The sequence below is a fragment of the Plectropomus leopardus genome, chromosome 16 (assembly GCF_026936395.1).
Source record: "Plectropomus leopardus strain MGB_pleo_1.0 chromosome 16, ASM2693639v1, whole genome shotgun sequence".
Taxonomy (NCBI): Eukaryota; Metazoa; Chordata; class Actinopteri; order Perciformes; family Serranidae; genus Plectropomus; species Plectropomus leopardus.
Genome location: NC_142191.1, coordinates 32,360,710 through 32,620,039, shown reverse-complemented (window position 1 = coordinate 32,620,039; position 259,330 = coordinate 32,360,710). Strand labels below are relative to the sequence as shown.

Below are 259,330 nucleotides of genomic sequence, written 5' to 3'. Positions count from 1 at the left end.
AGTGAGGGCCAGAACAAAAGCAGGGTCGTTACAGGAACGTGGCTCATCGGGGGATGGGACATGGCAGCTGCCCACAGAGCAGCAGTAGTTGCAGTAGTAGTAAGCCTGGACCCTGGCTTGCTGTGGGGGGAGGGGGGCTTTAAAGTGGGTAGACTCATTCTGTGTAAGATACAGGTCACTGAAGGCATACAAACCTGACAAAGTGATCACAATTATGGGGAGGTGTGTGGAACAATATCCCCCTGGCTGAGTCTCACCTCCTACACAAAGGCTACTACTGTATGAGAGGGCCAGAACAAAGTGCTGGTCTGTGGGGGTCAAGTTGGTAGGCTCATTTGTCCCAAGCTATGGAGGGTTTATTTATTTCTTTACCCCTCCATGGCCTGGCAGAGTCCTCCTCAAATGACCCTGGTGTACCAACTTGACTCCTCACAGACTCTCAAGCTCTTTGTTCTGCTTAATGGCTCTTCTTTTGTTTCGGCACTCTCACTCTGCAGCCTGCCTGCACACAACACTGCAGGCCCATATAGCTCACCATTGCCATCATGTGGTCAGAGCAGGTAATGCAGGGTCACCCCTGCCACCCCTGCCACTCAGACTCCATACTTGTAACATTGTAACATCTGTAACCTTTGTATTGTTTCCTTAGGGAACATAAATATGAATATGAATACTTTTTGAAAATGTCGATATTCTGAAAAAAAATAAAAATCATATTCTTTGTGGCTTAACACTATACAGTCATAGTTATACAAGGAAAACTACTGTGAGGAAAAAAAAACAAACAATGCATTACTGTTTGTTGTACTGTGTTTATTCAGATCACACAGAAAGTTGACCATGCCTTCATGCCGGTTCCCATCAACATGATCTTGTAGCTCAGCAGAATCTCCAGGGCCACAAACACCAGTATCTTACAATTTTATTTGGCCAAACACTGCAGAGTGGTCTGTGGAATCCTTTCTTATGACCCCTTATGTCTTTTGATGGTGTTTTTGCCCATTTTAAGGACATTTGGTATATGTGCTGCAAATGCAGCACATACGTTGCCCATATTTAGGGTTTTTGCTTTCTAAATTTACCATCACAAATTTGAATAGTCTGCCCATAGTTTTAGGGTCCCCCTTCATTCAGACAGTTTTAAAACCTGTCTATACTTATATTTTCTGAAAGCCCAGGACCTGTAGATGTGATTTAATATCAAAATGGGCATGGTACTCCCTTCTAGTGAGATTTTTTCATTCCAGGCAGCATTCTCTGTCTGTGGTGGAAATTCAGAGCAAAATCAAGTAGATGGTTGTCGCTAGGCCTGCACTTCCAGGCAAGTCCATCTGAAAAGAAATATCATTTATATGAGCAGGAACAAAGGCTGAAAAACACTTGCTCCAAACAAGCAGCAGAAAGACTGGATACACGGGAAGGTTAGCGGAGGAAAACCACTGGAGGAAGGAACAGAGAGAAACACGACAGAACGAGGCAGAATGATCTGGCACAGAAGTGAAGAGCAGCTTTTCTGGAGGAGCTGATTGCTCCATAGGTTTTCTGTGTGCCTCATTATAGTGTTGTGCAGTCTGCTGAGCCTCATGCACATTTGGCAAATCCATGTACTGCCTCATCAGTGTTGTGCATATAACCGAGCACACACATTTATTAATTGTTAGGATATATTGTGTATTTTTGGTTTGCTTTACTTTATTGAACAAACGTGAGTGAATTGCCAACTATTGTGTCAAGAGCTCCAAAATCCTTCACCTGTCACTGCTGAGATTCATTCTCTGAAATTATTTCAACTATCCTGAAATGAGACTGAGTTTCCCTCCTCAGAGTCTGTGCAGGATTCTGCAGAGTTCTACAAGAACGTCGTGAGCTGCACAAGAGGCGGCAGATAGAACCTCATCACATATAAATAAAGCTCCCAGCAGCCTCCACTGATTCTCTCTGACTGATAGACAAAGCTAAGATTTGCTCCCCAAACCAAAGTAAAGTGGGAGTCAGTGAAAAGAGGGGAAACTAAATGAACGGCCAAAAGAAGAAGCTCACTTCCAACACACACTCAACTCACATCACCAGTCAAAAAGCAAAAGCACAGAAAGCCGACTGAAGGTGTCGACTCTCTGGAAACACACGAGCAAGTGAGCAGGAGAAGCCCACCTCCCTATAGAGCCTCCCAGCAGGCTGATTGGCAGCAGCTGAGGGAGAACATCACAGCTGCAGCCAATAGCTCCTGATCAGCAGCACACCTGGGACCTGGATTTTGGAGCTCTGAGGAGCTCTGAGCACAATAACACTTTGAAATGTTCAGCTGAAGAAACTGCTTTAATCTGAATCTCATGTCATCAAATGTTTCATTTCCTCTTTGAGTTGAGAATGTGAGCAAACAGCAGAAATGTTGAACACCATCAGAAAGCACCTCAAAGTCATTTACAATTGGCAGGTACTGAGCCACTTAGTACTACTTTGTAAGTTAGACAGCGCAGGACTTTGTTTGCCCTAGCTGGCTCCACAAAAACTGCAACTCGACATGGGTACCACGACAGTGGCGATCAACTAGCTTTGTTTACCCAGGCTTTCTCTCCCTCAGACTCTGTGCAGGTCCCCATGAAAGAAGACGTTTGACATGCCGTTGCACTCTTGATGGGCACAAAATGGATCGATGTGAAGAAAAGATTGCATCAAAAAACCAGTGGTGGCTGTGGGTAATACAACCGTGTGAGCATTGGTGGTTCACTGGCAGAATTCTCACCTGCCATGCAGGAGGCCTTGCATTCGATTCCCAGCCAATGCAGTTGTCAGTTGCTTCATTGACACTGTACCACAGGGGGCCTTTTATGTGAGCTCCGACACGTCTGTCAGTGGGCCATCATGAAATGACTGTTACAGTGCTCTTGCTATTGTTGGCACTTTCCCTGCTCATTCAGCAAGGACAAGGTGAGGTGATGCAGCAGGTTCAAGTAGGAAACTACCCTCCCAGTTGGGGAATTGAACCCCGGTCTCCCGCATGACAGGCGGGGATACTCACCACTATACTAACAAGGAGATGTCTGTAGGGAATAGCCCTCCACGGAATAGACGCGGGTTCGATTCCCGGTCAGTGCAACACCTTTTGGCAAGACTGAAATTGCAGTGGTGTTATGTTGCACTGGTGACAACCATTCATTTCTGTCTTCATGTATAAACAAGCATGGGTTCACTCTTGATGTTTTCCTGCCTCTTCTGTCTCGTTGGTGCTCCCTGCCACTCGTAAGAATTATCTGAACTAAATTGTTTTGAATAAATGACAGTAATCCTAATATTCATCAGAATTGTTTTATTCATTATATAAGTTCCTTTGTTTGGCTCTGGATTTTAAATAGTTCTACTTTATATTTCTGTTATTTTAGTTGCCAAGTTATGATTAATTTTCATAACTATTTGTATATTTTTTGTGACCATATGAATATGAGTTACAGTAGTCATATGATCATAATAACTTGGCACCACGACGGTGGCGATCAACTAGCTTTGTTTACCCAGGCTTTCTCTCCCTCAGGTTCTGTGCAGGTCCCCATGAAAGAAGATGTTTGGCGCACCGTTGCAGTCTTGATGGGCACAAAATGGATCAGTTGTGTCCCATCTGATTCGGCCTAGGAAGAATATGAAGACAAGATTGCGTCAAAAAAACGGTGGCTGTGGCTGTCACTGCCATGTGAGCATTGGTGGTTCAGTGGTAGAATTCTCGCCTGCCACGCGGGAGACCCGGGTCCGATTCCCGGCCAATGCACTGTGTCTTTACTGCTGTTTGGAGTCAATGGTTGCACAACTTCTTTGTCTTCTTGCAGTTAATACCGTGGAGAGGAGCATTAGAAGATGCTGGCGTTGGTGACATGTCATACACCACACCAGAAGCAACACCTGTGACTCTTTTCCCCCTGCTTTTCTTGGGTAGGAAAAGGCTTGCTCCTATCTTAAATTTAGCTGCATTTTGTGCCTGTTTGGCGCAGAAGGCGGTGAGTCAATCTTCCAGGTGTATGCATGTGCCATCACATGCATACACTTGGAGTCAATGAGCATTGGTGGTTCAGTAGGACAATTCTCACCTGCTATGTGGGAGGCCTGGGTTTGATTTCCAGCCAAGAGAAATTCTGAAATTCTGAAAAAACAAACAAAACAAAAACACAATCACAATCCTTCTTTTTAAACCTGACGGGGGGTAGCACTGCTGTCTATATTTTTTTTCCTTCAAACCACCTGCTTTTCACCAGTTAGGACAGGAAGCCTTATTTAAGTCCTGGACCACAGACATTTGATGGAAGTAATGCGATCCACCATCGACGGGCTTCTCCACAAAAATCACAGAGCCAAAGGGGGGCGTAGTTCTTCTGCTGCTGCTTTGTAAAGTCCACATTCATGTCCTTAGTTTTGCAGACATTGGACATTATGTATATTATCCTGACGTATTATCCTGAGTGCCACTGTAGTGAGCGCCACTATTGCTCTACTTTTACATTTTTATATGATTTGTGCACAAAAATATTCATTTGTAAAGTAGAAAAAAGCTGTTGAATGTTTTGGAGTCAAAAGTATAAGTAGCATGAAAAGAAAAGACTCAAGTACAAGTACCTCAAATTTTGTACTTGTGTTTGAGCTCTGGCAAAGTTTTGTGTAGTCGTAGCAATGCATGTCATTGTCTGACTTTTTGTCGAAAAAGAAATATGCCTGGGACTTTGTAATTATTTCGGTAAAGTCGTAAAGCTTCACCATCACAGTGTTCGTCAGCAACACAGATCTAACTTTTCCTTCCCTTCCAGTAAACCAACTCTGGGAACGAGCCTGCGCCTTTCAAATACCTAACCTTGTGGTGGATGAGACTCAGTGTCCCTGCAGAGGACGTCCATGTGCCTCTTTTGTCCTTCAGAGAAGCTGAAGACGTCAGCTCCCGTTACTGTGTCACTGCGACATCTTCTCAGTCTGTCAGAAAACACAATATATGGACTTAGAGTTGGTTAACAGCAATTTCTAACCTTAAATCCTTTCAATACCAAAGCTGTGGGACCACCTGACCAGATTTATACCAGCAGCACATTTCCATGTTCTGCGACATGCCGCCAAACAACACACCACCACAAATGTGCTCCCCCTGAGGGCCGCGTTTAGGGACACATTAGAAGTTACAGACCTCTTGATCATCGCCAGCAGCAGCAGCTAGTCATTCAGTGTCAGGAAATGTGTGATGTTTGAAACATGATAATGAAAATCTCTTATTGTTTCCACCTGGTCTCAAACCAGCGACCTTTTGCATGTTAGCTGACAAAGGGAGTGTGGTGGTGGTGATGGACCTTGACCAGTATTTATGGGAAGGACGTAGACAACTGAGTGATACTAGATATTATTCTAAATTAAATAAACCCCTTTTTTCTGGAGACTTTCACTCAGATCACCCAAATTTTTAACAAAACATATGAGAAAAAATTGATTAATGCTAAACAAAGGAATTATTTAATTGGAGACTCAGAACCTAGACCCAGAAGATTTTATTTACTTCCCAAAATCTATAAGGATCCGAGCACTTGGAGCAAACCGGATCCTTATAGATTTTTTAACCCTAACCCTAACCCTAACCCTAATGCTAATATTATTGGACCCTAACTCCAATCACTATTTATTTCAACCCTAAATTTTAATATATTCGATTACACCCTTACTTCAGTCATTGTTTTCCTTCATCATTCTATGTGCCTTTTGCCATTTAACCCTAATCTTTATTTATTCTAACCCCAATCATACTTTAATCTGACCTCACCCCAACCATTGCTTTTTCATATGCTTTTTTAATTTAATATTATATTTTATATATTTATTATAATGGTATGGCTGTGTGTAGATATGTATGTGTATATGTATATATATATATGTGTGTGTATATATATTATATATATTTTATATAACCACAAGTTTGGGTTCTTCCCTTGAGAGGGAACTGGACTGGCCCGCCATGGGGTGGGTCTGGATGGAGCGTGCATTGACTCCGCCATCCTAATTGGATGGTGGAGTCCATTTTTCTCTTCGCTGAAAATGCACCCAGTGTCCTGAAAATGGGCAAAAACACCATAAAAAGACATGAGGGGTCATAAGAAAGGATTCCACAGACCACTCTGCAGTGTTAGGCCAAATAAAATTGTATTTATTCATTTTTTAACTTTTTTTTTTCCAGAAGGGTCCTGTCATGCCTCAGCGCATGTGCTGAGAAGGCCAGGGCATGCTGTTGAAGCCAGGGCCTGAGTGAGTGCCTTTGTGTCAATGAACAACAAAATCAAGTACAGTCTCCTATTTTCATAAAGTATTTAAGCTGGTGTTTGTGGCCCTGGAGATTCTACTCAAGGCATGGTAAACTTTCTGTGCAATGTGAGTAAACTGGGCACAACGGTCTCCTATTTTCATAAGCTATCTGCCAATCTGGACACTAACGCTCAGGGAGGGCAGAATAGATTACAGCGGCCGAGTCAGAGTTTAGCGTTTTACTTTGTTGCTTTGATTCAAAGCACATTGAGGTGTTTTTTTTTTTCTAAACTGTTTATTCAATACAAACTCCAATTAACTGATCCTTTTGATTATGTTTAGGATGTGGAGTAAGATGATGATGCCTTGTGACTTGAGAATGAAGGCAGCTTTAACTAATTTTCTCAGAGATATACGTTGGTGTTTGGTGTTTGTATTTGTTTCTGTCGTCCCTCGTTGAGGTGTTCTTTTTTTTCTAACCTGTTTATTCAATACAAACTCCTCTTAACTGTCAGTCAGTCAGTGATTTTCTGTAACCGCTTGTCCTCGTAAGGGTCGCGGGGGGGCTGGAGCCAATCCCATGCCGTCATCGGGCGGAAGGCGGGGTACAGACTGGACAGTTCGCCAGACCATCGCAGGGCCGACACACATAGACAGACAACCATACACGCTCACAGTCACACCTAAGGACAATTTAGAGTCACCAATCAACCTGAGCTGCATGTCTTTGGACTGTGGGAGGAAGCTGGAGACCCCGGAGAGAACCCACGCAGACACGGGGAGAACATGCAAACTCCGCACAGAAGGGCCCCGCCCCGACCGAACCCCGTTCCAACCGGGTTTCGAACCATGGACCCTCTTGCTGTGAGGCAACAGTGCTAACCACGACGCCTCCAATTAACTGATCCTTAAGAAACACAAGGTAAGTGATTTTTCAGCATTCTGAGCAAAGTCAACGCAGTTCCAAAACTTACCAAAGTTAATACAGTTTTAAGTTTGGTGCACCCAAAACCCAACCACGTCAAAGCTTCTGATAAGTCTAACCTGAAAACCCTTCATCACCCCTCAGCATTCGACTCCTGTAAGATACTGGTGTTTGGCCCTGGAGATTCTGCTGAGCTACAAGATCATGTTGATGGGAACCGGCATGAAGGCATGGTCAAGTTTCTGTGTGATCTGAATAAACACAGTACAACAAACAGTCATGCATTGTTTGTTTGTTTTTTTCCTCACATTAGGTTTCCTTGTATAACTATAACTGTATAGTGTTCAGCCTCAAAGAATATGATTTTTATTTTATTTTATTTTTTACAGAATATCTAAATTTTCAAAAAGTTTTCAAACAAATCTAAAGTGCATGCTTCCAATGCAAGTGCCAATAAATATATTCCAAATTATGACCCATATTTATGTTCCCTAAGGAAACAATACAAAGGTTACAGATGTTACAATGTTACAAGTATGGAGTCTGAGTGGCAGGGTGACCCTGCATTACCTGCTCTGACCACGTGATGGCAATGGTGAGCTATATGGGCCTGCAGTGTTGTGTGCAGGCAGGCTGCAGTGTGAGAGTGCCTAAACAAAAGAAGAGCCATCCAGCAGAACAAAGAGCTGGTCTGTGGGAGTCAAGTTGGTACACCAGGGTCATTTGGGGAGGACTCTGCCAGGCCATGGAGGGGTAAAGAAATAAATAAACCCTCCATAGCTTGGGACAAATGAGCCTACCAACTTGACCCCCACAGACCAGCACTTTGTTCTGGCCCTCTCATACAGTAGTAGCCTTTGTGTAGGCTCACAAGTCTCTGAATCTGTGGGCAGTTCATGATGTTAAAGTCAGATCCAGAGGGTCTCCACCCGTCAAGAAGTCGTTGGCTACCGATTTCCACACACCTCCCCATAATTGTGATCACTTTGTCATGTCATCTTTCTTTCGTCAGGATTTCTTCATTTTAGTGTTTGGGACACTATTCGATTCAAAGGTATGTTGACTTCGAATAAATAGTTTGCCATTTTGGGCGATACACCTCTTTGCTTTTGGGAGAGCTATTAAAAGCTAGAAAGGACTCTAAGTTTTGGTGCAGGAAGTATTTAAATCTCTTATTTAGAATAAAAATATCAATACCATAGTGGTAAAACTACACTACTGCAATTTAATAACCCAACACGTTCTTACTCTGATCTTGTCACATGGTGTTGCTCTGTTAGGACCTTCAGTGTCTACCTATAACATTTAAGATATCCTTCTGCATCAGCTGTAATTGTGATGTCAACTTGTGGTGGGATGAAGCAACATTATCCTTATGCCTACTCAACAGTTGCCGACTGTCAAAAAAGGCAGGATTAGGCAACAGAGTCAGAGATGGTTAGGTTTAGGTAAAAGAGGCACATGGTAAGGTGCACAAAAAACCACACTCTCATCCACATGGGACGTAAACTCTGGACTCCCGCTCAAAGGTCAATTGTTTGTGGGACCCATCCACCTCCTCTCCCGCCTGTTCTATCAGGGCACTCGCACTCCTTATGTTATGTGGTTCTCAGCAGCTTTTCTACCTGAGGCTGTCCTTCAGCGTTTCATGTGCAGGCGCCCAGTTTCGTCTGGTCGCGTTCTCACGTGATGCTGATTTGAAATGTATAGTTCAGTGACAGAACATTATAAACGAAACTGTGAAATAGTAATTTTTAAAACAGTTGCACTATGGTATGCTATGCTGCTAATTCTGAAGTGTGAAGTTTCAACATGTTCTCATCCCAAGTCCCACTCTGCGTTTACATATTACGCTCTAGGTAACCCTCTTGTGCCTGCTTTTAATATTCCGGGATGCTGCTACCATGATGTCCACACTAGCACATGATGGGATTATGCTACATGTGGTTATGTTTAGGCAACAAAAGGACATGGCAACCAATGCTGGACGTCAACAAATGCACATACTGGCAGATGGTTGATTAGGCAACAAAGTCCCGGATGGTTAGGATTAGAGGAAGGAGGCACATAGTAAGGTATAGAAAAAAAAAAAAAAAACACACCGATGGGAAGCAACCTAACCTAACCTAGCAACCTAACCCACTCCTGCTGTTTTTTTTATGGGCGGAACAGGTTCACCTTAGCCATGTGCTCAGTTGACACCATCCTCGCTTGCATTATCCAGAAGTGGCAGGTGAACACACTGAATGAATCCTTATATGATTTCCTGAAAATAGCCTCATGAATATGAAAACATGTACAATGTGTTCCACTACTCCGCTACTGTACATATGATCATTCTTACATTTCAAATGTGACGCATTGGAAACATCAGTGGTCTTAAAACATCCCCTCGTGTTCTGCTTAATGTGCTGATTCTGATCTTGCTATCTCTATTAGAGAGAAAATTCAAAAGTAAATATTAAATATACATAAAACATGAAAAAAAACAACCAAAAAAAAAACATAACATAAGAAGCAATACCAAATATGTGTTTTGATAAATATAGGCCTATAGCCTAAATTCAGGGCAAAGATCTGATTATGACCCTATATAAAAAATTAAAATAATACAAAAAAAAACAGCTTAAGATGCAGCACACAGCTCAGTAAACAGCTCCATTTTGATGTGATAGTGTTTTAAAGTTGTTTTGGCTCATACAGACTATGGATGCGTAATGTAATGAAACAGCTGGTTCCCCAAACAGCGGCCGATGTTGTGCGTCACTTTAAAAGTTGTCGCTGGACAGAATTCTTTATCTTCCTTTGGTAAAGGACGGTCAAGTGTATCCTATACTAAAGGAGATTATAAAGGAAGCTTTGATGCACCGTTCCTTAATATTAGGAGAATTCGAACAGCTCCTATAATGGCAGCTGCTCAGGTACTTCCAGTTCATCTCACTCAGTTAGGGACCTTCCTAAGCAAAAAGAGGTATTCGACCACAGCCTATGTCTGTTTCCGTCCTGCTTCCTGTCACACATGTCTTTTATCAGGCCCATGTGTCCTTCCTTGTCAGAGTCTTCCCTGCACACCTGTTCTGTTTTAGTCTTCTTTGCTTCACTCTTGTGTTCCCTGCCACACTTTCGATATTCAGCAAATCCCTGTTTCCCTTTATCCCATGACCACCTACCCCAGCTAAATGTCGTTCTCCTGATTAGTTCCCTGTGTTAATATATCTTTGTGTTCCCCTTTGTTCATCCTCAGTTCATCTGTAGGTGGTTGTCCACCCTGTGATCCCCTAATTGTTTTTTTTGGACATTACTGGAATTAAAGCTCGCTTTTCATTGGTACACCTGTCTGTTCTTTTGTTCTGTATTTGGGTCCAAATCTGAACTCACGTGTGACAATAAATTAACTACACTACAGCTGTATGACTAAAAGTCGCCACAACAGCAATCTGTGTTCGGTGTAATGATGTTCTATTGTCTCCTTTAGCCACGCGTGTTCAAGGAGATGCAATTGCCTTTTTTACAACACATGAAAGCTTCATAGTTCACAAGTAGGGGATTTACTGATGCTTTTATTTTTTTATTTTTTTATCTCTTCAGCTTGTGTTAACCTCAAACCTTATTTCACTCATCTAACCAAAAACTTATTGAGAGAATCCATTGTCTTTGAGATGAGGGAACCAGAGGTGCTGGTTTGCAGGACTTATGTCTGGGGCACTCTATTGATAGCGGACAATGACAGCAAGAAATTATGAGTGAGCATGCCTGCAATGAGTGAATGCCAGATATTATGAGAAATAAATTACAGAAACAAAAGAAGTGGTGTGCATACTCTGTTCTGGGTGCTGACTCAAAAATCACAACAGTAAAGGGAAGTCGTCAGCACTCGCTGATAAGCATTAAATATTGTTTATTTACACACAGCCGGCGTTTCAGCTGAAACGCGTCTGTTTTTTGCCTGCTGTGTGTGAATTAACAATAAATAAATTACAGACCCAAACAGGCAAAAGTAAAGTCTTCCTGACTGAACTTTTCATTAGAGCTATAATACTTAAATTTATCAACTTGTCACAATTAACAGACAAATGGGAACACTATGAGGGATAATGATGGCATGTCATCTTTATCGGCATATATTGGCTTTACAGTTACAGTAGACAATTTCTTTGTCATGAATACATTAACAGGATTGACAAGGACAATGTAAGCCACTTTTTGCTTTTACTGTCTATGTATAATGAAACATTAAAACCAAGTTATCCTCCTTCAGTGTAATCTTTAAAGTGTTATGAACAACGGACATCTTGATGCTTAAATGCGTGATATAGATCGTACTGTAAATGTACTCTGCAGTCACCCTGCCTTTGATGAAAGTGCTGTGAAGGTCAGATCATTCCCCCACTCATGAATTCCTTACAGGTTTGTTTGAAGCATTGTGTGGTACAGTGAGGCTGTTCCTTTTAACTGTGAAGTCAAAGTCAGATAAAAATCCAGATGTACTCCTACATTCAACATAGAGATACAGTTTGTGCAGAGGGAAAAACACTGAGCACAAACAGTAAATGATGCATGCATGGATCCCACATTTTTTTTTACAGATGTTCACACAGAATACATACTGTTTGAGGGTCTCATCTGTGCACTGAGTTGTAGGTACAGATATTGTGTGCCTAGAACTTTTCTGTAAGTATATGACATACAGTGGAAAGGAGATACTAATCTTAGGTTTTAAAGTATATCATAGAGACATCAGTAGGCCAATAATGAGTCAAAAGAGCTTTGAATTCGTAAAATCACCTTGAAGTATTTTCCCAGAAATAATCATTCTGAAAGCTCTTCGAAACCAGGTGTAAAAGAACCCATAGACAAATGGATTGAGCATTGAATTAGACCATCCAAGCCATTTAAACGATGCAATCACAGAAACTGGTATTGCATAATTACTCAAAGGATTAAAGGTATAACTAAGAAAAAAAGGAGTCCAACAGATGAGGAAAACTCCCATAACGACAGCCAGAGTTTTTGTGGCCTTTCTCTCCATCTTACTGACAGTTGCTGCAGACTTTGTGTTCTGGATGCTGCGTGCCTGTCTCTGTGCCACCGTCAAAATCTTTAGGTAGATGGTGCACATTACAATGCATGGGAGGTAAAACGCAAAAAGAGTTCCCATTACTAAATTTGCTTCACTTCTATAGTTAAATAAAACACACCTGTCAGATTGTTTTTCATTCAGTCCCCGAATCGTGATGCCGATTCCACTTAGTGCAGAAACACTCCAGGTCACCAGGATCATGATCACAATAACATAGCCATTAATTTTAGTTCTGTAACTCAGAGGCTGACATACTGCGTAATATCTATCTACAGAAATGAAGCACAAGTTAATGATAGAGGATGTGCATAGAAATATATCAAAGCAGCCTCGGAGCTTACAGAGTAAATCTTCAAGATACCAACATGAGCTTACAGCCAGTACTGTGCTTACAGGCATAACTAAAACCCCAACAAGCAGGTCAGCCACAGCCAGAGAGAGGATCAGGTAGTTTGTAGGAGTGTGGAGCTGTTTGAAGTAAATTATGGAGATTATGACAAGCAGGTTTCCACACATTATTAGCACTGATAAACAGCCAGAGAAAAAGCATAGTAAATATGAAGTTGTGACTGCTGTTCTTAGAGATTCATTTACAGAGTCATTACAAAGATCATCAGAGATGTTTAGAAACAATTTGGTTTCCATACATAAATGGTTAAACTATCAAGGTAACATTTGCAATAACATGCCTCAAATCTAAAAAATACATCAGTATCAGTTTTCTGCACAGAGATTCAAAGGTTAATTCTCGTGCTCAGTGTCCCAGTGTGTGTCTCACCACCAAGCCTGTTAATCCTGGTTTGTGCATCTGAAGTGATGGGGCTCCTTGGCCTTTGTGCTTCTGAGCAGCATCTTCACAGTATATTCATTATTCTGGGCTCATTACCATATTATGATAGTGGGAGTGGCATTTCATGTCCGTCAAAATGATGACTTATTATACAACTCCTTTTGCACTGTATGCCCATGCGTGTTTAAACTAAAAACAGTACTTCCTGGTGCCTCAGAATACGGTAACATAGTGTTGTACTTTTCTAAGTACAACACTATGAATGTCATCTGGAACAGACTGAAAATGTGCAGCATTATCAAGGTCAAGGTCAAGGTCAAGGTACACTTTATTATCCCCAAGGGGCAATTCGTTTTACAGACAGCAGAATAAGGACAGGGACAAGGACCGTAAAATTTGCACAACACACAAAAGCAAGCAAAACATACAGACGGGAAGTTACATTATGCAATTTTTGAGGCCAGGGGTCAGCCTCTTGACAAACTACGGGCATGACTGGACCTTGACCTTGATCTCGATTTGCCACGTGGTACAGTGTGTGTCTGTTGCCGTTCTCATCCATGACCCCGCCCTTGCCTGGGTAGCTGCTGTCTTGCTGCAGCAGAAGTGCTGGCTCCTCATCCTGTTTAGAAGACAGCCTCTCACGGGCCTGTCCAGCGTGGTCCGGTGTTCTCGTCCAGTGTGTGTCCTGAGCAAGTCTCTGTTCCCAGCCTGCATCAGCTGTTTTCGGTGGGGCGTGGCATAGCCTCTCTTTCTCATGTCCTGAGCTGCTTCTGCTGCGTTGTTATAGAGGCGCGGCCCATTTTCCTAGTGAATCCTCATCTTTGCCGGGTACGGTGTTTAGAAGTGGATCTGCTTTTTTTTAAGGAGTTTTTTTAATGTCTCTGTACTCTTTATGTTTGCTATTCACCTCAGTAGGAAGGTCGTGTGCGAAAGTAACCGTCTTCCCCTTATAAGTGGTTTTCTTTGCCTTGCCTACCTTGAGTATCTTGTCCTTTGTGTCAAATCTCTGAAAATTAACCAGAATAGATCTGGTCATGGTATCATCTTGAGGTTTTGGCGATTGACCGGTTGGCTCCTGGGATCTGTAAGTTAGTGTTACTGTCGAGCGGCAACTCTGCTTTCAAAAAGCGGTCAATGAATGCTGGCATTAAGCTTCCCTCTGTGCCTTCCTTAATACCGTATATTCGTATGTTATTGCGGCGGGACCTTCCCTCTAGGTCAGTGACTTTAGTCTGGAGGATTTTCTGTTGTTTGAGAGAGTAAAACGGAGCATCTCATAACTCCATGTTAGCCGACTCTATTCCGTCCACTCGCTGCTCCGTCTCAGTTAGCCTCGTACTTTGATTGTGAACATACGCAGCCACACTCTGTAGTTTTTGGTGTGTCTCCATCTTAAAGCTATTAATTTCCTGTTTAATGTCGTTTTTGAAGTCCGTTAGGTCCCGTTTGAGGTCAGCTTTCAGATCTTGGATATCCCTGCTCAGGTTTTGGATAACTGTAACCGCAACAAGTCCTCCTCGCCGCTGCCGGCCTCCATCTTGTCTCTAGATCTCAGTCCAAAAAAGTGCAGCCCTAGGAACAGCTATGATACTGAACAGAACCCTCAAGCTCCCATGCATCTGATAAAGGACCCAAGCTTTATATGTATATATATATATGTATGTATGTATGTGTGTATATATATATATATATATATATATATATATATATATATATGTGTGTGTGTGTGTGTGTGTGTGTGTGTGTGTGTGTGTATGTATGTATATATATGTATGTGTGTGTGTGTGTGTGTGTGTGTGTATGTATGTATGTATGTATATATATATGTGTGTATGTATATATTTTTTTTTTTTTCTTGTCATTAATAGATTAAAGATAAAGAGAGAGTATATAATAGGAATATATTGTTGGTTTGGATTTAGGAGCTCTATGTTGATTTGTATACTTGTTGATATGTTAATGCTCTTAAATTTGTAGCCTTATTGTTTCCTTTAATTCAGTAGATCTATCATATTACATTATCATCATGAACATATTCTGCGTCAGCCACTTTTTAGTTTTGCTTTTTTACGTACAATTAAAGAATCAAACCAAGACAGGATCCTTATTCAGTGTAATCTTCATGGTGTTGTGAATAATGCACATATTGCTGCCAGAGTCACTGATTTAAATTTTAGTATAAATGTATTTTGCAGTGATCATGCCTTGTTTAGGATAATCTGCAGCAAAACCAAAATGATGAAGGTGTTGACTGAAAACTACTGTAAAGGAGAGATCTTTCCACCACTCATGATTTCCTGACAGCTCAGCTTAAAGCATTTTGTGGAATAGAAGGTAGAAGGTAGATTAAGTCTAGATTAAGTCTTAAACAAAGTTTAAAAAACAAAATTACATTTATCCCTTATCCTGCTACATCTTCGGAGTTGAAGGTTAAGTTGATTAAAATCAGCAGTTATGCATCATTAAATCCTGCAGTGCATTTTTTGAACTTGCATCAGAGTCTTGAGTCCTTATGGCTCCCAGCAAGGTCCGCCCATTCAGTGCAACAGCTTGATCTGGGATGTCAGGTGTTAACTATGTCTCTGTGATGATGTGAGCAGAGCAACACGACAGAGTTCCCATTGCTGAGTGAGCCAAAATCACATCTCATCCACTTCACTCTCCTGCAATCAGACACTAGACAGAAGACTTTGTAGGGAAACAGCTCCCAGTCCAAGTCAGGCCAGCCTCACTGTGATACTGATTCTTCTGCTGCATTCAGTCCAAACCCCACACAACTTCTCCAGATGTTGATAAGTGCCACTCAATTGTAGAAGTGGCAATTGTATTGAAAAAATAGACAAATATAACGTAAAAAAGTAGCAACGATTTGCAGACCTACCGGCTGCTGCATCTACATGTGCTGCCGTCATAGCAGTGTCTTTCTTTTTATTGTGAAGTAAAAGCTAAAAATTCTGGGATGTACTCCTCATTTAACATAGAGATGCAGTGTGTGCAGAAACAAAAGGCTTGATCACAAACAGTAAATGAGACACTAAGAGATAAATTGTCTTATACCTTTATTTACAGATATTCTGCATACCTAGAACAGTGACAACTGGTGTAAATAACACATGGAAAAGAGATGCTTTTAGGTCTAAACTACATCATTAGAGACATGTCAGTAAGCCAATGAACTTTTCTGTAAGTATATGACATACAGTGGAAGATAGAATAGATAGAATAGATCAGATAAAATCCAGATGTACTCCTATATTCAACATAGAGATACACTTTGTGCAGAGGGAAAAACACTAAGCACAAACAGTAAATGATGCATGCATGGATCCCACATTTTTTTACAGATGTTCACACAGAATACATACTGTTTGAGGGTCTTATCTGCGCATTGAGTTGTACGTACAGATATTGTGTGCCTAGAACTTTTCTGTAAGTATATGACATACAGTGGAAAGGAGATACTAATCTTAGGTTTTAAAGTATATCATTAGAGACATCAGTAGGCCAATAATGAGTCAAAAGAGCTTTGAATTCGTAAAATCACCACAGAATATTTTCCCAGAAATAATCATTCTGAAAGCTCTTCGAAACCAGGTGTAAAAGAACCCATAGACAAATGGATTGAGCATTGAATTAGACCATCCAAGCCATTTAAACGATGCAATCACAGAAACTGGTATTGTGTAATTACTCAAAGGATTAAAGGTATAACTAAGAAAAAAAGGAGTCCAACAGATGAGGAAAACTCCCATAATGACAGCCAGAGTTTTGGTGGCCTTTCTCTCCATCTTACTGACAGTTGCTGCAGACTTTGTGTTCTGGATGCTGCGTGTCTGTCTCTGTGCCACCATCAAAATCTTTAGGTAGATGGTGCACATTACAATGCATGGGAGGTAAAACCCAAACATTGTTCCCATAATTGCTAAGCTTGTATGTTGAAATAAAACACACCTGCTAGACTGTTTTTCGTTCAGTCCCCGAATCGTGATGCCAATTCCACTTAGTGCAGAAACATTCCAGCTCACCAGGATCATGATCACAATCACATGGACATTAATTTTAGTTCTGTAACTCAGAGGCTGACATACTGCGTAATATCTGTCTACAGAAATGAAGCACAAGTTTAGAACAGAGGATGTGCACAGAAATATATCAAAGCAGCCTCGGACCTTACAGAGTAAATCTTCCAGATGCCAGCATGAGCTTACAGCCAGTACTGTGCTAAAAGGCAAAACAAAAACCCCAACAAGCAGGTCAGCCACAGCCAGAGAGAGGATCAGGTAGTTTGTAGGAGTGTGGAGCTGTTTGAAGTAAATTATGGAGATTATGACAAGCAGGTTTCCACACATTATAAGCACTGATAAACAGCCGAGAAAAAAACATAATAAATATGAAGTTGTAACTGCTGTTATGCTAAATTCATGTGTAGAGTCATTACAAAGATCACCAGAGCTGTTGAGAAAGAATTTAGTTTCCATACATAAATGATTAAACTATCAAGGTAAGATTTGCAACAACATGCCTCAAATCTAAAAAAAATACATCAGTATCAGTTTTCTGCACAGAGATTCAAGGTTAATTCTAGTGCTCAGTGTCCCAGTGTGTGTCTCACCACCATGCCTGTTAATCCTGGTTTGTGCATCTGCACTAATGGGGCTCCTTAGCCTCTGTGCTTCTGAGCAGCATCTTCACAGTATATATTTATCATTCTGGGCTCATTAGCATATTATGATAGAGGAAGTGACGATGTGGATCAAAACATTTATTCATCAGCTCATCGTGTACGGTATGCCCATACATGTCTAAACTGCCACACCATTTATACATTATTTTACGTTTTGACTTTAAAATTTAATCACAAAACTATTTTAAAGCACCTGAACACATAATCACATAACTATCAACTTTTTCCTGGGCTATGAAGCAGCATGAGCATTCCTCAAAAAAAACCCCAAAACAAACAAAAAAAAATTACTTGAATTGAAGTGCTGGAGTACTTGCTTTTAAAAATACTTAAGTACTCTAGTACTTTTTAAAGAATCTCACATTGTTCTTTATTGTTACAATACATTCATAGATCCTAATGACTAAAATAACTCACTGAATGAAAAAACAAGTTTGTGAGACAAGAAGTTTGCCAACTCCTGTGAAGCGCAGATCAACATACAGGCACATGGGTTCATGACAGCAGACCACGCAGTGGTACTGTTGAAGCTATTGCACATGTGGTGCCTGTAGAGCCTTTGCTTGGAAGCCAAAAGGCAAAAGCAACACTTGGTTGCACCAAGATACTGATGGGGTTAAGTCACTACCGTCCATATGCAAATCTACGCCCTTTGCAAACATGATAATTACCAGGCTGTCCATGAAGGCAGGTCAGGGAGCGTGGATGCTGCTCCTGGCTCTTACTCTCTCTCACAAACTCAAGATGGCACCGGTGCCACCCAGTGAATGTTAGATTTCATTCCATATTCTCGAGTTTCATTCCATATTTTCATGTTTCAATTCATTTTCCCTGAGTTCTATTATGTCAAGTTTCATTTTATATATACATACATTTATATACAAACCCGAATTCCAATTAAGTTGGGATGTTGTGTAAAATGGAAATAAAAACAGAATACAATGTTTTGCGAATCCTTTTTTACCTATATTCAATTGAATACACTACAAAGACAAGATATTTAATGTTCAAACTGACTGACTTTATTGTGTTTTTGCAAATATTTATCATTTTGAATTTGATGCCTGCAACACGTTCCAAAGAAGCTGGGACAGGGGCAACAAAAGACTGGGAAAGTTGAGGTTTATTGGAAACAGGTGAGTGTCATGATTGGGTATAAAAGGAGCATCCCCGAAAGGCTCAGTCATTCACAAGCAAGGATGGGGCGAGGTTCACCACTTTGTGAACAACTGCCTGAGCAAATAGTCCAGCAGTTTAAGAACATTTTTTCTCAACATACAATTGCAAGGAATTTGGGGATTTCATCATCTACAGTCCATGATATCATTATAAGATTTAGAGAATCTGGTAAAATCTCTGCATGTGAGCGGCAAGGCCAAAAACCAACACTGAATGCCCATGACCTTCGACCCCTCAGGTGGCACTGCATTAAAAACCGACAGCATTCTGTGTTATGCCCCGTCTGGGGATGGCCAGGATACATGATACAAACCCATTTCCCTCAAGTCCCAAGCAGCCATGAGTACAAGTTTGTCAACATTTACCAAATGAAGTGATTTATTTAAAACATATAGATTAACTTAACTAGAACAAAAGGAAGTTAACTGAACTGAAGTTTCACCCAAAATACCCCAAAAAATACCAGCCAGCATGCACTGCATAAGGTGTTGAAACGTAGTGGGACCAACGTGCAGGCCAAATGGCATTATGGTGTATTGGAAGAAGGTGTCAGGTGATATCTTTGACGCTCATGGAGTTAACGGCACTTGCCAGTAACCTTTTAACAGATCTAGTTTGGTCACAAATTTAGTGGAACCTACTCTATCAATGCAATCCTCCATCAGCGAAAGAGGAAACGAATCAGGCCCTGCGACGGCATTAACTTTTTGGTAGTCGTTATGTCACAGGGTGAAATGAACTGCTTCAGTCATAGCCACTATGGTTTGTGTGTATTGATATTTGTTTGGATGTGTGTATTTTGCTCCCCTTTTTAATGTGTGTTTTTTTGGTAGAGGAGGAGCAGTTTTGCTCATTGCATGGACTAAACCTTGTGGACATTGACTTGTATAGTTTGCCCCTTGTCACCTCCTTTGTTTCCCTGTGATTGGTAGTCAATTAAGACAGCGGGTATAAAACAGCTGGGGATCATTAGATCGCTCTCTCTCTCTGGGCGTGCCAACCTGTGAGTCAGGCGAGGTGGACGAGACGGCGTGCTGCTGCTGGGCTGTGCTGTGCCATGCTGTGACGAGACGCTGCTGCTGCTGTGATACTGTGATGAGCCAGATATCTCGATAAGTAAAGGAACGAAAACCCGCCGGATCTGTGTAGCGTGTGTGAGTGGGCTGCTAAGTGTTGTGGTGCCCATCAGTAATTGTGACTTGATTGTTGCAGCGATACGGATCAACGACGAGCGGAGAGACAGAAGCAGCGCAGAGACAGGAACAGCTGACAGCCTACACGCCGACGCCGGACCACGGCCCCTGCCACCGAACACTCGTTGCTAACGGACTGAGTATAAAAAAACTCTTGATGGACTAGACAGGAAGAAATGAGACGTTCAAGGACTATAGTACTTTTTAACCTCTTTTAATATTTTGTTAACTTAGTTATTTAATAACCTCTGCTCTGCTGACTTTTAGTAACTAAAACCCCTTGTTTTAAACCTTGTCTTTTTAAATAAATTATAAAATTTGAACCTTCCTTTTGTGTCTGTGTTGGTGTGGCCCGGGGATATTAAGAACACTGTTTTGTCACAGCTTGTGACAGTTACAAAACCGAGGGGTTTGGTTAGGTTTAGGGACGAGAGCACACAGAGCTAATCCGTGTTCGATCAAATAACCCACCTCTTGCTGCATCAGAGCTGTCTTCATGGGATTAACGCGCTATATGTGATGCTTAATCTGTTTATGTCCTTTCATGTCAGTATCATGAAATAACACTGAAGTCTGACGTGGATGATCAGAAAAGAACAACAAATTGTCCCCAATCAAATTGGTCAAGTCAGCGAGCACAGAATCAGACAAATAGCAAAGAAAAGACTCCAAATCATTCAATGTCTCTGAATTTTTCAGATGACTGGGTGGCAGTCTTAACCAGTCTTTGGAGAGGTGATAATCCGGGGTAGTGGAGGACACAGAGACTACCGGTGCAGCAGGAAATGATTGAGGAGTGCTTTCATGGGAAATGTAACGTTTAAGCATGTTTACATGACAAACACATGATTTCCTTTTCCTTTTTCTGGTGTCTGAATGACATAATCAGTAGTGCTAATTCTTCCCTCTACCACATATGGGCCGGAAAAGCGGGACTGGAGACAGGATCTAGGTAATGGCAGTAAAACAAGGCCTTTGTCTCTGGGCTGAAAATTTCTGGACTCTGATTTTTGGTCATAGCAATGTTTCATTATTTTCTTTGAAATGCGTTGCAGGCATCAAAATGAATGAATATTTGCAAAAAACATAAAGTTTATCAGTTTGAACATTAAATATCTTGTCTTTGTAGTGTATTCAGTTGAATATAGGTTGAATATAATATGAATATAATTTTGTCTTAGCAATCAAGAAAAACTAATGCCTTACAGCCCAGTTTGAAGCATTGCGTAGTATAGGAACGGCCCTCCTTTTAATAAAAATTAAAATTCAGAATTGTACTCTTATATTCAATATAGAGATGCAGTGTCTGGACACAGAAAAGTTTTGACCACAAACAGTAAATAAGACACAATGAGACATATGGATCCTACATTTATTTACAGGTATTCACACTGAATACATACTGTTTGAAGAGCTTATCTGCACACTGAGTTGTACGTACAAATTCTGTGTGTCTAGAACTTATGTAAATATATGACATATCATGGAAAAGAAATGCTAATCTTCAGTGTCATTAGAGACATCAGTAAACCAATAATGAGTCAAAAGAGCTTAGAATTAGTAAAATCACCTTGAAATATTTTCCCAGAAATAATCATTCTGAAAGCTGTTCGAAACCAGGTGTAAAAGAACCCATAGACAAATGGATTGAGCATTGAATTAGACCATCCAAGCCATTTAAACGATGCAATCACAGAAACTGGTATTGTGTAATTACTCAGTGGGTAAAAGGTGATACAAAGAAAAAAAGGAGTCCAACACATGAGGAAAACTCCCATAACGACAGCCAGAGTTTTTGTGGCCTTTCTCTCCATCTTACTGACAGTAGCTGCAGACTTTGTGTTCTGGATGCTGCGTGCCTGTCTCTGTGCCACAAGGAAAATCTTCAGGTAGATGGTGAACATTATGAGACATGGGAGGTAAAATGCAAAAACAGTCCCCATAATTGCTAAACTTGTACGCTGAAATAAACCACAACCATTAGATTGTTTTTCGTTCAGTCCCCGAATCGTGATGCCAATTCCACTTAGTGCAGAGACAGCCCAGCTCACCAGGATCATGATCACAATCACATGGACATTAATTTTAGTTCTGTAACTCAGAGGCTGACATACTGCGTAATATCTGTCTACAGAAATGAAGCACAAGTTTAAAACAGAGGATGTGCACAGAAACATGTCAAAGCAGCCTCGGACCTTACAGAGTAAATCTTCCAGATGCCAGCATGAGCTTACAGCCAGTACTGTGCTAAAAGGCAAAACAAAAACCCCAACAAGCAGGTCAGCCACAGCCAGAGAGAGGATCAGGTAGTTTGTAGGAGTGTGGAGCTGTTTGAAGTAAATTATGGAGATTATTACAAGCAGGTTTCCACACATTATTAGAACTGATAAACAGCAGAGGAAAAAACATAATAAATATGAAGTTGTGACTGCTGCTATGCTAAATTCGTGTGTAGAGTCATTACAAAGATCATCAGAGCTGTTGAGGACTTTGGTTTCCATTCATAAATGATTTAACTACTTTAGAAACATTTGCAGTAACATGCCTCAAATCTAGGAAAGGTAAAAAAGGACAATCAGTCTTTTGTTTAGAGGTGTTCGGTTAATTTAAATGGTCAGTATGTTTCATACCATGCCTGTTGATCCTGGTTTGTGCATCTGTACTGACGGAGGTCCTTGGCGTCTGAGGAGCTAAGCAGTATTTTGAGATTAGATTTATTATTCTGGGCTCATTAGCATATTATGTTAAAGGGAGGGGCATTTAACATAGATCGAAATGATCAGTAGTCATACTGTACAATTTGTGTATATGCATGTGTCTTTAGTCTCCCATACACATACACCATTTCAAATGACCTTTTAAATGAAACACTGATATTTAGTGCCAAAAAAATCATCATAAAATCACTTCCCCTCCAGATCGATTCTTTTCTAAGACATTCTCATTCTGAACTCTTCACACTGTACTGTGCTGTCAGTGACCTCCTGCATCTACCTTTAACGTCTCCGGTACTCTTCAGCGCCGGCTGTTTACGCTCCAGGCGCACGTGACCAGTTCTGTCTGGCTGTGTTCTCATGTGACACTGCCACTCATGTGTTGCATGCAGCACTCTATGCCCTCCGCCATTTCCACCAGTGTACGATAACAACGCCACCACTTCTGTCTGACCACGTTCTCAACTTACGCTGCCCACGCATGTTACATGTGGTGGCTTTTAGCATCACACTTGTAAGCTGAAAGCATTGACAAAGCATTGCTATTTGATGGGTGCGTAAAGAGAACAGGCTGGCTTTTCCTATTAACTTACTCTTTCATAAAACTGTAGTAGTAGTAGAAAATTTCTTCACTTTTTGTGAACCACATTTAGATTTAGATTTTGGCGCTTGATTAGAGCTCAGAATGAAGAACTCATAATGACAGAAGAATCCTATAAGTTAGATCAACATTCTTTTAAACAGTCTTTTTTATAGATATATGTTTGTAGAAGCGTCGATGGCAGCAATAAATACGATTTTGGGAGTTTGCAGCCAAGTGTTAAGCAATTAGGATGGAAGTCAGCACTTCCATTTCTGAGGCTTTAGTTCTTAGCCGAAAATTGGTAGTTGGTCCCCTGGGATGAGTTTGAGTTATTGCCTCAACAGGAAGGAGTTCAAGCATCTCGGGATCTTGTTCAGGAATTAAGTTAAAATGAAGCATGAGATGGACAGGAGGTTTGGTACAGCATCAGCAAGGATTCGGGGATTGCGGCAGACTTTCATGGTGGGGAGGGAGATGAATCAGATTGCAAAGCTCTCGATTTTTGGATGGAACTTCCCTGTATATGTATATTGACACAGGTTTTACAGCAAATCTTAAAAATGAAAAATGACTCAAGCGCTTTGTGTAATGGACCGCAATTCCTTGTGTGGCTCCTGCAGCTCCTCTGTCAAGTTTCCGTTCATGTGTTTGTGTCCACTTCCTGTTTTATTTTGAAACGTGTTCTCATTGTGTTTAGTGCTATTTTACTTTTACTCAGTTTTCCCACCTATTTTGATCACTTCATATGTTTCACCTGTGTCTTGTTTCACTCACCTGTGTGTAATCAGTTCTTGTGTATTTAAGTGTTTCCCCCATTTAGATGCCAGACTGTCGTTGCTCTCCAGCCTTTTCTTCGTGTTTGCTTACCTGGCTTTTGGACTTTGTTATTTGTGTGTTAATATATTAATATGTATTTTTCAATATATATTTTTCTGCCCTATGACCTTGATCACCTAAGTAAAGATTTGGATTTGACAAACTGTGCTTGGTGTTTGGTGCTTTTCTCTGCATCTGAGTCCCAGTTTTGTGCTGACTCATTACAGGTGTGTCATGCTTATTAGAGGTCGTGGTAGCTGTTCCTAATAAGGAAAATAAGATATTACATCAGTCAGTGGAAAAGCAGTCATCTCACAATTGTGTTGTATTCACATTTCACAAACTCAATGCTCAATCCATATATTTATGAGTTCTTTTACAGCTGGTTCAGATCAGCTTTCAGGATGATCATTTCTGGGAAAATATTTCAAGGTGATTACACTAATGTAAAATTGTTTTGATTACATGCTCATTTGGGTGAATAGTATTTTGATACTCTCCTATTGAGATTTAGATCCTGAAGTAACAGTTCCATGCACTGACAACACACAAAAAAAACTTTCTTGAAGCACACTGTCACTGCTGTGTATTGTTACATGGTATGCCAGAGTATTGTGAAATCTAGTTGCTTGATGGGTACAAAATTTAGTACAGATATTCATGATTCTTAGACTGTAAAACCAGATGATTTCAGGAATCCCTTGACTCACCAACACATTCTCATCCCACGCCATTACATATTGCCTCTTTGCAGTGGACTTCCGTGTCTACATATTACACTTGATATTGCATATTCTCCTGTGTTTGCTAGTTATGTTCTGGAATGGCCAACCGCGCTGTCACACAAGGACATGGTAGGATTAAGTTGCACGTGATTATGTTGATGCAACAACAGTTGGACAATCAACACCAGGACATCAACAAAAGCACATGTTGACATGGATGGTTAGGATTAGGGAAAGGTGTTGAAAGAAAACATGGCATTCAGACAGGAAGCGACAGCCCGTTCTTAATCTGAAATCTGAAACTCTCACATGAAAGTCTGGGGTTTGTCTGCCCTATAAGAGCCTTTACACTGCTTATATTACAATGTTACTGGTTGTGTTTCAACCTGATGCAGTTGTGCCCTGTTTTATGCGGATGCAACAGATTTCATCTGGCCATGTTCGAGTGATGCTGCCCGTGTGCTTATCATGTGGATGTGGCAGGTGTCATCCGACCATCCAACAGCCTATAATATCATTGTAACCACTTCTGTTAGGCCGCGTTCTCAGCTGATTCCATCCAGCAGTGTTTCATGTGGACACAAAAGGAGGCTTTTGGCTTTGAAGTTATATGCCAAAAGCATTGTAAACCTGGCAGTATTGTATGAGTTTGGAATGAGAACAGGCTGGATTTCCTTCTTTGGTACACTGGATACCAAAGCAAAACTGTAAGTGAAGCATTGAAAAGGAGGCCAGACTGTCTGCTTCTAAAATGCTACACTTGCCAGAGTAGAAAGGCAAGAAAGTTATCTCAGAAAACTCTCCCCAGCTCCACTTAAAAAGAAAAATCGGCCATTCACCTTATTGTTGTATAGTTATTTTGATTCCTATTTTTTTATGAAGCACGGAGGGCACTGGAATCTGTGGTTCCTGTTAAAAACCGAAACTGCTCTCCTTTAATACAGAAAGTTTAAAATATTTTTATAGCCACCCAAAATACATCTAGAAAAGGACAGTTGTCGTCATTATGCAGTGGGCATATGATACTCAGCTTTTGACTGTCTGCAGTGTAAGCTGTTAGAAAATGGCTGGCATGCATGACATCATTCTCTGATACAAAAGTCATGTCAATCTTGTTCTTCCTCAGCTGCTCTTGTTTTTTAGTTCCAGTTTGTAACTGTTTTGGAAACACATTATGTAATTGCCTAGTAACAGTTAGATAGCTTAGGGAAAAGCAGAGCTCTGCGCTCCACGAGGGCAGCTGAGGGACCAAAACTCACCAGTCATTCACACCTCTAATGGGAAAGGTGTCAGTTTGCATAACATCGTTGCATCAGACTTTCACAAGACTGTGAAAGCTGAACTGAAAATACTGTGTGCTAAAGTTTCATGACTTAAGTAATACAACTAAAACTTTTTGCTGTCAGCTGTGTTTTCAGGTCTAATCATGTTTTGTGAATGTGAAGATATCTTGCATAAGAAGTTTGGTTGGGCTTGCTAAAGTATAAACCTCCCTCAATCCAGTAAAGAGCAGGACAGAGACACTCTTACGTTATGTCATAGTACCATCCAGGACCGACTTCAATGCATCAGGAAGATATGGGATATGCTAGTCATGAACGGGGATTGTTTCATTTAACTTAACCTGTAACTGCTCAAAATGCAGTTAACCAATGATATGTTTCTTGATCTTTTCAGTGAGTGCTGGATTGGGTAACTGCTTTAAGTAAAAAGCTAGTTAGCTGTGCATGCTAAGATATGTGACTTAGGATGGGGTGACTACATTTTCAAACCTCCAAACCTGGACCCTTAAGAGTAACGCACATTCACGGACCCACACATAAACTTATGCATGAATCATCACCATTTTCAGTGACACTGTCTGCCATAATTTTGTATGCTCTATGCAATTTGACTTTTTAAAATGATTTATGATTTTGTACAGTTTGGAGAAGGATTAGCAGAGCCAAACTATCATCCACTTGACCCACTTGAAAAAATTAAAATGGGTGCTACATAGGATTGTTAATGGGTTCCATAATGGCTCCATGCTAACTTCTCAAATGGGTAATGCTAGGGCTACCTGGGTACCAGGTGGGTGTGGGCCCAAAATGGGCCTCTTATCTGGGGCCCATGACTACTCTCACCCATGTGGGCAGTTGGCATACTACATTTTTTGTTGGCAAAGTTAGAAACTAAGAGGAGAGATGCGACTGTGGGCAGTTTAGATTAACACCATGGCCACATTGGAGCCGCGTGCGCATGTTATTAATGAGTTGTTTGAAGTTGGCAAGACACACTCAGAAATTTCTTCCACGCTGCAGCAGATCAGTATGTAGTGATGCTCCGAATTGAGTGTCAGAAGATTCTGTGGTCAGCACAGACCCAAGCGAAAAGGGCACGTATTGGAGAGAGAGCTTGAGAGGGCAGTGCATGGCTCAATATATGAGGCAAGTTTTCTTTTTTGTTTAGGTCTAAAGTTAATCAGCTGGGCGGATGTTCCGTGCATAGTCTGCTGTCTATGAATTGAAACGCTGATTAAATGGCTATTTCTCTCATAACAGACGGGCCCATCTGGCCGCAAGATGCTTCTTCAATGGAAGTGCGAGCAGGAGAGGGACGAGTTGAGGACATTCATTAGCCGTGTCATGATTTCCGACAGCAGGTAAACAGAATAAGTACAAGTACAAGTACAGGTGGATAAGTAATGATATTTTTTTACTAAAAACGGCTGATATGTTCTTGTTGAGACCAAAAATAACTACTAATAATGTTTTGGCAGACACCGTCAAATGAATGAGATAGTGAGACGAAACTTTTAAAATATTCATTTCCTAGTTTGCTGGCCTGTTCTCAGAGGCCACGCCTACAAACACATCCGTCTCTATCACCAGTTAATTCAACCACCAGTCAATCTGTAACACGGGCAAAATATACGAACTTCCAGGTCACGCAGATCAGACAAATTAAATAAAATCAAATTTGGCCCGTGGCCCGTATTTCAACTTTCCTTTATTTGAACCAGATTAACAAACGAGACATTGAAAAACAAACAAATTTTCATTTATTTGATTTCATTTCAAAAAGGAAAAAAGCGAAAATGAACAGTTTTTTAATTTATCGTTTTTTGATACTCAATTGAATATTAACTGAACGAATGATACACAGATTATACACGGATTGTGGAGGACGCCACATTCAGTTCGGAACTCTGTTTCACTGGGCACGCTCTGGAGAGCTCGCCGCCACTCACCACTCACCACTGGATCCCTGGACACGTCACCCCCGCCCTTTGCACCTTCGCACTGTATATATTTATTATCCACATTAAATCACATGAACTTTGTCTTTGTGTGTGGTGTCTTGCCTTTGGGTCCTTAGAGTCATTCCTTAACAATGATGGAAGGAGAGCAATATGCAGAAGTGGCAGTCCACTGCAAAATGACAACATATGGCATTGATGACATTGGGATATCAGACAAAGTGTCCTAAGACTGCCATCCCTAAATGCCCTGACACACCAAGCCAACTGCTGGCTGACGGTCATTACCGGACCGTCTGTGAGCGTTTGTCGCCCTAGTCTTTTTGGTGTGTCCTGCAATGCTGGCCCTTTCAGCTTTTTTTTCTGCCAATTGTGTATATTGAATACAGTATTGCCATCTGCTGGAAAAACTACAACCCCAACAAGCAGGTCAGCCACAGCCAGAGAGAGGACGAGAGAGTTTGTAGGAGTGTGGAGCTGTTTGAAGTAAATGATGGAGATTATTACAAGAAGGTTTGCATATACTGTGACAACAGACAACAAGCCAAGGAAAACATACACTAACACACAGATTATAGAGGGGTTGCTTGTAAATACAAAACTTTATTATCTGATTCATAGCAGGGATGCAAGTTATCAACAGTGTGTGTCCTGTTGACAGTCACTCCTGGTTCCATTATTTTAGTTTTTTGTCTTAATAGTCTATAAAATTTAGAGCATTTAATAGATATTCATGTAAAATTACAACAGTGGCAATTTTCTAAAAAGTATAGACCATACAGGGACATTTTTTTGTGTTGTTAGTCACTGTGCCACTGTACAGAGGTTTTGGACTTGGTTCAGTCTCTATGAAACCCCATCACATTACCCAAATCAACATAAAATGTGCTCATCCAATCAGATGCAGATATCTGCATGTGTTTGCATGACACAAAATGACAACTGTGTGTGTGTGTGTGTGTGTAGATGTGTGTGTGTGTGTGTGTGTGTGTGTGTAGATGTGTGTGTGTGTGTGTGTGTGTGTGCATTCTTACTTGCGAGTGTTTTGATAATCTTTAAAAAAATTGAAATGAGATAGAGTGAAATAAGATATATTGTTTACATAGCACATAACAGTGAAAGTTGTCCTCGGCAATAAATTAGGGTAAGGATGGCTAGGTTAGGATTAAACGCAGCATTCCAGGGGGTAACCCTAACTTTACTCTATATATATATATATATATATATATATATATTTATATATATATATATTTTTAAATGGGGATAATTGCAGATTTTTTTTCTGTTCCATTTTACATTACAAAACAGTTTGTAAGTCGATATTGACAAGGTAAAATAATTCTTGCGAAATTGTCTTGGTTAGGAATCAAATAGCAAAAATACTGCATGGGACTAGCATAAAGTCGGCGTGTCTGTAAAAGGAGAGCCTTACAGGTATCCACAGAACCCTTTTTCATCCAGATATCTTGAGGTCAGAGGTCAAGGGACTCCAACTTCAAAGTCAAGGGCCTCTTCAACCTGCCCAGCTCTTCTACCCACATAAACTCTGCCACCCACCCAGATTCTGCGACCCATCCAAACTCTTCAAGCCACCCGAACTGTGCGACCCAAACAAATTCTGCGACCTACCCTTACCCTGTGACCCACCCTTACTCTGTGAGCACTTGAACTCGGTGACTCATCATTGCTCTGCAACCCACCCAAACTCTGCAAACAACTTAAACTCTGCAACCCACTCAAACATCTTTTTAATGTAAATTGTCACTTTTTACAGTTTTCATGACATCTGCTACATACTCATCCTGTTTATGAAACATTTACTTGCACATTTGAACATTACTCACATATCTGTAGCTGTAATTCACTGCTTATTTGATTTAAATTATGTATCATATTTGCTATATAATTAGTCACTGCATAATAAAAATAATCGCTCACTGCCCTTATACTTGAAACTGCTGCTTGTGTGTTTTCATGGGTGCCTTTCTTTAACTGTAATTTGCATCATCACTTACAGTAGTTCTTACATTTTTAATTCTTTTATTTTTGAACTAGCATGTTTACACAGGTCTGGGAGAAACAGCATTTTTATCCCATCTATGTCCTGTACATATAGCAGAATTGACAATGAAGTTGACACACATGACTCCTACAACAGGTCTGGAACACACACTTGTGCCTTTAAGGAAAAAGTTCTTTAAAAATACTTGTACAAGCCACTTAAGGATGGATTTTTTTCAAACTTGTGGTTCTTGCATGAGGCCAATTACCTGTCAAGGAGGTATGGAAAAGACTGCTTACGTAATTTAAAATTAAATTTGTAAAACAGCTTTGGGCAGTTACTTTTGTAGATTTAAATCTTCCTGTTATCTGCATGTGCTATTGTGTTGAAATTAAAGACATTTTATTTTTTTAACCCTTTTCCCTTCAACAATCCATGCTGCTGAAATAAAGCAATTTTCCCCTCTGTGGGCCTAATAAAGGATTATCTTATTTTATCTTTGAAGAATGGACCGACATCACTTTTCTTGTGCTGCTATCAGACGCCCTTGACAAGTATTTAACCACTTTAAGCATTAGCACATTTTATTTGAGTTCTTTAGGCAAAAGCGATAAGCAACTCAACAAAAAAGGTGCTGCAAATTTTACAAAAAATACTAGATTTAGAAAATTATTGAAAATAAAGTAGGGGAAAATATTTTTATATACACATATATTTATCATTATACTATATTATCATATTTTCTTTTTTCTTTTTCTGTGCTAATTTTAAGGTAATTTTCTTGCAATTTTTTAATAATTTCTTGTGAATTTTAGGTCATATCCATTTAAGTTGCCCATTGCCTTTTGCCATGTTTAAAATAAATCAATCGATTTGCTCAGGTTTCACAGGATTCAATACAAAATGCCAGTTTATATACAGAACAGGGGTGAAATATCGAGTTAAAATGGCATTCGAACATTACATGTCAAAGTAGTTTTGAGTCAGCAAAACCACCGTGGAATATTTTTCCAGAAATGATCATCCTGAAAGCTGATCTGAACCAGCTGTAGAAGAACGCATAAATAAATGGATTGAGCATTGAGTTTGAAAGAGTAAGCCAGTTAAGTGTTTCAATCACAGAAATTGGTGTAACATCATATGTCAAAGGCTGAAAGATCATACAGAAAAAGTAAGGGCTCCAACATAGGAGAAAAAACCCTAAAACAATAGCCAGAGTTTTGGTGGCCTTTCTCTCCATCTTACTGACAGTTGCTCCAGACTTTGTGTTCTGGATGCTGCGTGCCTGTCTCTGTGCCACAAGGAAAATCTTTAGGTAGATACAGAGCATTATAATCACTGGGATGTAAAAGGAAAAAATACATGCCAGAGTTGTTGATATTAGAGCATCAATCAAGCAACTTTCTTCACATTTTCCTTGATTAAATCCTGCAATTATTATACCAATGCCAATAAGAGCAGCAAGTCCCCAGCTCACCAGGATCATAATCCCAATGACTCGATCAGTTATTTTGGTTTTATAAGCCAGAGGCTGACATACCGCATAATATCTGTCAATAGAAATACAACATAAGTTTAAAATAGAAGCTGTGCTCAGTGTAACATCGAAGCTTCCTCGCACTTTACAGAATAAACCCTCATGATACCAACAGGAGGTAACAGTGAATGCCATGCTGAAAGGAAAAACTAAAACACCTACAAGCAGGTCAGCCACAGCCAGAGAGAGGATGAGAAAGTTTGTAGGAGTGTGGAGCTGTTTGAAATAGATAATAGAGATTATTACAAGAAGGTTTCCAACAGCTGTGACAACAGACAATAAGCCAAGGAAAATATATAATAATACACATATTACAGACGGATTGCTTGTAAATGTATAAGTTGTATTGTCTGACTTATAGCAGGGATGCATGTCATTAACAGTGTACGTCCTGTTGACGGTCACCTCTGGTTCCATGCTTCTAGAATCCTGTAATTCAATCATACAATATTTACCAGTTACACTGAGGAAACTTTTAAACACTTCAGCTTTTAAGTTAGCATTTATATCTACAACATTAATGTTGATAAGAAACAAAGACATGAAGTCACAAAAACAATGACTGATTATGCTTCATACCGTATGCCACAAGTTCACCAATCAGTCAGTATTGGTGTGTGTCTGTGTTCACTGTGCCACTGAACTTTATATTAGGATAGTCACCCCCATCTAATTACCATAACTAATACAAAGCCATTTTGTCCAGTCAATTAGAGACACTGTATACTGTTTGCATGTGATGCAAGTAATAAAATGCTAACTGTCTGTATGTCCTTGAGTCTGTTTTAACAATTTCAAACTTATTAAAGATGCATTTTGTAAGATCTGGCCATAATTTTAGTTTCAAATGTTCAAAAAACGAACCCTGTCAACAAAGTGTGAGAAAGTAACAACTCTGACGTTATGTCCAAGATGCCAATGTATTGCAGAGATATGCACTACTAAGCAGCCAGGGATGGGGCTGTCCCCTCTGTAAAAATACATCCTGGCCTGGGAAGCGATAGTGAGTCATGGCAGCCTCTAGTGAGCCGCAGGACAGGATGAAGTTGAGCTGGCCGGAGCATATTGTCAATGAACACAGTCTCGAACTTACAGTCTACATCATGATGATGAGAACTACCTTCAGTGATAGAAATCATCTTTGGGAAAAATGTATTTGCCGTGTAATTTGAGTTTTTAGTTTGGCCCATGTCCCATTTACTTACATAGAGGAGTGGGCTTTATGACCTATTCTGCAGACAGGCACCAGGGGGTGATCAAAACTTAAAAGCTACACTTTGTGGGAGCTGTCATGACATCCATCTTTATATACAGTATATGGTATGCACGTCTTTTGAATGAGGCCTATCGATTTAATCCTAATATCTGTCTAATGTTTAATAAAACACTGTAAATATGTTCAGAAAAATGTCTGTTGCTTTATATTTTGTATATTAATATGTGTAAATGTAGGGACATTTGTATGTGGTGTTGTATATATGGGCTATGTCTTATGGATACTTGCCATTGGCTTGTAAACATGTTTTTTTAATTGAACACACAAGTATGTATGCTTGAATAATGGAAGTAATCTTGACTGGTGGTTTCTGTGTATTTCAATATGTGGTGTCAGATTATGGAATAGGTTAAAAATAGATGCAGCAACGTTCAAACATGAACCAATTTAAAGGGATGTACCAGCATGATTTTCATGAGGTACGCTGCCACCAGGTGTTTACAGGGATTATTGTATAATTGTTATTATTATTATTATTTTAAAATTTTGTTTACTCTCATTATCTCCTTTTTCTGTCTCCTCCTCTTAATCTGTCAATACCAATGTAAATATGTTTACATATAGTTATATATAGTGTGTACAAATGGTAAATGTTAAATGGACTATACTTGTATAGTGCTTTTCTAGTCTTATTGACCACTCAAAGCGCTTTAACACTACATGTCACATTCACCCATTCACACACACATTCACACACTGGTGGCCGAGGCTACCGTACAAGGTGCCACCTGCTACTCAGTAATCATTCACACACACTCCAATGGCGCAGCATCGGGAGCAATTTGGGGTTCATTATTTTGCCCAAGAATACTTTGACATGTTGCCCAGAGGAGCTGGGGAACAAACCGCTGACCATCCGATTACAGGACGACCCACTGTACCTCTGAGCCACGGCCGCCCCGAACTTGGATCGAGGGCTGACTTTCAATAAATCATAGAGAGGGAGCTGCTCTGCTACGTACGAAACCCTGACCCAGAATCAGGTCGTCTGCAAGTGATTTATCACCAGGTTCTCCACAAACATGCGGTGCGAGATAGGAGAGGGGCGACCATCATCCGGCCGCGCCCCAGCCCTGTCACGAACGGCTCTGCTCACCGACCGAGGCCAGTTATCCGGGGCCGACCAAAGATCCGCGGTGCTATGGTATCGCTACGTCTAGGCGGGATTCTGACTTGGAGGCGTTCGGTCATAATCCCACAGATGGTAGCTTCGCACCATTGGCTCCTCAGCCAAGCACATACACCAAATGTCTGAACCTGCGGTTCCTCTCGTACTGAGCAGGATTACTATTGCAACAACACATCATCAGTAGGGTAAAACTAACCTGTCTCACAACAGTCTAAGTTAATGGTTTATATTTAGTTATATATAGTAAATACAGTTTGTAGTTCATATATAGTTATGTATGCATTTTTTAGTATATATATTTTTTTACTTAGTTTATATATCATTATTATATAGTTAAATATAATTTATTGTTTAAATATAGTAATGTATAGTTTATTGTTTACATATAGTTTATATATGGTTATATTTAGTTTATATGTGTGTGTGTGTGTATGTGTAATATAGTTACAGTTTACATTTAGTTATATATAGTCTATAGTTTATAAGTTATACATAGTGTATATAATTTCAGAAATTTCAGTATATATAAAACTGGAAGAGGAGCAATCGTTTGTCAATAACTACAACTATGCCCTGTCTCAATGAGATTTGGGGGATCAGGTTTCCTGCACCACAAAAGAGACAAAGAAAAAGGTGTTTGTGTCTGTGTTGCTTTTTACTCATTGTTTCATATACCCTCATACATATCAACATATCTGGCATACATAACAGATTTCCCCTAAAACATTCAGCAGTTATACTCATATCTGTCATGCTAACTGTTAGTACTTGTTAAGTTTGTATCTATTTTTCAGTCATTGTTGTCTTTGTTAACTCACCATGCAGTGTTGGTACACTAATAAAATTAAAAAACCTGGCATCATATACAGTATTTTTTGTACAGGGACATGATATTAGCAGCACAAAAGCCTACATTTATCCTTTACATAATGCTCACAGGTGAATTCTACTATAATAATGCACAAGGCCCACAAATATTTCTATTTGGTATGTGGTATATGCATTAAAATATTATTTCTTATTTTGAATCAAATTGATATAAGCATCATTATAGGTTATACAGTGTGGAAAGGCCACATCTTTATGTGCAGTAACATGATTGCAAAATCTGACTTCACCATCACAGCCAGTCTTTGAACTGCCTGCCTGAGGAGTTAATTCAGTTAGTCTTCATGACACAGACACACTGTCAAGTACAGTACATAATCTTTATTTTGCCAGCCTTTATCATGGAAGATAATTCCTGAAACATTTCATCAACAACTCAAGAGAGCTTTGAGTTTGAAAAATCACCTTGAAATACTTTTCCTGATATGATCATTTTAAAAGCTGCCCTGAACCAGCTGTAAAAGAAACCATAAATAAAAGGGTTAAACATTGAGTTTACTAGTGTGATCCAGTTCATTATTTCAAACACAGGAAGGGGCACTGATGCCTTAATGGGAGTAAGAAATGAGATACAAAAAAAGAAAGGAGTCCAGCAGACAAGAAAGACTCCCATCACGATAGCCAGAGTTTTGGTTGCTTTTCTCTCCATCTTACTGACAGTTGCTTCAGACTTTTTGTTCTGACAGGTTGTGTTCTGGATGCTGTTTGCCTGTTTCTGTGCAACAAGGAAAATTTTCAGGTAAATACTAAGCATGACAATGGCAGGAATATAAAAGGCAAAAATACATGCCAAGATGATCGATAATACAGCATTAATTAAACAACTATCCCCACATCTGCCTCGATATAGACCTTCAACCATGATGCCAAATCCGATTACAGCAGCAATGAACCAGCTTATCAGGATCATAATCCCGGTAACTCTATCAGTTATTTTAGTTTTATAAAACAGAGGCTGACATACTGCATAATATCGGTCAATAGAAATACAGCATAAGTGCAGTATAGAGGCTGTGCTCAGTGTAACATCGAAGCTTCCTCGCACTCTACAGAAAAAACCTGGATTATACCGGCAGGACGTAACAGTGTACGCCATGCTCAAAGGACAAACTAAACTTCCAACAAGCAGGTCAGCCACAGCTAGGGAGAGGATGAGGTAGTTAGTAGGCATGTGGAGCTGTTTGAAATAAATAATAGAGATCACGACAAGAAGGTTTCCACATACTGTGACAAGAGACAACAAGCCAAGAAAGATATACAATAATACACATGCTACAGAGGGATGGCTTGTAAATACATAATTTCCATCATGTGAATCAAAGCAGGGATGCCCGTCATCAACAGTGAAAGTCCCATTGAAAGTCCCCTCTGGTCTCATGCTTCTCGAATCCTGTAATTGGATTATCAAGCATCAACCAAGTACATTGAAAAAGCTTTTTAAATACTTCAAATGTTACTTCAGCATGTTTTAACACAACATCAATGTTCATAAGAAGTTTCATACCATAGGCCTCAAGGTATCGGACACATCAGTGCTGTCATGTGTCCGTGTTTATTGTGCCACATGAACCCGAACATGACATTAAATGATCAAGCCCCACGTAATTACCATAATTAATACAAATGTATGTAATCAGATTGTGTGTTTGCCTGTGCTCCAAGTAATTATTCATTAGCCATGTTTCTGTGTTCTTGTATATGTTGTAAAAATATTTTAATATTTTAATATTTTAATATTGTAAATATATATTTTTTTCATTTTTGATCAAAAATAAGGGCAAACATGTAGTATAGTATGTCATCATGAAATACTACAATATAACTTTTTTTATGATATATTCAACAACATTATATTGTATGAATTTGTATGCCATTCTAGACATTTTTTATCAACATACTACAGTATGGCTTTTTCATCATATTTTAGAGGACATAATAAAGTATGACATTTTCATGACATTTTGGACGACAGACTATGGTATGACTTGTTTATGATATTTTGGACGACATACTATACTATGACCTTGTTTTATAATATTTTGGACCACATACTAAAGTGTGGCTTTTTTATGATAATTTGGACAATATGTTATAGTATGTTTTTTTAATGATATATTGGAGGGCATACTATAGTATGGCGTTTTGATGATATTTTGGACGACATACAATAGTATGACTCTTTATGATCATTTGGACAACAGACTATAGTATGACTTGTTTATGACATTTTGGACGACATACTATAGTGTAACTTGTTTCTGATGTTTTGGACGACATACTATAGTATGACTTGTTTATGATATTTTGGACGACATCCTACTAGTTGTTTATGATGTTTTTGATGACAAATTATAGTATGACTTTTTTATGATAATTTAGATTATATGTTATATTATGTTTTTTTTTAATGATATATTGGAGGACATATTTTGAGGAGAAGCTGCGCTCTGTTTGTCTGTCTCACTTTGCTGCTGTCGGACCATCAGCTGTTTGACCTGTGATGATGAAGTGCTGTGGCTGTCAAACACTCAGCTGTTCTACAGTCAAAGTCGTTCACTTTTTTACATGATTGTTAAACACCTCTGCCCTTTGCTGTGTTTTGGCGTGAGATTTTCCTCGGTGTCATGAGAGTGCAAGACACACAGCAGATGCGTGGGAGTTGGCAGCCCCGTTGGGAAAAGGGTTAACAGAATTTTAAATGACCGAAGTACCCAACATGGGCAACATTATGTTAGAGGTTAGAGGTTCTGATGATACTTTAGACAACATACTGCAGTATGGCTTTTTGAAGATATTTTGGACAACAGACTATAGTATGACTTGTTTATGATATTTTGGACGACGGACTATAGTATGACTAGTTTATGATATTTTGGATGGCATTCTACAGTATGACTTGTTAAAATTTTGAACAACATAGTATAGTATTACACTTTTTATTATATTTTTTTTATTATCTTTTTTATGATATTTTGGACAACAAACTGTAGTATGACTTCTTTATGATGTTTTGGACAACATAGTATGGCTATGATATTTTGGAGGTCATTGTATCATATCGATTTTTCTGATATTTTGCATGACATACTACGGTCATACTATAGTATAATGTCTCTCACAATACCATAAAAACTTCATAGAATAGTATGTGCCAAAAAATTAATATATCAAAGTACACTATGTCCCTCAAAATATCACCGTAACAATAAATGTCATAGTGTATTTTGTGATATATTTTGTATGTCTTGTGCAATATTTATATAATCTTTCCATAATATATATATATATATATATATATATATATATATACACACAGGCATCTATTCTATATATTTTGGACACTGGCACTTAACCATTGGTTATCTTTTTACACAGCTCTATGGTCTTTCTTAAATATTGCACACACACAGTAATGTGTAATGAATTACTGATTCATGGACTGATTCATGGGTTGTAATGATTAACTATTTTGTCTTCACGAGAAACTCAGCAAATTTAAGTTAGAAGTAATTTCTGTTACTGTTTGAGGTTTGCTTACATGTGAAGTTTTTGTAAACAATACATCTTTGCATTTCATATTATATGAATGGTAGAAATACAACAATGTCATTGTCTACTAACTGTCATGGATTATAGAATAACTTTTTAATTTTCATTTAACGGTTTGACAAAAATGAAATATTTGTCAGAACTTGTAGAACTGTATAAAAAAGATCAGTTATAGGGCCTATGTTCCAAAGATAACAGGAAAAGGAAAAGACAGAGTGCAGCTTGGCAAGAAATGTCCTGCACATTTCAAGGAATTATTAAAAAATAAAAAACAAGAGAAAGACTTGAAAAACAGTTTTTACAAAAAAGAAAAAAGAGAACATTAATTTAAAAAAAATGTAAGAAAAATGCCGACAGAACTATATTCATAATTAAAATTATATATTTAAAGTATGTTCACAAATTTTTGTGTGTATATATATATATATATATATATATATATATATATATATATATACATGTATGACCATTAAAAATCTATTATTGTCAAGTTCTGCAATAAGCGTTATGCATTTTTATGTTGTTATTGCATATTTTGTAAATCTGTTTCAATAATCTCAATCAATGTCAAATTTTTTTTTATGAAGATTTCAATGAAAACATTTATATCTTAAACAGGAGAGCACAGTGTAGAGTACAACAGGAAAATATACGTGTCAGAGACGAAAGATGACGATCTTTATTGCTATTTCAAATCAACAAAATCCAAGTTTTCGAAACAAGAAGTCAGAGAAGTTTTGAGTTAGAAAAATCACCTTGAAATACTTTTACAGATACGATCATCCTGAAAGCTGATCTGAACCAGCTGTAAAAGAACGCAGTGAATTAGACAGTGCAAGCCAGTTAAGTGTTTCAATCACAGAAATTGGTGTAACATCATATGTCAAAGGCTGAAAGATCATACAGAAAAAGTAAGGGCTCCAACACATCAGAAAGACTCCCATAATGATAGCCAAAGTTATTGTGGCCTTTCTCTCCATCTTACTGACAGTTGCTCCAGACTTTGTGTTCTGGATGCTGCGTGCCTGTCTCTGTGCCACAAGGAAAATCTTTAGGTAGATACAGAGCATTATGATCACTGGCAGGTAAAATGACAAAATAAGACCCATAATGTTTGCAAAGAGTGCATTATTTGAACAGTTGACTTCACATGTGTCTGGGTTTAATCCCAAAATGATTACACCAATTCCTATTAGAGCAGAAATACTCCAGCTCACCAAGATCATGATCACAACAACATGATCATTTATCTTAGTTCTGTATGTCAGAGGCTGACACACTGCATAATATCTGTCAATAGAAATACAACATAAGTTCAGGATAGAGCACATGCACAGTGATATGTCAAAGCTGTCTCGTACCTTGCAATATAAGTCCTCGTTCCAACAGGAACTAACAGAGAAGACCATGCTGAAAGGAAACAGTAAAACCCCAACAAGCAGGTCAGCCACAGCCAGAGACAGTATGAGGTAGTTTGTAGGAGTGTGGAGCTGTTTGAAGTAAATGATGGAGATTGTTACCATATACTGTGACAACAGACAAGGAAAACATACACTAACACACAGATTATAGAGGGGTTGCTTGTAAATACAAAACTTTATTATCTGATTCATAGCAGGGATGCAAGCTATCAACAGTGTGTGTCCTGTTGACAGTCACTCCTGGTTCCATTATTTGAAATTTTTGTCTTAATAGTCTATAAAATTTAGAGCATTTAATAGATATTCATGTAAAATTACAACAGTGGCAATTTTCTGAAGAGTATAGACCATACAGGGACATTTTTTTTTGTGTTGTTAGTCACTGTGCCACTGTACAGAGGTTTTGGACTTGGTTCAGTCTCTATGAAACCCCATCACATTACCCAAATCAACATAAGATGTGCTCATCCAATCAGATGCAGATATCTGCATGTGTTTGCATGACACAAAATGACAACTGTGTGTGTGTGTGTGTAGATGTGTGTGTGTGTGTGTGTGTGTGTGTGTGTGTGTGTGTGTGTGTGCATGCGAGTGTTTTGATAATCTTTAGAAAAAATTGAAATGAGATAGAGTGAAATAAGATTTATTGTTTACATAGCACATAACAGTGAAAGTTGTCCAATAAATGAGAGTAAGGATGGCTAGGTTAGGATTAAACGCAGCATTCCAGGGGGTAACCCTAACTTTACCCTATATATATATATATATATATATATATATATATATATATATATATATATATATTTTTTTTTTTTTTTAAATGGGGACAATTGCAAAAAAATTTTCTGTTCCATTTGGCATTACAAAACAGTTTGTAAGTCCATAATGACAAGGTAAAATAAGTCTTACAAAATTGTCTTGATTAGGAATCAAATGACAGCAAAAAAAAAAACTGTAAAAGGAGAGCCTTACAGGTATCCACAGAACCCTTTTTCATCCAGATATCTTGAGGTCAGACGTCAAGGGACTCCAACTTCAAAGTCAAGGGCCTCTTCAACCTGCCCAGCTCTTCTACCCACATAAACTCTGCCACCCACCCAGATTCTGCGACCCATCCAAACTCTTCAAGCCACCCGAACTGTGCGACCCAAACAAATTCTGCGACCTACCCTTACCCTGTGACCCACCCTTACTCTGTGAGCACTTGAACTCGGTGACTCATCATTGCTCTGCAACCCACCCAAACTCTGCAAACAACTTAAACTCTGCAACCCACTCAAACATCTTTTTAATGTAAATTGTCACTTTTTACAGTTTTCATGACATCTGCTACATACTCATCCTGTTTATGAAACATTTACTTGCACATTTGAACATTACTCACATATCTGTAGCTGTAATTCACTGCTTATTTTATTTAAATTATGTATCATATTTGCTATATAATTAGTCACTGCATAATAGAAATAATCGCTCACAGCCCTTATACTTGAAACTGCTGCTTGTGTGTTTTCATGGGTGCCTTTCTTTAACTGTAATTTGCATCATCACTTAGTTCTTACATACTTTTTTAATTATTTTATTTTTGAACTAGCATGTTTACATGTTTACACAGGTCTGGGAGAAACAGCATTTTTATCCCATCTATGTCCTGTACATATAGCAGAATTGACAATGAAGTTGACACACATGACTCCTACAACAGGTCTGGAACACACACTTGTGCCTTTAAGGAAAAAGTTCTTTAAAAATACTTGTACAAGCCACTTAAGGATGGATTTTTTTCATACTTGTGGTTCTTGCATGAGGCCAATTACCTTTCAAGGAGGTATGGAAAAGACTGCTTACGTAATTTAAAATTAAATTTGTAAAACAGCTTTGGGCAGTTACTTTTGTAGATTTAAATCTTCCTGTTATCTGCATGTGCTATTGTGTTGAAATTAAAGACATTTTATTTTTTTAACCCTTTTCCCTTCAACAATCCATGCTGCTGTAAAAAAGCAATTTTCCCCCCTGTGGGCCTAATAAAGGATTATCTTATTTTATCTTTGAAGAATGGACCGACATCACTTTTCTTGTGCTGCTATCAGACGCCCTTGACAAGTATTTAACCACTTCAAGCATTAGCACATTTTATTTGAGTTCTTTAGGCAAAAGCGATAAGCAACTCAGCAAAAAAGGTGCTGCAAATTTTACAAAAAATACTAGATTTAGAAAATTATTGAAAATAAAGTAGGGGAAAATATTTTTATATACACATATATTTATCATTATACTATATTATCATATTTTCTTTTTTCTTTTTCTGTGCTAATTTTAAGGTAATTTTCTTGCAATTTTTTAATAATTTCTTGTGAATTTTAGGTCATATCCACTTAAGTTGCCCATTGCCTTTTTTCCATGTTTGAAATAAATCAATCGATTTGCTCAGGTTTCACAGGATTCAATACAAAATGCCAGTTTATATACAGAACAGGGGTGAAATATCGAGTTAAAATGGCATTCGAACATTACATGTCAAAGTAGTTTTGAGTCAGCAAAACCACCGTGGAATATTTTTCCAGAAATGATGATCCTGAAAGCTGATCTGAACCAGCTGTAGAAGAACGCATAAATAAATGGATTGAGCATTGAGTTTGACAGTGCAAGCCAGTTAAGTGTTTCAATCACAGAAATTGGTGTAACATCATATGTCAAAGGCTGAAAGATCATACAGAAAAAGTAAGGGCTCCAACATAGGAGAAAAAACCCTAAAACAATAGCCAGAGTTTTGGTGGCCTTTCTCTCCATCTTACTGACAGTTGCTCCAGACTTTGTGTTCTGGATGCTGCGTGCCTGTCTCTGTGCCACAAGGAAAATCTTTAGGTAGATACAGAGCATTATGATCACTGGGATGTAAAAGGAAAAAATACATGCCAGAGTTGTTGATATTAGAGCATCAATCAAGCAACTTTCTTCACATTTTCCTTGATTAAATCCTGCAATTATTATACCAATGCCAATAAGAGCAGCAAGTCCCCAGCTCACCAGGATCATAAACCCAATGACTCGATCAGTTATTTTAGTTTTATAAACCAGAGGCTGACATACCGCATAATATCTGTCAATAGAAATACAACATAAGTTTAAAATAGAAGCTGTGCTCAGTGTAACATCGAAGCTTCCTCGCACTTTACAGAATAAACCCTCATGATACCAACAGGAGGTAACAGTAAATGCCATGCTGAAAGGAAAAACTAAAACACCTACAAGCAGGTCAGCCACAGCCAGAGAGAGGATGAGAGAGTTTGTAGGAGTGTGGAGCTGTTTGAAATAGATAATAGAGATTATTACAAGAAGGTTTCCAACAGCTGTGACAACAGACAATAAGCCAAGGAAAATATATAATAATACACATATTACAGACAGATTGCTTGTAAATTTATAAGTTGTATTGTCTGACTTATAGCAGGGATGCATGTCATTAACAGTGTACGTCCTGTTGACGGTCACCTCTGGTTCCATGCTTCTAGAATCCTGTAATTCAATCATACAATATTTACCAGTTACACTGAGGAAACTTTTAAACACTTCAGCTTTTAAGTTAGCATTTATATCCACAACATTAATGTTGATAAGAAACAAAGACATGAAGTCACAAAAACAATGACTGATTATGCTTCATACCGTATGCCACAAGTTCACCAATCAGTCAGTATTGGTGTGTGTCTGTGTTCACTGTGCCACTGAACTTTATATTAGGATAGTCACCCCCATCTAATTACCATAACTAATACAAAGCCATTTTGTCCAGTCAGTTAGAGACACTGTATACTGTTTGCATGTGATGCAAGTAATAAAATGCTAACTGTCTGTATGTCCTTGAGTCTGTTTTAACAATTTCAAACTTACTAAAGATGCATTTTGTAAGATCTGGCCATAATTTTAGTTTCAAATGTTCAAAAAACGAACCCTGTCAACAAAGTGTGAGAAAGTAACAACTCTGACGTTATGTCCAAGATGCCAATGTATTGCAGAGATATGCACTACTAAGCAGCCAGGGATGGGGCTGTCCCCTCTGTAAAAATACATCCTGGCCTGGGAAGCGATAGTGAGTCATGGCAGCCTCTAGTGAGCCGCAGGACAGGATGAAGTTGAGCTGGCCGGAGCATATTGTCAATGAACACAGTCTCGAACTTACAGTCTACATCATGATGATGAGAACTACCTTCAGTGATAGAAATCATCTTTGGGAAAAATGTATTTGCCGTGTAATTTGAGTTTTTAGTTTGGCCCATGTCCCATTTACTTACATCGAGGAGTGGGCTTTATGACCTATTCTGCAGACAGGCACCAGGGGGTGATCAAAACTTAAAAGCTACACTTTGTAGGAGCTGTCATGACATCCATCTTTATATACAGTATATGGTATGCACGTCTTTTGAATGAGGCCTATCGATTTAATCCCAATATCTGTCTAATGTTTAATAAAACACTGTAAATATGTTCAGAAAAATGTCTGTTGCTTTATATTTTGTATATTAATATGTGTAAATGTAGGGACATTTGTATGTGGTGTTGTATATATGGGCTATGTCTTATGGATACTTGCCATTGGCTTGTAAACATGTTTTTTTAATTGAACACACAAGTATGTATGCTTAATAGTAGAAGTAATCTTGACTGGTGGTTTCTGTGTATTTCAATATGTGGTGTCAGATTATGGAATAGGTTAAAAATAGATGCAGCAACGTTCAAACATGAACCAATTTAAAGGGATGTACCAGCATGATTTTCATGAGGTACGCTGCCACCAGGTGTTTACAGGGATTATTGTATAATTGTTATTATTATTATTATTTTAAAATTTTGTTTACTCTCATTATCTCCTTTTTCTGTCTCTTCCTCTTAATCTGTCAATACCAATGTAAATATGTTTACATATAGTTATATATAGTGTGTACAAATGGTAAATGTTAAATGGACTATACTTGAATAGCGCTTTTCTAGTCTTATTGACCACTCAAAGCGCTTTAACACTACATGTCACATTCACCCATTCACACACACATTCACACACTGGTGGCAGAGGCTACCGTACAAGGTGCCACCTGCTACTCAGTAATCATTCACACACACTCCAATGACGCAGCATCAGGAGCAATTTGGGGTTCATTATTTTGCCCAAGAATACTTCGACATGTTGCCCAGAGGAGCTGGGGAACAAACCGCTGACCATCCGATTACAGGACGACCCACTGTACCTCTGAGCCACGGCCACCCCGAACTTGGATCGAGGGCTGACTTTCAATAAATCGCAGCGAGGGAGCTGCTCTGCTACGTACGAAACCCTGACCCAGAATCAGGTCGTCTGCAAGTGATTTAGCACCAGGTTCTCCACAAACATGGTGCCAGATATGAGAGGAACGCCCATCATCCGGCCGCGCCCCAGCCCTGTCACGAACGGCTCTGCTCACCGACCGAGGCCAGTTATCCGGGGCCAACCAAAGATCTGTGACGCTATGGTATCGCTACGTCTAGGCGGGATTCTGACTTGGAGGCGTTCGGTCATAATCCCACAGATGGTAGCTTCGCACCATTGGCTCCTCAGCCAAGCACATACACCAAATGTCTGAACCTGCGGTTCCTCTCGTACTGAGCAGGATTACTATTGCAACAACACATCATCAGTAGGGTAAAACTAACCCGTCTCACAACAGTCTAAGTTAATGGTTTATATTTAGTTATATATAGTAAATACAGTTTGTAGTTCATATATAGTTATGTATGTATTTTGTAGTGTATATTTTTTTTAATGTAGTTTATTTATTATTATTATATAGTTAGATATAATTTATTGTTTAAATATAGTAATGTATGGTTTATTGTTCACATATAGTTTATATATGGTTATATTTAGTTTGTGTGTGTGTATGTGTAATATAGTTACAGTTTACATTTAGTTATATATAGTCTATAGTTTATAAGTTATACATAGTGTATATAATTTCAGAAATTTCAGTATATATAAAACTGGAAGAGGAGCAATCGTTTGTCAATAACTACGACTATGCCCTGTCTCAATGAGATTTGGGGGATCAGGTTTCCTGCACCACAAAAGAGACAAAGAAAAAGGTGTTTGTGTCTGTGTTGCTTTTTACTCATTGTTTCATATACCCTCATACATATCAACATATCTGGCATACATAACAGATTTCCCCTAAAACATTCAGCAGTTATACTCATATCTGTCATGCTAACTGTTAGTACTTGTTAAGTTTGTATCTATTTTTCAGTCATTGTTGTCTTTGTTAAGTCACCATGCAGTGTTGGTACACTAATAAAATTAAAAAACCTGGCATCATATACAGTATTTTTTGTACAGGGACATGATATTAGCAGCACAAAAGCCTACATTTATCCTTTACATAATGATCACAGGTGAATTCTACTATAATAATGCACAAGGCCCACAAATATTTCTATTTGGTATGTGGTATATGCATTAAAATATTATTTCTTATTTTGAATCAAATTGATATAAACATCATTATAGGTTATACAGTGTAGAAAGGCCACATCTTTATGTGCAGTGACATGATTGCAAAATCTGACTTCACCATCACAGCCGGTCTTTGAACTGCCTGCCTGAGGAGTTAATTCAGTTAGTCTTCATGACACAGACACACTGTCAAGTACAGTACATAATCTTTATTTTGCCAGCCTTTATCATGGAAGATAATTACTGAAACATTTCATCAACAACTCAAGAGAGCTTTGAGTTTGAAAAATCACCTTGAAATACTTTTCCTGATATGATCATTTTAAAAGCTGCCCTGAACCAGCTGTAAAAGAAACCATAAATGAAAGGGTTAAACATTGAGTTTACTAGTGTGATCCAGTTCATTATTTCAAACACAGGAAGGGGCACTGATGCCTTAATGGGAGTAAGAAATGAGATACAAAAAAAGAAAGGAGTCCAGCAGACAAGAAAGACTCCCATCACGATAGCCAGAGTTTTGGTTGCTTTTCTCTCCATCTTACTGACAGTTGCTTCAGACTTTTTGTTCTGACAGGTTGTGTTCTGGATGCTGTTTGCCTGTTTCTGTGCAACAAGGAAAATTTTCAGGTAAATACTAAGCATGACGATGACAGGAATATAAAAGGCAAAAATACATGCCAAGATGGTCGATAATACAGCATTAATTAAACAACTATCCCCACATCTGCCTCGATATAGACCTACAACCATGATGCCAAATCCGATTACAGCAGCAATGAACCAGCTTATCAGGATCATAATCCCGGTAACTCTATTAGTTATTTTAGTTTTATAAAACAGAGGCTGACATACTGCATAATATCGGTCAATAGAAATACAGCATAAGTGCAGTATAGAGGCTGTGCTCAGTGTAACATCGAAGCTTCCTCGCACTCTACAGAAAAAACCTGGATTATACCGACAGGACGTAACAGTGTACGCCATGCTCAAAGGACAAACTAAACTTCCAACAAGCAGGTCAGCCACAGCTAGGGAGAGGATGAGGTAGTTAGTAGGCATGTGGAGCTGTTTGAAATAAATAATAGAGATCACGACAAGAAGGTTTCCACATACTGTGACAAGAGACAACAAGCCAAGAAAGATATACAATAATACACATGCTACAGAGGGATGGCTTGTAAATACATAATTTCCATCATGTGAATCAAAGCAGGGATGCCCGTCATCAACAGTGAAAGTCCCATTGAAAGTCCCCTCTGGTTTCATGCTTCTCGAATCCTGTAATTGAATTATCCAGCATCAACCAAATACATTGAAAAAGCTTTTTAAATACTTCAAATGTTACTTCAGCATGTTTTAACACAACATCAATGTTCATAAGACACAGAGATTTTCAGTTAAAATAATACAAATTAAATTTCATACCATAGGCCTCAAGGTATCGGACACATCAGTGCTGTCATGTGTCCGTGTTTATTGTGCCACATGAACCCGAACATGACATTAAACGATCAAGCCCCACGTAATTACCATAATTAATACAAATGTATGTCCAATCAGATTGTGTGTTTGCCTGTGTTCCAAGTAATTATTCATTAGCCATGTTTCTGTGTTCTTGAGTATGTTGTAAAAAATATTTTTCAAAGCATTTCTTAATAATAATAATAATAATAATAATAATAATGATAATCCTAATTTGTATAGTACTTTTCAGACATAAAATGCAGTTTACATATATAAAATATATATTTTTTTAATTAAATCATCATACAGCACATGGATACCATAACTGGATATAAAATGCAGATGTGCAAGAAGTGAAAAAAAAACACAAAACTACATAAATATGTGCATATATATAAAAACAACAAAAGTCAAAACAATAAAAGTGCATGAAATGCATAAAATAACTTCATGAGGAATAACAACAACAATTAAAAATAATTAATTAAATGTAATTACTTTTGGTACATTAAGGAAGACATCACCAGAGGACCTGAGAGATCGGGTCAGAACATCTTCAGATAAGAAGCCAGATAGGTAAGATGGTGCCAAACCACATAGTGCTTTAAAAACAAGACAGAGAATTTTAAAACCAATCCTCAGTGCTACAGAAAACCAGTGTAGTGATGCTTAACCTCAAGTTATGTAATCTCTGAATTTGGTTTTTGTTGAGACTCACAACAAAAACTGCTGCCACATTCTGTTCTAATTGCAAAATGCTGATAATGTTTTGGGGTAGAACAGTAAAGAGCATATTGCAAAAATAAAGACGCAAAAAGACAAATACATGGTTCCCTAACAGTAACGCCATAATATCAAAGTATCATCCATAAATCATGAAAAAGCAAAAAATAATAATATAGGAATTCATCCAAATGTCATTAAAAACTTTATGCCATCCAAAAATAAAAATTAAAAACTTCTTAGTAGATTATGTCATCAAAAAATGTCAAAAAAGCATAAAATACATCATAATATAGTATGTCATCCAAAAGTAATTAATATGTTGTTAAGAATGTCATAGTATAGTTTGTAATCTAACAATCATGAATCATGAGTCATGGTAAAGTATGTCATCAAAACGTTACCAGAAACATCACAGAAAAGCATCTAACACAAATCAATCAAAAATCCCAAAAAACATCATAGAATAGTATGCCATCCAAAAATAAGGGCAAACATGTAGTATAGTATGTCATCATGAAATACTACAATATAACTTTTTTTATGATATATTCAACAACATCATATTGTATGAATTTGTATGCCATTCTAGACATTTTTTAACGACATACTATAGTATGGCTTTTTCACCATATTTTAGAGGACATAATAAAGTATGATATTTTCATGACATTTTGGACGGCAGACTATAGTATGACTTGTTTATGATATTTTCGACGACATACTATAGTAAGACATTTTCATGATATTTTGGATGACATACTATACTATGGCCTTTTTTTTATAATATTTTGGACCACATACTAAAGTAAGGCTTTTTGATGACAATTTGGACAATATGTTATATTATGTTTTTTTTATATGATACTTTTCACAACATACTGCAGTATGATTTGTTTATGATATTTTGGATGACAGACTATAGTATGACTTGTTTATGATATTTTGGACGACGTACTATAGTATGACATTTTCATGATATTTTGGATGACATACTATGGTATGACGTTTTTATGATAATTTGGACAATGTGATATAGTATGTTTTTTTAATGATATTTTGGACGACATACAATAGTATGACTCTTTATGATCATTTGGACAACATACTATAGCATGACTTGTTCATGATATTTCTGGACAACAGACTACAACAAACTATAGTATGACTTCTTTATGATGTTTTGGACAACATAGTATGGCTATGATATTTTGGAGGTCATTGTATCGTATCAGTTTTTCTGATATTTTGCATGACATACTACGGTCATACTATAGTATAATGTCTCTCACAATACCATAAAAACTTCATAGTATAGTATGTGCCAAAAAATGTCATGAAGACATCAAAGAACACTATGTCGCTCAAAATATCATCATAACAATAAACATCACAGTGTATTTTGTGATATATACTGTTTACTGTTATATGATATTTACTGTTTGAGGTTTGCTTACATGTGAAGTTTTTGTAAACAATACATCTTTGTATTCCATATTATATGAATGGTAGAAATACAACAATGTCATTGTCTACTAACTGTCATGGATTATAGAACAACTTTTTAATTTTCATTTAACGGTTTGACAAAAATGAAATATTTGTCAGAACTTGTAGAACTGTATAAAAAAGATCAGTTATAGGGCCTATGTTCCAAAGATAACAGGATGTCACACTACATTTTATGGATTATTATTATTATAATAACACTGTAATACATGATAGTAAAGGCACATTAAATGGAATATTAAAACAATCATGCATTTTGAAATACTTTTGATGTAAGTATAATTTTAATGGGAAAAGAGATACTAATATGGATGCTTGCCACACGATGTGGAAAGACCACAGCTTATTAGTGGGAGACGTGTTAACATGATCACATAATCTAACCAGACTGTCAGAGCCAGTCTCTTAACCCTTTGACACCTGAGCAAATCAGTTTGATTCCTTTTGTAAATGTGGAGGGAAGAGACAGAGAGCAACTCGGCAAGAAATGTCCTGCACATTTCAAGGAATTATTAAAAAAATAAAAAACAAAAGAAAGATCTGAAAAACAATTTTTATTTTACATTAATTAAAGAAAAATGTCCAAAGAACTATATTCATAATTAAAATTATATATTTAAAGTATGTTCACAATTTTTTGTATATATATACACACACATATACATATATCTATACATATACATATACATATACATATACATATATACATGTATGACCATTAAAAATCTATCATTGTCAAGTTCTGCAATAAGCGTTATGCATTTTTATGTTGTTATTGCATATTTTGTAAATCTGTTTCACTAATCTCAATCGATTTTTATGAAGATTTCAATGAAAACATTTATATCTTAAGCAGGAGAGCACAGTGTAGAGTACAACAGAGATGAAAGATGACGATCTTTATTGCGCCAACTATTTCAAATCAACAAAATCCAAGCTTTCTAAACAAGAAGTCAGAGAAGTTTTGAGTCAGAAAAATCACCTTGAAATACTTTTCCAGATATGATCATCCTGAAAGCTGATCTGAACCAGCTGTAAAAGAACGCATAAATAAAAGGGTTGAGCAGTGAATTAGACAGTGCAAGCCAGTTGAGTGTGTCAAACACGGGGACGGACACTGAATCATAACTAAAAGTAAGAAATGTCATGCAAAAAAAGAAAGGAGTCCAACACATCAGAAAGACTCCCATAATGACAGCCAAAGTAACTGTGGCCTTTCTCTCCATCTTACTGACAGTTGCTCCAGACTTTGTGTTCTGGATGCTGCGTGCCTGTCTCTGTGCCACAAGGAAAATCTTTAGGTAGATACAGAGCATTATGATCACTGGCAGGTAAAATGACAAAATAAGACCCATAATGTTTGCAAAGAGTGCATTATTTGAACAGTTGACTTCACATGTGTCTGGGTTTAATCCCGACATGATTACACCAATTCCTATTAGAGCAGAAATACTCCAGCTCACCAAGATCATGATCACAACAACATGATCATTTATCTTAGTTCTGTATGTCAGAGGCTGACACACTGCATAATATCTGTCAATAGAAATACAACATAAGTTCAGGATAGAGCACATGCACAGTGATATGTCAAAGCTGTCTCGTACTTTGCAAAATAAGTCCTCGTTCCAACAGGAACTAACAGAGAAGACCATGCTGAAAGGAAACAGTAAAACCCCAACAAGCAGGTCAGCCACAGCCAGAGACAGTATGAGGTAGTTTGTAGGAGTGTGGAGCTGTTTGAAGTAAATGATGGAGATTATTACAAGAAGGTTTCCACATATTGTAACAGCACACAATAAACCAAGCACAACAAATAACAAAACACACAATGCATTAGTACTGCTTAGTAAGATGTAAGATGTATCACCTAATTCATAGCAAGCATGTATGTTATTAACAACATATGTGGTGTTGAAGATGGATTCTGGTTCCATGCTTCTGGGCTCCTGCAAGTGATCAATAACACTTTGAAATGTTTTCAAGTATTTCAGAAATTCTTCTCACCTTAAATGCACAATTTCAAACATAGCTTAAATGTCATACAGTACCTGTATAGTGGAGCATGAGTGCTTGGTCACTGTAAATCTGTGAAGAAACTGTAGACTTGCTAATAAGTATTTATTAAGCACTATCATTACCATAATTAATATTGATGTTATGAAAAGTAAACTCTGCCAATTTTTCCACACAGAGTCACTTGAGGAACTACCCAGCCTATCAAAAAGAGTTGTGTAATGTTTTCATCCATGCCAAATCAGACAGGGAAAAAAAGAAAGTGAAAAAAAAGCTCTGATTTAAGCTGAACAGCTATAGTTTTCAGCAGGATGAAAGACAGTTATGTCAGCACTTATCAGACCTTTCAACACAATGGAAAGCGCCCCAGCAGACAAAAAATTTGTCTCCCAAAATCCACAAAAACATTGTTTTAGTTTTAAAGGGAACAATAACACTATAACACATATGGCCAGCATGAAACAAAAGGTAACACTTTTTTTGGAGAGTCCGTCTACAGATAGTTTATAGAGTATTTTATAACGTTTCAATAGTTTATTAGCCAACATTCAATAATACAACTGTTCCCCTCTCTTTTGAGTGTATGGGACCATTCATGAACATACTGTCAGAATAATTAAGTTAAACTATTCACACAATGTATGCAGTTGAGTGAATTGTCGAAATTCAACTTATTTACTCTGAGAATATCTAGGTATACTCATAAACTGTCACCGTATATATAAACATCTACAGACAAAGTGAAACAGCCAAATTGTTAAACCTCAACTAATACAGTGTTGAAATGTTACAAATTAATTTAAACTATCTGTAGATGGAGTTTTCAAATAAAGTTTAACAATTGTTTGCTTATGCATCAAACAGCAGCTCACAGTACCTGACCTTCTTGGAGTCTCTTGGTGGTGTCCTGGAAGGGACACCATCTGGGGACACTACAGTTCTGTTGGGGGTCATCAACGCTCATATGGGCAATGATGGAGAAACCCAGAGAAGGGTTATTGGGCCTCATCTGAAGCCGAGCAGTGTATTGGTTTTGGACTTCTGTGCTAGTCATAGATTTGACAAAACTAATGCTGTGTTCAAGCATAGAATGGTTCATAAGAGTAAAAACACCCGAGGCCAAAGATCAGTTATTGACTTTGTCCTATCATCAGATCTGCAGCCAAATGTCTTGGCCCCTCAGGTGAAGATTGGAGCAGAGCTGTCAACTAATCACCAGATGGTCACCAGACAGTTGCACTGCACAGCCAACCTCTTCATAATCTACATGCTTCCCTTGGTCAAATCATCCGTCAACATGGTCTCAGTTTCCATTCCTACACCCACTCCCTGATGAACCGCCTGCATGACATCAAAGCCTGGATGTCAACTAACCTCCTTAAACTCAACACTAACAAAACAGAGCTCATGGTTGTGGAAGGTTGGAGATCTCCTTCTCAAAGCAGACGGTACTCCATCTGCCCATCCTCCGAGGTCCGCAACCTGCATCATTTTGGACTCCACCCTCTCCTTTCAGTCCCACATCAAATCCATCACCAAATCTGCCTTCTTTCACCTCAAAAACATCTCCAGACTGTGGCCATCACTCTCCAACTCCATGGCAGAAACCCTCATTTATGCATTTATAACCTCCCATTTGGACTATCGAAAAGGAGTCCTGTCTTTGGTACCCAGCAAAGCCCTGGACAGGCTCCAGCACGTTCAGAACTCAGCCACCAGGGTTCTCGCCCGTACCCAGCCCTGGCAGCTCACCACCCAAATCCTCATCCACCTTTACTGGCTTCCAGTCAAGTTCCCCATTCATTACAAAATCCTCCTCCTAACCTATAAATCCCTCCATGGTCATGCCCCAGGTGGTGGTCTTAGGCACAGGCCTGCTCTTCTTTCCCCATACCAAGCTCTCAGAGATAGAGCCTTCAGTGTGACAGCCCCCAGTCTCTGGAACATGCTCCCTATGGATCTGAAACACCTGACCTCTGGACATGTTCAAAAAACTCTTCAAACACCATCTGTTTAACTCATTGAGTGCCACTGACATATACTGTATATACGTCATTCAAAAGCCAATACTTGAGTGCCATTGACGTATTTATACGTCAAAGTGTGTTTTCAACGGCTGGCACAAGGGGGTGCTTTCACGCTCCCTTTGTGTAATTTTGGGGCTTCTGGGGTAGCCGGGATCAGAGAGCAGAGTGATCAGTATGGAGGTGATTTGAATCTACAACGACGAAGCTATATCTACTGATTATCGGCATAAAATGCCCTTCCAAAAAACAGAGGGTCAAGTGGCCAGTTTCGCCAGCGGACGCCAGAAGAAATTCTCAATCTGTGTGTGAGGAATCGGCCACTCACAGAAACAGAGAGTGAGCTGAGTGATGGGTCGAGGGATCAGGGCAGCCATTCATCCACCTCGGCGAAATGAGTTTGTACCTGTGCCCGCTAGCGCTAGCCAACTCGATACAAACAGCGACACTTCCAAGCAGGAGAGGACGTGGGCTTATCAGGGGCTCCCGTGGAGGCTGTCCAGTTCCTGAGAGGGAGTGGCATGACAGTGACTGGGAGTCAAACACCATCACATTCACTGTCACTCCTGGACCCATTAATGGTGCTGCTGCTCTTCACTCTGACCAGCCTGTGGACTTTGTGGAGCTCTTTTTTTCTGATGAGAAATGGTTACATGACCTTCATTCATGTAGTTTCAGACAATGGAGGCACAGACAATAGTTGCTTATGTGTGGGTAAGATTTGTTTAACCTGTAAGTATTTAAAGACATATTGCCATACAACATCCCATTTTTACACTCAACAGAACATATGACAGCAGACAGATGTATGCATATAAATCTGAAGATTTCTCCATACCTTTGTTAAACCACACCTTTAATCCACCGTCTGCTCTCCCAAGTCTAAAACAACTGTTGTCCAAAAATGGAGAAAAATGTGACAATGCAAGTGTGTTGCCAACATGTTGATGTGCATATCACTGAGATTGGATTTCTAAAGAAAGCATTCTTTGTCTGTTTGACTAGCTTTTTAGAGGTAATACACTGACCCTTCCTGAGCAGCACAGTAATACAATTTAAAATTGCCCCCCATTACTAAGATGCCAATACAAGCATATGGTGGTTGATGCACATGGTTACTTTTGGCAACAAAAGCACATGGCAACTAACACTGAAATGTAAACAAAAGCACATGCTTGCATGGATGGCAGCATTTCAACCTGAGGATGTCCTGTGGTGTATCATTGTGCCACGATTCCATCAGCCTGTGTATAGTAACGCCATCACTGGCTCTGTCTGGCCATGTTCTTAGCTGATGCCGTGAATCAGCATCATCACACAGATGCTCAAGATGGCTTTTGGCGTAGGGATCCCACACATTTTTATGCAAAAAAATTCTAAACTTTTTCAAAGGACGTTGTGTCCTCTTATATAGGAATGCCAATCAGATTGGCTACTCCATAGTCTACATTCATTTTGTGTGAATGTGTCAAGCTTTTGGCTGTTATTTGGCTAAGTTCAAAAGTTGGCCACATTAATAGCAGACATGGCATTTACAACTAAAAGCTTTACACTAAAGTTGCAGTCTTTATTATCTCATGTCTTCACTTTTAAAAAAATATAAAGACTATATTTATTTATGCTCACCTCTCTCTCCATCATAGCTGTAGGTACAAACACATATTATTTCTGTCTTTCTGTCACACACTTCTCTCAGGTGTTTTCCCCACATTTCTCAATAATCTATGTTTGAAGACAGGACAGCCTCACTGGTTTGAGATATGTCTGAAGAACATAGATTACTTGATAGAGAGCCGAATGTTTCAGTTTCTTATGATGATGAGATAAAAAACTAACCCTAACCCTTCCAACCACAAAGAGAACTTGTGAGGTACGTGATGCCTGTGTTTGCACAACACTCTGATGCAAACCTCCGTTTTCTTCCGTTTGCTCTCATCAACAACATTCATGCAATGGCTCTGACAACTCCTGCCTGATCTCTAAGTTTGTTGGTGAGGAGGAGCTTCCCTGTGGAACACCTCTGACCTCTGATCCAACAATTCCACACATGACACACACATGAATTGTTTCACAGGGAGCCACAGAGAATGCACTGTGGCTGCACCACATTGGCAGCATCAGGCTGCTTCAATGTCCACAAAATGGGAAAAGAAAAAAACTATTCTGGGCTCTGGGTGAGCTAAATCAGCTGCAGACAGAGTTGGATGTTAACCAGGTGAAGAGTAAAAAAGAGAACATGCAGAGAGGGACCGTCACACTGTTAATCTCTTCCTAAAAGTAAAATATGTAAACACAGTTACTATAAGGAATAAAATTACAACACAAGACAGCAGGGGTACTCAACTTGCTTTGATTGGGGGCCACTTGAATGACAAGAGGCCAGGGGCCAGTTGTAGCAACCTTATACATGTTTTATAGGATTTTAGGGTATATCTAGGATTTTAGGACATTTCTAGGACTTGAGGATTTTCATAAGGTTTTATGTTTTCAAGATTTTAGGAGATTTCTAAGACTTAAGAACATTTCTAGGACTTTAGGACATCTTGAGGATTTCTGGACTTTGGGACAATTCCAGGTCATAAGGATTTTTCTAAGATTTTAGAATGTCTGAGGTTTTTTAAAGTTTCTTGGATTTTGGGACATTTCTAGCATTTTGGAACCTTTCTAGGATTTTAGGACATTTCTGAGATTTTAGGACGGTGCTAGGATGTTTTTAAGATTTTGGGTTGTTTCTAGGATTTCAACAGGTTTCTCCAGTTTTAGGACAATTCTAGGATATTAGGTCATTAGGAGCTTAGGTAGGACCTCTATTGGGTGCTTGTTTTTATATACAAAAAAAAAACCCCTCTATTTTGATGCTATTTTATGCACTCTGGCACCGTATGTATACTAAAACTACAAAAATAATTCCTAGTGTCAATCACTTTATTTTAATTGTGGTTTACACCAACCACAAAAAGCATAATCACCAGTGGCAAAACAGACAATAGAGCCTAAATTTAGCACAGATTTAGAACAATTTTAGCAGAGCCAACAGGGAGGCAAATAGAAGCATCTACGCCTTTTAAATAAAATGATAATATATATTTTTTTTAAAATTAGCCCAAACTTGGACTTAAACTCACTTGGACTTCGCCCAAACTTGGCCTCAGCCCAAGTTAGGTAAACTCTTATCCTCAGGGACTAGAAATCTTTTGGCATTGCATTGCAGGGAAAGATTTGTCTCCATCAAGCTTTATCATATGGTCTTGAAATTTATGCTTGATGTTAATTACAAAATAAGAATATGAGTAAAGTTGTTTCAAATGTCTCTGTATCAATCTGAGAAACTGCATTTCCCAATTAATTACACAAAACCACAAGGGTCAATTTTTTTTTACTTTACTTTAAGTCAGGTAGTAACAAATTATGAATAAGCACATACAGAATATAAGATACAAAGCATCATTTCTTGTGACTTTAAACCATGGTCATAGTTCAAGGGATAGAAAAACTGCATTCTTACCAGTACTGTCTCTGTGATAAAAATCAAGTGTGGTGTTGGTTGGTTTTAGCTTTTTTAAGATGGTCTTAGATAGTCCTGACCCAGTTCTTGCTAGTCTTTGATGGTTTAGCTGGATGGGCCACCAGCCAGACATGCTGGTGTGGCCAGTCCATTAAGCTGTGCACATTTATCTTTTTGCATATCTAATAACAGTAGACCTACCTGATTTATGCCACTTACTTTTCATACTCCCCCCTCCATACTCAAAGACATAGATTTGGTTTCAGTTTTAAAGGAACTGCTATAGGTAAAGCAGCTAGAGTGACCTTACAAGCTGGTATGACCAGCTAAACCATCAAAAATGATGCAAAAACATACATTAAGCTGGTCAAACTGTATTTTTTCAGAAGGATTCACTGTGCAAATGTTTTGTTTTTAATGTTGTGTCATGCATAGTGTATGTAACATTTTGTAATAAATTTCATTTTCTGTTTAAAAATTTGATAGCATGATTTGGTTTCTTAAAAATCTGTCTTAAAGTATATGTTTATCAAGTAGTGCAGTTCAGGTACAAAAATATATCTGGTGTAAGATAGAAAACAGTATAGAGCTGTAAATAAACAAATTTCAGCCCAACATGAGGGAGATAAGTTAAGGAGGGCTTAATCTATCTTTGTTTTTTCTTCTCAGTAGTCTTTTGTCTGCTGGCTATTTCAGCATTTCAGAGATGATGTCAAAGTAGTTTTGAATCAGCAAAATCACCTTGAAATATTTTCCTAGAAATGATGATCCTGAAAGCTGATCTGAACCAGCTGTAGAAAAAAGCATAAATAAATGGATTGAGCATTGAGTTTGACAGTGCAAACCAGTTAAGAGATTCAAACACAGGAACTGACACAATATCAGCACTAACAAAACTAAGTGTCAGGCAAAAAAAGAAAGGAGTCCAGCACATCAGAAAGACTCCCATAATGATAGCCAAAGTTATTGTGGCCTTTCTCTCCATCTTACTGACAGTTGCTCCAGACTTTGTGTTCTGGATGCTGCGTGCCTGTCTCTGTGCCACAAGGAAAATCTTTAGGTAGATACAGAGCATTATAATCACTGGCAGGTAAAAGGAGAAAATAATTCCCAATGTATTGGCTAGAACAGCATCAATGAAACACTTTTGATTGCACTGATCTTGGTTTGATCCTGCTATTACTTGACCAATGGCCACCACAGCAGAAACAGTCCAGCTGACCAGAATCATGATCACAACAACATGACCATTTATCTTAGTTCTGTATGTCAGAGGCTGACACACTGCATAATATCTGTCAATAGATATGCAACATAAATTCAGAATGGAAGCCGTGCTCAGTGTTACATCAAAGCCGTAACGCACTTTGCAGAATAAATGTTCATAATACAAACATGAGCTAAGAGCAAACGCCATGCTGAAAGGAAAAACTACAACCCCAACAAGCAGGTCAGCCACAGCCAGAGAGAGGATGAGAGAGTTTGTAGGAGTGTGGAGCTGTTTGAAGTAAATGATGGAGATTATTACAAGAAGGTTTCCACATACTGTGACAACAGACAACAAGCCAAGAAAAATATATAATAAAACACATTTGGTAGAAGGAGTGATTTTTACTATGAACGTTGCATTGTGTATTTTGTAGCAGGGATGCATGTCATAAATAACAGTAAAATTGTTTTCCATGCTCCTACTGGTCATTGAAATGAGATTGTCATCAGTCATCAACAACCTTAAAAAGAAAAAGTTTAGTTTTGCAGTGTAATGCACAATACAAAAGACATAACTTTTTAGAATATTAAAAATAGAGATTATCAATTCATGTTAATAGTCCATCCAGTATAGTACCATAGCATGTGTACCCTCAAGATTGTCCATGCCTCTGTCTTGTTGCTGGGTTTCTGTGGCCACCAACATGTCCTATTAGACTTATATAATATTTATCAGCCCTAATCTCATTACCATGATTAGAACAAACTCTGGTCGTCCAATCCAAATTGGGAAACTGAAGAATGTCAAAGATAAATCAAGACTCATGAAGCATGCATGTGCGTACCCTGCAATTATTAATTGATATTTTCTAAAATAATGTTATGAGATTACTTCAGTCAATAGGATATATTCTCTGAGAACAGTTAATGTCAGTACAAACTTTTATGCCAGTCAGTGTAGTATAATTTGAGATTTCTCATTGGATAAGTTTAAAGTTTGACCTTACAAGATGTTCTAGTTCATGAACTAGAAAAGTGTTCTCAGTAGAATTCAGATCTCTATCATATCTAGAGTATCCCTCCACATCACCACATGAATGAGGCTTCAGCTGTTAACTTCTCCATATTGCTTGACTGCAATATTCTTTTAAATGACAGAAATGTAGACACCCTTGTGAATTCTTTTTATGATCATTGCCCCCTGGTGCTAAATAAAGTGGTTGCCCTGAAAGCATAGAAAGATCACCTCAAAAAATCTCCCCCATGGATAAACAAAACAATTCAATGTTTTAGATGTAAATGTTGAATGACTAAACAATTATGGAGAACAGTGAACTTATGGCTACCTTAAATGGTTTTGTGAAGGCTGAGAGATCATCTTACTTCTTCATCTAATGTCTTCCACAAGAAAAATAGATAACACTTTCTATGAAGACCACATCTATAATGCATTATGAAGGCATTCATAGTGAATTATAATGCATTCATAATGCTTTATGAATACACACATAAACACACACACACACACACACACACACACATAGATAGATAGATAGATAGATAACCATTTAACCAGGATGGTCCCATTGAGATCAGAGATCTCTTTTACAAGGGAGACCTGGTCAAGATCAGCAGCAACACAGAGTTTACAATAAATTAACATAAAATTGCATAGAATCACATAAATTAAAATACACTGACACAGTCAGGTAAAACATTTGCACACAGACTGGCTGGGCTCAATGGATTTCACCATAGTTTTGAACTCAGTTTCAGGGTCACTAAGTTTTGAAGCTGAAGATCAGTCTGGAGATTGTGCCATGTAGCAGGAGCGGAAAACCTGAAAGCTTTCTTTCCTATTTCTGTTCAGACTTTGGGAACTTCAAAACGCAAAAAGTCCTTAGAACGGAGATTGTGTTGTCCATGTTTCAGGTTTAAAAGAGACAATAAATAAGGAAGAAGTTTGCTGATAATGGACTTGAAAATAAAAACATACCAGTAACACAGGTGATGTGTACATAAAGCAGGTCAGCTCACTTTTGAGTACAGAACGCAGGGGTGGGTGAGATATCCAAAGTTCGTATGAATCTCAGAGCCCTGTGATACATGTTATCCAGCATGTGAAGACAGTGAGCAGAGGCATTCATGTAAAGCACATCACCATAATCAATGAACGGTAAGAAGGTAGACTTCGCCAGTCTATGTTTCACATAAAAAAGAAAAACAAGACTTGTTTCCATAAGAAAATCCAAATAAAAGTTTCAGCTATTTCACAATATACTGAATATGTTCCTTAAAAGACACGTTGTCATCAATTAAAAACCCAAGTCATTTAAATGTAGATACCAAATGAATTTGTTGACCATTTCTGGTAACAATTTTCTCAGACAAAACAGATCTGAATACTCTTGAGGTGTTGAAAAACATGAGTTTTGTTTTGTCTGTGCTCAGAACAAGCTACATTTCACAAAGTTGTTCTTGTACTCTGTCAAATGCACGCTGAAGATAACTGAAAGCTTTTGCAGGAGTAGGTGCAAAACAGTAAATGACAGTATCGTCAGCATGGAAATGGAAAGATGAGTTTGGAATACTCTTACCGAGACAGTTTATATATAAAGTAAATAATAATGGGCCAAGGACCGAACCTTGTGGAACGTCTTTAAGGACCTGCAACACCTCTGAGGTAACACCCTCAAGCTGAATTGCCTGGGTTCTGTCAGTGAGGTAGTTGGCAAACCACCCAACTGCATTTGGAGAAAAAAACAGTGGCTTTAAGCCGTCCAAGTAAAGTGTTGTGGTCCAAAGTATCAAAGGCCTCAAACATATCAATAAAAAGGAAAAACGACAGCACTGTTTTTTGTGGAGAGCCTCGGTTAGGTCATTTAAGACCTTCATTGCAGCAGTAATCGCACTATGTTGTTTATAGAAACCAGACAGAAATATTGACAGTACAGAGTTGGTAGAAAGGTATTCTTTTACTTGGTTACAGACCAAAGATTCAAGTACCTTTGGCAGGATGGAGAGTTTAGAGATTGGTCTGTAATTGTTTAAAATACTTGGGTCTCCTCCTTTCAGAAGGGGAATAACAAAGGCAGTTTCCTAGTCCTTGGGGATAGCATTTGTTAACAAGATGAAATTAGAAATGTGACACTAAGGTTTACATATAAATTCTGCTGCCAATTTTAAAAACAGCGGCTCTTAATTATCCGGGCCAGCAGGATTTTTTTAGGATTCAGTTCTTTAAGAGCCCTTTAAACATTTTTAAATTAAAAACCTGATCAATGCCAGCAGCACTTTTAAAAATCTGGGAAATTCTAAAAAAACAGATGAAATAAAATGATTATTAAAATGGTTTAACATTTCAGTCTTGTCAGTTACCCTGAGACCGTCCATGAGTATACTAGGCGGAAAGTTAATGGAGTTACAGCAAGCAGACAACAACTTAATGGTTTCCAGAATTTCTTTGGATTGTTTAGACTTATTGAAGTCATAGATAGAAAAAGCTTTTGATTTTCTAAGGAGAGAGGTAAATTTATTCCTCAGTTGTCTGAAATGAAGCCAGTCAGCTTCCATACCTGACTTGCGTGCCCTGGCCCATGCTGAGTTACATTCATGCAGTACTTCTAGGAGCTCCGTTGTAGGATTATCACGCCCTGTAATTCAAAATTTGTGGGGGGGGGGCATGTTTGTTTATAATATCAATGAAGTTAGTATGAAAATAATCCCAGGCAAGCTTATCATCAAAAAGCGCAATTCTTGCCCAGTTAAAATGATACAAATCAATGCTTGCTTAACAAAGTGTTGCTTAGGATTTTTGTATCTCGCACAACTGCTATTACACTGATCACTTCTTCATCATTTGGGAAGACACCTGAGGCAACATATTTGAATGGCTTATTTGTTAAAACTATGTCAATGAGTGTTACGTATGAACACTGATCTGTTGATACGTTCACAGCTTATCAGATCGATAGATGAGAGGAGGTATTTGCAGATTTTTGTCAGTGAAAGTCCCAGCAGAATGAACGGGTCAGTTTCACTTTTAATGCGCCTGACGTTCTGCTGCACGTCTCTGCCGCTACTGTGCGACAAATAACTCAACAGTGTTTTAATACAGCTCTTAATCAACAATCCAGCTCCATTAAGACTAGGGCAGGACAAATTAGACTATGGCAGCCCGCCATTGTAATTAATGGGAAACACTGGTGGGGCTGGAGGATGGATGGTCTGTTTGCACTGTAAAATTACATCGCTGATTGGAAAAAACAGTGGAATTCGGATTTCATCTTCCTGGGCGGGTCTCAATTCATCTGGGCGGGCTGCCCAGGAAGAGTATCATTCATTCATTTTCCGTAGCCACTTTGTCCTAGCGAGGGTCACGGGGGGGCTGGAGCCAATCCCAGCTGTCATGGGGCGGGAGGCGGGGTCACCCTGGACAGGTTGCCAGACTATCGCAGAGCCGACAAATATAGACAGACAACCTTTCACACACACAGTCACACCTAAGGTCAATTTAGAGTCACCAGTCAACCTGAGCTGCATGTCTTTGGACTGTGGGAGGAAGCCGGAGACCCCGGAGAGAACTCACGTAGACACGGGGAGAACATGCTGTTCTTTAGGCTTCGCAGCCAGCCAACCCAGACAATACTGTGTTTACCAGATGCTGGAATGAGGAGTATTACGCACACCGAATGGCATTACTGTGTATTGTAAGAATGCATCAGCAGTTGCCCAGGGAGTGAGTGGCACCTGCCAGTAGCCCTTCAACAGGTCAAGTAGGTACGTAAATGCCAACGTTGTCAACACAATCTTCGACCTGGGGGAAAGGATAACAGTTAGGCTTTGTTACCCCGTTCAACTTACGGAAACCAGTGCAGAAGTGGTCTGAGCTATCAGACTTGTCAGTCAGAATACACGGCAAGCTCCACGAACTAGAGCTGAACTCTGCAATGTCATTCTCTAGCATGTCATTTACCTGCTGTTGCAGACAAAGCCGTTTCACTTGGCTGTTCAATGGGTATGCATGTTGCTTTATCGATGGGGGTTCCCCCACATCATGTCATGCTGTAGCACATGGGTTCGGGTCGGCACATCTGAAAATAAGGACACGAAGGATTCAATTAAACTGACCACATCCCCATGCTGAGACTGACTCAAATGCGGGAAACACTCATTGTGTTTAGACAACATCTCGGAATTTGCCAACCAGTCTTGAGTGGACAAACAATGTCATCACCCAGCTCAATATCAGACAACGTCAAGGCAGCCGAAGACTCAGCGGCTCCAGCACTGGACAGCGGCAGAGCGTGCTGTGCCTCTGTGACTTCAGCACCGGATAGCGCCATGACAGCTCTGCTTTCGTTTGTGGCAGAAGGGGACAGGACAGCATCTCTGTCAAGGTACGGCTTTGGCATATTAATGTAACACAATCTACTTTGCCGCGTATGCTTGGGGGTGGTGACAATGTAATCGTGGTCACTCACTTAATTTGGACCACATAAGGACTAGTGAAACGGGCCTGTAGAGCCGAACCGGGAATTGGTAACAACACCAGCACTTTATCACGTGGGCTGAAGCTTCTCTATTTCATGTCTTTGTCAAACCGCATTTTCATTTTCATTTTCGCGGTCGACATGTGTTTCCTAGCCAATGCGCATGCATGGTGTAGTTTGAAACAAAAATTGCAAAGGTAATCGAGCAGATTTTGCAACTTTTTATTACTCAATCAGTTTTCTTGCAGGAGCTTGAGGGGGCATCACATGGTGTGTGCGAACACCAGCTCAGCTGGACTAAAACCCAGAGACTCCTGAACAACCTCACAGACGGCTAAAAGGAGAAGATGGAGGCCTTCATCCCAGTTTTTGTCACCCTCCATACAGTATGCACGAAGCATGGACTTCAAAGTCTGGTGGAAGCGTTCAATCGCCCCCCGACTCTCAGAATGATACGCGCTCGACCGGCAGTGAGTGATATTAAGTTGCTGCATGAACTGCACAAAAACCTGTGACATAAAGTTTGTCCCCTGGTCCGTCTGTATAACTTTTGGCAGACCAAAGAGGGACAAGAACTTCACGCGAGCTTTGACGACCACTGGGGCCGTGATTTTGTAAAAGGGAACAACATCAGGGAACAGAGTCGCGGAACACATTATGGTCAGGAGAAACTGATTTCGGGGAAAAGGAAAAGGACCAACACAGTCCACAATCGCGCACTCAAATGGCTCGCCAATCACCAGGATCAGATAGAGCAGACATGGGGAGATCGTTTGATTAGGTTTGCCCGTGACTTGACACATGTGACACATTTCAACGTAGGGCTGCACGTCTCCAGGCCGAAAAAAACATTTGAGGATACGATCGCACATTTTGTTAACTCCCAGATGATCCGAAAGAGGGACATTATGTGCTAATCTGAGGACCTCATGATGGAGCATCAGTGAGACTACAGTCTGTTCCACCACACCTCAGTCGTCTTGTGGGGACATGTGCGGAGGAGTCCATTTACACATAAGCATGTCACTTTTTATGACATAACAGTTGGGTCTTTTTTCTGCTTCCTCACCTGAAATGACAGCTTTGAAAAGGGTGAATAAAGACATGTCATGTTTCTGTGCATTAACCAGCTGCTGCTATGACGCACAAGTCTTAGACGTTTGTTCAAACACAGGGCAGGAAGGATTGGTCGAAACCTTTGGAGAACTACTTCTGTTCCAACCTGTTGGGGCGCTCGATGAGACCAACTCTGACGCGAGATAAATGGCGTGTAGAGGCACTTCCACAGTCTGCATCCCAAAATCCAGTACAACAGAGTTAGAGTTGACACAGGAGTCCGACAACAGCGGCCACATGTCCTCCAAGAGGACCGACTGAGAAGCTGCTGTGTCTGATGGTAAGATGGTAACCAGGACTGAATCTACTATCTGTCAAGGACATGTACCCTCATCATTTTAAAGGGGTGTACATGTCAACACTGGCCTTAACAGACATGGTTTACAAGGCAAAATGGACAACTGACAGGAAGGAGCACACATTTTTATCAATGTGACAGCCCTGAGGGATGTTTTTTTTTTTTTTTATTTAAGGCAAAATAGTTCTTTACAGTATGGCCCTGCTTTCTGCAGTAAAAGCATGTTGGTTTGTTACAGTCACCACTTGGTTTCACCCCGGCGTCAGAGACAGGCTTCACTGGTATGGCAGGTGACTCAACCACCGGACTGCTCCGCTTGGATTTCACAAACATGTCTTTATGTGTGAGGACATATTTGTCTGACAAAACAGTTGCAGTTGACATCATGGTCACTTTCTGCTCATTCACGTAAGTAGCCACTTTCTCTGGTAAACAGTTTTTAAAGTCCTCCAAGAGGTTCAGGTCACACAGTTTGTTAAGGGTTGAATGTTTTGAGAGAGACACCAGCTGTTAAACAATGCCTCCTTTTCCCGACCAAACTCCACATAGGTCTGGTTCTCGGTTTTCTTAAGACGGCAGTGTGACACCCCAGTGCTAAGCTATGCATCAATTGGCATGTGGAGAAAACTAAAGCCACATAAAGCCACACAGCCTGCACTCACAAAAAGTAACTGAACAAAGAACTAAATGCACGGCTACAGCACTGGGGCAGAAACACACTAAGCCACCAAGCATTATGAATGGATTAGAATTCACTATGAATGCTGTCATAATACAGTATGAATATGGTCTTCATGGAAAGTGTTACCGGATAATCCTTAAATCCTAATACTATAAACAATATTGTTTCTCCCTGTGCTCCTAACTTACCAATCAGCTATATTGCAATAACTCTCTCAACCATTTCATAGACAAGATTGCAAATGGCAGGTTGTATGTTGTCCAGTCTTCTCAAAAATGGTTTCTCCCACCCATCCATCTTGAAGTTCTTCTGTCCTGTGTAGGTGATATTGCAGCCTTGCTTGGAAAAATGAAACCTTCCTCAGGCACTTGAGGTAGGCTACGGTATCTCCAAAACCTCTGTGGTTCATCTATAATGCATCTGTGATGGCGTGGATTCATTGTTTTTTTCATTGTTTTTGCTTCACTTGGATCAAGGTGCAGCATGTGGCAAGGTGTGCTGTATCTTGAAAGATAGAGAAAAGAAAACGTGTGGGTACAGCATTTATTTTCTTTGCTGCACTGTTTCTTGTGGTTTCTGAGTTGCAACGTTCCTGTCCACAGCTATTGTTTCCAGTGATCTCTTGGTTACAGAAGCTTTGCCTTCCTATATCAGCATTTTGTTTGTGGTGCTCGTGAGCTAACATGTCTGGGGGGGGGGCAAGTCAGCTAACAGCAAAAACTTGCCATCAGTGAACTTACCTGCGAGCTAAGTGCCTGGTTGAGACCATGCTGAGCCAAGTCGGCTCCTTTTCTGGTTGATCTTTGCTATTGAGACAGAGTCTTTCAAACTCAGGTGAGAAAATAAGCTTAAGATACTCATATGCTGGAGCGCCACTGAAGCATATTGCTAATCGTTCTCGATAGCTAATATGCCAGATAGGGCCCGTGCTGAGCCAAGTCGGCTACCGACGGATGAGATAGTGAGCCTGTTCTGTTTGATCCCAGGCTGGTGCATTCTGGTCTGGTTGATCTTGGCTGTTGAGGACGCATCTCTTTGCCTCACGGGAAGAAATAAACCGAAGGTAGAGACACCAGTGTCTCTGAGGATATTTCTTGTGGTTGCTAATGCGCTCAGTGATCGAGTCGAACGTTTGTTCATGTTGAGCTAACAGAAATTCCCATTACGTCTGTTTCACTTTCAGCCATCGTTTCCAGTGGTTTCATAGTTATGGCATACGAGCTGAAAGACTGCTTGTGGTCACCAGCTGACACACTCAGAGGCAGTCCATGTTGAGCGCAGATTTTGTTGGCTTACACCGGATATGTCTCATCAAGTAAAGGCGTAGCTTGCAGAATGCCGATTGACACACCACATGGGAAAGAGGCTTATCGTTTCCTAGTTGTATTAACACAAGCTCTATTAAATCTCGAGAGAAAGTCATTAAGAAATGGCTTTAGGCAGAAGGGGGAGAAAAATGAATGAATGAATGAATGAATGAATTGTTTCTTCAAACAAATCTTAGGACATATTATATTGAGCAAGCCTGCACAAATACAACAAAGGCCCATTGCTGTGTTTTAAGTGAAGTGGGGGTTCCCTCCCTCTCTCTCTAAAGTGTCAAAAGAAAATATGGGAATGGTTGAGGCATGAACAGACAAAAACTAGTGTTCAGGGCACTGGTGGGTTTCCTGCCTCCTATTATTGTTGGGCCTTGAGCAGATGGAGCACATTACCCTCCTGCTGCAGATTCAGATGTGGGTAGAATCAATAGGCATTGAGCAAATGGTAGGCAGCAACTCAAGGTCACTTTTTTAAATGGTTAAGTAGGGAAACCTGGTTTCTGGTTGTTACCCTTCCTGAAGGCCTATCAGCACCCCCTATCACCAGAGCAGGGCTCCTGTGCTAATGTGGGGCACACTCCATGCCTCACCCAGGATTTGGGTGTCCAAGCATTTTTTTATTCAGCTTTAGCCATGCACATTCAGCTGCAACCTATAGAAGATTCCCTAGCATGCAATGGAGTTGCTAGCCTCTGGTTTACTCCCTCCAGAGTTTTTTCCTGGTTTTCCTTCCAGGCCACCTGGCTTAACGTAAAGGTGCAAGAGTGTGATCTGGTAATCAGTACATTCTCACCGTGATATGCGCGGCCACATGCTATTCCGAGGCAATCCCATTGTGCTTTTTGAAAGCTTGTGCCATTATAAAAGCGCTAGTTAAGTTTTTCACCACATTTGGTCTCCTGTGGCGTATCCAGAGTGACCAGGGCTCCAATTTCATGTTCAAAATCTTCACTCAGTTCTGTCCAAGCTAAACATCAGACACCATACTTCCAGCTGTGGCTCAAAGGTAGAGCGGGTCATCTTCTAATCGGAAGGTCTGCGGTTCGATGCCTGGCTCCTCCAGTCAACATGTCAAAGTATCCTTGGGCAAGACACTGAACCCCAAATTGCTCCCGATGCTGCATCATCAGAGTGTGCATGCTTATGAATGGTTACTGTGTAGCAGTATATGGTAGCCTTGGCCAGTGTGTGAATGTGTTTGTGAATGGGTGAATGTGACATATACTGTGAAAGTGCTTTGAGGGGTCAAAAAGACTAAAAAATAGTGCTATTTACCATTTACTCTAAAGTGCATGCTCCACAAGTTCTGCACCGAGTCAAAACATGAGTGGAATGAAGGTTTGCCATTGTTGACATTTGCTGTGAGGGAAACCTCACGAGTCTTTAGGAATCAGCCCAGTCAACTTTGTTTGTGGCCACACTGTGTGCGGCCCAGTGTGCCTGCTGCGTGAGAGCTGGCTCTTTGATACACCCAGCTCTGAAGAAAATATGTTGGATTTCATTAGTTCTGCATCATGCACTTGATCTGGCCCGTGGGCTCCCTCTGTAGTACTGATACCTAGGAAGGCTGGCAAACCAAGTTTCTGTATAAATTTCAGGAAAGTGAATGACAATGCAGTCACTAATGCCTGCCCCATTCCCACAGTCTAGGAGATATTGGATAGTCTGTCAAGTGTGGCCATTTTCTCTAACTTAGACTTATGCTGCTTTTCAGTCAACTCGAAAGTCAGTTCTTTTCAACTTGAAAAAGTGCACTGAAACGGCCACTGAAGTTGGAGCTCCGACTCGGAAAGTCCGAGAAAAAAATGTAGCCAGACTTCACTGAGATTTGCTCATCTGATGTCACACAACAATGGCAGCAATGGTACAGTAGCGTTCGTAAACTATATATAAAGTAGTATATAGCAATATATAATACTAAAGAAGGCAATTTGCTTGAGAATACAAATACAACATAAAATTAAATATATAAAGGGGTTTTACCTTACACGTTGTTTCCTCTCGTCTTCTTTATTTAAATATGCCAGAAGGCTGACGTTATCACTGTTTAATTTTCTTGCCGCTTGCCACAAGAACATCCCCTTGTCACTGACCACCATTTTTATAATACTTTTATGATACTTCCAACACAGTATGTTTGGAACGCTCTGAGTTTTCAACTCGAAAAGATCTGACCTTCGAGTTGATTGGAACACAGTATTAATTAGTGGGTAATGGCAGGTTAAAATGGATGAGGTGCAAGAAATCACAGCCTTCATCTAAAGTCATGCCACTTGGACTGAAGAATACCCCCTCAACATCCAGAATCCTCACAGTGAGACCTCGTAGCTGGGGAGGGAGAATTTACAGGCTTTATCTTTTATTTTTATTTTATTTACCTGGACAGCAACATAATTTTCTCCCCGTCCTAGGAACCACATTTGTATTGTGTCTAAGCTGTATTTGGCAAGCTCCAAAGTGCTGACCTGTGCTAGCTTCCAAGGATGCTAGCTTCTAAGGATGTAAAGACCAAGGTTGTGTGTACCTTTCCAGTCCCCATCAACTGAAAAGCCTTACAAACTTCTGATAAGGAAAAGGATTTTTAATGTTTCCAGTGGTTGATGGGTGAAAGGATCTGCAAGGAGACAAGAGAGAATTATCATCATAACAGCTCCTCTGGGGGAGCCACACTGGGACCAAGAAAATTTGTTCATGCAAGTTGTGTTATTTGTTATTTGTTATTTTTGTGTTATTTGTTCATGTTTTGCATCTACACTCAGTAAGTAAGCAGACTGCAGTTACATGGTTTTTTTCTTGTCTGTTTTCATTGTTTTAATGTTGGTGTTTATTACTTTGTTGAGCAGTAACCTACGGGCTAAATTCAGTTATGATCAACATGAATCAACGATTTGTGGCTGTTTAGTTATTATAAATACATTCATTCTCATAATTACATTGGTAGCTATCCATATCAGACATAAAGTGCCTATTAGCATGAGAGATCAATCTGCATTGTGCAACCTGCTGCAGCTCCATCAAGATAGACGAGGCATGTATTTTTATAAGCCTCTGATATGCAATGCAGCGCGTCTGCTTGAATTCTAAGAATTGCCTGGACTAGTCGTAATCAGCTTGGGTTGCCTCTTGGCAGTGATCTGAACTCTGCTGAGTGCACTTTTCCTGTTTATAAATTGGAACCTTGTGTAAGGTCAAAGTTTTCACTGTTTCAAATTGTGCAAGACTGGAACAAAAGTTTGTTCTGACAATAATTTGCCTCAGAGAAAATATCCTACTGACTTTAGTGATCTTATCCCTAAATTATTTAGAAAATATTATGAATTTTAGTATGTTTAAAAGGGATTTACAATATTGCATTGTACAGACTTCATGCTTCATTGATCTTTACCATCTATGACGTTCTTCAGTTTCTCAATTTGGATTGGACGACCAAAGTTTGCTGTAATTATGGTAATGAGATTAGGGTTGATAGACTTCATGTTTGGCACGGTGGCCACAGACACCCATCATCAACACAGAGATGTGGACTATCCAGAGGTTACACCAGTTATGGTAATATACTGTCTGAACATTGAACATGAAATGATAATCTGTAATTTTGATCTTTTGAATAGGCAATGCTATTGGTACTGTGCATTATACTGCAGAACTAAAGACATGTTTTTTGAAGTTTTCCAGTTCTATTGATTATTAATGACAAGCTCATTTCAATGACCCGTAGGAGCATGGAACAAAAATCTACTGCAATTTATGACATGCATCCCTGCTACAAAATACACAATGCAACGTTCATAGTAAAAATCACTCCTTCTACCAAATGTGTTTTGTTATATATTTTTCTTGGCTTGTTGTCTGTTGTCACAGTATGTGGAAACCTTCTTGTAATAATCTCCATCATTTACTTCAAACAGCTCCACACTCCTACAAACTCTCTCATCCTCTCTCTGGCTGTGGCTGACCTGCTTGTTGGGGTTGTAGTTTTTCCTTTCAGCATGGCGTTCTCTCTTAGCTCATGTTTGTATTACGAGCATTTATTCTGCAAAGTGCGGGACAGCTTTGATGTAACACTGAGCACAGCTTCCATTCTGAATTTATGTTGCATATCTATTGACAGATATTATGCAGTGTGTCAGCCTCTGACATACAGAACTAAGATAAATGGTCATGTTGTTGTGATCATGATTCTGGTCAGCTGGACTGTTTCTGCTGTGGTGGCCATTGGTCGAGTAATAGCAGGATCAAACCAAGAGCAATGTCATCAAAAGTGTTTAATTGATGCTGTTCTAGCCAATACATTGGGAATTATTTTCTCCTTTTACCTGCCAGTGATCATAATGATCTGTATCTACCTAAAGATTTTCCTTGTGGCACAGAGACAGGCACGCAGCATCCAGAACACAAAGTCTGGAGCAACTGTCAGTAAGATGGAGAGAAAGGCTACAATAACTTTGGCTATCATTATGGGAGTCTTTCTGATGTGCTGGACTCCTTTCTTTTTTTGCCTGACACTTAGTTTTGTTAATGCTGATAGTGTGTCAGTTCCTGTGATTGAATCGCTTAACTGGCTTACACTGTCAAACTCAATGCTCAATCCATTTATTTATGCTTTTTTCTACAGCTGGTTCAGATCAGCTTTCAGGATGATCATTTCTGGGAAAATATTTCAAGCAAATTTTTCTGACTCAAAACTACTTTGACATATTCTCTGGAGTGCTACAAATAAATATGTTCATCTCTTTGTTAGGTTATCATTTTTAACTATATACTGTATTCTTAGAGCCACCATATAGGTTTTGTCATTAAACTGCAAAAACTATCTAGCAAAAGCTGCTTTTGAAATCATGCATTATTAAAAATAAATAAATACATTTTTAAAAAATAAAGAAATCAGGAGCAGTGATTCAATATAAAATAAGTCTAAAATAATATGAATATCATTTTCATTGATTTAACTGTCTTATGGCACCTAGCTTAACGGTCTACCAAGTCAAGTACAGAATTCAGTCACTGAACACTGTGTGGCTGTTTGGAACAGCAGCTGTTATCAGCCTCTCAACAAACAAATGTTTGAGTTGCTATATGTGGAAAGCTGTTCATACTGTGGTTACCGAAAACTGACTGAGTGGATGTTTTTATCTGTTCAAGTTTTATATTTTTAACTTTTAAGCTAAATTAAACATATACATGTCCCAAATATTAAATGAAAGCCCTATGACCCCTATGTATATGTCCTGAGTGTTCTGACATTTGTGTGATTACAAATATTGAGATATTGGTGTCAATGTAACACTCACTATCCTGCAGTTTCTATATTTGTATGAACCCTCAAGCAGTTCTAAAGATAGTGACACTTAATGTATTTTTGGATTTTGAGTCTGTAGAATTTAAGAAATAAGAAACAAGAAATAAGCAAGTACATTACCTTTATATTTAGAGGATAGAAAGATAGAGAAAGACATTTTTTACTATTATTTTATGGGCCAAGGGTCAGTCTGAGCAGCTGAGTTTTCAGACCAGGACAGAAGATGTGTTGAATGTGTACCGACCAAATTACAATGGAGAGTTTGTTCTTCATTCAGTGAGGACAGCAAACAGCTGTCACTTTGCAGAGCTTTACCCAGGCCCCTTCTTAGTTCGGGAGTCGCACATCAGATGGCACTGGCAAAGCGCAGTGGGCAGGCTGGGGTGTATAATTTGGTAATGTCCTGGACATAGGATGAGCTTGAGCAGCACAAAGAGTCAGTAGAGGGTGCTGAAGAGCAGAAAAATGTGGGAAAACTTGGGTAGGTGGAAGACCAGTCAGGCCACTGCATTCTGGATAAACTGCTGAGGTTGGATGGCACATGCAGCCACATCAGTCAGTAAATAATAAAGTAGTCATGAGAATCATGAGATGACCAAGGCTTTATTTAGAACCTGCGTCGCCTCCTGGATGATAAATGGTCATATCCCCCAGATGCTTTGGAGAATTAATCTACAGGAGAGGGTTGACAAAACTTGGTTTCCTTGAAGCCTGAGTTATAGACACCACATAGTTCTCAGTGGAGATGAAGAGGTTGTGGATGGGAGAAGCCCTCCTTGGAAGACAGAGACACTCACTTAGGCCAAGACTGAGCCTCAGGTGGTGTGCAGTATCCCAACAAGAGATATCAGCAAGCCAAGCAGAGATGCGATCTTTAGCTTGGGTTTCAGACTGGATGACATTCCAGTGACGGGCTGGAATGTCACTCGAAAACAGAGCCAAGTGATTTGATGTTGAGAGAAATGAGGATGGGACATTACCCTGAAGGACCCCAAAAATGAGGCTACAAGGTTCAAATACAGATCCTCTCCAAGTTACCCTGTGGCTCAGAGGTAGAGCGGGTCGTCCTCTTATAGGAAGGTCGATGGTTTGCTTCCTGGCTCCTCCAGGCAAAATGTTAAACTATCTTTTTGAAAGATACAGAACTCCAATTGCTCGGAATGTGAGTGCATATGAATGGTTACTGAGTAGCATGTGGTACCCTATACAGTAACCTCGGCCATCAGGGTATGAATGTCTATGTCAATGGGTGAATGTAACATGTGTGAAAGAGCTTTGAATGGTCAAAAGAGAAGAAATGCACTACACAAGTGCAGTCGATTCACCATTTACCTGTACATGATTTCTTGGTGTAGGATTTGAACAGAGCAGGGGGCACCCAGTTCTTGGAATGTGGAGAGGAGCTTCTGATGGTTCACCTTTGAAAGTGCTGCTGGGGCCTACTTACCCACACCAAGAATTGTGTCATAGTCAGTCAGGGTGTGTGACTAAAGCAAGAAATGTACTTGGCATGGGCAGTGGTAACTGTGGAAAGATGTCCGAAGACCAGTCAAGGGGTGCCTTCAGTTATCTATAAGTAGACAAGCAAACAATTATCACACACATCCATGGTCAAACAGCACTGCACTCACAGGGTAAGGATCTATATCTGAGCCTTGTAGCCTCACAATTGGTGTCCCTCAGGGTATGATTCTGAGTCTCTTCTTCTATTCTCTCTACACCAAGTCACTCGGCTCTGTTTTTCAGTAACATGGCTTTTCCTACCAAAGCTATGCAGATGATACTCATTTGACGCTGTCTTTTCCCAATTCTGAAACTCAGGCAACAGACAACATCTCTGCCTGGCTCTCTCTCAGTGGATTACTACACATCACCTGAGGCTCTAACTTGTCACATGGTGCCACTCTGTTAGTGATATTCTGCATCTATTTTTGATTTTGTGGGTATTCTTATGCATCAGCTGTTTACACTCTGGGATGCCGTTACCGTGATGTCAACAAATTCACATGATGGGATGGTGCTTGTGTTTACACAACATGAGCACATAGCAACCGATGTGGGCCGCCATGATGGTCCAGATATATCCGCAACAAAGTCACTTATGTTTAGGTTTAGGCAAAAAGGAACATGGTAAGGTGTAGTAAAAAACCTTAACATCAATACAGAAAGCAAACCCCAGACTAGTAGTAGTAGTAGTTTGTGGGACCCATCCAACTCCCCTCCCAACTGCCCAACTCAAACTCCTTGTAGTGTGTTCAAAACAGGCCCAGTCGCCCGAATACTGCAGGTAGGAATGATGGAAAAGGACTCTGGTTCTATTTTGTGGCTTTTCTCTGAACTGGGGCCATGATGTGTTGCATAGTGCTATACTTTGCATATATATTTTACTCTGAAATAAAATTTGTAATATAAAAATTGTAATACAATTTTGTATCGAAGTGGTCTTTTTTGATGAAACTAGCCTCTAGTCAACTTCAGATAAATCAAGAATGGAGCAAGGTGCAAACAAATGGTTTTTTTTTGTTTTTTTTCCATGGCAAAAAAGAGAGTCATTTGAGCTATTCAATGTTTTCAGAGTCTTTGTACAAAATATTCTGTGGGTCTTGAAAGATGACTCAAAATGGCCAGAAAAGCTGGCACAAGCCACTTTCCATTATATAATAGGGCTGGCACTCAGTGAGTTAATTAATATATATCCCCCTTTTTTGATGAAAATATTATAATTTAGTGCATTATGCAACAGATGGCATCCAACCAAAATGTATGTCTTCATTTGTCATTATAATATTAGATATTTTATTTAATAAATTCTATCAGGATACATACCAACTCAAAATTCAAAGTGTCTCTGTCTTCCTTAGCTATATAGAAACTGTACTTGAGGTTTCATAGAAATATAGAAACTCCACCAACATCTCAGTATTTGTACAAACAAATGTCAGGACACTCAATACATACACAAAATTAATTGAATATACAATAAACACCCCATTAAATACATACTGCATGATTTTGTTCATGCTTGTTAAGTCAATATATGTGGTAACTGAAACATTAAGATTGTGAAAATGTGCCCCGTTCACTTAATGTTGTTTGTTTGCTAGTTTTACTATTTTGGAGCCAATTGCAACAAAATACTGTTCTATGTGTACTGTTGTGTATAGTTGGAATGACAGTAAAGTTGATCTAAGTCTAAGTCTTTTGTCAAGAGAACAGCATATGCATCAAGAATGTTGGTTGTAGCATGACTGTCACAGCCCCTGTCTCTCATCCCCCTCCTGTCACTCTGCTGCAGTACTTTTCCACTCACCCTCCCTCTGCTCCACTCTACCTGCAAGCCACGCCCACCTCATCAGCCCAACTCTGCTCACCTGCCTCACAGCTGCAGCTCATTACAATCAGCCCTGCATATAAGCCTCTGCAGCACTCTCACTCACTGCCAGATTGTTCTTCAGCGTCATGCGAGACTTTCCAGCTTTCTTCTGCCTGATCTCCCAAAGCTGACTCTGCCTGTCCCCGACCTGCTCTCCTTGTCTGCCTATCGGCACCTCCGCACGAACAGCCGGCTTGTCGGACCACAGAGCTTCCTCCTCGCCGTCAACGGCTGTAGCAAGCTTCGTCTCTTCCCCTCGTCTGAGCCCCAGAGACTGTGTGAGGGCTTTCAGCCTGAAGAATGAACTTTACTCTGTGTTCATTCAATCTACTCCATACCTTGTCTGCTGTGTGGAAAATAAAAGTTATTACCAACTGTTCCTGAGTGTCTGTGTACTGCATTTGGGTCCAAACCCCGCCCGTTTCAATGACAACTCAGGTTCTTTTCTAAGATCAAAAAAGTTCATCAAGGGGAGCCTTTAGTCCTTTTGAGAACTGGCAGCTTCATTTAGAACAAGCTGAAACTTTTTGATGGTCTTTTATATTTTTCTTGAAATGATCATCCTGAAAGCTGATCTGAACCAACCGTAAAAGAAAGGATGCTGCCTGTCTCTGTGCCACAAGGAAAATCTTTAGGTAGATACAGAGCATTATGATTACTGGAATGTAAAATGAGAGAATAGCTCCTGTCGCGCTTTCTCGTACAATATCAAAATACGATTGTCATGACTTGCACTGTCAACCTTAAGAATTTATGTTTAGTTTTGATGTGTAATGCAAAATGCAAACAGCATTACTTTTTTAAAAGATTAAAATATAGATCATCACTTCATGTTAACTGTCTATGCAGTATAATCCTTGTGTATAGTCCATGCCTCTGTGTTGTTGATGGGTTTCTGGAGCTGCTTTGCACTGTAGAACTTACATGTGATATTTATCAAGCCTCATCTCATTACCATAATCAGAACAAACTTTGGCCGTCTGATACAAATTGGGAAACTGAAGAATGCCAAAGATGAATAAAAGATTATGCAGCATGTATGTGTGTACAGTGCAATTCTTAAAAACCTTTCTAGGGATGCTAAAATGCATTATATTTTATAAAATAATTTAGGGATAAGGATAAGTTAGGGGATTACTTAAGTCAGTAGGATATATTTTATGAGAACCAGTGAGTTATCCCAGTCAGTGTTCTGCAATTTGAGGTTTGTCATTTGATTGAGTGAAAACTTTGACCTTACACAAGGTTACAGTTTACAAACCAGAAAACTGCACTCAGTAGAGTTCAGATCTCCACTGTCACATGAAGCTGTTAACTTCTCCATGTTTTTTGACAACAATATTGTTTAAAATTATGTAAATGTAGACGCTAGTGTGCATCCTTTTTATGATCACTGCTCCCTGGTGCTGGATAAACTGGCTCCCCTGAAACCTACAAAGTTCCCCTCAAAAAATCTTCCCCATGGATAAACAAAATGATTGATCAGGCAAATGACTGAACACTTTTGGAGAACGAAATAGTAAAACTAGCAAACAAACACGCTTGAAGTTCACAGACTGCATCTCAAAGAATTTAGGAGCACAGGGAGAAACACTATTGTTTATGGTATCAAACAGAGCATAAGGATTTTTTTTTGTGGAAGATATTAGAGAAAAGAGAAGAAAGAAGATCTCCTAGCCTTCCAAGTCCACATTTTCAAGGTTCTATCATCCATTCTGTGCCTTAAAAACTACATATTAATTTTCTACTGAATTTTTCTTTCCATTGATCAGCTTAGCTTTCTGCAGGCCAACCTGAGTGGTTGCTCAGGTTAAACCTCTGTTTGGTATGAAGCTTTATTTGCCTGCTTGGGTCAGTTTAATAATTTGCAGAAAAAAACCACAGCAGCTCTTTTGCCTCTTAGGCCTCACTGTGCATCTTGCCAGCCTTGTCCTGGCTGGTCAATTATTGAGCCATGGGCAGCCCTGTCTCAAAGACTGTCTCAAGCCTCATACTGACTGCACAAAAACCCTGCTAACATCTGGCTTGTTAATGCAATGAGAATGTGTACTGTCTGCATTTACACTGGGATCAAATGTCTGCAGTAGACACGCGTTTTTTTTCTCCTCCGGCTCCGAGTGGCATTGATGGGAACACAGCACCCACGGTCATGCACTAATTTCAGCTCCTTAACCAGTGAGATGCAATGACGCACCATCAATAATTTGGGTGCACATATATGACTGTATGCTCAAGGACCTGCCATGGTTGTGGTGATGCCCTGTCTCCTCCTAAACAGCGCTTAGACACAGATTCATATACATTTGCACCGAGTTTGAAAGAGACTGAATAAGTAAGATATATGTATAAAGAGATGAAACCTTTGTAAACTTTCAACGACCTCTGTATCTGGTGTTGTCTACTGTTTACTCCGGCTTGTCTAACCAAACAACCCACACAGATGCACACCAAAGCTGACAAAAAGGCAGACTTGTGTGGTGCAAGTGGTGAGTTCACTAGCAGAGGGAATAGAGTTAATTTACCTGCGTTTAAAAAACCCACGTGCATGGGCTAATTTAGCTGAGAAAGGGGTGTTAAAGAGTAACCCTGTTCATATGGAGTAACAGAGTGGAAAGATTGATAGGACAGAGAACATGTGGTTACATTGTGACTGTCTCTTTCTGCAGCTCTAAGGCCACCTGGAATAAAGTATCAATGATTCCACGTCAGCACAGGTGCTTAATATACAGGAGGATCACTCCCCGTATATATGGAATATGTAACAGTATAGAGGTAGTCTCTCAAGCCCGGTATACGCTGTGCAATTTTCTCAGGCGAAAGATAATTATTGTGGCAGAAACGTGGCGATATCTTTGGTCGTAGTTCTAAAACAGTGGTCCTATGTTGTACAGTGAGAGAGGTCACAGTTGTGCAATCAAAGACAGCCTGGGATAAATATCTGACAGTGTCAGAAATTTGGGATGAGAATCTCACTGTGTGACTGCTGTTACAACCTATGTCTACTGACCAGTCAACAGAAATGCAGAATGAAATAATGCACTGACCAGCATGACACTGCTAAATGCTAATAGATGCTAATGTCTGTCTCATTGCAAAAGTGACGTACCAAGTTGGCCTTTTTTCCCCAGCCATGACCATGTCCACATTCTCCTCCTCCTCCTCTTCTCTAGATTTTTCCAGCAATGGCTCCATTTGTTTGTTTACATTTTTCTCTACCACTATAGCGGTGTAGATAAATGATGCATGCCGACGACGTTTTGATCATGCGTGACGACACCAGTGGACAATGGTTGTAGCCTATGATTCAGTAGGTGATGTCATCACACAGTCTGCATACATTAATCTTGTCTCTGTCTGGGCTGACCCGAGCGCTCGTCTTTGTTGTACTTGTCCTCATTTGTAGTCTTCATTTTAGTTCATCTTTGTACTCATCTTCATTTATTTTGTACTCGTTTATTGTACTCATGTTTGTTGTAATTGTAATTTTAATTGTATACTAATACTTTTACTCATATTAAACGTGTGCTGATTGAAGCTTCAACAGGTGTCTCAGTCCTTCGGAAGTCATGACAGAAAACTCATACTATCATTTCGCTTCCCTGGACTTAATTAGTGGGTAATGGTAGGTTGAAATGGATGAGGTGCAACAAATCACAACCTTTATCTTAAGTCATGCCACTTGAACTGAATACCCACTCAACATTGCAAGAATCATGGTGAGATCTCTTTGCTGGGGAGAGAGAATTTACAGGCTTTATCTGTTTTATTTACCTGGACGACAGAGAGGCCAAAGTGCTGGCCTCTCTGTGACTGGCCTCCAGCAGCTACTATGTGTAAACACATTGTATATACTGTAGACTCTATACACAGTCTATGTATGTAACACACTGACTATACATAAGTGTCTCATACACTTCAAAAACGTACAACTATCCCATAAATGCAGTACACAAGATGCGCTGCCATCCTCTTTTCACTTTTTTGGTTGCGTGCTTACCATGTTTGTTTCAATTTCCAACTTGCACATGCTTCATACTGTGCGAAAAAGTTACAGCTAAGCGCAACATATACACGCCTTCAGTCTAACTGGTGCAACAGTCATAACTTTAAGTTGGTTGGTACTCCTAGCTCTCTTAGGCAGACTATCCAGCCAGGCATAGGCCCAGTTGGTGACCTTGGCTCTGATGTGTTTAAGTTTTCCAGATTCACTTGAACAATTGAATGATTGGATGATACATGAGATCAACATGGATCAAAGATTAGTGGCTGTGTGTAGTCCTTAAAAATACATTAATTCTCATAATTACATTGTTACACAATTAAGGGCCTGCTCCACCTGAGGGGCCACAAGGGCCAATGATGGCAATATAAAGGGTCAGATCACCATTAATGGCTAGTGGACATGTCGACCAGGCATCACTAAATGGCATCTTTGTATGGGAAAAGTCACACACACGCCAGGATGGCACTCTGTGTGTGTGTTTGTGTGTAAGTGCCTGTTGCTATGGTAATTAATGGCCTAGGTGCACCCCTCCTCTCCCCTTTCCTCTCAGGTCAGCTCAAAGGAAGCAGCTGAATTTGATGGAAATGTCCCTGTCAACCTCCTTCATTTTACAGCCATATTTTTCACCAAATAGTCATCAACAGTATTGCAATGAGAAGCGAAAGGACGTCATCACGAACGCAGAAATACCAAATTTGTTTGAAAAAATATTTGCTAAATATCATGTTTTGTCACGAAATGTGGGAGACTTTTACAGAATGCTGTGTAATTACATTATGTGTTACAAAGTCTACACCCTGGCTTACTGAAGAAACGTGTGCTTTAACAGGCCTGCAGAAGAAAAGAACACAAATGGTCTGGATGACATTGCATTGCATTATTTTAATTTAGTTTATACTTTCATTCAGTGTGATTTAAATTCTACTATATGGGTATGCCAAACAGACAGGACTAAAGCAAGTATGTTAACTTTATAAATAGAGGATAGAATGACAGAGAAAGACTTTTTTATTATCTTCTTTATGGGCCCAGGTTCAGCCTGAGGAAATGCATTTTCAGACTGCGACAGACGATTACAACAGGGAGTTTGTTCCTCAATTCAAGAGTCAGGACAGCAAACAGTTGTGACTGTAGAGTGGTGCCCAAGCCCCTTGGTCATTGGTACGCTGCAGCCACGGCAAGGGACAAGAACAGGCTGCACCTCCTGGGGTATCGCAAGCATTCCCAGACCAGATGATATATATAATCCCTCTAGTGTGTTCTGGGTCTGCCAAGGGGTCTTTTACCAGTTGGACATGCCAGGAACACCTCTAACAAGAGGCATCCTAATCAGATCCCTGAACCATCTCAACTGGCCCCCTTTGATGCGAAGGAGCAGTGGCTCTACTCCGAGCTCCCTTTTTGATATCTGAGGTCCTTGCTCTTTAACTAAGGCTGAGCCGAGCCACCCTCTGGCAGAAACTAATTTTGGCAGCATGTATCTGCAATCTCATTCTTTTGGTCACTACTCAAAGCTCATGACCATAGATGAGGTTTGGGATATAGATGGACCAGTAAATCAAAAGTTCTGCCTTCTGGCTCAGCTCTATCTTTACCATGATTATCAGACACAGTGCCTGTATCACTGCAGATGCCACACCAAACCACCTTTCCATCTCACAATCCATTTTACCCTCACTTGTGAAAAAGACCCTGAGATACCTCAACTCCTTTACTTGGGGTAATAACTCTTTCCCAACTCAGAGGGGGCAATCATTTTCTGGCAGAGGACCATGGCTTCCGACTTGAAGGTTCTGACTCTCATCCTAACCACTTCACACTTGGCTGCAAACCATCCCAGTGCATGCTGAAGGTCATGGTGTGATGAAGCCAACAGAAGCACATCATGTGTAAAGAGCAAAGACGCAATTCTAAAGTCCCCCTTCCTCCCCCTAGATGTGCCTTAAGATCCTGTCCATGAATGTCACAAAAAGCATGGGTGACAAGGGACAACCATGGTGCAAGCCAACACCCACTGGAGATGTGTTTTACTTGGCGCTGAGTATGCTATCAAAGCTCTCACTTTGGTTATACAGGGGATGGATGTAATAGTGATCCTGGTATCCTTTGGATCGTCTGTATTCCCACAAGACTAACATGTGCCCACCAAATAACATTATGATATTAATGTTAAGTTATGCAACTAATCAAAAGTTATGAAGGTTGGGTTTAGGCAAGTAAAGTTACTGTGTTTAGGAGTAGGAAAAGCAACATAGTAAGAATGTATCTTAAAATGTTGCAAGGTTTTAAACAGTGAGGAAGCCCTCTTGACTCTATCTCCACTCAACTTCACCAGCCAGTCGCCCCAAACCTATTTTCTGTCCTTTCCCACTTCATCAATATCTCTTTGACAACTGGTTTTCCAAACACAAATGCAGCTAGAGTCCTTTTACAGGAACTCACACTCAACCCTTCCAATGTAAAGAATTACAGATCTTTCTCTCCTCTTCCATTTCTTTGAACAGTTGAAGGTGTCTTCACTGAGCTATTATGTTTTGCCACCAGACAAACCATCTCAGGCCCTGCTCAGCTGGCAACTCAGCTGGCAACATATTTGCTCGAAAACAATCTTGTCTTTGTTCACTAAGTATCCATATGTTTAAAATGGTTCAGTGGTGTGACCAGAACGCTCTTATTCTCGACACAAGATGTCATCTTTGTCTGCTTCAGTGGCCTCTCAGTTCAGCTGAAAGCCAGGATACTATGTTTCCTGGGATGCTGCCCCAAAGTGGTGGGTCACTCTGTTTAAAACACCTTTCTCAACAGCTTCACTAACTGCACCGTCAGACTGGCTGATAAAAACTGACTGATGTGGCTGCGTGTGCCATCCAACCTCTGCAGTTTATCCAGAATGCAGTGGCCTGACTGGTCTTCAACCTACCCAAGTTTCCTCACACTGCTCTGCTCTTCCGTACCCTCTACTGACTCCTTGAGCCTGCTCAATCTGATTCAAGACATTTGCATTTGCCTTTTGTGCTGTGAACTGCTAAAGCTCATCGTAAGTCCAGTAACATGATCAAACCATACACCCCAGCTTGTCCATTGCGCTTTACTAGTGCTAATGGGCAGGCGACTCCCGAACTACAAAGGGGCATGGGTACGGCTCTACAAAGTTGCAACTGTTTGCTGTCCCGACTCTTAAACTGAGAAACAAACTCCCCGTTGTAATTTGGTCAACACAAACTCTTTACATTATCTGTTGCAGTCTGAAAGTGCATCTGCTCAGACTGACCCTTGGACCATAAAATGATATAATCTTTATCTTCTATCTATGAAGTTAATGCACTTGATTGATTCCTGTCTGTTTGAGGTTGGGGGATGTATTAACTAAAACTGCTTTGTACAAAAGTGTAAACTAAATTAATATATTGCAATGTAATGTAATCTCGAAAATATTTGTGTTCTTTTCTTCTGCAGGTCTGTTTAAGCACATGTTTCTTCAGTAAACCAGGGTGTAGATTATGTAACAATGGAAAATGTAACACATTTTGTAATAATTCTCCAAGTTTTGTAATTTAAAAAAGCCTGAACACAATATGCATTGTTGTTTGTTGTTGCACTCCAGAATTGCACTTTTTTGTGATGAAAATGTTCTAATTTACAGCATTATTCAATAGAGGACACCCAACCAAAATCGATGCCTTCATATGTCATATTAATATGATAAGTTTTATTTAATGCATTTTAGCAGGAATCATACTAACCCAAAATCAAAAATCCAGAACTCAGTAAGTGTCACTTTCTACCGTAAGTCAATAGAAACTGTACTCGAGGTTTTAAAATATAGAAAGCAGGATAGTGCAGTGTTTCACTGACACAAACATCTTAGTATTTGTACACACAAATGTCAGGACACACCAGACATACACAAAATTAATTGAATATACAATTAAATATAAACTGCATGATGTTGCTCATGTTTATTAAGTTTTAATATGCTGTAACTTAGACATTAACATTGTGAAAATGTTTTTGTCCATTCAGTGTATTTTGATTTCTAAGTAAAGTGTTACACCTTTTGTTATTATTAATATTTTTTATCATTATTAGATTAAACAGAGTGAAGGAAAATTTGAATTTTTGTGTCAGAAACTTTCAAGGTCCAATATTATTATTAGCAATTGGGTTTTGGCATAAATTAAGCTTTAATCTTACTCTCTCTCTCCTCTACAGTAAATGCCAAATAAGAGAAAGTCTAAACCCAATGCATTTTATTCACACTCAATATCATACCATAACACATGCTGCCTTCTAACTACTGGCCTGTGATAGATATAACTTAGATATAACTTCTCCCTGTCTTGTGAGGCAATGCAACTTCATTTATATCACATTTTCATACAACGTGGCATTTCAGGTTCCTTTCTAAAGTTAAAAAAAAGAACTTATGAAGGAGAGTCTTTAGTCCTTGTGAGAACTGTCAGATTAATTTACAACAAGCTAAAGCCTTTTGAGGGTCTTTTTTGAGAGTCCTGTCAAAGGTTCATTGCAATTATGAATTAGTTTACGCTTTGTACACAAAGTACTAGAGTTTGGCTTCTCATGTAAGATATAATATAAGCTGATAATGTTACTGCTTTATTGTGACTATTTAGACAAAGACAAGAGTCACCTGCAACGCTTAAGGGGCCAGGTCACAAGGGTCTAATTAAATATTTGGGAAATTTAATTTAGTTTAACTGTGAAAAAAATAATGGATAAAAACATCCATCCAGTATGTTTTGAGTAACCAAGGAATTAATAACCTTTCATACATAGCAACTCCAACCACTATTGTGTGATGACAGGCTAATAACAGCTGCTGTTCCAAAGGGACATACAGATCACAAAGTGTTCAGTGAGTTTTGTACTTGAGTTGGTGGACAGTTAAGTTGGTGCCAAGGGCAAGTTAAAACAAAGCCAAGAAAAGTCCATATTATTTTACATTTAATTTACTTTTTTTTTTTTTTCGGTTCAATTACAAAATGTGGAAATCTGGTGGCCAGTAGAATTTAATGTACAGTTAAACAAATGTCAGCCTAACATAGTGATGGACAGATTTATTTTCAGCACTCCAGAGAATATGTCAAAGTAGTTTTGAGCCAGCAAAATCACCTTTAAATATTTTCCCAGAAATGATCATCCTGAAAGCTGATCTGAACCAGCTGTAAAAGAAAGCATAAATAAAAGGATTGAGCATTGAATTGGAGAGTGCAAGCCAGTTCAGAGATTCCAACATTGAAAGTGAAACAGTATCAGTACTAAAAACATTCAGAGTCATAAAGAAAAACAAAGGAGTCCAGCACATCAGAAAGACTCCCATAATGATAGCCAAAGTTATTGTAGCCTTTTTCTCCATCTTACTAACAGTTGCTCCAGACTTTGTGTTCTGGATGCTGCGTGCCTGTCTCTGTGCCACAAGGAAAATCTTTAGGTAGATACAGAGCATTATGATCACTGGCAGGTAAAAGGAGAGAATAGCTCCTATTGTATTTACTAGTAAAACATGAATGAAACACTTTCCTTTACATTTACCTTGGTATAATCTTGTCACTGTATGGTCAACTGCAACCACAGCAGAAACACTCCAGCTGACCAGAATCATGATCACAACAACATGACCATTTATCTTAGTTCTGTATGTCAGAGGCTGACACACTGCATAATATCTGTCAATAGATATGCAACATAAATTCAGAATGGAAGCTGTGCTCAGTGTTGCATCAAAGCTGTTTCGCACTTTGCAGAATAAATGTTCATAATACACACACGAGCTAAGAGAGAACGCCATGCTGAAAGGAAAAACTACAACCCCAACAAGCAGGTCAGCCACAGCCAGAGAGAGGATGAGAAAGTTTGTAGGAGTGTGGAGCTGTTTGAAGTAAATGATGGAGATTATTACAAGAAGGTTTCCACATACTGTGACAACAGACAACAAGCCAAGAAAAATATGTAATAAAACACATTTGATAGAAAGAGTGCTTGTCATTATGTAAGTAACATTATATTTTTTATAACAGGGATGCACATCAGCATGGTTAACAATGACATCTGGGGCCATGTTTCTTCATTCCTGTAAATCAGTTTTCCACTATGAATCAACAGTCTTCAAAGTATAAAAGATGCATGTTTATCTTAAAATGTTTTTGAATTTTAATCTGTCAATACAAAACTACAAGAGACTTTTGTCTGTCATACGTTTTAAACACTGAAGATGGTCCCCTTATCAGAGCTGATGGGTGTTCCCTGTTATTCTGCCACAGTGCACGACCTTTTTGTCAACCTCTATCTCATTACCATAATGAATGCATTCTCTTATCGTCCAATCAAATGTGTTTTCATTGTGATAATAATCATAATAGATAAAGATTTACAGAATAAAAACAAAATTTCAGAAACTAATGTAGCCCCTCCCCTGCCCCCCTTATGACATAACCAAAATTAAGAACGTTAGAGAACAAATGTTAAACAGCACAGCCTACATGAATGGATGGGGGTGCAAATACAAAAATACAATTTTATAAGTTATTTATAAAGCCGGGGACAAACAGCATTTTACCAACTACAGGCCTGTATCATTTCTCTAAAATATTAGCAAACCGGTTTATCAGAAGGTTGGATAATTTCTTTGAAAAGCATAATTTACTATCAGACAGTCAATACAGTTATATATATAGCATAGCATAGCATATAGCATATAGATCAACACTGACACCAATTGTGTGTTTTAAACCATAAACCATGACATGTTAATCCAAAAACTGGAAAAATATGGTATAAGAGGGGTTGTGTTTGAATGGTCGAAAAGCTACATGAAAAACAGGCAGCAGTTTGTGCAAATGGGTGATTACATATCAACGTGCCTAGACATGACTGTTGGGATGCCACAGGGGTCGGTATTAGGTCCACAACTGTTTTTGTTTGTTTCTTTGTTTGTTTTTTGTACATAAAAGATATATGAGTGGTATCCAAGAAATTGAAATGTGTTTTATTTCCAGATGATACCAATGTACTTTGCTCTGGGGAAAATTTACAGCAGCTTTTGGAGGACGTCACAACAGAAATGAGAAAATTACAACAGTGGTTTAGCATAAAAAGTTGTTATTGAATTTTAACAAAATTAAATTAATGTTGTTTGGAAACCACAATATAGAGACACAGGTATAGATGATGAGTGATAATGTTAATGAACATGAATCAATGTTTTTTTTAAATATACAAAAACTATATTTTGGCAGGTATATGGATGAGGAAAGATTGGGGTGTTTCTATTGATTTTGCAACACTGAGGAATATTTTGGTTTGTAAATGAACCTTGGATATTTATTTATTTATTTAATAGGATGGTAAGTTAACGGGGGATGGTTGCTTGTACAATAGTTGTAAATAAATTGGGGAATTTGTTGAAATAATATCAGTTAGAAGAAAAAAATGAGAAAGGGGTAGAGACATATATGTTTTACTTTTACCTACTCCCTTTTGGACACTTTTAACATTTTTAGAATGTTTTAATTTTTGGTTGGAAATAAAGCAATTCATTCATTCATTCATTCATTAATAAATAAGTAAGTAAAAAGTGAAGTTTGACATCACACGATGGTCACGCGATTCACGGGACACCCAAGCTTTGAGTGGCTTTTCATGTCAAGGATCGTAAGATGGTACGGGCAAAATTTGAAGTAAATTGGGTCAAATCTAAGGGGGGAAATCCTTAAAGTGTAACCCTTGTAAATGGCTAAAAATGCACAAATATTTCACAGTATTTTCAAAATGGCTGACTTCCACCAAGAGGCTTTTTGTATATCTTCTATATTACATATTACATGTGCCTAAAAGTGTTTGTGCATTTTGGTAAAATAGACAGTGGGGGGCGCTTTGTAAAAAATTTTATAGGGAGCACTCCTGAGTTATTTAATCTCACATAAAAATAATTATGTTAATTAAATGTTAAAATTTTTCATCAGTTCTGACATGTGCGCAAAGTTTCATGAGTTTTAAATAACCCAAGCCTTTAAAAAGCAATTTGTTTCAGGTAAGAATAAAAATGTAGTTTCAATAGGGTTTTGGCAATCGCTTACAGTCGGTGCTTGACCCTAATAAAACGAAAGCCTTTATTAGTTAATTATGTTTTGTTCATGTTAGGGATGATAATTAATCAGCGATCGAATAATCTGTTGTTAAGAATTTCATCGAACATGTGAAATTTAAATGATTAATTTTTCGGCTATGAAATGCTGTATAGTATATGCAGAATGTTGCTTTGAGGTATTTGGTATTGTTTGACAAAAGCAAAGTTTGTTTGTTTTTTTCCACATAACAATTAATCGATTAACCAATTGTTAATTTTATCAATTAATCAATTAAGGAAAGTGCTAACAAGTTGCAACCTTATTTAGCAGTGATAGTCTAATTATCAAAGTGCCCAGTGTTGCCAACTTGGTCACTTTGTTGCTCTTAGTGATTTTTTTCTAATTCCCATGCGTGCTGCTCATAGTAACCACAGTTCATAGTTGTTGTTCCATCAGTGCAGCCCCCCCCCCCCATCTGGTGCCATGCAGCAGGTGTGAGACAAGCAGGAGGAGAGAAGATGCTAAGTGCTTTAGAAGTTAAGTCATAGTGAGTTCCTATGGTTACGATGACACTCTTGTCGATTGGAAGTGCAAGAAAGTTGTGCACAATAGCACAATCACCATAGTTCTCTCAACATTCAAATGTTTAATCGATTTTCTATTGAGTCTTATTCAACAAATGTAGCAATATACAAGTGGATGAATGACATCATCCTTCATTGAAAAAGAGTTAGCAATCCTGAAAGTAACTAAAACACATCAATAAGTACTTGATAGTGTCAGCCAGGCCAATGCACTGTGCCATGGTAAAGTTATGAAGGAAATTCTGACAAAGCTGGTGGTGCAGGTGAAAAAACCTTCCAGTTGTGTCTCATTTATGTGGAGATGAGAAGAATTTGGTTAAAAAGAAAACAATCAGAGGCAATATGATATACCAACCAATATGTGTCTTTATTCTATTATTTTGGCATGGAGAGAAGTCTGACATCTACACTCAAGCACAGTGAAGAGTTCTCTGAGCAGAGCATGAGAGCGATGTGGAGCGATGTACGCTCAGTCGCTCAGAGGCCGGCCACTCCGCTAATTATTACAAGAGAAGTGATTTTGCTCCAAGTATTATATAAAACTCTTGTTTTAATTAACTCACTTTGTTTAATTGTTTATGCTTGTTACTTTTGTTTTGAAACACAATGCTTCTTCGTGATTTTTTTTATCATGTTTTCATGAATGTATACTTTGTTCAATTTATAAGTTACATGACGGTGTTAAGAAAATCATTTCAGTTGTGCCATCCACTAGTATACACGTTATCAGTAATTATTACAAGTCAAAGCAGTTTTGAATTTGTATAATCACCCTGAAATATTTTTCCAGAAATGATGATCCTGAAAGCTGATCTGAACCAGCTGTAGAAGAACGCATAAATAAATGGATTGAGCATTGAGTTTGACAGTGTAAACCAGTTCAGAGTTTCAATCAGAGGAACTGGCACTGAGACATTATCTAAAAGCTGAAAAGTAAAACAGAGAAAAAAAGGAGTCCAGCAGAAAAGGAAAACTCCCATCACAACAGCCAGAGTTTTGGTGGCCTTTCTCTCCATCTTACTGACAGTTGCTCCAGACTTTGTGTTCTGGATGCTGCGTGCCTGTCTCTGTGCCACAAGGAAAATCTTTAGGTAGATACAGAGCATTATGATCACTGGCAGGTAAAAGGAAAAAATGGGTCCCAAAATGTTTGCAAGTAGAGCATCAATAAAACAATCTTCCTGACATTTTTTAAGATTTAATCCCGGAATTATAAAGCCAATGGCAACTAGAACAGAAACACTCCAACTGATGAGGATCATGACCACAACAATGTTAACATTTATCTTAGTTCTGTATGTCAGAGGCTGACACACTGCATAATATCTGTCAATAGATATGCAACATAAATTCAGAATGGAAGCTGTGCTCAGTGTTGCATCAAAGCTGTCTCGCACTTTGCAAAATAAATGTTCATAATACAAACATGAGCTAAGAGCAAACGCCATGCTGAAAGGAAAAACTACAACCCCAACAAGCAGGTCAGCCACAGCCAGAGAGAGGATGAGAAAGTTTGTAGGAGTGTGGAGCTGTTTGAAGTAAATGATGGAGATTATTACAAGAAGGTTTCCACATACTGTGACAACAGACAACAAGCCAAGAAAAATATATAATAAAACACATTTGGTAGAAAGAGTGCTTGTCATTATGTAAGAAACATTATATTTTTCATAACAGGGATGCACATCAGCATGGTTAACAATGACATCTGGGGCCATGTTTCTTCATTCCTGTAAATCAGTTTTCCACTATGAATTGACAGTCTTCAAAGTATAAAAGATGCATGTTTATCTTAAAATGTTTTTGCATTTTAATCTGTCAATACAAAACTACAAGAGACTTTTGTCTGTCATACGTTTTAAACACTGAAGATGGTCCCCTTATCAGAGCTGATGGGTGTTCCCTGTTATTCTGCCTCAGTGCACGACCTTTTGTCAACCTCTATCTCATTACCATAATGAATGCATTCACTTATCGTCCAATCAAATGTGTTTTCATTGTGATAATAATCATAATAGATAAAGATTTACAGAATAAAAACAAAATTTCAGAAACTAATGTAGCCCCTCCCCTGCCCCCCTTATGACATAACCAAAATTAAGAACGTTAGAGAACAAATGTTAAACAGCACAGCCTACATGAATGGATGGGGGTGCAAATACAAAAATACAATTTTATAAGTTATTTATAAAGCCGGGGACAAACAGCATTTTACCAACTACAGGACTGTATCATTACTCTCCCAGTTCTCTAAAATATTAGCAAACCGGTTTATCAGAAGGTTGGATAATTTCTTTGAAAGCATAATTTACTATCAGACAGTCAATACAGTTATATATATAGCATAGCATAGCATAGCATATAGATCAACACTGGCACCAATTGTGTTCATAGAATAAGTTACTGGATGTTTTAATGAAGAAGTATGTAGCAGGAGTTTCTTTTAATCGATTTTTTAAAAAGCGTTTTAAACCATAAACCATGACATGTTAATCCAAAAACTGGAAAAATATGGTATAAGAGGGGTTGTGTTGGAATGGTCGAAAAGCTACATGAAAAACAGGCAGCAGTTTGTGCAAATGGGTGATTACATATCAACGTGCCTAGACATGACTGTTGGGATGCCACAGGGGTCGGTATTAGGTCCACCACTGTTTTTGTTTGTTTCTTTGTTTGTTTTTTGTACATAAAAAATATATGAGTGGTATCCAAGAAATTGAAATGTGTTTTATTTCCAGATGATACCAATGTACTTTGCTCTGGGGAAAATTTACAGCAGCTTTTGGAGGACGTCACAACAGAAATGAGAAAATTACAACAGTGGTTTAGCATAAAAACGTTGTTATTGAATTTTAACAAAATTAAATTAATGTTGTTTGAAAACCACAATATAGAGACACAGGTATAGATGATGAGTGATAATGTTAATGAACATGAATCATTTTTTTTTTAAAAATATACAAAAACTATATTTTGGCAGGCATATGGATGAGGAAAGATTGGGGTGTTTCTATTGATTTTGCAACACTGAGGAATATTTTGGTTTGTAAATGAACCTTGGATAGTTATTTATTTATTTAATAGGATGGTAAGTTAACGGGGGATGGTTGCTTGTACAATAGTTGTAAATAAATTGGGGAATTTGTTGAAATAATATCAGTTAGAAGAAAAAAATGAGAAAGGGGTAGAGACATATATGTTTTACTTCTACCTACTCCTTTTTGGACACTTTTTAACATTTTTTAGAATGTTTTAATTTTTGGTTGGAAATAAAGCAATTCATTCATTAATAAATAAGTAAGTAAAAAACGTGGAAGTTTGACGTTACACCATGGTCACGCGGTTCACGGGACACCCAAGCTTTGAGTGGCTTTTCATGTCAAGGATCGTAAGATGGTACGGGCAAAATTTGAAGTAAATTGGGTCAAATCTAAGGGGGGAAATCCTTAAAGTGTAACCCTTGTAAATGGCTAAAAATGCACATATATTTCACAGTATATTCAAAATGACTGACTTCCACCAAGAGGCTTTTTGTATATCTTCTATATTACATATTACATGTGCCTAAAAGTGTTTGTGCATTTTGGTAAAATAGACAGTGGGGGGCGCTTTGTAAAAAATTTTATAGGGAGCACTCCTGAGTTATTTAATCTCACATAAAAATAATTATGTTAATTAAATGTTGAAATTTTTCAGCAGTTCTGACATGTGCGCAAAGTTTTATGAGTTTTAAATAACCCAAGCCTTTAAAAAGCAATTTGTTTCAGGTAAGAATAAAAATGTAGTTTCAATAGGGTTTTGGCAATCGCTTACAGTCGGTGCTTGACCCTCATAAAACGAAAGCCTTTATTAGTTAATTATGTTTTGTTCATATTAGGGATGATAATTAATCAGCGATCGAATAATCTGTTGTTAAGAATTTCATCGAACATGTGAAATTTAAATGATTAATTTTTCGGCTATGAAATGCTGTATAGTATATGCAGAATGTTGCTTTGAGGTATTTGGTATTGTTTGACAAAAGTAAAGTTTGTTTGTTTTTTTCCACATAATTAATCGATTAACCAATTGTTAATTTTATCAATTAATCAATTAAGGAAAGTGCTAACAAGTTGCAACCTTATTTAGCAGTGATAGTCTAATTATCAAATATCAAAGTGCCCAGTGTTGCCAACTTGGTCACTTTGTTGCTCTTAGTGATTTTTTTCTACAAGTGACTATTAACCAATTTAATGTAGATACTCATTCAGGAAAAGAAAAATATATTATATTTCAATTAATTCCCATGCGTGCTGCTCATAGTAACCACAGTTCATAGTTGTTGTTCCATCAGTGCAGCCCCCCATCTGGTGCCATGCAGCAGGTGTGAGACAAGCAGGAGGAGAGAAGATGCTAAGTGCTTTAGAAGTTAAGTCATAGTGAGTTCCTATGGTTACGATGACACTCTTGTCGATTGGAAGTGCAAGAAAGTTGTGCACAATAGCACAATCACCATAGTTCTCTCAACATTCAAATGTTTAAACTTTTTTCTATTGAGTCTTATTCAACAAATGTAGCAATATACAAGTGAGTGAATGACATCATCCTTCATTGAAAAAGAGTTAGCAATCCTGAAAGTAACTAAAACACATCAATAAGTACTTGGTAGTGTCAGCCAGGCCAATGCACTGTGCCATGGTAAAGTTATGAAGGAAATTCTGACAAAACTGGTGGTGCAGGTGAAAAAACCTTCCAGTTGTGTCTCATTTATGTGGAGATGAGAAGAATTTGGTTAAAAAGAAAACAATCAGAGGCAATATGATATACCAACCAATATGTGTCTTTATTCTATTATTTTGGCATGGAGAGAAGTCTGACATCTACACTCAAGCACAGTGAAGAGTTCTCTGAGCAGAGCATGAGAGCGATGTGGAGCGATGTACGCTCAGTCGCTCAGAGGCCGGCCACTCCGCTAATTATTACAAGAGAAGTGATTTTGCTCCAAGTATTATACAAAACTCTTGTTTTAATTCACTCACTTTGTTTAATTGTTTGTGCTTGTTACTTTTGTTTTGAAACACAATGCGACTTCATGATTTTTTTTATCATGTTTTCATGAATGTACACGTTGTTCAATTTATAAGTTACATGACGGTGTTAAGAAAATCATTTCAGTTGTGCCATCCACTAGTATACACTTTATCAGTAATTATTACAAGTCAAAGCAGTTTTGAATTTGTATAATCACCGCGAAATATTTTTCCAGAAATGATGATCCTGAAAGCTGATCTGAACCAGCTGTAGAAGAACGCATAAATAAATGGATTGAGCATTGAGTTTGACAGTGCAAGCCAGTTCAGAGTTTCAATCAGAGAAACTGGCACTGAGACATTATCTAAAAGCTGAAAAGTAAAACAGAGAAAAAAAGGAGTCCAGCAGAAAAGGAAAACTCCCATCACAACAGCCAGAGTTTTGGTGGCCTTTCTCTCCATCTTACTGACAGTTGCTCCAGACTTTGTGTTCTGGATGCTGCGTGCCTGTCTCTGTGCCACAAGGAAAATCTTTAGGTAGATACAGAGCATTATGATCACTGGCAGGTAAAAGGCAAAAATGGGTCCCAAAATGTTTGCAAGTAGAGCATCAATAAAACAATCTTCCTGACATTTTTTAAGATTTAATCCCGGAAATGTAAAGCCAATGGCAATTAGAACTGAAACACTCCAATTAATGAGGATCATGACCACAACAATGTTAACATTTATCTTAGTTCTGTATGTCAGAGGCTGACACACTGCATAATATCTGTCAATAGATATGCAACATAAATTCAGAATGGAAGCTATGCTCAGTGTTACATCAAAGCTGTCTCGCACTTTGCAAAATAAATGTTCATAATACAAACATGAGCTAAGAGCAAACACCATGCTGAAAGGAAAAACTACAACCCCAACAAGCAGGTCAGCCACAGCCAGAGAGAGGATGAGAAAGTTTGTAGGAGTGTGGAGCTGTTTGAAGTAAATGATGGAGATTATTACAAGAAGGTTTCCACATACTGTGACAACAGACAACAAGCCAAGAAAAATATATAATAAAACACATTTGGTAGAAAGAGTGCTTGTCATTATGTAAGTAACATTATATTTTTCATAACAGGGATGCACATCAGCATGGTTAACAATGACATCTGGGGCCATGTTTCTTCATTCCTGTAAATCAGTTTTCCACTATGAATTGACAGTCTTCAAAGTATAAAAGATGCATGTTTATCTTAAAATGTTTTTGAATTTTAATCTGTCAATAACAAGAGACTTTTGTCTGTCATACGTTTTAAACACTGAAGATGGTCCCCTTATCAGAACTGATGGGTGTTCCCTGTTATTCTGCCACAGTGCACGACCTTTTTGTCAACCTCTATCTCATTACCATAATGAATGCATTCACTTATCGTCCAATCAAATGTGTTTTCATTGTGATAATAATCATAATAGATAAAGATTTACAGAACAAAAACAAAATTTCAGAAACTAATGTAGCCCCTCCCCTGCCCCCCTTATGACATAACCAAAATTAAGAACGTTAGAGAACAAATGTTAAACAGCACAGCCTACATGAATGGATGGGGGTGCAAATACAAAAATACAATTTCATAAGTTATTTATAAAGCCGGGGACAAACAGCATTTTACCAACTACAGGACTGTATCATTACTCTCCCAGTTCTCTAAAATATTAGCAAACCGGTTTATCAGAAGGTTGGATAATTTCTTTGAAAAGCATAATTTACTATCAGACAGTCAATACAGTTATATATATAGCATAGCATAGCATATAGCATATAGATCAACACTGGCACCAATTGTGTTAATAGAATAAGTTACTGGATGTTTTAATGAAGAATTATGTAGCAGGAGTTTCTTTTAATCGATTTTTTAAAAAGAGGTTTAAACCATAAACCATGACATGTTAATCCAAAAACTGGAAAAATATGGTATAAGAGGGGTTGTGTTTGAATGGTCAAAAAGCTACATGAAAAACAGGCAGCAGTTTGTGCAAATGGGTGATTACATATCAACGTGCCTAGACATGACTGTTGGGATGCCACAGGGGTCGGTATTAGGTCCACAACTGTTTTTGTGTGTTTCTTTGTTTGTTTTTTGTACATAAAAGATATATGAGTGGTATCCAAGAAATTGAAATGTGTTTTATTTCCAGATGATACCAATGTACTTTGCTCTGGGGAAAATTTACAGCAGCTTTTGGAGGACGTCACAACAGAAATGAGAAAATTACAACAGTGGTTTAGCATAAAAAAGTTGTCACTGAATTTTAACAAAACTAATTAATGTTGTTTGGAAACCACAATATAGAGACACAGGTATAGATGATGAGTGATAATGTTAATGAACATGAATCAAATTTTTTTTTAAATATACAAAAACTATATTTTGGCAGGTATATGGATGAGGAAAGATTGGGGTGTTTCTATTGATTTTGCAACACTGAGGAATATTTTGGTTTGTAAATGAACCTTGGATAGTTATTTATTTATTTGATAGGATGGTAAGTTAACGGGGGACGGTTGCTTGTACAATAGTTGTAAATAAATTGGGGAATTTGTTGAAATAATATGAGTTAGAAGAAAAAAATGAGAAAGGGGTAGAGACATATATGTTTTACTTCTACCTACTCCTTTTTGGACACTTTTTAACATTTTTTAGAATGTTTTAATTTTTGGTTGGAAATAAAGCAATTCATTCATTCATTAATAAATAAGTAAGTAAAAAACGTGGAAGTTTGACGTTACACCATGGTCACGCGGTTCACGGGACACCCAAGCTTTGAGTGGCTTTTCATGTCAAGGATCGTAAGATGGTATGGGCAAAATTTGAAGTAAATTGGGTCAAATCTAAGGGGGGAAATCCTTAAAGTGTAACCCTTGTAAATGGCTAAAAATGCACAGATATTTCACAGTATATTCAAAATGACTGACTTCCACCAAGAGGCTTTTTGTATATCTTCTATGTTACATATTACATGTGCCTAAAAGTGTTTGTGCATTTTCACCCTAATAAAACGAAAGCCTTTATTAGTTAATTATGTTTTGTTCATGTTAGGGATGATAATTAATCAGCGATCGAATAATCTGTTGTTAAGAATTTCACTGAACATGTGAAATTTAAATGATTAATTTTTCAGCTATGAAATGCTGTATATTATATGCAGAATGTTGCTTTGAGGTATTTGGTATTGTTTGACAAAAGCAAAGTTTTTTTTTCCACATAACAATTAATTGATTAACCAATTGTAAATTTTACCAATTAATCAATTAAGGAAAGTGCTAACAAGTTGCAACCTTATTTAGCAGTGATAGTCTAATTATCAAAGTGCCCAGTGTTGCCAACTTGGTCACTTTGTTGTTCTTAGTGATTTTTTTCTACAAGTGACTATTAACCAATTTAATGTAGATACTCATTCAGGAAAAGAAAAATATATTATATTTCAATTAATTCCCATGCGTGCTGCTCATGTAACCACAGTTCATAGTTGTTGTTCCATCAGTGCAGCCCCCCCCCCCCCATCTGGTGCCATGCAGCAGGTGTGAGACAAGCAGGAGGAGAGAAGATGCTAAGTGCTTTGGAAGTTAAGTCATAGTGAGTTCCTATGGTTACGATGACACTCTTGTCGATTGGAAGTGCAAGAAAGTTGTGCACAATAGCACAATCACCATAGTTCTCTCAACATTCAAATGTTTAATCGATTTTCTATTGAGTCTTATTCAACAAATGTAGCAATATACAAGTGGATGAATGATATCATCTTTCATTGAAAAAGAGTTAGCAATCCTGAAAGTAACTAAAACACATCAATAAGTACTTGGTAGTGTCAGCCAGGCCAATGCACTGTGCCATGGTAAAGTTATGAAGGAAATTCTGACAAAGCTGGTGGTGCAGGTGAAAAAACCTTCCAGTTGTGTCTCATTTATGTGGAGATGAGAAGAATTTGGTTAAAAAGAAAACAATCAGAGGCAATATGATATACCAACCAATATGTGTCTTTATTCTATTATTTTGGCATGGAGAGATGTCTGACATCTACACTCAAGCACAGTGAAGAGTTCTCTGAGCAGAGCATGAGAGCGATGTGGAGCGATGTACGCTCAGTCGCTCAGAGGCCGGCCACTCCGCTAATTATTACAAGAGAAGTGATTTTGCTCCAAGTATTATATAAAACTCTTGTTTTAATTAACTCACTTTGTTTAATTGTTTATGCTTGTTACTTTTGTTTTGAAACACAATGCTTCTTCATGATTTTTTTTATCATGTTTTCATGAATGTACACTTTGTTCAATTTATAAGTTACATGACGGTGTTAAGAAAATCATTTCAGTTGTGCCATCCACTAGTATACACTTTATCAGTAATTATTACAAGTCAAAGCAGTTTTGAATTTGTATAATCACATGAAATATTTTTCCAGAAATGATGATCCTGAAAGCTGATCTGAACCAGCTGTAGAAGAACGCATAAATAAAAGGATTGAGCATTGAATTTGACAGTGCAAGCCAGTTCAGAGTTTCAATCAGTGGAATCGGCACTGAATCATTAATGAACGGCAGAACGGTGATACAAAGAAAGAAAGGAGTCCAACAGAGGAGAAAAACTCCTAAAACAATAGCCAGAGTTTTGGTGGCCTTTCTCTCCATCTTACTGACAGTTGCTCCAGACTTTGTGTTCTGGATGCTGCGTGCCTGTCTCTGTGCCACAAGGAAAATCTTTAGGTAGATACAGAGCATTATGATCACTGGGAGATAAAATGACAAAATAGGTCCAATAGTGTTTTCTATGAGAACATCAATTAAACACCTTTCCTCACATTTGTCATTGTTTAGTCCGGCAATTATGACACAAATGCCAATCAGAGCAGAAACCCCCCAACTCAGCAGGATCATGACCACAATACCACGATGAGTTATCCTCGTCCTGTATGTCAGAGGCTGACACACTGCACAATATCTGTCAACAGATATGCAACACAAGTTCAGAATAGAAGCTGTGCTCAGTGATATGTCAAAACTGCTTCTCACTTTGCAAAATATCACCTCATGATAAATACATGAGCTAAGAGAGAACGCCATGCTGAAAGGAAAAACTACAATCCCAACAAGCAGGTCAGCCACAGCCAGAGAGAGGATGAGAGAGTTTGTAGGAGTGTGGAGCTGTTTGAAGTAAATGATGGAGATTATTACAAGAAGGTTTCCACATACTGTGATGATAGACAGTAACATTAGGAAAGTATTTAACAGAACACATATAACAGAAGGGGTCTTTGTCAGTGTGAGTTTGGAATCATCTGTTTTGTAGCACGGATGTACGGCAGTCGAAACGTCAGTCCTGTTGAAGGTGACTTCAGGTTCCATGTTTCAGAGTTTCTGCAAGTCATTACAATTGTTATTACTAGCAAAAGGCAGACATTTGCAGCACGTTATATTTATAAATTAAAATATAAGATATTTCCATGCATGAGAGCTGATGTGCATTCTTGATCACATGTGCAGCTGTGCAGAACCTTCAAACTTATCAGCATTACTACCATCACAGAAAAAGCCGTCTGATCAGGAACTGCACCTTACTGCACCCATGAGATATTCAAGACGAACAAAAAAAAAGTCTGTGTGTGTGTGTGTGTGTGTGTGTGTATGTATGTGTGTACTCTTCATTTTTTGCTATGCCTCATTACAGTTTAATATGCCCATTTTAAACTTTCATTCCCAGGAAAAAAACCTGCAGCTTTTCTTGAAAATAGACGTTTCTTAGCAACCCGTCACCGCTTTTCCAGCAAGTGTAGTTAAACATACGTTTCTTAGTGAGCAGTCACTGCTTTTCCAGCGCTTTTGCTTTTCCTTGTGCTGTTGAACATTGCTAAGTGACCTGTCACCGCTTTTGCTGCAGCTTACAGCATCTGCTGTTGACTTTCCAGGATGCTGCTACCAACACCAGCAGCATAACCACATGGTGGTTTTACACTACAAAAGCACATGGTTATGTTTCAGCAACAAAGGCACAGATGGTTAGGATTAGAGGATCTATTGATTAGAGGAAGGAGGCACATGGTAAGGTACAGAAAAAAAAAAACACATTCAGACAGGAAGCAAACACCAGACTTCCTCATGAAAGTCCGGGGTTTGTTGGACCCATCCACCACCCGTCCTGCCCACCCTATAGGGACCTTCATTCTCCTTATATTACTTTGTTACTGGCAGCGTTTTAACCCTGAAGCCATTCAACAGGGTACCATGCAGATGCGACAGGTTTTGTCTGGCCAAATTCTCATCTTATGTATCATGATGCATAAGCACTGAAATCTGGAAATCAGAACAAAAGTACAGACTTGTTGCATGGAGCAAAGTCTAATCTTGTTGCATTGGTGTGAACCAGCAGGTTTTCAGAATGTTAAAGATCAGCAGATTGCACGACACGCTCTCATCCCAACTTGTCACATGGTGCTGTTCTGTCAGTGCCCTCCTGCATCTTATGATTTTTTAAGTCTCCTGCAGACTGTGGGAAGTTTTGCAATCTTATAAGTTTAGTTCAAGCCACACTGTGAGACATGGATCTTAAAAAACTTGGGTATGACATCAAGTTTGATGTGTGCAGACTGTGCGATGACATCACCAACTGAATTGCAGGCCACGACCTACGTCCATCGACGTAAATACACATGAACAGAGGGTTGTTGGCAGGCGTCATTCATCTACACCGCTGTAGTGGTAGAGAACAATGTAAATGACCAAATCAAGCCTTTGCTATAGCGGCATTTATGTGTGTCGATCGGTGTGTCGCGATCATGGCTGGGAAAAAAGGCCAACTTGGCACGCCACTTTTGCAACGATTGTTTTCTTTTTTCTGATACAGCCCAGAATTGCACAGTGTGTACGGGGCTTAAAGTATCCTTCTGTGTCAGCTGTTCACATTCCGGGATTGTGTTACTGTGATGTCAACTAAGGCACATGGTGGGATGACGCAGCATGGTCCTTATGCACCTCCAATCAAAACTGTATGTATTAATCTGTACTGTCACTTGTTACTGTTTATGACTGCCGAACTCTTGGCCAGCCTTGAGATAGAGATACTGGTCTCAATGGGTTTTTTATCTGGTTAAATAAAGGTTATATATATATTTCAGTCCAGTCGTATTATGGTTGGATGCAGGCTTTTGATGTCACACTCATATACACTAAAAGCACTGACAGAGCGGTGCTGTTTGAGTTCCATGTTAGAACGAGCTGGATTGCAAGTAGTTGCATATTTCAAATCATCTTGTCGTGAATTTTTGGTCCGTTTAAAGAATCAAAGACTAACCTTAAGACACTCTGGTAGAGCGCTGTGGTATTAAGAACAGTGTGATAACTTATTAATGTATGAGCTGATGAGGGTTTGAACAGTGATTCCAGCTGGCTCAGGAAAAATGAAAAAACTACCTAGTCAGTGAATATGAATCCTTGAACAGAATAAAAAGGATTATCCAGCTGCTCTGAGAGGCCAGGATGGCTAACATAGATTCCTTCTGAAAATGCAATGCAAGTTTTACACTAATTTTTAACTTTTCTTTTCATTCAATCCTTCATTTGTATTAAACTGTTTACTTTTTAAAAAGAAATAAAAGTGAAATGTTTGTTGATCCATATGCTTGCTCACTCATGTGTTATCATAATTGTGTCTCAGTTAGACGTTGTGATGCAACAGCCTTCAATTAAAGGTGTGAATGTATGTTGTGGTTATTGGTCCCTGGGCTGCCTTTGCACACACACACACACACACACACACACACACACACACACACACACACCCCCTTCTTGCCTGCATCTTCACACCTGCTCAACCTGGGCCCTTTTTGTTTTCGAGCAACAACACTAATTGAGCAACACAAATTAATGGCTACTTAATGATCTGAATAATGACATAATACACCCACTGAGTCCAAATTCATGAAAAACAAGAAACAAACAATGAGTGTGAGTTAGCCCTCAATATAGTCGAGGGAGTGCATTCTGTTTATTGACTGATTGTCAAGCTGGAAGTTTTCTAAGGTGTAAAAATGATGATTAAGTCTCGATGGAATGCCTCTGTTTGCATCATGCTGTTATGTAACTGAATACCCAGACAGCAGAAAAAAGAACAATTGATAGTCTCCACAATGTTTCCAGTGTCGAACATAGAAAAGTTAACTATGATGATGCTAGAAAGTTACACTCAAAGCTCCATCAGAGGTGACTGAACACAGGACTGGTCTAAATCAGTTTTTATGCATTACATAAATGCACACTGGACTGGACTCTCTCTGTTTACACTGCACACTGCAGGTTAATGTATTTTGACTGTAGATATTTTCACTGCAATTCCTCCATTACATCTTTTGTACATACATTTTGTGTTCTTTAGATTTCATTATTTCATTTTGTATTTTTAAATTGTTACTTTTATGTGTCGTACTCTATATAAATAAATTATTTTATTCTTCCTTTTTTTATTGTTTTGCCCCAAAACACCAAGTCACATTCTGTGTGTATGTAAATGTACTTGGCAATAAAACTTTCTGATTCTGATTCTGAATCCGTCCCATAAAGGTCCATCCATCCATCCATTTTCTCCTGCTTATCCAGACCTGCCTTGCTCCTCCTGAATTCAGGGTTCGACTGTCCGGCAGACCCTCCTTTCTAGAACTCCTGAATAAACCTTACCACAGAGGCTGAGGAGTGTGACCCCCCTATAGTTGGAACACACCCTCCCGTCCCTCTTCTTAAAAAGAGGGACCACCACCCCGGTCTGCCAGTCCAGAGGCACTGCCCCTGATGTCCACGCAATGTTGCAGGGTCATGTCAACCACGACAGCCCCACAACATCAAGGGCCCTAAGGAACTCCGGGGGGACCTCATCCACCCTTGGGGCCCTGCCACCGAGGAGCTTTTTGACCACCTCGGTAACCTCAGCCCCAGAGATGGAACAGCCCAACCCTGAGTCCCCAGGCCCTGCTTCCTCACCGGAAGGCGTGTTGGTGGGATTGAGGAGATCTTCGAAGTATTTCTTCCACCGATCCACAACATCCTGAGTCGAGGTCAGCAATGGAGGCACGGAACATGGCCCACTCGAACTCAATGTCCCTTCCTCCCCCGGGACCCGGGAGTTGAAGCTCCTTCTGACGGGAGACTCTGCCAGACGTTCCCAGCAGACCCTCACAATGTGTTTGGGTTTGTGTCTGCAAGGTCTGACCGAGGTCCTCCCCCACCATCGGAGCCAACTCACCACCAGGTGGTGATCGGTTGACAGCTCCGCCCCTCTCTTCACCCGAGTGTCCAAGACATACACCTGCAAGTCCAACGATACGACTACAAAGTTGATCATCAAACTGCGGCCTAGGGTGTCCTGATGCCAAGTGCGCATATGGACACCCTTATGCCTGAACATGGTGTTTGTGATGGACAATCTATGACGAGCACAGAAGTCCAATAACAAAACACCACTCGAGTTCAGATGGGGGCATTGAAGTCCCCAGCAGAACGAGGGAGTCCCCAGAAGGAACGCTCTCCAGCACCCGGTCTAAGGACTCCAAAAAGTCCACGGGAAGGAGGTCCCACGTCGCCTCTTCGGGCTGTGCCCAGCTGGGCCCCACCAGGCAATTGCCATCGAGCCCCACCCCCAGGCCTGGCTACAGGGGGGGCCCCAGTGACCTGCGTCCGGGCGAGGGAAACTTTGAACCATTTGTCTTTTTTATCAGAAGGGGTCTGGTAAGCTACACTTTGTCTGCTCCCTCCCCTAGGACCTGTTTGCCATGGGTGACCCTACCAGGGGCATAAAGCCCCCGACAACTGAGCCCCTAGGATCACTGGGACACGCAAACCCCTCTACCAAGGTGGTAGCTCAGGGAGGAGTCCCATAAAGGTGCCTGTCCCAAATATAAGCCCGTTGAGTTAGGTGGTGCAAGCAAATAATAGCCCAGGCTGTTAATTAAAGTTTTATGGGAGTAAGTAAGTAATATCTTTCATCAGAAATAAAACACATGCTCTAACTTCTTTTTCATAAGCACATCTCATTGTCAGCACAGTGACATGTTGTCCCCTTATCATTATTGTTTTTTTTGTTTAGTTTTTTTCAGTTATAAAAACGTCATCAGCTTACATCTGCCTTTGCTTTTGCTACTAAATATAAAACTATGTCCTCTCTACTGCTGTACAACACAGTGCTCTGTTGTTTCTGGAGAGGACCACAACAGGGTGCTCATAGCTCCTGTTAACTTCTGATGAATACAGTTTGCTGTGGGTTGTGAAGGAAGCATATACTGATCTGAACTCAAATGAAATAGCAAATCTGAAAATTAAACTGCATGATCAAAAATGTTGTTGTTTTTTTGAATGGGTGCATTATTTGGCACAGAAATAAAATTCATATTCAATCATCCAATTTGTATTTTAGTTTTCATCTTAAAGAACGCATGGCCAAACGCTGTGACAATATTTTAATTGACAGGTAAATTGGTATACATACATACATAGCTGACTTAAATAAAGTTTGATTCTAACCTAAATAAATATAGGTGTTAAATTATGAAAGACTGCACCTTGAAATTATGAAGTATATCATGCACAGCTCAAATAAAAGAAAAACTACATGTAAATAAATATAACTATCTACTTGACATATTGTAGCATCTTTCTTTACAGTAAACTAATATGATTTGACTGTGCTCCCTGAGCTTCAGTGGCAATAGACTAAATACAGATGTGATTGTAATTGGACACCTTTCTGTTCATGCATTTTTTTTCTGGGCGTATATTCATATTTTTTCATTGTTCAATGAAATAGTCATTTTATTATTCAGGTGGACAGCTAATTTTAGGGTAGAATTTAATTTAAAAAAAAAAAAATGTGGAATGGGTTGGGTGATGGTTTGAAACAATGCACGAACATGAATTAATTTTTTTTTAAATATACAAAAAATAAATTTTGTCAAGTATATAGATGAGGAAAGATTGGGGTGTTTCTACTGATTTTGCAACACTGAGGAATATTTTGGTTTGTCAATGAACCTTGGATAGTTATTAGTAAGTAATAGTAAGTTGCTCAGCTCTGCGCTCACTGACCTTAATCTCTTTACTTTATAACTTGGTTTTAATTTGACAGGCATTCATTTGTGATGCACTGTTGTGTGTAGCTTTTTTTGTGTCTTGTATATTGATGTGCTTTTTGTGTAGCTTCATGTCTGTCTTGTGTCTTCCCCTTGGTATCACCTTATATCGTGTGCTATTGTGTGTATTTTTCGACTTCTGTAATTCTTTTTTCCCTTTTGTACAACTCCATATTGTCATATCTTTGTGCTGTGTATTTCTTCTGACCTGCTGAGGGACTGCAGATGCAAATTAGGTCTAAACTATAATAAAGCAATATCACACTCGTGCTATTGTACTGTATATTTTCGCAGCTTCTGATTTGGTCACAGGCACAAGTCCGTAGGCGGAGTCCGCAGGCTGGGTGCCGAAGATAATCACAACCTGTATCAGACAGCATGTGTGTGTGTGTGCGTGTGTGTGTGTGTGTCAGTGTCTCTCAGCCTGTGGTTAGTGTCAGACGAGTATGTCCCTGCCTCACTGCACATCCTTGTAACATCTGTGACAGCTGGTTTACTCCAGTGAACTGCAGTTTACCAAAACCTGTCTATGACAGCTGCTCCCTCCTGGGCTGCAGGTAGTAGACTTTTGCATCAGGCAGGATTTTGCTCAGGTATTTAATGAGCGATGATGCCGGTCAGACAGGATTTCCTCGCTCATCAAACATTGCTACAATCCACAGTAACGTTAGATAACTACCAACTGTTAATGTTTGCCAAATTAACATTTATATCACATGATGTACAACAAAACAAAAAAACAGAAAACATGATGCTGAGATACAGTTCGCAGAGTGTAATGACGCATGCTTGATACTTACTGTGCCAATTTTATTTCTGTACTGACTCGACTGTTGACTATTTCAGCACTCCAGACTATATGTCACAGCAGTTTAGTGTTGGCATAATTACCTTGAAATATTTTCCCAGAAATGATAATCCTGAAAGCTGATCTGAACCAGCTGTAGAAGAACGCATAAATAAATGGATTGAGCATTGAGTTTGACAGTGCAAGCCAGTTCAGAGTTTCAATCAGAGGAACTGGCACTGAGACATTATCTAAAAGCTGAAAAGTAAAACAAAGAAAAAAAGGAGTCCAGCAGAAAAGGAAAACTCCCATCACAACAGCCAGAGTTTTGGTGGCCTTTCTCTCCATCTTACTGACAGTTGCTCCAGACTTTGTGTTCTGGATGCTGCGTGCCTGTCTCTGTGCCACAAGGAAAATCTTTAGGTAGATACAGAGCATTATGATCACTGGCAGGTAAAAGGAAAAATGGGTCCCAAAATGTTTGCAAGTAGAGCATCAATAAAACAATTTTCCTGACATTTTTAAGATTTAATCCCGGAATTATAAAGCCAATGGCAACTAGAACAGAAACACTCCAATTGATGAGGATCATGACCACAACAATGTAAACATTTATCTTAGTTCTGTATGTCAGAGGCTGACACACTGCATAATATCTGTCAATAGATATGCAACATAAATTCAGAATGGAAGCTGTGCTCAGTGTTACATCAAAGCTGTCTCGCACTTTGCAAAATAAATGTTCATAATACAAACACGAGCTAAGAGAGAACGCCATGCTGAAAGGAAAAACTACAACCCCAACAAGCAGGTCAGCCACAGCCAGAGAGAGGATGAGAAAGTTTGTAGGAGTGTGGAGCTGTTTGAAGTAAATGATGGAGATTATTACAAGAAGGTTTCCACATACTGTGACAACAGACAACAAGCCAAGAAAAATATATAATAAAACACATTTGGTAGAAAGAGTGCTTGTCATTATGTAAGAAACATTATATTTTTCATAACAGGGATGCACATCAGCATGGTTAACAATGACATCTGGGGCCATGTTTCTTCATTCCTGTAAATCAGTTTTCCACTATGAATTGACAGTCTTCAAAGTATAAAAGATGCATGTTTATCTTAAAATGTTTTTGAATTTTAATCTGTCAATACAAAACTACAAGAGACTTTTGTCTGTCATACGTTTTAAACACTGAAGATGGTCCCCTTATCAGAGCTGATGGGTGTTCCCTGTTATTCTGCCACAGTGCACGACCTTTTGTCAACCTCTATCTCATTACCATAATGAATGCATTCTCTTATCGTCCAATCAAATGTGTTTTCATTGTGATAATAATCATAATAGATAAAGATTTACAGAATAAAAACAAAATTTCAGAAACTAATGTAGCCCCTCCCCTGCCCCCCTTATGACATAACCAAAATTAAGAACGTTAGAGAACAAATGTTAAACAGCACAGCCTACATGAATGGATGGGGTGCAAATACAAAAATACAATTTCATAAGTTATTTATAAAGCCGGGACAAACAGCATTTTACCAACTACAGGACTGTATCATTACTCTCCCAGTTCTCTAAAATATTAGCAAACCGGTTTATCAGAAGGTTGGATAATTTCTTTGAAAAGCATAATTTACTATCAGACAGTCAATACAGTTATATATATAGCATAGCATAGCATAGCATATAGCATATAGATCAACACTGGCACCAATTGTGTTCATAGAATAAGTTACTGGATGTTTTAATGAAGAAGTATGTAGCAGGAGTTTCTTTTAATCGATTTTTTAAAAGAGGTTTAAACCATAAACCATGACATGTTAATCCAAAAACTGGAAAAATATGGTATAAGAGGGGTTGTGTTTGAATGGTCAAAAGCTACATGAAAAACAGGCAGCAGTTTGTGCAAATGGGTGATTACATATCAACGTGCCTAGACATGACTGTTGGGATGCCACAGGGGTCGGTATTAGGTCCACAACTGTTTTTGTGTGTTTCTTTGTTTGTTTTTTGTACATAAAAGATATATGAGTGGTATCCAAGAAATTGAAATGTGTTTTATTTCCAGATGATACCAATGTACTTTTGCTCTGGGGAAAATTTACAGCAGCTTTTGGAGGACGTCACAACAGAAATGAGAAAATTACAACAGTGGTTTAGCATAAAAAGTCGTTATTGAATTTTAACAAAATTAAATTAATGTTGTTTGGAAACCACAATATAGAGACACAGGTATAGATGATGAGTGATAATGTTAATGAACATGAATCAATTTTTTTTTAAATATACAAAAACTATATTTTGGCAGGTACATGGATGAGGAAAGATTGGGGTGTTTCTATTGATTTTGCAACACTGAGGAATATTTTGGTTTGTAAATGAACCTTGGATAGTTATTTATTTATTTAATAGGATGGTAAGTTAACGGGGGACGGTTGCTTGTACAATAGTTGTAAATAAATTGGGGAATTTGTTGAAATAATATGAGTTAGAAGAAAAAAATGAGAAAGGGGTAGAGACATATATGTTTTACTTTTACCTACTCCCTTTTGGACGCTTTTTAACATTTTTAGAATGTTTTAATTTTTGGTTGGAAATAAAGCAATTCATTCATTCATTAATAAATAAGTAAGTAAAAAACTACGAAGTTTGACGTTACACCATGGTCACGCGGTTCATGGGACACCCAAGCTTTGAGTGGCTTTTCATGTCAAGGATCGTAAGATGGTACGGGCAAAATTTGAAGTAAATTGGGTCAAATCTAAGGGGGGAAATCCTTAAAGTGTAACCCTTGTAAATGGCTACAAATGCACAGATATTTCACAGTATATTCAAAATGACTGACTTCCACCAAGAGGCTTTTTGTATATCTTCTATATTACATATTACATGTGCCTAATAGTGTTTGTGCATTTTGGTAAAATAGACAGTGGGGGGCGCTTTGTAAAAAATTTTATAGGGAGCACTCCTGAGTTATTTTATCTCACATAAAAATAATTATGTTAATTAAATTTTAAAATTTTTCATCAGTTCTGACATGTGCGCAAAGTTTCATGAGTTTTAAATAACCCAAGCCTTTAAAAAGCAATTTGTTTCAGGTAAGAATAAAAATGTAGTTTCAATAGGGTTTTGGCAATCGCTTACAGTCGGTGCTTGACCCTAATAAAACGAAAGCCTTTATTAGTTAATTATGTTTTGTTCATGTTAGGGATGATAATTAATCAGCGATCGAATAATCTGTTGTTAAGAATTTCATCGAACATGTGAAATTTAAATGATTCATTTTTTGGCTATGAAATGCTGTATAGTATATGCAGAATGTTGCTTTTAGCTATTTGGTATTTGGCACATCATGTGTAAAGAGCAAAGACGCAATTCTAAAGTCCCCCTTCCTCCCCCTAGATGTGCCTTAAGATCCTGTCCATGAATGTCACAAAAAGCATGGGTGACAAGGGACAACCATGGTGCAAGCCAACACCCACTGGAGATGTGTTTTACTTGGCGCTGAGTATGCTATCAAAGCTCTCACTTTGGTTATACAGGGGATGGATGTAATAGTGATCCTGGTATCCTTTGGATCGTCTGTATTCCCACAAGACTAACATGTGCCCACCAAATACCATTATGATATTAACGTTAAGTTATGCAACTAATCAAAAGTTATGAAGGCTGGGTTTAGGCAAGTAAAGTTACTGTGTTTAGGTGTAGGGAAAGAAACATAGTGAGAATGTATCTTAAAATGTCGCAAGGTTTTAAACAGTGAGGAAGCCCTCTTGACTCTATCTCCACTCAACTTCACCAGCCAGTCGCCCCAAACCTATTTTCTGTCCTCTCCCACTTCATCAATATCTCTTTGAAAACTGGTTTTCCAAACACAAATGCAGCTAGAGTCCTTTTACAGGAACTCACACTCAACCCTTCCAATGTAAAGAATTACAGATCTTTCTCTCCTCTTCCATTTCTTTTTTAAACAGTTGAAGGTGTCTTCACTGAGCTATTATGTTTTGCCACCAGACAAACCATCTCAGGCCCTGCTCAGCTGGCAACTCGCACGTTTGCTCGAAAACAATCTTGTCTTTGCTCACTAATTGTCCATTTGTTTAAAATGGTTCAGTGGTGTGACGAGAACGCTCTTATTCTCGACACAAGATGTCATCTTCGAAGCCACACAAGACAGTTATATTGCTCCTGTTATAATTCACAATCAACCCATAAAACAACATCATTCAAATACCTGGGGTACTTGTAGACAGTGCGTGTCCTGGTCTTACCATGTGAAATTAATCTGCAGTCACGTTCTACAGAGGATTTACATTTGGAGCCAGCAAGAAAAGCCTCAGTGTCTTCTATTGCTCAAGCATACAAAATGTCCTGCAGTATGGATGCTCAGTCTGCTTCAGCGGCCTCTCGGTTCAGCTGAAAGCCAGGATACTATGTTTCCTGGGATGCTGCCCCAAAGCAGTGGGTCACTCTGTTTAAAACACCTTTCTCAACAGCTTCACTAACTGCACCCTCAGACTGGCTGATAAAAACTGACTGATGTGGCTGCATGTGCCATCCAACCTCTGCAGTTTATCCAGAATGCAGTGGCCTGACTGGTCTTCAACCTACCCAAGTTTCCTCACACTGCTCTGCTCTTCCGTACCCTCTACTGACTCCTTGAGCCTGCTCAATCTGATTCAAGACATTTGCATTTGCCTTTTGTGCTGTGAACTGCTAAAGCTCATCGTAAGTCCAGTAACATGATCAAACCATACACCCCAGCTTGTCCATTGCGCTTTACTAGTGCTAATGGGCAGGCGACTCCCGAACTACAAAGGGGCATGGGTACGGCTCTACAAAGTTGCAACTGTTTGCTGTCCCGACTCTTAAACTGAGAAACAAACTCCCCGTTGTAATTTGGTCAACACAAACTCTTTACATTATCTGTTGCAGTCTGAAAGTGCATCTGCTCAGACTGACCCTTGGACCATAAAATGATATAATCTTTATCTTCTATCTATGAAGTCAATGCACTTGATTGATTCCTGTCTGTTTGAGGTTGGGGGATGTATTAACTAAAACTGCTTTGTACAAAAGTGTAAACTAAATTAATATATTGCAATGTAATGTAATCTCGAAAATATTTGTGTTCTTTTCTTCTGCAGGTCTGTTTAAGCACGTTTCTTCAGTAAACCAGGGTACAGATTATGTAACAATGGAAAATGTAACACATTTTGTAATAATTCTCCAAGTTTTGTAATTTAAAAAAGCCTGAACACAATATGCATTATTGTTTGTTGTTGCACTCCAGAATTGCACTTTTTTGTGATGAAAATGTTCTAATTTACAGCATTATTCAATAGAGGACACCCAACCAAAATCGATGCCTTCATATGTCATATTAATATGATAAGTTTTATTTAATGCATTTTAGCAGGAATCATACTAACCCAAAATCAAAAAATCCAGAACTCAGTAAGTGTCACTTTCTACCGTAAGTCAATAGAAACTGTACTCGAGGTTTTAAAATATAGAAAGCAGGATAGTGCAGTGTTTCACTGACACAAACATCTTAGTATTTGTACACACAAATGTCAGGACACACCAGACATACACAAAATTAATTGAATATATAATTAAATATAAACTGCATGATGTTGCTCATGTTTATTAAGTTTTAATATGCTGTAACTTAGACATTAACATTGTGAAAATGTTTTTGTTCATTCAGTGTATTTTGTTTTCTAAGTAAAGTGTTACACCTTTTGTTATTATTAATATTTTTTATCATTCTTAGATTAAACAGAGTGAAGGAAAATTTAAATTTTGTGTCAGAAACTTTCAAGGTCCAATATTATTATTAGCAATTGGGTTTTGGCATAAATTAAGCTTTAATCTTGCTCTCTCTCTCCTCTACAGTAAATGCCAAATAAGAGAAAGTCTAAACCCAATGCATTTTATTCACACTCAATATCATACCATAACACATGCTGCCTTCTAACTACTGGCCTGTGATAGATATAACTTAGATATAACTTCTCCCTGTCTTGTGAGGCAATGCAACTTCATTTATATCACATTTTCATACAACGTGGCATTTCAGGTTCCTTTCTAAAGTTAAAAAAAAGAACTTATGAAGGAGAGTCTTTAGTCCTTGTGAGAACTGTCAGATTAATTTACAACAAGCTAAAGCCTTTTGAGGGTCTTTTTTGAGAGTCCTGTCAAAGGTTCATTGCAATTATGAATTAGTTTACGCTTTGTACACAAAGTACTAGAGTTTGGCTTCTCATGTAAGATATAATATAAGCTGATAATGTTACTGCTTTATTGTGACTATTTAGACAAAGACAAGAGTTACCTGCAACGCTTAAGGGGCCAGGTCACAAGGGTCTAATTAAATATTTGGGAAATTTAATTTAGTTTAACTGTGAAAAAAATAATGGATAAAAACATCCATCCAGTATGTTTTGAGTAACCAAGGAATTAATAACCTTTCATACATAGCAACTCCAACCACTATTGTGTGATGACAGGCTAATAACAGCTGCTGTTCCAAAGGGACATACAGACCACAAAGTGTTCAGTGAGTTTTGTACTTGAGTTGGTGGACAGTTAAGTTGGTGCCAAGGGCAAGTTAAAACAAAGCCAAGAAAAGTCCATATTATTTTACATTTAATTTACTTTTTTTTTTTTTTTTCGGTTCAATTACAAAATGTGGAAATCTGGTGGCCAGTAGAATTTAATGTACAGTTAAACAAATGTCAGCCTAACATAGTGATGGACAGATTTATTTTCAGCACTCCAGAGAATATGTCAAAGTAGTTTTGAGCCAGCAAAATCACCCTTAAATATTTTCCCAGAAATTATGATCCTGAAAGCTGATCTGAACCAGCTGTAAAAGAAAGCATAAATAAAAGGATTGAGCATTGAATTGGAGAGTGCAAGCCAGTTCAGAGATTCCAACATTAAAAGTGAAACAGTATCAGTACTAAAAGCATTCAGAGTCATAAAGAAAAACAAAGGAGTCCAGCACATCAGAAAGACTCCCATAATGATAGCCAAAGTTATTGTAGCCTTTTTCTCCATCTTACTGACAGTTGCTCCAGACTTTGTGTTCTGGATGCTGCGTGCCTGTCTCTGTGCCACAAGGAAAATCTTTAGGTAGATACAGAGCATTATGATCACTGGCAGGTAAAAGGAGAGAATAGCTCCTATTGTATTTACTAGTAAAACATGAATGAAACACTTTCCTTTACATTTATCTTGGTATAATCTTGTCACTGTATGGTCAACTGCAACCACAGCAGAAACACTCCAGCTGACCAGAATCATTATCACAACAACATGACCATTTATCTTAGTTCTGTATGTCAGAGGCTGACACACTGCATAATATCTGTCAATAGATATGCAACATAAATTCAGAATGGAAGCTATGCTCAGTGTTATATCAAAGCTGTCTCGCACTTTGCAAAATAAATGTTCATAATACAAACACGAGCTAAGAGAGAACGCCATGCTGAAAGGAAAAACTACAACCCCAACAAGCAGGTCAGCCACAGCCAGAGAGAGGATGAGAAAGTTTGTAGGAGTGTGGAGCTGTTTGAAGTAAATGATGGAGATTATTACAAGAAGGTTTCCACATACTGTGACAACAGACAACAAGCCAAGAAAAATATGTAATAAAACACATTTGATAGAAAGAGTGGTTGTCATTATGTAAGAAACATTATATTTTTCATAACAGGGATGCACATCAGCATGGTTACCAATGACATCTGGGGCCATGTTTCTTCATTCCTGTAAATCAGTTTTCCACTATGAATCAACAGTCTTCAAAGTATAAAAGATGCATGTTTATCTTAAAATGTTTTTGAATTTTAATCTGTCAATACAAAACTACAAGAGACTTTTGTCTGTCATACGTTTTAAACACTGAAGATGGTCCCCTTATCAGAGCTGATGGGTGTTCCCTGTTATTCTGCCACAGTGCACGACCTTTTTGTCAACCTCTATCTCATTACCATAATGAATGCATTCACTTATCGTCCAATCAAATGTGTTTTCATTGTGATAATAATCATAATAGATAAAGATTTACAGAATAAAAACAAAATTTCAGGAACTAATGTAGCCCCTCCCCTGCCCCCGTTATGACATAACCAAAATTAAGAACGTTAGAGAACAAATGTTAAACAGCACAGCCTACATGAATGGATGGGGGTGCAAATACAAAAATACAATTTCATAAGTTATTTATAAAGCCGGGGACAAACAGCATTTTACCAACTACAGGCCTGTATCATTTCTCTAAAATATTAGCAAACCGGTTTATCAGAAGGTTGGATAATTTCTTTGAAAAGCATAATTTACTATCAGACAGTCAATACAGTTATATATATAGCATAGCATAGCATAGCATATAGCATATAGATCAACACTGGCACCAATTGTGTTAATAGAATAAGTTACTGGATGTTTTAATGAAGAAGTATGTAGCAGGAGTTTCTTTTAATCGATTTTTTAAAAAGAGGTTTAAACCATAAACCATGACATGTTAATCCAAAAACTGGAAAAATATGGTATAAGAGGGGTTGTGTTGGAATGGTCGAAAAGCTACATGAAAAACAGGCAGCAGTTTGTGCAAATGGGTGATTACATATCAACGTGCCTAGACATGACTGTTGGGATGCCACAGGGGTCGGTATTAGGTCCACAACTGTTTTTGTTTGTTTCTTTGTTTGTTTTTTGTACATAAAAGATATATGAGTGGTATCCAAGAAATTGAAATGTGTATTATTTCCAGATGATACCAATGTACTTTGCTCTGGGGAAAATTTACAGCAGTTTTTGGAGGACATCACAACAGAAATGAGAAAATTACAACAGTGGTTTAGCATAAAAAAGTCATTATTGAATTTTAACAAAATTAAATTAATGTTGTTTGGAAACCACAATATAGAGACACAGGTATAGATGATGAGTGATAATGTTAATGAACATGAATCAATTTTTTTTTTAAATATACAAAACTATATTTTGGCAGGTACATGGATGAGGAAAGATTGGGGTGTTTCTATTGATTTTGCAACACTGAGGAATATTTTGGTTTGTAAATGAACCTTGGATAGTTATTTATTTATTTAATAGGATGGTAAGTTAACGGGGGATGGTTGCTTGTACAATAGTTGTAAATAAATTGGGGAATTTGTTGAAATAATATGAGTTTGAAGAAAAAAATGAGAAAGGGGTAGAGACATATATGTTTTACTTTTACCTACTCCCTTTTGGACGCTTTTTAACATTTTTTAGAATGTTTTAATTTTTGGTTGGAAATAAAGCAATTCATTCATTCATTAATAAATAAGTAAGTAAAAAACGTGGAAGTTTGATGTTACACCATGGTCACGCGGTTCATGGGACACCCAAGCTTTGAGTGGCTTTTCATGTCAAGGATCGTAAGATGGTACGGGCAAAATTTGAAGTAAATTGGGTCAAATCTCGAGGAGGAATTCCTTAAAGTGTAACCCTTGTAAATGGCTAAAAATGCACAGATATTTCACAGTATATTCAAAATGACTGACTTCCACCAAGAGGCTTTTGTGTATCTTCTATATTACATATTACATGTGCCTAATAGTGTTTGTGCATTTTGTTAAAATAGACAGTGGGGGCGCTTTGTATAAAATTTTATAGGGACCACTCCTGAGTTATTTAATCTCACATAAAAATAATTATGTTAATTAAATTTTAAAATTTTTCAGCAGTTCTGACATGTGCGCAAAGTTTCATGAGTTTTAAATAACCCAAGCCTTTAAAAAGCAATTTGTTTCAGGTAAGAATAAAAATGTAGTTTCAATAGGGTTTTGGCAATCGCTTACAGTCGGTGCTTGACCCTAATAAAACGAAAGCCTTTATTAGTTAATTTTGTTTTGTTCATGTTAGGGATGATAATTAATCAGCGATCGAATAATCTGTTTTTAAGAATTTCATCGAATGTGTGAAATTTAAATGATTAATTTTTCGGCTATGAAATGCTGTATAGTATATGCACAATGTTGCTTTGAGGTATTTGGTATTGTTTGACATAAGCAAAGTTTTTTTTTTTTTCCACATAACAATTAATTGATTAACCAATTGTTTTATCAATTAATCAATTAAGGAAAGTGCTAACAAGTTGCAACCTTATTTAGTAGTGAAAGTCTAATTATCAAAGTGCCCAGTGTTGCCAACTTGGTCACTTTGTTGCTCTTAGTGATTTTTTTCTACAAGTGACTATTAACCAATTTAATGTAGATACTCATTCAGGAAAAGAAAAATATATTATATTTCAATTAATTCCCATGCGTGCTGCTCATAGTAACCACAGTTCATAGTTGTTGTTCCATCAGTGCAGCCCCCCCCCCATCTGGTGCCATGCAGCAGGTGTGAGACAAGCAGGAGGAGAGAAGATGCTAAGTGCTTTGGAAGTTAAGTCATAGTGAGTTCCTATGGTTACGATGACACTCTTGTCGATTGAAGTGCGAAAGTTTTGCACAATAGCACAATCACCATAGTTCTCTCAACATTCAAATGTTTAATCGATTTTCTATTGAGTCTTATTCAACAAATGTAGCAATATACAAGTGAGTGAATGACATCATCCTTCATTGAAAAAGAGTTAGCAATCCTGAAAGTAACTAAAACACATCAATAAGTACTTGGTAGTGTCAGCCAGGCCAATGCACTGTGCCATGGTAAAGTTATGAAGGAAATTCTGACAAAGCTGGTGGTGCAGGTGAAAAAACCTTCCAGTTGTGTCTCATTTATGTGGAGATGAGAAGAATTTGGTTAAAAAGAAAACAATCAGAGGCAATATAATATACCAACCAATATGTGTCTTTATTCTATTATTTTGGCATGGAGAGAAGTCTGACATCTACACTCAAGCACAGTGAAGAGTTCTCTGAGCAGAGCATGAGAGCGATGTGGAGCGATGTACGCTCAGTCGCTCAGAGGCCGGCCACTCCGCTAATTATTACAAGAGAAGTGATTTTGCTCCAAGTATTATATAAAACTCTTGTTTTAATTAACTCACTTTGTTTAGTTGTTTATGCTTGTTACTTTTGTTTTGAAACACAATGCTTCTTCGTGATTTTTTTTATCATGTTTTCATGAATGTACACTTTGTTCAATTTATAAGATACATGACAGTGTTAAGAAAATCATTTCAGTTGTGCCATCCACTAGTATACACGTTATCAGTAATTATTACAAGTCAAAGCAGTTTTGAATTTGTATAATCACCGCGAAATATTTTTCCAGAAATGATGATCCTGAAAGCTGATCTGAACCAGCTGTAGAAGAACGCATAAATAAATGGATTGAGCATTGAATTTGACAGTGTAAGCCAGTTCAGAGTTTCAATCAGTGGAATCGGCACTGAATCATTAATGAACGGCAGAACGGTGATACAAAGAAAGAAAGGAGTCCAACAGAGGAGAAAAACTCCTAAAACAATAGCCAGAGTTTTGGTGGCCTTTCTCTCCATCTTACTGACAGTTGCTCCAGACTTTGTGTTCTGGATGCTGCGTGCCTGTCTCTGTGCCACAAGGAAAATCTTTAGGTAGATACAGAGCATTATAATCACTGGCAGGTAAAAGGAGAGAATAGCTCCTATTGTATTTACTAGTAAAACATGAATGAAACACTTTCCTTTACATTTACCTTGGTATAATCTTGTCATTGTATGGTCAACTGCAACCACAGCAGAAACACTCCAGCTGACCAGAATCATGATCACAACAACATGACCATTTATCTTAGTTCTGTATGTCAGAGGCTGACACACTGCATAATATCTGTCAATAGATATGCAACATAAATTCAGAATGGAAGCTGTGCTCAGTGTTATATCAAAGCTGTCTCGCACTTTGCAAAATAAATGTTCATAATACAAACACGAGCTAAGAGAGAACGCCATGCTGAAAGGAAAAACTACAACCCCAACAAGCAGGTCAGCCACAGCCAGAGAGAGGATGAGAAAGTTTGTAGGAGTGTGGAGCTGTTTGAAGTAAATGATGGAGATTATTACAAGAAGGTTTCCACATACTGTGACAACAGACAACAAGCCAAGAAAAATATGTAATAAAACACATTTGGTAGAAAGAGTGGTTGTCATTATGTAAGTAACATTATATTTTTCATAACAGGGATGCACATCAGCATGGTTACCAATGACATCTGGGGCCATGTTTCTTCATTCCTGTAAATCAGTTTTCCACTATGAATAGCAGTCTTCAAAGTATAAAAGATGCATGTTTATCTTAAAATGTTTTTGAATTTTAATCTGTCAATACAAAACTACAAGAGACTTTTGTCTGTCATACGTTTTAAACACTGAAGATGGTCCCCTTATCAGAGCTGATGGGTGTTCCCTGTTATTCTGCCACAGTGCACGACCTTTTTGTCAACCTCTATCTCATTACCATAATGAATGCATTCTCTTATCGTCCAATCAAATGTGTTTTCATTGTGATAATAATCATAATAGATAAAGATTTACAGAATAAAAACAAAATTTCAGAAACTAATGTAGCCCCTCCCCTGCCCCCCTTATGACATAACCAAAATTAAGAACGTTAGAGAACAAATGTTAAACAGCACAGCCTACATGAATGGATGGGGTGCAAATACAAAAATACAATTTTATAAGTTATTTATAAAGCCGGGGACAAACAGCATTTTACCAACTACAGGACTGTATCATTACTCTCCCAGTTCTCTAAAATATTAGCAAACCGGTTTATCAGAAGGTTGGATAATTTCTTTGAAAAGCATAATTTACTATCAGACAGTCAATACAGTTATATATATAGCATAGCATAGCATATAGCATATAGATCAACACTGGCACCAATTGTGTTAATAGAATAAGTTACTGGATGTTTTAATGAAGAATTATGTAGCAGGAGTTTCTTTGAATCAACTTTTTAAAAAGCGTTTTAAACCATAAACCATGACATGTTAATCCAAAAACTGGAAAAATATGGTATAAGAGGGGTTGTGTTGGAATGGTCGAAAAGCTACATGAAAAACAGGCAGCAGTTTGTGCAAATGGGTGATTACATATCAACGTGCCTAGACATGACTGTTGGGATGCCACAGGGGCCGGTATTAGGTCCACCACTGTTTTTGTTTGTTTCTTTGTTTGTTTTTTGTACATAAAAGATATACAAGTGGTATCCAAGGAATTGAAATGTGTTTTATTCCCAGATGATACCAATGTACTTTGCTCTGGGGCAGGGGTCGGCAACCAGAGCCGCATGTGGCTCTTTCATCCCTCTGCTGCGGCTCTCTCTGGCTTTGGAAAATATAAATATTTATAAAATGAATATTTCATTAAAATGTATTTTATCGTTAGTTTTTATAATGTAATTCTAAATTTGAAGGTTAAAGTGATCTTGTAAAATCTAAATAAAACATGTTAAAGATTTTTGTCGCTCTTAATATGCATCACAACCGCCAATGTGCAACACCCGCCAGCATGTGATTTCTTGAACTTTTCGACCCCAGGTAGGCCAACTATGGAGAATTCTAAGATAAGAAAAGTGTCTGAAGAAAACAGAATGTTTAATGCTACGTGAGCAGATTCATTTGCTTTCACTGCTGACAAGACTGGTTTACCAGTATGCTTAATATGTAACGAGAAACTTGCAAACAACAAAAAGTCAAATGTGGCAAGACATTTCCAGAATAAACACGCAGCCTTTGCTCAAAAATATCCAGATCGAGATGAGAGGAAAAAAGCCGTTTTGGAACTGATGCGTAAGGTTGATCTGAGCAAAAATCATTTCAAGAAGTGGATGAAGTCTGCTAATTCAACTACATATGCTAGTTTTGTGGCCGCTCAGGAAATAGTCAGGCACGGGAAGCCGTTCACAGACGGAGAATATATAAAAAAATCATTCATTAAGATTTCTGAACATCTATTCACAGACTTTAAAAACAAGAGTGAAATTGTGCAGAAAATCAGGGATATGCCCCTCTCTGCAAAGACTGTCAAAGACAGAACCATAAAAATGGCAGAAGACATCACGAGACAGCAAATTAAAGACTTCAATTCAGCTGTGGCGTACTCAATTGCCTGTGATGAATCTAAAGACAAAGGTGATATTGAACAAATAGCGCTGTTTTATGTAAACTCTGCTGGGCCACAGGAAGAAATGATTGAGCTGATACCACTAAAAGGCCAAACATGGGGGGAGGACATCTGTGAGGCTGTCTTGAGTTGTTTAAGAGCCAAAGGAATAAACACCAGCCACCTGGTGTCAGTGGCTACTGATGGGGCATCGTGTATGACAGGAGCACAGAAGGGCTTTGTGGTTTTAATGCAGAAGTCGCTGGACAGAAAGCTGCTGACTTTTCACTGCATCCTGCATCAAGAGGCACTGTGTGCTCAAGCATTTCCTCCAGAATGCACAGAAGTAATGAATGTTGTCATTCAGATTGTTAATAAAATAATGGCAAAAGGTTTAAATCACCGTCAGTTCCGTTTGTTCCTGGACGAGGTGGAAAGCATATATTCTGATCTGCTGCACAACAAAGTTCGGTGGCTGTCCAGAGGCGAGGTGCTGAAACGCTTTGCCGCGTGTCTGGAAGAAGTGAAAACTTTCCTGGGCAGCAAAGGGCTCACCTTTCCTGAACTGTAACAGCCTGAGTGGCTGGAAAAACTACACTTCATGGTAGACATGACAGCGCACCTGAACACGCTGAACACAGCTCTTCAGGGGAAAGGACGCACAGCCCTGCACATGCTGGAGGAGGTTTTGGCTTTCGAGCGCAAGTTGACAGTGCTTGCCAGAGATATACAGAGAGGTACACTGTCTCACTTCCCCAATTTGAGGGAGTTCAAACAAGCTCACAACATGATAAATTCGGAGTATTTACACTCTGCAATCATCGCAATGCAAACATCGTTTGGGAAACGGTTCTGTGAGTTCAGAGAGAAAAAAAACACATTATCCTTCCCTGTCATTCCCCTAAACATCGATCCATCCCAACTGAATACGACTGCATTGGCAGGTGTGAGTCAACCTGATCTTGAGATGGAACTGGCCGACATAGCCGACAAAGACATATGGGTGTCCAAGTTTAAACGCTTGACAACTGATCTTGAAGATGTTGCTCGTCAGAAGGCCGTTCTTGCTCAGAATCACAAATGGAGCGATATTGAAAACCTCCCCAAACCTGACAAACTTGTGTTCGAAACGTGGAATGCTATCCCTGACATTTATGTGAACATGAAAAAGTATTCGCTTGGAGTCCTGTCGATCTTTGGATCCACATATGTATGTGAGCAGGTGTTCTCCAACATGAACTTTATTAAAAACAAACACCGCACACGCCTCACAGATGACAGCTTACGATCCTGTGTAAAGATGAAGGTGACGTCATACAGCCCTGATGTCCAGACGCTGTGCGCTGAGGTCCAGGAGCAGAAATCACATTCACCAAGTATGATAAATATTTCCATTGCCTATTATTTTGCATATATTCATATTTTTTCATTGTTCAATGAAATAGTCATTTTATTATTCAGGTGGACAGCTAATTTTAGGGTAGAATTTAATTAAAAAAAAAAAATGTGGAATGGGTTGGGTGATGGTTTGAAACAATGCACGAACATGAATTAATTTTTTTTTAAATATACAAAAAATAAATTTTGTCAAGTATATAGATGAGGAAAGATTGGGGTGTTTCTACTGATTTTGCAACACTGAGGAATATTTTGGTTTGTCAATGAACCTTGGATAGTTATTAGTAAGTAATAGTAAGTTGCTCAGCTCTGCGCTCACTGACCTTAATCTCTTTACTTTATAACTTGGTTTTAATTTGACAGGCATTCATTTGTGATGCACTGTTGTGTGTAGCTTTTTTTGTGTCTTGTATATTGATGTGCTTTTGTGTAGCTTCATGTCTGTCTTGTGTCTTCCCTTGGTATCACCTTATATCGTGTGCTATTGTGTGTAGTTTTCGACTTCTGTAATTCTTTTTTACCTTTTGTACAACTCCATATTGTCATATCTTTGTGCTGTGTATTTCTTCTGACCTGCTGAGGGACTGCAGATGCAAATTAGGTCTAAACTATAATAAAGCAATATCACACTCGTGCTATTGTACTGTATATTTTCGCAGCTACGATTTGGTCACAGGCACAAGTCCGTAGGCGGAGTCCATGAGCTGGGTGCCGAAGATAATCACAACCTGTATCAGACAGCATGTGTGTGTGTGCGTGTGTGTGTGTGTGTTAGTGTCTCTCAGCCTGTGGTTAGTGTCAGACGAGTATGTCCCTGCCTCACTGCACATCCTTGTAACATCTGTGACAGCTGGTTTACTCCAGTGAACTGCAGTTTACCAAAACCTGTCTATGACAGCTGCTCCCCTCCTGGGCTGCAGGTAGTAGACTTTTGCATCAGGCAGGATTTTGCTCAGGTATTTAATGAGCGATGATGCCGGTCAGACAGGATTTCCTCGCTCATCAAACATTGCTACAATCCACAGTAACGTTAGATAACTACCAACTGTTAATGTTTGCCAAATTAACATTTATATTACATGATGTACAACAAAAACACAAAAAAACAGAAAACATGATGCTGAGATACAGTTCGCAGAGTGTAATGACGCATGCTTGATACTTACTGTGCCAATTTTATTTCTGTACTGACTCGACTGTTGACTATTTCAGCACTCCAGACTATATGTCACAGCAGTTTAGTGTTGGCATAATTACCTTGAAATATTTTCCCAGAAATGATAATCCTGAAAGCTGATCTGAACCAGCTGTAGAAAAAAGCATAAATAAATGGATTGAGCATTGAGTTTGACAGTGCAAGCCAGTTCAGAGTTTCAATCAGAGGAACTGGCACTGAGACATTATCTAAAAGCTGAAAAGTAAAACAAAGAAAAAAAGGAGTCCAGCAGAAAAGGAAAACTCCCATCACAACAGCCAGAGTTTTGGTGGCCTTTCTCTCCATCTTACTGACAGTTGCTCCAGACTTTGTGTTCTGGATGCTGCGTGCCTGTCTCTGTGCCACAAGGAAAATCTTTAGGTAGATACAGAGCATTATGATCACTGGCAGGTAAAAGGAAAAAATGGGTCCCAAAATGTTTGCAAGTAGAGCATCAATAAAACAATTTTCCTGACATTTTGTAAGATTTAATCCCGGAATTATAAAGCCAATGGCAACTAGAACAGAAACACTCCAATTGATGAGGATCATGACCACAACAATGTTAACATTTATCTTAGTTCTGTATGTCAGAGGCTGACACACTGCATAATATCTGTCAATAGATATGCAACATAAATTCATAATTGAAGCTGTGCTCAGTGTTGCATCAAAGCTGTCTCGCACTTTGCAAAATAAATGTTCATAATACAAACACGAGCTAAGAGAGAACGCCATGCTGAAAGGAAAAACTACAACCCCAACAAGCAGGTCAGCCACAGCCAGAGAGAGGATGAGAAAGTTTGTAGGAGTGTGGAGCTGTTTGAAGTAAATGATGGAGATTATTACAAGAAGGTTTCCACATACTGTGACAACAGACAACAAGCCAAGAAAAATATATAATAAAACACATTTGGTAGAAAGAGTGCTTGTCATTATGTAAGAAACATTATATTTTTCATAACAGGGATGCACATCAGCATGGTTAACAATGACATCTGGGGCCATGTTTCTTCATTCCTGTAAATCAGTTTTCCACTATGAATTGACAGTCTTCAAAGTATAAAAGATGCATGTTTATCTTAAAATGTTTTTGAATTTTAATCTGTCAATACAAAACTACAAGAGACTTTTGTCTGTCATACGTTTTAAACACTGAAGATGGTCCCCTTATCAGAGCTGATGGGTGTTCCCCATTATTCTGCCACAGTGCACGACCTTTTTGTCAACCTCTATCTCATTACCATAATGAATGCATTCTCTTATCGTCCAATCAAATGTGTTTTCATTGTGATAATAATCATAATAGATAAAGATTTACAGAATAAAAACAAAATTTCAGAAACTAATGTAGCCCCTCCCCTGCCCCCCTTATGACATAACCAAAATTAAGAACGTTAGAGAACAAATGTTAAACAGCACAGCCTACATGAATGGATGGGGGTGCAAATACAAAAATACAATTTCATAAGTTATTTATAAAGCCGGGGACAAACAGCATTTTACCAACTACAGGACTGTATCATTACTCTCCCAGTTCTCTAAAATATTAGCAAACCGGTTTATCAGAAGGTTGGATAATTTCTTTGAAAAGCATAATTTACTATCAGACAGTCAATACAGTTATATATATAGCATAGCATAGCATAGCATATAGCATATAGATCAACACTGGCACCAATTGTGTTAATAGAATAAGTTACTGGATGTTTTAATGAAGAAGTATGTAGCAGGAGTTTCTTTTAATCGATTTTTTAAAAAGAGGTTTAAACCATAAACCATGACATGTTAATCCAAAAACTGGAAAAATATGGTATAAGAGGGGTTGTGTTTGAATGGTCAAAATGCTACATGAAAAACAGGCAGCAGTTTGTGCAAATGGGTGATTACATATCAACGTGCCTAGACATGACTGTTGGGATGCCACAGGGGTCGGTATTAGGTCCACAACTGTTTTTGTTTGTTTCTTTGTTTGTTTTTTGTACATAAAAGATATATGAGTGGTATCCAAGAAATTGAAATGTGTTTTATTTCCAGATGATACCAATGTACTTTGCTCTGGGGAAAATTTACAGCAGCTTTTGGAGGACATCACAACAGAAATGAGAAAATTACAACAGTGGTTTAGCATAAAAAAGTCATTATTGAATTTTAACAAAATTAAATTAATGTTGTTTGGAAACCACAATATAGAGACACAGGTATAGATGATGAGTGATAATGTTAATGAACATGAATCAATTTTTTTTTTAAATATACAAAAACTATATTTTGGCAGGTACATGGATGAGGAAAGATTGGGGTGTTTCTATTGATTTTGCAACACTGAGGAATATTTTGGTTTGTAAATGAACCTTGGATAGTTATTTATTTATTTAATAGGATGGTAAGTTAACGGGGGACGGTTGCTTGTACAATAGTTGTAAATAAATTGGGGAATTTGTTGAAATAATATGAGTTTGAAGAAAAAAATGAGAAAGGGGTAGAGACATATATGTTTTACTTTTACCTACTCCCTTTTGGACGCTTTTTAACATTTTTTAGAATGTTTTAATTTTTGGTTTTGGGTCAAATCTAAGGGGGGAAATCCTTAAAGTGTAACCCTTGTAAATGGCTACAAATGCACAGATATTTCACAGTATATTCAAAATGGCTGACTTCCACCAAGAGGCTTTTTGTGTATCTTCTATATTACATATTACATGTGCCTAATAGTGTTTGTGCATTTTGGCAAAATAGACAGTGGGGACCGCTTTGTAAAAAATTTTATAGGGAGCACTCCTGAGTTATTTAATCTCACATAAAAATAATTATGTTAATTAAATTTTAAAATTTTTCAGCAGTTCTGAAATGTGCGCAAAGTTTCATGAGTTTTAAATAACCCAAGCCTTTAAAAAGCAATTTGTTTCAGGTAAGAATAAAAATGTAGTTTCAATAGGGTTTTGGCAATCGCTTACAGTCGGTGCTTGACCCTAATAAAACGAAAGCCTTTATTAGTTAATTATGTTTTGTTCATGTTAGGGATGATAATTAATCAGCGATCGAATAATCTGTTGTTAAGAATTTCATCGAACATGTGAAATTTAAATGATTCATTTTTTGGCTATGAAATGCTGTATAGTATATGCAGAATGTTGCTTTTAGCTATTTGGTATTTGGCACATCATGTGTAAAGAGCAAAGACGCAATTCTAAAGTCCCCCTTCCTCCCCCGAGATGTGCCTTAAGATCCTGTCCATGAATGTCACAAAAAGCATGGGTGACAAGGGACAACCATGGTGCAAGCCAACACCCACTGGAGATGTGTTTTACTTGGCGCTGAGTATGCTATCAAAGCTCTCACTTTGGTTATACAGGGGATGGATGTAATAGTGATCCTGGTATCCTTTGGATCGTCTGTATTCCCACAAGACTAACATGTGCCCAACAAATAACATTATAATATTAATGTTAAGTTATGCAACTAATCAAAAGTTATGAAGGTTGGGTTTAGGCAAGTAAAGTTACTGTGTTTAGGTGTAGGGAAAGAAACATAGTGAGAATGTATCTTAAAATGTTGCAAGGTTTTAAACAGTGAGGAAGCCCTCTTGACTCTATCTCCACTCAACTTCACCAGCCAGTCGCCCCAAACCTATTTTCTGTCCTCTCCCACTTCATCAATATCTCTTTGAAAACTGGTTTTCCAAACACAAATGCAGCTAGAGTCCTTTTACAGGAACTCACACTCAACCCTTCCAATGTAAAGAATTACAGATCTTTCTCTCCTCTTCCATTTCTTTTTTAAACAGTTGAAGGTGTCTTCACTGAGCTATTATGTTTTGCCACCAGACAAACCATCTCAGGCCCTGCTCAGCTGGCAACTCGCACGTTTGCTCGAAAACAATCTTGTCTTTGCTCACTAATTGTCCATATGTTTAAAATGGTTCAGTGGTGTGACCAGAACGCTCTTATTCTCGACACAAGATGTCATCTTCGGAGCCACACAAGACAGTTATATTGCTCCTGTTATAATTCACAATCAACCCATAAAACAACATCATTCAAATACCTAGGGTACTTGTAGACAGTGCGTGTCCTGGTCTTACCATGTGAAATTAATCTGCAGTCACGTTCTACAGAGGATTTACATTTGGAGCCAGCAAGAAAAGCCTCAGTGTCTTCTATTGCTCAAGCATACAAAATGTCCTGCAGTATGGATGCTCAGTCTGCTTAAGCGGCCTCTCAGTTCAGCTGAAAGCCAGGATACTATGTTTCCTGGGATGCTGCCCCAAAGTGGTGGGTCACTCTGTTTAAAACACCTTTCTCAACAGCTTCACTAACTGCACCCTCAGACTGGCTGATAAAAACTGACTGATGTGGCTGCGTGTGCCATCCAACCTCTGCAGTTTATCCAGAATGCAGTGGCCTGACTGGTCTTCAACCTACCCAAGTTTCCTCACACTGCTCTGCTCTTCCGTACCCTCTACTGACTCCTTGAGCCTGCTCAATCTGATTCAAGACATTTGCATTTGCCTTTTGTGCTGTGAACTGCTAAAGCTCATCATAAGTCCAGTAACATGATCAAACCATACACCCCAGCTTGTCCACTGCACTTTACTAGTGCTAATAGGCAGGCGACTCCCGAACTACAAAGGGGCATGGGTACGGCTCTACAAAGTTGCAACTGTTTGCTGTCCCGACTCTTAAACTGAGAAACAAACTCCCCGTTGTAATTTGGTCAACACAAACTCTTTACATTATCTGTTGCAGTCTGAAAGTGCATCTGCTCAGACTGACCCTTGGACCATAAAATGATATAATCTTTATCTTCTATCTATGAAGTTAATGCACTTGATTGATTCCTGTCTGTTTGAGGTTGGGGGATGTATTAACTAAAACTGCTTTGTACAAAAGTGTAAACTAAATTAATATATTGCAATGTAATGTAATCTCGAAAATATTTGTGTTCTTTTCTTCTGCAGGTCTGTTTAAGCACGTTTCTTCAGTAAACCAGGGTACAGATTATGTAACAATGGAAAATGTAACACATTTTGTTATAATTCTCCAAGTTTTGTAATTTAAAAAAGCCTGAACACAATATGCATTGTTGTTTGTTGTTGCACTCCAGAATTGCACTTTTTTGTGATGAAAATGTTCTAATTTACAGCATTATTCAATAGAGGACACCCAACCAAAATCGATGCCTTCATATGTCATATTAATATGATAAGTTTTATTTAATGCATTTTAGCAGGAATCATACTAACCCAAAATCAAAAAATCCAGAACTCAGTAAGTGTCACTTTCTACCGTAGCTCAATAGAAACTGTACTCGAGGTTTTAAAATATAGAAAGCAGGATAGTGCAGTGTTTCACTGACACAAACATCTTAGTATTTGTACACACAAATGTCAGGACACACCAGACATACACAAAATTAATTGAATATATAATTAAATATATACTGCATGATGTTGCTCATGTTTATTAAGTTTTAATATGCTGTAACTTAGACATTAACATTGTGAAAATGTTTTTGTTCATTCAGTGTATTTTGTTTTCTAAGTAAAGTGTTACACCTTTTGTTATTATTAATATTTTTTATCATTATTAGATTAAACAGAGTGAAGGAAAATTTAAATTTTTGTGTCAGAAACTTTCAAGGTCCAATATTATTATTAGCAATTGGGTTTTGGCATAAATTAAGCTTTAATCTTGCTCTCTCTCTCTCCTCTACAGTAAATGCCAAATAAGAGAAAGTCTAAACCCAATGCATTTTATTCACACTCAATATCATACCATAACACATGCTGCCTTCTAACTACTGGCCTGTGATAGATATAACTTAGATATAACTTCTCCCTGTCTTGTGAGGCAATGCAACTTCATTTATATCACATTTTCATACAACGTGGCATTTCAGGTTCCTTTCTAAAGTTAAAAAAAAGAACTTATGAAGGAGAGTCTTTAGTCCTTGTGAGAACTGTCAGATTAATTTACAACAAGCTAAAGCCTTTTGAGGGTCTTTTTTGAGAGTCCTGTCAAAGGTTCATTGCAATTATGAATTAGTTTACGCTTTGTACACAAAGTACTAGAGTTTGGCTTCTCATGTAAGATATAATATAAGCTGATAATGTTACTGCTTTATTGTGACTATTTAGACAAAGACAAGAGTCACCTGCAACGCTTAAGGGGCCAGGTCACAAGGGTCTAATTAAATATTTGGGAAATTTAATTTAGTTTAACTGTGAAAAAAATAATGGATAAAAACATCCATCCAGTATGTTTTGAGTAACCAAGGAATTAATAATCTTTCATACATAGCAACTCCAACCACTATTGTGTGATGACAGGCTAATAACAGCTGCTGTTCCAAAGGGACATACAGATCACAAAGTGTTCAGTGAGTTTTGTACTTGAGTTGGTGGACAGTTAAGTTGGTGCCAAGGGCAAGTTAAAACAAAGCCAAGAAAAGTCCATATTATTTTACATTTAATTTACTTTTTTTTTTTTTTTCGGTTCAATTACAAAATGTGGAAATCTGGTGGCCAGTAGAATTTAGTGTACAGTTAAACAAATGTCAGCCTAACATAGTGATGGACAGATTTATTTTCAGCACTCCAGAGAATATGTCAAAGTAGTTTTGAGCCAGCAAAATCACCCTTAAATATTTTCCCAGAAATTATGATCCTGAAAGCTGATCTGAACCAGCTGTAAAAGAAAGCATAAATAAAAGGATTGAGCATTGAATTGGAGAGTGCAAGCCAGTTCAGAGATTCCAACATTAAAAGTGAAACAGTATCAATACTAAAAACATTCAGAGTCATAAAGAAAAACAAAGGAGTCCAGCACATCAGAAAGACTCCCATAATGATAGCCAAAGTTATTGTAGCCTTTTTCTCCATCTTACTAACAGTTGCTCCAGACTTTGTGTTCTGGATGCTGCGTGCCTGTCTCTGTGCCACAAGGAAAATCTTTAGGTAGATACAGAGCATTATGATCACTGGCAGGTAAAAGGAGAGAATAGCTCCTATTGTATTTACTAGTAAAACATGAATGAAACACTTTCCTTTACATTTATCTTGGTATAATCTTGTCACTGTATGGTCAACTGCAACCACAGCAGAAACACTCCAGCTGACCAGAATCATTATCACAACAACATGACCATTTATCTTAGTTCTGTATGTCAGAGGCTGACACACTGCATAATATCTGTCAATAGATATGCAACATAAATTCAGAATGGAAGCTATGCTCAGTGTTATATCAAAGCTGTCTCGCACTTTGCAAAATAAATGTTCATAATACAAACACGAGCTAAGAGAGAACGCCATGCTGAAAGGAAAAACTACAACCCCAACAAGCAGGTCAGCCACAGCCAGAGAGAGGATGAGAAAGTTTGTAGGAGTGTGGAGCTGTTTGAAGTAAATGATGGAGATTATTACAAGAAGGTTTCCACATACTGTGACAACAGACAACAAGCCAAGAAAAATATGTAACAAAACACATTTGATAGAAAGAGTGGTTGTCATTATGTAAGTAACATTATATTTTTCATAACAGGGATGCACATCAGCATGGTTAACAATGACATCTGGGGCCATGTTTCTTCATTCCTGTAAATCAGTTTTCCACTATGAATCAACAGTCTTCAAAGTATAAAAGATGCATGTTTATCTTAAAATGTTTTGAATTTTAATCTGTCAATACAAAACTACAAGAGACTTTTGTCTGTCATACGTTTTAAACACTGAAGATGGTCCCCTTATCAGAGCTGATGGGTGTTCCCTGTTATTCTGCCACAGTGCACGACCTTTTTGTCAACCTCTATCTCATTACCATAATGAATGCATTCACTTATCGTCCAATCAAATGTGTTTTCATTGTGATAATAATCATAATAGATAAAGATTTACAGAATAAAAACAAAATTTCAGAAACTAATGTAGCCCCTCCCCTGCCCCCCTTATGACATAACCAAAATTAAGAACGTTAGAGAACAAATGTTAAACAGCACAGCCTACATGAATGGATGGGGGTGCAAATACAAAAATACAATTTCATAAGTTATTTATAAAGCCGGGGACAAACAGCATTTTACCAACTACAGGCCTGTATCATTTCTCTAAAATATTAGCAAACCGGTTTATCAGAAGGTTGGATAATTTCTTTGAAAAGCATAATTCACTATCAGACAGTCAATACAGTTATATATATAGCATAGCATAGCATATAGCATATAGATCAACACTGGCACCAATTGTGTGTTTTAAACCATAAACCATGACATGTTAATCCAAAAACTGGAAAAATATGGTATAAGAGGGGTTGTGTTGGAATGGTCGAAAAGCTACATGAAAAACAGGCAGCAGTTTGTGCAAATGGGTGATTACATATCAACGTGCCTAGACATGACTGTTGGGATGCCACAGGGGTCAGTATTAGGTCCACAACTGTTTTTGTTTGTTTCTTTGTTTGTTTTTTGTACATAAAAGATATATGAGTGGTATCCAAGAAATTGAAATGTGTTTTATTTCCAGATGATACCAATGTACTTTGCTCTGGGGAAAATTTACAGCAGCTTTTGGAGGACGTCACAACAGAAATGAGAAAATTACAGCAGTGGTTTAGCATAAAAAGTTGTTATTGAATTTTAACAAAATTAAATTAATGTTGTTTGGAAACCACAATATAGAGACACAGGTATAGATGATGAGTGATAATGTTAATGAACATGAATCAATGTTTTTTTTAAATATACAAAAACTATATTTTGGCAGGTATATGGATGAGGAAAGATTGGGGTGTTTCTATTGATTTTGCAACACTGAGGAATATTTTGGTTTGTAAATGAACCTTGGATATTTATTTATTTATTTAATAGGATGGTAAGTTAACGGGGGATGGTTGCTTGTACAATAGTTGTAAATAAATTGGGGAATTTGTTGAAATAATATCAGTTAGAAGAAAAAAATGAGAAAGGGGTAGAGACATATATGTTTTACTTTTACCTACTCCCTTTTGGACACTTTTTAACATTTTTTAGAATGTTTTAATTTTTTGGTTGGAAATAAAGCAATTCATTCATTCATTCATTCATTAATAAATAAGTAAGTAAAAAGTGAAGTTTGACATCACCACGATGGTCACGCGATTCACGGGACACCCAAGCTTTGAGTGGCTTTTCATGTCAAGGATCGTAAGATGGTACGGGCAAAATTTGAAGTAAATTGGGTCAAATCTAAGGGGGGAAATCCTTAAAGTGTAACCCTTGTAAATGGCTAAAATGCACAAATATTTCACAGTATTTTCAAAATGGCTGACTTCCACCAAGAGGCTTTTTGTATATCTTCTATATTACATATTACATGTGCCTAAAAGTGTTTGTGCATTTTGGTAAAATAGACAGTGGGGGGCGCTTTGTAAAAAATTTTATAGGGAGCACTCCTGAGTTATTTAATCTCACATAAAAATAATTATGTTAATTAAATGTTAAAATTTTTCAGCAGTTCTGACATGTGCGCAAAGTTTCATGAGTTTTAAATAACCCAAGCCTTTAAAAAGCAATTTGTTTCAGGTAAGAATAAAAATGTAGTTTCAATAGGGTTTTGGCAATCGCTTACAGTCGGTGCTTGACCCTAATAAAACGAAAGCCTTTATTAGTTAATTATGTTTTGTTCATGTTAGGGATGATAATTAATCAGCGATCGAATAATCTGTTGTTAAGAATTTCATCGAACATGTGAAATTTAAATGATTAATTTTTCGGCTATGAAATGCTGTATAGTATATGCAGAATGTTGCTTTGAGGTATTTGGTATTGTTTGACAAAAGCAAAGTTTGTTTGTTTTTTTCCACATGACAATCGATTAACCAATTGTTAATTTTATCAATTAATCAATTAAGGAAAGTGCTAACAAGTTGCAACCTTATTTAGCAGTGATAGTCTAATTATCAAAGTGCCCAGTGTTGCCAACTTGGTCACTTTGTTGCTCTTAGTGATTTTTTTCTACAACTGACTATGAACCAATTTAATGTAGATACTCATTCAGGAAAAGAAAAATATATTATATTTCAATTAATTCCCATGCGTGCTGCTCATGTAACCACAGTTCATAGTTGTTGTTCCATCAGTGCAGCCCCGGTGCCATACAGCAGGTGTGAGACAAGCAGGAGGAGAGAAGATGCTAAGTGCTTTAGAAGTTAAGTCATAGTGAGTTCCTATGGTTACGATGACACTCTTGTCGATTGGAAGTGCAAGAAAGTTGTGCACAATAGCACAATCACCATAGTTCTCTCAACATTCAAATGTTTAAACTTTTTTCTATTGAGTCTTATTCAACAAATGTAGCAATATACAAGTGGATGAATGACATCATCTTTCATTGAAAAAGAGTTAGCAATCCTGAAAGTAACTAAAACACATCAATAAGTACTTGATAGTGTCAGCCAGGCCAATGCACTGTGCCATGGTAAAGTTGGTAAAGTGGTAAAGTTATGAAGGAAATTCTGACAAAGCTGGTGGTGCAGGTGAAAAAACCTTCCAGTTGTGTCTCATTTATGTGGAGATGAGAAGAATTTGGTTAAAAAGAAAACAATCAGAGGCAATATGATATACCAACCAATATGTGTCTTTATTCTATTATTTTGGCATGGAGAGAAGTCTGACATCTACACTCAAGCACAGTGAAGAGTTCTCTGAGCAGAGCATGAGAGCGATGTGGAGCGATGTACGCTCAGTCGCTCAGAGGCCGGCCACTCCGCTAATTATTACAAGAGAAGTGATTTTGCTCCAAGTATTACATAAAACTCTTGTTTTAATTAACTCACTTTGTTTAGTTGTTTATGCTTGTTACTTTTGTTTTGAAACACAATGCTTCTTCGTGATTTTTTTTATCATGTTTTCATGAATGTACACTTTGTTCAATTTATAAGATACATGACAGTGTTAAGAAAATCATTTCAGTTGTGCCATCCACTAGTATACACGTTATCAGTAATTATTACAAGTCAAAGCAGTTTTGAATTTGTATAATCACCGCGAAATATTTTTCCAGAAATGATGATCCTGAAAGCTGATCTGAACCAGCTGTAGAAGAACGCATAAATAAATGGATTGAGCATTGAATTTGACAGTGCAAGCCAGTTCAGAGTTTCAATCAGTGGAATCGGCACTGAATCATTAATGAACGGCAGAACGGTGATACAAAGAAAGAAAGGAGTCCAACAGAGGAGAAAAACTCCTAAAACAATAGCCAGAGTTTTGGTGGCCTTTCTCTCCATCTTACTGACAGTTGCTCCAGACTTTGTGTTCTGGATGCTGCGTGCCTGTCTCTGTGCCACAAGGAAAATCTTTAGGTAGATACAGAGCATTATAATCACTGGCAGGTAAAAGGAGAGAATAGCTCCTATTGTATTTACTAGTAAAACATGAATGAAACACTTTCCTTTACATTTACCTTGGTATAATCTTGTCACTGTATGGTCAACTGCAACCACAGCAGAAACACTCCAGCTGACCAGAATCATGATCACAACAACATGACCATTTATCTTAGTTCTGTATGTCAGAGGCTGACACACTGCATAATATCTGTCAATAGATATGCAACATAAATTCAGAATGGAAGCTGTGCTCAGTGTTATATCAAAGCTGTCTCGCACTTTGCAAAATAAATGTTCATAATACAAACACGAGCTAAGAGAGAACGCCATGCTGAAAGGAAAAACTACAACCCCAACAAGCAGGTCAGCCACAGCCAGAGAGAGGATGAGAAAATTTGTAGGAGTGTGGAGCTGTTTGAAGTAAATGATGGAGATTATTACAAGAAGGTTTCCACATACTGTGACAACAGACAACAAGCCAAGAAAAATATATAACAAAACACATTTGGTAGAAAGAGTGCTTGTCATTATGTAAGTAACATTATATTTTTCATAACAGGGATGCACATCAGCATGGTTAACAATGACATCTGGGGCCATGTTTCTTCATTCCTGTAAATCAGTTTTCCACTATGAATCAACAGTCTTCAAAGTATAAAAGATGCATGTTTATCTTAAAATGTTTTTGAATTTTAATCTGTCAATACAAAACTACAAGAGACTTTTGTCTGTCATACGTTTTAAACACTGAAGATGGTCCCCTTATCAGAGCTGATGGGTGTTCCCTGTTATTCTGCCACAGTGCACGACCTTTTTGTCAACCTCTATCTCATTACCATAATGAATGCATTCTCTTATCGTCCAATCAAATGTGTTTTCATTGTGATAATAATCATAATAGATAAAGATTTACAGAATAAAAACAAAATTTCAGAAACTAATGTAGCCCCTCCCCTGCCCCCCTTATGACATAACCAAAATTAAGAACGTTAGAGAACAAATGTTAAACAGCACAGCCTACATGAATGGATGGGGGTGCAAATACAAAAATACAATTTCATAAGTTATTTATAAAGCCGGGGACAAACAGCATTTTACCAACTACAGGCCTGTATCATTTCTCTAAAATATTAGCAAACCGGTTTATCAGAAGGTTGGATAATTTCTTTGAAAAGCATAATTCACTATCAGACAGTCAATACAGTTATATATATAGCATAGCATAGCATATAGCATATAGATCAACACTGGCACCAATTGTGTGTTTTAAACCATAAACCATGACATGTTAATCCAAAAACTGGAAAAATATGGTATAAGAGGGGTTGTGTTGGAATGGTCGAAAAGCTACATGAAAAACAGGCAGCAGTTTGTGCAAATGGGTGATTACATATCAACGTGCCTAGACATGACTGTTGGGATGCCACAGGGGTCAGTATTAGGTCCACAACTGTTTTTGTTTGTTTCTTTGTTTGTTTTTTGTACATAAAAGATATATGAGTGGTATCCAAGAAATTGAAATGTGTTTTATTTCCAGATGATACCAATGTACTTTGCTCTGGGGAAAATTTACAGCAGCTTTTGGAGGACGTCACAACAGAAATGAGAAAATTACAGCAGTGGTTTAGCATAAAAAAGTTGTTATTGAATTTTAACAAAATTAAATTAATGTTGTTTGGAAACCACAATATAGAGACACAGGTATAGATGATGAGTGATAATGTTAATGAACATGAATCAATGTTTTTTTTAAATATACAAAAACTATATTTTGGCAGGTATATGGATGAGGAAAGATTGGGGTGTTTCTATTGATTTTGCAACACTGAGGAATATTTTGGTTTGTAAATGAACCTTGGATATTTATTTATTTATTTAATAGGATGGTAAGTTAACGGGGGATGGTTGCTTGTACAATAGTTGTAAATAAATTAGAATTTGTTGAAATAATATCAGTTAGAAGAAAAAAATGAGAAAGGGGTAGAGACATATATGTTTTACTTTTACCTACTCCCTTTTGGACACTTTTTAACATTTTTTAGAATGTTTTAATTTTTGGTTGGAAATAAAGCAATTCATTCATTCATTCATTCATTAATAAATAAGTAAGTAAAAAGTGAAGTTTGACATCACACGATGGTCACGCGATTCACGGGACACCCAAGCTTTGAGTGGCTTTTCATGTCAAGGATCGTAAGATGGTACGGGCAAAATTTGAAGTAAATTGGGTCAAATCTAAGGGGGGAAATCCTTAAAGTGTAACCCTTGTAAATGGCTAAAAATGCACAAATATTTCACAGTATTTTCAAAATGGCTGACTTCCACCAAGAGGCTTTTTGTATATCTTCTATATTACATATTACATGTGCCTAAAAGTGTTTGTGCATTTTGGTAAAATAGACAGTGGGGGGCGCTTTGTAAAAAATTTTATAGGGAGCACTCCTGAGTTATTTAATCTCACATAAAAATAATTATGTTAATTAAATGTTAAAATTTTTCAGCAGTTCTGACATGTGCGCAAAGTTTTATGAGTTTTAAATAACCCAAGCCTTTAAAAAGCAATTTGTTTCAGGTAAGAATAAAAATGTAGTTTCAATAGGGTTTTGGCAATCGCTTACAGTCGGTGCTTGACCCTAATAAAACGAAAGCCTTTATTAGTTAATTATGTTTTGTTCATGTTAGGGATGATAATTAATCAGCGATCGAATAATCTGTTGTTAAGAATTTCATCGAACATGTGAAATTTAAATGATTAATTTTTCGGCTATGAAATGCTGTATAGTATATGCAGAATGTTGCTTTGAGGTATTTGGTATTGTTTGACAAAAGCAAAGTTTGTTTGTTTTTTTCCACATGACAATCGATTAACCAATTGTTAATTTTATCAATTAATCAATTAAGGAAAGTGCTAACACGTTGCAACCTTATTTAGCAGTGATAGTCTAATTATCAAAGTGCCCAGTGTTGCCAACTTGGTCACTTTGTTGCTCTTAGTGATTTTTTTCTACAACTGACTATGAACCAATTTAATGTAGATACTCATTCAGGAAAAGAAAAATATATTATATTTCAATTAATTCCCATGCGTGCTGCTCATAGTAACCACAGTTCATAGTTGTTGTTCCATCAGTGCAGCCCCCCCCCCCATCTGGTGCCATGCAGCAGGTGTGAGACAAGCAGGAGGAGAGAAGATGCTAAGTGCTTTGGAAGTTAAGTCATAGTGAGTTCCTATGGTTACGATGACACTCTTGTCGATTGGAAGTGCAAGAAAGTTGTGCACAATAGCACAATCACCATAGTTCTCTCAACATTCAAATGTTTAAACTTTTTTCTATTGAGTCTTATTCAACAAATGTAGCAATATACAAGTGAGTGAATGACATCATCCTTCATTGAAAAAGAGTTAGCAATCCTGAAAGTAACTAAAACACATCAATAAGTACTTGATAGTGTCAGCCAGGCCAATGCACTGTGCCATGGTAAAGTTATGAAGGAAATTCTGACAAAGCTGGTGGTGCAGGTGAAAAAACCGTCCAGTTGTGTCTCATTTATGTGGAGAGGAGAAGAATTTGGTTAAAAAGAAAACAATCAGAGGCAATATGATATACCAACCAATATGTGTCTTTATTCTATTATTTTGGCATGGAGAGAAGTCTGACATCTACACTCAAGCACAGTGAAGAGTTCTCTGAGCAGAGCATGAGGAAGCGATGTGGAGGCGATGTGCGCTCAGTCGCTCAGAGGCCGGCCACTCCGCTAATTATTACAAGAGAAGTGATTTTGCTCCAAGTATTATATAAAACTCTTGTTTTAATTAACTCACTTTGTTTAATTGTTTATGCTTGTTACTTTTGTTTTGAAACACAATGCTTCTTCATGATTTTTTTTATCATGTTTTCATGAATGTACACTTTGTTCAATTTATAAGTTACATGACGGTGTTAAGAAAATCATTTCAGTTGTGCCATCCACTAGTATACACTTTATCAGTAATTATTACAAGTCAAAGCAGTTTTGAATTTGTATAATCACCGCGAAATATTTTTCCAGAAATGATGATCCTGAAAGCTGATCTGAACCAGCTGTAGAAGAACAGCATAAATAAAAGGATTGAGCATTGAATTTGACAGTGCAAGCCAGTTCAGAGTTTCAATCAGTGGAATCGGCACTGAATCATTAATGAACGGCAGAACGGTGATACAAAGAAAGAAAAGGAGTCCAACAGAGGAGAAAAACTCCTAAAACAATAGCCAGAGTTTTGGTGGCCTTTCTCTCCATCTTACTGACAGTTGCTCCAGACTTTGTGTTCTGGATGCTGCGTGCCTGTCTCTGTGCCACAAGGAAAATCTTTAGGTAGATACAGAGCATTATGATCACTGGGAGATAAAATGACAAAATAGGTCCAATAGTGTTTTCTATGAGAACATCAATTAAACACCTTTCCTCACATTTGTCATTGTTTAGTCCAGCAATTATGACACAAATTCCAATCAGAGCAGAAACCCCCCAACTCAGCAGGATCATGACCACAATACCACGATGAGTTATCCTCGTCCTGTATGTCAGAGGCTGACACACTGCACAATATCTGTCAACAGATATGCAACACAAGTTCAGAATAGAAGCTGTGCTCAGTGATATGTCAAAACTGCTTCTCACTTTGCAAAATATCACCTCATGATAAATACATGAGCTAAGAGAGAACGCCATGCTGAAAGGAAAAACTACAATCCCAACAAGCAGGTCAGCCACAGCCAGAGAGAGGATGAGAGAGTTTGTAGGAGTGTGGAGCTGTTTGAAGTAAATGATGGAGATTATTACAAGAAGGTTTCCACATACTGTGATGATAGACAGTAACATTAGGAAAGTATTTAACAGAACACATATAACAGAAGGGGTCTTTGTCAGTGTGAGTTTGGAATCATCTGTTTTGTAGCACGGATGTACGGCAGTCAAACGTCAGTCCTGTTGAAGGTGACTTCAGGTTCCATGTTTCAGAGTTTCTGCAAGTCATTACAATTGTTATTACTAGCAAAAGGCAGACATTTGCAGCACGTTATATTTATAAATTAAAATATAAGATATTTCCATGCATGAGAGCTGATGTGCATTCTTGATCACATGTGCAGCTGTGCAGAACCTTCAAACTTATCAGCATTACTACCATCACAGAAAAAGCCGTCTGATCAGGAACTGCACCTTACTGCACCCATGAGATATTCAAGACGAACAAAAAAAAAGTCTGTGTGTGTGTGTGTGTGTGTGTGTGTGTGTATGTATGTGTGTACTCTTCATTTTTTGCTATGCCTCATTACAGTTTAATATGCCCATTTTAAACTTTCATTCCCAGGAAAAAAACCTGCAGCTTTTCTTGAAAATAGACGTTTCTTAGCAACCCGTCACCGCTTTTCCAGCAAGTGTAGTTAAACATACGTTTCTTAATGAGCAGTCACTGCTTTTCCAGCGCTTTTGCTTTTCCTTGTGCTGTTGAACATTGCTAAGTGACCTGTCACCGCTTTTGCTGCAGCTTACAGCATCTGCTGTTGACTTTCCAGGATGCTGCTACCAACACCAGCAGCATAACCACATGGTGGTTTTACACTACAAAAGCACATGGTTATGTTTCAGCAACAAAGGCACAGATGGTTAGGATTAGAGGATCTATTGATTAGAGGAAGGAGGCACATGGTAAGGTACAGAAAAAAAAAAACACATTCAGACAGGAAGCAAACACCAGACTTCCTCATGAAAGTCCGGGGTTTGTTGGACCCATCCACCACCCGTCCTGCCCACCCTATAGGGACCTTCATTCTCCTTATATTACTTTGTTACTGGCAGCGTTTTAACCCTGAAGCCATTCAACAGGGTACCATGCAGATGCGACAGGTTTTGTCTGGCCAAATTCTCATCTTATGTATCATGATGCATAAGCACTGAAATCTGGAAATCAGAACAAAAGTACAGACTTGTTGCATGGAGCAAAGTCTAATCTTGTTGCATTGGTGTGAACCAGCAGGTTTTCAGAATGTTAAAGATCAGCAGATTGCACGACACGCTCTCATCCCAACTTGTCACATGGTGCTGTTCTGTCAGTGCCCTCCTGCATCTTATGATTTTTAAGTCTCCTGCAGACTGTGGGAAGTTTTGCAATCTTATAAGTTTAGTTCAAGCCACACTGTGAGACATGGATCTTAAAAAACTTGGGTATGACATCAAGTTTGATGTGTGCAGACTGTGCGATGACATCACCAACTGAATTGCAGGCCACGACCTACGTCCATCGACGTAAATACACATGAACAGAGGGTTGTTGGCAGGCGTCATTCATCTACACCGCTGTAGTGGTAGAGAACAATGTAAATGACCAAATCAAGCCTTTGCTATAGCGGCATTTATGTGTGTCGATCGGTGTGTCGCAATCATGGCTGGGAAAAAAGGCCAACTTGGCACGCCACTTTTGCAACGATTGTTTTCTTTTTTCTGATACAGCCCAGAATTGCACAGTGTGTACGGGGCTTAAAGTATCCTTCTGTGTCAGCTGTTCACATTCCGGATTGTGTTACTGTGATGTCAACTAAGGCACATGGTGGGATGACGCAGCATGGTCCTTATGCACCTCAATCAAAACTGTATGTATTAATCTGTACTGTCACTTGTTACTGTTTATGACTGCCGAACTCTTGGCCAGCCTTGAGATAGAGATACTGGTCTCAATGGGTTTTTTATCTGGTTAAATAAAGGTTATATATATATTTCAGTCCAGTCGTATTATGGTTGGATGCAGGCTTTTGATGTCACACTCATATACACTAAAAGCACTGACAGAGCGGTGCTGTTTGAGTTCCATGTTAGAACGAGCTGGATTGCAAGTAGTTGCATATTTCAAATCATCTTGTCGTGAATTTTTGGTCCGTTTAAAGAATCAAAGACTAACCTTAAGACACTCTGGTAGAGCGCTGTGGTATTAAGAACAGTGTGATAACTTATTAATGTATGAGCTGATGAGGGTTTGAACAGTGATTCCAGCTGGCTCAGGAAAAATGAAAAAACTACCTAGTCAGTGAATATGAATCCTTGAACAGAATAAAAAGGATTATCCAGCTGCTCTGAGAGGCCAGGATGGCTAACATAGATTCCTTCTGAAAATGCAATGCAAGTTTTACACTAATTTTTAACTTTTCTTTTCATTCAATCCTTCATTTGTATTAAACTGTTTACTTTTTAAAAAGAAATAAAAGTGAAATGTTTGTTGATCCATATGCTTGCTCACTCATGTGTTATCATAATTGTGTCTCAGTTAGACGTTGTGATGCAACAGCCTTCAATTAAAGGTGTGAATGTATGTTGTGGTTATTGGTCCCTGGGCTGCCTTTGCACACACACACACACACACACACACACACACACCCTTCTTGCCTGCATCTTCACACCTGCTCAACCTGGGCCCTTTTTGTTTTCAAGCGACAACACTAATTGAGCAACACAAATTAATGGCTACTTAATGATCTGAATAATGACATAATACACCCACTGAGTCCAAATTCATGAAAAACAAGAAACAAACAATGAGTGTGAGTTAGCCCTCAATATAGTCGAGGGAGTGCATTCTGTTTACTGACTGATTGTCAAGCTGGAAGTTTTCTAAGGTGTAAAAATGATGATTAAGTCTCGATGGAATGCCTCTGTTTGCATCATGCTGTTATGTAACTGAATACCCAGACAGCAGAAAAAAGAACAATTGATAGTCTCCACAATGTTTCCAGTGTCGAACATAGAAAAGTTAACTATGATGATGCTAGAAAGTTACACTCAAAGCTCCATCAGAGGTGACTGAACACAGGACTGGTCTAAATCAGTTTTTATGCATTACATAAATGCACACTGGACTGGACTCTCTCTGTTTACACTGCACACTGCAGGTTAATGTATTTTGACTGTAGATATTTTCACTGCAATTCCTCCATTACATCTTTTGTACATACATTTTGTGTTCTTTAGATTTCATTATTTCATTTTGTATTTTTAAATTGTTACTTTTATGTGTCGTACTCTATATAAATAAATTATTTTATTCTTCCTTTTTTTATTGTTTTGCCCCAAAACACCAAGTCACATTCTGTGTGTATGTAAATGTACTTGGCAATAAAACTTGATTCTGATTCTGATTCTGAATCCGTCCCATAAAGGTCCATCCATCCATCCATCCATCCATCCATCCATTTTCTCCTGCTTATCCAGACCTGCCTTGCTCCTCCTGAATTCAGGGTTCGACTGTCCGGCAGACCCTCCTTTCTAGAACTCCTGAATAAACCTTACCACGGAGGCTGAGGAGTGTGACCCCCTATAGTTGGAACACACCCTCCGTCCCTCTTCTTAAAAGAGGGACCACCACCCCGGTCTACCAGTCCAGAGGCACTGCCCCTGATGTCCACGCAATGTTGCAGGGTCATGTCAACCACGACAGCCCCACAACATCAAGGGCCCTAAGGAACTCCGGGGGGACCTCATCCACCCTTGGGGCCCTGCCACCGAGGAGCTTTTTGACCACCTCGGTAACCTCAGCCCCAGAGATGGAACAGCCCAACCCTGAGTCCCCAGGCCCTGCTTCCTCACCGGAAGGCGTGTTGGTGGGATTGAGGAGATCTTCGAAGTATTTCTTCCACCGATCCACAACATCCTGAGTCGAGGTCAGCAATGGAGGCACGGAACATGGCCCACTCGAACTCAATGTCCCTTCCTCCCCCGGGACCCGGGAGTTGAAGCTCCTTCTGACGGGAGACTCTGCCAGACGTTCCCAGCAGACCCTCACAATGTGTTTGGGTTTGTGTCTGCAAGGTCTGACCGAGGTCCTCCCTCACCAACGGAGCCAACTCACCACCAGGTGGTGATCGGTTGACAGCTCCGCCCTCTCTTCACCCGAGTGTCCAAGACATACACCTGCAAGTCCAACGATACGACTACAAAGTTGATCATCAAACTGCGGCCTAGGGTGTCCTGATGCCAAGTGCGCATATGGACACCCTTATGCCTGAACATGGTGTTTGTGATGGACAATCTATGACGAGCACAGAAGTCCAATAACAAAACACCACTCGAGTTCAGATGGGGGGGCATTGAAGTCCCCCAGCAGAACGAGGGAGTCCCCAGAAGGAACGCTCTCCAGCACCCGGTCTAAGGACTCCAAAAAGTCCACGGGAAGGAGGTCCCACGTCGCCTCTTTGGGCTGTGCCCAGCTGGGCCCCACCAGGCAATTGCCATCGAGCCCCACCCCCAGGCCTGGCTACAGGGGGGGCCCCAGTGACCTGCGTCCGGGCGAGGGAAACTTTGAACCATTTGTCTTTTTTATCAGAAGGGGTCTGGTAAGCTACACTTTGTCTGCTCCCTCCCCTAAGACCTGCTTGCCATGGGTGACCCTACCAGGGGCATAAAGCCCCCGACAACTGAGCCCCTAGGATCACTGGGACACGCAAACCCCTCTACCAAGGTGGTAGCTCAGGGAGGAGTCCCATAAAGGTGCCTGTCCCAAATATAAGCCCGTTGAGTTAGGTGGTGCAAGCAAATAATAGCCCAGGCTGTTAATTAAAGTTTTATGGGAGTAAGTAAGTAATATCTTTCATCAGAAATAAAACACATGCTCTAACTTCTTTTTCACAAGCACATCTCATTGTCAGCACAGTGACATGTTGTCCCCTTATCATTATTGTTTTTTTTGTTTAGTTTTTTTCAGTTATATAAAAACGTCATCAGCCTACATCTGCCTTTGCTTTTGCTACTAAATATAAAACTATGTCCTCTCTACTGCTGTACAACACAGTGCTCTGTTGTTTCTGGAGAGGACCACAACAGGGTGCTCATAGCTCCTGTTAACTTCTGATGAATACAGTTTGCTGTGGGTTGTGAAAGAAGCATATACTGATCTGAACTCAAATGAAATAGCAAATCTGAAAATTAAACTGCATGATCAAAAATGCTGTTGTTTTTTTGAATGGGTGCATTATTTGGCACAGAAATAAAATTCATATTCAATCATCCAATTTGTATTTTAGTTTTCATCTTAAAGAACGCATGGCCAAACGCTGTGACAATATTTTAATTGACAGGTAAATTGGTATACATACATACATAGCTGACTTAAATAAAGTTTGATTCTAACCTAAATAAATATAGGTGTTAAATTATGAAAGACTGCACCTTGAAATTATGAAGTATATCATGCACAGCTCAAATAAAAGAAAAACTACATGTAAATAAATATAACTATCTACTTGACATATTGTAGCATCTTTCTTTACAGTAAACTAATATGATTTGACTGTGCTCCCTGAGCTTCAGTGGCAATAGACTAAATACAGATGTGATTGTAATTGGACACCTTTCTGTTCATGCATTTTTTTTCTGGGCGTATATTCATATTTTTTCATTGTTCAATGAAATAGTCATTTTATTATTCAGGTGGACAGCTAATTTTAGGGTAGAATTTAATTTAAAAAAAAAAAATGTGGAATGGGTTGGGTGATGGTTTGAAACAATGCACGAACATGAATTAATTTTTTTTTAAATATACAAAAAATAAATTTTGTCAAGTATATAGATGAGGAAAGATTGGGGTGTTTCTACTGATTTTGCAACACTGAGGAATATTTTGGTTTGTCAATGAACCTTGGATAGTTATTAGTAAGTAATAGTAAGTTGCTCAGCTCTGCGCTCACTGACCTTAATCTCTTTACTTTATAACTTGGTTTTAATTTGACAGGCATTCATTTGTGATGCACTGTTGTGTGTAGCTTTTTTGTGTCTTGTATATTGATGTGCTTTTTGTGTAGCTTCATGTCTGTCTTGTGTCTTCCCCTTGGTATCACCTTATATCGTGTGCTATTGTGTGTATTTTTCGACTTCTGTAATTCTTTTTTCCCTTTTGTACAACTCCATATTGTCATATCTTTGTGCTGTGTATTTCTTCTGACCTGCTGAGGGACTGCAGATGCAAATTAGGTCTAAACTATAATAAAGCAATATCACACTCGTGCTATTGTACTGTATATTTTCGCAGCTACGATTTGGTCACAGGCACAAGTCCGTAGGCGGAGTCCGCAGGCTGGGTGCCGAAGATAATCACAACCTGTATCAGACAGCATGTGTGTGTGTGTGCGTGTGTGTGTGTGTCAGTGTCTCTCAGCCTGTGGTTAGTGTCAGACGAGTATGTCCCTGCCTCACTGCACATCCTTGTAACATCTGTGACAGCTGGTTTACTCCAGTGAACTGCAGTTTACCAAAACCTGTCTATGACAGCTGCTCCCCTCCTGGGCTGCAGGTAGTAGACTTTTGCATCAGGCAGGATTTTGCTCAGGTATTTAATGAGCGATGATGCCGGTCAGACAGGATTTCCTCGCTCATCAAACATTGCTACAATCCACAGTAACGTTAGATAACTACCAACTGTTAATGTTTGCCAAATTAACATTTATATCACATGATGTACAACAAAAACACAAAAAAACAGAAAACATGATGCTGAGATACAGTTCGCAGAGTGTAATGACGCATGCTTGATACTGACTGTGCCAATTTTATTTCTGTACTGACTCGACTGTTGACTATTTCAGCACTCCAGACTATATGTCACAGCAGTTTAGTGTTGGCATAATTACCTTGAAATATTTTCCCAGAAATGATAATCCTGAAAGCTGATCTGAACCAGCTGTAGAAAAAAGCATAAATAAATGGATTGAGCATTGAGTTTGACAGTGCAAGCCAGTTCAGAGTTTCAATCAGAGGAACTGGCACTGAGACATTATCTAAAAGCTGAAAAGTAAAACAAAGAAAAAAGGAGTCCAGCAGAAAAGGAAAACTCCCATCACAACAGCCAGAGTTTTGGTGGCCTTTCTCTCCATCTTACTGACAGTTGCTCCAGACTTTGTGTTCTGGATGCTGCGTGCCTGTCTCTGTGCCACAAGGAAAATCTTTAGGTAGATACAGAGCATTATGATCACTGGCAGGTAAAAGGAAAAATGGGTCCCAAAATGTTTGCAAGTAGAGCATCAATAAAACAATTTTCCTGACATTTTTAAGATTTAATCCCGGAATTATAAAGCCAATGGCAACTAGAACAGAAACACTCCAATTGATGAGGATCATGACCACAACAATGTTAACATTTATCTTAGTTCTGTATGTCAGAGGCTGACACACTGCATAATATCTGTCAATAGATATGCAACATAAATTCAGAATGGAAGCTGTGCTCAGTGTTACATCAAAGCTGTCTCGCACTTTGCAAAATAAATGTTCATAATACAAACACGAGCTAAGAGCAAACGCCATGCTGAAAGGAAAAACTACAACCCCAACAAGCAGGTCAGCCACAGCCAGAGAGAGGATGAGAAAGTTTGTAGGAGTGTGGAGCTGTTTGAAGTAAATGATGGAGATTATTACAAGAAGGTTTCCACATACTGTGACAACAGACAACAAGCCAAGAAAAATATATAATAAAACACATTTGGTAGAAAGAGTGCTTGTCATTATGTAAGAAACATTATATTTTTCATAACAGGGATGCACATCAGCATGGTTAACAATGACATCTGGGGCCATGTTTCTTCATTCCTGTAAATCAGTTTTCCACTATGAATTGACAGTCTTCAAAGTATAAAAGATGCATGTTTATCTTAAAATGTTTTTGAATTTTAATCTGTCAATACAAAACTACAAGAGACTTTTGTCTGTCATACGTTTTAAACACTGAAGATGGTCCCCTTATCAGAGCTGATGGGTGTTCCCTGTTATTCTGCCACAGTGCACGACCTTTTGTCAACCTCTATCTCATTACCATAATGAATGCATTCACTTATCGTCCAATCAAATGTGTTTTCATTGTGATAATAATCATAATAGATAAAGATTTACAGAATAAAAACAAAATTTCAGAAACTAATGTAGCCCCTCCCCTGCCCCCCTTATGACATAACCAAAATTAAGAACGTTAGAGAACAAATGTTAAACAGCACAGCCTACATGAATGGATGGGGGTGCAAATACAAAAATACAATTTCATAAGTTATTTATAAAGCCGGGGACAAACAGCATTTTACCAACTACAGGACTGTATCATTACTCTCCCAGTTCTCTAAAATATTAGCAAACCGGTTTATCAGAAGGTTGGATAATTTCTTTGAAAAGCATAATTTACTATCAGACAGTCAATACAGTTATATATATAGCATAGCATAGCATAGCATATAGCATATAGATCAACACTGGCACCAATTGTGTTAATAGAATAAGTTACTGGATGTTTTAATGAAGAAGTATGTAGCAGGAGTTTCTTTTAATCGATTTTTAAAAGAGGTTTAAACCATAAACCATGACATGTTAATCCAAAAACTGGAAAAATATGGTATAAGAGGGGTTGTGTTTGAATGGTCAAAAAGCTACATGAAAAACAGGCAGCAGTTTGTGCAAATGGGTGATTACATATCAACGTGCCTAGACATGACTGTTGGGATGCCACAGGGGTCGGTATTAGGTCCACAACTGTTTTTGTGTGTTTCTTTGTTTGTTTTTTGTACATAAAAGATATATGAGTGGTATCCAAGAAATTGAAATGTGTTTTATTTCCAGATGATACCAATGTACTTTGCTCTGGGGAAAATTTACAGCAGCTTTTGGAGGACGTCACAACAGAAATGAGAAAATTACAACAGTGGTTTAGCATAAAAAAGTCGTTATTGAATTTTAACAAAATTAAATTAATGTTGTTTGGAAACCACAATATAGAGACACAGGTATAGATGATGAGTGATAATGTTAATGAACATGAATAAATTTTTTTTTTAAATATACAAAAACTATATTTTGGCAGGTACATGGATGAGGAAAGATTGGGGTGTTTCTATTGATTTTGCAACACTGAAGAATATTTTGGTTTGTAAATGAACCTTGGATAGTTATTTATTTATTTAATAGGATGGTAAGTTAACGGGGGACGGTTGCTTGTACAATAGTTGTAAATAAATTGGGGAATTTGTTGAAATAATATGAGTTTGAAGAAAAAAATGAGAAAGGGGTAGAGACATATATGTTTTACTTTTACCTACTCCCTTTTGGACGCTTTTTAACATTTTTTAGAATGTTTTAATTTTTGGTTGGAAATAAAGCAATTCATTCATTCATTAATAAATAAGTAAGTAAAAAACTACGAAGTTTGACGTTACACCATGGTCACGCGGTTCACGGGACACCCAAGCTTTGAGTGGCTTTTCATGTCAAGGATCGTAAGATGGTACGGGCAAAATTTGAAGTAAATTGGGTCAAATCTAAGGGGGGAAATCCTTAAAGTGTAACCCTTGTAAATGGCTACAAATGCACAGATATTTCACAGTATATTCAAAATGGCTGACTTCCACCAAGAGGCTTTTTGTGTATCTTCTATATTACATATTACATGTGCCTAATAGTGTTTGTGCATTTTGGCAAAATAGACAGTGGGGACCGCTTTGTAAAAAATTTTATAGGGAGCACTCCTGAGTTATTTAATCTCACATAAAAATAATTATGTTAATTAAATTTTAAAATTTTTCAGCAGTTCTGACATGTGCGCAAAGTTTCATGAGTTTTAAATAACCCAAGCCTTTAAAAAGCAATTTGTTTCAGGTAAGAATAAAAATGTAGTTTCAATAGGGTTTTGGCAATCGCCACAGTCGGTGCTTGACCCTAATAAAACGAAAGCCTTTATTAGTTAATTATGTTTTGTTCATGTTAGGGATGATAATTAATCAGCGATCGAATAATCTGTTGTTAAGAATTTCATCGAACATGTGAAATTTAAATGATTAATTTTTTGGCTATGAAATGCTGTATAGTATATGCAGAATGTTGCTTTTAGCTATTTGGTATTTGGCACATCATGTGTAAAGAGCAAAGACGCAATTCTAAAGTCCCCCTTCCTCCCCCTAGATGTGCCTTAAGATCCTGTCCATGAATGTCACAAAAAGCATGGGTGACAAGGGACAACCATGGTGCAGGCCAACACCCACTGGAGATGTGTTTTACTTGGCGCTGAGTATGCTATCAAAGCTCTCACTTTGGTTATACAGGGGATGGATGTAATAGTGATCCTGGTATCCTTTGGATCGTCTGTATTCCCACAAGACTAACATGCGCCCAACAAATAACATTATAATATTAATGTTAAGTTATGCAACTAATCAAAAGTTATGAAGGTTGGGTTTAGGCAAGTAAAGTTACTGTGTTTAGGTGTAGGGAAAGAAACATAGTGAGAATGTATCTTAAAATGTTGCAAGGTTTTAAACAGTGAGGAAGCCCTCTTGACTCTATCTCCACTCAACTTCACCAGCCAGTCGCCCCAAACCTATTTTCTGTCCTCTCCCACTTCATCAATATCTCTTTGACAACTGGTTTTCCAAACACAAATGCAGCTAGAGTCCTTTTACAGGAACTCACACTCAACCCTTCCAATGTAAAGAATTACAGATCTTTCTCTCCTCTTCCATTTCTTTTTTAAACAGTTGAAGGTGTCTTCACTGAGCTATTATGTTTTGCCACCAGACAAACCATCTCAGGCCCTGCTCAGCTGGCAACTCGCACGTTTGCTCGAAAACAATCTTGTCTTTGCTCACTAATTGTCCATATGTTTAAAATGGTTCAGTGGTGTGACCAGAACGCTCTTATTCTCGACACAAGATGTCATCTTGAAGCCACACAAGACAGTTATATTGCTCCTGTTATAATTCACAATCAACCCATAAAACAACATCATTCAAATACCTGGGGTACTTGTAGACAGTGCGTGTCCTGGTCTTACCATGTGAAATTAATCTGCAGTCACGTTCTACAGAGGATTTACATTTGGAGCCAGCAAGAAAAGCCTCAGTGTCTTCTATTGCTCAAGCATACAAAATGTCCTGCAGTATGGATGCTCAGTCTGCTTCAGCGGCCTCTCGGTTCAGCTGAAAGCCAGGATACTATGTTTCCTGGGATGCTGCCCCAAAGCAGTGGGTCACTCTGTTTAAAACACCTTTCTCAACAGCTTCACTAACTGCACCCTCAGACTGGCTGATAAAAACTGACTGATGTGGCTGCATGTGCCATCCAACCTCTGCAGTTTATCCAGAATGCAGTGGCCTGACTGGTCTTCAACCTACCCAAGTTTCCTCACACTGCTCTGCTCTTCCGTACCCTCTACTGACTCCTTGAGCCTGCTCAATCTGATTCAAGACATTTGCATTTGCCTTTTGTGCTGTGAACTGCTAAAGCTCATCGTAAGTCCAGTAACATGATCAAACCATACACCCCAGCTTGTCCACTGCACTTTACTAGTGCTAATAGGCAGGCGACTCCCGAACTACAAAGGGGCATGGGTACGGCTCTACAAAGTTGCAACTGTTTGCTGTCCTGATTCTTAAACTGAGAAACAAACTCCCCGTTGTAATTTGGTCAACAGAAACTCTTTACATTATCTGTTGCAGTCTGAAAGTGCATCTGCTCAGACTGACCCTTGGACCATAAAATGATATAATCTTTATCTTCTATCTATGAAGTCAATGCACTTGATTGATTCCTGTCTGTTTGAGGTTGGGGGATGTATTAACTAAAACTGCTTTGTACAAAAGTGTAAACTAAATTAATATATTGCAATGTAATGTAATCTCGAAAATATTTGTGTTCTTTTCTTCTGCAGGTCTGTTTAAGCACGTTTCTTCAGTAAACCAGGGTACAGATTATGTAACAATGGAAAATGTAACACATTTTGTAATAATTCTCAAGTTTTGTAATTTAAAAAAGCCTGAACACAATATGCATTATTGTTTGTTGTTGCACTCCAGAATTGCACTTTTTTGTGATGAAAATGTTCTAATTTACAGCATTATTCAATAGAGGACACCCAACCAAAATCGATGCCTTCATATGTCATATTAATATGATAAGTTTTATTTAATGCATTTTAGCAGGACTCATACTAACCCAAAATCAAAAAATCCAGAACTCAGTAAGTGTCACTTTCTACCGTAAGTCAATAGAAACTGTACTCGAGGTTTTAAAATATAGAAAGCAGGATAGTGCAGTGTTTCACTGACACAAACATCTTAGTATTTGTACACACAAATGTCAGGACACACCAGACATACACAAAATTAATTGAATATATAATTAAATATATACTGCATGATGTTGCTCATGCTTATTAAGTTTTAATATGCTGTAACTTAGACATTAACATTGTGAAAATGTTTTTGTTCATTCAGTGTATTTTGTTTTCTAAGTAAAGTGTTACACCTTTTGTTATTATTAATATTTTTTATCATTCTTAGATTAAACAGAGTGAAGGAAAATTTAAATTTTTGTGTCAGAAACTTTCAAGGTCCAATATTATTATTAGCAATTGGGTTTTGGCATAAATTAAGCTTTAATCTTACTCTCTCTCTCCTCTACAGTAAATGCCAAATAAGAGAAAGTCTAAACCCAATGCATTTTATTCACACTCAATATCATACCATAACACATGCTGCCTTCTAACTACTGGCCTGTGATAGATATAACTTAGATATAACTTCTCCCTGTCTTGTGAGGCAATGCAACTTCATTTATATCACATTTTCATACAACGTGGCATTTCAGGTTCCTTTCTAAAGTTAAAAAAAAGAACTTATGAAGGAGAGTCTTTAGTCCTTGTGAGAACTGTCTGATTAATTTACAACAAGCTAAAGCCTTTTGAGGGTCTTTTTTGAGAGTCCTGTCAAAGGTTCATTGCAATTATGAATTAGTTTACGCTTTGTACACAAAGTACTAGAGTTTGGCTTCTCATGTAAGATATAATATAAGCTGATAATGTTACTGCTTTATTGTGACTATTTAGACAAAGACAAGAGTTACCTGCAACGCTTAAGGGGCCAGGTCACAAGGGTCTAATTAAATATTTGGGAAATTTAATTTAGTTTAACTGTGAAAAAAATAATGGATAAAAACATCCATCCAGTATGTTTTGAGTAACCAAGGAATTAATAACCTTTCATACATAGCAACTCCAACCACTATTGTGTGATGACAGGCTAATAACAGCTGCTGTTCCAAAGGGACATACAGACCACAAAGTGTTCAGTGAGTTTTGTACTTGAGTTGGTGGACAGTTAAGTTGGTGCCAAGGGCAAGTTAAAACAAAGCCAAGAAAAGTCCATATTATTTTACATTTAATTTACTTTTTTTTTTTTTTTCGGTTCAATTACAAAATGTGGAAATCTGGTGGCCAGTAGAATTTAGTGTACAGTTAAACAAATGTCAGCCTAACATAGTGATGGACAGATTTATTTTCAGCACTCCAGAGAATATGTCAAAGTAGTTTTGAGCCAGCAAAATCACCCTTAAATATTTTCCCAGAAATTATGATCCTGAAAGCTGATCTGAACCAGCTGTAAAAGAAAGCATAAATAAAAGGATTGAGCATTGAATTGGAGAGTGCAAGCCAGTTCAGAGATTCCAACATTAAAAGTGAAACAGTATCAGTACTAAAAGCATTCAGAGTCATAAAGAAAAACAAAGGAGTCCAGCACATCAGAAAGACTCCCATAATGATAGCCAAAGTTATTGTAGCCTTTTCTCCATCTTACTGACAGTTGCTCCAGACTTTGTGTTCTGGATGCTGCGTGCCTGTCTCTGTGCCACAAGGAAAATCTTTAGGTAGATACAGAGCATTATGATCACTGGCAGGTAAAAGGAGAGAATAGCTCCTATTGTATTTACTAGTAAAACATGAATGAAACACTTTCCTTTACATTTATCTTGGTATAATCTTGTCACTGTATGGTCAACTGCAACCACAGCAGAAACACTCCAGCTGACCAGAATCATTATCACAACAACATGACCATTTATCTTAGTTCTGTATGTCAGAGGCTGACACACTGCATAATATCTGTCAATAGATATGCAACATAAATTCAGAATGGAAGCTATGCTCAGTGTTATATCAAAGCTGTCTCGCACTTTGCAAAATAAATGTTCATAATACAAACACGAGCTAAGAGAGAACGCCATGCTGAAAGGAAAAACTACAACCCCAACAAGCAGGTCAGCCACAGCCAGAGAGAGGATGAGAAAGTTTGTAGGAGTGTGGAGCTGTTTGAAGTAAATGATGGAGATTATTACAAGAAGGTTTCCACATACTGTGACAACAGACAACAAGCCAAGAAAAATATGTAATAAAACACATTTGATAGAAAGAGTGGTTGTCATTATGTAAGAAACATTATATTTTTCATAACAGGGATGCACATCAGCATGGTTACCAATGACATCTGGGGCCATGTTTCTTCATTCCTGTAAATCAGTTTTCCACTATGAATCAACAGTCTTCAAAGTATAAAAGATGCATGTTTATCTTAAAATGTTTTTGAATTTTAATCTGTCAATACAAAACTACAAGAGACTTTTGTCTGTCATACGTTTTAAACACTGAAGATGGTCCCCTTATCAGAGCTGATGGGTGTTCCCTGTTATTCTGCCACAGTGCACGACCTTTTTGTCAACCTCTATCTCATTACCATAATGAATGCATTCACTTATCGTCCAATCAAATGTGTTTTCATTGTGATAATAATCATAATAGATAAAGATTTACAGAATAAAAACAAAATTTCAGGAACTAATGTAGCCCCTCCCCTGCCCCCGTTATGACATAACCAAAATTAAGAACGTTAGAGAACAAATGTTAAACAGCACAGCCTACATGAATGGATGGGGGTGCAAATACAAAAATACAATTTCATAAGTTATTTATAAAGCCGGGGACAAACAGCATTTTACCAACTACAGGCCTGTATCATTTCTCTAAAATATTAGCAAACCGGTTTATCAGAAGGTTGGATAATTTCTTTGAAAAGCATAATTTACTATCAGACAGTCAATACAGTTATATATATAGCATAGCATAGCATAGCATATAGCATATAGATCAACACTGGCACCAATTGTGTTAATAGAATAAGTTACTGGATGTTTTAATGAAGAAGTATGTAGCAGGAGTTTCTTTTAATCGATTTTTTAAAAAGAGGTTTAAACCATAAACCATGACATGTTAATCCAAAAACTGGAAAAATATGGTATAAGAGGGGTTGTGTTGGAATGGTCGAAAAGCTACATGAAAAACAGGCAGCAGTTTGTGCAAATGGGTGATTACATATCAACGTGCCTAGACATGACTGTTGGGATGCCACAGGGGTCGGTATTAGGTCCACAACTGTTTTTGTTTGTTTCTTTGTTTGTTTTTTGTACATAAAAGATATATGAGTGGTATCCAAGAAATTGAAATGTGTATTATTTCCAGATGATACCAATGTACTTTGCTCTGGGGAAAATTTACAGCAGTTTTTGGAGGACATCACAACAGAAATGAGAAAATTACAACAGTGGTTTAGCATAAAAAAGTCATTATTGAATTTTAACAAAATTAAATTAATGTTGTTTGGAAACCACAATATAGAGACACAGGTATAGATGATGAGTGATAATGTTAATGAACATGAATCAATTTTTTTTTTAAATATACAAAAACTATATTTTGGCAGGTACATGGATGAGGAAAGATTGGGGTGTTTCTATTGATTTTGCAACACTGAGGAATATTTTGGTTTGTAAATGAACCTTGGATAGTTATTTATTTATTTAATAGGATGGTAAGTTAACGGGGGATGGTTGCTTGTACAATAGTTGTAAATAAATTGGGGAATTTGTTGAAATAATATGAGTTTGAAGAAAAAAATGAGAAAGGGGTAGAGACATATATGTTTTACTTTTACCTACTCCCTTTTGGACGCTTTTTAACATTTTTTAGAATGTTTTAATTTTTGGTTGGAAATAAAGCAATTCATTCATTCATTAATAAATAAGTAAGTAAAAAACGTGGAAGTTTGATGTTACACCATGGTCACGCGGTTCATGGGACACCCAAGCTTTGAGTGGCTTTTCATGTCAAGGATCGTAAGATGGTACGGGCAAAATTTGAAGTAAATTGGGTCAAATCTCGAGGAGGAATTCCTTAAAGTGTAACCCTTGTAAATGGCTAAAAATGCACAGATATTTCACAGTATATTCAAAATGACTGACTTCCACCAAGAGGCTTTTTGTGTATCTTCTATATTACATATTACATGTGCCTAATAGTGTTTGTGCATTTTGTTAAAATAGACAGTGGGGGGCGCTTTGTAAAAAATTTTATAGGGAGCACTCCTGAGTTATTTAATCTCACATAAAAATAATTATGTTAATTAAATTTTAAAATTTTTCAGCAGTTCTGACATGTGCGCAAAGTTTCATGAGTTTTAAATAACCCAAGCCTTTAAAAAGCAATTTGTTTCAGGTAAGAATAAAAATGTAGTTTCAATAGGGTTTTGGCAATCGCTTACAGTCGGTGCTTGACCCTAATAAAACGAAAGCCTTTATTAGTTAATTTTGTTTTGTTCATGTTAGGGATGATAATTAATCAGCGATCGAATAATCTGTTTTTAAGAATTTCATCGAATGTGTGAAATTTAAATGATTAATTTTTCGCTATGAAATGCTGTATAGTATATGCACAATGTTGCTTTGAGGTATTTGGTATTGTTTGACATAAGCAAAGTTTTTTTTTTCCACATAACAATTAATTGATTAACCAATTGTTTTATCAATTAATCAATTAAGGAAAGTGCTAACAAGTTGCAACCTTATTTAGTAGTGAAAGTCTAATTATCAAAGTGCCCAGTGTTGCCAACTTGGTCACTTTGTTGCTCTTAGTGATTTTTTTCTACAAGTGACTATGAACCAATTTAATGTAGATACTCATTCAGGAAAAGAAAAATATATTATATTTCAATTAATTCCCATGCGTGCTGCTCATAGTAACCACAGTTCATAGTTGTTGTTCCATCAGTGCAGCCCCCCCACCCCTCATCTGGTGCCATGCAGCAGGTGTGAGACAAGCAGGAGGAGAGAAGATGCTAAGTGCTTTGGAAGTTAAGTCATAGTGAGTTCCTATGGTTACGATGACACTCTTGTCGATTGGAAGTGCACGAAAGTTGTGCACAATAGCACAATCACCATAGTTCTCTCAACATTCAAATGTTTAATCGATTTTCTATTGAGTCTTATTCAACAAATGTAGCAATATACAAGTGAGTGAATGACATCATCCTTCATTGAAAAAGAGTTAGCAATCCTGAAAGTAACTAAAACACATCAATAAGTACTTGATAGTGTCAGCCAGGCCAATGCACTGTGCCATGGTAAAGTTATGAAGGAAATTCTGACAAAACTGGTGGTGCAGGTGAAAAAACCTTCCAGTTGTGTCTCATTTATGTGGAGATGAGAAGAATTTGGTTAAAAAGAAAACGATCAGAGGCAATATAATATACCAACCAATATGTGTCTTTATTCTATTATTTTGGCATGGAGAGAAGTCTGACATCTACACTCAAGCACAGTGAAGAGTTCTCTGAGCAGAGCATGAGAGCGATGTGGAGCGATGTACGCTCAGTCGCTCAGAGGCCGGCCACTCCGCTAATTATTACAAGAGAAGTGATTTTGCTCCAAGTATTATATAAAACTCTTGTTTTAATTAACTCACTTTGTTTAGTTGTTTATGCTTGTTACTTTTGTTTTGAAACACAATGCTTCTTCGTGATTTTTTTTATCATGTTTTCATGAATGTACACTTTGTTCAATTTATAAGATACATGACAGTGTTAAGAAAATCATTTCAGTTGTGCCATCCACTAGTATACACGTTATCAGTAATTATTACAAGTCAAAGCAGTTTTGAATTTGTATAATCACATGAAATATTTTTCCAGAAATGATGATCCTGAAAGCTGATCTGAACCAGCTGTAGAAGAACGCATAAATAAATGGATTGAGCATTGAATTTGACAGTGTAAGCCAGTTCAGAGTTTCAATCAGTGGAATCGGCACTGAATCATTAATGAACGGCAGAACGGTGATACAAAGAAAGAAAGGAGTCCAACAGAGGAGAAAACTCCTAAAACAATAGCCAGAGTTTTGGTGGCCTTTCTCTCCATCTTACTGACAGTTGCTCCAGACTTTGTGTTCTGGATGCTGCGTGCCTGTCTCTGTGCCACAAGGAAAATCTTTAGGTAGATACAGAGCATTATAATCACTGGCAGGTAAAAGGAGAGAATAGCTCCTATTGTATTTACTAGTAAAACATGAATGAAACACTTTCCTTTACATTTACCTTGGTATAATCTTGTCACTGTATGGTCAACTGCAACCACAGCAGAAACACTCCAGCTGACCAGAATCATGATCACAACAACATGACCATTTATCTTAGTTCTGTATGTCAGAGGCTGACACACTGCATAATATCTGTCAATAGATATGCAACATAAATTCAGAATGGAAGCTGTGCTCAGTGTTATATCAAAGCTGTCTAGCACTTTGCAGAATAAATGTTCATAATACAAACACGAGCTAAGAGAGAACGCCATGCTGAAAGGAAAAACTACAACCCCAACAAGCAGGTCAGCCACAGCCAGAGAGAGGATGAGAAAGTTTGTAGGAGTGTGGAGCTGTTTGAAGTAAATGATGGAGATTATTACAAGAAGGTTTCCACATACTGTGACAACAGACAACAAGCCAAGAAAAATATGTAATAAAACACATTTGGTAGAAAGAGTGGTTGTCATTATGTAAGTAACATTATATTTTTCATAACAGGGATGCACATCAGCATGGTTACCAATGACATCTGGGGCCATGTTTCTTCATTCCTGTAAATCAGTTTTCCACTATGAATAGCAGTCTTCAAAGTATAAAAGATGCATGTTTATCTTAAAATGTTTTTGAATTTTAATCTGTCAATACAAAACTACAAGAGACTTTTGTCTGTCATACGTTTTAAACACTGAAGATGGTCCCCTTATCAGAGCTGATGGGTGTTCCCTGTTATTCTGCCACAGTGCACGACCTTTTTGTCAACCTCTATCTCATTACCATAATGAATGCATTCTCTTATCGTCCAATCAAATGTGTTTTCATTGTGATAATAATCATAATAGATAAAGATTTACAGAATAAAAACAAAATTTCAGAAACTAATGTAGCCCCTCCCCTGCCCCCCTTATGACATAACCAAAATTAAGAACGTTAGAGAACAAATGTTAAACAGCACAGCCTACATGAATGGATGGGGGTGCAAATACAAAAATACAATTTTATAAGTTATTTATAAAGCCGGGGACAAACAGCATTTTACCAACTACAGGACTGTATCATTACTCTCCCAGTTCTCTAAAATATTAGCAAACCGGTTTATCAGAAGGTTGGATAATTTCTTTGAAAAGCATAATTTACTATCAGACAGTCAATACAGTTATATATATAGCATAGCATAGCATATAGCATATAGATCAACACTGGCACCAATTGTGTTAATAGAATAAGTTACTGGATGTTTTAATGAAGAATTATGTAGCAGGAGTTTCTTTGAATCAATTTTTTAAAAAGCGTTTTAAACCATAAACCATGACATGTTAATCCAAAAACTGGAAAAATATGGTATAAGAGGGGTTGTGTTGGAATGGTCGAAAAGCTACATGAAAACAGGCAGCAGTTTGTGCAAATGGGTGATTACATATCAACGTGCCTAGACATGACTGTTGGGATGCCACAGGGGCCGGTATTAGGTCCACCACTGTTTTTGTTTGTTTCTTTGTTTGTTTTTTGTACATAAAAGATATACAAGTGGTATCCAAGGAATTGAAATGTGTTTTATTCCCAGATGATACCAATGTACTTTGCTCTGGGGCAGGGGTCGGCAACCAGAGCCGCATGTGGCTCTTTCATCCCTCTGCTGCGGCTCTCTCTGGCTTTGGAAAATATAAATATTTATAAAATGAATATTTCATTAAAATGTATTTTATCGTTAGTTTTTATAATGTAATTCTAAATTTGAAGGTTAAAGTGATCTTGTAAAATCTAAATAAAACATGTTAAAGATTTTTGTCGCTCTTAATATGCATCACAACCGCCAATGTGCAACACCCGCCAGCATGTGATTTCTTGAACTTTTCGACCCCAGGTAGGCCAACTATGGAGAATTCTAAGATAAGAAAAGTGTCTGAAGAAAACAGAATGTTTAATGCTACGTGAGCAGATTCATTTGCTTTCACTGCTGACAAGACTGGTTTACCAGTATGCTTAATATGTAACGAGAAACTTGCAAACAACAAAAAGTCAAATGTGGCAAGACATTTCCAGAATAAACACGCAGCCTTTGCTCAAAAATATCCAGATCGAGATGAGAGGAAAAAGCCGTTTTGGAACTGATGCGTAAGGTTGATCTGAGCAAAAATCATTTCAAGAAGTGGATGAAGTCTGCTAATTCAACTACATATGCTAGTTTTGTGGCCGCTCAGGAAATAGTCAGGCACGGGAAGCCGTTCACAGACGGAGAATATATAAAAAAATCATTCATTAAGATTTCTGAACATCTATTCACAGACTTTAAAAACAAGAGTGAAATTGTGCAGAAAATCAGGGATATGCCCCTCTCTGCAAAGACTGTCAAAGACAGAACCATAAAAATGGCAGAAGACATCACGAGACAGCAAATTAAAGACTTCAATTCAGCTGTGGCGTACTCAATTGCCTGTGATGAATCTAAAGACAAAGGTGATATTGAACAAATAGCGCTGTTTTATGTAAACTCTGCTGGGCCACAGGAAGAAATGATTGAGCTGATACCACTAAAAGGCCAAACATGGGGGGAGGACATCTGTGAGGCTGTCTTGAGTTGTTTAAGAGCCAAAGGAATAAACACCAGCCACCTGGTGTCAGTGGCTACTGATGGGGCATCGTGTATGACAGGAGCACAGAAGGGCTTTGTGGTTTTAATGCAGAAGTCGCTGGACAGAAAGCTGCTGACTTTTCACTGCATCCTGCATCAAGAGGCACTGTGTGCTCAAGCATTTCCTCCAGAATGCACAGAAGTAATGAATGTTGTCATTCAGATTGTTAATAAAATAATGGCAAAAGGTTTAAATCACCGTCAGTTCCGTTTGTTCCTGGACGAGGTGGAAAGCATATATTCTGATCTGCTGCACAACAAAGTTCGGTGGCTGTCCAGAGGCGAGGTGCTGAAACGCTTTGCCGCGTGTCTGGAAGAAGTGAAAACTTTCCTGGGCAGCAAAGGGCTCACCTTTCCTGAACTGTAACAGCCTGAGTGGCTGGAAAAACTACACTTCATGGTAGACATGACAGCGCACCTGAACACGCTGAACACAGCTCTTCAGGGGAAAGGACGCACAGCCCTGCACATGCTGGAGGAGGTTTTGGCTTTCGAGCGCAAGTTGACAGTGCTTGCCAGAGATATACAGAGAGGTACACTGTCTCACTTCCCCAATTTGAGGGAGTTCAAACAAGCTCACAACATGATAAATTCGGAGTATTTACACTCTGCAATCATCGCAATGCAAACATCGTTTGGGAAACGGTTCTGTGAGTTCAGAGAGAAAAAAAACACATTATCCTTCCCTGTCATTCCCCTAAACATCGATCCATCCCAACTGAATACGACTGCATTGGCAGGTGTGAGTCAACCTGATCTTGAGATGGAACTGGCCGACATAGCCGACAAAGACATATGGGTGTCCAAGTTTAAACGCTTGACAACTGATCTTGAAGATGTTGCTCGTCAGAAGGCCGTTCTTGCTCAGAATCACAAATGGAGCGATATTGAAAACCTCCCCAAACCTGACAAACTTGTGTTCGAAACGTGGAATGCTATCCCTGACATTTATGTGAACATGAAAAAGTATTCGCTTGGAGTCCTGTCGATCTTTGGATCCACATATGTATGTGAGCAGGTGTTCTCCAACATGAACTTTATTAAAAACAAACACCGCACACGCCTCACAGATGACAGCTTACGATCCTGTGTAAAGATGAAGGTGACGTCATACAGCCCTGATGTCCAGACGCTATGCGCTGAGGTCCAGGAGCAGAAATCACATTCACCAAGTATGATAAATATTTCCATCGCCTATTATTTTGCATATATTCATATTTTTTCATTGTTCAATGAAATAGTCATTTTATTATTCAGGTGGACAGCTAATTTTAGAGTAGAATTTAATTTTTTTAAAAAAAAATGTGAAATGGGTTGGGTGATGGTTTGAAACAATGCACGAACATGAATTAATTTTTTTTTAAATATACAAAAAATAAATTTTGTCAAGTATATAGATGAGGAAAGATTGGGGTGTTTCTACTGATTTTGCAACACTGAGGAATATTTTGGTTTGTCAATGAACCTTGGATAGTTATTAGTAAGTAATAGTAAGTTGCTCAGCTCTGCGCTCACTGACCTTAATCTCTTTACTTTATAACTTGGTTTTAATTTGACAGGCATTCATTTGTGATGCACTGTTGTGTGTAGCTTTTTTTGTGTCTTGTATATTGATGTGCTTTTTGTGTAGCTTCATGTCTGTCTTGTGTCTTCCCCTTGGTATCACCTTATATCGTGTGCTATTGTGTGTATTTTTCGACTTCTGTAATTCTTTTTTCCCTTTTGTACAACTCCATATTGTCATATCTTTGTGCTGTGTATTTCTTCTGACCTGCTGAGGGACTGCAGATGCAAATTAGGTCTAAACTATAATAAAGCAATATCACACTCGTGCTATTGTACTGTATATTTTCGCAGCTACGATTTGGTCACAGGCACAAGTCCGTAGGCGGAGTCCGCAGGCTGGGTGCCGAAGATAATCACAACCTGTATCAGACAGCATGTGTGTGTGTGTGCGTGTGTGTGTGTGTGTCAGTGTCTCTCAACCTGTGGTTAGTGTCAGACGAGTATGTCCCTGCCTCACTGCACATCCTTGTAACATCTGTGACAGCTGGTTTACTCCAGTGAACTGCAGTTTACCAAAACCTGTCTATGACAGCTGCTCCCCTCCTGGGCTGCAGGTAGTAGACTTTTGCATCAGGCAGGATTTTGCTCAGGTATTTAATGAGCGATGATGCCGGTCAGACAGGATTTCCTCGCTCATCAAACATTGCTACAATCCACAGTAACGTTAGATAACTACCAACTGTTAATGTTTGCCAAATTAACATTTATATCACATGATGTACAACAAAAACACAAAAAAACAGAAAACATGATGCTGAGATACAGTTCGCAGAGTGTAATGACGCATGCTTGATACTGACTGTGCCAATTTTATTTCTGTACTGACTCGACTGTTGACTATTTCAGCACTCCAGACTATATGTCACAGCAGTTTAGTGTTGGCATAATTACCTTGAAATATTTTCCCAGAAATGATAATCCTGAAAGCTGATCTGAACCAGCTGTAGAAAAAAGCATAAATAAATGGATTGAGCATTGAGTTTGACAGTGCAAGCCAGTTCAGAGTTTCAATCAGAGGAACTGGCACTGAGACATTATCTAAAAGCTGAAAAGTAAAACAAAGAAAAAAAGGAGTCCAGCAGAAAAGGAAAACTCCCATCACAACAGCCAGAGTTTTGGTGGCCTTTCTCTCCATCTTACTGACAGTTGCTCCAGACTTTGTGTTCTGGATGCTGCGTGCCTGTCTCTGTGCCACAAGGAAAATCTTTAGGTAGATACAGAGCATTATGATCACTGGCAGGTAAAAGGAAAAAATGGGTCCCAAAATGTTTGCAAGTAGAGCATCAATAAAACAATTTTCCTGACATTTTTTAAGATTTAATCCCGGAATTATAAAGCCAATGGCAACTAGAACAGAAACACTCCAATTGATGAGGATCATGACCACAACAATGTTAACATTTATCTTAGTTCTGTATGTCAGAGGCTGACACACTGCATAATATCTGTCAATAGATATGCAACATAAATTCAGAATGGAAGCTGTGCTCAGTGTTACATCAAAGCTGTCTCGCACTTTGCAAAATAAATGTTCATAATACAAACACGAGCTAAGAGCAAACGCCATGCTGAAAGGAAAAACTACAACCCCAACAAGCAGGTCAGCCACAGCCAGAGAGAGGATGAGAAAGTTTGTAGGAGTGTGGAGCTGTTTGAAGTAAATGATGGAGATTATTACAAGAAGGTTTCCACATACTGTGACAACAGACAACAAGCCAAGAAAAATATATAATAAAACACATTTGGTAGAAAGAGTGCTTGTCATTATGTAAGAAACATTATATTTTTCATAACAGGGATGCACATCAGCATGGTTAACAATGACATCTGGGGCCATGTTTCTTCATTCCTGTAAATCAGTTTTCCACTATGAATTGACAGTCTTCAAAGTATAAAAGATGCATGTTTATCTTAAAATGTTTTTGAATTTTAATCTGTCAATACAAAACTACAAGAGACTTTTGTCTGTCATACGTTTTAAACACTGAAGATGGTCCCCTTATCAGAGCTGATGGGTGTTCCCTGTTATTCTGCCACAGTGCACGACCTTTTTGTCAACCTCTATCTCATTACCATAATGAATGCATTCACTTATCGTCCAATCAAATGTGTTTTCATTGTGATAATAATCATAATAGATAAAGATTTACAGAATAAAACAAAATTTCAGAAACTAATGTAGCCCTCCCCTGCCCCCCTTATGACATAACCAAAATTAAGAACGTTAGAGAACAAATGTTAAACAGCACAGCCTACATGAATGGATGGGGGTGCAAATACAAAAATACAATTTCATAAGTTATTTATAAAGCCGGGGACAAACAGCATTTTACCAACTACAGGACTGTATCATTACTCTCCCAGTTCTCTAAAATATTAGCAAACCGGTTTATCAGAAGGTTGGATAATTTCTTTGAAAAGCATAATTTACTATCAGACAGTCAATACAGTTATATATATAGCATAGCATAGCATATAGCATATAGATCAACACTGGCACCAATTGTGTTAATAGAATAAGTTACTGGATGTTTTAATGAAGAAGTATGTAGCAGGAGTTTCTTTTAATCGATTTTTTAAAAAGAGGTTTAAACCATAAACCATGACATGTTAATCCAAAAACTGGAAAAATATGGTATAAGAGGGGTTGTGTTTGAATGGTCAAAAAGCTACATGAAAAACAGGCAGCAGTTTGTGCAAATGGGTGATTACATATCAACGTGCCTAGACATGACTGTTGGGATGCCACAGGGGTCGGTATTAGGTCCACAACTGTTTTTGTGTGTTTCTTTGTTTGTTTTTTGTACATAAAAGATATATGAGTGGTATCCAAGAAATTGAAATGTGTTTTATTTCCAGATGATACCAATGTACTTTGCTCTGGGGAAAATTTACAGCAGCTTTTGGAGGACGTCACAACAGAAATGAGAAAATTACAACAGTGGTTTAGCATAAAAAAGTCGTTATTGAATTTTAACAAAATTAAATTAATGTTGTTTGGAAACCACAATATAGAGACACAGGTATAGATGATGAGTGATAATGTTAATGAACATGAATCAATTTTTTTTTAAATATACAAAAACTATATTTTGGCAGGTACATGGATGAGGAAAGATTGGGGTGTTTCTATTGATTTTGCAACACTGAGGAATATTTTGGTTTGTAAATGAACCTTGGATAGTTATTTATTTATTTAATAGGATGGTAAGTTAACGGGGGACGGTTGCTTGTACAATAGTTGTAAATAAATTGGGGAATTTGTTGAAATAATATGAGTTTGAAGAAAAAAATGAGAAAGGGGTAGAGACATATATGTTTTACTTTTACCTACTCCCTTTTGGACGCTTTTTAACATTTTTTAGAATGTTTTAATTTTTGGTTGGAAATAAAGCAATTCATTCATTCATTAATAAATAAGTAAGTAAAAAACTACGAAGTTTGACGTTACACCATGGTCAAGCGGTTCATGGGACACCCAAGCTTTGAGTGGCTTTTCATGTCAAGGATCGTAAGATGGTACGGGCAAAATTTGAAGTAAATTGGGTCAAATCTAAGGGGGGAAATCCTTAAAGTGTAACCCTTGTAAATGGCTACAAATGCACAGATATTTCACAGTATATTCAAAATGGCTGACTTCCACCAAGAGGCTTTTTGTGTATCTTCTATATTACATATTACATGTGCCTAATAGTGTTTGTGCATTTTGGCAAAATAGACAGTGGGGACCGCTTTGTAAAAAATTTTATAGGGAGCACTCCTGAGTTATTTTATCTCACATAAAAATAATTATGTTAATTAAATTTTAAAATTTTTCAGCAGTTCTGACATGTGCTAAAGTTTCATGAGTTTTAAATAACCCAAGCCTTTAAAAAGCAATTTGTTTCAGGTAAGAATAAAAATGTAGTTTCAATAGGGTTTTGGCAATCGCTTACAGTCGGTGCTTGACCCTAATAAAACGAAAGCCTTTATTAGTTAATTATGTTTTGTTCATGTTAGGGATGATAATTAATCAGCGATCGAATAATCTGTTGTTAAGAATTTCATCGAACATGTGAAATTTAAATGATTCATTTTTTGGCTATGAAATGCTGTATAGTATATGCAGAATGTTGCTTTTAGCTATTTGGTATTTGGCACATCATGTGTAAAGAGCAAAGACGCAATTCTAAAGTCCCCCTTCCTCCCCCTAGATGTGCCTTAAGATCCTGTCCATGAATGTCACAAAAAGCATGGGTGACAAGGGACAACCATGGTGCAAGCCAACACCCACTGGAGATGTGTTTTACTTGGCGCTGAGTATGCTATCAAAGCTCTCACTTTGGTTATACAGGGGATGGATGTAATAGTGATCCTGGTATCCTTTGGATCGTCTGTATTCCCACAAGACTAACATGCGCCCAACAAATAACATTATAATATTAATGTTAAGTTATGCAACTAATCAAAAGTTATGAAGGTTGGGTTTAGGCAAGTAAAGTTACTGTGTTTAGGTGTAGGGAAAGAAACATAGTGAGAATGTATCTTAAAATGTTGCAAGGTTTTAAACAGTGAGGAAGCCCTCTTGACTCTATCTCCACTCAACTTCACCAGCCAGTCGCCCCAAACCTATTTTCTGTCCTCTCCCACTTCATCAATATCTCTTTGACAACTGGTTTTCCAAACACAAATGCAGCTAGAGTCCTTTTACAGGAACTCACACTCAACCCTTCCAATGTAAAGAATTACAGATCTTTCTCTCCTCTTCCATTTCTTTTTTAAACAGTTGAAGGTGTCTTCACTGAGCTATTATGTTTTGCCACCAGACAAACCATCTCAGGCCCTGCTCAGCTGGCAACTCGCACGTTTGCTCGAAAACAATCTTGTCTTTGCTCACTAATTGTCCATTTGTTTAAAATGGTTCAGTGGTGTGACGAGAACGCTCTTATTCTCGACACAAGATGTCATCTTCGAAGCCACACAAGACAGTTATATTGCTCCTGTTATAATTCACAATCAACCCATAAAACAACATCATTCAAATACCTGGGGTACTTGTAGACAGTGCGTGTCCTGGTCTTACCATGTGAAATTAATCTGCAGTCACGTTCTACAGAGGATTTACATTTGGAGCCAGCAAGAAAAGCCTCAGTGTCTTCTATTGCTCAAGCATACAAAATGTCCTGCAGTATGGATGCTCAGTCTGCTTCAGCGGCCTCTCGGTTCAGCTGAAAGCCAGGATACTATGTTTCCTGGGATGCTGCCCCAAAGCAGTGGGTCACTCTGTTTAAAACACCTTTCTCAACAGCTTCACTAACTGCACCGTCAGACTGGCTGATAAAAACTGACTGATGTGGCTGCGTGTGCCATCCAACCTCTGCAGTTTATCCAGAATGCAGTGGCCTGACTGGTCTTCAACCTACCCAAGTTTCCTCACACTGCTCTGCTCTTCCGTACCCTCTACTGACTCCTTGAGCCTGCTCAATCTGATTCAAGACATTTGCATTTGCCTTTTGTGCTGTGAACTGCTAAAGCTCATCGTAAGTCCAGTAACATGATCAAACCATACACCCCAGCTTGTCCATTGCGCTTTACTAGTGCTAATGGGCAGGCGACTCCCGAACTACAAAGGGGCATGGGTACGGCTCTACAAAGTTGCAACTGTTTGCTGTCCCGACTCTTAAACTGAGAAACAAACTCCCCGTTGTAATTTGGTCAACACAAACTCTTTACATTATCTGTTGCAGTCTGAAAGTGCATCTGCTCAGACTGACCCTTGGACCATAAAATGATATAATCTTTATCTTCTATCTATGAAGTCAATGCACTTGATTGATTCCTGTCTGTTTGAGGTTGGGGGATGTATTAACTAAAACTGCTTTGTACAAAAGTGTAAACTAAATTAATATATTGCAATGTAATGTAATCTCGAAAATATTTGTGTTCTTTTCTTCTGCAGGTCTGTTTAAGCACGTTTCTTCAGTAAACCAGGGTACAGATTATGTAACAATGGAAAATGTAACACATTTTGTTATAATTCTCCAAGTTTTGTAATTTAAAAAAGCCTGAACACAATATGCATTATTGTTTGTTGTTGCACTCCAGAATTGCACTTTTTTGTGATGAAAATGTTCTAATTTACAGCATTATTCAATAGAGGACACCCAACCAAAATCGATGCCTTCATATGTCATATTAATATGATAAGTTTTATTTAATGCATTTTAGCAGGAATCATACTAACCCAAAATCAAAAAATCCAGAACTCAGTAAGTGTCACTTTCTACCGTAGCTCAATAGAAACTGTACTCGAGGTTTTAAAATATAGAAAGCAGGATAGTGCAGTGTTTCACTGACACAAACATCTTAGTATTTGTACACACAAATGTCAGGACACACCAGACATACACAAAATTAATTGAATATATAATTAAATATATACTGCATGATGTTGCTCATGCTTATTAAGTTTTAATATGCTGTAACTTAGACATTAACATTGTGAAAATGTTTTTGTCCATTCAGTGTATTTTGTTTTCTAAGTAAAGTGTTACACCTTTTGTTATTATTAATATTTTTTATCATTATTAGATTAAACAGAGTAAAGGAAAATTTGAATTTTTGTGTCAGAAACTTTCAAGGTCCAATATTATTATTAGCAATTGGGTTTTGGCATAAATTAAGCTTTAATCTTGCTCTCTCTCTCTCCTCTACAGTAAATGCCAAATAAGAGAAAGTCTAAACCCAATGCATTTTATTCACACTCAATATCATACCATAACACATGCTGCCTTCTAACTACTGGCCTGTGATAGATATAACTTAGATATAACTTCTCCCTGTCTTGTGAGGCAATGCAACTTCATTTATATCACATTTTCATACAACGTGGCATTTCAGGTTCCTTTCTAAAGTTAAAAAAGAACTTATGAAGGAGAGTCTTTAGTCCTTGTGAGAACTGTCAGATTAATTTACAACAAGCTAAAGCCTTTTGAGGGTCTTTTTTGAGAGTCCTGTCAAAGGTTCATTGCAATTATGAATTAGTTTACGCTTTGTACACAAAGTACTAGAGTTTGGCTTCTCATGTAAGATATAATATAAGCTGATAATGTTACTGCTTTATTGTGACTATTTAGACAAAGACAAGAGTCACCTGCAACGCTTAAGGGGCCAGGTCACAAGGGTCTAATTAAATATTTGGGAAATTTAATTTAGTTTAACTGTGAAAAAAATAATGGATAAAAACATCCATCCAGTATGTTTTGAGTAACCAAGGAATTAATAACCTTTCATACATAGCAACTCCAACCACTATTGTGTGATGACAGGCTAATAACAGCTGCTGTTCCAAAGGGACATACAGATCACAAAGTGTTCAGTGAGTTTTGTACTTGAGTTGGTGGACAGTTAAGTTGGTGCCAAGGGCAAGTTAAAACAAAGCCAAGAAAAGTCCATATTATTTTACATTTAATTTACTTTTTTTTTTTTTTTCGGTTCAATTACAAAATGTGGAAATCTGGTGGCCAGTAGAATTTAGTGTACAGTTAAACAAATGTCAGCCTAACATAGTGATGGACAGATTTATTTTCAGCACTCCAGAGAATATGTCAAAGTAGTTTTGAGCCAGCAAAATCACCCTTAAATATTTTCCCAGAAATTATGATCCTGAAAGCTGATCTGAACCAGCTGTAAAAGAAAGCATAAATAAAAGGATTGAGCATTGAATTGGAGAGTGCAAGCCAGTTCAGAGATTCCAACATTAAAAGTGAAACAGTATCAGTACTAAAAGCATTCAGAGTCATAAAGAAAAACAAAGGAGTCCAGCACATCAGAAAGACTCCCATAATGATAGCCAAAGTTATTGTAGCCTTTTTCTCCATCTTACTGACAGTTGCTCCAGACTTTGTGTTCTGGATGCTGCGTGCCTGTCTCTGTGCCACAAGGAAAATCTTTAGGTAGATACAGAGCATTATGATCACTGGCAGGTAAAAGGAGAGAATAGCTCCTATTGTATTTACTAGTAAAACATGAATGAAACACTTTCCTTTACATTTATCTTGGTATAATCTTGTCACTGTATGGTCAACTGCAACCACAGCAGAAACACTCCAGCTGACCAGAATCATGATCACAACAACATGACCATTTATCTTAGTTCTGTATGTCAGAGGCTGACACACTGCATAATATCTGTCAATAGATATGCAACATAAATTCAGAATGGAAGCTATGCTCAGTGTTATATCAAAGCTGTCTCAAGCACTTTGCAAAATAAATGTTCATAATACAAACACGAAGCTAAGAGAGAACGCCATGCTGAAAGGAAAAACTACAACCCCAACAAGCAGGTCAGCCACAGCCAGAGAGAGGATGAGAAAGTTTGTAGGAGTGTGGAGCTGTTTGAAGTAAATGATGGAGATTATTACAAGAAGGTTTCCACATACTGTGACAACAGACAACAAGCCAAGAAAAATATGTAATAAAACACATTTGATAGAAAGAGTGGTTGTCATTATGTAAGAAACATTATATTTTTCATAACAGGGATGCACATCAGCATGGTTAACAATGACATCTGGGGCCATGTTTCTTCATTCCTGTAAATCAGTTTTCCACTATGAATCAACAGTCTTCAAAGTATAAAAGATGCATGTTTATCTTAAAATGTTTTTGAATTTTAATCTGTCAATACAAAACTACAAGAGACTTTTGTCTGTCATACGTTTTAAACACTGAAGATGGTCCCCTTATCAGAGCTGATGGGTGTTCCCTGTTATTCTGCCACAGTGCACGACCTTTTTGTCAACCTCTATCTCATTACCATAATGAATGCATTCACTTATCGTCCAATCAAATGTGTTTTCATTGTGATAATAATCATAATAGATAAAGATTTACAGAATAAAAACAAAATTTCAGGAACTAATGTAGCCCCTCCCTGCCCCCCTGCTATGACATAACCAAAATTAAGAACGTTAGAGAACAAATGTTAAACAGCACAGCCTACATGAATGGATGGGGTGCAAATACAAAATACAATTTCATAAGTTATTTATAAAGCCGGGGACAAACAGCATTTTACCAACTACAGGCCTGTATCATTTCTCTAAAATATTAGCAAACCGGTTTATCAGAAGGTTGGATAATTTCTTTGAAAAGCATAATTTACTATCAGACAGTCAATACAGTTATATATATAGCATAGCATAGCATATAGATCAACACTGGCACCAATTGTGTTAATAGAATAAGTTACTGGATGTTTTAATGAAGAAGTATGTAGCAGGAGTTTCTTTTAATCGATTTTTTAAAAAGCGTTTTAAACCATAAACCATGACATGTTAATCCAAAAACTGGAAAAATATGGTATAAGAGGGGTTGTGTTGGAATGGTCGAAAAGCTACATGAAAAACAGGCAGCAGTTTGTGCAAATGGGTGATTACATATCAACGTGCCTAGACATGACTGTTGGGATGCCACAGGGGTCGGTATTAGGTCCACAACTGTTTTTGTTTGTTTCTTTGTTTGTTTTTGTACATAAAAGATATATGAGTGGTATCCAAGAAATTGAAATGTGTATTATTTCCAGATGATACCAATGTACTTTGCTCTGGGGAAAATTTACAGCAGTTTTTGGAGGACATCACAACAGAAATGAGAAAATTACAACAGTGGTTTAGCATAAAAAAGTCATTATTGAATTTTAACAAAATTAAATTAATGTTGTTTGGAAACCACAATATAGAGACACAGGTATAGATGATGAGTGATAATGTTAATGAACATGAATCAATTTTTTTTTTAAATATACAAAAACTATATTTTGGCAGGCATATGGATGAGGAAAGATTGGGGTGTTTCTATTGATTTTGCAACACTGAGGAATATTTTGGTTTGTAAATGAACCTTGGATAGTTATTTATTTATTTAATAGGATGGTAAGTTAACGGGGGATGGTTGCTTGTACAATAGTTGTAAATAAATTGGGGAATTTGTTGAAATAATATGAGTTTGAAGAAAAAAATGAGAAAGGGGTAGAGACATATATGTTTTACTTTTACCTACTCCCTTTTGGACGCTTTTTAACATTTTTTAGAATGTTTTAATTTTTGGTTGGAAATAAAGCAATTCATTCATTCATTAATAAATAAGTAAGTAAAAAACGTGGAAGTTTGATGTTACACCATGGTCACGCGGTTCATGGGACACCCAAGCTTTGAGTGGCTTTTCATGTCAAGGATCGTAAGATGGTACGGGCAAAATTTGAAGTAAATTGGGTCAAATCTCAAGGAGGAATTCCTTAAAGTGTAACCCTTGTAAATGGCTAAAAATGCACAGATATTTCACAGTATATTCAAAATGACTGACTTCCACCAAGAGGCTTTTTGTGTATCTTCTATATTACATATTACATGTGCCTAATAGTGTTTGTGCATTTTGGTAAAATAGACAGTGGGGGCCGCTTTGTAAAAAATTTTATAGGGAGCACTCCTGAGTTATTTAATCTCACATAAAAATAATTATGTTAATTAAATTTTAAAATTTTTCAGCAGTTCTGACATGTGCGCAAAGTTTCATGAGTTTTAAATAACCCAAGCCTTTAAAAAGCAATTTGTTTCAGGTAAGAATAAAATGTAGTTTCAATAGGGTTTTGGCAATCGCTTACAGTCGGTGCTTGACCCTAATAAAACGAAAGCCTTTATTAGTTAATTATGTTTTGTTCATGTTAGGGATGATAATTAATCAGCGATCGAATAATCTGTTTTTAAGAATTTCATCGAATGTGTGAAATTTAAATGATTAATTTTTCGGCTATGAAATGCTGTATAGTATATGCACAATGTTGCTTTGAGGTATTTGGTATTGTTTGACATAAGCAAAGTTTTTTTTTTTTCCACAACAATTAATTGATTAACCAATTGTTTTATCAATTAATCAATTAAGGAAAGTGCTAACAAGTTGCAACCTTATTTAGCAGTGAAAGTCTAATTATCAAAGTGCCCAGTGTTGCCAACTTGGTCACTTTGTTGTTCTTAGTGATTTTTTTCTACAAGTGACTATGAACCAATTTAATGTAGATACTCATTCAGGAAAAGAAAAATATATTATATTTCAATTAATTCCCATGCGTGCTGCTCATAGTAACCACAGTTCATAGTTGTTGTTCCATCAGTGCAGCCCCACCCCCCTCATCTGGTGCCATGCAGCAGGTGTGAGACAAGCAGGAGGAGAGAAGATGCTAAGTGCTTTGGAAGTTAAGTCATAGTGAGTTCCTATGGTTACGATGACACTCTTGTCGATTGGAAGTGCAAGAAAGTTGTGCACAATAGCACAATCACCATAGTTCTCTCAACATTCAAATGTTTAATCGATTTTCTATTGAGTCTTATTCAACAAATGTAGCAATATACAAGTGAGTGAATGATATCATCTTTCATTGAAAAAGAGTTAGCAATCCTGAAAGTAACTAAAACACATCAATAAGTACTTGGTAGTGTCAGCCAGGCCAATGCACTGTGCCATGGTAAAGTTATGAAGGAAATTCTGACAAAGCTGGTGGTGCAGGTGAAAAAACCTTCCAGTTGTGTCTCATTTATGTGGAGATGAGAAGAATTTGGTTAAAAAGAAAACAATCAGAGGCAATATAATATACCAACCAATATGTGTCTTTATTCTATTATTTTGGCATGGAGAGAAGTCTGACATCTACACTCAAGCACAGTGAAGAGTTCTCTGAGCAGAGCATGAGAGCGATGTGGAGCGATGTACGCTCAGTCGCTCAGAGGCCGGCCACTCCGCTAATTATTACAAGAGAAGTGATTTTGCTCCAAGTATTACATAAAACTCTTGTTTTCATTAACTCACTTTGTTTAGTTGTTTATGCTTGTTACTTTTGTTTTGAAACACAATGCTTCTTCATGATTTTTTTTATCATGTTTTCATGAATGTACACGTTGTTCAATTTATAAGTTACATGACGGTGTTAAGAAAATCATTTCAGTTGTGCCATCCACTAGTATACACTTTATCAGTAATTATTACAAGTCAAAGCAGTTTTGAATTTGTATAATCACCGCGAAATATTTTTCCAGAAATGATGATCCTGAAAGCTGATCTGAACCAGCTGTAGAAGAACGCATAAATAAAAGGATTGAGCATTGAATTTGACAGTGTAAGCCAGTTCAGAGTTTCAATCAGTGGAATCGGCACTGAATCATTAATGAACGGCAGAACGGTGATACAAAGAAAGAAAGGAGTCCAACAGAGGAGAAAAACTCCTAAAACAATAGCCAGAGTTTTGGTGGCCTTTCTCTCCATCTTACTGACAGTTGCTCCAGACTTTGTGTTCTGGATGCTGCGTGCCTGTCTCTGTGCCACAAGGAAAATCTTTAGGTAGATACAGAGCATTATGATCACTGGGAGATAAAATGACAAAATAGGTCCAATAGTGTTTTCTATGAGAACATCAATTAAACACCTTTCCTCACATTTGTCATTGTTTAGTCCGGCAATTATGACACAAATTCCAATCAGAGCAGAAACCCCCCAACTCAGCAGGATCATGACCACAATACCACGATGAGTTATCCTCGTCCTGTATGTCAGAGGCTGACACACTGCACAATATCTGTCAACAGATATGCAACACAAGTTCAGAATAGAAGCTGTGCTCAGTGATATGTCAAAACTGCTTCTCACTTTGCAAAATATCACCTCATGATAAATACATGAGCTAAGAGAGAACGCCATGCTGAAAGGAAAAACTACAATCCCAACAAGCAGGTCAGCCACAGCCAGAGAGAGGATGAGAGAGTTTGTAGGAGTGTGGAGCTGTTTGAAGTAAATGATGGAGATTATTACAAGAAGGTTTCCACATACTGTGATGATAGACAGTAACATTAGGAAAGTATTTAACAGAACACATATAACAGAAGGGGTCTTTGTCAGTGTGAGTTTGGAATCATCTGTTTTGTAGCACGGATGTACGGCAGTCGAAACGTCAGTCCTGTTGAAGGTGACTTCAGGTTCCATGTTTCAGAGTTTCTGCAAGTCATTACATTTGTTATTACTAGCAAAAGGCAGACATTTGCAGCACATTATATTTATAAATTAAAATATAAGATATTTCCATGCATGAGAGCTGATGTGCATTCTTGATCACATGTGCAGCTGTGCAGAACCTTCAAACTTATCAGCATTACTACCATCACAGAAAAAGCCGTCTGATCAGGAACTGCACCTTACTGCACCCATGAGATATTCAAGACGAACAAAAAAAAAAGTGTGTGTGTGTGTGTGTGTGTGTGTGTGTGTGTATGTATGTGTGTACTCTTCATTTTTTGCTATGCCTCATTACAGTTTAATATGCCCATTTTAAACTTTCATTCCCAGGAAAAAAACCTGCAGCTTTTCTTGAAAATAGACGTTTCTTAGCAACCCGTCACCGCTTTTCCAGCAACATTTGTGTAGTTAAACGTTTCTTAGTGAGCAGTCACTGCTTTTCCAGCGCTTTTGCTTTTCCTTGTGCTGTTGAACATTGCTAAGTGACCTGTCACCGCTTTTGCTGCAGCTTACAGCATCTGCTGTTGACTTTCCAGGATGCTGCTACCAACACCAGCAGCATAACCACATGGTGGTTTTACACTACAAAAGCACATGGTTATGTTTCAGCAACAAAGGCACAGATGGTTAGGATTAGAGGATCTATTGATTAGAGGAAGGAGGCACATGGTAAGGTACAGAAAAAAAAAAACACATTCAGACAGGAAGCAAACACCAGACTTCCTCATGAAAGTCCGGGGTTTGTTGGACCCATCCACCACCCCTTCTGCCCACCCTATAGGGACCTTCATTCTCCTTATATTACTTTGTTACTGGCAGCGTTTTAACCCTGAAGCCATTCAACAGGGTACCATGCAGATGCAACAGGTTTTGTCCGGTCACATCTCATCTCATGTATCATGTTGCATAAGCACTGAAATCTGGAAATCAGAACAAAAGTACAGACTTGTTGCATGGAGCAAAGTCTAATCTTGTTGCATTGGTGTGAACCAGCAGGTTTTCAGAATGTTAAAGATCAGCAGATTGCACGACACGCTCTCATCCCAACTTGTCACATGGTGCTGTTCTGTCAGTGCCCTCCTGCATCTTATGATTTTTTAAGTCTCCTGCAGACTGTGGGAAGTTTTGCAATCTTATAAGTTTAGTTCAAGCCACACTGTGAGACATGGATCTTAAAAAACTTGGGTATGACATCAAGTTTGATGTGTGCAGACTGTGCGATGACATCACCAACTGAATTGCAGGTTACCACCCACGCCCATCGACGTAAATACACATGAACAGAGGGTTGTTGGCAGGCGTCATTCATCTACACCGCTGTAGTGGTAGAGAACAATGTAAATGACCAAATCAAGCCTTTGCTATAGCGGCATTTATGTGTGTCGATCGGTGTGTCGCGATCATGGCTGGGAAAAAAGGCCAACTTGGCACGCCACTTTTGCAACGATTGTTTTCTTTTTTCTGATACAGCCCAGAATTACACAGTGTGTACGGGGCTTAAAGTATCCTTCTGTGTCAGCTGTTCACATTCCGGGATTGTGTTACTGTGATGTCAACTAAGGCACATGGTGGGATGACGCAGCATGGTCCTTATGCACCTCCAATCAAAACTGTATGTATTAATCTGTACTGTCACTTGTTACTGTTTATGACTGCCGAACTCTTGGCCAGCCTTGAGATAGAGATACTGGTCTCAATGGGTTTTTTATCTGGTTAAATAAAGGTTATATATATATTTCAGTCCAGTCGTATTATGGTTGGATGCAGGCTTTTGATGTCACACTCATATACACTAAAAGCACTGACAGAGCGGTGCTGTTTGAGTTCCATGTTAGAACGAGCTGGATTGCAAGTAGTTGCATATTTCAAATCATCTTGTCGTGAATTTTTGGTCCGTTTAAAGAATCAAAGACTAACCTTAAGACACTCTGGTAGAGCGCTGTGGTATTAAGAACAGTGTGATAACTTATTAATGTATGAGCTGATGAGGGTTTGAACAGTGATTCCAGCTGGCTCAGGAAAAATGAAAAACTACCTAGTCAGTGAATATGAATCCTTAAACAGAATAAAAAGGATTATCCAGCTGCTCTGAGAGGCCAGGATGGCTAACATAGATTCCTTCTGAAAATGCAATGCAAGTTTTACACTAATTTTTAACTTTTCTTTTCATTCAATCCTTCATTTGTATTAAACTGTTTACTTTTTAAAAAGAAATAAAAGTGAAATGTTTGTTGATCCATATGCTTGCTCACTCATGTGTTATCATAATTGTGTCTCAGTTAGACGTTGTGATGCAACAGCCTTCAATTAAAGGTGTGAATGTATGTTGTGGTTATTGGTCCCTGGGCTGCCTTTGCACACACACACACACACACACACACACACACACACACACACACACACACACACACACCCTTCTTGCCTGCATCTTCACACCTGCTCAACCTGGGCCCTTTTTGTTTTCGAGCAACAACACTAATTGAGCAACACAAATTAATGGCTACTTAATGATCTGAATAATGACATAATACACCCACTGAGTCCAAATTCATGAAAAACAAGAAACAAATAATGAGTGTGAGTTAGCCCTCAATATAGTCGAGGGAGTGCATTCTGTTTATTGACTGATTGTCAAGCTGGAAGTTTTCTAAGGTGTAAAAATGATGATTAAGTCTCGATGGAATGCCTCTGTTTGCATCATGCTGTTATGTAACTGAATACCCAGACAGCAGAAAAAAGAACAATTGATAGTCTCCACAATGTTTCCAGTGTCGAACATAGAAAAGTTAACTATGATGATGCTAGAAAGTTACACTCAAAGCTCAAATCAGAGGTGACTGAACACAGGACTGGTCTAAATCAGTTTTTATGCATTACATAAATGCACACTGGACTGGACTCTCTCTGTTTACACTGCACACTGCAGGTTAATGTATTTTGACTGTAGATATTTTCACTGCAATTCCTCCATTACATCTTTTGTACATACATTTTGTGTTCTTTAGATTTCATTATTTCATTTTGTATTTTTAAATTGTTACTTTTATGTGTCGTACTCTATATAAATAAATTATTTTATTCTTCCTTTTTTTATTGTTTTGCCCCAAAACACCAAGTCACATTCTGTGTGTATGTAAATGTACTTGGCAATAAAACTTGATTCTGATTCTGATTCTGAATCCGTCCCATAAAGGTCCATCCATCCATCCATCCATCCATCCATCCATTTTCTCCTGCTTATCCAGACCTGCCTTGCTCCTCCTGAATTCAGGGTTCGACTGTCCGGCAGACCCTCCTTTCTAGAACTCCTGAATAAACCTTACCACAGAGGCTGAGGAGTGTGACCCCCCTATAGTTGGAACACACCCTCCCGTCCCTCTTCTTAAAAAGAGGGACCACCACCCCGGTCTGCCAGTCCAGAGGCACTGCCCCTGATGTCCACGCAATGTTGCAGGGTCATGTCAACCACGACAGCCCCACAACATCAAGGGCCCTAAGGAACTCCGGGGGGACCTCATCCACCCTTGGGGCCCTGCCACCGAGGAGCTTTTTGACCACCTCGGTAACCTCAGCCCCAGAGATGGAACAGCCCAACCCTGAGTCCCCAGGCCTTGCTTCCTCACCGGAAGGCGTGTTGGTGGGATTGAGGAGATCTTCGAAGTATTCCTTCCACCGATCCACAACATCCTGAGTCGAGGTCAGCAATGGAGGCACGGAACATGGCCCACTCGAACTCAATGTCCCTTCCTCCCCCGGGACCCGGGAGTTGAAGCTCCTTCTGACGGGAGACTCTGCCAGACGTTCCCAGCAGACCCTCACAATGTGTTTGGGTTTGTGTCTGCAAGGTCTGACCGAGGTCCTCCCCCACCATCGGAGCCAACTCACCACCAGGTGGTGATCGGTTGACAGCTCCGCCCCTCTCTTCACCCGAGTGTCCAAGACATACACCTGCAAGTCCAACGATACGACTACAAAGTTGATCATCAAACTGTGCCTAGGGTGTCCTGATGCCAAGTGCATATGGACACCCTTATGCCTGAACATGGTGTTTGTTATGGACAATCTATGACGAGCACAGAAGTCCAATAACAAAACACCACTCGAGTTCAGATGGGGGGGGGCATTGAAGTCCCCCAGCAGAAGGAACGCTCTCCAGCACCCGGTCTAAGGACTCCAAAAAGTCCACGGGAGGGAGGTCCCACGTCGCCTCTTTGGGCTATGCCCAGCTGGGCCCCACCAGGCAATTGCCATCGAGCCCCACCCCCAGGCCTGGCTACAGGGGGGGCCTGCGTCCGGGCGAGTGGAACTTTGAACCATTTGTCTTTTTTATCAGAAGGGGTCTGGTAAGCTACACTTTGTCTGCTCCCTCCCCTAAGACCTGCTTGCCATGGGTGACCCTACCAGGGGCATAAAGCCCCCGACAACTGAGCCCCTAGGATCACTGGGACATGCAAACCCCTCTACCAAGGTGGTAGCTCAGGGAGGAGTCCCATAAAGGTGCCTGTCCCAAATATAAGCCCGTTGAGTTAGGTGGTGCAAGCAAATAATAGCCCAGGCTGTTAATTAAAGTTTTATGGGAGTAAGTAAGTAATATCTTTCATCAGAAATAAAACACATGCTCTAACTTCTTTTTCATAAGCACATCTCATTGTCAGCACAGTGACATGTTGTCCCCTTATCATTATTGTTTTTTTTGTTTAGTTTTTTTCAGTTATATAAAAACGTCATCAGCCTACATCTGCCTTTGCTTTTGCTACTAAATATAAAACTATGTCCTCTCTACTGCTGTACAACACAGTGCTCTGTTGTTTCTGGAGAGGACCACAACAGGGTGCTCATAGCTCCTGTTAACTTCTGATGAATACAGTTTGCTGTGGGTTGTGAAGGAAGCATATACTGATCTGAACTCAAATGAAATAGCAAATCTGAAAATTAAACTGCATGATCAAAAATGCTGTTGTTTTTTTGAATGGGTGCATTATTTGGCACAGAAATAAAATTCATATTCAATCATCCAATTTGTATTTTAGTTTTCATCTTAAAGAACGCATGGCCAAACGCTGTGACAATATTTTAATTGACAGGTAAATTGGTATACATACACACATAGCTGGCTTAAATAAAGTTTGATTCTAACCTAAATAAATATAGGTGTTAAATTATGAAAGACTGCACCTTGAAATTATGAAGTATATCATGCACAGCTCAAATAAAAGAAAAACTACATGTAAATAAATATAACTATCTACTTGACATATTGTAGCATCTTTCTTTACAGTAAACTAATATGATTTGACTGTGCTCCCTGAGCTTCAGTGGCAATAGACTAAATACAGATGTGATTGTAATTGGACACCTTTCTGTTCATGCATTTTTTTTCTGGGCGTGAAAGGGGGATAGAGAGAGAAGGGATGACAGCAAAGGGCCAAGGCCGGAATCAAACTTGTGGCCGCTGTGGTAAGGATGTAGCCTCTGTGCGTGGGCCACCCGCTCTATCAACTGAGGTACTGGGCACCCCAAAAATTAATATCATTTATAAGCAATTTTTCAAAACACTCTTTATTATTTTATTTTATTTTATTTTATTTTATTTTATTTTATTTTATTTTATTTTATTTTATTTTAACTAATCTTCTAGTAATTTTCTTGTACTATAATTACTATTTCTAGTACTATAATTTCTGGGTGATTTTATCTCGTGCTCACGGCCTTCTTCACATATTTTTGAAAGAAATCAAGCCAATTTGCTCAGGTCTCAAAGGGTTAATGGGCTTCTAAAGAAGGAGGAACATGTTCAGCAGCAAGAAGAAAGAGCAGCAGGGATCATTTAACTTTTATTTATAGTCAAGTCTTTTCTCAAACAGATTTTCAAGGAAGTCTAAATGAAAAAAAAAAATGGAAAAATTCCAATCTAACTTTAGATCACATCGCTAACGTCAGAGGACGGGAGGATCTGACTCACTGAAGTGCTGTTCATTCAGGCATTCATGTTGCAATCACTGTGCATTTTAAACTAATATATTTATGATTATTAATTTATTTTATCACAAACACCACATGTTTTTTTTCTTTTATTATATATCCTTTTTATATTTTACCTCTTTTATTGTTTGTTGTGGGGGTTCTTTTCTCCTGTTTTTATGTCTGTATAACAAGGCACTAAAATACTGGAAACCTGAATTTCCCTATGGGATTAATAAAGTTACCATCTATATTTTTTTGCAGATAATTTTAACCGAAAACATAATCATAATAATTGATAATGCCCTCCTGCTGGAATATCAGCCTCCTGTGCATGCTTCAACTTCTGTGTGGAACTCGTCCCACCTACAGCTCTCTGCGCCACAATCAAGCAGTGTCCCTACAACCTGCGCCAAGAATCAAGTCATTGACTTGCCAGACAGGTATGTGACTCAGACCAAGAATTCCAGGAAGTGACTGATGGCTTTTTCAGCATAGTTGATCACCCGTCTTTGTATCCACAGACGCACAGTAAAATGATCATCCCCTCCTGACAGCAGCACTGTTTGGAAGCAAGAAGCCAATACGGTAAACAAATGTTGTTTTATCATTTTAAAACATTACTTTTACTTTTATATGGGTAGTTATTATTACTTACAGAGAAGGAATGGATTTGATGTAGCTCAGACAGGCTTGACTCATGTATAAGAACGAAACAGCACAGCAATTTGACATTTATAACATGTTACCATTTTATATATGAAATGATTTAAAGACTGAATGTAGAGAAATGCATGTTATATATTGATTTTTTTTAACCCTTTGATTCTTAGATCGACATAACTTTTTTTTTTTTCTCTATTTTTAAATCAGTTTTTATTTCATATAAAAAACATTTTTGAAGGCAATGAGCAACTTGGCAAGAAATATTCCACAAAGTGCAAGAAATTGTCCGGGGTGAAAGTTTATTAATCTATCTTCCCTCACTCGAAACATCAACAGACTTTGTCAGTCTAAAATGTTGCCTTTAGTGTATATATCACATGCCAAGGAACGTGACAAAGTGTTGGTATTTGATGACCTGGGAATAAGAACGGGCCGACATGATATGGTAATAATATGGTTTGTGTTTCAGAGTTTAGAAATCATGCTTACCAAAGCTTTGTCTCTTTTTATTTTGAGTGTAGCCTGAGGACACTAGTAAAGGTCACATCAGGACGAGTTGAGATGAGAAAGTGTTGAAGTTTCTTACTAACATGACATAGGCGACTAGCATGGTATGCTACAAATACTAGAAAATTATGTTGTTATTCAAAGAACTCAATTCACTTTTGGCTTCACATAAGAAATGAATAGCATATAGAGTATACATTATGCTCTCGGTCTGCGTCTGCTGTTGATGTTTCAGTATGATGCTATGGATGCCATGATGTAATGTTTGGGAAACAAAGGCACATGGTTCAGCCTGTTCTAGTTCCAAACTCATCAAACAGCGCTGAAAGATCTAACCATAGCTATTACGAGATAACTGGGAGAAGTGAAAGCTATAACTAGAATAGAATACAACGCTTTTTTAGATAATTTTTGAAAAGATGTTTTTTGCCTTTTATTGATAGGATAGAAATGTAGACAGTAAAGTTGGGAGAGAGAGGGGGAATGGTGTGGAATTTAACCTGGACTGCTGCAAAGAACTCAGGCTAGAATGATATAATCTATAGACACTCTACCAGGTGAGCCAGAGGACAGTGGGGACTGTGTGAAAATGTCTGGATCCAGCTACAGTAAATCAGTCAAAGTAAAAGGAACAAGGAAGAAGGCTGAAATATGCAGACTGTTGATTGACTGGTTGATTACATTTTCATTCTCAACAGTTCAAAGTATTAAAAGAACAAAACATCGACAAAAATACAGAATATTAACCCTTTGAAACCTGGGGCAACATCACTTTTCTCAGCTTTCACAAGTGTATGAACCTTTGAACTGAGTGATGTAAGAAATGTTTAACAAAACTTTATTTTATTATTTTCTTCTTTGGTGTTTTTTGAGCTCTCCTTTTTTGTTTTTACTTGTTAGTGTTGGTTTTTTGGTTTGTTACTAATTTTCAGGTAATATTCTTGTACTTTTTATGAATTTCCTGACAAACAATATAACATCTAGCTGGTTATAAAAATCTCATCTCATATTAGCGTTAACCCTTTGAAACCTGGAGTGACATTTATTTCAGAAACATGGAGAGAAAAAGGCAATGAGTTGACTTGATGACTTGATAAAAAATGTTCCACAACTGCAAAAAATAATTATATTTAATATATTAAAAAAATTAAAAGCAAGAGAAAAATGTATAAGCAATAAAAAGCTCAGGGAATTCATATTTATAGCAAATAATCATGATTACATATTTTATGTTAAAGAATTAATATAATATAGAAATATTTTTTTCTAGTTCCTTTTTTAACAAATTTATTAGGGAATTTTCTTGTACATTTTTCTAGTTTCTTGCTAATTTCTGGGGTCATTTTTTCTTGTGTTGCTCATTGCCTTCTTCTCATGTTTTCGTAAGAAATCAAGCCAACTGTCTCAAGTTTCAAAGGGTTAAATTCATTTCCAATCATTTCTAAAGTGAACTGAGTCGATGTAATGGAGCTAAGTAATTTAAGTGGACTGTTTTGGAGCAAAGTTTTGAAGATGGAGATGATAACAGAACAAAATAGCCCAGTTAGCAGGGAACGTTCCCACAACATTGGCCAACGTTACCCACAAATACATTTTTAAAGAAAACATTTTGATGTAATGCTCAAAGAACATTTTAAGGATGTTCATAATTTCAAAAAATGTTCATGTAAGGTTAAATGCTGACTAACATGCAACATTTTAACTGCAACATTCTGAGGATGTTTTGGTGATGAGAGGTGACAGATCGTGAAATGTTCTTTTATAAAACATTCCCACAATGTTACATGAGAACAAAGGAAGGACAACTTCAAAGCAACATTTAGAACATGTTTTTGAGACCTGAGACAACAGATCATTTTTCATTAAAATATAATGTAATATGTTAACTTTTTTTTGTTTGTTTTAGATAGTTACCCTGAAATTTAAGGAGAACATTCTCGGATATTCAAGAAACAATTCCACTGAAAACATTACTAAAACATTGCATTGGTTGCATAATTGTTCTCAGAACATTTTTAGAATCAAAACTTGCTCTCTAGCATGAGAAAGTGAGTGATCTCCAGGAAGTGAATAAATCTTGTGTTACACTCTCAGTATCATGAGGTTAAAGGAAGCATGACTTAACAATTTTTGTTTACGGGATGAAAATATAGTAACAACACAAACACTTGCAAACTTACTTGGTGTTTGCAAGAGAAACAGTTGGAGCAGTTATTAAGTTGTTTGTATGTACTAGACAAGTTGAATATATCAACTTTTTTAGGTTTTAGATGTTTGTTCTTACTAACTTTGCTGAAGGCTACAGAGGTGTAAATAAGTTATGCTTCTGTTTAGGTGACTGCAACAGCTTGACTGAACTTGGCTTTGGTCATCAAATATTTCAGTGTCAACACAGGCTTTGACATTCGACAGGGTCTGGATTCCCCAAGACAAGACTTATCCCCCAGACTTCTACACACTTTTGATCCTTTGCATTTAATGAAATCCTAACCATCAGGTTTTAGTGATGTTAAAAGATAGATGGATCAAACATCCTGGAGTGAAGTATCAACAAATGTGAGATCTTAAGAAGTAAGGCTTAGGCCTGGGTGATATGGCTTAAAAATAAAATCTCCAGTTTTTTCACACCAAACCCAATTTACATTTTTAATCTTTTTTTTCTCTTCTTTAAAACAAACAACGGATGACGGATCCACAACTGCATAAATAGAAATAAGTACATTCAATTTGAAAATTATATTTATAGTTAGTTATCACAATTACATATTTTATAATATGTTACTTAATTATTGTAATATTTAAACACTCTTTCTAAGTCATCTCCCTTTTAAATAGTTTTTTATATTATTTTCAAATTTTCAGAGAAAATAGGCTTGATTTCTTTCAAAAACATTGGAAGAACAAAAGAAAACATGACCCAAAGATTAGCAAGAAACTGATAATAAATAAATAAGTTATTATTATTTATAAAAAATATGATAATTTTGTAACATCATTTTAAGTATGTAATTGTGGTGATTATAGTATAGTTTTTCCTTAGCTTTTTTACTTGTTTCCCCTAGAAATTTTTCCCTTTTCAAAAAAATTTTTCTAAATCTACTAACTTCTTGCAATATATGGGACATTTCATGCCAAGCTGCTCATTTCCTTTTCCCCCATGTTTTTGAAAGAAAGCTTACCAATGTGCACAAGCCCAAGAAACAACATGTTGCTGCAGGTTTCAAAGGGTTAAATAATCCCAGAATTTTCTTTTTGCATGCCAGTCTTGTAAACAAACTTCATCAAAAATTTTGAGTTTTATTGCACTGTTGCTTTTTGTGCATCATTGAATAGTCTAAATAATACCCATTGGAAGAGTTGTGAAGTTTGAAAAACTGCTTTGGAGCTTTGATTTAAAGAATTTTATCTGAACTTGGCTCTTTCACCAGGACATTGGATTTAAGCCAACAAGTTAACCTGGCAGAAAGTCCCCACTGTAAGCAAGCTTTGTTCATTTCAGAAGACGTGCTGATCACAATGGGAGATATGTAAATGAGCTGAGATCATAACTTCAGACTTGAATGACAATCACAAGTTTCAGTTAACAGGAAGGTAGGCCTACTGCATTTTTGAAAAGACAACTACCGGCATGATTAAAACATCTGCAGCCATGAACTCATTTTTTATTTTTGGACCTGGACTGTTTATTAGTACTTTTGGAACTGTACAGACAGAGTAGCAGAATTAATTAGTGTAAATTGAGTTCATTTTTCTGAGTCCGAAAAAAACAAACATAAATAAAAATAAAAACACACACACACACGTATATATATACATATTGAGAAAGAAAACAACTTTGCTTTTTTCAAATACCAAATGCATTTTTTCCTCAATCAAATTTCACAGTTACATATAGCATATATTTTTTAATCCTTCACAATTGATTAATTGATCATTTATTAATTGTTATCGTCCCTACTATATATAAAAAATATATATAGAGAGAGTATTTGTCTTTTAGTTTATTTCACTGATGTTGATGCAATGTGATTAATGGCAACTTTTATGCTTTGGAAATATGTACAGTAATGCATCATGCCAATCAAGTCAAAGTATTTAAATGTCATTAAAAGAGAAAGATGAAAAGTACAGTATGAGAATGTGAAAACCGTTTTCATAAATAATTATGTGCTAATAAGAAAACTCAACTATATCATTGCTAATGATTATTAGGTTTGAAAATACAACATTTACTGATTTAATGCGACATCCTGTATACCCACTCCTGGTCGTCCGTCTGAATGCAAATACAGATGATTTTGTTGTCTGGACAGACATGGATAATGTGGTCCCTTTACACATTTAAATCCACGCCTGCATGTCTTCTAATGGACTGAGTAACGATTGGTGTTTTTGCTTGTATCCTCTGTAGTTGAGATGGCATTACCTAAGGCATTACGATTCACGGTCGTTCTTCTGGTTATATGCTACATCCTGGAGCATCAGGGATATAGAGAGTCTATGAGTGTATTCTTTGAGGTAAGAAGAATAATTCATAAGGTCTAACACTCAAGATTGTAGTACCATATCAAGAGCTACTGCAACTGATGTGATTCATCACCAGACTTATAGAATCTGTCATTGTAGTAGGTTTTGTGTATAATTAGTGTTAAGTTACATGTTTTGGTATATGTGGACAAACACAAGTACAATGTTACTAATCATTAATCAAAACTGCTCATTTCAGGAATTGATAGGTACAGCACACACAGAAGCCAGAGAAAAAAGAATGGGTGAGTCTCATATTTGTCCAGAGAAACAGACTAATCTGCAAGCTCAATATTGACCCAGCGATGTGGCACATTATGATAGTGCAAACAGAATTCATAATGTGTCCTTTTCTTGTCACCAAAGAATGGACTGTGATTATGTTTATTTTATATCTTCTCAGATTCCTCAAATTCCTCTCAGATTACAATCCAAAATGAATTAGAGGAGCTGGAAGGAATCAACACAACAGGTACAACACCCTTTTATTTTGTTGCCCTATTGCAGGGATTCTCAACTTGTTTTGCTTTGGGGCCACTTTTGCAAAATATTAGGGTATAAATATAAATATTTCCAGGATTTGGGGTATTTTCTAGGATTTCAGCATGTTTGGAGGATTTTAGACCATTTATAGGATTACATGACATTTCTGGGATTTTAGCACATTGCAAGGATTTTAGGATGTTTCCAGAATTTCAGGACTTTTCTAGGATTGTAAGATATTTCTTTGATTTTAGAATGTTTCTGAGATTTAATGACGTTCATTTGATATTAAGACATTTCTTGGATTTTTGGACATTTGTAGAATTTTAGAATTTTTCTAGGTTTTCAGGATGTTTCCAGGATTTTTACAAAATTTCTAGGAATTAGGGGTGATCCGTGGAATTTAGGGCATTTTTAGGATTTCAGGATATTTTTAGGATTTTAGGACTTTTCTTGGATTTTAGGACGCGACCCGATAATGGCCGTTATTTGGCCTTTTGCTGATTATCTATATCAGCGTTTAATTGCATGATTGCCGATAAAATTAATTAATTAAGAAATACAAAGAAAGTGTCAGCATGGGAGGACCTCATCAAAAAAGTTGCTTGGAACTTGGTGTATATGATGTTGAAAGCATACGTTTTGATTAAACATTCGCAAAAGGCATTTCAACAAAGTTTTGTGTTGGAGTTTGTTGTATTCCAAATTCTATATATTGACAGAAAGATTTTCAATTTTAGTGTAAATGCATATTGATTCCATTTATTGTTTATCGGTCTCATTAACTATTAATTATTGGTATCAGTACTGGCCCTGAAAAAAACAATATTTGTCAACCCCTAGTGATAAAATTAAAATGTTTTTTTATAATGCTAGACATCATGAAAATCAAAGCCAACCCACCCTTTTCACAGATGACATTTTGATGAGACGCACAGGTGTAAATAATGACACTAATGACAGCTGAATGATTGTGTGTCTTCTTGCCTTTTAGTCATGTTGTGTTTCATTATGATTGTTTTGTGTCTTTTTTTGAGGTAATATTGTGTGTGTTTGAGGTCATTTTGTGTCTTTTGGGTTGTTTTGTGTTGCTTTGGAGTCACTGTGTGTTTCCTTGTGATTGATTTGTGTCTTTTTTTGTGTCTCATTGTGGTTGTTTTGCCTGTAGTTGCTTTGTGGTCATTCTGTGTGTTTAATTTGCCACTAATTAAAAATGTGGAAAATATTCAGGAACATTTGTAGGTAAATCATTAATGTAGCCTTCTATCAATTTTGATTTTAGGGCAATTACCTCTCTTCATCAGTAGATGGTGCTTTGTACGCATCAAAATCTCACTGTGTTTGTTCACAGTTACTGTAGTAGGAAAAGTGTCTTTTCTTTGTTTTAATAAGATCAGTTTGGGTTTTTTTATTTTCTGAATCATGAAACAAGGAACCATCTGTGTATGTAGATGCATATGTTCTTTGCAAAGACTTTACAAACTCATTTAGTTTCAAATAGAGAGGAATCTGTTGCATGTAGACAGTTAACCCTTTGAAACCTGAGCAAATTTATTTCTTTCAAATTTAAAATTCTTAAAATTGCAAAGGTAATAAAAATCACAATAACATATTTTTAAATAAGTAATTCTGACAGTTACATTAGATGGATACTTATTACATTACATATTGTGTCACTCTTGATTACCTGTATAAATAAAGAAGTATTGTCCAAAGTCTGGCCCCGGGGCCCAATAGTGGCCAGCAGACCCTCATCTTGTCTTTCAGAATATACTATATGATAAACTCATTTGATGGGAGAAGCAGCTCGCCCCCAGGTACTGTTTTTCTCCTATAAAGCCCTCTGAGGCATACTGTGATTTGTGATAATGGTCTTTATAATAAAAAATTGGCTTGAATTGACTTGACTTTCACATTGTCTTATTTAGCCCCCAAAATTAAAAAAAAAAAAAAAGTGTGGGCACCACGTGGGCAACATATCACATGTTGTGATGACTGCACACAGTGAAGTGTGTGAAATTTGGTCCGTCTGAATTACATTTAGGCTTCAAAAATCATGACAGTGGTTATTTGTGTAGATTATCTTGCATAACAAAATCCTGACGTATCATAAACATTTGTTTACCACAGAGCTTATTTTTTACAATCATCCAAAATCCAGTGGAAAAATCCCATATGCTTTTTGACCAAGGAACCAGGGCGACGCTGACTTCCGGTAGAAAAAAGTCATCCCTGCGCCACTCTATTAAGTTTTGTCAGTTACCAGAATAAGATCAGCATAATTCATGCCACAATGACTGCTGCAGTGAAAAGTGTTTGAAAATTGCTGTGTTTGATGGTGATAGACTTGTGTTTCTGCTGTTCTCCTCCACAGATTTGCTGGTCATTGATGTCGTCCTGGATTTAAGCCTCCCGGCCTCCTTTGAACCACTCATTCAAACATACAGAGAGAGGGTGGCCAGTCTCCCTCTGCCCTACAGCCTCAGTCCATCTGTAACAATATTAGACTTAAATTTCACCACATGTAAGAGCTTTTGCTGCCTTATTTGTTTCCTTTTGTTATTTAAACGGATGATTTAATGCTGTTTTATCAAGCAGTGTCTAATTTGACGTTTTTTGAAACATCTCTTCAAGTGTGTGCCCAAAACTCCACCGGAGGACTGCAGTGTCAGTGTGAAGAGCAGTTTGCTTGGTCATGTGACAAGTGTGACCGCTATGGTGCATGCAGTGATTCCATCAGTCAGTCCTGTAGGTGCATTCATGGACTTCCTTCTGACGGAGAGTTCTGTGAACCAGTCACAAGTAAGCATTGCTCTTATGTAGCTGTTCCATTAATAACGATTCTGTCTGCAAAAAGGGAAACCGTTGATTGTATCTGGCTGTGTTATGTATTTTGACCTAAACATGGTTTGGCTCAACAAAGAGTCGCTTCTAAAGCGATCTGAGTTTGATGATAATATTGATTATATCTGAATCCCCAAGAACGTGGCTCAATTATTTAATCTCCAATATTGCTCCACAGATGTCGCTCCATGTCCATCGCCGACTCCTGGTATGGAAACATTTATTGCTTTGTCTTGCATGGACATATTTTAATAATCTAAGAGTGTTAGTAGCAGAAGTTGGAAAATAAAAAGCATTTATCAGTCTTAAAGAGCATTAGAACATGTTGCTTTTATTTTATTTTATATTTTTTAACAGTGACAACACCAATGGTTACAACGACAACGGCAATGGCCACAACAACGCCAATGATCATAACAACGCCAACACCGACTTCTGGTAGGGGAATATTTCTATCTTTGCTTTGCATGGACTAAGTACAAATGACTTACCAGTTGCATTGTTAAATATTGTCAATGTATGAAAGACGTTTTTATCAAAAAGCCTTAATCAAGTTTCCCTGGAAGACACTGGCAGTGTCAAGAAAACTGTATCTGCTGCACAAAAGCATTTTCCATGTTTTAACAATATGTGGCTGAGAATTCTCAGTTCTAAGACAAAAAAAACAGAAGTACTACTGACAACCATTAAACTCTCAACTGTTAGACAACAGACGACTAAAACACTTCTTACAACTGTATAAATTCTCAATCTTTATACCACCTTTTATTACAGTTTCAATGTCTTTATCCGTCACAGAGATGAGTAAATACAAATAAATCTGCTGCACTCAAACTCACCTGCTTCTGTTTCAAAATAAAAGTCCTGTGACAACATCTTTTTTGACAGAGTCCCATCAGTTGTTGGCACTTTATTGTGAAACATGTGCAGGGTCATGTTTTTGACTTTGCAGGAGCTTGAACAACTTCATTAATGAGTGGAATATGTGCTTATGAATGCGAAAATAAAGAACTCACAGCAGCAGGCAGCTCTGCAGAAGTGTCACAGTAACAACGCTGTCAGTGTGAATACCAAGAGTGTGCAACATGTTGCAGTTTAGTGAGGTTGCCCTCATGCGCTGCTCAGCCGTGCAATTTGTTACAGGCGAAGATAACGACACACTCTGAAGTCAAACAAAGGATGCAAGCCAAAAAACTCCTGTCATAAATGTTGAAAAAGGAGTTTCCGAATATCTTAACCCTGGCAGGAGTTTTCCAAAATGACTGTTTCCAGTGACCAAAAACTCTGTTTGCATGTGTACGAAAGGCCAAAACGTATAGAAAAAGCTGTTTCTAAAAAATATACTTCTATTTATGGACTAGGCCAGAGTCAATGGGCAATTTAAATTGTTTTTTGGTAAGAAGCCTGAAATAAGATCTGTGATTAACACAAGCTGAAGAGACTTTCATGTTTTGTTCTACAACATCAAGTACCTCAGTAAAAACTTCACTGTGACCTCTGAAGCTTTTATGTGTCTTAAAAAGGGTGTTGGCTAACAAGTGGCTGAATGACACTACACAAGGTCATCACAATGAGCCGCACCTAACACAACTTTACAGCCTCATAGTGGCAGCGATGACAACCATCATGTAGTTCATCATAGCCTAAAGTTAGATTTTTTCTTCTGTCAATTACATTCACAATTACATTCAAAGTAATCCCATATGCTTTTTGACCAAGGAACCAGGGCGACGCTGGCTTCCAGGTAGAAAAAAGTCATCCCTGCAGCACTCTATTAACTTTTGTCAGTTACCAGAATAAGATCAGCATAATTCATGCCACGATGACTGCTGCAGTGAAAAGTGTTTGAAAATTGCTGTGTTTGATGGTGATAGACTTGTGTTTCTGCTGTTCTCCTCCACAGATTTGCTGGTCATTGATGTCGTCCTGGATTTAAGCCTCCCGGCCTCCTTTGAACCACTCATTCAAACATACAGAGAGAGGGTGGCCAGTCTCCCTCTGCCCTACAGCCTCAGTCCATCTGTAACAATATTAGACTTAAATTTCACCACATGTAAGAGCTTTTGCTGCCTTATTTGTTTCCTTTTGTTATTTAAACGGATGATTTAATGCTGTTTTATCAAGCAGTGTCTAATTTGACGTTTTTTGAAATGTCTCTTCAAGTGTGTGCCCAAAACTCCACTGGAGGACTGCAGTGTGAGTGTGAAGAGCAGTTTGCTTGGTCATGTGACAAGTGTGACAGCTATGGTGCATGCAGTGATTCCATCAGTCAGTCCTGTAGGTGCATTCATGGACTTCCTTCTGACGGAGAGTTCTGTGAACCAGTCACAAGTAAGCATTGCTCTTATGTAGCTGTTCCATTAATAACGATTCTGTCTGCAAAAAGGGAAACCGTTGATTGTATCTGGCTGTGTTACGTATTTTGACCTAAACATGGTTTGGCTCAACAAAGAGTCACTTCTAAAGCGATCTGAGTTTGATGATATTGATTATATCTAAATCCCCAAGAACGTGGCTCAATTAATTAATCTCCAATATTGCTCCACAGATGTCGCTCCATGTCCATCGCCGACTCCTGGTATGGAAACATTTATTGCTTTGTCTTGAATGGATATATTTCAACAATCTATCAACAATCTAAGAGTCTTTAGTAGCAGAGTTGGGGGAAAAAAAGCATTTATCTGTCTTAAAGAGCATTAGAACGTGCTGCAGATTTTTTTTTTTTTTTTATAACAGTCACAACAACAACGCCAGTGGTCACAACAACAACACCAATGGTCACAACAACAACGCCAGTGGTCACAACAACAACACCAATGGTCACAACAACAACGCCAGTGGTCACAACAACAACGCCAATGGTCACAACAACAACGCCAGTGGTCACAACAACAACGCCAATGGTCACAACAACAACGCCAGTGGTCACAACAACAACAATGCCAATGATCACAACAACAACAACAACAACAACAACAACAGAGGGTATTACACAAAAACATGTAAAGGATGAAAAGACATGTATCTCAAGCACATTTTCATTCTCAAGTTGTCAGATACTCACACTTTGTCATTGCTTTCAATGTTAAAAAGTCACCTTTGGCGTCAGTATGATTAGCTGCTTGTGCTAGTTAGTAAGGCAGCTAGATGGAACCTTTCACCGTGTTATGATCCGCCGCCTGTCAGACAGACATGAATGTAGAGGCAAACTATGACTCTTTTTTCCTTAACCCAACTACTCACTTCTGTTACCTAAACCACTCCTGCCTTTGTAGCCTCATCCTAACCCTTGCCTTTGTTGATGCCTCGACATTGGTTGCAATGTGCTTTTGTTGCCTAAACAATAATACATGCTTTTATACCCTAATCCTAACCATGCGCTTTTGTTGACATCCATTCATTGGTTGCCATATTCTTTTGTTGCCTAAATATAACTATGTGCCTTTGTAGCCTATTCCAAGCCACACTTTTAACCTGAATTAGTTGAATTTACTAAAGAATTGCCTGGAAACCAGTTGCTTTTAACTGTTTTAGTTTTTACATGAGGTAATACTGAAAAGGTTTAGATGTGTTAACATAGAACCTTAAGTGGATGCAGTAGACATATCAAAGGTTACATTAGTAGCCTTTCCTAAAAATAATTATTTCACATAACTTAGATTCAATTCAAAGTATTTATTGTCATATGCACAGTATGGAAACATGTTTCCCTGTACAATGAAATTCTTACTTTGCTGTCCACATAATGCCTAACGTGTAGAAAATTATCCCCATGGACTGCCGAAACCCGGGATTGAACCAGGGACCTTTAGATCTTCAGTCTAACGCTCTCCCAACTGAGCTATTTCGGCATGCACTTACTTCCTTAAGCTGAATAAAATTATTATTTTAAGTTACACTTACATAAACATATATAGTAAACATATTTTTTAAAGCAAATGCAGGTGGATAAATGGAGCGTAATGTGTTGACGCAGAAGTCCAATGACGAAGCGGTAGTATGTGATGACTTGGGATAAGAATGTGTTAGTATCTCATGATGCTGTTTCTCTGTGATAACAACTTGTGTAGAGAGGAGGCTCATGTTTACCTTGGAGCAGAATTTTGATCCTTCATTCAATGACTCAACCAGTGAAGTCTACCAAGACTTTATGAACACTGTAAGTCTTATTGTTTCTTCTGTTTGTGTCATACAGTTTTTTCATGACAATGTTGATGTAATGAATGTGCCACTATGTGACATGTGTTCCTAAATTTAACAGTGGAGCTAATAACAAGCGGGCTGTGTCACTGTCTCTAATAGATTACCACTCAAGGTGAGAAACACATCCCCGGTTTTAAAGCAGCACGGATAATTGAGATCCGGTAAGTCAAATTTTTATTATTTTGATTTTGAATTTGTCATACTTTTCCATTTACAGTTTGGTTGGTTTCAGGTTTGTAGGAACTATATCAGCATTATCCTAGGCTACTTGTATTTAATATTTACATAAGAGAATGGTAGCAAATAATGTTTGACACCTTAGTATGAAATTGTAAGAGTAGAGTCCCTGTGTATTAACCCTTTAAAACTTGGAGCAACATCACTTTTCTCATGCTGCTCAGATGCTTTTAACAAGTATTTTCAACTCTGAAACCCTGAGCAAACTTGTGTGATTTCTCTTGGCAAGAAATGTTCCACAAAGAGTAAGTATTAAGTAGATTTAGAAAATTATTTTTAATCTAGGAAAAATGTCTTGAGAAAAAGAAATAGCTATAATTACCATAATATCATTTTTAAAATTATGTTATAGAATTTTATTTTATTTATTCATTTTTTTTTTATTGGGAAGCATGGATGTATTTGTAAATTCTGGATACAGCATGGAGGTGGGACCCCGTTCATTACTGCTCATTGGCACATGAAGTGAAAAAAAAATGTTCAGATCTACAGGCCCATGAGGCATGCACACTAGAGAGATAAAGTAGCAGAGTGTTGTTGAGTTTGCCCGAGCAGGAAACTTCTGCTGGTGGAGCAACTGACTTTTGGATAAGCACCTCACTAGCTTGAATGCCAGTCTAAAAAAAATAATCTTGCAGCTCTTTTAGACTTTCCAATTTTTTTGAACCCTTGTTTAAATCTAGATAGTGACATTTCACAGGGGTTTTGACACTCAAAAATTAGCCACTGATTAACAGACGTCTCTTTCCCGATGAAAGTCCATTGGAAAAAAGTCTTTCTGTGCCTGTGAGCATCACGTGATCGACCCAGATGGTGTAATTCCACTTTTGGCCACAATGTTAAATTTGCATCAGAGCCTGGCACACTTCCTGGAGGCTTGGAATCAATTCTGTTGCAAATGAGTATTGCATCCAATACTTGTTTTTAATATTGTTTAGTATCTGGGTGTCAATTTTTTTTCAACCAACCTTAAAATAAAAAGCTATCCTACTTCAAAGTGAAAACTTTTTGAGCAGAACTCTACATTAGGGTACTTTTTTATGTGGCACATCAAGTACCCCTACATACCTTTTTGTGCGTGGTTAATGTCAGTTTCCAGAGCAGATATAATATGATAATAACTGGACGACATTGTCCCTGTTATTGGATTTTAATTGTGACTCAGTTGTGCATTTCAGGGAAGGAAGCACCATCTGTGACTATGCTATAACAGCAACGTCTTTTCAGGAACCGGAAATTGAAAACCTAAAAGCAGGGATATTTTCACAGCTGGCCCGAACATACCCAATTCGATTTGACAGTAAGACTTTTACATTTTTGAAAATATTTTCAGAGATATACATTTTGCTTTCATCTTTACAATTGACTTAAGTACATCTGATAATTTTGCAGAGGTGGTATAATAATTTTAAATACATTTTATTTCTTGTGTGTCTTATTCCAAAAGGCCAAAATGTTTTAAAGTTTGACCCAGATCCAGTAGTTCCTGGGAATAGAACAAATGTGACATGTGGGCCGCCACCAGAGAATCTCAATTTCGGAACTGAATGGCAAGCAGAGTGGAGACGTGACAATACTGAAATACTCCAAGACAGTCTACACATGTTTTCAGTCCAGGATGGAGCATCGGTCCTCACTGTGTCACAGTTTTTTAGTACGGACAAAGGTAAGAAATAGATCCAGTGTGGTGCAGGCAACAAATAACTTATTTATGTGTCAGGTGAAATCATAAGCGTAATGATTAAAGTGTGTTAATACAGAGCTCTGATTGGTGAGTGAATGGCTTGTATTAAAAAGCAAAACTGTAACTACACTGTGTCGACTGCTGAGCCTGACCCAACCATGCCAAAAAAATTTACCTCGCCACAGTAAAGTAATTTGACCAAAAGTTTTTAAAATATGTAGTCATGCTTTTACCTTTACATAGCTACATTTAAGTAAACAGCTGAAATGGCTTCATATTTCTAAAGTAATAATGACTGATTTTTGCATTAGTATCTTTTACATTTATCAACTTGAAACCAAAAGTTAAACGCAAAATTAGAAAAGTGAAAGAAACACAAAACCGCGATGTAACAAAAATCCAGTATAAGTATTAAAGCATAAAAACAGAACAATAACAAAGAGCTAGGGAGATATCTCAGTTACCCTTTAAAACGTAAGCAAATTGCTGTCTTCTGGTGTCTTTTAAAAACATGGGAAGAAGGCAAAGAGCAACAAAAGAAGAAATGACCCCCAAATTAGCAAGAAATTAGTCAAGGAACAAGAGAATTACCTTAAAATTAGTTAAATTAAAATGATAATAATAATAATAACAACAACAAAAGACAGCAAAAAGTTCTTAAAAATTAAATATTATGATTTTTATACATACATTTTTTTTTTTTTACTTTTTTTTATCTACTCATTTAAATTCCAGCAGATGGCAACATTTTGGCCCAAATATTGATTGAACAAGATCTGTCCTAGTTCCCGTAACCATTTTTGAAGAGTACAGAACATTTCCACCAAGAATGCATTGAATCAGAACCAGAAAAGTTGTGTTTCATGTTTTTGTTAACATGGAGTGCAAACCATGACAACATTAGCTAACCAGTAGAACTCTACAGGTTGGAAAGAGAGAGCAATGGAGAAGTCAAGAAATCATCAGAAAAAAAATTGCGTGCACTGCCTTCAGTATTAGTTGGTTCATGCTTGACAGAATAAGAGTTTGCAGGTAATCATACTTATCTTCATTGTGCAGCGCTTTCTGTTGATGACACATCCTTGATGACTTTTTTTTCCTACCGACTAAGCGGTATGAATGCCTGTCGATGTTTCATCATGAATAATATGCAACAGTAATTAACAGACACACCCCCAAGCCATTACTAAATAATTGGCTGTTATGTAACCATTTATTCAAATAAGACTCCTTTTGTTTTTAACAACCATTCCAAATATGGAGAACTCTTAAAAGTATATGAGACAAAGTCAGAAGCCCTTCACTTTCAGTGGGGAGAATTTAGTAAGGCAAAATATATTATAATAAGGTTGATTTGAAAATAATAATTGTTTTTTTTCTCAACCTTAAAATGAGATGCTTAAATCTACTTTGTGGGTGGGTCATTCATAGACAGTCCCATGTTGCCCCAACAGTGGCTTGAAATAGGGACATTAGCATTTTTGCATCAGCCACTGTAGTTAGCAACCCCTCTGTGACGGAATCAAACGTGTGTGTGTGTGTGTGTGTGTGTGTGTGTGTGAATATACATACAGTATATTAGGGGTGTAATGTTATTTAATGCTTTATTAAAACTAACATAAAGTATGATCTTTTTCTTTGAACAATGATGGAACTATATCTGAGTGACCATCTTCTTAGCAGCATATTAAACAAATGCAATTCCTCATGAAACAAAATGTGGTATTATAGTCATAAACAAATATAAACCAAAAAAAAAAAAATCCTGTTACTGAAATGCCAGAGAAATTGACTTGTTTTTACACATATTAATTTTCCAATTGCAATATGATAGTTGAACGTATCGTTCATCATTTTTCAAGTCAAAAATATTGTTACTGTTATTTTAAATTCAATGCCAAAGCTGAAGCCATTGACAGGTATTTTCATTTTTAGAAGAGGTATTTTAGAGAAATGACCACATCGGTATCTAAACAAACCAAAGTGACAGGTCATATTGCTGTTTAACATGCTGTAGCAGAGCAGCTAATTGGCTGTCTAGCCTGCAAATTGATTAACAGTGCACTGATGTTTGTTTGGTCTATGAACAAGGTGCAGAAGAAGATATGTCTTCATATTGTACAACAATTGTAAAAAAGGATACTTCTGCAGGAAAGCTTATGTGTCTTGCTTCATTGTAGTAAAAACAAAGTGATTTGACTGGCTTTTTGGCTTTTTCCCCATTTTCATATATGGAGAACTTGCAGTATTCTGATGAATTAATTCACAAATAATATGATGAAACTGAAACAGAATAGAAAAGGAGAACACAAGATTTACAGTGCACATATGTAAACCCTGCTATTTCTATTTAGTTTGACTTGGTATTCATGGATACAAATAAAGTATTTTAAATCAAAGCTTGTGGCACAAAATGTTGGAAATGGAAATGGAAATTATAAAAGAATGTCACTTCCATTCTGTCTCTTTCTGTATACACTGTATCTGATTTAGGTTGATTGGCTTCACATTGAGTTGACATTAACTGTTGCTCACCTTTAATTTAAGGACGTTATGAATGCACGCTGAAAAGAAATGACAACGTATCCTTCCGGCAGCAACTTGATGATTCCAGCGAAACATTCATCACACCCATAATCCAAGTGAGCCCTGTCAGAAAAACAGTTAGATGTGAGGATGGAAGGACAGAGCAACTGAACTGCTCTGTCAACAGCCCCTATGAGGTTATGTTGCTAGGAATGTCCATTACAGGTAATCCTGAAACAGCAAGCACCAAAGGGGAAATCAGCTTTTCAGAATTCTTGTACATATAAGTGTAGATGAAAATGTTAAGATAATGTGCAAACACAATGTAGTGTTTTCAGTGAGTCAATGTTGGTTTGTTTGTTTGTTTGTTTAAACACAGGCAATAAAATCATCCATACGTTTAATGTGTCTGCCTCCGACTGTGAAAATTCGCCAAAGACGTTCATTTGTCAAGTGAAAAACCACACAAACTTTATGAGAGATATCACATTCCGGTTTTCCAGAGACAGTAAGTATTAATCCAGACATTACAGAGCATTGAAAGCAATTCCAAGATCAATTTTTCCTGTAATAAGAAGTATTAATGTCATATCTGTTTCTCTCTCTCTAGCTTTTGTTTGTAATGATGACGTATTTGGTGCTGGAAATATTGGTGATGAATCTGTAGCTCCCTGCCCGGACGACAGAGTGGGGGAAAGAGAGGCAGAATGTCTGGGAAATGGAACATGGAAAGAAAAAACGCCAGACATGTGCATCCTCCGACCGGTTCAAGACTTGCTGGTGCAATCTGAGGTAAACTATTTCTAAAACCAAATGATGTCATCACTAAGGCCAGATTTATGGCGTGTTTCCACTACATGATACCAGCTCTACTCTACTCTACTCTACACTACTCGCATTTAGTATCAGGTACTTTTCTGGGGGTGGTTTTCCATTAGAAGATAGTACCGCCTCAGAGTAGCTGGTCATTATAGCGACGCCGTGCAACACTGCCATGACGTCAGTTTCAACACAACACACACATAAACAAAGGGTTCACAATACAATGTGGATTTTAGGGAAGCCCCATTTTCCGGTGCACACCACCACTACAACGTTACATTCATAAAGTGTGCAGCAGCGCGCGTGTTAACAGGGTTACTGCGAAAAAGATTCCACTAATACCCACCATTAACATTTCCTCTCTCTCTCTGTCCCTTCTGGAGTTCATGTGACTGCGTAAATGTAGGAAGTTGAGCGCAGCACCAGGTCATGCACAGATGGCCGAAAGCAAGGATAGACACAGAAGTTAAATAATGGAGATGTTTGAAAACATTGACATATTACTACTATATTTTATTATTTAATTAACCTTTATGTGCAGAAAGTATTCAATCTACAACACCAAAGTGAACAATTTTTTAGATCTTCCCCTAAACCTCTTAAGGGAGGCTTTCAGGGGATCCAAGCTCCCATTAGCTCCCCCCGTTATTTGAACTGCATACACACAGACTCGCACTCGCTGGACATGCTCGTCAGCCAGCAAGGTGTGGAACATTTGCACAATTGCTACAATAGCGTTGTTGTTTGCGCTGTTCAAGGTATTCTGTGCGTGCAGTGCATTAATGACACATTGGCAATTCAGTCAGTTCATTCAGACCAGTCAGTGATCTGCAGTGTTTCACGTCACCTTTTAGTACCTTTTAGTACCTCTTAGTACCCGGTCGGCTTTATTCGGAATCCCAGGAAAGCAGGTACTAAAAAAGGTTGTACCAGGTACCAGGTACTTTTTCCTAATGGAAAACCAAAATAAGCGAGTAGAGTAGAGCCGGTACCATACAGCAGAAATGTGCCATTAGCAGTTTGGGGTATGGGGCCTAAATGTAGTAATATCATCACCAATGTGTACTTAGAATTTCTTAAAATCTCTTAAAGGTGGAGCTTAAACTGTCTTGCAGTATAGGATAGGGTTAAAATGAATATGTGAATGAATTTTTAGTACTTACTAGTGTGTGTATATATATATATATATATACTGTATATATATATATTAACAATAAATTTCTTTTATATGTATATGGTGTGTTAAAAAAATCCAACCCATTCTCATTCTAAAGTCATTAACTACTGCCACTTATGCAGTGTTTTTGGTGTGAGATCCTGCTGCCATAAGCCACCTTTGGACAGAGCTGTTCATGGGTTAATTGGAAGATGAGCACCTGTATTTATGACAGTATTGAAAAACAGACCTTCAGAATTTCTAAATATCATTACCGTATAGCCCCTGATACCGCCAAAGTCTAACAAAAGTAACTTTAATTTGATGCTTGAGATCCTGTGTGATGCTGACATTTTTTTGTTTTTGTTTGTGTGTTTGTTTTAAATCTCACAGTCCCTGAATAACAATTCACTGCCAGAATTCTTGGAACAACTCAGTAATGTCACTGTCAACCTAACTGATGAGGTGGTTGAATCACCTGCAAACATTGATGCCATTGTTGACATACTCAACAATGTAGCCAACGCATCACTCGGTATTCCCATAAATAAAACTTTAATGGAGGTATGAGAATTCATCTGCTGAGGTTTGCACAAGTCAAACTATATACACCACAAATCCAAATGATCTAATATCCTCTTTCCTTTCGATTTAGAATTTCCTTGAAACTGCAGGAGTCCTCACCACAAATGAAACAAGGGAATCATGGAACTTTCTAAACTCCAACGCCACCAGAACTGACTTAAAACAAAGAAGTAACAGCTTAATAGCTAGAAGCACCAGCTCAAAATTGTTGGAGTCTCTTGAGTTTGTAACAAGAGCACTGACCAATGACTCCTTTAACATTGAAACACCCTCTATTCTCTTGAACAAAACTACATATGTAGATACTTTCAATGCTGAAATTGAATTCTTTGATTCTGCAGTGGAGACAGACATACATGAGTCTGATGGACAAAATAATTCCATCACTGTGATGACATTTGCCTCAATGGAAAATGTACTCCCTGCAAGAGATGAAAAGAATACAACCTTCCCACCCCCCTTCATCAACGGGAGAGTGGTGCTTGTTTACACTGATGGCATTGTCAATAATGTTTCGTTCACATTCGACGTTTTAAATGAAAGTCTGAGGGATCCTAAGTGTGTTTTCTGGAACTTCAGCCTCTTCGATAATCTCGGAGGTTGGGACGACGAGGGCTGCGAGTTGGTCCACAACGAAAATGGAACCGTCACCTGCAACTGCAACCACCTGACCTCGTATTCTATACTCATGTCACCATTCACTTCAGATAACCGAGCACTGGCTTTCATAACCTACATTGGAGTCAGCATATCTATGGCTTCCTTGATCATATGCCTCATAATTGAAGCTGTCATATGGAGAAAAATAAGAAGGAACAACACATCATACTTACGTCATGTTTCCATTGTTAACATCGCAGTGTCTCTCCTGGTTGCAAACATTTGGTTTTTTATTGGGGCGGCTTTTCCAGAACCGCTGAAGAGAGGCTACTCAGCATGCACTGCAGCCACGTTTTTTATCCATTTTTTCTACCTAGCCCTGTTCTTCTGGATGTTAGCCTCAGGTCTGCTGTTGCTCTACCGCACAGTTAGTGTCTTTGAGGGACTGTCCAAAAACTCTATGTTGGCAATTGGATTCTGTCTCGGCTATGGGGCACCTATTATTATCGCAGCAATAACTATTGCTGTAACTGCACCCAACAGAGAGTACATCCGAAGAAATGGTTGCTGGCTTAACTATAATGAGTCCAAGGCTCTACTGGCCTTTGTGATCCCTGCACTATTAATAGTGGCAATAAACTTTTTAATACTGTTTGTGGTGATCTACAAAATGTTGAGGAGAAGGGCCCTGCAAGACACTGCACAAGCAACTGAGAGAAACGTTCTGGTGGTCATTGCCAGGAGTTTGGCTGTCCTTACACCTCTTTTTGGTTTAACTTGGGGTCTGGGAGTTGGAACCATGGTGACACGCAATTTAGCAGTGCATGGATTATTCGCAGTCTTCAATTCACTGCAGGTACAAATGGAATTATTATTAATACTGTTCCATATGTCACTCTATATTGTGGTAAAATTATTCTGTCTTGTGAATAAGGAGTATGCCTTTTGTCACTAAAGCTCTTTTTCTACTCTTTGTGTCTTTCTTTGAAGGGTTTCTTCATTTTGGTGTTTGGAACACTGTTGGACAAAAAGGTATGTAAGTCTCAATATTCAAAGGTTTATTCAACTGCTCACATAATAAAAAGGGAAATCCATTCACAGCTAAAATCCACATTCATTTTTTTCTCTAATATTACATTGCTAATGAAAAATATATAAATGTACTGCTGAAAAGGAAAAGTAAGATATCTGATTGGCTCACCTCTAACTGGCTAAACACTTGCAATGGTGTACACCAGGGCTCCTCCTTAGGTCTGCTGTTATTTATTAATTTTTTTTTTTTGGTTGATATTAATAGTCTAGGCCAAAGTGTGGGTAGTGCCAACTAACATTGTTATGCAGATGATACAGTGATATATTATGCCATTTCTTACATCATGGAGGCTGCGGCCAATGTACAGACTGTTTTTAATTACTGCTCAAGGAAAAAAGTTTAAAGTTATCTCTCTTTTGGGTGGCTGTGGCTCAGAGATAGAGTGGGTCATCCTTTAATCAAAAGGTCAGCGGGTCGATCTCAAAGTCCTCCATACAACATGTTAAAGTATCCCTCGGGCAAGATACTTAACCCCAAATTGCACCCGATGCTTCTCCAATTGTGTGTGAGTGAATGAATGGTTACTGAGTAGTAGGTGGCACAATGTATGGTAGCCCCAGCCACCGGTCAGTGAATGTGTGTATTAATGGGTGAATGTAACATGGAGTGTAAAAGTGCTTTGAGAGGTCAGAGGAATAGAAAAGCATTATACAAGAGCAGTCCATTTAACATTTACAAATATTTCCGTTTAAGGATGAACCTAAGAAATTTGGTGTCTCTGCCTGATTTTAAGGCTCTCAAAAGCACAAGGGTGCATTAATTAATTGGCACATGTTATTGTGCATAGGTATTTTAATATTTGTACTTGTTACTGCTTATCTTAAATGTTTTTAATTGTGGTTATTGTTCTCTGTTTGTAATTTTTCCTTACACTGTTGTTCTTGGCCAGGTGTCCCTTGACAAAGAAATTTATCTCAGAGGGAGGAGTATACATAGTGAACCACATTCTTGGACATTGTTACAGTAACCATTGTGATTTTTATCGATAATATCTGTATGTAATACTGTATCTGGGGCTAAAACTGTCATGGAGTTAGCTGACATGACTGAAAATTATACTGCATTCAAAAAACATGCTACAGTGGATATGATGTACATCCATGAATCTGAAAGCTAAACCGCATGCTCACATTATTATCACAAGTATAAAAACATTCAACGAGATTCCTCTGATTTCTTTCTGAATCACTGCTGAAAATGCTAAAAATAGATAAATAAAAATCAGCAGATTTGCTTATCGGATGGAAAGTAGTTTAGAGAACTACTGGATTTAACATCTTACTAAAAGCATGTTTTTGAAACATGAGTCTGACTTTATTAGCAGTGAGCTGATTTTTGATCTTTAACTTTTCAGGTGCGGTCAGAAATAGCAGCTATTTCACAAAGTTCCGGAGCTGGAACAAGGGTAAGAACAGTTTTATTAACAATGTCTCTATTTTTGTTGGCAGAATTTAAAATTTTGGTCATGTTTTTGCTTTAATTCTTATTTAAGACTACCAGCGCTGGAACCTCATCAACAAGTGGTTTGGGCTTCTTCCGGAACTGGAGAAGAGGAAGAGGTATGAGAACAATTAAGAAAAGAAAAAGATCATTGATTAAATCTCTTAAAGCTAGTGTAGCTGGTTATGTTAGCCAGAGCACTGATTTGGTCTCGATTGGAATATCTTGATAACTGTTGGATGATTTGCCATAACATTTTGTGCAGTCATTCCTTGTTGAATCCCAATGATCCTCTGACTTTTCCTGTATCCAACTAAGCACATCAACGTTTTCACTTTCATAGTAAAATATCTCAATATTTGTTTGATTAATTGACACAACATTTTGAAAAAAACATTCACTGTAGAAGCAGAGTGGGTTTCTGGCACAACTTCACCAACTTCCAAGGTGCATGGAGAATGAAAAAGTCAAAGACCTCCAGCAGCATTTGTAGTTTAGAGAACACATTTCGGAATGTGGCCTTTATCAGGGTCATCAAGAAACACACTGCAAACAGCTTTTAGGTAGGTAGGTATGAAATTGAAAAAAAAATTAAAAGAGGTAAAAAAAAAATACAAAAATACAACCATAATATTTAGATCCACATATATATCAGCCAATAGATTACCTGTAAAGGTGGGTGGCTTAAAAGGTCATGTGACTTTGGACCAATAAAAACCTAACATGGAGGCAAAAGGAGTGTCAAACAAGACATGAATGCCACCATTTTTAGTCCTGAACTGGGAAACAGCAGCAGGAGGTGGCATTAGAGTGATAATTTTAAAATGCCATATGCAGGAAAAATAAAACGACTAACAAGAGACATTATTTAAAAAAAAAAAACGTAAAGAATTTAAAAAAAAAAGCACACACTGAAGAACAAAAACCCCCCCACTTTTTCTAAACACTTTTTTAATGTAAAAAGGTCTATTTTCAGGGGCTATGAATGAGATTTTTCAATTAATGACTTCTTAAAGTGTTTTTCAGAGTTTTGTAACATATTTTTACAATGAGTTGTTTTAAGACAATACTTTTTTTACCTTTTAATTCTTACCTAAACAACCCACCTTTGCAGATGATCTTTTGGCTGATATATATGTGGAGGTATATGATTGGTTCTGTTTATGTACTTTTTTACATCTATATAATTTTTCTATTTCATACCTACCTATTTAAATGTTTGCAATGTGTTTGTTGATGACCCTGATGAAGACCGCGAGCCAAAACACGTTGGAAGAAACATTCATGTCATGTATCTTAATTTTTATCGTAAAGTGGTGTTGATTTTCCATTTAATACCGCTAAAAAGCCTCCATCACTTGAAGTTATATATAAAAATAATCTATAATTAAAAATGATTCAACAAATTTGTTTATATCTGGTTTCACATGTCAACAGCAGTCACAGAAGGATACCAAGAGCGTAATGTGTAGATGCAGAAGTCCACTACAAAGGGGCAACATGTGACAAATTGTGACACTGCTGGCACTTAAAAGAGTAGCATAAATATGTAGCACCCATCTCAAATAATTTACAAAAGTACGCTGTCCTTTGGTGAGAATGCTTTGGTGAACACAGCCATTAAGTCTGGTTTTACTATCACTTGTCAGATGTTTTGCCACAGATGTAATCACTTTGTCACTGTCTTTTTTTTCTTTTCAGATGGTTACAATATGTCAGCTGGTACCTCTGGTGCAACTCACTCCTTCGGCAACACGTGATGATGACTGCAGACAGCTGGAGTCAGTCAGAAAGGCAAAGCAGCTGTTTTTCCAAGTTATTTTTCTTTCTGTCTTCATTGCAGCTAGATCAAGTTAGATGCATAGACGTGGAGTATAGATAGATGTGAGGTATATAGGAACATTTAAGGGTCAGATAGAAATTTGGTAAATCAAAGATGGCATTATTACAGTCAGATTTTTGAAAGTTGTATTTTGTCAAAGTGATGTTTACAACATGTTATTGACACCAACAAATATATTTATTAGTGTTACATAATGTAGGCTGGATATATCGTAAAATATGAAAACATTTGCACTTTGATGTGTGTATGCAGCTGGAATATATATAACATTGGACCTCAATGTCATTACATACTCACCAACAGGGAACCAAAAATTTAACAGGGGACATGTTTTAGGTCCCCACTTGGTCATGTTCTAAATCATCATAGAATCATGTGTTAAGGCCTCTGGTGAATTTTTTTTTTTAAATTTACCAAGAGGGGACCTAGTGTGAGTGTGTTTGTTAATATCCATATTCAGTGCTGTCCCTGCTGGTTGGAGCAGGTATTTTAACGACACATTCACACACGTTGCTTTTTACACTCCTCTCCAGGGTGAATGGCTTACAGTCCCCAGCAGCCTTTCAGACTGCAGATGGGCCGTTAAACAGGCATTAGTAATGTTAATGTGGATGACATGGAGGCCACAGAATGTAATGTATCAAATATGATACAAATGGCATTATAGGGTTAATGAAGAAACCAGTCTCCTGAAACGTGATTTGTTAATAGTCTTTGCATTAAAAGACAAAGCTTGGCTTTTGGTGATTTCATAAGTTTTAAACCCCATACTGTATTATGGGATATCCAGAAGGCTGGAGGGAAATTAGTATATAAACCAAGCAGAATAAACCTTTACATAAAATGATCAGCAGTAAGATCCTTTCTTTTTAGGTTTAATTATGTAAAATGATGTAACATCGGACTTAAACTAGACCTTTAAAGTTGTTCAGTTCCTGCTCACACTCACCTGACCAGTTTTCACAAGAACTAAATGTCAATCAGTTTTTCAGTATACTTGTGTTCTTAATTTAATAATTATTCCTCAACTATGATTACAAGGACTGTGATTATTATGATTATAACTATTATTTTATAACAAACTATAAAGGCTCAATTTTAGTGGATGGTTTAACCATTTTATAGCTTGACGCTGTTTTACAATAAGGCTTTCCCAGAGAGCAAGGGGATTTTAAAATAAAATAGGAGGAATAATTATAATGATAATAATAATAAAAATAATAATAAACCCTCTGTTCAACTGCTGAGACAAACTATTTCAAAGTCCATGGGTTTTTGGCTGTACTTTTGGCTGTACTGGATTTTTTTCCCCATATTCCTGCATTAATGTTATGAGAAAGCATACTTGAACTAAAGTGTCTCTTGTTTTTTCTGATGACTACAGTCTGTGTCACATAAAGTTATACATTAACTGGCAAGTAAAAAGACAAATTTGAGGGCTGACAAATGATATAGCATTTTTGAAATGACACAGAGAGTTGCACAAAGTGAAAGGCACACAACGAATGCTACATTAAGTTCACGTTGAAACTCAGCTCGGTATTGATGTTTATAGGTCTGTCCATCCCAGTGTTATCAACTGAAGCATTTCTTTCACACTTATAGTCTAACTGGTATATTAGTGCTTTTCATGTGCATTGAAATTGTGATGAGCCACCAACAGCTCATCTCAGAACCATCACAACAGGATGCAGATCTATAGACTTTATATTATCACTTTTGTTTGGAACTTTAAATTCTAAAAAAGAAAAGTCAGTCCACACTTTTTCCCCTCTTTTTTTTTTTGTTGTTGTTTTGTTTTGTTTTTTACCATTTCTCCAATGGGTTTTATTAATCTTAAATCTGCATTAGATGAACAAAACTGTATATACACATGCCTACATCTCAAAAAGAAAAAAAAAACAATACAAAAACCGCAGAACTAGAATCAAAATAAGATTAATTCTAGAGGTAGAATAAAAAATCACCTTGTGAGATTTGCATCGGATTGTCTACTGTGTACTAGAACGTCTTCTGTTGTAGGAGAGGGAACTACACAGTATGGGGGCATCTGGCCAATACACAGTTAAGAAAAGCTGAGCAAATAAACAATATGTGCCAAAAGAAACTGAACAAAACGTTTCACTTAAGCGTTTAGGGAAATTAAGAAAACACAATCCAAATATAAACCAACTTAAACTAAATAATGGTCAAAATATTAACGAAAAATACATGTAAACCAAAGTCAACTAATGAAATAACACAACCAAAATAACAAAACAGTCCAGATTACTAACAAAGAATAATTAACTCAATGTACCCTAAGTTAAATAACAAAACAATTTTTAATATTCATTTTCTTTTAAATGGATTGGAAAAGGAAAATACTATTTTTTTAAAAAAAAAAGAAGACAGATGAGCCAACTCGGCTTGGGGAACAGGATTGCTACACAGCAAAAGAGAGAAGTGTCACAACAAAAGTTGTACTTTTATAGATATTTAAACATTTGAACATATTTATTCACCTAATAATTACATTGGTTATTTCATTGCATACAGTTGTGATGTTACATAGTTTTTTGTTTCAAGTTAACATTTCATTGTTCTAATCATAATAAGAGGTTCAGTTTCAACTACAGGGGTAAAACAATACTAAATAGTTAAATAAATACTAAAGTATCTACAAACATTATTTAGATAGTTGAGAAGTTAATGGTTTATTCATTGCATCAAGTAAAACTAATTTGGCTCCATTAAATATTGTATAGGTGTATAGGTGCCCTGATTGTCTGATCGTCATATTAAACATATTTAGGAAACAGAAATACAATGTTAACATGCAACATTAAGCCAAAGAAAAACATGGTGGGTTATTGTAGTTTTGTAACATTGGTTTTGTTGCTGGTTTGTAATGTTGAATTTATGTTGTCCATTTTTCACCTCACTCACCCTTTTCATTTGAGCTGCAGTGATGTAGCTCTCAAGATTTAAAGGTTTGTTCATACATGAGTTTGAACTTAGACATAAACATTAGTAAATGCTTTTGTAACCTATTAAACATTTAATAGAGGGCAAACGTGTGTGCATGCTTTACAAAGTGCTTAGAAACAAACCATTTATTCAGTGACTGTAAAGATTTAAAACAGCAAATGCAGCTTTATAATGACCTCCCAAAAAATATTTCAAGATCCACTACATGGTATTTATTAACAGTTTAACAATATATTTGTGACAGGTTGGACATGTGGGGACCCAAGCGCTGACACAAGACACAGCCAAGAATTACAGTGAATCAATAGTGCTATTTATTTACAGTAATGTTGAGCAGGGTGGGGGGAAGTGAGTGAAGACTATGGCCTGCACCTGGCCCAGCCAAGGGAAGAACAAACCATGCCCACACTCACACACACACACACACACAGGTTAGGGCACAGAAGGGTATGCAGACAGGGAGAAACACACGAAGTAGGAGGGTGAGGGGGTTGCACAGCAGCCGATCACCAAAATATTACACTGAAGAGGTGGAATGATCAGCACCCATATGATTCTCATATATTCTCAGACATAATGACCACATATATCACTGAATTAATTGAAAGGTGATTATGCGTTATGTGGCTCTTTAAAGCAGTAGGGCTTTTTGGCTCTTGGTGGCTCTGTTTGTCTGAATAATTAACTTTACCTGCTATGGGAAATAGCAACTGTGTAGGTTTTGTTTTAACATGGGTTGGGACATAATGTAAATCGGGGGCCTGGGGTTGCCCCCTTCTTTTTTTTTTTTTTTTTTTTTAGCAACAAATAGCTCTTTTCATTTATCCCATTGAATTGTTATGTAGAATACACTATAAATTGTGGTGGAAAGAGAATTTTAAAATGTCAGTATTTGGAAGTATTCGGAATTTACTTTAAAATGCAATTTCAAAAACTTTTGAAAAATGTTGAAATGTTGAATCCATTATTCAGCTACTTACAAATGTAACTGTTGTAAACAAAAGTCAACATATGAAGGCCTATTCGTAGATGAGTATCCTGTGTATCCTGTTTCTGAGATAAACTGTTGGTGGCTCTTCACCATTTCAATGCTCATCAAAAACACTAACATACCAGGTAAATTTTAAGTGCTAAAGAATTGTTTCAGTTGACAATACTGGGATGTAAAGACTTGTAAAGCTGAGTGTCAGTGTGAATTTATTGTAGTCTTTATTATGTGCCTTTCACTTCATGCACAGTCTCTGTGCCACTGTGACAATGCTGCATACTTTCCCAGCCCTATATTTGCAAAATAATTTATATCTTTTTGTGTTACAGATTGTAGTCATCAAAAAACAACCAAATAAAATAATAATAATAATGTTAATAATATTGAAAGCTAAATTCTGGAGTGCCCAAATGTCTTTGAATGGGGTCTAGATTAGATAATGCTAAAACACACTTACAAACACACAGCTGTTTCATCCATCACTGAAAAACTATTCATTGCTAAACTTAAATACAGCACACCAACCTTTTTTTCTGGAATTGGGGTTGTATATTCTGAAAGACTGACCTAATGGCAGTGTCTAAAATAGTCCTGAAGTATTTTTCTTACTATAGTGAATATAATGACAGGTTATAATTGTGTTTTTCCAGTGTAGTACATATTTCAAATAGCTACAATGACAACATTTCTGGTGCCAGTCTACTAAACAAAAAGCAGCATTACAGTTGTTTTTTTTAATATTAGATCGTTTCTCTTAACAAAATGCACCTTTCTTATTTCGTTTTTTTTTTTTTTATTAATCAATACTCGAGTGTGAATATTACTCGATCCTATCCAAGAGGGAACTCATGTCATGATGTACCAGCCAACTGTGGATCACCACTGCTTTATTCTATGCAAGTGTAGACCTTTTTTCTGTAATGGTGATCAACAAAGAAAATGCATTCTTATGCATGTAGATTGAAAACACACATACAGTGTAAAACAGATTCAATGCTTGTAATAACTCTTAAAGGGAATTTTTGGTGACTCAACAATAAAGGTCCAGTAAAAATCTGATTATAATTCATAATTCATTTCCATGATTATCTAGCAAATATTGTTGCTGACGTTTATATTCTTTTGGTCATTTCTGGGAAACCCTTCATTGTAAAGGTGAACACATAAATAAGGAATTCCAGTATGTAATCTGGAGTTGCTCCTCCTGCTGATTAAGAGCCTAATTTTGTTATCTCTTTTGCACCCAAAAGAACTTTATTATATTAAAGTGTACTCACTTCTGTAACAGAAAATGTTCCCATATACTCACAACATTGCCCTGGCTGCCCTAAGTATCATCTGGAGTATCTTTCACTATTCATTATCAACACAGCAGCTCTACACTTTATACCCCATTACATTACAAGCACTCCAGTTTTTGGATATGGGAGAGAGTTGCCCATCATTACTAATGTTTTTAGACTGTCTTAAATCATAGAAATAATATGTATTTATTTTAGAAATGGGCATAATTTCCCATTAATACAGCATCAAGCCATAAAAAGGTTAAGCCATCCACTAAAGTTGAGCCTTTATATTCTGTTACAAAAACATAATAACAAATCATATTTGAAGAAGAATTGCTACATTATTCAGATGAGATTCTTATTTCAAAAGTATTCAGTTTCTCAGTGTTTGTATGTCCTTTACATGGTGGAGTGTGAACGTCACTCCATGCTATTCAAGAAGGAACTTGTGTCATTATTTACCAGCCAAATGTGGACTTATGTTGTTATATCCTACACAAGTGTGGACCTTTTGCTTTATTCTGAACCCACAAACAAATTGCATTTCTTTCAGTGCAGACTGAGAACACAAGTATATTGAAAACTTGATTGATATTCAGTACTTGTACTGAACTTGACACCAGTACTCAGTGAAAACTGGTCAGGTAAGAATTTGGGGATTGAACAATTTTCATGGTCTAGTCAAAGTCTGATGTTACATCATTTTAATTAATTAAACCTGAAAAGAAATAATCTTACTGCTGATCATTTTATGTAGGAATTTATTCTGCTTGGTTTGTAGTTTCTTTTGGAAGTGAACAGCTTTAAAGGTCTAGTCACAATCTTCTGAAAAATCACTTTATGGTGATTAATTAAAACTAAAAAGAAATAATTATATTGCTGATAATTTTATGAATAATGTTACTCTTTTTTACAATTACAATTAATTTTTAGCGATACTAAAATACTATTTTCCTTCCTTCTCTGTGGACTGTTTACATTGATAGATTGGTAGTTGCAGTTGGTCTGGTTTATATATATATATATAAGAAACCAACAAAGTTATTAACAGTAAATACAAAATAAAATAAAACTGAATCCACAGGAAGATGGGAGCCGTCTTTAAAAGGTATACTTTGCTCTGGCAAGTAATATTTCTGTTATTTTTTTCACATAAAAATATATATGATATATTGATAGCATTAAAGTTTGTCCATTTTTAAAGATACAAATGAAGTTTTAGTGGAAAAGAAACACTCAATAGGTGAGAGAACAGGGATAGGGACAGTTTGACTGCAGTATATGGAGGTCCCCTCTTTGATAGACAGACGTCGCTCAAAGCTACAAGTCCCCTCTTGGCAATTTCTTTTAAAAATTTATAAAGTCACACTTGCAGAAATATTGTGAAAGAAGACTTTTCAATTCCATTTTTGTATTTTTAAAATGACCACTAATAGAAGTTCCCTTTTGGATAGTGGAGGCTGACGGTCCCCTGTTGTTGACGTGTATGTGTGTGTGTTTATAGATTTCATTTGGGCACCCATTAAAGTAGTCTTCTTCCAAAGTATTTATCACAATGTTTTCGAACAACAAAATGTTCACAAAGTAGATGCAAAATGGCTCTTTGTTTTGGTTTCACTTTGCCAATCAAATCAGTTAGATCAGGCAAGGCTGTCTTACACAGATCAGTGAACAAGGTGTGGCATCAGAATGACAAATTGACTGGGACAGAACAATCAGTCAAATGTAATTCCAAAAATGAAACGCCTTTTTAACATGAAACTAAAATCTGACAGACAGCCACTTTTCACTCTTATCCTCCCAAATCTCAACATAGCTCTGTGATATTATGTGCCACACAACTCACTGCCCATATGTTTCTATACACACATTACTGTCTTACAGCAACATTTGTCTGTCTGTGTGTGTGTGTGTGTGTGTGTGTGTGTGTGTGTGTGTGTGTATACAACAATTGCTACTTCATATTGAGCGATTATTTTTGCAGCAGTACTGTGAAACATAAAACAGTGTTGAAACAGGTGCACATAGCTGTAGTTTGTGATGTGGATGTTAAAGCTAGGATAGGCAGTTTTTTTTAGAAAGGGCAAAAGAAGGGTTGATTTAATTGATTTTGATTTTGAAAGACTTGATTTTGAAATAATTTTATTTGTCTTTTAAGCACTACATGGATTCCTACCTGGTTATATTGCTGATATGCTTATCTCTCATTCCACCTCCCAACCCTTTAGATTCGGTGACCTACTTCTCACCATTCCCTGTTAAAAACAAAGAGGCCATTAACCCCATAAAACTAATGTAAACTACTGGCAGCTGTAGTTGCCAGCATCCTGTTGTTATTTTACAGGGTCACTACCGTAAATCACTTCAACAGTATATAGCCATTACATTTATTACAGTATTTTACAATAGAATTTGAGGTTTACAATATTATATTGGCTCAAAAAGCATTTAGATTTTGAAAAACTATACATTACTGTTGGATTATGGCTGTATTTTACAGCAATTTTAACTGTAACAAATTTTCCCCAATTACTGGCAACTACAGCTACCAGTAGTTTACCGTAATGAGGTGAAGTACTTCAACAGTATATCACCATAAAATTTATTACAGTATTCTTCAGTAGAAATTCTGGTTGACAGGGTAATATTGGCTTCAACAAGTGCAAAGATTTCTGGTATTTTACTGTATTTTGGGAAACAATACATTACTGTTTGAATTTGACTGTATTTTTACAGTAGTGTGAACAGTGATTTTTATTGAAAACAAAACGAAAAGATCTTTTCAATTTTCATAGGGCCGCTCTCATCTAAATTTGGCCTGAAGGTGATGGAGCATTAATAGTAGTTGGTCCTAAACTGTGGAATCACCTACCTCCAACAGTCAGATCATCCCCGTCAACTGAGACATTTAAAACTCGTCTTCAGGACTGTCTCAATCCTTTACCATTTAAACCATCATTATGTTGATATGCACGATTAGACTGCTGGACTCTACCTGCATTTGAGTTTGTTGTTTTGTTTTGTGTTATGATTTTTGTCATATTGTCTGCTCTTATTAATTTTACTTATTTTCTCCTATTTATGGCTGTTGTTATTTGCTCATTTCTTGTGTTTTTATTTGATCATGTTTCTGTTCTTTTTCATCTTTGGTTTGTTGTTTTATTACAATAAATGTGACTGGACTACATTCTCTAGTCAGGACGATAATCCTGATCAAAATACGTCAGCATGTCTTTTGAAAAAACTCCTATTTACCGCAAAAAGTTTTTACACTGGCACAAGGTGATATTTCAGGCAATTGAAAATGTCAGGTCCTGCTTTACTGCTAATCTGGCACATTGTTTGTTTACAACACAGCTTGACACTCATACATCCTGTATACAAATACACATTATTACTTCTCTTTGTAATTCTACTTATTCTACTCATTCTCTTGTCTCAAACAAAGCACTGTTTGCAGACTAGATCAGTAACATCACATTGACTGTAGCTGTCCAGCCTGTGGTTATTTTTGTGTTGTTTATACTCGAACAGCTAAGTAGTTATTTGCATAGCCTGATATCATGCTCTTTCCCAGCAGTGCCACGAGGTTTCCAATGCCAGACATGATGCACTAATGTGGCCACATGCTGACTACGATGAATTGGTATGATAAGCATGAAGTCTCCACATGGCCTGAAACACACCTTCTTAAGATAGTCATGCTATGGTCTTTGATGCTATGACATCAGTGCAACAGCAGACGTAATTGGGCAGAATTTAGATGGCATGATTTGTCTTTTTCACTCTTCAATGGTGTTAATCAATCAATCAGTCAGACGTAATTGACCACCCTTATAATTACTAAACATTATTTGGGGAGCACTTTTTAAAAAAAAAAACACAAAAAAAACCAAAACAATAAATACATAGATTAAATGATAATGGTAATAATAAAAGATAAATTAGTAAAATACTCAAACTGTAAATAAGAGGTAAATGACAGAAAAACAGCAAAATAATTCTTAAAATGATAAACATGTTAAAATAGGAAAATGATATAGGAAGTAGTAAAACCATGAAACAGACTAAGTGGTGTAAATAGTCAATGTATAAATAAATAAAGTTTAATTAATGAGCTTTAGAGGTGCTAGTAGGCAAATGTTGTTACCTTTGTGCTAAGCTAAGTTAGCTCCCTACTCCTGCTTTGAGGCTTTAATGTGTCTTAAAAAAGGCTGTTGCTAATAAGTGGCTAAATGACTATCAGAGAATATCATCCCACAGAGCGACGCCAAACACAGCTTTACAGTCGTATGGTGGTGACCTTAATGGTGCGTTCATACAGAATGCAGCAGACGCGGCTAATGTTTTGAGCATCCATCACCATGCTTCTTGGAATGTTATCGTCAGAGAAGAAGTCACAGAGCATCATTTAGTGGAAATGCAGTCATCTAACAATTGTGTTTTATCGACATTTCAAAAATATCGCTTAAGTTTTGGGCAAATCCGTAATAAAAACCTACCTACAGAGAGAGACTTCTGGAGTTAGCAGCAGGCAACAAGTCCCTTTGTTGGTTGCAAAACTATTGTGTGAGGCATGGATCAGTTAATAATGACTGACTTTTTGAAACCTGGAGCGACATTACTTTTATTGCACTGTGCTCAGACACCTTTTTTTTGGCATTTTTGCCTTTATTAAACAGGACAGAAGATCAGTAGCATGAAAGGGGGAGAGAGAGAGAGATGACATGCAGCAAAGGGCCGCAAGCTGGAATCAAACCCGCAGCCTCTGCAGCAAGGACATTGCCTTCATTTATGGGGCGCCTGCTTTATCCACTAAGCCACCTAACGTCCCCTGTGGTTAGATACCTTTCACAACGTATGAAAATGGCAACTTGTTAGGAAATATAATAAAAAGATTTTGAAAAAAAAATTTTTTTTTGAAAAACTAGGGAAAAAATTGGGGAAAAGACTATCTCCCCGCTGTTTTATTGGACAGTTTGTAAGCCTACCTGCAGAGCCACCTTTTTGCAGCAGAGCTCCAGTCTTCAAAGAGTCTAAAGGCATTTGCTGCTATGCAAATACCCATGGTGTTAGTTTGCCAACACAAATAATGGATGTTGAAAAAACAGGCAGTTTATGATTGCTCTATTTGTCATAGAAGACATGGGGCCCTTTGAAACCCTTTGAAACCTGGGTTGACATCACTTTTCTTCTTTCTCAAATTTTGAGCACGTTGGTTTGCTTTCTTTAAAAATAATCAGAAAAAACAGCAATGAGCAGCAGAAATTATTTTTGGAAAATGATTTTTAAAGAAACAAGGCAAAAATGTTCAAAAAACTACATGTCTGATTATTAATATATTTTAAAATTAGTTATTAGTGTAATTATTTATTATTTCTAATAATAATAATAACAACAATAATAATAATAATAATTGCTATTATTATTATTACCTATGATTTTTAAAAGACCTCAAGGCAAGTTTCTCAGGTCTCAAGGGGTTATCTGCCCTCTGAACACTTGCTTCTGTCTGTCCCTGACCTTAAGAGTGGTTTGACTTCACTTGGGACATTTAAATGAGCAAGGAAGGCGTCAAGATAATGCAAAGAGCGGAGTTGGTTTTTTTGCTGCTGGTTTGGTTTGGTTCTCCAAAGCAGGAAGTTTAATATTTCTTTTTGAAATATACTTAAACATGTTTCAACAGTTTAGTTTTGGGTTGTTTTTTTGTAGTTGTTTGTTGGTTATGATAGTCTGTAGCTTACGTTTTGCAGTGTAATAATCTTACTCTTGCTTAGTTTCTGATGCTTCATAATATATTCTAGTTGCATGCTTTGTCGAATTTCCCACAATTATCACTACAGCAGTAACCCATAGTGGGCACTACTTTTTTTTTTTTTTTTTACATCTTATTATAAGCTTTGGCTAAATAAGTAAACAGATATTTTCAAGTGAAAAAAAAGAAAATCAATTGCACAATTTCAGAAAGTCCTTCATTCAACATATTATCACTGCTGATGCAATAACGTGTAAGCAGCATTTTAATACCGGCTGCAGAAGAGTTAATCAGAAGAGTTAATCTCATTGTAACATTGCACACATTGTAGCATTCCTACTAGTTTTAGACATTGACCTGTAGCATAAGACACAGTTTTACATTTTACACACTTTACACACTAGCACACACACATTTTAAGATTCACCTAGTGCTGTTGTCTATCACTGTATATCTTCACATGGTCAGTGGACTTCAGCATCTACATTTTACATTTTAGGTGTCCTTCTGCATCTGTTGTTTACGCTCTGGGGTGCTGCTACAGTAATGTCAACAAATGCATGTGGTGGGATGATGTGGCACGTGGTTATGTTTAGACGATAGCAGCACGTGCAACAACTGCACAGATGCTTAGATTTAGGGGAGGGGAGGCAATTGGGTAGGTGTAGATTCTACACCTACCCAGTTGCCTACACCTACCCATGTGATGTTTTTATTCTACACTGTAGAATAAAAACATCACATTCAAACAGGAAGTGAACACTGGATCCGCGTCAAATTCTGGATTTGTTGGACCAATCTATTGCCCCTCCCACTCGATAAGCACCCTAGCCCATCTTATATTATGTCATTATTGACAGCGTTATAACCCATCAAACATCCACAGTCATCTTCTAGTTTGGACGTGCTGACGTCCGTGCTGACATTGATAATGCTACTGGCTCACCGCGATCAGCTCTCGACTCTGTTGAATCCTTCAAGAAAAAATTTTGAAACCAACCGTGAAAATTTGAAAGAAATTGGCATTCAACCAACCTGGTTTAGTCTGGCCCTTCGCCATGCCAGAGCAAACTATTACTCATCATTAATTGAGGAAAATAAAAACAATCCTGGGTTTCTTTTCAACACTGTAGCCAGACTGACTCAGAGTCACAGATCCATAGAGCCTTGAATTCCTTTGGCCCTGAGCGGTGATGACTTTATGAGTTTCTTTAATGATAAAATTATAACTATTTGAGATAAAACCCATCACCTCTTGCCCTTAACTGACCTGACCTCGGACACAGGTAGCCTGGATATGGCAGCAAGGCCTGAAATTAATTTGGACCGTTTCTCCCCCATTGACCTTCGCCTACTCAACACTGATTTCTGCATCTAGAAAGTATGGGGTTTGTTTCAAACACCCCTCACACCTGACCTATAGGGACCTCTGTGCTCTGTATATTACGTATATATACGAATTACTGTTACCAGCAGCAGTTTAACCTGATGTCGTCCAGTGGTGTATCATGCAGACACTACGGGTTCATCTGGTCGCGTTCTCAGGTGATGCTGCCTGTCTGTGTTTCATATTGTCGCAATAGGCCTATGATACTCACTAGTGGTAGATCATGCAGATGTGACAGGTTCCCTGCTCTACTTGTCAAGTGGTTCAGCCTGCCTGTGTATCATATTGCCGCAGCAGGTGCCATCTAGCCTCCTGTGGTATTTCATAATGCCAAGAACTGTTCTATCTGGCCATGTTTTCATATGGTGATGTCCAACAGTGTATCATGTGGATGCGAAAGGTGGCTTTTGCTGTCTGGATCGTACACCAACAACACTGCCAAAACTGCAATATTTGACGCCTTTGAAATGAAAACGGGCTTACATTGCAAGTAAACATTCCACCTTAAAAGCTTCTGGCAGTGAGCTCTTTATAGACCGATCAACGAACTGCAGAGTTTACAGCTCCATGTTTTAGTACCGGAACAGTGTGCTACGTCCACAGCTTTTCATGATGGAAACGGAAAACTAACCAATTGATCGTGTACAGAACTGATCTGAACTAGACTGCTTGGTGGAAACAGGGCTTAAAGTAACTACAGCTTTCAAATATCTGTAGTGGAGTAGAGGTATAAATAAGCACACAATTAAAGTACTCAAATGAAGTACAAGTACCTAAAAATATTAAAGCACAGTACTTGAGTTCTTCCAATCACACCTCTGATCCCAGGTCTGATATGGATCAGTCTATGTGGCGTGTGATCGTGGATCAGAAAAATATTTAGTGAATAGAGTGAGGAAATAACCTAGATTTTCAGCATAAGGTTTTATGAGGCCAGCGGACTCAAGGAGAGCACAGACCCAGCTGGTGTCAGGCGACAGGCAGCTGCTATGTGACCTTCTGAAGGAGAACGCTTGATTTGGTAGACAAATATGCATGGAAAGCTGAAAGGCTCAGTGTGTGTGTGTGTGTGTGCACGTGCAGACTAGTCCGGCTGGCATGGAGATGTGCCATCAATGCAAATGGTCTTCCAATACAAAGTCGTGACATAAGTGCATCCCGTAACACCCCCTGCACAAACACACACACACGTACACACACACACCCTGTCCAGCCTAAGCCAGTCTTTTTTGGCAGATGTGTTCATTTTCTTTGACTCTGTTTCTGGTGTGGACCTGGCAGATGTGGAGCACAGTCAGACTTCTGTTTGATAACTATCAGTTAAACATCATCCTCGTGCATGTCACTGTGTGAGTGTGAAGCCAAGGTAAGACATTTTTATTCACGTATTTTTTATTTTTGTGAAAGAAATGAAATCTAAAAGTTGTCTATGTCGCAATTACCTGTACTCTACATCAGTTGTTCCCACCCAGCTTGCAGGGAAAATTCCCGCAACATTGGCCAGTGTTGCCTACATGTTGTAACAATATTTTAATTAAATTTTATTTTATGATTTTAATGTTCCAAGACTCTTTTGAGGATGTTTATTATTTCAAATAATGTTCCTTTAAGTTAAAATACTGACTAAGATGTAACGTAATAACTGCAGCATTCTTAGAATGTTTTGGTGACAGATCATAGAGTGTTCCTTTATAAAAAATGTTCCCACAATGTTTCATGAGAACAAAGAAAGAACATTTTCAAAGCAACATTCAGAACACGTTATTAAGACCTGAGATTACTTTTTTTTTTTTTATCAAAATGTCATGTAATGTGATATGTTAACCAAAAAAAAGAGAGGAAAAAGAATTTAAGAGGAAAGTTCTGGGAACTAGAACAAAACATGATAAAAACATTGCATTGTAACTTTCTCAGAATGTTCTTGAGCCAAAACTTACCAGCTAGTCAATATTTTCCCTTGGAACCTGGTTTCTAAGACAAATGAGATATTTTATTTATGGATATTTCATATGATACTGAACAATAGTAGGACAAGAGTTGTGTTCTTTGGATATTTTTAGTAACTTTTCATACAATTCTGTATGTACATTTATTTATTGTTTTTATTTAAACATTCATACATACTTTATAGGCTTCTTTTTTGACAAATTCTGCTGGGGGATTTTTTTGTGGGGTTTTTTGTTTGTTTTTTGCTCCCAGTGACATTTGGCCATTCCTCTGTTAGCATGTTGGTTGTTTGAGTTGTCTACTTCTCTGATGAAGGATGAGACTGTTTATGAGAGTGAAGACTCTGTGAATGTATGCTGCGTTTAGGTCTTCAGAATACCCTTTTCCTGTGAGATTTTTTTTTTCAGTTTAATTCTTAGATAATGATCTAAACATAACCCTTTGAAACCTGGAGCATCACCACTTATCTTGCGCTGCTCTCAGATGCCTTTCAGAAGTAATTAAACCTCTGAATCCTGAGAAAATTGATGTATTTTCTTTGAAAAAAAAGGTGGGTGAAAAAAGCCGTTAAAATGAAATGCTCTACAATTGGCAAAAAATTCAGAGGATTTTGAAAAAAATATTTTTAATTAATTTAATTTAATGTTCATTCCAAGGGGCACAGCATATTAATGAACATAAGTATAAATAACATGATAACATGATAACACCCTTTTTAATTTTTTATTTTGGCTTTATATTTTTATTACTTCAAGTAATTTCCTTCCCTTGTGACTACTGTCTTGCTAATTTTTGGGTATTTCTTTTTTCGTTGCTCTTTGTCTTCTTCAAATATTTTTGAAAGTAATCAAGCCAGTGTGCTCAGGTTTCATAGGGTTAACAAAAATTTTATTTCATTAAGTTTTACTTCACAGAAATGAATGAAATGCTTAATAGTACAAATAGTTGCTCCCAGAAACAAAATTCGAAGAAAAAACTTGCTTATGATACTTTGTAAGAATTTCTCCTTAAGATCAAGAAGTCGGTTCTGGTAAAGATAAAAGTTTTTCAGAGATCACATTAGCCCTTAAGCGAGCTACTAACCTGGATGACAGTGAGTTAATGCTGAAGATTAGAAGGTGCAGAGAGAATGCTTGTGGTCAATCTTACAACGGATACTTACACATCTCCCAACCAAGGTAATAAAGACAATGCCAGAAATAAAGTGATCACAACACTAAAATAAATGCAACTGGAAAAATAGGAGTTTCATATTATGACACTATTCATCTGTGAGTGACCACACCTTGCAGGCTCACAAAAGAGTGTGTGTAGGCAGGTTTCGATTTTCGATATTTTCAAATTGTTGATAAAACACAATCACGTGATGACTGCGTTTCCACTGAGTGATGTTCTGCAACTTCTCCTCTGGTGATAACATTCCAAGAAGCATGGAAAAACATTAGTAGCTTTATTTCTATTACAGCCACCGCATTAGCCGTCATTATTAAATTTACAAATAATAATAATGTTATTTTCTAAGCACTTTTCTCACGCAATTACCTTATTTGTTTTTTGGCTATTTATGCTTAACCAATTTCTTTCTTTTTTTTTTTTGGTCATTTCATCTTCAGTTGCTCGTGCCATCTTTCCATGATCTGAAACATATCAAGCCAATTTGCTCATTTTCGAAAGGGTTAATTATATTTAATTGGAATACTGTACATCTCTGCCAATCAATGATCCCAACAGAAAAGAGACACTGTGCCCTCCAGAATGATTATTATGATAATGCATGTGACATTGAGGTGTTCCTGTAATTGACCCTGGATGACTATGGATCAGTGCATGTATCCATTTGTGTGTATGTTGGTATGGTTACTGTATGTAAACACACATCATAACACAAGTGCATGTCATCCAGTGTGATATAACCACAGAGAGGAAGAAATATCTCAGGAAAATGAGGTAGGTTTAACCACGCACCACATCCACTGGCCTCTGACCACGCTGGTTGCATGTAGCCACATGTGGGCACGATGTGAACACTGCACTGTTACATTGTTTGTTCACATGGTCCAAATTCAAAGTGATGCAAACAAGTTTGGAGGAAAAACAGATAGCTGCTGATAGGACATTCTGGAACAAATATGCTACAATGGTGTTAGTGCACCGTTGTCAGACTCATAGTCAAATTTGCACCAGCTGATGTAAAAAAAACCAACACATAAGTCAAATAAAATGTCTATAAATATCTGTCTCTTTCTGGAAGGGGGTTGTTTGTTTTACCTTAACAGTAACAGGCATATGGCTGTCTGATCAACAAAATAAACAGTACAGTAACTACGAAATCATACATAGAAGGAGAAAGAGAGACATGCAGACCAGCAATAATATTTACAATAACACTGATGACAATAATAATAGAAAGATGAATACTACTACTAATAATAATAATAATAATAATTATATAATATACATACATATATGAAATAAATAAAGACATGTATATATTTATTTAGGATAGTATAAATGTGACAATAATAATCATATCTTGATCTTACTTAAAATAATCTTGGAAGCTTGCAAAAGGAAAGTAATTGTACTATTAATCTTAATTTATGTTTACTTTATGTCTAAAAACTTAAAAATGTGAAATGTGGAATTATCTTGGTTTTGGGGTTCTTGTTTTTTTTCTAAGTGTTTGCAGCTTTAGGAAACCGAGTTAGTCTAAAGTTAGTCACAAAGACAGCAGCGTTTCATGCCGACACAGCAGGTGCCTTACAGCCATCAGCTGGCGATAAGTGCATCATAACCAGATCTGCATTCTCATGTGATGAAGTCCAGTGGCATTCACACAAAAGAGGCTTTTTGGATTTGCAGAATGACGCCAAAAGCTCTGTCAAAGCAGCGTTATTTTATGTTTGCATTGAGAGCAGGCTGGTATCCTGGGTGCATCTGTTGTTGACATTCTGAGATGGCGTGTCAGTTCACACCTATTATGTGGATTGTGTATTTTCAAAATACAATTCCTTTTTCATGGGAAATGTACAATTTCTGCTCCTTAGACGCATACAGTCTTTTTCAAAATAAGGGTACAATGTCACACACATTTTATATCAGCCCTGTTTTTCATGTATCAACTGTATGGTGGCGTTTCCCTGCCCTGCTCAGGGAAGAGACGACCAGAACTCACAACAGCCACATTCACAGTCACTGCAAAGCCAGCAAAAGCCCTGCAAGCAAAACATTGTTTGAGAGTAACATATTAATGCACAATATTTGCAAAAAAGATGTCCAGATGACACAAAAAAACTGAATGGCATATAGTTCATTCACTGAAGCTACAAACACTGAGAATATGAGGATAATATGAGACTAGGTATATGCATTTGTGAGTGCATACATTTCCAGTCATCTTGTTCCTTAACTACTGTTAATATAGGTTTACCTTCCTCTCTACACTAGGAGAACAATGTCCGCCAGGATGTTTATCTTCCTCTTTGGAGCTGCGTACATCTGTTATCAGGTAAACATGCTCTTAAATGTGATATTTATTTTTGGACAGAAATAACTACAGAAATTTTGATTAATATTCAACTTTAACCCTTTGAAACTGGACTGAATTGGCTCATTGTCTTGAACATGTAAAGAAAGCAATGAGCAACAAAAGAAGAAATGACCCAAAAATTTGCAAGAAAATAACAGTCTCAAAGGGTTAATCTTTTTTCTATATTCTAATTTTCTATTTTGACTTAAAAATAAAATTGACAAAAACTTTGTATATTTAATCTGTGTTTATTTGGAATACAAATAAAAGAATAAAAGAAATATATTTTTTGATTTCACAGAAGATGGAATGACACCAATGACCTTTTTTTGTTTGTTTGCCATTGCAGGTCCTTGCAACAGGTGAGGTGTTGGGGTATGTTGTCATATGGGATGCTTTTGTTTGTTTGTTTAAAACAAACAAACAAACACCCCCAAATTTCAAAACTGTAAAAAAAAAATTAAAAAATTGACAAAACAAAATTCAAAATTACAAATAAAAATAAAAAACATCCTAAAAAAAAATCTAGAAAATCAAATTAAACTAAATTACCCAAAATACCTTAAAATTGTTTGAAAATTTGAAAAAACAACCCACTAAAAATAGATTTTAAAAAAATCCTAAAAATGAAAAAATATTAAAAATTTGAAAGAATAAAAAATTATAAAAAGACTGAAATGTTTATCACTCTGCAGTTAATTTTCTGTCAACTAGCTAACTGATTAATCAACAACCCATTTCAGTTGTACTAGTATAAACTGTTGGTAATTTAATTCATAACATTATATTATATAATCTTCTCATTTTTCTAAATGAAAGTAACTCAAGTGTTCAGATAAATGAGGGGAAATAAAAAGTACAATGCTATCCTCTGAAATGTCAGTGGAGTAAAAGTATAAAGTGACATGAAAGTACTCAAGTATGGTACTTGAGTAAATGTTTTTGGTTACATGCCCCTAACATTAACCATCTTTCCGGTTGTTTCCTTTATTTTGTGGTGACATGTTTTTGGGTAATGTACTCCTGTAAACCCCTTTTTGATTCAAGTTGCTTAACCTAAAAAGAGAACACATCAAAATTAGTCTCATGTTGTTGTTGAAGATTACTACCTTGGTGAGATGATGGTGGAGAGTAATGTCACCCTGGAGGCCCAGACCATCCTGTCAGCTCTGAACACAGCGAAGCTTCAAGTGGAAATTCCTATTCAAAGTTCCCATTTGGTGACAGTCTTACATACTGAGCTGGTCGCAGGTATGAAACACCTTCTGTATTTGATTAGTCCAAAGAGCTTTTGTTTATTACAGTGGGTGGGAAATGAGTAAAGCATGTAACACAGTTTGGTAATAGAAAGATATCGAGCACACCATATCTTTAGTCCAACTAAAACTGAACTTTCAAAATGCATGCAAAACATGGCTGAAGCCCAATTTCTCAAAGTCGGACTACCACACCTATATAATACTGTGGGGGTTGATTTATTCTTTCATGTATACACCTCAGTCGGATCTAAACTGGTCTCAGTGTTCTGCACATGCTTCATAGTCCCTGCACAGAAAATACATTTTGCTCAGGTTCCTTCCATTTCTCTTGATGATCATCATTGATGGTTGGTTTTAGAACCCCATCCCCCCCACTAACACCAAACATAGACATCTTTAGCCTCGTAAAAAGTCTCACTTTAAGTGCTTATTGTCACTTAAGTAAGGATACTCAACTTGCCCATACATGATTCGAGAATTTTATAACATTTCTAGAATTTAGGACATTGCTCGGATTTAGGATATTCCTCAGGAATTTAGGAAATTTCTAGGATTTTGGTACCAATCTAGGGTTTTAGGACATTTCAAGGATTAAGGATGTTTTGAGGATTTAATAACATTTCTAGTATTTTAGGACATGTCTTGGATGTTAGGACATTTGTAGGAATTTAGCACATTTCTAGGATTTAGGATGTACATAGGATTTTAGGACAGTTATGGGATTTTAGGACATTTCTAGGGTTTAAGACATTTTCTTGACTCTTAGAACATTTCTAGGAATTTAGGACATTTCTAGGATTTCGGTACTGTTCTGGGATTTTAGGACATTGCTATGATTTTAGGATATTTCTCACATTTAAGAACATTTCTAGGAATTTAAGACATTCCTATGATTTAGGATGATGCTTGGGACTTTTCTTGGATTTTAGTGCCCCCCCCCAAAAAAAAAAAAACAACCAAGAACTGGGCTTGCTCCACCATTTTACCTGCAGTAAATTCAGTTGATTGGACTTGATTTGGAAAGGCACATACATACATACATATTGAAAAACAGTTTCAAGAGAAACAGTAGCATGCTGAACACTGTTGTGTTACCCAGGTGCACTGCCTTGTAACAAGGTGCACGTTTTTATGTACGCTGCAAAGCCCCCTGTGGCAAATTGTCTGATAATGGGCTTTGTAAATAAAGTTGAACTGAAATAGTATTAAATTGAAGTTTCCAGGGATTTTAAGGATCTGTGCTTCTCTTGCCAGAGTGCGTGATTGTTGGGGATGAATCGTCTTGCAGCTGCAGTGTTGGGTACATTTGGAGCAATGAAGTGTGCTACACGTACAACTGTTGCCGTGAAACTACTTGCAAACAAAATGTGTCGCACATCACACCACTTTGCATTGCCAAAGTCCAAGGTAACGCCCCCAGTTAGTCTGAGATAGATCTCCCTACATTAATAAGTCTGAAAATGTTGATATCAGAACTGAAACTAATTATAATGTCTTCATCAATACAGTTCGCATCACTGGATCAGTTACATTGAATACAGGCACCTGGGATGGAACCCAGTCTAGCAAGGTACGTCTCACTTTGGTCACAAATTTATATTTATATTTTCTCGAGGATGTTTACCACTGTAATACATAGGTCAAATGTAAATGATTTCCTGCTTTTTCTTTTTAAGCTTACAGATGGCTTTAAATTACTGAATGGATTTGAGAACCTGAATGTTACGGGTCCAAGGTATTGTTCTTTACAATGATATGGATGTTCCCATATTCTTTTTTTCATAGAATAAGATCTTAGAATGAAAATGAATGGTGCCACAGCAGCTTTAGCTTTTTGTTTTTACAAGAATTTAATAGGTAGAGGCTTTTGGGGGGATTTGTTTTTCATTGAAGGATGAACTGCTTGTGAGATGCTGTGTTCGCTTGTGCTTGATGGCTGCATTTACCCTTTACACCATTCTTATTCAATTTACACAGGGACCAACAACACAAGTGACCTTAAATTTTCAGGCCTCTATTCAAATCTTGTCAAAGATTGGATTGAAAATAGGAAGAATCTGTTCAGACAAACCATTGCTAAGACCCGATAATGTCCTTAAATCCTAAAAAAGTCCTGAAGAAATGTCCTGAAATCTGAGAAATGTCCTTAAATCCTAAAAAAAAAAAATCCTAAAAAAAAAAAAAAAAAATGAAACAAAAATGCTTAATTAGTACATTTTGTTTTTTGTTCTGCTATTTAAAACATCATCAGGAAGCTAAGGTTTGTGTAAGCCATCATGCCTTGGCTAAAAGCATCTCAGTTCAAAATCTCATGTTACTTTTATCCCAGATCCAAACACATCTTTTCTGACTCGCTAACCACTTATCTTTCATTGATCTTTGCCAAATCGTAAAGGTCAGACAACAAAGTTGCTGACTTTGAGGCAACTGTCACCGTCAAAATGACGACTCAGAAACTTCTAAATATTGTGACAGACCTGGAAACAAATCTTAAGGCCGTGCTTCAGGTCAACACCGAAGGTCAGTATGAGAGTGTTGCTGTTTATTGTCATTTATTTAGATCATGTTGACTCTGTTGAATCTGCTGTACTGCATGCTCTCAGTATACTGCTATTTTTGGGTTTTGCACTGTGAGTATATTAAGCAATGATGCATCAGACTCATTATCTGTGGTTTATATTCATTTTATTTATCTATTTGTGTTTGATATATAACGTGAAATTTGAGTATATGGATTAAAAGTCTAAATATATTGATTGACAGTATGACTATATAAAATGAAACTTAAGAATGTGGTATGAAATTTGCAAATGTGGAATGACAATCAAAAATATGGAACAAAACTTGACAATATTGAATTGAATTTGACAATATGGAACAAAACTTTAAAATATGGAATGAAACTTGGGAATATGGAACAAATCTTGAGAATTTAAAATTGAATTTGAAAATATGGAAAAAAAAATTGGAGACATGGAACAAAATTTTAGAAAATTAAATTAAACTTGTTAATATGGAACAAAACTTGAGAATATGAAACACATTTTAAGGGTATAACTTTGATATGGATGAAACTTGTAAATATGGAACAAAACTTGAGAATATTAAATAAATTCCAAGAATATGGACACAAATTAAGAATACAGAATGAAACTGTATTAGAATTCAGAATACTGAATAAAATTTGAAAAAATGGAATGAAAATTTACAACATAGAGCAAAATTTGAGAATATGGCAGAAACTTCATAATACTGAAGAAACTTTAGGGAAAGAATATATATGTATTTATATAAAATCATTTCCTACTTGTAACAGTAAAGAAGGATTAAAGGATGCTTTAAAGAGTGTCAGCTGCAGGGAATTCAGTAATGGCTTTAGCTGATCAGCCACAATGGCTGATGTCAGAGTTGACCGTGGTTATTGTTGTGAGGATCATTCTTATTTGCCCAAAACACAAGAATAACAGTCTAACGTTGACTTAAGAAATTGGTATGTTCATTACACCCTCAATGTAGTATGACTGATGGCTTTGGCTAAAGCTGAGATTATGAAAATAAAAGGCCATGATGTTTATCTATTTGTGAATGCGCTCATGGAAATTTGCATTGTGAATTTAGATATGTTATGTGCAAATTAGACAAAGTGGACGAATTTGGTAAAGGCCAGAGTTTGTCACCATAGTCTCTTAGATTTCTTGAAAAATGTATCAGTTTTCCCCTTCTTAAGATACTTGCCATTGGCCAAAATAGAAAAAAAGAAAATCATTACCAATAAGCCACTGAGATGTGTGAGTGTGCATCATATAGACTGAACCAGAAAGTGTTGAGGTATCCTACTCTGCACCAAGGTCTTGCATAGACAAATGACAGTAGAAACTTATAAACCAGTGGACTGACATTGGAAGGCTTTACCGTCTGCTTCTGGCCTAATCGTAATGACTGTGTTGATGTGTATTTATATTGCCTACCTCACACAGGAATGGTCACCATCGAGTCTCCAAATGGTACAGTGTGCTACGAGTCTGAGCCAACACTAAAATGCACATATGAGGAGGTAACCAGCAGTGCTGCCTGGTACATGAGCAGGGGGAATAGCCGTTTTGGGCTAAATAACGGCAGTGTGGTGAAACTGCACCACAACTGTGCCTCAGCGGCATCTTGTGTTGCTGTTACTCTCAAAGAGGTGACAGGCATCTGGTCAGGCAAGTACAAAGCTGAAATTAAGATCAAACTAAAATTATGATTAATTTTATTTATATTCTGTAGCCCCTTTTACACAGAGATGGTATAGAGCTGCTATTAAATCCCTTCTTTATGCCTCCTTTGCATTTCTAAATAGAACCAAACAACTGTGAAAATGAAAATACACAGTCTGACTAATAACTGGAAAACAATCAGTGACATCAGTAGAATCCTGCATGTAATGAAACCTAATTAACTACACCAGCAAGTGGCATGAACCTTAGTAACGACCTGCAGACATGTTTTCTAGTCCCTGTTGAGTCTGCCCGCCAACTTGTGTTTATGCTTTCTGGAGATCGTGCGATTTTCCAAACTAAATAAATACACCAAACATAAACACAGAAATGCTCAGCTTGCTCAGTCTTACAACTAAGATATGTGCTGACAAAAAAATATATAATAAAAATATCCAGCTTTAGTGTTTACATACCCAAACTTTACCTTTAGTCCAAAAAACAAAAAAATTAATAGAAAAATGAGAGATTGTTTCCAAAAACAACTGAATATTCTGCTTCAATCCATATTTGATGGTGTTAAGCCTCTCAAAAACAAACTGCAGTACTGCAGTTCCAATCACAGCCTATATTTTCCAACATGCCCAGTGCTGGACTGAGTAGTTTTTCTTTTTGCAGTGAAGTTTGGTGTTTAATGTTCAATCACACAAATGTCACTTTTTGTCAGTGTTTATAATGTGTCTGTTCAGAAAATGGTGGTTATCCTGGTTTTTGTCACCTTTTTGTTAGTTTATAGTTTACACCATTGGTGAGCTGACTGTAACTTTACATTAGGTCAGGTATTTACTCCTGTGAACACACTCTTCTTTGATATAGAGAAACTGATGTTTCCTGTCTGAATGATACAAACATTTCTTCAAGACCAAAAATCAAGACATGGCAAGTAATTCATACAAAGATGAGGAAAGTGTGTTGTCATGCAGATTTGAGCACACACAAGTGTCTTGTGGACAAATCAGATCACTTAGTCAGTACAACTTGTTGTATAATATATCAGTAACGGAGACATTTTACTGACACACCACTACTTTTAAATTTTGTATTTCTGTGTATTGGAATTGTTTGTCCAAGACAAATGTGCTGGTGACGCTTCTGATGTGAGTCATTTGTTCACCTCCATGCTCCCTGCAGGCTTATACGAGTGCGGATTCACTCTCGGGTCGGTCACGCACACAGCCAAGGCCCAGCTGAGTGTGGCACTCCTGCCTGATGTGATCACTCTGAAGATCAACCCTCTTTCTGTAGACTGTTCAGCAAAGGACACTGAATATGTTGCAATCGAGGTCACTGCCACCATCCTAAATAGCACAGAGGACTTTGTCGTTGAGGGGTTCTACAGAACGGAACCACCCACTAAACCATCTAAGACCTGTAAGACTAACCTACAGTATCTCTTAACCCTCATCTTGTCCTTGGGGTCAATCTGACCCCAAATGAAATCCTTTGCTATCAAATGTATTTTTTATACTAGTGTAAACGAGTTCTGTTAGCCCTAAATTCCAAAATGAAGGGAAAAAATTGTGGTAATGGATTGGACTGAAGTAAGATTAAATGTGTAACACAGAATTGATTGACAATTTATACAAAATGCTTTAAATAAAAGTCAAACCAGGGTGAGGTCAGAATGACCCCAGTGGACAAAAGGTGTATGGCTATCAGGAGGACATTATGATCATCATCTGTCACCTCTTGTTAGCTGCAGTACACAAACATTGTTTTCAGATTCAGTGAGTTTAGGCCGTGTTTCTAAGAGCTGTCGCTATTGGTCAGTGGTTCACATCCATCTACTAATGACGACAGCTCTTAAAGGACATAGCCTCTATGATATAGAACTACATTAACTGATGACATCAATGCAAATTTGAATTCACAATATTTTTGCAAAATGCATGTACATTTCCACTACAACAAACCTAACCCTAAAACTACTATTCATCTTTCTTTACAGCTGATGGAGGCAATCTGGTCTATACTTTCAACGTTCAAGTCAGTTGCGAAAAAATTCCTCAACAAGTCTTTAATGTTACTTTCAAGAACAGGATTGAGCAAAAGAGAAGTGCAGCCGTGAATATTCCAGTCATTTATGGTAACTCTAAATTCTTTTAATTCTATATCAGCTGCTTTGTTTCAATTAAGGCTAGGGCAGAATATAATATATCTCACATTGGCATAATACTGCATTACTTTGTTATTGTTTAGTTTATTTACAATGTATTTTGCATCAAGTAATGATTTTTTGTATTTGTTTCCAAGAGGGTGAAAAAATTTGCAAAGAAGAAACATTGGAAGGAGAATTTTGGCCAGACACGCCAGCTGGAAACACATTGATTAATCGAACATGCACACCGGGCAGAGTTGGTTATAAGTCACGCACTTGTGGTAATACTTCTGTATGGCAAGATGTGTATAATTATTGCGTCGACGAAGAGTTGGGCAAAGTGGTGGAGTCTGCAGATGTGAGTTTGACACTTCAGCTTATGACCTTAAAATGAGCTTCTGTCTGACTGTTGATGTATATTTTTTATTCACATGGTAATGTCAAAATCTTTTAAATATTTAATGTAGTTACCTATTGAAATAATGAACATTAAGCAGTATTGAAACTAATTCTGTTAAACAACAAGTGCATTCATTCAATTCGACTGTTGCAGCTATCTCTGGGATTGCTCTCCCTGTGACAATCTATTCAAGTTCTGCCCAGTTAGCACAAGCTATAACAGTAGTAGCAGCTAACATCCAAGACTGAATCGTTAAACAGTATCACCACACTTAAACTGATGACTGTAATCACTCAGACTCTGTGGCTAAATCCATTAATAATCCTCAGGTAACATTAGCCATGGGAAGCTAACTAAGTTGTTTTTATGATAGCCTGGCACCTATGCAATATGCATATAACTATCCTTTCATCAATTTTTACTAACGCTAACCATGTACTTAACCTCAGCCTAGCTGCATGCTTTAGTTGCTATGCTTTTGTTGATATTGTTGTGTTGGTTGCAGCATCACAGAACATCAGCAGCAGACGCAGGAGGATACTTAGAGTGAAACATGTAGCTGCAAATGTCCACTGACAAAGCGGCGATATGTAACAACTTAGAATGAGATCGTGTTGGTTACTTAATTTTTTCAATTCCATTACTGGTATCAAATGAAGAAGTCTTTTGGAATCATTATCTTTTACTCTATCTTCAGCCCATCAGTGTTCATAAAGCACAAAAAATCAACTTGTGTGTCTTTGGCCTACAGTAACACCTCACTGCTCTGGGGACAAATTAGCTGACAGAACCTAAGAAATGACACTTATACAAATGTAAGCTATGTTTGGTGTAATCTTGTTTGTATCTGGTTAATAGTGTGCTTTTACCATTAGCTACTATGCTAACTTGCTAAATTTAGTTTAGTTAGTTACTTATAAAACTCATGCCGTTTGTTTTTAACATTTAATGTTATTGTTAGTGACTCAAGTTACTGTGACTAAAAGAGATTACTGCACCAAGGCCAACATTTTTATTTTTCTCTACAGATCTGAGATACAGTCCAGTCTCTAGCTAGCTAATTTTAGAATACTGTAATTATCTACCGCTTACTCTAAATATCTTATTATTCTTTTTATTAATTAATTAATTGCTTTGTGTATTTTAACAAGTACAATTAAACTGTTTGCAACAGAATATTAAAGCTTTAGCTACTTTTCCACTTGATCTTGAAAACCCCCTCAAGGTTATTGTAGTTTTGACCAATATACAAAAAGCTTTAACTTATATTAGTTACAACTTATAATTCTAATTATCTTATATTGTGTATTAGTTTTGCCATCTGAGATTTGAAAATGTTAAACCTTAGTATCTCAAAACCACTCAGATCACAGATGGAACCTTATTGTTCCAAGGTCAATACTGTTTAGATGAGCTGAGAAAGAATTGTTATACGCACTTCGCGTAGGTGCAAAGCTTTTGAAAAACTTAAATGATGAAAGAAGGTAACATCTCCACGCCACTCAAGACAACGTTTCAAACCCACTTGAATCTTTGTCAGGTCAAAAAGAAAAAAAAAGTTTGAAAGGATGAAACCACACATTATTTAAACATAATGCACACCAATAGGCTGATAATCTCTATGGTTACAGGTATGGTTAACAATCTGAGGCCATTCAGGGTAATTAAATAATTGACAATAAACAATTAAACTGATTACATAGAAAATACATTGAATGCATAGACAAAAAAGTGATGTCAAGTTCATTACAAAAACATAAAGCCGACTTCAGTGAATAAAAACATTATAAAAATCAAAAATCTTAATATCACCAAACATCTTTTTTTTTAATCAAAAACATAATATAATATATAATATTAAAATCATCATAAGAGTCATCATCACCTATGTTCAAAGTTGTATTAGATCCACTAACAACAAATGTCTAAAATGAAGAACATGTCTAGTTCCAATAAAAGAAAATAATGTTTTAGTTCAAGTTCCAATGAAGGAAAAAGGGGGAAAAGCATACATCCATAAAAGAGTGAACATGTCAATGAGGAGAGATGCACACTTATTATATAAACAAAAACACCTTTCTATATTAATGTTTGCACTTTTAGTGTGTCAAAATCTCTAAAAATATATATATACAATGATACACAAAACACAATGAAACACAGAAAAAGCCCTAAAAAACACAATAATTTGATTTAGAGGAATAGTTTAATCTCCTATTCTTGGTTTAAACCTCTGAGTGTCAATGTTTGGAGGCTGAAAATGTGGAGACTCTCTCTCTGAAGTAAGAGAGTATTTAAATCTGTTCCTGGTCTTGGAGACCTAACGTGCTCAATGCCAGTATATCTCATGGAGGCCACAGAGTGATTAGCGTTGTTGTCTTGAATGAATTTGTGTGGCATGGAGTATGCAGGCGTTACCTTCTTTTGTTTTCCACTACTGTTCAGATCCCATCAGCATTGTGTGTGAGGATGTAATGTGTGTGCTTTTGCTAACTGTTTTAAGGAGATTCTGTTTTTGTTTGCTTGTTTGTTTCAAGAACTTCGCAAAGGGGCTCGGGGCTACACAAGAGGAGGCCAAGACCATATTTCAAGGACTTAAGAACAGCTCTGCATTGAATTCTGATGAAAGTGACTCTTTGGCAGATGTTACAGCTTCCATCAATATTCTTAATGTAATGGCCGGTGCATCGGAAACATTTCCTTTGAAAGAGGATGTTTTTCCTGTAAGTCCCTTTTGAATATTATGACTTATTTTTAAACAATGTCTTTATTGGGGTTTTCTATTATAACAGCTGAAAGCCATAAAATGAAAAGGCAAGCAAAAAGAAAAAAACAAGAAATCAATAACAGCAACAACAACAACTATTATTTTTATTATTATTATTATGATTATTATTATTATTATTATTATTATTATCATTATTATCATTAATTAAAGTTTCAAACTGAATCATTGTTTCATTTTATTAATAAGATTATTTTTATTATTAAGTTTTATTTTATTATTAAATTTTATTTGCAATAACAAAGAAACAGGATAACATGCAGTCAGAGAGGTACAGGTTAATTCCATAGAAAATTAAAAGAAAGTAGGGAGATGAACTGTAGTTGTGCATGGTCAAGATTTGAATTATTATTGTAGGAAAGCCGCTTTGTTGAGAAAATTTCGGCCAAAAAGTATTTGTGCTATTTATTAATATTTGTGATAACAGTAATCATGTAAATAAATACAAGGGCAGTCAGTAATATCTGCATGTAAAAGCACATACATATATAAAAATAATACTTTTTTTTGAGGGGAAAAAAAGAAGAGAGAATACATGAATAAACAAAAATAATACCAGACACAATATACAGATGAATGAGCAAATACTGATAAAAGCACAAATGAAAGTAGAGGTTAAACACAGATGTTGTTACGGTAGTTGCAATGTACAGAAATCCAGAAGATTATGTGGACTACAACACTTAATATTTAATATTCTGATTTCCCTGACCCAACTCCCATCTTTGGTTTTATCAGTCTTTATCAATATTTTGTTTCAAAAATTCCAGATTCCCATATATTTTCAAAAGCTGGCAACTTTCCTTTTAGTTTTTTTCAAAGCAGCACATGTTGATAAATCCTTAATATATTGCTTGATACTTGGTGTGTTCATATCTTTCCTGTTTATATCTATCCTATACCTATTTCTCTCTTAGCTTGTAGGAGACACAAGTCTATTAGCAGTCATGTTATGCAGTTTTGTCATCTCTCTAACCATGTCAAGAACCTCCCTCCAAAAACTTCTGATTATTATTACTTTTACTGTAATATACATGAGCTGTGTTTGAAACCGTCCCCTCATTCCCTTTTTTCCCCCGTTACAGGGGTTCTTTCAGAGGGATATCGTACACTGTAAAGCCCTCTGAGGCAAACCATGCTTTGTGATAATGGGCTCTATAAATAAAATGGATTTGACTTGACTTGACTTGACTATGTAGTGTGTATTAAATAGTGTACTATATAGGAAATAACTAAACGAGATTTCGGACTCTACGTTGGAATTTTTTTCCCCCCAGAAAATGGCAAACACAGTATATAGTGCACTATATCCGTGACGGGACAGTTTCGGACACAGCTATGGAGTTTTGATCCAGAGGGTTCATGCTTGATCTTAGAAACTGCAATTTAAGAAAAAAAAAGTGTTAACACAAGGTCCCACATAGTATTCTTACGTCTCATTTCCAACACAGAATAGATTTTGTGTATTGAAACAAATATGATCTAACTGTATACTTTTTTTTCTAACAAAAACACTGCTTTGTGTAAAGCCTTAGCAAAGACAGCTTTCTGATCACTAGAATCAGCTCAGGACATCAGTTGATCAAATATGCCTTTGCGATGATTTTTTTCATTTTTATTTTCTGTTTCAGGATTTTGTCAATGCAGCAAGCAATATGTTGAACAAGTCCTGGAGTGGGTTCAATGACTCTACTAAGCAGGACATGTCATCAAAATACCTGCAGTCTGTGGAGGGTCTGGTGAAGAATATCAAGGTCAACAAGAGCAGTGGAATCAACACTTCAAACTTAGAACTAAAATTTTGCTCAAGTAGTGACTGTATTGTGTCTGTGTTTGGCATCGATGTGAATCTAAACAAGAGCAACGGAATCATGAAAACTGTTGCTGTGAAAAATCTAATGGATAAATTAGGAAACAAGATTGCCAATACAGAGCCGACCAGCCTTTTATTGTCAGCCACATTGGAGAACAACAATGATACATCTATAGCAATTACACTGACATTCCCCAACGACCGAAAGAATATCACCAAGCCTTTCTGCGTCTTCTGGCACATCAACAAAAAAAGCTGGTCAAAGCACGGATGCTCTGTAAAATCTAGCGACGCTAACCACACGGTCTGCGAATGCAACCACCTGACTTCATTTTCTGTCCTCATGGCTAAGAGAGATGTGTCCACTAAGGCCCTTGATATGATTACCAATGTGGGCTTGGGTGTGTCCATCTGCTCCTTGTTGATCTTCCTCATTATTGAGTTGCTGGTGTGGTCAGCCGTGGTCAAGACCAACCTCTCACATTTCCGTCACACAGCCATAGTGAACATTGCTGTGTTTCTCTTGCTTGCTGACTGCAGTTTCCTGGCGTCCAGCAATCCTGAAACCATCGGTGACACTTGGTGTCTAGTTTTGACAATTTGCAAACACCTGTTTTTCTTGGCCATGTTCAGCTGGATGCTGTGCATGAGTGTCATGCTTGTCCACCAGCTCATATTTGTCTTCAGCCCGCTCCGCAAAAGAGTCTTCATGTTCTTTTCCAGCATTGTAGGCTATATTTGCCCAATCTTAATTGTAGGATCCAGCTATATGTATAGCAACTACACCAACAAGCCTTACCATAATAGCACAACATGCTGGCTGGTTTATGAAAGGCTCTTGGAGGGTTCAATACATGCTTTCTTCCTCCCTATTGGCACCGTTATTTTAACAAATATCTTTTCCATGGTGGTCGTCATTCTTACACTGATGAAGTCTTCGGCCCCGGAGGGCAGCAACACAAGTGACAAGGAGACAGTGAAAAGCATCCTAAAAGTGGTGGTATTTCTCACGCCTGTTTTTGGAGTAACATGGATAATTGGCTTTGCTCAGCTCCTTATGGATGAAACCAGTCCCATGTATGATATTGTTCTCTACAGTTTTACCATCCTCAATTCCTTCCAGGTAATTTGAAAACAGTCCTTACACCAAAAAGAACACTGATATCAGTCATTCATCTGTTCATCCTCCTCCAATACCAATCCCAATACCACAGCTCAGGTATTTCAGCTGGTTCTCACTCCGAACTCATCAAATAGCATCTTACTGTCAGTGCTTTCAGCGTACGGGCATGACGCCAAAACATTACAACAGCTGATGCAGAAGGATACCAGAGAGAGTATTGATAACGATTTCCAACCTGATATCAGTAATCTCTAATTTAATCAGTTTACTTCACTTATTAGTATCATTTACATGTAAGGTGACCAGTGATTGCCATGACCCTAAAACTGTAACGAGTTCTAATCCCTAAGTCACAAAATGCACCTTTGCAGCTTTGCATTCGTATCTACATGTTAAGCTCAAAGTATCCTTCTGTGTCTGCTCTTTACGTTCTGGGATGCTGCAACCGTGATGTCCACACAAGCACATGGTGGGATGACGCTGCAAGTGGTTATGTTTAGGCAACAAAAGCATATGGCAACCAACACATGCTGGAGTGCACATGCTGGGACAGATGGTTAGGATGAGGCAACAGAGTAATGGATGGTAAGGTTTAGGCAAGAGAGGCACATGGTAAGATGTAGACAAAAAAACATACATTAGACAGGAAGCAAACACCAGACTCTTGTATGAAAGTCATCGCCCCTCCCACCTGCCCTATGGGTGCCCTCGTACTCCTTATACTATGTTGTTACTGGCAACATTTCAACCTGCCACCATCCTGCCACGTTCATGCAGATGCAGCAGGTGCTTTCCGACCATCCGCTGGCGTACAGTAAAATAGCAACCAGTTTTGTCTGGCTGCGGTCTCACTTGACGCTGTCCACTGGCATATTATGTGGACACGAAAGGTGGCTTTTGGCATTGCAATCTTACACTAAACGCACTGTCAAAGGGTCAGTATTTATAATTTCGGAACGAGAACTGGCTGAAAGCTTAGTGGGCTATAGTGACAAAAGTTGAAAGTTGTCTGCAGCAGCGAAGGGAGCTGTGTGAAATCTCAATAATTGCCCAAGTGAAGTCGCTTGATCAGACATCAGTTTCCTGCTTGTGACTTCTGTTTGAGGCTACGGGTTACCAGCATGACACATATTTAAAATGCAGTATTCAGGTTTTTTTTTTTTAACAAATATCTGCATGAAAGAATGTTTCATGGCTCATGTTTCATTACCCTTTGCCCTCAATTTCTTCTCTTTCAGGGTTTTTTCATTTTGTTAACAGGGTGTCTCGCAGAGCAGAAGGTAGGCTTTTCATCTTGTTAGATGAGTGTCAATATGTTCATTGATTTATTGAAAATCTTAACTGTCCAGTGATCATAAGTAGGAAGGTCTTACCTGTGCCATGGGAGCATAGACTGTATAAAAGAAGTTGATGTAGCCGCTGTCACGTTATTTATTGGTTTGTGGACTATTATTTGGTTCTCGATTTTGGCATAGTTGCGATCTTGGATTTTTGGAGCCAAAGGTGACGATGTTTGGACAAGTTGTTGGAACTGGGGAGGATACGCATTGCTATGCCTCTATCCTGACTTACAGGTGCTTGTGGTACCAAATCAAAGGTAGCCACTTCCTAAAGCATACCATGATTCAGGGTCTAATTAACTCTAAATACGACCATAAATTACAAAGCAAACGGCATGCTGTATTAAAGAGACTTGAAACTAGTGACTCATCAGGAAAATGATTACTGAGGTTATAAATTTAGAGGTATGGTATTTTTTTATAGACTTCTTTGCAATGTGACTTCTTTTTGACCTTTAGAAATATTGATGGTTAAAGGCACTTACACATCAGCTTCACTTTTCCAACCCACAAGCAAATTTGTGAATCCCAGCACTGTGAAGGAATAGTCTGCTTTTCTCTGCCTCTGACTGGCTTAGCCTGACCTTACATTAGAAGGTAGATTGAATTAGATTTGTCCTTGATACTGCTACATCTTTGGAGTTAAAGGATGAATTGATAAAAACAGAAGCTCCTAGAAAAATTCCATCTGGGTTTTTGGGCATGCCGCTGCCGATTCAATTGCCATCATTCAATTCCCTGCAGTGCATTTTTTCAGAGTCTCAAATCCTTTTGGCTGCCAACAATGTCCACCCATCCAGTGCAATAGCTTGATCTGGAATGTTAGAGTTCAACCATGATGCCAGCTCTCCTTCGTCCGGCACTTTTGGTTTCATTTCTCTCCTCTGGTCTGACTGGCCGCTCAGCACATGCCATTAGTAGGGATCCTCTCTCAGTCTGTTGCATTCAGTCCAAACCCCATACAACTTCTTCCAATGTTCGTAAGTGCTTCTCTATCGTAGAGAAGTCATGCTTCAGCAGAAGGGGCCATGGAGTTGAAAAAAATAGAAAAATATAGCAAAACAGTGGAAAGGATCTGAGGAGCTACTGGATGCTGCATCTACATGCACTGCCGTCTTCATAGCACATCCCTAACCAAATACCCTAACCAATCCCACTCCCCTTGTCTAAACCTAACCACTCCAACCAATGACAGCAACAAGTGCGAGCCACTCATGGTAAGGTGGGTCATTCCTCCACCAATCTAGGATTTGGTACTTTGCAACATGCAAGCTATGTGAACTTCTTTTACACAGTCCATGCATGGGAGGCAAAGGCTTAACACCTGTGGCCCAAACTGTGGCCAATAATTATGTTGTTTTATATGAACTATCTGCCAAATTTATAAAGATACTTCTGTTACTACGAATAGGTTCGAGAGGAGGTATTAAAGCTCATAATGGTAAGTTTACCAGTAAGTTTCAATTCAGAATAACAACATAAAATGATGGAAACATGCATGATAACTCTATTTCATTCCCTCCTTAGCCAAAATCCAAAGGAAAAAGTGAGAGCACAAAGAACTTGACTGTAACTTCATACACAAAAGACAAATGAAGGCCAAGGTCAGTCTTTTGTTAACAAGCCAGGTGTGAAAAAGCCCTTAAATAGCAACTAATCAGTTCTGACCCACATGTGAGCATGAGATGTATTTTGTGAGTTTGTTCATGTAGTTTATAACTGTTCTAAATACTTGATCATCTCTCATTTCAGATTGTGGAGACAGAAACAACAGCTCAAGTGTATGCAGCTCCGCCTGTAACCTTCAACGGTTAGAGTCCACTTTGTGTAAGATATAGTTACGAATACAGATAGAATATGATACATGAATGTCCTAGAACTATGCTGTCATCTAAAACTCATTATATAGAACACTGATGTTGTGATAATATTTACTGGTTTGACAGAATTATCTTACACCTTGATTCCACCGGCTGTGTCTGTGGGCTATTTTGCTATATCCCACCAGGAGTGTCTGAAAGCATTTCAAAGCAGGAAGCCGTGTCTGGAACACTGCTGAAACGCTGAGGCGCGTCTGGTGGAATCTGGATGCATTGTGTAGAGTAGAATATCCACGATCGGCTCCGAAGGCCATGCTGTGGTCATAACGCGGCATTGACAGACCCGGTGGAATTTAGTCGTTATTAGTAGAAGTAGCTCTGGCATTGGTGGTCATCCTCTGCTGATTTGACAAAGATTCTTATTAAATAAAATCCTGCTCCAGGGATATGAACTGCAGCTGTATAGCTTCAAAGAGAGGCTTTAGATCTGTTCTGATTCAAACCACTTATTTGTGCTTTCTGTATACCCGTAAACTGGCTGGATATTTTACACTGAGTTTTTACGCCTCTGCACCAGCAATAGCCAAGGCCAGAGGCATTATGTTTTCGGATTGTGGGTCCATTCGTACATTTGTCCACCCATTCTCATGAACATGATCTCTCAAGAATGCCATGATGGAATTTCTTCAAATTTGGCACTAACAATCACTTGGACTCAATTGGATTGGGCAGATTTTAGACGTCATAGGTCAAAGGTCACAGTGAGAGTGACCTTGCATCTATTGTAATATCTGAAGATGGCCTTGAGGGAATTTCCTCAAATTTGGCACATAAGTCCATTTGGACTAAAGAATGAACTGTGGGTATAACAATACATTTTATCAATGCACTGATTTATATTCCTGCATTCATACTACACTGATAAGTAAACGGCAAGTCCTTCTAGTGTGACTTATATTGATCTGAAATATTTTTCAAAGCATAAAGTGAATATAAGAATTTGCGCCTTGTATTTGGCATGTCAAAGTTGAGTGTGAATGGATTTTTGCACTTATAATGGTAAATAATTGTAAACGTTACTCTGGTTTATTCTCCCATTCTCTGACATACTGGCAGGGTTCAACGATGCAACCAAGAATAGATGTGTGCAAATTGTAAAGTGTATTTAGGAGCACTTGTGTGAATCATGCAATTAGTCACAAACGTTTTTGGCTTTTGTAAAAGAGGAGGTGTTCTTGATATAATGCTTTCTGTTTGCAAAATATGCAGATATGAGGTCAAATACGGTGGCAATTTGCCATTTAATTGTTACTTATTATGTTTGTTTATCTCCTCTATTTTTAGCAAAAAAAGTCACTAAGTCGATAACAATTTATTAAATTAAATGACATAGTATTGCTGTAAATGAGCCCATATCATTCTTGTATCGTATTGTCAACCATGTATTACCAACATGGTTGCATCGTATTGTTGTTAAAATGTATCATTACACCCCTAGAATGAACTGATTAGAATCTGGTGGTTGAAGGTCAAAGGTCAAGGTCACAGGGACCTCATAAAACATGTTTTTAGCCATAAATCAAGACAGCCAAATTTCACACCAATGTCTAATAAAATATAATGATGAAGTTCTTGACTGGTGCATGGAGGCATACAACCGCTTGGTGGCAATTCTAGTTTTAACAAGTTTGGCTCGGTTTGCTGATTTTTTTTTATTGTTCATTACACTATGTTTAGGAGTTTCAGCAGGTAGAATGAATAAAGCATACAACATATGATTGTTTTTATCATACAAATAAACAAACTGCTGAAAAAATTAGCCTATGAATTTATTGTAATACGTTTTTCTTCAATATATTGCTGTGAATTCACTGCTGAATGTATGCAGAGGACTCCCCAAAAATGTTTTTTTCACTGAGCCTTCCTGATGATGGTGAAAATGGCAAGTGTCAGAACCACGGTCCCTGCTGCGCCACCAATCAGAGCTCCCAGAATGCCTCTGTGTATGTTCACGTCCTCGCACCTCTTCCCAGTGAAGTAGGTGGTCTGGCTTGATGCACACCTGAAAATCAGCAGACAGATTTTCTTTATAAAAAAAGATCTTCTAAGCCTTTTGTAAATGCTTTCAACTAAAGTGTCCACACAAAATTTAACATGCTCAACTTCTGGTTCTATTTGACCATCTGAATCTGTGTAAATTTGAGTCCTGTCATCTGGTTAGCAAGAGTAACTTAGGAATGTGGTGTGTACATTAGAAGAGATAGTACTGGTTTTGGTTGACACTCTCTCTTCTACACTCTTTTACTCCTTATTCACCGACATGGAACGGGTTAAGTTCTGGTTCCTGCCCCTACATTTTAACTGTTTAGAGCATTTCGACCAAAACTAAGTTGGCTCAGAATCAAAAAAATTGGTTCTCAGCTGGATCCAAAAGATAGCAGGCTTCCCTTGACCTCAAGTGTGAAATGTGACCACATCAGTGGTCAGGCTGGATGAAGAGGATCGAGAGGGCGGAAAGAAAAGGAGAGTAGTCTTATTATAACTTGGTTTTATCTTGTTTTAGGAGTTAAAACTTATATCTGTAATCCCAGAGCAAAAGCTCCAAGCTTTTCAATTCAATCTGTGATTTTGCTGCTATATTTTACTTCTGTTGAACATTGCGCAATGCCCTACATTGACGACACAGCCCACAAAATTGGTGGGAACGCGAGATGGTTCACTGGGTAGCAGCAAGGCTCCAAGAATCAGTTCAAGAACCAGAGCTTTTTTGATGGCTCTTTTTGCGTCTGTAGTGGCGGCAGTATACAAAAATGAGGAAGTACAATCAGTACAAGCAAACAGCCTAAGGGCCAGCAAAATTCTGCAGGATGATGCGAATGAGCAAGTAGACCGGCGCGCGACTTTAATATAGTTCATTTACACATACTACCCATATTATGACACACAGCTGGTTGAAAGGAGCCTTCTAACATTGGACTAAATTAACATTAACATTAGAGCTTTAACACTGAACTCCGTGTTAAAATGTTGTGGTAATTAAACGTTTCCTCATTTTTAAAGAGAATGTAATGTACATTGAAATTATTGTTTTTGGTTGTCTGCATGATGTTTTTTATTGTTTGTTTTGTATATTTTTCTATCTTCCTGCCCAGGGACCACAGATGTAAATAAGCCTTATAGCGAACTCCGGCACAACAGCTGTGTTGTGCACAGCTGAATATTAAAATTAAAGGGATAAATAAAAAGAATGAAAACACTCCTGGGTGCTAGCTTTCTGTAAGCTAAGAGGAAAGAAAAATAAAAATCTCTTCTTTGTCTAGCTATATTTCTCTTAGACATAACTGAGCTTAATATGTAATAAATTTTAAAGGTTGACCAATTTCTCATACTTCTTCAATTCATGTTCAGAGAAATTGCTTTCCTCTTGTCCCAGCCCATTTTTGGGATTAGGGTTAGGGTTTGGGTTAGGGAGATGATCTTTTTATGATGGCCTCTTGGTCGAGCAGGAAGCAAAGGCACACAGCTTTTCTATTGTTTAAACTCTTTTCCTCCCGTTACACTATATATCAGTGTATATTTCTTGGTTCAGTCAACCATCATTGTTAGGCAGACAGCAGAGAGTTAGCTGCGATAATTTTTGATTGGTTTTGGACTCAACAAGCCAAAATCAGTTAAGTGCCACAAAACACAAAGTCAGATGTAATAATGATACAATTAAATGAGAAAATAATGAATATGTAATTAAAACAAAATATAAAAAAGAGAGAAAACACAGTGTCTAGCCACCTTCATGCATATTCACCAATCTGAAACAACTTTATCTCCTATGGTTTAACTCCAATGGGTTGAATTGCTTATCATAATTTTCTGGACCAGTCATTAATCATCATTATTTTAACTAATAGATTTTCTTATTTAATCATGATTTTATCCAATCATTTTATACCCGACTTTTGGTTTTACACTATATTTAAAAATACCTTGTGCCTTATACAGTAGGGTTGGGGTTGGGTTAGAGGTAACAGTAAACTGTATTTCATGACTGTATTTCACACACTGTATTTCATCTGTTCTTTGAGTTGATAAACCACTGAGAAGCCTATGAGCACAGCAAAACAACTCCAGCTGATTTATTTATTTATTTTGCTGCTTATTTCACCTTCAGAGAGAAACTGATCAGAACTTCGTCATCTCCAAATAGGAAGCTAAATTCATTGTCAGAGACAAAGAAAATACTAGTGTGAGCAGCAACATTTTTCCTCTGGAATTGCTTACTCTAGAATTTATCTGTGCTTGATTGTGAGTGAATTTAAATTATAAGAATATATTTTTAAAGGTAAGAATTAGCCAAAATGTCTCTAAAAAATCCTAAATTCCCACAATTGAAACATGTATAAATTTCTTATCCACCACTGCAACACAAACACACACCTGCATGTGGCTTTGCCTTCGCTCTCCAAACACACGCCTCGATTAAAACAAGGGTTTGGAAGACAGGGGTTGGCAGCTGCACGAGCTTCTCTGCGCTTTGGAGCTGCGGGCTTCATCTCCACTTCGTTGATTGGCTTCTCATCTGTGATGTCATCACTTGTTGTGGCCGGTTTGACAGGTACTTCAGTCTTGATCAGGTGGGTCAGATCTAATGCAAAAACAAATTATTTAAAGTGTTAAATAAAATGTTAGCTCACTTGAGGTGGCGAGATTTGAATATGTAAGAGAGAAGGTGGATATAGCAGGAGAAAGGGGATCTGAAATTAATGCTTTGAGCTAACAGGTGAAAATGCTTTTAGAAAATGTAGAAATTAGCTTTTGTGAGGCACACTATTTGTCTAGTGTAGGAATAACCGAGTATAGCTTGTTTACAGTCACGTGGTTCTGATGACACATGAAAGTCAGATGATGGGCAGAAAGTGTAGAACAACAGTTGTGAATGTAGGTTAGTGAATACGCTAAAGCTTTAGATGAACCTGCATGCTGCAGATATAATCACAACATTTCTAAACACATTGGATATGATCCCTAAACTGTATGGAAAATAGATTTTTTCCAGGGGTTGACCAATTTGCCTGGTGTGGAGGCGATCAGTATCACAAATTACTTAGTCCTGCAGACTTCTTTCCCCACAGAGAGCCAAATAAAGGCATACAAGAGTCTTGAAAGTAGCACTTGTTTTTTTCCTGATTTGACCAGTTGCCACAGCCGTAAACAACACAAAACTCTGGTATTTTTATAGCTTATCCATGCAGAAATCACCTCTTGCCCTCCATCTGCAGTTCTTCTTGTTGATGTGACTTTATGTGCAAACAACCCATAGATTGATTGATAGAGTTGATATTTCTGATTCTCACCATTGAAATCAGCAGTAATGATGAGGTCATCGTTCTTGAGGAAGCTCCTCCTGTGCAGGTGCTTGTGGGACATGAATGTGCTCCAGCCAAAGTCTTGACTGCGGTAAATCTCACCGCTGGCATCATACACTGCTCCTGACGTAGCTGTTGGTCTGTTCCAGATGGGATTAGTGTCTGAAGGGAAAATTGTCAAGAAAAATTATGCATTTCTGAATTTTCACATACGTTTGACACAGGATTTCAGAGTTGCCAATGATGAACAGATAGATTGCTCAAATGAATAGACCTGGTTAGAGCAAACCAAAAATGAGGGCTTTAGAACGGTAATTTTTTCAGAATTAATTACAACCACAATGATTTCACTGTTTGAAATTTCTAGCCTCCGTTTTCGATTTGCAGGAAGCAATGGTGCCCACTTCCTTTTCACAAACTCTCTAATTTACAGTCAAAACAGGGCAATAAAATAAGACTGAAAATGTGTTAGGCGAGACAGAGGCAGTGCAGTAACATCTTGATTTATATTTCATCAGTACCACCTAGTTTTACTGTTTAAAAGTATTTCGGTCCGAGTTTAAGAGAGAGAGGGGTAGGTCTGTCTCTTACTCAGCTGTGAACTCTCTGTGTCCGTGGTTCTGGTTGGCTTGCAGTACAGAAATATGAAAAAAATGTAGTTTGAACCAAAACCAAACCAATCATAAATCTCAGCATATTTATGTTCCAGCAATTATTTATTTAAACCAACCCTTTCATCTAAGCATAAAATCTTATTCCTACATGCCAGTGAACTGGACCTACCTGTGGTGAAGCTTCTTGTATTAGACATCCTCAGTTTTACGTCAGGGTCCTGGTCCATGGCAACAATGGTGGCCTGCCTGTTTTGGGCTGGCCACTGCATCACTGCATCATTTTCCCCGCTGCAGAGGTGAAAGGTCATACCAACATAGTCTGGGTAGTCAGTGAGTCTTCCATTTGGGTAAACACTGATGCCAAATGAGTAGCCCTCCGAGTTGTAGAAGCACTTGCTTCTCAGCTGAGTGCCGGGGGTTGTAGTGGCAAGAACGCCAGTGAAGTTGTGGATTTGCCACACGGCACTGGGGCAAACAGTCTCAGTAAGAGTGATGTCATCGATTAAGATGGCACCCGAGGAGTTGGATGATCCTCTGATGCCTTGGAAGAAATAGCGGAACTTTTCTGTCACCTTGAGAGTCACATGGGCTATTTTCCACGCATCATCTCCACTACCTGAAAGACAAAATGCAGGTGACCTCTTTTAAATTGATTGGGCTTTTTTTTTAAAGAGTAATATACTATAGCCTACTCAATACTACAAACCCCAATTCCAATGAAGTTGGGACATTGTGTAAAATGTAAATAAAAACAGAATACAATGATTTGTGAATCCTTTTCAATCTATATCCAATTAAATACACTACAAAGACAGGATATTTAATGTTCAAACTGATAACCTTTATTGGGGTTTTTTTGCAAATATTCACTCATTTTGAATTTGATGCCTGCAACTTGTTCCAAAAAAAAGCTGGGACAGGGGCAACAAAAGACTGGGAAAGTTGAGGAATGATCAGAAAACACCTGCTTGGAACATTCCATGGGTGAACAGGTTAATTGGAAGCAGGTGAGTGTCATGATTGGTCATAAAAGGAGCATCCCCGAAAGGCTCAGTCTTTCACAAGCAAGGATGGGGTGAGGTTCATCACTTTGTGAACAACTTTGTAAGCAAATAGTTCAACAGTTGAAGAACAATGTTTCTCAACCTACAATTGCAAGGAATTTAGGGATTCCATCGTCTACAGTCCATAATATCATCAAAAGATTCAGAGAATCTGCACGTAAGTGGCAAGGCCGAAAACCAACATTGAATGCTTGTGACCTTCGATCCCTCAGGCAGCGATGCAGTAAAAACCGACATCATTCTGTAAAGGATATTACCACACAGGCTCAGGAAAACTTTGGAAAAACATTGTCAGTTAACACAGTTCTTTGCATCATCTGCAAGTGCAAGTTAAAACTCTACCATGCAAAGCGAAAGCCATATATCAACAACACCTAGACACATTGCGGTTTCTCTGGGCCCGAGCTCATCTGAGATGGACTGATGCAAAGTGGAAAAGTTTGCTGTGGTGTAACGAGTCCACATTTCAAATTGTCTTGGGAAATCATGAACATCATGTCCTCCAGGCCAAATTGGAAAAGGACCATCCAGACTGTTATCAGTGCAAAGTTCAAAGCCAGCATCTGTGATGGTATGGGGGTGTGTTAGTGCCCATGGCATGGGTAACTTGCACATCTGTGAAGCCACCATTAATGCTGAAAGGTACATACAGGTTTTGGAGCAACATATGCTGCCATCTAAGCAACGTCTTTTTCAGGGACGTCCCTGCTTATTTCAGCAAGACAATGCCAAGCCACATTCTGCACGTGTTACAAGAGCATGGCTTCATAGTGAAAGAGTACGCATACTAGACTGGCCTACCTGCAGTCTAGACCTGTCTCCCATTGAAAATGGGTGGCACATTATGAAGCGTAAAATACAACAACGGAGACACCGGACTGTTAGGCAGCTGAAGTCGTGCATCAAGCAAGAAAGGGAAAAATTTCCCCTACAAAGCTTCAGCAAATAGTTTCCTCAGTTCCCAAACGCTTATTGAGTGCTGTAAAAAGGGAAAGGTGATGTAACACAGCCATGTAAGCTTTAATGTTGCAACATGTTGCAAGCATCAAATTCAAAATGAGTGAATATTTGCAAAAAAAAAAACAATAAGGTTTATCACTTGGAACATTTAAGATCTTGTCTTAGTAATGTTTTCAATTGAATATAGATTGAAAAGGATTTGCAAATCACTGTATTCTGTTTTTATTTACATTTTACACAATGCTGCCTGTAACCACATAATATGAGGAGCATAAGTGCACTTAAAGGGTGGGCAGGTGGGGAGGGGCATTGGTCCCTCAAACAACAACTTTTGTGTGGGAGTTTGGAGTTCGCTTGTCGTGTGGATGTGTGTTGGGGTTTTTTCTACACCTTACTATGTGCCTATTTTGCCTAAACCTTACCATCTGTGACTTTTTTGCCTAATCCTTACCAGTCCTTACCACCCTGTTGTGTAAACATAAGGACCATGCTGCATTATCCCACCATGTGCATTTGTTGACATTATGATAACAGCATCCTGGAGAGCAAACAGCTAGCGCAGAAGGATACCTCAAACCATTCCGCCATGTGACGAGCTCGGAGTGAGAAAATGTTCATATCCTACAATTTACAATACTTCAACGGACAACATTTTAGAATGCACTTTGAAAAAAGGTGTATCCTGTGTTTGCATATGAAGAATAAAATAAAACACCTGTAATAGTGTGGATCTTCCTGACACTGTTCACAGTCCCTGTCCCATCATCAGTCTTGATCCATATCACCAGTTTGTCCCCGGCTGCTCCGGTCATCTTGTAGAAGAATTGCAGGCACTGCTCGTCTCTCTTGGGGTAAAGGATACGTGACTCCAGCGAGGCGCTGCTTCCAGCTGCACCCGTAGATGTGTCAAACTTCATGAAGTAGCCAGAATCTAAAGAGAGAAGCTGCCATGTTGTGTTAACTGAACTTATTATACTGTGCTGCAAAGCCAAAGTGCACTATCTGCAAAAAGGTCAAATCTAAGCATCAAATCAAATTTAACTACCACGTGCATAATTGATTTTATGAGAGAGGAGTAAATTTTAAGCAGATTGTAGTTTGGCCCTGAGGCTGACCTTGGCAGCTTTATGGCTAAAACTGCACTTTGCCACTGTTTTACTGCAGTATAAGTATATGGCCATTCAGTGATAAGTTGCAGTCAGTAAAAACTGTGGGAGGAATATCTAATTAATCTATCTGTAACTAAGAGGGAAAAAAACATATCTATTCTATTCTAAAACAAATAAAATCTGTGGTGAACAAAGTCCATCCACAAAAAAAGACCTGTAATACTCGTCTGTAATTGGTCAAATGTCTTTTTCCCTCAAAGATCATTTTTTTTAGTTTTCAGACAACATGGAGACTTAAATTGTCTGGACTATTGCCATGATGTCGAGAGCAAGTTTGTTCAACTACATTCATACTGATTTTACTAAATTTAGGTTTGTGCATGTAGCTGACACAAGACCAGTGCATTGGTTATGTAGCAAAATGATAATTGGTGGATATCTACAATCTAAGATATTGGGCTTTCATGGAGCTTACTGCAGGTCATTTTGCAAAGTGATTATTAGATATGGTTAACTCTGGTTAAAACCATTTTGGTGTGCAACACAGTCCAATGCAAGTTCTTTTTTTCAGATAGGGGAAAGACCGATCCTTAAGAATGTTTGTCTTCTGACAAAGATTTCACATTTCAGCAGTCACCTTGTTCAGGATGTTACCTACAAAGAAGCAGTGACTAGCAGCCTCGTTTTCAGAATTGGTCCGAAAAACAAAATCAAACTGCAATATTTTACATACTTCATGTTGAAACCAAGGCAGAAAGTAAATGAAGTGGTAGAACAATGAAGCACTCACAGATTGAAGAGCAGATGCACTGCACTTTCGATTCGTGCAAAAAAGTGAATTTTGCAAAACGTGCAAATACTGCACTTTGTCTTTGTATGTCTGTATAGTTGAAGCACGTTACTCACACACAGCACAGTGTTTTAGCTTCTTTGCACTGGCTCGCTGTGAAATCCAGGACTGAATTTAAAATCCTCCTCCTTACTTACAAAGCTCTAAATGGTCAGGCTCCATCCTGTCTGTCACAGCTCATAGTTCCTTACCAACCCTCAAGATCACTGCGCTCTGAAAATGCAGGATTACTTGTGGTTCCCAAAATTTCCAAAAGTAGGTTAGGAACCAGAGCCTTCAGCTACCACGCTCCTCTCCTATGGAACCATCTCCCATTTTCGGTCAGGGAGGCAGATACTGTTTCAACTTTTAAGGGTAGACTTAAGACCTTCCTCTTTGATAAAGTTTATAATTAGGGCTGGCTCAGGTTGCCTGGACCAGCCCATAGTTAGGCTGACATAGGTTTAACCTGCCGGGGGACTTCCTCTGATACACTGAGCTCATTTCCTTCTCTCAATGCCGCCATCAAAAATCATGCATGTCTATTAACTGCATTGCCGTTTGCAAGCTTAGCTTAGCCTCAGTAGTTTAGCTTAGCCTAACATCTGTGATAGCCATGTGGTACTCTCACTGCCTGGGGCTCACGATTACAGAGCCTGGGTCTGTTGAACTGCACTATGCTAATCCTGTTGCCTCTCGGGAGCGTTCCTGCTCCCTTGTTTCCTAGTTTCCCTGGATCCTGGCCGTAACCTTGACTGTGCCTGAATGTGGTGATAGCTGTGCTGATGCTGTGACCCTGCCTTTGGTTGTGCTCGTGCTGTGGCTGCACTGATAATGTGCCCCCCGCTCGCCCTGATTGTGGTCTGGTCCTGGTTGCGCCGATGTTGTGATCTTGCCTTTGGACAACTCCCGATCAGCATATGCATGAGACTCTTATCATCACCCTCAACATCATCATCAGAGTGCAATTACTAATTTCACACCTACCATTATTGTAATATGACATGCATCTGTTTCTATTATGTCTGTGCCTCTCTCCCCCTCTCTCCCCCTCTCTCTTTCTCTTTCCTTTTTTGCCATGATTGTATTTCATTTGTTATTTACAACATCTATTGCTCGTCTGTCCGTCCTGGAAGAGGGATCCCTCATCATCCTCTACTGCTCTTCCTGAGGTTTCTTCCTTTTTTTTCCCCGTTACAGGGGTTCTTTTTCGGGAGACGACACGACAAAATGTGCTGAGCATGCATTTTTTCACTATAGGTGAACTCCATGATGCATTTAACTTGACCATGGTTTTGTTTATGATGGATTTTAGTGTAGGTTACTTCTGGCTAGTGAATAAATATTGCACACTTTAGAGGGATAATATTCAATTCTTACTAAATATAAAGACCCACTTCTCCAGTTATCAGAACTGAAATATTGGTCACATGAGAAACTAGCAAATTAAGCCCTGTTACAGAGACATTATTCTTGTCCTTATGGCAAAAAAAACCCCTTAAGGATCAGTGGCACTGGAGTGTGTGATCGTTTCCTTCTGTATGTAATTGAAAGATATGTTCTTTACAAATTTGTGTTTGATACACTTTTGCATAGTATCTATAAAGTTAGCTCAGTACCTCTGCAGCGCCCTGCCAGGGTGTGGTCTGTATCAGCCGGACTGCTCAGTGTATGGACCCAGTCTGCATTGTCTTTCTCATTCTGGATCATTCCACAGATGTTGATCAGCTCAAAGGAGCACTGGTCCAACAGGGTGTGTGTGTTTGCTGAAACAGGACAGTAATCAACAGTGAAACTACAGTACAAAGCACTACAGATAGGAGTACATGCTAAAATCTAACTTAGGGAATTATGGAGGATCTACATGCTAGATGGAATTCTGAGAAAATTCACTTAAAAATTCCCTTAAAGTTACCAACTTTTAAAGTTGGTAAAAAATAAAAGTTATTCAGAAAGCATCAAATCCCCAATGAGAGCGCATACTGTGAAAAGCTGTGAGGAGAGAGGAGGACTTCTTTAAAGGCTCAATAGTTTCTTAATCAGAGGAGAAAACTGCAGAAAGACTAGGACAAGACTGTGTATTACTGTTTAATCTGTGAATGTTCAGCTCAGCTCCTACTGTAAGTCTAAAATACACTGTGGAAACAAAATTTTTACATCCAAAAATTACACCTTTGAAATCCATTCAAACTGCAGTTTTCTAACCCAAAACAATCAAAGCATGAAAACATGCATCATATTATTTCTGGGTGTCATTCTGGGCTTTTGCTTTGGAATTTGTCATTTTTACCATTTTTGGAATATGGAGAAAATATATATTTCCACTACGTGCACTGTCACAATCAATGCTGCTGCTAAGCATTGACATAACCCTGGCTGTGATCATCAAAAAAACATTACATTGAAAATTATTCCTTTTTTATGGGTTTTTTTTTTTACATCTAAAAACATAGTGTCATCATGACAAAAAACTGGCATTTAAAGGGTTAAAATTCTGAACATTAATGAATGTTTGATATATATGAGTAGGGCTGATGTTGGTTAAAATCTTAATTCAACAAAAGTAGAAAAACATGCAATGTATATTTTTTTTATTATTTTTATATATTATTACTCAAATATTTTTGTGAACTGAGTGATACGAGTGTGTGGAATATGAAAACAGGCCCTAATGTGCTCACATCTCTCATTGAATGCAATAACAATATAATGCCCGAAATGAAGTGAACACAACACATAGATAAATGGCAGTTTGAAAAATGCAACAGTCTAGCATTGTGATCACAAAAACACCTTGAAAAACTTAGTAAAGAATTTGTCTCTGACAAACGGTCACATCTGATAAAACACCATCTTACCTCGCAATGGGGTCAACCACACCTCCTCACTAAGATGAAAGTTTCTGTTCCTCGCCCAGAGTTGCTCTGAGAAATTCCCCAAATCTCTCCAAAGCTTGGAGAGTTTTTTAGGCTAAGTTTGGAGCTCTCAAAGAGAAATCTTTGAACGTTTGTGAATACGGCCCCTGATCTAATGGATCTTCTTCCTAACCTCTTTTCCCTGTCAGGATGTAGGATGTAAACCACTTACTTTTCTCTAACCTTTGGGTTGGTGTGAAAGGGGACACTCACCACAGTCGTACATGCGGTTGAGCCTGGTAATGTCTACAGCACTGAAATCCAGCCGCTGGCCAATGACCTCATTAAAGTAGGGTATGGTGGTGGTGATTGTGGGGATGCTTTCGTTCTTGTTGAAAGAGAATGGCCGGTAGTGCATGATGGACTCATAATCATACGGTGTGTTCAGATCAGTGATGAAGTCATCGTTATACTTATTGAAATTGTGCTCCATGCCTGTGAAGAGAAAGCAACATTGTGCTGGATAGTGGATAGAAAAGTGACACAAGCCTGTATCAACTCTGTTATATATGTTGTTTAAATTCTTTGAGACATAAAATACTACGTCTAGGTGTTGTCCATGTTGTTTCCAAATTACAACCTGAAGCTTATGACCACATCAAGTCAGAAAAGTAACCAACTCAAGGTCTCAACTCAAGTGCAGTCTAATCAAGGATGAAGTCACAGAGCTCTGAGTGAAGAGTTTACATGTGACCCTAACAACTGTCTAAGGGTCCACCCCTAAGATTAAAAACTAAAGGAGTTGCTTGGATGAGAGCTGGAATGCCTTCAAGAAACTCAAGCAAGTCGGGTTTGGTACAATAAAGCACCTACAAGTTCAATCTGAATTGTGAAATGTTGCTATTATTTGAAATACTCCAAAAATGTTACAGAGTCTAGCTGGTGATTACAATGTTCCCAAGTGGAAGGGGCATTACTGCCCAAAATGAAAACAAACCATGTGACCCACCTTCTACAATCTGGTCCCACCAGATTTTGACATAGTTGTCTCTGTCTGATCTCGACTGTTCGTGGTAAAAGCCCAGAGCATGGAGGAGCTCATGCTGCACAATCGACTTGGTGTCACACCTGTCCCCAATGGACACATTCTGGCCTTTCTTATCATCTCCGACATATGACCAGCATCTGCATTGATGAGATGTAAAATTCAAATGATGGCACAATCAAGCTGTAAACAGCATTTCATCACATCAATGTTTCCCTAATCTTTGGTTTTTAATGAGTCTGACAATTGCTTTGATAGCAAAGTCCATAAGGTTGTGCAACATCTGTGATCATTCCTGAGTCAGTCAGCTACATTTATAGCTTGGTTAAGCCATTTAATTGGACTGCTGTCCTTGTCCCAGTATACAAGCAGCGAGGGAGAACCCTTTATTCATCAGAATCATTTATTGATGGAAGTATGTCAGACTCCTCCATGGGAGGTGGCGATATGCCCCCTTTCAGTTAGTTGCTAGTGGACCTTCTTCCAGTTGACCTATTACGTCTTATACCAAATGGATTGCATGTTGAATCATGACAACAAAGATACATTTTCAGCACTGTACATTTTGTACATTTATGATGCAAGGGGTAAGCATGCCCAGGGGCCTCATTTATAAATGTTGCGCATGCACAAAAGAAGGGTCACACCTCTTTCAAAGCAAACTTTGGCATGTATAAAAAAACAAACTTGACAGGAAAATGTGGGGCCCTCCAGGGATACTCTGACCTATTCGTACGCACAGAAACTGGTGGACAAACTGTAGGAGGCCCCTTGGCAGACCCAGAACACACTGGAGGATTACATACCTCGTCTGGCCTGGGAATATCCTGGGGACCCCCAGGGAGAGCTGGAAAGCACTGCTGGAGAACAGGACGTCTGGAGTGCTTTGCTCAGCCTGCTGCCCCCACAACCCAGCTCCAGGCTCCAGATAATCACACCACAATGGATGAACGAATGGACTTTTTTTGCATACTCTGTGCTTACTTGGTAACTTTGTCTTGTTTTGGGTTTTTTGTCCCTTCTTCTCCTTCTTTTGTTTTTCACAGTTTTCTTTATTTATGCTGTTCAACCTGCGGGTAAAAGCCCTTCGTCGGGACTATGGAGCACACACAGAATGCCTAGACCAGTTCAAGTCCAGTTGAGGCGTACACATGACAAAGTAAATCGACCCCAACTGCATTATCTAGGTGTGTTCATCCAACTTTGAGAAATTCATCTTAGCTCAATTTCAGTCAGTTTAACATGTTTACATCTTTTTTGAAAGTCCAGTTTTAGTCAGACTAATACAATAATTCAACTTTTTCCCGCATCATGTAAACGTACTGATGGTAAACACTAAAGCTCACCCAGACAGCTTGGTGAAGGAGACATAACTGCTCTCTCCCTCATAGGGCTTGAAGTCCACGCAGGATCTCAAACGGTATTCCTCAAAAGCCTGCAGGATCACGCCTTTAGCATTCAGTTCTACAATAGAAATTAATTTCCGAATCAGTGCAAGCACATTTACCTACTCATCAAATTATATGTTGGTGGAAATGTATTCCTTTGTACACAGTTTACCTAAAGAATCAGTTAGGATATAGGGGATGGGAAACTTCCATCTTTTTGTTTGGTCCAGGATTGCATTCCTGCTGGGCTGCAAGACATGTTAAAAACTGAGAATATTTAAAGGGATACTATTTCAGCCAGCAGTGTATCAAAACAGTCTGGGTAGTATGTGTAGATGAAGTATGGTAAACCTTTCTCCATCTAACCAGCGCCTAGTTATCCTTCCTACACCCAGCAAAGTTTGGCGAATTGATGCAAAACACGTAACCTGGCAGAGTTTTGCTGGGGTGTTGCCATGGATGAATTAAGAAAGTCTTGATACAGCTATAGAGGCCGGGCCTCTTTCATTCCTATGAGAGCTGTGCATTGGTGCATGAAGCAAAAAAAAGCTCTTTGTCCAGGTATAAAATACCAGGATCTACTGACCCATGAGGCATGTGCCCTTAGAGACTTTTGGCAGCCGACCATGGGCGGGTGTGCCTGAGCAAGTAACTGGCTGAGCAGCTGAATTGCGATTTAGCACTTTGTTAGCTTGAATGGCAGTCTAAAAGTTTAATCTCATGGCTCTTTTAGACAAACTGGATGGCTTTAAGTTTTGCAGGGGTTTTGCTGCTCACAAAAAATTATCCACTCATTTACAGATGTCTCTTTCCAAATGAAGATGAATGGGAAAAACTCTTTCTGGCACAGTGGGCCGGACATAACGGACCCCGAAAGTGTGATTTGGTCACTATGTAGAATTTACATCAGAGCCTGGCACACTACCTGGGGGCCTGCCTGTTGCCTTAACTACATGCAGTACCTCCTCAATTTTGTTTTTGCTGCCCCCCAAAACTAGGCATTGCTGATTGAATAAAAATTCACATTATGTTGCTGCACTACCTATTTTCCTCTTAATATCTTTTCAAAAACAGTGGGAGTAGCAAGAGTTTGTGAACAGGAAGTGGGTGCCATGCTGCCTCCTGCACAGTGAAATTGAAGGCTAGGAAAAAATATGAGATCAAACAGTCAAGTGCTGTTAAACCAAATTCTGTTATTGTCTGTTTCCCACCTCAAATATTTTCAGAAATATGTTTTAGCTTACAGTGTAACTGTAACTGTATATATGGGACTGTATCTTGCAAGCTGCTAATTTTTCAAAAGGACAGGGATGCATTATGTCACCCACCAGTGGGAGCATTCACTGGTCTGGGGTGGCGCAGTGCATTCTGGTAGGTGTAGGTTTAACTCATCATAAATCAGAAACAAAACAAAACAAACTCAAACCATTTTATTTACTCTCATTCTTAATCTATGTAGTAAGTCCACTTTTCCAACCATTACCAGCTCTGGTTTGGTCCAAAGAAAGCCTTAATTCACCAAGTTGTAAAAAAAAAAACATGCTGTTATTCCCCACAGTCTCTCTCTACCTGCTGGCCGCTGACTGTTTACAGTTCTATAACTTCTCCCTCCACCATTAGGTGTCGCTGTGTCTTTCAGCTCAGCTGCCTGTTCCACCAGTAGAAACCGGAGACTGAGCTCTGGTGATGCATGCTGTGCACTACATACAATGAGTTTAATAGAAAGAGAAACACCTTTTTTTTACGACAGTGCTGAAAAACATACCTTCAGGATTTCTATATACCCTGGATATCGTAATACCATGAAACCAACCAAGCCCACTGTGTACTTACATCACTTGCAATATCTCCCTCAAACAGGTGGTTCAACCCTAAAAATGTGTGAAATGCATGTTTAGTGCAAACAGCAATAAAGCATATAATCACATGTATGGACAGGACACAGGCCTTAAAAAGTATACCTCTGTTGATCTCGAGTATGTCGTCCCTCAGTTCACCAGCATCTGCATCACCACCTGGAAGATACATTTACAGCAAAAAAGTCAAGAACAAGCTTGTTGTGTTTGTGCATATGATCAGTATAATTAATAGGAACCAACCAGAAAGTGTCGGAACAGCTTGCACCTAGGACACAAAAAGAGATATATCTTAACCCTTTGAAACTTGGATCACCATCATTTGTCTTATGCTGCCTCTCAAAAGCATTTCAACCTTTAAACCCTGAGCAAATTGGTTTTTCTTTCTTTCAGAAACAGGAAAAAGAGGCAATCAGTAATTGGATATGAAATTTCCTGCAACTCACAAAACAATCAGTAAAAGGTGACAAACAAATGACCTGAAAATTGGCTTTTAAAGAGAAAATTATCAAAAAAAACTGGGGAGAATAAAAGGAAATCTTTATTCATAATTACATATTTAAAGACTAGGTTAAAGAATTGGATTATAATTATCTACATTTTTTATTATAGACTTTTCTCATATTATTTTTGTTGTCTTTTTTTTGCTATGTTAAATAATTTTCTTATTACTTTTTAATAATTTCTTGTTCATTTTTGGATCATTGTTTGTTGTTCATTGCCTTCTTTCCATGTTTTTAAAAGAAATCAAGCCAATTCACTCAGTTGTCAAAGGCTTAATTGAAATTCAGACTTTTTTTCTCAATTACCATCAGGTGTTTAAACCTTTGAACCCTGAACAAATTGGTTCATTTTTGCTTATTTTCATTTCATTTCATCATTTCTTGTAAAGTTGCACATTGCCTTCTTTCCATGTTTTCAAAAAGAAATCAGGACAATTCACAAATTTTTTCAAAGGGTTCATTGATACCCTCCTCTAGTGACATTTTTTTTCCTCAGTATGATTGTTTGGAATACTTTCTAATTCTAATTTCCTACCTTCAAAACCACAAAGATCCCAATAAGTGCAGCAATTTTCCTCAGACTGTCTCCAGAGCCCATGTTGGTATCCAGACAAAAACGTGTCCCTCTGGTGCCAGTGTAAACATGTCCATAAAGACAGCAGCCAGAGAGGAACTTTGATCTGGATCTGTGTTTAATAAGTAACACGCACTTCACACGTTTTTTTGCGTCCTCCAGTATGACTGACATGTTGTCCAGTGTCTTGGCATGCACAGGTAATAACAGCAATAAACTGTGGAGCCTGTAAAGGCAAGAGGAGATTGATTTAAAATCTGTTTGGAAGTCTAATAAAATAGGCGATTATGTTGTTTATGGGTTTGACCTCTGACCTCTCTGCAGCTGGAAATAGTTGTCTTTTACAAAGTCATGTAGACTCATTCATAAGAGAGGAATCTTGCAATGCAGGACATTTGAAGGGTTGTGTCAAAACCATATCCTGGATATGCTTATACATTCCATACAGTCCAGTTGATTAATTAGTGATCATGCCTCTGAGGAATGCAAGGTTTTGGCAGCGAGTCAAAACAAAGAAGTGCTGGAACTTGAATCTGTTGTGTCATAACTCCACTAACGCCTGATACGGTGCTATATTTCATTCTCCCTATCTT

At 37.9% G+C, this 259,330-nt stretch overlaps 25 protein-coding genes, 2 non-coding genes and 8 pseudogenes across 28 annotated transcripts; 6 read left to right on the top strand and 29 right to left on the bottom strand.

The window, feature by feature from the left end:
• The first annotated feature begins 3,689 nt into the window (after positions 1-3,689).
• trnag-gcc (transfer RNA glycine (anticodon GCC)) lies at positions 3,690-3,760 on the top strand. The gene has a single exon. It is a non-coding gene; the product is annotated as a tRNA-Gly (tRNA).
• Positions 3,761-11,936: 8,176 nt separating this feature from the next.
• Positions 11,937-12,905, bottom strand: LOC148186972 (trace amine-associated receptor 4-like). Its single transcript, XM_088089480.1, has one exon. The coding sequence runs from the start codon at positions 12,903-12,905 to the stop codon at positions 11,937-11,939; it is 969 nt and encodes a 322-aa protein (XP_087945606.1).
• A 3,663-nt stretch (positions 12,906-16,568) lies between these two features.
• Positions 16,569-17,531, bottom strand: LOC148186971 (trace amine-associated receptor 4-like). The gene has a single exon (XM_088089463.1). The coding sequence runs from the start codon at positions 17,529-17,531 to the stop codon at positions 16,569-16,571; it is 963 nt and encodes a 320-aa protein (XP_087945589.1).
• Positions 17,532-21,650: 4,119 nt separating this feature from the next.
• On the bottom strand, positions 21,651-28,865 carry LOC121964289 (trace amine-associated receptor 4-like). Its single transcript, XM_088089393.1, has 3 exons — positions 28,723-28,865; position 27,225; positions 21,651-22,492 (listed from the first exon to the last, which is right to left on the bottom strand). The coding sequence occupies exon 3, from the start codon at positions 22,482-22,484 to the stop codon at positions 21,651-21,653; it is 834 nt and encodes a 277-aa protein (XP_087945519.1). The 5' UTR covers positions 22,485-22,492; position 27,225; positions 28,723-28,865.
• A 2,292-nt stretch (positions 28,866-31,157) lies between these two features.
• LOC148186970 (trace amine-associated receptor 1-like) lies at positions 31,158-32,150 on the bottom strand. Its single transcript, XM_088089381.1, has one exon. The coding sequence runs from the start codon at positions 32,142-32,144 to the stop codon at positions 31,158-31,160; it is 987 nt and encodes a 328-aa protein (XP_087945507.1). The 5' UTR covers positions 32,145-32,150.
• Positions 32,151-35,396: 3,246 nt separating this feature from the next.
• LOC148186969 (trace amine-associated receptor 1-like) lies at positions 35,397-36,563 on the bottom strand. The gene is made up of 2 exons (XM_088089300.1): positions 36,525-36,563; positions 35,397-36,410 (listed from the first exon to the last, which is right to left on the bottom strand). Exons 1-2 carry the CDS (start codon positions 36,525-36,527, stop codon positions 35,397-35,399), a joined length of 1,017 nt encoding a protein of 338 aa, XP_087945426.1. The 5' UTR covers positions 36,528-36,563.
• Positions 36,564-39,295: 2,732 nt separating this feature from the next.
• LOC148186968 (trace amine-associated receptor 1-like) lies at positions 39,296-40,092 on the bottom strand (annotated as a pseudogene).
• Positions 40,093-42,507: 2,415 nt separating this feature from the next.
• LOC121938537 (trace amine-associated receptor 1-like) lies at positions 42,508-43,500 on the bottom strand. Its single transcript, XM_088089301.1, has one exon. It carries the CDS (start codon positions 43,492-43,494, stop codon positions 42,508-42,510), a length of 987 nt encoding a protein of 328 aa, XP_087945427.1. The 5' UTR covers positions 43,495-43,500.
• Positions 43,501-46,735: 3,235 nt separating this feature from the next.
• Positions 46,736-47,749, bottom strand: LOC121938445 (trace amine-associated receptor 1-like). Its single transcript, XM_088089408.1, has one exon. It carries the CDS (start codon positions 47,735-47,737, stop codon positions 46,736-46,738), a length of 1,002 nt encoding a protein of 333 aa, XP_087945534.1. The 5' UTR covers positions 47,738-47,749.
• A 3,371-nt stretch (positions 47,750-51,120) lies between these two features.
• Positions 51,121-52,104, bottom strand: LOC121964224 (trace amine-associated receptor 1-like). Its single transcript, XM_088089380.1, has one exon. The coding sequence runs from the start codon at positions 52,102-52,104 to the stop codon at positions 51,121-51,123; it is 984 nt and encodes a 327-aa protein (XP_087945506.1).
• A 6,320-nt stretch (positions 52,105-58,424) lies between these two features.
• On the bottom strand, positions 58,425-59,396 carry LOC148186967 (trace amine-associated receptor 1-like). Its single transcript, XM_088089389.1, has one exon. It carries the CDS (start codon positions 59,394-59,396, stop codon positions 58,425-58,427), a length of 972 nt encoding a protein of 323 aa, XP_087945515.1.
• Positions 59,397-71,580: 12,184 nt separating this feature from the next.
• Positions 71,581-72,525, top strand: LOC121955240 (trace amine-associated receptor 1-like). The gene has a single exon (XM_088089396.1). It carries the CDS (start codon positions 71,584-71,586, stop codon positions 72,523-72,525), a length of 942 nt encoding a protein of 313 aa, XP_087945522.1. The 5' UTR covers positions 71,581-71,583.
• Positions 72,526-85,610: 13,085 nt separating this feature from the next.
• LOC121939561 (trace amine-associated receptor 1-like) lies at positions 85,611-86,585 on the bottom strand. The gene has a single exon (XM_088089406.1). The coding sequence runs from the start codon at positions 86,583-86,585 to the stop codon at positions 85,611-85,613; it is 975 nt and encodes a 324-aa protein (XP_087945532.1).
• Positions 86,586-89,920: 3,335 nt separating this feature from the next.
• On the bottom strand, positions 89,921-90,895 carry LOC148186966 (trace amine-associated receptor 1-like). The gene has a single exon (XM_088089387.1). The coding sequence runs from the start codon at positions 90,893-90,895 to the stop codon at positions 89,921-89,923; it is 975 nt and encodes a 324-aa protein (XP_087945513.1).
• Positions 90,896-94,375: 3,480 nt separating this feature from the next.
• Positions 94,376-95,350, bottom strand: LOC148186965 (trace amine-associated receptor 1-like). Its single transcript, XM_088089399.1, has one exon. It carries the CDS (start codon positions 95,348-95,350, stop codon positions 94,376-94,378), a length of 975 nt encoding a protein of 324 aa, XP_087945525.1.
• Positions 95,351-98,586: 3,236 nt separating this feature from the next.
• On the bottom strand, positions 98,587-99,572 carry LOC121955905 (trace amine-associated receptor 1-like; annotated as a pseudogene).
• A 6,624-nt stretch (positions 99,573-106,196) lies between these two features.
• On the bottom strand, positions 106,197-107,169 carry LOC148186964 (trace amine-associated receptor 1-like; annotated as a pseudogene).
• A 5,751-nt stretch (positions 107,170-112,920) lies between these two features.
• Positions 112,921-113,895, bottom strand: LOC148186963 (trace amine-associated receptor 1-like). Its single transcript, XM_088089405.1, has one exon. The coding sequence runs from the start codon at positions 113,893-113,895 to the stop codon at positions 112,921-112,923; it is 975 nt and encodes a 324-aa protein (XP_087945531.1).
• Positions 113,896-117,364: 3,469 nt separating this feature from the next.
• On the bottom strand, positions 117,365-118,339 carry LOC148186962 (trace amine-associated receptor 1-like). Its single transcript, XM_088089759.1, has one exon. The coding sequence runs from the start codon at positions 118,337-118,339 to the stop codon at positions 117,365-117,367; it is 975 nt and encodes a 324-aa protein (XP_087945885.1).
• A 1,828-nt stretch (positions 118,340-120,167) lies between these two features.
• On the top strand, positions 120,168-120,797 carry LOC148186961 (general transcription factor II-I repeat domain-containing protein 2B-like). The gene has a single exon (XM_088089758.1). It carries the CDS (start codon positions 120,168-120,170, stop codon positions 120,795-120,797), a length of 630 nt encoding a protein of 209 aa, XP_087945884.1.
• A 2,055-nt stretch (positions 120,798-122,852) lies between these two features.
• LOC148186960 (trace amine-associated receptor 1-like) lies at positions 122,853-123,827 on the bottom strand. The gene has a single exon (XM_088089390.1). The coding sequence runs from the start codon at positions 123,825-123,827 to the stop codon at positions 122,853-122,855; it is 975 nt and encodes a 324-aa protein (XP_087945516.1).
• Positions 123,828-129,429: 5,602 nt separating this feature from the next.
• On the bottom strand, positions 129,430-130,404 carry LOC148186959 (trace amine-associated receptor 1-like). Its single transcript, XM_088089415.1, has one exon. It carries the CDS (start codon positions 130,402-130,404, stop codon positions 129,430-129,432), a length of 975 nt encoding a protein of 324 aa, XP_087945541.1.
• Positions 130,405-133,810: 3,406 nt separating this feature from the next.
• On the bottom strand, positions 133,811-134,785 carry LOC148186958 (trace amine-associated receptor 1-like). The gene has a single exon (XM_088089382.1). The coding sequence runs from the start codon at positions 134,783-134,785 to the stop codon at positions 133,811-133,813; it is 975 nt and encodes a 324-aa protein (XP_087945508.1).
• Positions 134,786-138,188: 3,403 nt separating this feature from the next.
• On the bottom strand, positions 138,189-139,176 carry LOC148186957 (trace amine-associated receptor 1-like; annotated as a pseudogene).
• A 6,628-nt stretch (positions 139,177-145,804) lies between these two features.
• On the bottom strand, positions 145,805-146,776 carry LOC148186956 (trace amine-associated receptor 1-like; annotated as a pseudogene).
• Positions 146,777-152,528: 5,752 nt separating this feature from the next.
• Positions 152,529-153,502, bottom strand: LOC148186955 (trace amine-associated receptor 1-like; annotated as a pseudogene).
• Positions 153,503-156,970: 3,468 nt separating this feature from the next.
• On the bottom strand, positions 156,971-157,878 carry LOC148186954 (trace amine-associated receptor 1-like; annotated as a pseudogene).
• Positions 157,879-159,777: 1,899 nt separating this feature from the next.
• Positions 159,778-160,407, top strand: LOC148186953 (general transcription factor II-I repeat domain-containing protein 2B-like). The gene has a single exon (XM_088089757.1). The coding sequence runs from the start codon at positions 159,778-159,780 to the stop codon at positions 160,405-160,407; it is 630 nt and encodes a 209-aa protein (XP_087945883.1).
• A 2,061-nt stretch (positions 160,408-162,468) lies between these two features.
• Positions 162,469-163,443, bottom strand: LOC121940573 (trace amine-associated receptor 1-like). Its single transcript, XM_042483309.2, has one exon. It carries the CDS (start codon positions 163,441-163,443, stop codon positions 162,469-162,471), a length of 975 nt encoding a protein of 324 aa, XP_042339243.2.
• Positions 163,444-169,192: 5,749 nt separating this feature from the next.
• On the bottom strand, positions 169,193-170,170 carry LOC148186952 (trace amine-associated receptor 1-like; annotated as a pseudogene).
• A 3,460-nt stretch (positions 170,171-173,630) lies between these two features.
• On the bottom strand, positions 173,631-174,617 carry LOC148186951 (trace amine-associated receptor 1-like). Its single transcript, XM_088089395.1, has one exon. It carries the CDS (start codon positions 174,615-174,617, stop codon positions 173,631-173,633), a length of 987 nt encoding a protein of 328 aa, XP_087945521.1.
• A 6,420-nt stretch (positions 174,618-181,037) lies between these two features.
• Positions 181,038-213,321, top strand: adgrf7 (adhesion G protein-coupled receptor F7). 2 transcript variants are annotated; one of them, XM_042503371.2, is made up of 25 exons: positions 181,038-181,196; positions 186,193-186,299; positions 186,508-186,553; positions 186,712-186,780; positions 189,166-189,315; positions 189,426-189,593; positions 189,814-189,843; positions 189,993-190,073; positions 191,539-191,688; positions 191,799-191,966; positions 192,184-192,213; positions 192,372-192,620; positions 193,706-193,794; positions 193,938-193,999; positions 195,254-195,375; positions 195,523-195,741; positions 198,307-198,510; positions 198,665-198,793; positions 198,896-199,077; positions 200,657-200,827; positions 200,919-202,304; positions 202,439-202,480; positions 203,896-203,946; positions 204,034-204,100; positions 205,683-213,321. In XM_042503371.2, the coding sequence occupies exons 2-25, from the start codon at positions 186,198-186,200 to the stop codon at positions 205,739-205,741; spliced, it is 4,026 nt and encodes a 1,341-aa protein (XP_042359305.2). In that variant the 5' UTR covers positions 181,038-181,196; positions 186,193-186,197; the 3' UTR covers positions 205,742-213,321. The 2 variants fall into 2 exon arrangements, with proteins under 2 accessions (XP_042359305.2, XP_042359306.2); XM_042503372.2 differs by lacking the exon at positions 198,307-198,510.
• On the bottom strand, positions 193,414-193,486 carry trnaf-gaa (transfer RNA phenylalanine (anticodon GAA)). Its single transcript has one exon. It is a non-coding gene; the product is annotated as a tRNA-Phe (tRNA).
• Positions 213,322-219,411: 6,090 nt separating the features above from the next.
• adgrf3b (adhesion G protein-coupled receptor F3b) lies at positions 219,412-242,452 on the top strand. The gene is made up of 18 exons (XM_042503987.2): positions 219,412-219,576; positions 223,605-223,665; positions 224,036-224,048; positions 224,788-224,937; positions 226,200-226,352; positions 226,454-226,515; positions 226,622-226,680; positions 227,341-227,465; positions 228,923-229,147; positions 230,333-230,572; positions 231,150-231,287; positions 231,455-231,657; positions 234,237-234,422; positions 236,116-237,420; positions 238,659-238,700; positions 240,172-240,201; positions 240,288-240,364; positions 240,513-242,452. The coding sequence occupies exons 2-17, from the start codon at positions 223,612-223,614 to the stop codon at positions 240,354-240,356; spliced, it is 3,054 nt and encodes a 1,017-aa protein (XP_042359921.2). The 5' UTR covers positions 219,412-219,576; positions 223,605-223,611; the 3' UTR covers positions 240,357-240,364; positions 240,513-242,452.
• mep1a.2 (meprin A, alpha (PABA peptide hydrolase), tandem duplicate 2) lies at positions 242,274-258,830 on the bottom strand. Its single transcript, XM_042503420.2, has 14 exons — positions 258,699-258,830; positions 257,904-257,928; positions 257,766-257,819; positions 257,638-257,675; positions 255,977-256,052; positions 255,763-255,880; positions 254,381-254,556; positions 253,645-253,866; positions 252,136-252,282; positions 249,294-249,509; positions 246,724-247,170; positions 245,929-246,102; positions 245,012-245,219; positions 242,274-242,642 (listed from the first exon to the last, which is right to left on the bottom strand). The coding sequence occupies exons 1-14, from the start codon at positions 258,759-258,761 to the stop codon at positions 242,492-242,494; spliced, it is 2,115 nt and encodes a 704-aa protein (XP_042359354.2). The 5' UTR covers positions 258,762-258,830; the 3' UTR covers positions 242,274-242,491.
• Positions 258,831-259,330: the final 500 nt, after the last annotated feature.

Excerpts from the sequence above, each read along its gene's own strand:
- LOC148186970 (XM_088089381.1), bottom strand. The coding sequence starts at position 32,144 with ATGGAACCAGAGGTGACCGTCAACAGGACGTACACTGTTAATGACATG.
- LOC121939561 (XM_088089406.1), bottom strand. The coding sequence starts at position 86,585 with ATGGCCCCAGATGTCATTGTTAACCATGCTGATGTGCATCCCTGTTAT.
- LOC148186951 (XM_088089395.1), bottom strand. The coding sequence starts at position 174,617 with ATGGAACCTGAAGTCACCTTCAACAGGACTGACGTTTCGACTGCCGTA.
- LOC148186971 (XM_088089463.1), bottom strand. The coding sequence starts at position 17,531 with ATGGAAACTAAATTCTTTCTCAACAGCTCTGGTGATCTTTGTAATGAC.
- LOC121964224 (XM_088089380.1), bottom strand. The coding sequence starts at position 52,104 with ATGGAACCAGAATCCATCTTCAACACCACATATGTTGTTAATAACATA.
- LOC121940573 (XM_042483309.2), bottom strand. The coding sequence starts at position 163,443 with ATGGCCCCAGATGTCATTGTTAACCATGCTGATGTGCATCCCTGTTAT.
- LOC148186966 (XM_088089387.1), bottom strand. The coding sequence starts at position 90,895 with ATGGCCCCAGATGTCATTGTTAACCATGCTGATGTGCATCCCTGTTAT.
- LOC148186965 (XM_088089399.1), bottom strand. The coding sequence starts at position 95,350 with ATGGCCCCAGATGTCATTGTTAACCATGCTGATGTGCATCCCTGTTAT.
- LOC148186953 (XM_088089757.1), top strand. The coding sequence starts at position 159,778 with ATGGCAGAAGACATCACGAGACAGCAAATTAAAGACTTCAATTCAGCT.
- LOC148186961 (XM_088089758.1), top strand. The coding sequence starts at position 120,168 with ATGGCAGAAGACATCACGAGACAGCAAATTAAAGACTTCAATTCAGCT.
- LOC148186967 (XM_088089389.1), bottom strand. The coding sequence starts at position 59,396 with ATGGAAAACAATTTTACTGTTATTTATGACATGCATCCCTGCTACAAA.
- LOC148186972 (XM_088089480.1), bottom strand. The coding sequence starts at position 12,905 with ATGGAAACCAAATTGTTTCTAAACATCTCTGATGATCTTTGTAATGAC.
- LOC121964289 (XM_088089393.1), bottom strand. The coding sequence starts at position 22,484 with ATGTGTGGAAACCTGCTTGTAATAATCTCCATAATTTACTTCAAACAG.
- LOC148186962 (XM_088089759.1), bottom strand. The coding sequence starts at position 118,339 with ATGGCCCCAGATGTCATTGGTAACCATGCTGATGTGCATCCCTGTTAT.
- LOC121955240 (XM_088089396.1), top strand. The coding sequence starts at position 71,584 with ATGCATCCCTGCTACAAAATACACAATGCAACGTTCATAGTAAAAATC.
- adgrf7 (XM_042503371.2), top strand. The coding sequence starts at position 186,198 with ATGGCATTACCTAAGGCATTACGATTCACGGTCGTTCTTCTGGTTATA. Across the intron at positions 189,316-189,425 it reads AGACTTAAATTTCACCACAT|TGTGTGCCCAAAACTCCACC; the intron begins GTAAGAGCTTTT and ends CATCTCTTCAAG. Across the intron at positions 199,078-200,656 it reads ACTTGCTGGTGCAATCTGAG|TCCCTGAATAACAATTCACT; the intron begins GTAAACTATTTC and ends TAAATCTCACAG.
- LOC121938445 (XM_088089408.1), bottom strand. The coding sequence starts at position 47,737 with ATGAAACCAGAGGGGACTTTCAATGGGACTTTCACTGTTGATGACGGG.
- LOC148186959 (XM_088089415.1), bottom strand. The coding sequence starts at position 130,404 with ATGGCCCCAGATGTCATTGTTAACCATGCTGATGTGCATCCCTGTTAT.
- mep1a.2 (XM_042503420.2), bottom strand. The coding sequence starts at position 258,761 with ATGGGCTCTGGAGACAGTCTGAGGAAAATTGCTGCACTTATTGGGATC. Across the intron at positions 257,929-258,698 it reads GGATCTTTGTGGTTTTGAAG|GTGCAAGCTGTTCCGACACT; the intron begins GTAGGAAATTAG and ends TTTGTGTCCTAG. Across the intron at positions 256,053-257,637 it reads AGGGAGATATTGCAAGTGAT|CCCAGCAGGAATGCAATCCT; the intron begins GTAAGTACACAG and ends CATGTCTTGCAG.
- adgrf3b (XM_042503987.2), top strand. The coding sequence starts at position 223,612 with ATGTCCGCCAGGATGTTTATCTTCCTCTTTGGAGCTGCGTACATCTGT. Across the intron at positions 227,466-228,922 it reads GCTTCAGGTCAACACCGAAG|GAATGGTCACCATCGAGTCT; the intron begins GTCAGTATGAGA and ends TACCTCACACAG. Across the intron at positions 230,573-231,149 it reads CACTAAACCATCTAAGACCT|CTGATGGAGGCAATCTGGTC; the intron begins GTAAGACTAACC and ends CTTTCTTTACAG.
- LOC148186960 (XM_088089390.1), bottom strand. The coding sequence starts at position 123,827 with ATGGCCCCAGATGTCATTGTTAACCATGCTGATGTGCATCCCTGTTAT.
- LOC121938537 (XM_088089301.1), bottom strand. The coding sequence starts at position 43,494 with ATGGAACCAGAGGTGACCGTCAACAGGACGTACACTGTTAATGACATG.
- LOC148186958 (XM_088089382.1), bottom strand. The coding sequence starts at position 134,785 with ATGGCCCCAGATGTCATTGTTAACCATGCTGATGTGCATCCCTGTTAT.
- LOC148186963 (XM_088089405.1), bottom strand. The coding sequence starts at position 113,895 with ATGGCCCCAGATGTCATTGGTAACCATGCTGATGTGCATCCCTGTTAT.